Below are 249,032 nucleotides of genomic sequence, written 5' to 3' on the forward strand. Positions count from 1 at the left end.
ACTTTTCGATTTTTCAAACTTTAGATTCATCGATTTTTCAACTTTTCGTTTTTTGATTTTTTTTCATTTCTCAGTTCTCGATTTATAGATGTTTCTTCAATTTTTGGCGTTTCTAAATTTTCGATGTTTCAATTTTTCGGTTTTTCGAGTTCTCGTTTCTTCGACATGTTGATTTTTCAGTTTTTCAATCCAATTTCTCAATTTTCATTTTTGGCATTTTTCAGTTCTTTGATTCTACAATTTTCCAGTTTGTCTTTTTTTAAAATGGCGTTCCCGATTTTTTAGTTTTTCGGTCTTTCAATTTTCCAATATTTTAGTTTCATTTTATCTAATTTTTTGATTCTTCAATTTTTCGATTTCGTTTTTTGATTTTGCGACTTTTATTTCCCGGTTCTTCGACATTCAGACTTACCGATATTACAATTATTTTAATTTTCATAATTTCTCGAATTTTCGGTTTTTTGCTTTCTCGACTTCTCGATTTCTCGATTTTTCAGTTTTTCAACTCAGTTGGGATTTTTCTCTCTCGAGGTTTTGGTTAATTTTTCGGTTTCTCAATTTTCCGATATTTCAGTTTTTACAATTTTTCAATTTCTCGATTTTTCAATATTTCGATTTTTAACTTTTTCAATTTTTGACGCTTCTAAATTTTTTGTTTTTTCTCGATTCGTCCATGTTTCAATGTTTCGATTTCGTAACTCCACGATTTCTCGATTTTTCGATTTTTGTTTTCTTAACTATTCAATTTTTCCATGTTTTAAATTTTAGATGTTTAGCTTTCTTGATTTTTCAAGTTTTCGATTCCTCAATTTCTCAAGTTTTGGGAACTACAATTTCTGAATTTTCCATTGATTTTTCGGTTTTTCAACTTTCCTTTTTTTAAATTTTTTCATTTCTATCGATTTACCTAGATATTTTTCCAATCTTTGGCTTTTTAAATATTCGATGTTTCAATTTCTCGATTTATCGATTTCCCGTTTCTTGGTCTCTTCGACTTTTTGATTTTTCAGTTTTTCAATTGAATTTCTCAATATTGCAATGTTGGGATTTTTCAACTTTTTGATTCTTCAGTTTCTCGATTTTTTTTATTTTTCGGTTTCTCAATTTTCTGATATTTCGGTTTTTACGTTTTTTCAGTTTTTCGATTCTTCAATTTTTCGATTTCTAAATGTTTCAATTTTGACGTTTCTAAATTTTTGATTTTTTTTTTCGATTCTTCGACTTTTCGACTTTACGTTTTTCAGTTTTTTGATCCATTTCACGATTTCTCGAACTTTTAATGTTTCGATTTCTCGACTTTTCGATTCTCGATTTTTAATTTTTAAATTTTTGGCGTTCCTAAATTTTCGATGTTTCAATTTTTCGATTTCCTGTTTCTTCGACTTCTCGATTTTTCAGTTTTTGAATTTCCCATTTCTCGATTTTTCAAATTTTCGATATTTCGATGTTTCTATTTCTCGACTTTTCGATTTTTCATTTTCTCAACTCTTTAAATTTTCAATGTCTCAATTCTAAATTTTGAGATTTTTGTTTCCTCAGTTCTTCGATTTTTAAAAAATTTTAGATTTTTCGATTTTTCGATTTCGCGATTTTTCAGTTTTTCAATTTCTCAATTCTTCAGAGTTTCAGTTTTGGGATTTTTAGGTTTTTCTTCGATTTTTCGATATACAATTTTTCGATATTTTTCAGTTTTGGATGTTTTCAAATCTTCGAAACGATTTCTCGAATTTTTGATGTTTCCATTTCTCGGTCTTTTAGATTTTTCGATTTTTTAAATTTTAGATTTTTAGATTTTTCATTTTTTGGTATTTGGATTTTTTTATTATTTTTGAATTTTTTAAGGGAAGTAAAAATAATACCAGTAACAGTGTAAGAAACAAATTTTCGTTACTTCAATTTTAGAATTTTCTTCTTTTCCATTTTCGATTTCTCGATCTTTTGATTTCTCGCTTCTTCGACTCCAACTTTTCGATTTTTTAGTTTTCAATTCAATTTTTCGATATTTCAGTGTCGGGATTTTTATTTTTTTTTATACTTCAGTGTATCGATTATTCAAAACTTCCATTTCACGATTTTTAAATTTTTCAGTTTCTCAATTTTCCGATACTTAAGTTCTTATGATTTTTCAATTTCTTGATTTCAAAATTTTTCAATTTTGGCCTTTCTAAATTTTTTATTTTTTCTCGATTCTTCGACTTTTCGGCGTTACGTTTTTCAGTTTTTTTAATCATCTATTTCACGATTTCTTAAACTTTTGATGTTTCGATTTCTCGATTTATATTTTTTAATTTCTCAATTTGTCGATTTTTAAAATTTTTTAATTATAGATTTTTCAAATATTCGATTTCTCGACTTTTCAATTTCAATTCAATTTCTTGATATTTCAGTTAGGATTTTTATATTTTTTGATTCTTAAATTTATTGATCTTCACATCTATTTTTTTCACTCTCAATTTTTCAAGTTCTAAATTTTTCAGTTTTTGCGATTCTAAATTTTTGATTTTTTCTCGATTCTTCGACTTTTTGACTTTCAGTTTTTTTTAATTAACCATTAAACGATTTCTCGACTTTTCGATTTTCGATTTTCAATTTTTTAAATATTAGGTGTTTAAATTTTCCTTTTTTTTGTATTTCGATTTCTCGATTTTTCAATTTCTCGGTTTTCTCCTTTTTCAATTTTCCGGTTTTTTGATATCGGAATTTTCGATTTTTCAAGGGAAGTAAAAATAATACCAGTGACAGTGTAAGAAACAATTTTTCGTCATTTTAATTTTACAATTTTTCATTTTTTCGATTCTTCAATTCTGCGATCTTTGAATTTTTCAGTTTTTTAAATTTTGGATTTTCGATTTGTCGGTTTTGCGATTTTTCCAGTTTTCGATTCTTCGGTATTGATTTTTCAATTTTACAATTTTGTCATTTTCCTATTTTTTCTAATTCGGAAAGTTGAATAATCGAAAAACTAAAAAATTGGAAAAAATTGGGAAATTGAAATCTTGAAAAAACGAAAAATTGCAAAATCGAAAAAGTGGAAAATTGAAAAATTGCTAGTCGAAGAAATGAAGAACTGAAAAATCGAAACATTGAAAAACTAAAAATCGGGAAACTTACAATCCAAAAAAAATTAATGAATTGAAAAATTGGAATGAAGAAAAAACGTATCGAATCGAAAAATTAGAAAACCCAAAAATTGTATATTTGTAAGTATTTAAAATGAAAATTAGAAAAATGTTCAATCAAAAATTGAAGAAATGAAAAATTGAAAAACAGAAACTGAAAAATCTAAAATTGAAAACTAGGGAAATTTTAAATCGAATAATTGCGAAATCTAGAAATTGAAAACCAAAATTGAAAAACTGCAAATCGAAAAATTGAAGATTTAAAAAATTGAAAGTGGAAACATTGAAAAACCGAATAATTGAAAAATAGAGAAAATAAACCGGAACAAAAAATTTCAAATCGAAAAACTGAAAAATTTAAAATTGCAAACCCAAAAACTGAAGTAACAAAAAAATGAAATATTGAATAATTGAAAAATGAGAAGTTAAAAGTTATAATCAGAAAACAAAATCGCAAAAAACTTTCATAATTTTTCAAAGAAGTAGGAAAGTTCTGTCGAAATAACATTTGACCATTTTTTTTATTGACGGGAAATTCTGTGAAAAAAAATGTCTTAAACTATAAGTTTCCAGACAGTATGGAGAGTTTAGAATTTTTTAAAAACACACTGGGGGTATAACTAGTTACAGTCAAGGTAAACTAGTGTGCCAAGTCTTGATGTTTAATGGGACGAATCCACCCACCACGTTGTTTTTGGCAAACCCGTGTAAAAATGGCGGCCCATAAACCACCAGTCTCGACCTTTTAAAATGTACATCATTTAATTGCGCCCATTATTTTTATTCCATTTCTTGTTTTTATTCCGACGATTTATTTCAAGCAATACATTGTGGTTTCCGAGATTTGCTTCAAACGTTTTGCTTTAAATTGGATAAAATTTAGAATCTGCCAGAGCAGGCACTTAACACAACCAAAGCGTAATTTTACGCTAATGGTAGCATTACATTAACCATCTGTTGTAAAGCATAAATAAATAATCAAGTAAAAATCTCCTGAAGCTTGATATTCATGTTAATTTCAAATTACGAATACATTATCCGGAGCTTGTGCAAATTACTCGAGTTTGTTGCAACACTGCATGCTACTCGACAGCTTTTGTCCGTTTCTAACTCCGACTGATTCCGTTGCAGTTTTTGCGAAGTTGCATAAAACAGTTAGTCAAGCCGAAAGCCCTTTATTCCCGAATGCAATATCCATGTAATACGTTAGTTTCGCTATTTAATTACACCATCTCAGGACATCAGTTCGAACAAAGCGAAAGAGTTCGAACAGGTTTTCGTCCTGGCCACTTTATTGCATTTTTTAGGAAAGGACCGTCTAGCTCGGGAATGCAGTCGCAAAAAGCCCTCCTAAATCGCGCGGTATTTGGCCCTAATTGTTGCAAATTACTGGAACGAAGGGAGCAGCTGTCGAGTGCGTAAATCACGACTTGGAGAAAGTATGGATGAGGTTCTAAACGAAAACTCGCCGCAAATAAGAGCAAACTTTAAACTTTTATTATTAATTGTGGAAAATTTGCAGGTGAAAGTTTAATTGTGGAGTTTTTCTTCGCGGAAAGTGGAAATAAGACGGGATCAATAGCACGCTAAACGGCATCAGGTGTGGCAGAAATAAAGTCGGAAACTCCAGATACTGTATCGGCAGCCTAATCGCAGTCTCAAACTTCTATATACTCAAAGGACTTCGTTAAGACCTTACAACTTTTTCGAATCGTTAGGTATGGTTTAGTCTCTCGAGCAATAAAAACAAATTTTTTATCAATAGCCGGAATTTATTACTCAGCGCGGAATCGCGAATCCTAAAACTGGAAAAGTTATTTCCGAGAAGTTCATTAAACAAGAAATGGGATGCAAATTTAGTTCCACTTTTCGTTTGACAATAGTAATTAAACTTTAATTAAAGCCGACGAAAAAACGAACTAATCATTTTCCACGTTTTCGTCTTAATATATCCTTGCGAAACACGACTCAAATAGTGCGACACCTTTAAACACCGAGATAATGACGCGTCTGGGGCGGTTTTTCATTTTCGGTTTAAAGTCGGCGACCTGGTAAAGTTGATTGTATTTTTAATCTACGCTCCTGTCTGGACCGGATTGTAATTATTTTAAATGCGTGCTCCGTATATCAGCTCGGTATTTACGGAAATTGCTGACTTGAAAGTGCGTTGCTATGCAGGAAATAACCGCAAAAGGGAAAGGGTTGTAAACTTTGAGCAACTTTTAACTATCTCGTGGTAATTCGGGTTACTGATTGGTATCTGCTGAAGTGAATCGTTGTGTGGCTGAATTCTGCTAATGCTCCAAATTCAAACATACGAGGATCCAAGACGGAGCATCAGATTCAGCTCGCCAGAATTGCTGAACACCAGCTTTCGGTCTTTCTTCAACAGTTTATTCATCGTTGATATTATTATTACTATAGAATCGTGAAACATGTGTATTATTTTGCGAAAACTCTCAACGGTCTTCGACGTTTTGATTCATATTTTCATTTTCGGAACGGCACTGACTAATGCAACTAATTTCAGTCCCGCGTATGAATTCCATTACCTACGCACACGTTTTTTTTTTGTAATTGGTTCTAGTTTTTTCGGTGATATTCAATCCATGAAAAATATAATTTCGTCCATTAGTGAGTGGGGATAATGGGAATTTTAGCCGCACGAATTGGGCAGCCCTAACGAAATTAAATCTTTTCAGGAAAGTCTCCAAAGTGCTCCGATATCGATGTCACGCCTTTTTATGTCTTCAAAAACGTCCACATATTTGTCGCATGGGTTTAGCTTCCACTGGTGTAAATATTTTTTATTGACGCTCGTAAACGTATACGCGGATCTGTCAATTCTACGTTTTTAATGGCCGCAATAATTTATGTGACAACGATAATAGCGGAATTACCGCAACGTAATTTGCATGTGCGAGTGTAAACTAAAATTTCCGAACAGGAAATCAATGCAGAGCAAAGCGTGATTATGTTAATGTGGCGATTTTGTTAATTCAGACAATCATTTTCCGAGTTCTTTTGAAATATTAAGTAGTGCAAATTGTTGCTCCTAATATTTTTCTGTTTCGTCTGTCTGTCTGTCTGTCCGTCTGTCTGCCGTCCCGATTTGTATTAAACACATAATCTCCGGAAGTACTGGGCCGATTGTTATTTGTATTTGTATTTGAAATATCATGTAGATGGTAAAACGCTAACCAAAATTTGTCTAATCATCCCCACCAATAATGCGATGACGTCGCTTCAAAATTGTAAATTGTATGAAATAACATAGTACTTGAGTTTTTACCTGAAACGTTCAGATTTTTTGGAAAAAAAATCAAAACTATAAAACAACATTTTGCAATTTAATTTTGAGTCTGCCAAACCGAATGCTTTGAAATCTTGCAAATGCTTTAAAGTTATGATAAGCATAATAAATTTTTAATAAAAATATATTTGGTTATCCGCTCCAAAAAATTGATGACGTCATCTCAAAATCTTGCCGAATAAATGTACCCAAAATGTGCAAAACGTGAAGAGTTTTTACTTGTGAATAATCACTGGATTCACACTTTTTAGATTTAAAAAAGTGGCTCCAAAAAATTAATGAATTTCTCAGAAAATTTGGGCTATATAATACTGTTATTTTTCCATTTCCATTTTATATTAAATTAAATGAGCCAGTCAAATGGAGAAAGGAGGTGTTCAGTACTAGATTAGCAAGTTTTAGCCCCGCCCACCCACCCTTTTCTTACTTAGAAGTTATGTCATTTACCAAAATCAATCTTATCTTAACAAGTACTAGCAGAGAATGCGAACTAGTCGAACGTAAGCTGTTAAAAAAATCGTGAATACTAATTTTTTTGTTATACGACTTATTTATTATGACTTTTATTTCTTAAATCTGAAGAACAAAATGAGAGAACGGGTGGGTGGGCGGGGCTAAGTTTAACTTTTTCATATAGGATCTTTTATACGCAAGCAATAGCCCCGCCCACCCACCTCCTCTTCATTCCAGTGATTATTTTTAATATTGTTCAGTCCTTTTACCAAAATCAATCGTATTTTAACAAATACTTGCTATGCCCACGCCCCCTCCATTTTCTTAGGGGGTATCTAATTTGCCACAATCAGTTTTATCTTAGCTAGTCCTACACTGCATCAATCCAGGTTCATATATGTGTTCTTGCAAAAATGAAGAGGTCATCACAAGATTGTGTAAAGTAAAAACTCAATTAGAAAATGATGGATATGTTTCATTGTACATTCGGTGCGAGGGAAGTTCTATCGAGGCAACTTTGGACAAATTTTTTTAAGAATGTGAAACCTTCCAGGGGTCCCAAGGGTCTTTTTTACGTTCTTTTCGTCCTTTTCATCCTTCGTCGTTTTCATCCTTCGCCGTTTTCGTCCTTCGTCCTTTTGGTCCTTCGCCCTTTTCGTCCTTCGTCCTTTTCGTCCTTCGTCCTTTTCGTCCTTCGTCCTTTTCGTTCTTCGTCCTTTTCGTTCTTCGTACTTTTCGTCCTTCGTACTTTTCGTCCTTCGTTCTTTTCGTCCTTCGTTCTTTTGTCCTTCATCCTTTTCGTCATTCGTCCTTCGTCCTGTTCATCCTTCGTTCTTCTCGTCCTTCGTCTTTTTCGTCCTTCGTCTTTTTTGTTCTTCGTCCGTTTCGTTTTTCGTCCTTTTCATCCTTCGTACTTTTCGTCCTTCGTCCTTATCGTCCTTCGTACTTTTTCGTCCTTCGTCCTTTTCGATCTTCGTCCTTTTCGTCATTCATCCTTTTGGTCCTTTTTGTCCTTCGTTCTTTTGGTAATTTTCATCCTTCGTCCTATTGGTCTTTTTCGTCCTCCGTCCTTTTCGTCCTTTTCGTCCTTCGTCCTTCGTCCTTCGTCCTTTTGGTCCTTTTCGTCCTTCTTCCTTCTTCCGTTCCGTCCTTTTCATCTTTCGTCCTTTTCGTTCTTTGCCCTTTTCTTCCTTCGTTCTTTTCGACCTTTTCGTCCTTCGACCTTTTTGTCCTTTTCGTCCTTCATCATTTTCGTCCTTCGTCCTTTTCGCCCTTTGTCTTTTTGGTTCTTCGTCTTTTTCGTTCTTCGTCTTTTTCGTCCTTCGTCCTTTTCGTCCTTCGTCGTTTTCGTCCTTTTCATCCTTCGTACTTTTCGTCCTTTGTCCTTTTCGTCCTTCGTACTTTTTCGTCCTTCGTCCTTTTCGTCCTTCGTCCTTTTCGACCTTCGTCCTTTTCGTCCTTCGTTCTATTGGTAATTTTCGTCCTTCGTCCTATTGATCTTTTTCATCCTTCGTCCTTCTCGTCCTTCGCCCTTCTCGTCCTTCGTCCTTCTCCTCCTTCGTCCTTCTCGTCCTTCGTCCTTTTCGTCCTTTGCCCTTTTCTTCCTTCGTCCTTTTCGTCCTTCGACTTTTTTGTCCTTTTCGTCCTCTTCGTCCTTCATCATTTTCGTCCTTCGTCCTTTTCGCCCTTCGTCTTTTTCGTCCTTCGTCCTTTTCATACTTCGTCCTTTTCGTCCTTAGTCTGTTTCGTCCTTCGTCTTTTTCGTTCTTCGTCTTTTTCGTCCTTCGTCCTTTTCGTCCTTCGTCGTTTTCGTCCTTTTCATCCTCCATACTTTTCGTCCTTTGCCCTTTTCGTCCTTCGTACTTTTTCGTTCTTCGTCCTTTTCGTCCTTCGTTCTATTGGTAATTTTCGTCCTTCGTCCTATTGGTCTTTTTCGTCCTTCGTCCTTTTCGTCTTTTTCGTCCTTCGTTCTTTTCGTCCTTCGTCCTTTTCGTCCTTCGTCCTTCGTCCTTTTCGTCCTTCGTCCTTTTCGTCCTTCGTCCTTCGTCCTTTTCGTCCTTCGTCCTTTTGGACCTTTTCGTCCTTTGTCCGTTCCGTCCTTTTCGTCTTTCGTCCTTCTCGTCCTTCGTCCTTGTCGTCTTTTGTTCTTTTCTTTCTTCGTCCTTTTCGTCCTTGCCCCTTTTCTTCCTTTTCGTCCTTCGTCCTTTTCGTGCTTCGCCCTTTTCGTCCTTCGTCATTTTCGTCCTTCGTCTTTTTTCGTTCGTTTCGTCCTTCGCCCTTTTCTTGCTCTTCGTCCTTCATCATTTTCGTCCTTCGTCATTTTCGTCCTTCGTCCTTCGTCCTTCGTCCTTTGTCCTTCGTCCTTGGTCCTTGGTCCTTGGTCCTTTGTCCTTGGTCCTTGGTCCTTGGTCCTAGCCCGTTTTTGTGTTTTAAGGATTTGAGAAATATGCTGTTCTGAGGATTTGAGAATTATGTTTTGAGGATTATGCTGTTTTGAGAATTTGTCCTTAGTCCTTCGTCCTTTTCGTCCTTTGTCCTTTTCATCCTTCGTCCTTTTCGTCCTTGGTCCTTTTGATCCTCCGTCCTTTTCGTCCTTCGTCCTTCGTCCTTTTGGTCCTTTTCGACCTTTGTCCTTTTGGTCCTTTTCGTCCTTCTGGTCCTTTTCGTTCTTCGTTCTTTTGGTCTTTTTCGTCCTCCGTCCTTTTCATCCTTCGTCCTTTTCGTCCTTCGTCTTTTTCGTTCTCCGTCCTTTTCATCCCTCGTCCTTTTCGTCCTTCGTCCTTCATGTAAAACCTTGGGGGTTACAACTGTCTTTTTTTAAAAATGCGAAACCTTCTCGGGGGCACCAAATGTCTTTTTAAGAATGTGAAACTTTCACAGGGGTCCCAGCTGTCCTTTTTTAAAAATGTAAAACCTTCTCGAGAGTCCCAACTGTCCGTTATTAAAGAAGGCGCAACATTCTCGGGGGTCCCAACTGTCTTTTTTTAAGAGTGTGAACCCTTTTTCGGAGCTCGAAATGTTTTATTTTTAAGAAGGTTAAATTTTCTCGGGAGTCTCAACTGGCTTTTGTTAAAGAATACAAAACCTTCTCGGGAGTCCCAACTGTCTTTTTTAAAAATGTAAAACCTTCTCGGGGACGCTAAGTATCTTTTTTTTAATATGAAACCTTCTCAGGTGTCCCAAGTGTCTTTTTTAAAAATGTAAAATCTTCTCGGGGGTCCCAACTGTCTTTTTTTAAAAATGCGTAACCTTCTCGGGGGCACCAAATGTCTTATTTTTAAAAATGTGAAACCTTCACAGGGGTCCCAGCTGTCCTTTTTTAAAAATGTAAAACCTTCTCGAGAGTCCCAACTGTCCGTTATTACAGAAGGCGCAACATTCTCGGGGGTCCCAACTGTCTTTTTTTAAGAGTGTGAACCCTTTTTCGGAGCTCGAAATGTTTTATTTTTAAGAAGGTTAAATTTTCTCGGGAGTTTCAACTGCCTTTTGTTAAAGAATACAAAACCTTCTCGGGAGTCCCAACTGTCTTTTTTAAAAATGTAAAACCTTCTCGGGGACGCTAAGTATCTTTTTTTTAATATGAAACCTTCTCAGGTGTCCCAAGTGTCTTTTTTAAAAATGTAAAACCTTCTCGGGGGTCCCAACTGTCTTTTTTTAAAAATGCGTAACCTTCTCGGGGGCACCAAATGTCTTATTTTTAAAAATGTGAAACCTTCACAGGGGTCCCAGCTGTCCTTTTTTAAAAATGTAAAACCTTCTCGAGGGTCCCAACTGTCCGTTTTTAAAGAAGGCGCAACATTCTCGGGGGTCCCAACTGTCTTTTTTTAAGAATGTGAACCCTTTTTGGGGGCTCGAAATGTTTTATTTTTAAGAAGGTTAAATTTTCTCGGGAGTCCCAATTGCCCCTTTTTAAAGAACACAAAGCCTTCTCGGGAGTCCCAATTGTCTTTTTTAAAAATGTAAAACCTTCTCGGAGACGCCAAATATCTTTTTTTTTATGTGAAATCTTCTCAGGTGTCCCAATTGTCGTTTTTAAAAATGCAAAACCTTCTCGGGGACGCCAAGTATCTTTTTTTTAATGTGAAACCTTCTCAGGTGTCCCAAGTGTCTTTTTTAAAAATGTAAAACCTTCTCGGGAGTCCCAACTGTCTTTTTTAAAAATGTAAAACCTTCTCGGGGATGCCAAATATCTTTTTTTATGTGAAATCTTCTCAGGTGTCCCAAGTGTCTTTTTTAAAAATGTAAAACCTTCTCGGGGGTCCAAACTGTCTATTTTTAATAATGTGAAACCTGCTTGGGGGTGCCAACAGTCTTTTTTTAAAAATGCGTAACCTTCTCGGGGGTCCCAATTGCCTTTTTTAAAAATGTAACACCTTGTCGGGGATGCCAAGTAACTTTTTTTAATGTGAAACCTTCTCGGGTGTCCCAAGTGTCTTTTTTAAAAATGTAAAACCTTCTCGGGAGTCCCAATTGTCTTTTTTAAAAATGTAAAACCTTCTCGGGGATGCCAAATATCTTTTTTTTATGTGAAATCTTCTCGGGTGTCCCAAGTGTCTTTTTTAAAAATGTAAAACCTTCTTGGGGGTCCAAACTGTCTATTTTTAATAATGTGAAACCTGCTTGGGGGTTCCAACTGTCTTTTTTAAAAAATGCGAAACCTTCTCGGGGGCACCAAATGTCTTTTTAAGAATGTGAAACCTTCACAGGGGTCCCAGCTGTCCTTTTTTAAAAATGTGAAACCTTCTCGGGGGTCCCAACTGTCTTTTTTTTAAAATATGAAACCTTCTCGGGGGCACCAAATGTCTTATTTTTAAGAATGTGAACCCTTCACGGGCTTCCCAACTGTCTTTTTTTGAAAAAGGCGTAACTTTCTCGGGTATTCCAGCTGTCCGTTTTTAAAGAATGCTAAACCTTCTTGGGGGTCCCAATTGTCTTTTCTAAGAAGGTTAAACTTTCTCGGGAGTCCCAACTGTCCTTTTTTAAAGAAGGCAAAAGCTTCACCGGGGTCCCAACTGTCTTTTTAAAATGTAGAACCTTCTCGGGGTCCCAACTGTCTTTTTTTAAAAATGTGAAACCTTCTCGTGAGCTCCAAATGTTTTATTTTTAAGATTGTTAAACCTTTTCGGTAGTCCCAACTGTCCCTTTTCAACGAAGGCAAAGTCTTCTCGAGAGTCCCAACTGTATTTTTTAAAAAGTAAAATCTTCTCGGGGGAGCCAAATGTCTTATTTTTAAGAATGTGAAACCTTCTCGAGGGTTCCAAGTGTCCGTTTTTAAAGAAGGCGAAACCTTCTCGGGGATCCCAACTATCTTTTTTAAGAATGTGAAACCTTATCGGCGGCTCCAAATGTGAATCAACTTCAATCCTCTTTTGTTGGTAGGTAAATATACTTTCTATAAATATAGTTCTAAGTGTATTTATTTTTATTCTTCTACCGTGGATTAGAAATATTAACAAATATATATAACTCCAAATCCACCAGATTCTAATATAATAATAATTATGTCGGGCGACTTGTATAAAATCGACTCGTTGTCATAATTTCTATAATTCTGTGATGATCTACATTAATTTCATTTTTTCATAGAAAAAAGAAAAAAAATTGACATTCCTCCTCTAGCCAGTCTCCTTAAGTAGATGAGATCTGCGATTTACGTAACTGCCGAATTTTGGAACGCAAATCAAATCCAATTATAACGGGGGATATGAACGTCAGCCAAAGCGACTTCAAAGCGGGCGCACAAACATTATTTCTGAGATCAATCATTTTTAAAAAGCCCGCATCTTGGAGTATGACAGGAAAATTTTATATTATGCAGAACGAAATCCCGGGTAATTCTAATGCGGCGGCCAATTTATCATTGCACTTTTCTAAAATAAAATAAATATCTGTTAATTACGCTCCGAAAAAGCGAACTCTGAACAATTTGAATTTCGGATTATTGTATAGTTGAAAACTTTTAAATGGGATTTTAGCTGCCGCAGGGCTAAGTTTACGTTGCGGATCCCATTGTTGTGGCTCGCGGCAATAAATCATTAATTACGATTGTGAAGAAACCCAATTTGCAAAGTTTCGGATAAAAGATTCAGGTGTCCTCGTTAGGAATCTAATTAAAATAACGCTTTCGGTGAGCAAGTCGCTACTTCAACTTTTTGCCCTCTCATTGTACACTTTGCAAATTTAATTTCGTTCTTATGTTAATTGGGCGATGACGCACTCGGATTCAAATTTTACCGAAGAAAAAATCGTTTACTGAAATTAGTTGTAAACTACGTTAGGCAAATTACAAACTGATAAAGTTAAGTTGCTTTTATCTTTAATTGCGTTACGTTTCGCTAAATTAAAATGGACCGGTTTGGTCGATACGGTGACCTGCCTTCTAATATATCATCTTTGACCTCACACACTTTTGGCACTTCGAGTCTCCCAAGTTTGGCATTTTATTAATTTTAAATTTCGCCGCGCCGGATCCACATTTACAACTTTGTTCCGGAACTCCGAAATCGTGGTTTACAGCCGCTGTTATTTTTTCGTTATGTTCGAAACGGATTTTTGCATTGTGCGAGTCGTAAAATTCCAGTCGTCGCTTTGATATAGGCAACTCTAAATACACGAGAAACATGCAAATTTCAAACATTATTTTTTAATTATTTTGTACGTAATTTTTTTTGTTGTTGTAATTTTGTCTTTTATTATTCATCCACTATACCAGTATGTTTTAGGTCTGAAAATGCCACCGGGTGGGAACGTGGACTGCGCCATGAATGCGCCCCTCTTAAAAAAATAATACAAAAATAATTGCATTTTGCTTTTTTGAGTTCCTTAGTTTAAGTCCCCCTCATGATTACTCATAAAAATTCAATTTAACCCAAAATACAAGCATCACAGCACTTTAATAATAAAAACGCGCTTTCCCTTTTTTAAAAAGCTGCCTTTTCTTCGGTAATTTGTTTACATTTTCCGCCATTTTGCGTCTCTCTAATAATTGTCGGCCTGAATAAAAATCAAGCTTGATATTAAACATGTGCCTGCGCTATATTGTCAAAATAATCTGTATCAAAGAATAAAAGTGGACGCCGCCGACGTAGTTATTAAAATCGTGTTTGTTTTGGCAGCAAGGTGGCATACTAATTAAATTTATGCGAGCCTCAAATATTTATTTGTAACTATAAACTCCTGTTGAGGACGCATTTTAATTAATTAAAGTTCGGTTTTAATTCGGACAGAAAACAAACATTATAATAAGCTAAAATATTTAATAGGGCCGTCGCACCCCGAGTGCGAAAATACGATCCCACAAAACGCATTAGTGTGGGCTTAATGTGGGTTAGATTATTTATTTCCGTATTCGGTTTAATTTAGAAAATTAGATTGTGTTTGGGTTATTGTAAAGCGTGTAAGAAAGCCATTAATCTCGGGATCAAACTGTCCGGATTCTTGTACAACAATACAATTTAATTAATTAATTAAGACTAACGATTTTATAATTATTTGTGTTGTCCACGTTGTGGGGTACATTAATTAAAGGAGGAGAGTTTGACGTCTGTGGGTTTCGAACAAAGACCTGTTACAAAGTTTATAATAAAAACTAATAAGATAAAGTTTGCAAGGAGTAGTCTTGCTGACTACCCTGAGAGATTCATGGAGGTGATTATTAAAAAGCCATTATTAAAAGTTGGGCGCTGTTCAGGTTCTTGTTATCGAAATTATCAAGTTTTTTAAGATTTACGTAAGGGATATAATTAGGGTTGTCTAGACTTTAGGAAACCGAGTGAAAATCGGGCTTCCGATGGTACTAAGTTTTACGGAAATAAACCAACGGTCAAGTACGTGGAACGTCAACACATTCCGCCGTATTATCTATAAAGATAACAATAAAAGTGATTGTTGTGTAAGGTAGTAGAAAAAATTGTGACACTAGCAACTTGTCTTTAATTCTGGTTATCTGTTTATGGGTCCGTGTCAAATATAAATCATATATGTTGCGTATGTGTTACATATTTTAATAATTTATATGTCTTTTACACGTAAAGTTATCTTATCTTATCGTAGGTGCGAATAGTGGCCTTCAGAATATAGAACACTAGTTAAATGTTTTAATTTATATAGAAGTACTAAATTAAAAAAATTAGAGGAAAATCGTGCTTCTTTGAAAAATTATAAAATTTAATTTTTCGAAATTTAACTTATTGTGATAACCTCAATGGAGTATAAATAATGTAGAAAGTACTAGTTAAAAAAAAAAAAGTTTTCACCGTCTTAAAAAAAAGACAGTTGGGACCCCCGAGAAGGTTTCACATTTTAAAAAAAGACCATTTTGGTCCCCGACAAAGTTTCACATTCTTAAAAAAAAAGACAATTGGGACATCCGAGACGGGTTCACATTCTTAAAAAAAGACAGTTGCGGCCCTCGAGAAGGTTTCATCCTCTTAAAAAAAGGCAATTGGGACCCCCGAGAAGGTTTCACCTTCTTCCTTCTTAAAAAAGGATAATTAGAGCCCCGAGAAGGCCTTAATCTTCTTTAAAAACAAAGACAGTTGGGCCCCGAGAAGTTTTCACATTAAAAAAAACACTACTGGAGCTCCTGAGAAGGTTTTAGATTCTTATAAAAAGGACAGTTGGGAGCCCCGAGAAGGTTTCATATTTATAAAAAAAGACAGTTTGGGGCCCTCGAGAAGATCTCATCCTCTTACAAAAAGAGAATTAGAGCTCCCCCGAGAAGGTTTTAATCTTCTTTAAGGCTCGCGTCTGGATCGGTTTCGCCCTATACTAAATACATTGAAAACATCGTCGTGGTTTCCGGAGTTGCATTTTAAAAATACGGGATATATCGCTTTAAAAAAATTATATTTCGAATTAACAAACTTGAGTCCAGGGGACCTCCATATTTATATTCATATCTAGTCCGCAGTTTTTACAAAAAAAAATTATAAAGTTGACCAATTTTTACACCAGATTTAACCGGTACATTGATGCATTTTTTGAAGAAGTGCTGAAGTGATTTGCATTCTGAGATAGGAGGTCCCCTGGGGAAAAGTGTGAGCTTTCTTTTGATACCATTTATAATCCTAAAAAATTCACAACTGAGGTAAATAACTCTCGAAAAGACAGAATCTGTTGAAACGAGAAATCGGCATTAAACGAGCTATGATGCCGTAGCAGAATACAGGTTTACTTAGATTCTGGTTTGGTTGCAGACTTAATTTAATGTGGACCTTGTCCACCAGGGGGAGCTGTTTTTACTCAGCGATTTATCGGAATAAAATTTTGATATCGCATTTCCGATTTTACAATACCATTTCGGTTTTTAGAAGTGACAAAATAACGTATCCATCTTTTTTACTAAAACAGTAAAAAAGATGGATACGTTAAAAGTTAGTTATTAAGTATGTTTTATTTAAGAGATCAAAAGGTATTTACAATCCTCCGCAGCTGAGGCACATATAAATCTGTTTTATATTAATTATTTTTTATCCTCTATGAAAAAATAAAATTGAAACGTGTTTTATTATATATACTCTGAAACGTCATTGAGTTGTTGGTGAAGATGAAAGAAGTAAAACGATGTCAAAGTTTTGTAATCATAATCAACCTACGCCGATATAAGTATGATTAAAAAGAGATGAATTGATGGCAGGTAGAAAAGCATATTATCTTCTGTAGGACAGTAACAGAACAAATCGGGTTAGCGACTTTCTATCCAGACTGTAATACTCAGTATAATTTATATATGTTTTAGGCAGACACTGACAAAGTGGTAGTAACATTGGCAACTGTTCCAAAACTGAGTTTTGCCGAAAAAAGGTACTTTACGTGCATTTCAAACAATAGGACTCTACCATTTCTACCAGCCAGATGTAAACAACCACCTACAATAAATTTAACAACTTTTGTTTGTCACCGGAAGTGGGACTGGTATTGCGGACTGAAATTATCCCTTGTACACGCTTTCGACTCCATTTGAGTAACAATTTTTTTCCGAATTTAAAATTACGTTCAAGCTGTTGTTCAAGCCTAAAATAAAATTTAAAATTAAATCTTTCCGAAACAGTATGGCAAATATGTAGTGAACAAAAAATATTTACACCTTATACAAAAAAATGAGGTTTACGATGCGCAAGCATATGATATACGTAAAATTAAAAGTGCAAGTCAAAGTTAATATGCATACAAAATAGCAGCTGCTTCTATTAAAAATTTAAAATTAATTATTTAAATCCTTACAAAACGATATACTAACAAACAGTTTAAGCAAAGTCGAATTTTTAAATAAACTGCCTTCTGCCATGCAGTTAGCCGCCAAAATAATTAACATGAATATTTTAGTACTTACATAAAAAACCACCGTTGAATGCTTAGAATTACTTGCATACAACGTACTAATGATTTGCGTTGAAGAAAGTAAAAAATTTTGCTATGTGGCTAATAGCTTCAAGGACACGCTATTATTCATTTTCAAACGATTGCGGCTAATAATTTTAACAATTTATTGTTATTTACTTGGTAAATATATTTTTATTTTTATTACTATTGTTTTGTTGCAAACGATAAAGTAAATAACAAAACCAAACTCTTATACATTATTAAGTTTAAGAAAAATTTTCCGCCAAAAATATTCTATTTGTAATGAATGGGCATCTCCGAGAGTGCAGATAGTAGGAAAATAATAAAAATATTTACTTATACCGGAAATATTGTTAATTCTCTTATTTCAAGTTTAGCCTACAAATGTGGAAAATCCCTCCCGTTCGTAAATAGTACCTTGGCGCGACCAATTTTTGCTTTACATGATGTTCCTGTAATTCAGACAAACAACACATCCTTGATAGGAATAAATCACATATCTACAGATGATTCCCCGACAGTAGGAGGTACTTTAATATTTACATATATTTAATATATTTACCGAAAACAATTTAAGTACGGAAACAAAATAAATAACTGGAAAGAATTAACTGTAGCCAAAATAGGAAAATGAATCAGTGAGTTTTACATCTTTCCGGTTTTGAACGGTCAAGGGTAAATTCAGGTACCCGGGTTTTGTTTGCAATTATTATGGCTAGACAGGCACTGCGGCTTGTGTACTAAAACTTATTTCCGTACAGTAAAATGTAGAATTCTACGGATCGGTGCTGCATTTATTCACATTTTAGCAATTCACTAACAGGAGGCAGCATCTCCCGGGTCGTTTTATTCTCACTTTGACCAGGCAGATATTTGGCCTCCAGACGCGAGCCTTAAAAACAGAGACAATTGGGCCCCGGAAAAGGTTTCACGTTAAAAAAACACTATTGGAGCCCCTGAGAAGGTTTCATCTTCTCAAACTAAAAGCCCCCGAGAAGGTTTTAATCTTCTTTAAAAACAGACAGTTGGGGCCCCGAGAAGGGTTCACATTAAAAAAAAAAACATTATTGGAGGCCCTGAAAAGGTTACAGGTTATTATTAGAAAAAAAAACAGTTGGGGTCCTCGAGAAGGTTTCACTTTCTTCCAAAAAAGACCATTGGGGCCCCGGAGACGGTTTCATATTCTTAAAAAAAAAAGACAGTTTGGGTCCCTCGAGAAGGTTTTTTCCTCTTAAAAATGAGACAATTTGAGCCCCCGAGAAGGCTTTAATCTTTTTTAAAATCAAAGCCAATTGGGACCCCGAGAAGGTTTCACATTCTAAAAAAAAATACAAATGGGGGCACCGAGGAGGTTTCACCTTTTTCCTTCTAAAAAAAAAACATAAGCTCCCGAGAATTAACTTTCTTTGGAAAGAAAGACAGTTGGAGCACCCAAGAAAGTTTCACTTAAAAAAAGCCTATTGGAGTCCCTGAGAAGGTTTCACATTTAAAAAAAACATTTGGAGCCCCAAGAAGGCTGCACATTATTAAAAAAAAAAAAAAACAGTTGGGGCACCTGAGGTTTTACAATCTTAAAAAAAAGACACTTCTGCTCCCCGAAAAAGTTTCAGATTCTTTAAAAATTAATTCAGTTGAGATGCGGAAGAAGGTTTTAGATTTTTAAAGAAAATAGTTGGGATCTCGGAGAAGGTTACTTTTCATAAAATAAAAGTTGGCGCCTGGAGAGGATTTCACATTCTTAAAAAAAAAAATTGGAAAATTATTTCAACAGAAATTTCTTTTCCCTTGAAGTGCAGCCCGACAAATCTTTAATAAACTTAATAATTCAATACTTACGCAGTTAAAAATTTTCACGTTTCAAAAATCGTCCTTTGAACAGTACAAATCTATGTTTAATACGACCAATTTGTGACCAATTTTCAACAAAATTTTTGAAATTTAAAAAGATAGATTTTCTTGTAGATTTCAGGCTGTAGAAGTCACTCCCGCTTTCATTTCTTCGATAACTCCAATGGTTTTTCCAGAATCGTTCTTTGAACGGTACAAATCTATGAAAAATACGACCAATTTGCGACCAATTTTCAACGAAATTTTCGAAATTTCACTTAATACATTTTCTTGTAGATTTCGAGCCGTAGAAGTCACTCCCGCTTTCGTCTCTTCTATAACTCCAATGGTTTTTCCAGAATCGTCCTTTGAACAGTACAAATCTATGCAAAATACGACCAATTTGCCACCAATTTTCTACGAAATTTTCGAAATTTCACTTAATACATTTTCTTGTAGATTTCCGACCGTAGAAGTTACTCCCGCTTTCAATTCTTCTACTACTCCAATGGTTTTTCCAGAATCGTCCTTTGAAAAGTACAAATCTATGCAAAATACGACCAATTTTCAACGAAATTTTCAAAATTTCATTTAATACATTTTCTTGTAGATTTCGGGCTGCAGAAGTCACTCCCGCTTGCATTTCTTTGATAACTCCAAAGGTTTTTCCAGAATCGTCATTTGAACACTACAAATCTATGCAAAATACGACCAATTTGCGACCAATTTTCAACGAAATTTTCGAAATTTCACTTAGTACATTTTCTTGTAGATTTCGGAACGTAGAAGTCACTCCCGCTTTCATTTCTTTGATAACTCCAATGGTTTTTCCAGAATCGTCCTTTGAACAGTACTAATCTATGCAAAATACGACCAATTTGCGACCAATTTTCAACGAAATTTTCGAAATTTCACTTAATACATTTTCTTGTAGATTTCGGGCCGTAGAAGTCACTCCCGCTTTCATATCTTCGATAACTCCAATGGTTTTTCCAGAATCGTCCTTTGAAAAGTCCAAATCTATGGAAAATACGACCAATTTGCGACCAATTTTCAACGAAATTTTCGAAATTTCACTTAATACATTTTCTTGTAGATTTCGGGCCGTAGAAGTCACTCCCGCTTTCATATCTTCGATAACTCCAATGGTTTTTCCAGAATTTATACAACATAAAGTTGGCGCCTGGAGAGGATTTCACATTCTTAAAAAAAAATGGAAAATTATTTCAACAGAAATTTCTTTTCCCTTGAAGTTCAGTCCGACAAATCTTTAATAAATCTATTAATAATTCAATACTTACGCAGTTAAAAATTTTGACGTTTACAAAATTGTCAAACTTGTCCAAACGTAACGTTTAAAATGTTGGCAGTTAATTTTAGGTCTCCTGTTTTTTTTTGGCGACAAATTTAAAGGAATCTCGTGTTCTGTTGCTGGATGAAGTTGAGCTTTTAGTGTTTTATTTTTTACGAATATGAAAAATTCTTGAGTGCCGCGGTGTTTTTTCTTTTTTAATTCTTGGAAGTACTTTGGAGCCTCTAGTGTCTTTTCTTGTAATAAATTAATTAAATTTGCTAAAATCAGTCTCATCTTAGCAGCTACTAGCCCCGCCCACCCACCCTTTCTTTTCTTAGAGGCTATGTCATTTGCCAAAATCAGTTTTATCTTAGCAAAAACTGATGACCCTCTTACAAAAAATTATCAAAATTTGGAAACTTTTGTTGATTTTGTTTATAATTTATAAATGTCTTGTTAAATGTTTTTGTTTTCGGTTTATGTATTAATAAAATATAACAGCTTGTTTTATTAATAATAATGCACGACTGCTGGAATGGAGCATTATCCATAACCATTACCATTTTCCAAGCAAAAATTTACGATCAATAATATTTCGAAAGTGGCAATTATTACAAACCGAAAAACAATTAACCTACTTAATTGTTTTTCATTCACATGCGATAAAAAGAAAACGTTCGCTTATCAAAGCGTAATTATAATCATTTCAGCACTTTGATTATAGTCGTCACACATTTCAAGTATGTTTCAATCACATTTCCAATTAAAAATTTGCAATTAGTTCGTGTCACAAATGAAAAAGATAAAACAGTTACACATCAACTACAATTACGATATTAGTTCCGTTATTAACCACTAGTTTTGTCTCTAATCACTGATAAAAACAGCCACAACGCAATAAAAATTTATTTACTATCAGCTACGTTACAATCATCATCATCATGCTTGAGTGAGATTATCAGTTGCGTCGTCGTCGTTGCTACACACCGGTTTTTCGCCCTTAAGCAACATTTGTATTTCCTCTAACGTCTTTCCTTTGGTTTCTGGGACGATGACGATTGTGAACACCGTCGTTACAAGCGACAACGCAGAAAATAAATAGAACGGGACATGATAGCCATAGCTTTCGCTCAGCCCTTTGTACAACTCAATCGAAAGCAAGCCGAAAATTAAATACATAGCATCGGCTATAGTCATCCCCATGGCTTTAACCCTATTAGAGAACAGCTCCGCACTTATCACTATCGGCACCATCCCTAACCCGATTTTGAACACCGCTGCATATGCCATCACACACGCTATCGGTATCCAGCTGACGCTGCGCACGTCGTATCCTACAGTCTTCAAATTGAAATAAATAGCTAAAACTAAGAGGCAGATCCCGGTGAGGCTGCTTGACGTGATTAAGAGGAACTTTCGTCCGTATTTGTCTACGAAGAAGGATGAGAAAGTGGCTGCTGTCAACATGCAGACGGAGAAGATTATGGCTGTGGTGGTGGACTTGAGGTAGACGGAGCCGGCTTCGGTGAGAATCGAATGCATGTTCATGAGCATGACGCTGATGCCGCAGAAGTGTTGGGCGGCGTTGAGGACCGTCATCACAATGAGGGCTTTCCGGTTGCTTTTGACCAGAAGGAGATCTTGAGGGCGACCTTTTTCCTTCTTTTGGCGCTCAATCGCTCTGGATATGTCTTCCAGTTCGGCTTCGTTGTTTTTGGTGGTTCGAAGACGGTCTAGAGCTTTTCGGGCCGAGTCGACTTTGTTTTTTGATAGGAGGTAGTACGGGGACTTTGGCATGAAGGAGAAGGAGGCGAGTTGGGTGATTAAGAGGAGACTCCCGACGATGGAAGGTACATAGAAGGGTGTGAAGGGAGCGATTAGGTAGATGAGTAGGATCCCGAAGAGCATCATTAGGTAGATGAGGCTGGATAGTAGACCGCGGATCTTTTGGTCGGCGATTTCGGCGACGTACATAGGAGTGGCTACGAAGGCCATGTCACCTGCCAGTCCTGAGAGAAACCTGGCAACGTAGAGACACGCGACGTTGGGTGCCAGCGCTATTAAAATCCATGACAGCAGGCTAGTGCAGGACGACACAATCGTGGAGTTTTTACGCCCTATTTTATCGACCAGGTAGATAGTAACCGGCAGGCCTGCAATCCCTCCAATCAGGTACATGGTTTCCAGCCAGCTTTCGTCGGTTTTCGAGATCCTGATGGGTGTGTCGTCCGACTGGAGAATAGGTATGATGGGCGCTGACCACCCGTAGTGCATTCCATCATTAACGGCACTGATTGTACCTACGACAATCCTTGAATTCTGAGCTTACATAACCCAAAAGTGCTCTCACCTGTCAGCGAGGCGACGACCTGAGGCAGCGTCCCAGTGAACATGTGTCGGATACCGGTCTTTTGTTTCTGCATTTTGTGTCATCTGCCAGTCACTACACCAACTTATTGTTAATAACGACTGGGCGGCGTCACGGAAAGGTCGCCACAGGTATAAATTTTGATAACATTGAACGAAATGATGGAATAAATTGGCTTTTTAAAAGTGGTTACCGCACGGACGAGTATCCACTTGTAGGTGAAGCGTGAGTCGAAACGAGATAATAATAATCATATCTAAATTACCATTGCGCGCAATACCTGTGTTGATGGTAGTCTTTACCTTGGAAGTCGTACAGTGTTTCATGAGTTTGTTATGCTTTATTTTTGCTGGGTCATCTTTGATTTATAAATAGACACGTATTGGAAGTATGTGGATTCGCGTTACGCGGTGACGTCGTTTTTGCTGCGACGAATTTGCCTTGGCAACTGGATGGGGTCTGGGCCGCCTGTTTCCGTCGGCGTTTGGTGGATTTGGAGGGAACTTGGCCAGGTGACGGTTTTTGCGAGGCTGAAGTGCTCGGTGTTATCTAATATGTTCCCATGTGTGTTCATTTCCTCAATGCGGTCTTATCAGCTGATTATCTTTGTAGACTAGTCGTCGTCTGAGAACGGTCGAAACGGTTCAACGAAATCGAAAATATTTCTTTCCGCGTGTCGGTCGGACGTCGGCGCCTGTCTGTCTGTTGGCGATTCTAATTTTAACTCTTGGAAACCTCCACACTTCAAGCATACTTGAAGATTATCAGGCAAATTGTCCACCGTTAATCAAAAATTTTCTCTTCGTCAAAAATTCGATGACATTATTCCAGTCTTGCTAAATTTACTTCACTTGAAATTTATATTGCAACATATTCGTTTATCTATGACTTCATGTTGCCATGCATAGGAGGTATTAATTTGTCTTAGATATAATCTAGATAAGAAAGCACCTTGAGATCTTGATAACACGCTAAACTTGTGTATTCAAATTTTCTAAAATAGCATACCCCTGTACTTGTGGTTTATGAATCCGCCTTGAGTTTTTACCCTAGTCATTCAGATTTTCGCAAAAAAAATCGAAATTTTAAAACATTTTATGGAAATATACGAGAAAGTTGTCGTTTCAAATTCACACTTTTTATAATAATAATAAGACCAGGAAATTTTGGCCCATTTTATTCTGCCCAAATGCTTTGGGATATGGAACTTCCTTAAAGCACAAGTTCAGTTCCCTCATGGGCCACTTTTATACTTTCCGAGCGTAAGCCAAAGTTATCCTAAAAATTTTTGGAATACAATACTGTTATTTTTCAATTTCCATTTTACAGTAAATAAAATAAGTAAATGAAATGAAGAAAGAAGCTGGGCGGGGCTAAATTTAGCGTTTTCCTAGTTTTATGAGCAAGCAGTAGCCCCGCCCACCCACCCCTTCTTCGTTCCAGTGACTACTCTTAATGTTGTTCAGTCCTAGCTTAGCAAGTTTTAGCCCCGCCCACCCACCCTTTTTTTATTAGAAGATATGTCATTTACCAAAGTCAATCTTACCGTAGCAAGTACTACACTCTCCCACTCACCCTTTATTTTCTTAGAGGGTATCAATCTTCTCTTAGCAGATACTAGCCCCGCCCACACACGCTGTTCTCATTCTAACGATTTTATCTCTCCTCAATTGAGATCCACCTTTGATTCGGACTAGACAAAATGAATCACTGAAATGGAGGCAGGGTGGGTGGGCGGGGTGAATTATATGTTCTTTTGTAAAGTGGGAATAGGAACTAATAGAACGTAGACTGTTAATTATAATTTTCTTGTTATACTACTTTTTTGTTATAACATTTCTTTTTTATTCCTGAATAAAACAATGAGAGAACGGGTGGGTGGGCGGGTCTAAGTTTAATTTTTCCATTCAGAATCTTTTATACGTAAGCAATAACCCCACCCACTCACCCCCTCTTCGTTCCAGTGATTTCTCTTAACATTGTTCAGCCAGTTGTATTATTTATTTGTTGCAATATTTATTTCTTATTTCTGAAGAAAAAAATAACACAACGGGTGGGTGGGCGGGGCTAAGTTTAACTTTTCCATATAGAATCTTTTATACGTAAGCAATAGCCCCACCCACCCACCCCCTCTTTATTCCACTGATTACTCTTAATATTGTTCAGTCAGTTGTACTATTTATTTGTTATAACATTTATTTCTGAAGAACAAAATGAGAGAGCTTTCTCAGTTTAACTTTTCCATATAGAATCTTTTATAAACAAGCAATAGCCCGGCCCGCCCACCCACCCCCTCTCTTCATGCCACTGATTACTCTTAATATTGTTCAGTGAGTTGTACTATTTATTTGTTATAACATTTATTTCTGAAGGACAAAATGAGAGAACGGGTGGGTGGGCGGGTCTAAGTTTAACTTTTCCATATAGAATTTTTTATAAACAAGCAATAGCCCCACCCACCCACCCACCTCCTCTTCATTTCAGTGATTACTTTAATATTGTTCAGTCAGTTGTACTATTTATTTGTTATAACATTTATTTCTTATTTCTGAAGAAAAAAATGAGCGAACGGGTGGGTGGGCGGGGCTAACTTTAATTTTTTATCACGCTTTTATTAGCTTGGGTTGTATGTATGTATGTAACGGAATCTTTGAGCTTAATTTTCATCGGTTTCTAAAAGTCTGATCATCTTGAAACTTTGCACACGTCTCAAGGATCGATGACAATGCAATAATTTGATAACAGTTTCCCATTATCCTTATTAGGACCGCCAGGATTTATAAATTCTTTTATGGATCCTGTGTAGTGGAGTAAAAGAGATAAAGCTAGCGCGCGATCTGCGCATGCCTGTAGTATCTGGTTTACTCTTCGTTGTAATAATTATAGTCTTGATTAAAATACAAATAACGAATATTAAATGAAAAAAACAAGAACGGACTTTTAATTAACTAAACGTGTGCAAATAAAATGGCTGATCGCATCTTAATTGTGTCAGTATATACCACGGTTATCTCTCTCCGTGTCGATTATACCGATCTATACCGATTATTTCTGTTTCAAGGACAATTTCTGCATAGCTTTGGTTTTACAGTCGGTAAAGAAGGAATTAATTATAATTAAAACATATCTAATCATGAATTCTCACCAACTTAAATAAAGATAACAAATTTTGATTCAGAAATACAAACATGGAGGAAAATTAACTATTTGGGGGGTAAAACTAACCACAATGATGAATTGTGTCCCGTTGGTCCGTGAGGGCGATTGATTTCGAACTAATTCCCGTTGATCGATCATACGGAGACCACTGAGTGGTTCTTTCTAGAAAAATCTAAATAAGTAATTAATTCCCCAATTTATGAATTTGTCGCAGACTAAAAAATGAAAAATAAATAATAGTTTAAAAAACTAAAAAAACACGCTTTTATTGCTAATCGAACTAAAAACTAGAAAATAATTTTTAATGACAGAGTTTAATATTACAGTAGTAGAAGATCAAACAATCAATCATAATAAATCACCTCAAATTAAAATTATAATAAAATTTAAGTTATTAACAGAATAATTCAATTCAGAGTAAAAAGCGTGGGGTGCATTTTACTGCGGTTCATAACTATCCTCTCATAGATAGTTGCCAATAGAATGATTGTAATATTTAAAATATCAAGCACCCCACGCTTTTTACTCTGAATTGAATTATTCTGTTAATAACTTAAATTTTATTATAATTTTAATTTGAGGTGATTTATTATGATTGATTGTTTGATCTTCTACTACTGTAATATTAAACTCTGTCATTAAAAATTATTTTCTAGTTTTTAGTTCGATTAGCAATAAAAGCGTGTTTTTTTAGTTTTTTAAACTATTATTTATTCATTTAGAATCTTTTATATGTAAGCAATAGCCCCACCCACCCACCCCCTCTTCGTTCCAGTGATTACTCTTAATATTGTTCAGTCAGTTGTACTATTTATTTGTTATAACATTTATTTCTGAAGAACAAAATGAGACAACGGGTGGGTGGGCGGGTCCACGTTTAACTTTTCCATATAGAATCTTTTATAAGCAAGCAATAGCCCCACCCACCCACCCCCTCTTCGTTCCAGTGATTACTCTTAATATTGTTCAGTCAGTTGTACTATTTATTTGTTATAACATTTATTTCTGAAGAACAAAATGAGACAACGGGTGGGTGGGCGGGTCCACGTTATCTTTTCCATATAGAATCTTTTATAAGCAAGCAATAGCCCCACCCACCCACCCCCTCTGCATTCCACTGATTACTCTTAATATTGTTCAGTCAGTTGTACTATTTATTTGTTATAACATTTATTTCTGAAGAACAAAATGAGACAACGGGTGGGTGGGCGGGTCCACGTTTAACTTTTCCATATAGAATCTTTTATAAGCAAGCAATAGTCCCACCCACCCATCCCCTCTTCATTCCACTGATTACTCTTAATATTGTTCAGTCAGTTGTACTATTTATTTGTTATAACATTTATTTCTGAAGAACAAAATGAGACAACTGGTGGGTGGGCGGGTCCACGTTTAACTTTTCCATATAGAATCTTTTATAAGCAAGCAATAGCCCCACCCACTCACCCCCCCTTCATTCCACTGATTACTCTTAATATTGTTCAGTCAGTTGTACTATTTATTTGTTATAACATTTATTTCTGAAGAACAAAATGAGACAACGGGTGGGTGGGCGGGTCCACGTTATCTTTTCCATATAGAATCTTTTATAAGCAAGCAATAGCCCCACCCACCCACCCCCTCTTCATTCCACTGATTACTCTTAATATTGTTCAGTAGTTGTACTATTTATTATAACATTTATTTCTTATTTCTGAAGAAAAAAATGAGCGAAGGGTGGGTGGGCGGGGCTAACTTTAATTTTTTCATTTAGAATCTTTTATACGTAAGCAATAGCCCCACCCACCCACCCCCTCTTCATTCCAGTGATTACTCTTAATATTGTTCAGCCAGTTGTATTATTTATTTGTTACAATATTTATTTCCTATTTCTGAAGAAAAAAATTGGTCTAAAGAGTTTAGACAGTACTTCCCTCGCTGTCGGAAACTTGACGACTGCATGCCTATTGTGTTTTTTTTCTCATTACATTTTTGTAGTGGGAATTTAAAAAAAAATTGCGATGACGTCATCAACATTTTTGCAAGGACACGTATATCAGTTGGGATAGATGTAGTGTAATACTAAGAATAAAATTCATTAATTTTTTTGAGTCACTCTGTATATGCAAATCCAAAAAATTTGAATGGAGTGATAAATGACAAGTACAGGCTCATCATATTTTGTACATTTTAGATATGAATTATTCGGCAAACTTTCGAGCTGACGTCATCAAATTTTTGGAGGGGATAAGCAAATATATTTTGACTAAACATTTATTATGCTCTTTATGACCTTAAAACATCTGCAAGATTTCAGAGCATTCGGTTTTGTAGTTCCTGATTAAATCAATAAAATATATTTACGCATTCATTAATTTTTTTGAGTCACCCTGTATATGCAAATCCAAAAAATATGAATGGAGTGATAGATCACAAGTACGGACTCGTCATATTTTGTACATTTTAGATATGATTTATTCCACAAACTTTTGAGCTGACGTCATCAAGTTTTTGGAGGGGATAAGCAAATATTTTTTGACTAAAGATTTATGATGCTCTTTATAGCCTTAAAACATCTGCAACATTTCAAAGCATTCTGGTTAGCAGATTAAAAATTAAATTTCAAAATGTTGTTTTATAATTTTGATTTTTTTTCCAAAAATCTGGACGTTTCGGGTGAAAAGTCGATTCAGAGTTGTAAACTACATGTGTAGGACTATGTTATTTTATACAATTGAAAACCCATTTACTATGTACAATTTTGAAGTGACGTCATCGCATTAGTGGTGGGGATGATTAGACAAATTTTGGTTAGCGTTTTACCATCTACATGATATTCTTAATATAAGTACAAAATTTCACAACAATCGGTCGAGTACTTTCGGAGATTATCTGTCTAATAAAAATCCGGGGGCAGACGGACAGACGGACAGACGGACGGACAGACGGACGGACAGACGGACAGACAGACGGAAATGGGAGACCTATTTCTTCGTCTTCTAGGGGTCATGAAAGATCGAGAAAACGTAAAAGTAGAGAGTCGGCCGACGGACTCGATTACAATACTTCCTTTGCTTACGCTCGGGAAGTAAAAATGAACTAACGGGTGAGTGGGCGGGCTAAGTTTAACTTTTTCATTCAGAATCTTTTATACCTAAGCAATAGCCCCGCCCACCCACCCGTTCTTCATTCCAGTGATTACTCTTAATATTGTTCAGTCATTTACCAAAATCAATCTTATTTTAACTGTTTTCTTAGGGAGTATGTAATTGCCACAGTCAGTCTTATCTTAGCAAGTACAACACTGCACCAATCCAAGTTGATATTCGTGTCCTTGGAAAAATGTTGATGAGGTCATCACAAAATTGTGTAAAGTAAAAACTCAACTCGGAAATGCGGGATATGTTTCATTGTACTTTCGGTGCTAGGGATGTTTTGTTGAAACAACTTGCGACCGATTTTTTTAATGTGAAACCTTCTCGGGGGTCCCAACTGTCTTTTTTAAAAATGTAAAGCTGTAAAATTTCCTTACAGTGTGTGCTGCCATATTTAAAAAAAAATCTGGTTTTGTTTTATTGTACTTCAAGATAGAGCAAAATTCCGTTTAATAACCTGAGACAAATCTCCGATTTATTGGATGAGTTACAGAAAACAGCATACACAACATTTTCTTTGCATCTTATTCTAAATCACAAGTAGCTATCAACGATTTCTAAACCTACATAGAAGAATTTAACAATAACAAAGGTGTTATCACTTCTAGTCACAGATTATTGCCTCTATGTACATGATCTAAGCTTGCGAATTGGCAACAAACTATCAACTTTAATGCCTAACTTCACCCTCTTTATCTTCAACACTGTCCTTACTTTTACTACCATTTTCAAGACCCCGTGGGGGATACGGTTCCCCCTTCAAGATAAACTGGATCTCATCCAGAGTTTTCCCCTTAGTTTCCGGAATGAAGAAAGCGGAAAACACCGCCGTGACCAAACAAGCCCCCCCAAACATAAAAAAGGGAACCTGAATCCCGTACTTTTCACTCAACACATGGTACACCTCAATGGAAACCAGCGCAAAAACTAAATACATCATATTGGAGGCGGTTATCCCCATCGCTTTAACCCGTGCAGGGAAAAGCTCCGCCGTCATCACAATCGGCACCATTCCTAACCCCATCTTGAAAACCGCTGCATAAACCATCACCGCCACCGTCGGTATCCAACTGACCGCCGCCACATCAATATCCGAATTCTTCAACTGAAAGTAGATCGCCACGACGAGTAGTGACAGCCCAGTTAGGAAACTAGAAGTGGTTAGAAGAATCTTGCGGCCGTACCTATCGATAACGAACGACGCCGACGACGCCGCTGAAAGCATCACCGCTGAAAAAATAATCGCCGCCGCTTTGGGAGCGATGTAAATCGACCCCGCCGCCTCCAAAATCTTGTGCAAGTTCATCAATATCACACTAATACTGCTGAGGTGCTGCGACCCGTTGAGGACACTCATAATCAACAAGGCTTTGCGATTGCTCTTGACTAGTAGGAGGTCTTGGGGGCGGCCACGCTCGCTGCGTTGTCGCTGCACAGCCTGAGCTATCTCTTGTAACTCTTTATCCACGTTCTGGGTGCCTCGGAGGCGGCGTAGCGACTTCTGCGCCGCCTCGTACCGGTTTTTGGCTAGAAGGTAGTATGGCGATTCGGGCATGAAGGGGTAGGTGATGAGTTCGAAGATTAAGAATACCGCCCCCACGACACACGAGGCATAAACGGGGACGAACGGTCCCACTGAGTAGATTATTAGGATTCCTATGAGCATCATTAGGTAGATGACGCCGGAGAGGAAACCCCGGATTTTTTGGTCGGCGATTTCGGCGATGTACATGGGGGCGGCGACGAAGTTGACGTCGCCGGAGAAGCCCGCGAGGAATCGGGCGGCGTAAAGACACTCGATGGAAGTGGCGGCGGCGATGGTGGTCCAAGCGATGAGGCTAGTAACGCAGGCGCCTAGGATGGTTTTTTGGCGGCCTATTCGGTCGACTAGGAAGATGGTTACGGGTAGGCCTGCGATCCCTCCGAGGAGGTAGATGTTTTCGAGCCAGGCGGCGTCGGATTCGGTGATTTTCACAGGGCTGGTGTCGGATTGGAGGACGGGGATGAGGGGGGCGGACCAGCCGTAGTGCATTCCATCGGAAAGGGCGCTCATGGTACCTAGAGGAATGAAAAAATCACCAACCAAAAAATAGGGACGTTGCGTCTAACGCGTATTCGTTACGTAACCCTGTGTAACAAAAATTACGAAAAATTAAAAATAGGTACTTACCAGTAATGACAGCGATCAGTTGAGGGAGAGTTCCCTTAAAAATTTGAGTTACACTTGTGTCCCGCATGGTTACAGCACCTCAAATTGAAACTGATTGACCAGCTGCTGTGTTAACGATCATGGAACAAGTCATTGCGATAATTAGATGAAATTGTATCGTCTATTGGCAATATTTTAGCACTAAATTGAGGAATGTTAAAAAGTGTGTCCGTTTTTTGTCGTGTACATTTTTTTTGACCAAGTTTTTTTATGTCGGCGGTAATTGCTTAAGATCTCGTTAAGTAGTCTTTAAATATTTTTGTTCGTGTTTTTTATGAATAAACTTTTTGTTTTCTAAGTTTTTAACACACGATTTCTTTACCACACGATGGAGTTTGAGACTCTGGCTCTCTAAAATTATGACTTTGATGTTCTTTAGCAGTATGAAACTTGTAATCTTGTGTAAAAACTTCTTTAGAAAAGTAACGACATTGAAACTGGTTATAGCAGGCGAAGTTCATTAAATTGATTTATTTTATAACAATATTGGCACTTGCACTTGCTATAAATTGAAGGATGTATCACGCGAATCAATTGAAGTAAATGGTCCATCCATGACACTCACTTTTCCTCGTGCTCACTTTGCACACTCACCTCGGAGAGTCGTACTCACAGCTAATTTTTTTCTAGAGAATCAGGCAGTGAACTTTTTCCTTTAAATACTCGTACTTTAGTAAACAAGTAAATGCTGTTTGGTTTTCTTAAACCGTTTCGTTTTATTACTGCAATTTACATTGTGGCACTTTTTATATTTGTGTATTTGGCTTTGTTAGCTATCATTAGATGTCTATCCATTAAATTAAAAGCAAATTGAGTAATTTACGTCATTTAGTTAAATTTACGCAAGCATTATTGTTTGAGAAAAAAATCAAGATCTTGTTTTCACGTGCTAACGTATCCGTGGAAAATATTCTCGTTTCCAGTTACTTGTTACTTGGTTTCTAGGTTGTTAATTTTTTTTTTTTTTTATTTATGTGGTGTTTGAAGTGTACGAGTGCTGATCAAAGTGTAGTGTTTACACCACAGTTTTACACTTGTTAAGTATGCAGCCAGTAAAATTACTTAATGAGGAGATATATTTTGAGTATTAAATTGTATAATTTTTAGGTCACTTAATTTTCCTGACACCCTAATAACTCTTTCGAATTATACTACTGTACATCCGTTGCTTCTGCTTCTCTTATATTCATTGTTATTTTAAAGTTGATTAAAGCTAATGCCATGAAAATATTGAAATTTTGAAAAAGGATATAAGTGGGGCTTTATCTTTGGCTTTCTTTTTTACTTAAAACATAGTTTTCTTTGAACAACACAGTTTTTTGGAGAAAAATAAGGATTGCAATTATGCTTTGCCCTCCAGTGCACGATGAATAAAAAAAATCATCACAATTGAGATAGGGTGGGTGGGCGGGGCTTATATTTTGATTTTTTTTTCTTAATATAATTAGCCATCTTTTCACAACAAGAAATTTAAAACAGAGTTAAAATGGTAAATGCAAAATCGATATTTCTTTATATACAAATGTTCCATTGTAAACATGTTTTAGGTTTCATGTTGTGAAAAGAAATCTACACATATTAAAGCAAAAAGTCAAAATGAAAGCCCGCCCACCCGCCCAATCTCAATTGTAATGATTTTTTCATTCTTAGAAACTTAAAAAACGTTTAAAATGATAAATTTTTGTAACAATATGGATTTTGCAATTAATCTCCGCCCCTAGATCCATCAACGAATGAAAACTTCATTACTATTTAGATCAAGCAGGTATGGGTGGGGCTTAATCTTTGCCTTTAATTTTTTCTTAATATAGATAGTATTCTTTGAACAACGCAAAACCATGTTTTTAATTTCTCATAGAGAAATAAGAAATTTGCAGTCAAGTTCCGCCCCCTTGGCTCACAACGAATACAAAAATCATCAGAATTGAGACCGGGTGGGTGGGCGGGGCTTATATTTTGCCTTGTTTTCTTAATATACGTAGCCATCTTTTCACAACAAGAAACTTAAAACATGGTTAAAATGGTACATTTTTGCAAGGAAGTATGGATTTTACATTTAATTGCAAAATCGATATTTCTTTATACAAATGTTCCATTTTAAACATATTTTAAGTTTCATGTTCATGAAAAGAAGTCTACACATATTAAAACAAAAAGGCAAAATGTAGGCCCGCCCACCCGCCCTATCTCAATTGTGATGATTTTTTTTTATTCGCCGTGGCGGAGCTTGACTGCAAAATACTTACTCATTTACAATAAATTAAAAACATGTTTTTGAGTATCGTGTTCTTGAAAGAATACAATGTATATTAAGAAAAAAAGTAAAATATAAACCCCGTCCACCCACCCCGTCTCAATTGTAATGATTTTTTTTATTTGACATAAATCAAGGGGGCGGAGCTTAACTGCAAAATACTTATTTCTGTTCAACAAATTAGAAACATGTTTTTCAGTATGATGTTTTCAAAGAATACTATGTATATTACGAGAAAAAGGAAGAATGTAAGCCCCGCCCACCCGCCCTTTCTCAATTGTGATGATTTTTTTTATTCGCCGTGGACCAAGGGGGCGGAGCTTGACTGCAAAATACTTACTTATTCACAATAAAGTAAAAAAATGTTTTCGAGTATGGTGTTGTCGAAAGAATACAATATATATTAAGAAAAAAACTAAAATATAAACCCCGCCCACCCACCCCGTCCCAATTGTAATGATTTTTTTTATTTGACATAAATCAAGGGGGCGGAGCTTAACTGCAAAATACTTATTTCTGTTCAACAAATTAGAAACATGTTTTTCAGGATGATGTTATTCAAAGAAAGAATACTTTGTATATTACGAGAAAAAGGCAAAATATAAGCCTCGCCCACCCGCCCTTTCTCAATTGTGATGATTTTTTTTATTCGCCGTGGACCAAGGAGGCGGAGCTTGACTGCAAAATACTTACTTTGATACGATTTTGGTTGATTTTGTTTATTTACATGAGTTTGTGAGGTTAGTTGACAGCTCTCATTGATTCGGGGTATCGATATTTTCCCCTCCCTCAATCAATTTGGGTATTTCAGACCGCGCATGCCACAGAAAGGGAAAAAAAAAACCAGGAGGGACTCCATTTTGATTTTTCGAGTCGTTGGGAACGGGTGCAAGTGTTTTCAGGGTATCCAGTGCGAAGGGGCCATTTTTGGAGGTAGACCCCTTATTTTAGCCAGTTGTGGCATTACTCTTCTCCAAATTGCGTTAGAGACGATTTGAGGCCACCGCATTTGGGAACGAGGACGTGTGTCCTGTGTTTTTGAGACCCCCGAAAATCTACTTTAAGGCCGCACACCATCAGAGGTAATTACTGGATTGGGTTCTGGATTGAAATTTAGTCAATCTTCTTTTCAGGCCTTTTTTTTTCTTTGTCGCATTACTTTTACCATTGGGTTTTTTTTCCCTCCTCGTTTCTACGTGTTGCCATCTTTTTGCGCTCTTGGCGTGGAAAGGTTTTTCTGTGTGAAGTTTGGACGAAGGTCAACTAGCCGCCCCGCCCCACCTCATTTTCTAAGTGAGGACGCCGTGTTGAACTCCGGAAAGAAGGAGAGGCGTTAGTTATAGGGTATTAGGTATTATTTTATTTTCTTGTATTTTTTTATTATTTAAGTATATTCGCGTTCGGCATCTTCGCCACCGCCAGGAACGGCACTGTTGCGGTACGGACGCGAAGTACTCATAAGGTTAGAATAGTAATTTATTTAAGTTTTTTTTTATATTTAGATCGATAGTTTGTACTCAGTCACACAGTCACTCACCTCCCCCGTTCTAAATAAATTTAATTAATTGTAGGCTCCAATCTTTATTTTTTTTTTGTACCATCACCCACGGCCTTCCCGGTTGAGCCTAGTCGCGGTCGAGAGCCTCGTAACAACTTATTTATAATAAATTAAAAACATGTTTTTGAGTATCGTGTTGTTGAAAGAATACAATGTATATTAAGAAAAAAAAGTAAAATATAAACCCCGCCCACCCACCCCGTCTCAATTGTAATGATTTTTTTTATTTGACATAAATCAAGGGGGCGGAGCTTAACTGCAAAATACTTATTTCTGTTCAACAAATTAGAAACATGTTTTTCAGGATGATGTTATTCAAAGAATACTATGTATATTACGAGAAAAAGGCAAAATATAAGCCCCGCCCACCCGCCCTTTCTCAATTGTGATGATTTTTTTTATTCTTAGAAACTTAAAACACGTTTAAAATAGTAAATTTTTGTAGGGAAGTTTCTATTTTGCAAAGCTCCGCTCCTCGGTCTGACAACGAATGAAAAAAACATCACAGTTGAAATTGGGACGCAGATGGGTGAGGCTCAATCTTTGGCTTTATAATTTTCTTAATATACATAGTACTCTTTGAATAACACGTCTTATAGGGGAATTTTCTTCTAGAGAAGGAATAAGGATTTTGCAGTTAAATTCCACTCCTTTGGATCTCGACGATTAAAAAAAAATAATCACAATTGTAATCGGGTGGGTAGGCGGGGCTTATATATTTGTAATTTTTCTTAATATAAGTGGTTTTCTTTTTCAAAACAAGAAACTTAAAACATGTTTAAAATGGTGAATTGTTGCAGGGAAATATCGATTTTTCAATTATGCTCCGCCCCTTGGTCTGACAACGAATGAAAAATTCATTAAAATTGAAATTGGGGCGGGTATATAGGTGGGGCTTAATCTTTGGCTTTCTCTTTTACTTAAAACAAATACTCCTACTTTTCTTTGAACACAATTTTTTGTTTAAAAAAATGAGGCTTTCAATTGAGCTCCGCCCCCGGTTTACGACGAATGAGAAAAAAATCATCACAATTGAAATAGGGCGGGTGGGTGGGGCTTCCATTTTGTGTTTTTTTTTTCTTAATATAAGAAGTTTTCTTTTTCACAACAAAAAACTTAAAGCAAACGGTAAGTTTTTACAGGGAAATATCGATTTTTAAATTATGCTCCGCCCCTCGGTGTGACAACGAATGCAAAATTCATCACAATTGAATTTGGGGCGGGTGTACCTATAGGTGGGGCTTAATCTTTTGTTTTTCTTTTTTACTTAAAACAAATACTTTTCTTTGAACTGAATTTTTTGTAAAAAAAATGAGGATTTCAATTGAGCTCCGCCCCCGGCTTACGACAAATGAAAAAAAAGTCATCACAATTGAAATAGGGCGGGTGGGTGGGGCTTCCATTTTGTGTTTTTTTTTCTTAATATAAGAAATTTTCTTTTTCACAACAAAAAACTTAAAGCAAATGGTAAGTCTTTACAGCGAAATAGCGATTTTTCAATTATGCTCCGCCTCTCGGTGTGACAACGAATGAAAAATTCATCACAATTAACATCGCAGTGGTAGGTAAGGCTTTATCTTTGGCTTCCTTTTTTGCTTAAAACATACACTTTTCTTTTTCTTTGAACAACACTATGTATATTAAGAAACCCCGCCCACCCACCCTATCTCAATTGTGATGACTTTTTTATTCTTAGAAACTTCAAACACGTTTAAAATGCTAAATTTTTCTAAGGAAGTATGGATTTTGCAATTATGCTCCGCCCCTAGATCTATCAACGAATTAAAATTTCATTACTATTTAGGTCAGGGCAGCTATGGATGAGACTTAATCTTTGGCTTTAAGTTTTTCTTAACATACATAGTATTCTTTGAACAACACGATACTCAAAAACATGTTTTTAATTTCTCGTAGAGAAATAAGAAATTTTGCAGTCAAGTTCCGCCCCCTTGGCTCACGACGAATAAAAAAAATCATCAGAATTGAGACCGGGTGGGTGGGCGGGGCTTAGATTTTGCCTTCTTTTCTTAACATACGTAGGCATCTTTTCACAAGAAGATGGTTAAAATGGTACATTTTTGTATCGAATTTGCAATTATGGGACGGAGCCGAATTGAAAAATCGATATTTCTTTATACAAATGTTCCATTTTAAACATAGTTTAAGTTTCATGTTCATGAAAAGAAGTCTACACATATTAAAACAAAAAGGTAAAATGTAGGCCCGCCCACCCGCCCCATCTCAATTATGATGGATTTTTTTTAAGTTACCGTGAACAAAGGGGGCAGAGCTTAACTGCAAAATACTTATTTACTTACAATAAATTAAAAACATGGCAAAATGTATGGGGGGGGGGGATTTTTATAGGTGGGGCTTAATCTTTGACTTTCTTTTGTACTTAAAACAAGTACTCTTCTTTGAACAATACAATCTATAGTAAAAAAATGAGGATTGCAATTATGCTGAGCCCTTCGGCTTACGACCAATGAAAAAATCATCACAATTGAGATAGGGCGGGTGGGTGGGGCTTATATTATGTGTGTTTTTCTTAATACAAGTAGTTTTCTTCTTCACAACAGGACACTTAAAACATGTTTCAATGGTAAATTTTTGCAGGGAAATATCAATTTTTCAATTACTTATGGTCACGGAGGTACATTTTCGATAGAATCGGTTTGAAATGCGAATTTTTGAGAATTTCTAAAAATTTCGATATTTCCACGGACGATTCTGGAAAAACGGTTGCAGTTATCAAAGAATCGAGGCCGAAAGTGAGTTCTTGAGCTCGAAGTCTACAAGAAAATGTATTTAGTTAAGTTTCGAAAATGTGAAATTTTGGCCGAAATTTGAAGAAGGGGGGACCATTGGAAAAATTTCACCTTTAAAAAAGTTGTCTAAAAATTGTGAAAAAATTCAGGGACGTAGATCTCGACATGCTGATTCCAAAAAAATAGAATACTTATGGTCACGGAGGTACATTTTCGATAGAATCGGTTTGAAATGCGAATTTTTGAGAATTTCTAAAAATTTCGATATTTTCACGGACGATTCTGGAAAAACGCTTGCAGTTATCAAAGAAACGAGGCCGAAAGTGAGTTATAGAGCTCGAAGTCTACAAGAAAATGTATTTAGTTAAGTTTCGTAAATGTGAAATTTTGGCCGAAATTTGAAGAATTTGGAACCATTGGAAAAATTTCACCTTTAAAAAAGTTGTCTAAAAATTGTGAAAAAATTCAAGGACGCAGATCTCGACATGCTGATTCCAAAAAAATAGAATACTTATGGTCACGGAGGTACATTTTCGATAGAATCGATTTGAAATGCGAATTTTTGAGAATTTCTAAAAATTTCGATATTTCCACGGACGATTCTGGAAAAACGGTTGCAGTTATCAAAGAAACGAGGCCGAAAGTGAGTTCTAGAGCTCGAAGTCTACAAGAAAATGTATTTAGTTAAGTTTCGAAAATGTGAAATTTTGGCCGAAATTTGAAGGAGGGACCATTGGAAAAATTTCACCTTTAAAAAAGTTGTCTAAAAATTGTGAAAAAATTCAGGGACGTAGATCTCGACATGCTGATTCCAAAAAATAGAAAACTTATGGTCACGGAGGTACATTTTCGATAGAATCGGTTTGAAATACGAATTTTTGAGAATTTCTAAAAATTTCATTATATCCACGGACGATTCTGGAAAAACGGTTGCAGTTATCAAAGAATCGAGGCCGAAAGTGAGTTCTAGAGCTCGAAATCCACAAGAAAATGTATTTAGTTAAGTATCGAAAATGGCAAAAATTGGCCGAAATTTGAAGAAGCGAGGACCATCAGAAAAATTTCACTTTTACAAAAGTTGTCTGAAAATTGTGAAAAAATTCAGGGACGTAGATCTCGACATGCTGATTCCAAAAAAATAGAATACTTATGGTCACGGAGGTACATTTTCGATAGAATCGGTTTGAAATGCGAATTTTTGAGAATTTCTAAAAATTTCGATATTTTCACGGACGATTCTGGAAAAACGCTTGCAGTTATCAAAGAAACGAGGCCGAAAGTGAGTTATAGAGCTCGAAGTCTACAAGAAAATGTATTTAGTTAAGTTTCGAAAATGTGAAATTTTGGCCGAAATTTGAAGAAGGGGGGACCATTGGAAAAATTTCACCTTTAAAAAAGTTGTCTAAAAATTGTGAAAAAATTCAGGGACGTAGATCTCGACATGCTGATTCCAAAAAAATAGAATACTTATGGTCACGGAGGTACATTTTCGATAGAATCGGTTTGAAATGCGAATTTTTGAGAATTTCTAAAAATTTCGATATTTTCACGGACGATTCTGGAAAAACGCTTGCAGTTATCAAAGAAACGAGGCCGAAAGTGAGTTATAGAGCTCGAAGTCTACAAGAAAATGTATTTAGTTAAGTTTCGTAAATGTGAAATTTTGGCCGAAATTTGAAGAATTTGGAACCATTGGAAAAATTTCACCTTTAAAAAAGTTGTCTAAAAATTGTGAAAAAATTCAAGGACGCAGATCTCGACATGCTGATTCCAAAAAAATAGAATACTTATGGTCACGGAGGTACATTTTCGATAGAATCGATTTGAAATGCGAATTTTTGAGAATTTCTAAAAATTTCGATATTTCCACGGACGATTCTGGAAAAACGGTTGCAGTTATCAAAGAAACGAGGCCGAAAGTGAGTTCTAGAGCTCGAAGTCTACAAGAAAATGTATTTAGTTAAGTTTCGAAAATGTGAAATTTTGGCCGAAATTTGAAGGAGGGACCATTGGAAAAATTTCACCTTTAAAAAAGTTGTCTAAAAATTGTGAAAAAATTCAGGGACGTAGATCTCGACATGCTGATTCCAAAAAATAGAAAACTTATGGTCACGGAGGTACATTTTCGATAGAATCGGTTTGAAATACGAATTTTTGAGAATTTCTAAAAATTTCATTATATCCACGGACGATTCTGGAAAAACGGTTGCAGTTATCAAAGAATCGAGGCCGAAAGTGAGTTCTAGAGCTCGAAATCCACAAGAAAATGTATTTAGTTAAGTATCGAAAATGGCAAAAATTGGCCGAAATTTGAAGAAGCGAGGACCATCAGAAAAATTTCACTTTTACAAAAGTTGTCTGAAAATTGTGAAAAAATTCAGGGACGTAGATCTCGACATGCTGATTCCAAAAAAATAGAATACTTATGGTCACGGAGGTACATTTTCGATAGAATCGGTTTGAAATGCGAATTTTTGAGAATTTCTAAAAATTTCGATATTTCCACGAACTATTCCGGAAAAACGGTTGCAGTTATCAAAGAAACGAGGCCGAAAGTGAGTTCTAGAGCTCGAAATCCACAAGAAAATGTATTTAGTTAAGTATCGAAAATGGCAAAAATTGGCCGAAATTTGAAGAAGCGGGGACCATCGGAAAAATTTCACTTTTACAAAAGTTGTCTGAAAATTCTGAAAAAATTCAGGAACGTAGACCTCGACTTGCTGATTCCAAAAAAATAGAATACTTATGGTCACGGAGGTACATTTTCGATAGAATCGGTTTGAAATGCGAATTTTTGAGGATTTGTAAAAATTTCGATATTTCCACGGACGATTCTGGAGAAGCGGTTGCAGTTATCAAAGAATCGAGGCCGAAAGTGAGTTCTAGAGCTCGAAGTCTACAAGAAAATGTATTTAGTTAAGTATCGAAAATGGCAAAAATTGGCCGAAATTTGAAGAAGGGAGACCATTGAAAAAATTTGTTGTAGAGAAGTAATAATGATTTTACAAATAAGTTTGGCCCCTGGGCTTACGGCGAATAAAACTATCATCAAAATTGAGATAGGGCGGGTGGGTGGGGCTTATATTTTGCCTTTTTTGCTTAAACCAGATTGCCATCTTTTCATAACAAGAAACTTAAAAGATAGTTAAAATGGTTTTTCCAAAGAAATATGGATTTTGTAATCATGGGGCAAAATATTTGCAAAATCGATATTTCCTTATAGAAATTTTCCATTTTAAAAATGTTTAAAGTTTCACGTTGGGAAACGAAGTGTACACATAATACAACAAAAAGGCAAAATGTAAGCCCGCCCACCCGGCCTATCTCCATTGTGATGAACCAAAGAGGGCGGAGCTTGACTGCAAAATACTTATTTCTTTACAAGAAGTTAAAATGATAGGTTTGAGTATCGTGTTGTTGAAAGAATACTATATATACTAAGAAAAATGGAGAACATATAAACTAAGAATAAGATGAATTTTCCATTCCTTATCAGACCCAGGGGCGGGGCGTAATTGCAAAATCCATATTTGATAACGTTGTAACTCTTTGGTTGTGAAGAGAGGACTACATACAGTAAGAAGAACAAAGCAACATGCAAGCCCCGCCCACCCGCAGAAATTTATCCGCCCCTCGGTGTGACAACGAATGAAAAATTCACCACAATTGAGATCAGGACGGGTATAGGTGGGGCTTCATCAGTGGCTCATTTTTTTACTTAAAACATACATTTTTTGTTTGAACAACATAATTTTTTGGGGGAAAATAAGGATTGCAATTATGCTCCGCCCCTCGGCTCACGACGAATAAAAAAAATCATCACAATTGAGATGGGGCGGGTGGGCGGGGCTAACTTACATTTTCTATTTTTTTCTTAATATAATTAGTAAACGAAAAGAAAAAACTCCCACAAATTTTAATAATGTAAAAAAAAAACAGGATTTTAGCAGACGTTCTATATTAATTCCACGTTATGTGGCGGCAATTGTTGAGATTTCCCTGTAAAGGTAAATTATTTAAAAAAAAGTATCCTCTTAAATGCGAGCATAGCGAACACGTTCAGGATGTTTCAGTTCCGCACACATTAGTAATCATAAACAATCTTTAAACTCATATTTTAATAACAATTTTTCTTAACAATTTAGCTTCTTAGGGACACCAATGATTTTATTTTTTTCTAGTAACACCTGAACGTGCTCGCTGCGCTCGCATTTTATATGTTCTTTCTATTATTCTCATAAAATACGAGTGCAGTGAGCACGTTTAGATTGGCAGAATATTTCCAACTTTAGCAGAAAATGGTGACAATTTTTTTTTAATATTATGTAAATGCATTTTTTTTTCGAAATGTCAGAAAAATAAAAAATTATTCTTCTATAAAAAATATTTTTAGCCATAGGATCATCATTTCAATATCTTACATTTTTCAACAAAAGTTACACACTAATTCTAAAAAGAAAATTGATACGTAAGTCTACGAACGTTGTGGGGTTAAATGTCAATTATCTGTCAACCTGACTTATTAGACATAGTAATGATGAGCCATCCGTATTGAAACGTATATTTAGTTGCCTACTTAGTCCTCAAAAATAATGACCGTATTATAAATAAACGACAAATAATAATTCCAATGCCTGCTCCAAATGTATTTTGCATTGTACACCCGCTATATCATCGTTTAATGAGTGTATTCACGGCATAGATTTATTGACATTTTCAACACAAATGCCGCACACACGTGTTAAGCCGGCAATTATTTTTAACTTAAAAATGTATTAACAAAATGGTGAAACATCCACACAACTATTTTATTCTTTATTCCTTAAATATCTTCTACTTCTGGGACAAAATATCTGATATAATAAAAATAAAGGTGCTATTTTTATTCTTTTGGAAAATGTATTCACATTATGTTTAAAAACTTCTGCTTATGCAACCAGTAATATTGTTCGTGGATGATATAGTATAGTGTTTACTATAATTTTACAACAAAACGATAATCATACTTATTTTTCAAAGTTGATCTGAAGGATGTAATCTTCTAAAAAATAACTACACAGTCGGTTTAGAATCTTTAATGTTTTCAAGCTTACGAAAAAAGACGTTTGAATTATGTATACAAAATAGATATTCTAAAGTCTCCCCATAACTCCAGATCACAAATTTGATATTAAGTTGGTTACGGGAAAACAACGTATCAATTGACTATCTAGTTGAAAATATGGTATGATCTTACTAATCTAAATCACAATGTATTTCTTATCTTAATACTAGCTAGTAAATGCAGCAGCAGCAGCGTAAAGGAATGCATCCTTCGAAAGATCAATATATTAAGGTACAATTTACAATCGTTGAAATCAGTCGTCGTCCCAAGGAACTTCTTCATCGCTTGTCCACCATCTCCTATTGTCGATTTTACTAAAAAAATACCTCACACCGCCGACTCTCATAACCTCGTAACTTCGCCATTTTTACTATCAATAGATTCGTTGCTTTTGATTCCATTTTCGACGACCGGCCCTGGATACGGCTCTCCTTTCAACACGAACTGGATCTCATCCAGAGTCTTCCCTTTGGTTTCTGGTATAACGAAGGCACAAAAAGCCGCCGTGAGCAGGCAAGAAGCGGCAAACAAATAAAAAGGAACTTCAATCCCGTACTTTTCGCTCAGTATGTGGTACAACTCGATCGAAATCAGCCCGAAAGCTAGGTACATCAAGTCCGATAGGGTCATCCCCATCGCTTTGACTTTAGCCGGGAACAGCTCCGCCGTCATCACGATGGGCACCATCCCCAACCCGAACTTGAACACCGCCGCGTACACCATCACCGACACGATCGGGATCCAGCTCACCCCCGCCACGTCCACGTCGCAGCTCTGCAGGTGGAAGTAGATCGCGATGACCAGCAACGACAACCCCGTGAGCAAACTCGACGTCGTCAACAGAATCTTGCGGCCGTATTTATCGATGACGAACGACGCCGATGACGCCGAAATGAGCATCACAGCCGAGAAAATGATCGCCGCCGCCTTGGAGTTAATGTAGATCGATCCCGCCGCCTCGAGGATCTTGTGCAAATTCATTAATATCACACTAATACTGCTGAAATGCTGAGCTCCGTTGAGCACGCTCATAATCAGCAGCGCCTTCCGGTTGCTCTTGATTAGGAGCAGGTCCTGGGGGCGGCCGCGCTCGCTGCGCTGCCGCTCCACGGCCTGCGAGATCTCCTGGAGCTCTTTATCCACGTCCATGGTGCCCCGGAGGCGGCGCAGCGACTTCTGCGCCTTCTCGAACTTGCCCTTGCCGAGCAGGTAGTAGGGCGACTCGGGCATGAAGGGGTAGGTGAGGAGCTCGAAGACCAGCAGCGCCGCCCCCACGACACACGACGCGTAAACGGGGACGAACGGCCCCACGGAATAAATTACTAATATTCCTAAAAGCATCATTAAGTAGATAATACCGGAGAGGAATCCCCTGATTTTCTGATCGGCAATTTCGGCTATGTACATGGGGGCGGCGACGAAGTTTACGTCGCCGGCTAAACCCGTTAAGAACCTCGCCACGAGGAGATATTCCACGGAATTCGCGACGGCGATGATGATCCAGGCGATTAGGTTGGTGATGCAAGCGCCTATGATTGTTTTTTGCCGGCCTATTCTGTCGACGCAGTAGATGGTTATGGGTAGACCTGCCATGCCCCCGATCATGTAGATGTTCTCCAGCCATACGGCGTCGGATTCGGTGATTTTGACGGGGGTGTTTTCGGACTGCAGCACCGGGATCAAGGGAGCCGACCAACCGTATTGCATGCCATCGGATATTGCACTCAGGGTACCTGGAACAAGAAGAAATTTAGTGTAAAATCGGGGCGGAAGGAGCTAATGGAAGGACAATTAAGACAGCGAAACGGGGATTATTGCCAGCAAACTGGATAATGGTGGAGTGGATGAGGCTAGTGTAAAAACGTCGCTGACACATCCACACCGTCTCGATTTATATCGCCCGACCGATTCGCCACAGGTTAGAATGACGTCATCGATTATTTGAATGGATTTGAATTTTTCATAGTGTTAATTTTAGTGTTAATGTGTTTTTACTTTCTAGAATTAATTTTTGTTTGAAGAATACGCTCTAATATCAAGAACTCAAAACTTTTCGTGGCACAAATATGGAAAACTCGCGAATAAATCTACCTTTATATGAAAATTGACGTTCGAAATTTTACTGTCATATCGGAATGAGTTGGAATTGATGTGATTTGTAGTCCGCGGAGAGTATTTTACTTTAGATATTGTGTAACAACGAAAGAGTGTAAAGGTTGTATATGTTATTATGTGGTTTCAGTGAAAACTTATTTATTTAATGATATAAAAATTTGGTCGATGGTGACAATATTTAAAGGAGATAAGAACGGGAAAAAAAGCTTTTCGAAAAATCGAAAAACTCAAAATTCAAAAAATCTAAAAATCGGAGTGTCGAAAAATCGAAAAATCAGGTAATCGCAACATCAAAAAAAAAAGTTGTAAGATCCAGATATTGAAAAATTCTCAAAACTGAAATACTGAAAGATCAAAAATCTGAAAAATTAAACAAAACGAGAAATCGAGAAATCGAAATATCTAAAATTAAAAAAATCGAAATTGAAAACTCGAAAAAATTTTTAAATGGAAAAACCAAAATGTCAAAAGATCGGAAATTAGAAAATCGAAAAATCTATAAATTAAAAAACATAAATTGAAATATCCCAAAGCTGAAATGTCGAAAAATTGAACAAATGGAACCTTGAAAGATTGGAAAATCTTAAATTTTTGGGATTTCTAATTTTTCGATTTCTTGAATTTTACATTTTTCTATTTTTCAATTTTTCGATTTTACGATCGAAAAGTCGAACAATCGAAAAATCGAATAATTGAAAATTTGAAACATCGAGAAATCGATACTGACAAAATTTAAAATTAAAAAAAATCGATAACATCAAAAATCGAAAAACTGAAAAATCAGGCAATCGAAACATCAAAAAAACAGCTGTAAGATATTGAAAAATTCCCAAAACTGAAATACTGAAAGATTGAATCGAAAAATCAAAAAAGTGGAAAATTAAAAAAACGAGAAAAATAGGAGAAATCGAAATATCTAAAATTAAAAAAATCGAAATTGAAAACTCGAAAAAATGTTTTAATGGAAAAACCAAGATCGGAACTTGGAAAAATCAAAAAATTGAAGAATCGAAAAATTGAAAAACAGATAATTTGAAATATCCCAAAACTGAAATATCAAAATATTGGATAATTGGTACATTGAAAAATTGGAAAATCCTAGATTTTTGGCTTTTCCAATTTTTCGATTTCTAAATTTTGCATTTTTCTATTTTTCAATTTTTCGATATTACGGTCGAAAAGTAAAAAAATCGAATAATTGAAACATTTGAAAAACCGAGAAATCGAAACATGAAAAGATCGAGAAATCGAGAAACCGAAATACATTAAAAATTGAAAAATTTTAAATTTAAAAGAATCGATAAATGGGAAAATCTAAAAATGGAAAAATCAACAAATCGAAACATTAAAAATCGAAAAACTGAAAAATCTAAAACCGAAAAGTCGAAATATCAAAAAATTGAAAGATTCAAAAATCGAAAAATTGAAAAATTCCAATACTGAAACACCGAAAAATGAAGAAATCAAAAAATTTAAAAATCGAGAACGAAAAATCAAAAATTTTAAAAACAAAAAAATTGAAAAATCGAAAACCTGAAAATTCGAAAAATTCAAAAATTGAAAATCGAGAAATAGAAACATTCATTAAAACGTCGAGAAATTGAAAATTGGAAATTCGGAAAATCGATTAATCGAAAAATCGACAAATCGAAAACTTGAAAACACCAAACATTAAAAAACGGCAAAAATTTAAAAATCGAGAAATTGAAGATCAAAAAATTGAAAAATCTTAATACTGAATTATCGGAAAATCGAGAAATCGAAAAATATACCCTGAGAAACCGAAAATTTAAAAAATTAGGAATTCAAGAATTGGAAAATCCTTAAACTCAAAAATCTCAAAACAGAAATATCGAAAGACTGAGGAAAGTTGGAAAATCGAAGAGCCGAAAAATGGAATACATATTTGAAAAATCGAGAAATCGAAAAATTTTAAATTTAAAATATCGAAAAATAAAATCTGAAGAATTGAAAAACCGAAAAATCGAGAAATCGGAAAATCGAAAGTCGAAAATTTAAAAACTTAAAAATTGAAAAACAGAGAAGTTGAAGAACTGAAACATCGAAAATTCTAAAATTAAAAAAATTAAAATATCGAGAAATTGAAGAGTCAAAAAATTGGAAAATCGAATAATCAAAAAATTCCAAAACTGACATTGAAAAATTGAAGAAATCGAGAAATTGAAAAATCGAGAATTCGAAAAATCGTAAATTTCAAAATCGAGAAATCGAAAAATTTCAAAACTGAAACACCGAAAAATTGAGAAATCGAAAACTTGAAAAATTGAGCAATCGAAAAGACGAAAAAATAAAAATTTTAAAAACAAAAAAATTGAAAAATCAAATACCCGAAAAATCGAAAAATTCAAAAATTGAAGAATTGAAAAACTGAAAAATCGAGAAATAGTAACACTCATTAAAAAGTCCAGAAATCGAGAATTAAAAAATTGAAAAATTGATTAATCGAAAAATCGGGAATTCGAAAAATTGACAAATCGAAAACTTAGAAACGCCAAAAATTGAAATTTTGAAAAACGGAAAAATTTTTCAAATCGAGAAATTGAAGAAACAAAAAATTGAAAAATCCTATTATTGAAATATCGGAAAATCAAAAAATCGATAAATAAAAATTGAGAAATCGAAAATTTGAAAAGTCGAGAAATTCAAGAATTGAAAAATCACTAAACTGAAAAATCTCAAAAGTGAAATGTCGATAGTTAGAAAATCGAGAAATCGAAAAATCGAAAGTCGAAAATTAAAAAATTTATAAATTGAAAAATAGAAAAGTCGGAGAACTGAAACATTGAGAAATCGAAAACTCTAAAATTAAAAAAAAATAAATATCGAGAAATTGAAGAATCAAAAAATTGAGAAATCGAGAAATGGAAATATCGAAAACTCGAAACAAATTAAAAAATCGAAAAGTCGAAAAATTACAAAACTGAAACATCGAAAAATTGAAAACTCAAGAACCCAAAAAATCGAAAAATTGAAAAATTAAAAAATTGAAGTGAAAAATTGAAAAACCGAGAAATAGAAACATTCGTTAAAAAGTCGAGAAATCGAAAACTTAGAAACGCCAAAAATTAAAAATTTGAAAAACGGACAATTTAAAAATAGAAAAATCGAAGAATAAAAAAATTGGAAAATATTAATACTGAAATATCGAAAAATCGAGAAATCGAAAAATAAAAATTGAGAAACCGAAAATACGAAAAACCGAGATTTAAGAATTGAAAAATTCCTAAATTGAAAAATCTCAAAACTGAAATTTCGAAAGACTGAGGAACTGATAGTTCAAAAATTGAGAAATCGAAAGTCAATAATTTAAAACCTTAACAATTGAAAAACAGAAAAGTCGATGTTTCAGTTCTCGGGAAATCGAAAACTCAAAAATTGAAAAAATTAAAATATGGAAAAATGGAAACATCGAAAAATCGAAAACTTGAAAAATCCTATCGAGTAATTGAAAAATCGGTAAATCGAAAAATCGAACTTTTAAAAAACAAAAAATTGAAAATTCAAAAACCTGAAAAATCCAAAAAGTGAAGTACTTATTGAAGAATTGAAAAACTGAAAATTCGAAATATCGAAAAATTGAAATATAGGAAAGTCGAGAAATCGAGAAATAGGAAAATCAAGAAATCGAAAAGTCGAAAAATCGATTAATCTCGAAATCGAGAATTCGAGAAACCGACAAATGGAAAACTTGCAAAATTAAAAAAATGCACAACTAGCGGAAAATCGGGAAATCGAAAATTTGAAAAATCGTAAAATTCAAAAATCACAAAACTGAAATATCGAAAGACTGAGGAATAATTGTTTAGAAAATGGAGAAAGCGAAAAATCGAAAGGCCGAAAAATGTAATATTTGAAAAATTGAGAATCGAAAAATTTTTAATTTAAAATATCGAAAAATAAAACTGAAGAACCGAAAGACTGAAAAATCGAGAAATGGAAAGTCAAAAATTTAAAAACTTAAAAACTGAAACATCGAGAAATCGAAAACTCTAAAATTAAAAAAAAATCAAATGTCGAGAAATTGAAGAATAAAAAAATTGAAAGATTGAGAAATGGAAACATCGAAAAATTGAAAAATCGAAAAATCCCGTCGAGAAATTGAAAAATCAGTAAATAGAAAAATCAAAATTTTAAAAATCAAAAAATTGAAAATTCTAAAACCTGAAAATTCCAAAAAGAGAAGGGGAAAATCAAAAAATCGAAAAGTCGAAAAATCAATTATTCACGAAATCGAGGATTCGAGAAATCGACAAATGGAAAGCTTAGAAAGGTCAAAAAATTGAAAAATCGTGTACTAAAATGTTGAAAACTCGAGAAATCGAACTGAAAATCCATAAACTGAAAAATCTGATATCTGAAGTTTCGAATCGAAAGACTCAAGAATCGATAGTTGGAAAATGGAGAAATCGAAAAATCGAAAGGCGGCCAAAAAATGCAATATTTGAAAAATCGAAATTTTCGATTTCCCGATTTTAAATTTAAAATATCGAAAAATAAAAACTAAAGAACCAAAAACCTGAAAAATCAAGAAATCGAAAGTCGAAAATTCAAAAACTTGAAAATTGAAAATCAAAAAAGTCGGAGAACTGAAACATCGAGCAATTGAAAACTCTAAAATAAAAAAAAAAAAATCGAGAAATTGAAGAATCAGAAAATTGAAAAATCGAAAAATTGAAAATTAGAGAAATCGAAAAATCTAAAATTTTAAAAATCAAAAAAATTGAAAATTCGAAAAAGTGAAATACTTATTGAAGACTGGAAAACTGAAAATTCGAAATATCGATAAATTGAAACATCAGAAAGTCGTGCAATCGAGAAATGGTAAAGTTAGAAACGCCAAAAAAATTTAAAAATCGTGTACTAAGTTATTGGAAAATCGGGAAATCGAAAAAAAGTAGAAATCGAAAATTTGAAATGAAAAATCGAGAAATTGAAAAATTGAGTAATCGAAAAATTGAAGAACGGAAAAACTGAAAAATCCAAAACTTAAAAAATATAGTAATCGTTAAGTTGGAAAATATGTATTATATTTCGGACTGTCTAATGAAAATCTACACAGATGGTGGACAGACAGACGGACAGACAGTCAGACGGAAGCGACAGACCTATTTTTCCGTACTCTAGGGCTCATAAAAGGTCGAGAAAGCAGAAAGTAGCCAGTGGCTCGATGGACTCGAGTACAATACTTCCTTAGCTAACGTTTGGGAAGCAAAAAACCATTTTTTTTTGCTTATCAATAAATAAATACACGCTTAACTCGTCTGTTGTGAGGAGATAAAATCAATCAAATTTCAATTTCTTTTAACACAAATGCGACTTTGATCCCGCCACCGATACTGGTTGTCTGTACGTGCTTAATAGCTGATTTTTCGAAGCACAAACATGAACAATCGAAGTTAATACTAACAACATTCATATTATGCATTTTAACGTGCATTTTAAAAAAACTGGTATAAAAATAAATGTCCCGCCCGCCCATTTTCTAAAGCAATATCATGTTATAAATTTAAGCTCCACCTTGCAACATTTTCCCATCTGCTCCTATAAAATCGTCTTAGTATCGCGTATCTAGTATTCATTTTATAAGCCAGGTGGGTAAATACCCTTCCGAGAGCTTTTCAGGGATGGGTTATGGAAATGCGGGCACCGTAATAGCTTTCTAATGTTGTTCGTTGTCAATTCCAGCAGCATCTCGTTTTGCATCTTTGCTAGATGCACTTACCTCGAAAACATATGACGAAATGCACCTTAAGCAAGCTTAATATATTCTGTTTGAGTGCGTAGACGCGATCTTAATGACAATATTTGTATTTGTTTGGCATGAATGTCGCAGACAAATGTATTCGTTAGTTTTCATTAATCAGACAATGGGATATTTTTTTTACGTCTCTTACCGATTTTGTGGAAATCCCGACATCTGTGGTTATTTCCTCATTCACGCTGGTAAAACGAAAATTAAATTCCTCCACACGATTTGCATAGTTACAAGGATTATGATTCTTTATTGTCATTGTTGGGTTAAAATTGGTATAAAATGTCGATTCTATAATTTCCTTTTGGGTTAATTTCCTGTGGAAATTTCTGCTCTATTGTGTTTTTCTTTTTTCTGTATGAGCGCCTTCGTGAAATTTGTTATGTAACTTATGAATTCGTGTTTATAAAGTTTGATTGTAGTCTCACTCTATCGCTATGCGTGGACATGACGCACACGCGTATACTATACAATTTAAAAAAAAATTCCTTTCACTTCTCGTTAAAAGAGAAGCTTTTTTTCAGTTTTCATCTCTATTCATAAGGAATAAGAATCTTCCGGACTCTTACTCCCTCGCGAGCAATTTTTACTTAATTAATCCTCAAATATTAACCAACATTTTGAATGCGGAGCACCTTAATTAAAAAAAATTCGTCGAAATGAAATTAAAAAGTTGCCGAAATAATTTTAGAACAAAGTAATAATTAATATAATTAAAACCTACTCCAAACAGTAGCAATTAAATCCGATTTGTGTCAACAAAGTAATTTCATTCCATTTAACCGTACTTCACCCAAAACGAATTTATACTCCGACCCGGAAAAGCCTATCCATACAAACGCTAGATTCGGCTTGCGATTCGAGGAAAATCGCGTGAACTTCCACCAACCTAGTTCTTATCTTTGCATCTCTCGATTCTTTGTCCAGGTCGAGCGTTTCTCAAAACACGTAATTACGTCGAATCATGCCCCCGGGAATTGTCACCTGTCGTGCTTTTACCCGAAGCTGCGACTTTGCATAACAGAAGGTCACTGTCATTATCATTGCTAATGAACGCCTCGTCTCTGTCGCAACGACTTTTCCGGCAGCGAAACACCGAGAACCGATTAGAATTCTTATCGCACTGACCTAGCGTTTTCCCGATGGATTTTCCTCGTTACACGAATCACGCGATTAGCATAAGATGTTCTTGCGTGCAAGAATTCGACTAAGTGTGACGTCACCGAAACTCCCCCGGGCGCCAATGAGCGAGTGGCAGTGAGTAAGTGGCTGCTCCCCTAAATTGCGAAAAGAGTCAGATAAATTGCGCACTGAGTGGATTTTTCTTTGTGCTCGAGGTTAATTTTATTACACATATTTTTTGCGATGCCAGCTGCACAAAAGCGTTTACAGTGCACTTGTTGTGCGTTCGAGGGACGCTGATTCGCGGGATTTACGGTCGCTGATGGTCAACGGAATTTTTTTGCTCGGGGACGCTAATTTGTTGAGTGGAGGTATCGATTGGGGAGATGCTTCGGGGCGAATTGTGTAAATAAAAATCTGGGTGGTTAATTATGCAGAAATTTACTCGTTTTTGTGTTGGCAGCCTCAAATTGTTAAAAAATCTAAAAATCTTTTGTAACGCGTAACATTATAATAATTGTGGCAAAAATATCCCGTAATGACCGTTTATGAACATGACTAATAAATAAATGGTTAAATTAACAGAAATGTATTATTTAACATAATTGTTATTAATGCTGCAGGCAGTAACGCAATCTCGCCAACAACACATTTTGTATACTAATAAGAATAACCTTCCCATTTAAAATAAAAATAGCTTTTTGTATTTCCCGCAATCTCACTGTATTCTGAGCAAAATTAATTTTTTTTCAATCAGACAACTTTTTTTAATTTACTGCGAAACAACTTTAAGGATACGCCATATACGTGTAGTTAAAGGTTAATTGAAGTATTAAACTGCGGGTAAAGGAGCTGTATTTTGCAAGATATTTATTTAGTAGAATTTTGTCTGGTGTTTTCAATTTTCCACGACAATCCAATAATAATATTAAAGCGCCAACAGTGATCGAAGTCTTGAGGGTACATAAGGAAGATTTAGATGCTAGGGACCAGCAAAGGAATGACGAGGACTTAAATATTTAAGTAGATTTTTTTTTATCTGTTTTTAAGAAAGACTCTTTGTTGGGGGTCTAAAAAGATTAAAAATGTTGGGGCGGCTGTTGTTATTTTGTGAACGTTAATGAAACGTTAACCTATTACGTTCATGTAAAGGAATATTCGGCAGAAGGAAATTAATTTTAAATCAAACTGTTACAGAGATTATTTTATATATGCACTTATTATTTGATTCATTATGTATACAAATATTTTATAATTAGTACTTTTGAAAATATGTATTCAATATGAATATAAATTTAAAGCGAGATTTTCTGATTAAAATTCTCAGAAGATGTCAAGAATTTGAACAATTTGAAATTATCTTGGGTTCCACTGCAGTTTTATTTTTTGAGGTAGTTGAAGAATTTTTAGAGATGTTTATGTTTTTACTAATTTGGAAGAATCTCAGTGGCTCCTTAGTGTTTTATTTTTTTAAGTTTGTATTTGAAATTATCTGAAGGACGAAATCTACGAGAAAATGTATTTAGTTAAATTTCGAAAACGGTGGAAAATTGGTCAAAATTGGTATAAGGCGATTCCAGATAATGGGTTTTAATTTTTGAAGCAGTTGAAAGGATCTCTGAGGTCCCCTAGTGTTTTAGTTTTTAAAGATATTGAAAAAATCTCGGGGGACCCTAGTGTTTTAAATTTTCAAGAAGTTGAAACAATCTCGGGGTCTCTAGTATTTAATTTTTGAAGAAGTTGAAAGAATCTCGGGGATCCCGGGTGTTTTAATTTTTGAAGAAGTCGAAGAAATCTCGGGGGTCTCAAGTGTCTTAATTTTTGAAGAAGTTGAAAGAATCTCGGAGGTCCCTAATGTTTTATTTTTAAAGATGTTGAAAGAATCTCGAGGGTCCCTAGTGTTTTAATTTTTGAAGAAGTTGAAACAATCTCAGGGGTTGCTAGTGTTTTAATTTTTGAAGATGTTGAAAGAATGTTGGGGGTCCCTAATGTTTTAATTTTTGAAAAAGTCGAAGAAATCTCGTGGGTCCCTAGTGTTTAATTTTTGAAGAAGTTGAAAGAATCTCTGGGGTTGCTAGCGTTTTAATTTTTGAAGATGTTGAAAGATTCTCGGGGTCCCTAATGTTTCACTTTTTAAGATATTGAAAGAATCTCGGGGGTTCCTAGTGTTTAAATTTTTGAAGAAGTCGAAAAAATCTCGGGAGCTTCTATTGTTGTAATTTTTGAAGATGTCGAAAGAATCTCGGGGTCTCTAGTGTTCCACTTTTTAAGATATTGAAAGAATCTCGGGGGTTCCTAGTGTTTTAATTTTTGAAGAAGTCGTAGAAATCTCGGGGGTTTCTAGTGTTTTATTTTTGAAGATGTTGAAAGAATTTCAGGGGTGCCTTGTATCTTATTTTTTGAGGAAGTTGAAAGAATCTCGGGGGTCCTTAGTGTTTTAATTTTCGAAGAAGTCATAGAAATCTCGGGGGTTTCAAATATTTTATTTTTTGAAGATGTTGAAACAATATCGGGGGTCCCTAGAGTTTTATTTTTTGAAGAAGTTGAAAGAATCTTGTGGGTCTCTAGTGTTTAATTTTTGAAGAAGTTGAAAGAATCTCTGGGGTTGATAGTGTTTTAATTTTTGAAGAAGTCGAAAAAATCTCGGGAGCTTCTAGAGTTTTAATTTTTGAAGCTGTTGAAAGAATCTCGGTGTCCCTAGTGTTCCACTTTTTAAGACATTGAAAGAATCTTGGATCTAGTGTTTTAATTTTTGAAGAAGTCGAAGAAATCTCGGGGGTTTTTAGTGTTTTATCTTTTGAAGCTGTTGAAAGAATCTCGGGGATCCCTAGTGTTTTAATTTTAGAAGAAGTCGAAAAAATCTCGGGAGCTTCTAGTGTTTTAATTTTTGAAGATGTTGAAAGAATCTCGGAGTCCCTAGTGTTTCACTTTTTAAGATATTGAAAGAATCTCGGGGGTTCCTAGTGTATTAATTTTTGAAGAAATTGAAAGAATCTCGGGGGTCCCTAGTGTTTTAAATTTTGAAGAAGTTGAAAGAATCTCGGGGGTCCCTAGTGTTTTAAATTTTGAAGAAGTTGAAAGAATCTCGGGGGTTCCTAATGTTTTAATTTTTGATGAAATCGAAGAAATCTCGGAAGTCCCTAGTGTTTTATTTTTTGCCGAAGTTGAAAGAATCTCAGGGGTCCCTAGTGTTTTAATTTTCGAAGAAGTCATAGAAACCTCGGGGGTTTCTAATATTTTATTTTTTGAAGATGTTGAAAGAATCTCGGGGTCCCTAGTGTTTAATTTTTGAAGATATTGAGAGAATCTCGGGGGTCCCTAGTGTTTTAATTTTTGAAGAAGTTGAAAGAATCTCGGAGGTTCCTAATGTTTTAATGTTTGAAGAAATTGAAACAATCTCGGGGGTCAATAGTGTTTTAATTTTTGATGAAGTCGAAGAAATCTCGGAGGTCCCTAGTGTTTTATTTTTTGAAGAAGTTGAAAGAATCTGGGGTGTTCCTAGTGTTTTATTTTGTGAAGATATAGAAAGAATCTCGGGAGACAATAGTGATTTTTGAAGAAATTGAAGAAATCTCGGCGGTCCCTAGTGTTTTATTTCTTGGAGAAGTTGAAGGGATCTCGGAAGTGCCCATTGTTTAAAATTTTGAAGAAGTCGAAGAAATCTCGGGAATTACTAACTTTTTTTTTATGCTGAAAGTATCTCGGAGTTCCCCAGGGTTATATATTTTTTAAGGAAGCTGAAAAAATCTCGTGAGTCCCTAGTGTTTTATTTTTTAAAGATGTTGAAACAATCTCGAAGGTCAATAGTGTTTTAATTTTTGAAGAAGTCGAAGAAATCGCGGAAGTCCCTAGTGTTTTATTTTTTGAATATGTTGAAATAATCTCGAGCGTTCCTTGTGTTTTAATTTTTAAAGATGTTGAAACAATCTCGAGGGTCAATAGTGTTTTAATTTTTGAAGAAGTCGAAGAAATCGCGGAAGTCCCTAGTGTTTTATTTTTTGAATATGTTGAAATAATCTCGAGCGTTCCTTGTGTTTTAATTTTTGAAGAAGTTGAAAGAATCTCAAGGGTTCCTAGAGTTTTAATTTTTGAAGATGTCAAGAAAAAATTGGGAGTCCCTGTGAGTTTATTTTTTGACGATGTTGAAAGAATCTCGGGGTCCCTAGTATTTTAATTTTTGAAGAAGTCAAAAGAAGCTCGCTCGGGGGTCCCTATTGTTTTAATTTTTGCAAAATTGGAAGAAATCTCCGGAGTCCGTAGTGTTTTAATTTTTGAAGAAGTCGAAGCAACTTCGGGTATTTTTAGTGTTTTCTTTTTTGAAGGTGTTAAAGGACTCGGATTTCCCCAGAGTTATATTTTTTTTAAAGAAGATGAAAAAAATTTCGTGAGTCCCTAATGTTATATTTTTTGAAGAAGTTGAAACAATCTCGGGCGTCCCTAGTATTTTAATTTTTGAAAAAGTTGAAGAAATCGCGGCGGTCCCTAGTGTTTTATTTCTTGGAGAAGTTGAAAGGATCTCGGAAATCATCAGTGTTTAAATTTTTGAAGAATTCGAAGAAATCTCGGGAATTCAAGACTTTTTTTTTATGCTGAAAGTATCTCGGATTTCCCCAGGGTTATATTTTTTTAAGGAAGATGAAAAAATCTCGTGAGTCCTTAGTGTTTTATTTTTTAAAGATGTTGAAATAATCTCGGACGTCCCTAGTGTTTTAATTTTTGAAGAAGTTGAAAGAATCTCAGGGGTCACTAGTGTTTTAATTTTTGAAGATGTGAAGGAAATATCGGGAGTCCCTGTGGATTTATTTTTTGACGATGTTGAAAGAAACTCGGGGTCCCTAGTGTTTTAATTTTTGAAGAAGTCAAAAGAAGCTCGGGGGTCCCTAGTGTTTTAATTTTTGCAGAATTGGAAGAAATCGCCGGGGTCCGTAGTGTTTAAATTTTTGAAGAAGTTGAAAGAATCTCGGGGGTCCCTAGTGTTATATTTTTTGAAGATGTTGAAAGAATCTCGGGGGTCAATAGTGTTTTAATTTTTGAAAAAGTCGAAGAAATCGCGGAAGTCCCTAGTGTTTTATTTTTTGAATATGTTGAAATAATCTCGAGCGTTCCTTGTGTTTTAATTTTTGAAGAAGTTGAAAGAATCTCAAGGGTTCCTAGAGTTTTAATTTTTTAAGATGTCAAGAAAAAATTGGGAGTCCCTGTGAGTTTATTCTTTGACGATGTTGAAAGAATCTCGGGGTCCCTAGTGTTTTAATTTTTGAAGAAGTCAAAAGAAGCTCGCTCGGGGGTCCCTAGTGTTTTAATTTTTGCAAAATTGGAAGAAATCTCCGGAGTCCGTAGTGTTTTAATTTTTGAAGAAGTCGAAGCAACTTCGGGTATTTTTAGTGTTTTCTTTTTTGAAGGTGTTAAAGGACTCGGATTTCCCCAGAGTTATATTTTTTTTAAAGAAGATGAAAAAAATCTCGTGAGTCCCTAATGTTATATTTTTTGAAGAAGTTGAAACAATCGCGGCGGTCCCTAGTGTTTTATTTCTTGGAGAAGTTGAAAGGATCTCGGAAGTCATCAGTGTTTAAATTTTTGAAGAATTCGAAGAAACCTCCGGAATTCAAGACTTTTTTTTTATGCTGAAAGTATCTCGGATTTCCCCAGGGTTATATTTTTTTAAGGAAGATGAAAAAATCTCGTGAGTCCTTAGTGTTTTATTTTTTAAAGATGTTGAAATAATCTCGGGCGTCCCTAGTGTTTTAATTTTTGAAGAAGTTGAAAGAATCTCAGCGGTCCTTAGTGTTTTAATTTTTGAAGATGTGAAGGAAATATCGGGAGTCCCTGTGGATTTATTTTTTGACGATGTTGAAAGAAACTCGGGGTCCCTAGTGTTTTAATTTTTGAAGAAGTCAAAAGAAGCTTGGGGGTCCCTAGTGTTTTAATTTTTGCAGAATTGGAAGAAATTCCGGGGTCCGTAGTGTTTAAATTTTTGAAGAAGTCGAAACAACTTCGGGTATTTTTTGTGTTTTATTTTCTGAAGGTGTTAAAATAATCTCGGGGGTCCCTAGTGTTTTAATTTTTGAAGAACTTGAAAGAATCTCGGGGGTCCCTAGTGTTTTATTTTTTGAAGATGTTGAAAGAATCTCGGGGGTCAATAGTGTTTTAATTTTTGAAAAAGTCGAAGAAATCGCGGAGGTCCCTATTGTTTTGTTTTTTGAAGATGTTGAAATAATCTCGGGCGTCCCTAGTGTTTTAATTTTTGAAGAAGTTGAAAAAATCTCAGGGGTCCCTAGTGTTTTAATGTTTGAAGATGTCAAGGAAATATCAGGAGTCCCAGCGGGTTTATTTTTTGACGATGTTGAAAGAATCTCGGGGTCCCTAGTGTTTTAATTTTTGAAGAAGTCAAAAGAAGCTCGGGGGTCCCTAGTGTTTTAATTTTTGAAGAAGTCGAAGCAAGTTTGGGTATTTTTAGTGTTTTATTTTCTGAAGGTGTTAAAAGAATCTCGGGGATACCTAGTGTTTTATTAACTGAAGAAACTGATAGAATCTGGGGGGTCTCTAGTGTTTTCTTTTTTGAAGAATCCTTTGGCCCCTAGTGAACTTGCTATGAATTGAGTTTTGTCGTACTCACGTGACACGAAAGTTAATGATTAATATTTGCTCTATTGATTAAGAATAAAAATCTGTTTGCACGTGTTCTTAGAAAAAACCGTAATCCTGAAGTCCTTGAAAGTGAAGTAGTATAATTAAAAATATCGATATTGTTATGACGTTAAAACAGACATACGATTTCACCCTCAAACCAAACTTTATTTACTGAAAAATGAAAACTTCGTATTGCCACTTTCGGAAAAAAATCTCGCTTCCAGTTAACAAAAACACTTGACGTTTATTATTTCTCATAAACATTTTAATTACGACGTTCCGCTTCATTGTTCCACTCAATTAATAAACCTGTTTCAAAACGAACTAATTGTGAGGAAAAATCATTGTTTTAACGAGCCATTAAATTTGTTTATCATAATTTCTTTCGTCAACTGCACCGATTAGCGACTTGAAATTTCGTTCTGACGTTTCAGCTGCTGAAACTGTAACATTCAGCAATTACAATGCGGAATTTTCCGCCCGCTAAAAATAATGTAAAACGCAAATGTGAAACCTCGAACTTCAAGATCGCTCGGGTTCTATGAATATAATGCGGGCTATGAGCGAGAGACAGGGCCGGACCGGCCCGCGAAGTTGGACTCGATGCGCCGAAAAGGTGATTTAACGCGGAAATGAGCCAACAATTTTTCACATTACAGTTTTTTTATGAGGGCGCCACTTTTCATTAGTAACGAAACGTCTTTACGCAAAAGTGATGCAAAAATACGGCCTTGGATAATATTTCACCTGTAGGTGCAAATTTGGTCAAATTAAAGTCCAAACAATCAATGAAAAATGATTAAATAAATAGCCAATGTATACAGATATTTATAGAGCAATTATGTCACTTGGCGTCCGGCAACAAAGAATGAAGAATATTTAAAAAAAAAAAAATCGCAAAATTTTTAATGAGTTAAATTACTTAGTTTCTGTTTAATCCCGATCGAAATTTTCGTGAATTTGTTTCACACGCGATTATTTTAAAAATTAAATATTAAAAAAAAATCTCAAACTGTGGTTAGTTAGTCGACCGAATCAATCAAAATAAAAATTATTTAAAAACTGTCTCATCCATCACTCTAAGCAGGCACTCGGTACTCACCAGTAACAACAGCAATCAGCTGGGGGAGAGTTCCCCTGAACATTTCAGCCACACTTGTCTCCCGCATGGTGACGGTAGCCCCACGAATCCAGACTGATCGACCAGCTGTTGTCAGTTAACAATCATGAAACAGTTTACAGATCCAGCAATTAGATGAAATTGTGTTGTGTATCGGTCGCGCTGGCTACTAAACTTGAAGAATGTTCACAACTGGTGCCGGAATTGTATCGATTCGGGTGCTAGTGGTGTACCGTTGTGCCACTCCGACGAGGTCTACCTGCGTTCAAGTTCATAGATTATTTTTAAACCCCTTGCCAAGAACCTACATTTCGCATAGTAAGCGTACGCTGTTGCCAGGTGGGGGCATTTTCGGAATCGGAATGGGGAAAAACGCAACACTTGGCAGTACGGACAAGAGCGGGATTCTGCTCTGACGCAACTCGAGGAAATGTGGACTCATTAGATGTGCTAATCTAATTTGGCGGGAAAATGGAAATGATGGCTTATTAATTTTTACGCGAGACATGCAAATTTGTGTGCACGTGCGATTAGCGCGGAGGTGAAAAGTGGAAGGAATCGGAAGACAGTACTGGACTGAGATAAATCGACCGCGACTTTAAAATTACTAACTAAAAATGGAATTTTAGAAACATTAAGCACGCTGATTTTTTTAACTTTTTCAATTTTACGATTTTGTCGTTGTTAGTTTTTCAATTTTTATATTTAAATTTTTTTCACTTAATGATTTTTAATTGAAGAATGACATCGGTGTCAATCGAACGTTGCTGCTTTCGCCACGTCTATTTACATTGTGCTGACTGAGGATTTTTTAAGTACCCATTTTTGAATTATTAAAAACTATGCAGTTTTTTGGTTTTACGATTTCTCAGATTTTAGATTTTTATTTTGCAATTTTTTTAATGTACAATGTTTCGATTTGCACGCTTTTAGAGTTTTCAATTTTTAGTTTTTCAAAATTTTGTTTTATCAATATTTGATTCTTTCAATTTTTTAATTTACTGTTTTTAGATTTTACAGTTAGCTTGATTTGTCGATTTCTAGATCGTTTATTCAGTTTTTGGGTTTTTCAGTTTCTCGATTTTTAATATTTGGATTTCCAATTTAATTTTTCAATTCTACAATTTTTGGAATTTTTTGATTTTGTAATTTTTCAGTCTCCCAGATTTTGATTTGCGATTTTTCGATGTTTCAGTTTTGCACTTCCTCAGTTTTTCAATTTGAATATATTTTAATTTTTCCTTATTTATTTCAATTAATCGGGATTTCAATTTTTAATTTAAATATTTCAAAAAGAACAAATTTATTGAAACTGAAATTTTCACGGTTTTACAGTTTTTGGATTTTTCAATTTTTACATTAAAATTTTTCTTAACTAATTAATTTTTAATTGTTTTCACCCCATTCATTTATAGTGTATTGACTAAGAATTTTCTAAAAGCACCCATTTTTGAGTTTTTAAAAATACTTTAGTTTTCCGATTTTGCATTTTCTCGATTGTTGAAACATCCAAAATAAAAAATCAAAAAATTGGAAATCTAACAACTGCAAAAACAAAAAAATAAATTATCGAAAAATTGAGAATCTAAAAATTCAAAAGTGCAAAATCTAAAAATTAAAAAATTTAAGCTCGAAACTCAAAAAATTACAAATTAAAAAATTGCGCAAATGAAAAATTAAAATCTGAAAAACACAAAATCCAAAAAATTGAAAAGCAAAATTTTAATTTTGAAATTTCAAAAAATTTGCAACACCAGAAATTAAAGAAACTTGATTGCTTGTAAAAGATTCTGTATGAAAAAGAAAAACTTAGCCCCGCCCACCCACCCGTTCTCTCATTTTTTTTCTTCAAAAGTAAGAAATAAATGTTATAGCAAATGTAGTAGGTATATAAAAAAAAGTGGATCCGAATTGAAAACAGGTAAAATCGTTAGAATGAGAACAGCGTATATGGACGGGGCTAATATCTGCTAAGATAAGATTGATTTTGGCAGACGACATACTCTCAAAGAAAATAAAGGGTGAATAAGATTGATTTTGGTAAATGACTAAACAATATTAAGAGTAATCACTGAAATAAAGACCGGGTGGGTGGGCGGGGCTATTTTTTAGTTATGAAAGATTCTGTATGAAAACGTTAAATTTAGCCCCACCCACCCACCGGTTCTCTCAATTTTTTCCTTAAATATTATAGCAAATAAGTAGTATTACAAAAAATATACGATTAACAGCCTACGTTCTATTAGTTCCCATTCACCACGCCCACCCACCCCGCCTCCATTTCTGTGATTCATTTTGTTTAGTCCGAATGAAAGGTGGATCTCAATCCAAGAGAGATAAAATCGTTAGAATGAGAACAGCGTGTGTGGGCGGGGCTAGTATCTGCTAAGATAGGATTGATTATGGTAAATGACATACTCTCTAAGAAAATAAAGGGTGGGTGGGCGGGGCTAGTACTTGTCAAGTTAAGATTGATTTAGATAAATGATCGAACAATATTAAGAGTAATTACTGGATTGAAGAGGGGGTGGGTGGGTGGGGCTATTGCTTGCTTATTAAAGATTCTGTAGGATAAAATTAAACTTAGCGCCAAGTGGTTTATGAGATGTTGAAGGAATTTCGGGAGTCCCTAGTGTTTTATTCTTAGAAGATATTGAAAGAATCTCGGGGGTCCCTAGTGATTTATTTTTTGAAGATCTTGAAAGAATCTTGGGTGTCTCTAGTGTTTTAATATGTAAAGTAGTTAAAAAAATCTCAAGTCTCCCTAGTATTTTATTTTTTGAAGATGTTGAAAGAATCTCCGGGGTCCCTAGTGTTTTAATTTTTGAAAATGTCGAAGAAACCTTGGGGGTACCTAGTGTTTTATTTTGTGAAAATATTGAGAAAATCTCGGGGGTTATTAGTGTTTTAATTTTTGAAGATGTCGAAAAAATCTCACGGGTCCCTAATGATTTATTTTTTGAAGATGTTGAAAAAACCTCGGGGGTTGCTAGTGTTTTAATTTTTGAAATAGTCGAAAAAATCTCGGGGGTCATTAGTGTTTTATGTTTTGAAGATGTTGAAAGAATCTCGGGGGTCGCTAGTGTTTTAATTTTTTAAGAAATAGAAGAAATCTCGAGGATTTCTAATATTTTATTTTTTGAAGATGTTGAAAGAATCTCGGGGGCTCCTACTGTTTTATTTTTTTAAGATGTTGAAAGTACCTCAGGGGTCCTTGGTGTTTAATTTTTAATAATTTGAAAAAATCTCGGAGGTCTTTAATGTACTAATTTTTGAAAAAGTCTAGGAATCTCGTGGGTCTCTAGTGTTTTATTTTTTGAGGAAGTTGAAAGAATCTCGGGGGTTCCTAGTGTTTTAATTTTTGAAGAAATAAAGGAAATCTCGCCGATTTCAAATATTTTATTTTTTGAAGATGTTGAAAGAATCTCAGGGGTTGCAAGTGTTTAGTTTTTAAGAATTTGAAAAAATCTCGGGGGTCCTTAATGTTTTATTTTTGAAGAATTTGAAAGAATCTTGGGGGTCTCTAGTGTGTTAATTTTTGAAGAAGTTTAAAGAATCTCGAGGGTCCCTAACGTTTTAATTTTTGAAGAGGTTGAATGAATCTCGAAGGTCGCGAGTGTTTTAATTTCTGAAGAAGTTGAAGAAATCTTGGGAATCCCTAGTGTTTTAATTTTTGAAGAAATAGAAGAAATCTCGGGGAATTGTAATATTTTATTTTTTGAAGATGGTGAAAGAATCTCGGGGGCCCCAACTGTTTTATTTTTTGAAGATGTTAAAAGAATGTCAGGAGTCCCTAGTGTTTAATTTTTAAGAATTTGAATGAATCTCGGGGGTTCCTAGTGTTTTAATTTTTTAAGATGTCGAAGAAATCTCGGGACTCCCTAGTGTTTTAATTGTTGAAGATGTCAAAGAAATCTTGGGGGTACCCAGTGTTTTATTTTTTGAAAATATGGAGATAATCTCGGGGGTTACTAGTGTTGAATTTTTGAAGATGTCGAAGAAATTTCGCGGGTCCCTAATGATTTATTTTTTGAAGATGTTTAAAGAATTTCAGGGGTCCCTAATATATTAATTTTTGAAGAAGTTGAAAGAATCTCGGGGGTCCCTTTTTTTGAAGAATTTGAAAGAATCTCCGTGGTCCCTAGTGTTTTAATTTTTGAAGAAGTTGGAAGCATCTCGAGGGTCCCTAATCTTCAAATTTTTGAAGAGGTTGAATGAATCTCGGGGATCCATACTGTTTTGATTGTTGAAGATGTCAAAGAAATCTTGGGGGTAACCAGTGCTTTATTTTTTGAAAATATGGAGATAATCTCGGGGGTTACTAGTGTTTGAATTTTTGAAGATGTCGAAGAAATCTCGCGGGTCCCAAATGTTTTATGTTTTTTTAGATGGTAAAAGAATCTCGAGGGTTCTTAATGTATTAATTTTTGAAAAAGTCGAAGAAATCTCGTAGGTTGCTAGTGTTTTATTTTTTTGAGGAAGTTGAAAAAAGTCTTGGGGGTCCCTAGTGTTTTAATTTTTGAAGAAATAGAAGAAATCTCGGGGAATTGTAATATTTTATTTTTTGAAGATAGTGAAAGAATCTCGGGGCCCCAACTGTTTTATTTTTTGAAGATGGTGAAAGAATCTCAGGGGTTGCAAGTGTTTAGTTTTTAAGAATTTGAAAAAATCTCGGGGGTTCCTAATGTTTTATTTTTGGAGAATTTGGAAGAATCTCGGGGGTCCCTTTTTTTGAAGAATTTGAAAGAATCTCGGGGCTCCCTTTTTTTGAAGAATTTGAAAGAATCTCGGCGGTCCCTGGTCTTTTATTTTTTGAAGATGTTGAAAGAATCTCAGGAGTCCCTAGTGTTTAATTTTTAAGAATTTGAATGAAACTCGGGGGTTCCTAGTGTTTTATTTTTGAAGAAGTTGAAAGAATCTCGGGGGTCCCTTTTTTTGAAGAATTTGACAGAATCTCCGTGGTTGGAAGCATCTCGGAGGTCCCTAATCTTTTAATTTTTGAAGAGGTTGAATGAATCTCGGGGATCCCTACTGTTTTAATTTTCGAAGATGTCGAAGACATCTCCGGACTCCCTAGTGTTTTAATTGTTGAAGATGTCAAAGAAATCTTTGGGGTACCCAGTGTTTTATTTTTTGAAAATATGGACATAATCTCGGGGGTTACTAGTGTTTGAATTTTTGAAGATGTCGAATAAATCTCGCGGGTCCCTAATGATTTATTTTTTGAAGATTTTGAAAGAATTTCAGGGGTCGCTAATGTATTAATTTTTTAAGAAGTTGAAAGAATCTCGGAGGTCCCAAATGTTTTATTTTTTTTAGATGCTAAAAGAATCTCGAAGGTCCTTAATGTATTAATTTTTGAAAAAGTCGAAGGAATCTCGTGGGTTGCTAGTGTTTTATTTTTTGAGGAAGTTGAAATAATCTTGGGGGTCTCGAGTGTTTTAATTTTTGACGAAATAGAAGAAATCTCGGGGAATTGGAATATTTTATTTTTTGAAGATGTATAACAAGAAAATTACGATTAACGTTTTTTTTAGCAACTTACTGGAATGAAGAGAGGGTGGGTGGGCGGGGCTATTGCTTGCTTATTAAAGAAAAAAATTTTTCTGTAGGAAAAAGTTAAACTTAGCCCCGCCCACCCAACCGTTCTTTCACTTTTTTCTCCAGAAATAAGTTTTAAATGTTATAGCATATAAGTAGTATAGCAAAAAAATACGATTAACGCTTTTTTAACAGTCTACGTTCTATTAGTTCCGATTCTCACTTCACCTTCAAACACATAATTCACCCCGCCGCCATTTCAATGATTCATCTTGTCCAGTCCGAATGCAAGGTGGGTCTCAATCGAAAAGTGATAAAATCGTTATAACGAGAACAGTGTGTGTGGGCAGGCCTAGTATCTGCTAAGGTAAGAGTGATTTTGGTAAATGATATATCTTGTAAGAAAAAAAAGGGTGGGTGGGCGGGGCTAAAACTTGCTAAGATAGGACTGAACAATATTAAGAATAGTCACTGAAACGAAGTATAAAGTAACAATAACTTTTCACATTTATTTTTCTAAAAATTGTCCAAAAATATATCGGTCATAAAAAAGTATAAAAATTCTGTGAAATAAGTGGGATGCGAATGAAGAGTTCGATCTCGAGAAAGTTGTAAACGTGGTGTAATTGTTTAATTGCAGCCCTTGGTATATAATTAAAGACTGTTTCACAGTGATCCCTTTCTGCAATATAATCCTTGTGTTTAGGTCACAATGGAGTAAAGCAAATTACCGGCTATAGTAAAGATCCCCGAATACAGGGGCTCAAACGAATGAAAGCGAAAATGTTTCTGATTTATGATCCCACCTAGTCCTTGCCTAATTGCCGCATCTCCATTATCCCAATATTTACAACAGGGGCGGCCTAACTTATCTTGCGTATTGTCTAGGACGAGATTACCACTTTAGTTATTAATTGTGACCAAACGAGCACTCACTTTTAAATTTAAACACACTCACCTCCGACTACTCTGCTAACAATTTTTTTCTGAAAGTGGGTCAACAGTGCGATGCTCTATAAATACGACAATACAGATGACAATTAAGTAATGTTTAATAGTTTTAAGCCCATTTATTGCAGCAATTACATTGTGGTATGTTTTTTTGAAAAGAGTTGATGCCGTATTTGGCTTTGTTAGCCGTGATTAGAAGCCTATTCATTAAATTAAACGTAAATTGGGCAATTTGCGTTAGTTGTTGACACAGGATTAGTTTAGATAAACTTGGGTAAACATAACGTTAGAAAAAATTCAAAGCAGAGTGAACTTTATCGGATCCATTGGTCTAAATTAAATCTTTACGGCTGCGACCGTTATTATGAGCAGACTAATTTCAGAAATCACGTTTTAACAATTTTCTGATAATTTTAATTACTTCATGTCGTTACCGGTCAACACTCTACGCAAACACATTAAAAAATCGTTTCGATGTTTTTCCTGATTTAATTATAGGTATTATTGAAAAAGTCCAGCTTCGGGCTTGACGTAAATCTCAAGAGACGGCATTTTTATCCTTTCGCGTTCCTTTATCCTCGAAGATTCAATCTTTAACCGATTTACCTGAAATTTTATCACTTCCATTCTGATAAGAATATAAAACTAGTAAAACTAAAGCGGATGTAACTTTGGGCATTCGTTCCAGATTATGTTCGGAGATGTTTCATCTTGTAGTGCACATGACAGGCCTGGAGTGAGTTCAGGTTACAACGTGACCTTTGTCTTCGAGAATTAGATTCCGAGTTGAAAAGAAGTTTAAAATGCAGATTTTTATATGAAACGAGACTAGAAGTCAAAAAGGTTCTTAAATGACGTTATTTTTCTCTAAGGTCGCTGAAAATATTATATTTATTACGGTTATCTCTGAAGCGATATGTTACAATGAAGCGCGACGCAGTCAATTTAGCAAAATAGAAAAATATTTCGGTATCTTCGTGTCACAATATCCCGCCGCAAGCATCCACCTCTGTTTTCAAAGCAAGCTGATAAACCTTTTGAAACATTATCCCGCAAAGACTCGTCATACAATAAAAGAATTACGAAGCAGATGCCTAAAAATGATAATCCGTTCGAAATCTCTGCTTAGTGTGTTTGTCGATTTTATTGCCACATGAGACAAAGAACTGTCTATTTAAGCGCGTTTATTTTTAACGCGGCTCGACAATGGAAATTTTATAGCCGTCAATAATCGTAACATTTTTAATCTAGAAAGTTCTTGTCAAAGTTCACTTTTATCGTTGAAAAAAATTCTAGCTCCATTAATTATCCTGACTTTACTAAATCACCCCTCGTATCACTTGCACGGTTTGTTTTCTCAGGTGTAATGGGACGAAGCATGGGATTAAATTACCATAGTGAGCAAGCACAGCGATCCAATTATGCATATGTGTGACATTAATTATTAAAATGACAAATTCGCTTTAGCCGGTTTCTGAATTCGTATGGAAGGGAGGATCGCTGGGGGAAATGGCGCAATCAGCGTTCTAGAGGGCGAATTTACACTGACAAGTGTGGACATTTTTGCATTCCAAAGCGACTGCCAAATTTCAAAATTTTATTTTTGTAGTGAAAAGTTGCTAAAACGAACTCTCAGTATTCAGCGTTTTACTACCTCAGTGGCGTAAATAGCACCCCCGCGTTTTTTTAAAATGTGCAATTTTTAAAGAAGAGGTTTTCATTGGAATTGAAAATGAGATCAGGTAAATTAATAGCTATTTAACGAACAAGTTTGTTAATAAAGGTGATTAATAATCGAGATATTTTAACGCGCGAGGAACGAGTTTTTATATTTTTTCTTTTTCTCAATTTGAAATTTTTCAGTTTTTGGATTTTTCAATTTTTTTTGTTTTCAATTTTTCGTTTCTTCAATTTTTGATTTGCAGGTTTTCTAGTTTTCATTTTAGATATGTAATAATAATTATAATTTTTATTAGAGTTGTTCACTTTTTCACCTTTTCGTTTTTGGAATTTTTTAATTTTTCGATCTTTGAATGTTAGTTTTTGGACTTTACGAACATTTTTCGATTTAATTTGTTCTTTGATTCATTAATTTTTTCTCGATTTCTAGTTTTTCAATGTTTCTATATTTCGTTTCTTCAGTTCTACAATTTTGTCAAATAAATGTTATATAAATTTAAAAAAAAGTAAGTGTACCTATGATTTATGAATCCGTGTTGAATTTTTATCTTCGACATCGAAATTTTTGTGGAAAAATAAAACAAAATTGAATTACAATTTTTCGATTTCTTGATTTCTCGATTTTTAGTTTACTTAATTTTTCGATATTTCAGTTTTACAATTTTTGCAATTTAAAAAAAAATCATTTTTACATTTCTCAATTTCTCTATTAATCAGTTCTTTGATTTTTCGATTTTTCCTCTGTCCAATTTATAGATTTTTCAGTTTTTCGATTTCTCAGTTTTAATTGTTCCAATTTTGGGATTTTATAATATCTCCAATTTTTTAATTTAAAATTTATCACTTTTTTGGTATTTCGGTTTCTCAATGTTTCGATTTTTAAAATTTCTGATTTTTCGAATTTTAAATATTTTGATTTATCGTTTTTTTTAAATTTAAATATGTATTTCAGTTTTAAATTTTCCGGTTTTTCGATTTCTCCATTTCTCGGATCTTTTGATGTCTCAAATTTTTAATTTCGATTTCTCGGCTTTTCCATTTTTCAATTTTTTATTTCTTCAAGGTTTTAGATTTTTTAAATTCTCCATTTTTCGATTTTATGTTTTGTTATGCTCCGATCTTCCGATTTTAACCTTTTTAACGTGTATTCCAATTTTTCGATTTTGGAATTTTCGATTTCTTACATCTCGATTTTTCGTTTTTTCGATTTTAAAATGCTTTTACTTTTCGTTTTTTTTTCGATTTCTGGATTTTTCAAGTTTTCGATTTCTCAATTTTTCAACATTTCAATTTTGAGAATGTCTATATTTTTCAGATTTTTGATATTTTCATTTTTCAACTTTTTAAATTTTGATTTTTCGACTTACCGGAAATCGATTTTTGGGTTTTTCAATTTGTCGATTTTTTAGTTTTTCATTTCTTCAGTTTTTCGGTTTTTCAAGTTTTCGAATTTTTAAATTTAAAATTTTTCAATTGTTCGATTTTATTTTTTTTACGTTCCGATTTCCCGATTTTAATTTTTTTTATGCTTTTCAATCTTTGGTTTTTCTAAATTTTCATTTTTCCATTTCTCAATTTCTCGATTTTTCGACTTTTTAATTTTGTGTTTTTTTTAATGTTAAATTTTTTGTTTTTGTAATTTTTCTATTTTTAAAATTTTAGATATTTAGATTTTTCGACATCTTGAATTCTCGATCTTTTTTCAGTTTGAATTCCTCGGTTTTTCGATTTTCCAAAATTCCGATTTCTCAATCTTTCGACTTTTTAGTTTTGAAAATTTTTGGATTTCTCGATTTTTCAGTTTTTGATTTTCCAAATTTTAGAGTTTGCAAATTTCACGAGTTTTCAGTTTTTAATTTCGTCAATTTTTCGATTTGCAATTTTTCGTGTGGGTTTTTAATTTTCTTTATTTTTTCAATTTTCGGCTTTCAATTTTCCGTTTTTTTAATTTTTCATTTGCAGTTTTTCTAGTTTTCATTTTAATTATGTAACACTCCTAATAATTATAATTTTTAAAGTTGTTCACTTTTTCAGCTTTTCGTTTTTGGAATTTTTCAATTTTTCGGTGTTTGAATGTCACAGTTTTTGGACTTTACAATTTTCAAGATTCTATAATTTTTCGATTTTACAATTTTTGGATTTTCCAATTTTTCAATTCGAATGGTTTTTCTTCTTTCCCATTCTTCGATTCATTAATTTTTTTTTGATTTTTAAGTTTCTCGGTATTTAGTTTTTCATTGTTTCAATTTTTCATTTTTTCGAGTTTTTAACTTTTCGAATAAACAAAATCGAAAAATTATAAAATAGAAAAATTGTAAAACTGAAAAAGTACAAAATGAAAGCTTCGAAAAATAAAAAAATTGGAAATCAAGAACTTAAAAAAATCAAAGATTGAAAATGTAAAAAATTGAATAAACAAAAAATTATTAAATCCAAAGAAACATTGAAAAAATAAAGGTAATGGAAAAATGAAAAATTGTGATGTAAAATCAAGAAAATGAAAATTACAAAATCAGGAAAATGAAAATATCGAAAATCTGAAAAATATAGAAATTGAAAAATTTCCAAAATTGCGATGTTTAAAATTGAGATAGCGAAAACTTAAAAATCGAGAAATCGAAAAATTTTTAAAATTGGAAAATTGAGATATGAGAAATCTAAAATTCCAAAAATGGAAAAATTGAAACACATTAAAAAATTTAAATCGGGAAATCGAAACATAAAGATTATAAAAGCGAAAAATGGAAAATTTAAAAAATCGAAAATTTAAAATATATACTAGAAAAATCGAAAATTTTGAAAATCGAAAAACCAAGAAATCGAAATCGAAAACTTGAGACTTCAAAAGATCGAGAAATCGAAATAGGCCGAAATCGGAAAATTCAAAATTGAAATATTTACTTAAAAAAAAGATAAACGGAAAAATCGAAAATCTCAAAAAAATCGATAAACCTATATATGAGAAACAGAAAATTCCAAAAATCGAAAAATTGAAATACAGATTAAAAAATTAAAAAAATAGAAGTTAAAAAATCGTAAAAACAAATTCCATTCGATTTTCCGTTTTATCGATTTTTCAATTTTTTGTTTTTTCAATTTTTTCCAATTTTTTAATTTTCCGATTTCTGTACTTTTCACTTCTTCGATTTTTTAATTTTTGAATTTTTTCAAATTTAAATTTTTGATTTTTGTTAAATTTTTCGATGTTTCGATTTCTCACTTTTTTGAAATGTCAGTTTTGGGATTTTTCAGTTTTTCTTCGATTTATCAATTTTACGATTTCTCCATTTTTTACTTTTGCGACGTTTAAATTTTTCGATTTTTTAAATTTTAGAGTTGTTGATTTTTCAAATTTTCGATCTTCCAGTTCTTCAGTTTATCAATTTTTCGGCGTTTCAATATCTCGATTTTTCGACTTCTCCATTTTTTACTTTTTTGATTTTTCAATTTTTGAATTTTGTGAATTTTAGATTTTTTGATTTTTCAATTTTTCGATTTTGCAATAGTCTAATTTTTCAAATTTTCAATTTTCCCATTATTCGATGTACCAAATTTCTCGAATTTTCGATTTCTCAATTTTTCAACTTTCGGTTTCTCAATTTTTCGATACCAAAGTTTTGGAATTTGTTCAGTCTTTTGGTTCTTCAATTTTTCGATTTTTTGGTTTTTTATTGTTCAATGTTTCGATTCTTAAATGTCTCGATTTTTCGAATTTTTGATTTCTCGGTTTTACAATTTTTCAATTTTTTGCCTTTTTAAATTTTCGATTTTTCGAGTTCTCGATTTTCTCCATTAATCGATTCCTCGACTATTCGACTTTTCAATTTTTTGGTATTTAAGTTTTGGAATTTTTCAATATTTCGATTTTTCCAGTTTTCAATTTTTTGATTTTTCGATTTGTGTACTTTTCACTTCTTCGATTTTTTAATTTGTGAATTTTTTCAAATTTAAATTTTTGATTTTTGTTAAATTTTTCGATGTTTCGATTTCTCACTTTTTTGAAATGTCAGTTTTGGGATTTTTCAGTTTTTCTTCGATTTTTCAATTTTACGATTTCTCCATTTTTTACTTTTGCGACGTCTAAATTTTTAGATTTTTTAAATTTTAGATTTGTTGATTTTTAAAATTTTCGGTCTTCCAGTTGTACAGTTTATCAATTTTTCGGCGTTTCAATATCTCGATTTTTCGACTTCTCCATTTTTTACTTTTTTGATTTTTCAATTTTTGAATTTTGTGAATTTTAGATTTTTTGATTTTTCAATTTTTCGATTTTTCAATAGTCTAATTTTTCAAAATTTCAATTTTCCCATTATTCGATGTACCAAATTTCTCGAATTTTCGATTTCTCAATTTTTCAACTTTCGGTTTCTCAATTTTTCGATACCAAAGTTTTGGAATTTGTTCAGTTTTTTGGTTCTTCAATTTTTCGATTTTTTGGTTTTTTGATCGTTCAATGTTTCGATTCTTAAATGCCTCGATTTTTCGAGTTCTCGATTTTCTCCATTAATCGATTCCTCGACTATTCGACTTTTCAATTTTTTGGTATTTAAGTTTTGGAATTTTTCAATATTTCGATGTTTCCAGTTTTCAATTTTTTGATTTCTCGATTTTTTACTTTTGCCACGTTTCAATCTTTCGATTTTTCAATTCTTTTTTCGTTTTTTCAAATTTTCGAAAGATTAAAAGTTGAGAAACTTAAAGATCGAAAAATGGCGGTCGAAAACACGAAAATTATTGTAAAATCTAAATATTGAAAATTAGAAAATCGAGGAATTGAAAATGTGAAAAATTGAATAAACGAAAAATTGTGATATAAAATCCAGAAAATGAAAATTAAAAAATCGGGAAAATGAAGAACTTGAAACAACATCATTACGCCGAATATGTTCATTGCGCTACACATAACCTCAATTTAGTCCTTAATGATTCTGTTAAGAATGTACCAGGAATTTCCGTATTTTATGATTTAATAAATGCTATATACGTCTATTTCAGTAAGAGTTTACCAAGATGGCCACAACTTAACATTGAGATGAAAGAAAATGATAAATGTGTTATAAAAAAAACTTTAAAAAAGTTATGCCCCACCAGATGGTCATCGAAATTTGATTCTCTAATTGCCATTAGATATAATCTCTCAACAGTTATGAGCTGAAATTATTTTAACATCAAAAAATTGGTCTAAAGAGTTTAGACAGTACTTCCCTCGCTGTCGGAAACTTGACGACTGCATGCCTATTGTGTTTTTTTTCTCATTACGTTTTTGTAGTGGGAATTTAAAAAAAAATTGCGATGACGTCTTCAACATTTTTGCAAGGACACGTATATCAGTTGGGATAGATGTAGTGTAATACTAAGAATAAAATTATTATATTCTCAAATTTTCGGGAAAATGAATTGGGTCGTTTTGAATATTGATTTGTAATAATCAATAAAATAACGAAACAATTTACTCACGTATACGTATCAGAGGCAACTGAAAATCATGTATGTATAAACATTCTTAATTTAAGATGACAGGCGTAACAGCATACGTGAGAGTCAAACAGAGAAACTGTAAACAAAACGACCATCGGTTTTATTGCTTCGACTTCCGCTTATTATATAAAACATTGGGTTTTATTTTAATTCTTGACGGTGAAATTCACAACTGGTTGATTATAAACATGTCTATTCCACATTCGCGGAACCAAGTGAGCGCATAAAACAAATGCAGGTCTGTAATGTTAAAGTCGATGTAAATAAGCGTGCTACCCTTATGTTTCAACTGAGTTTTTCCTTTAACAAATTTTGTGTCTACCAAATTGGGTTGGTTGGGGTGTAATACTAATAATAAGTGTTGCCTTTAATTTAATCAATAAAATAAATTGACTTCATTAATTTTTTTGAACCACCTCTTAAGAAAATCTAAAAAATATGAATGGAATGATAAATCACAAGTACAAACTCATAATATTTTTTGCATTTTAGATAGGATTTATTCAGCAAAATTTAAGGGTGACGTCATCAATTTTTTAGGAGGGATGAACAAATACATTTTGTACAAAAGTTTACCATGCTTATAATAACTTTAAAATATTCCCAAGATTTCAAAGCATTCGGTTTTGTAATACCTGATTAAATCGATAAAATAAATTCACGCCTTCATTAATTTTTTTGAGTCACCCTGTATATGCAAATCCAAAAAATATGAATGGAGTGATAGATCACAAGTACAGGCTCATCATATTTTGTACATTTTAGATATGATTTATTCCACAAACTTTTGAGCTGACGTCATCAAGTTTTTGGAGGGGATAAGCAAATATTTTTTGACTAAAGATTTATGATGCTCTTTATAGCCTTAAAACATCTGCAACATTTCAAAGCATTCTGGTTAGCAGATTAAAAATTAATTTTCAAAATGTTGTTTTATAATTTTGATTTTTTTTCCAAAAATCTGGACGTTTCGGGTGAAAAGTCGATTCAGAGTTGTAAACTACATGTGTAGGACTATGTTATTTTATACAATTGAAAACCCATTTACTATGTACAATTTTGAAGTGACGTCATCGCATTAGTGGTGGGGATGATTGGACAAATTTTGGTTAGCGTTTTACCATCTACATGATATTCTTAATATAAGTACAAAATTTCACAACAATCGGTCGAGTACTTTCGGAGATTATCTGTCTAATAAAAATCCGGGACGGCAGACGGACAGACAGACGGACGGACAGACGGACAGACGGACAGACAGACGGAAATGGGAGACCTATTTCTTCGTCTTCTAGGGGTCATGAAAGATCGAGAAAACGTAAAAGTAGAGAGTCGGCCGACGGACTCGATTACAATACTTCCTTTGCTTACGCTCGGGAAGTAAAAATAACTAAAATTACAGATATTGCTAAGTTTCTGTTTATAGACAATAATTTTTTAACGGCAGAAAGATCTTTTTCTAAATTAAAATTAATTAAATCGTATTTGCGAAGCACGATGAGTCAAACACGATTAACCAACTTAGCTGTGTTGAGCATTGAGTGTGATCGATCCCAAAAATTAGAGCTCGACAGTGTCATACGCGAATTTATGAACTCTCGACAACGTCGAATGAAGCCAGTATAATCAATTAACAATTTTTAAAAATTATTATGTGTATAAATTATTATTATTTGTAAATCTGTGTTATTCGGCGCCACTACTGGTAAACCAGTAATTTCATATTAATTTTATATTACTTTTTAAATTTGGTGTATGGGGGCGCTTACTATAAACTGCGGGGGGGCGCAGTGGAAGTTAGCTACGCCACTGTACTACCTCCATTCGAAATTCCGCCAGGCTTAACATTTGCATTTTCCATTTTGTTGATTAAACTCTAAACCGATACGTGAATAAGCCCGCAGAACAATACAGACACACAAATAGCGTCAAGTACCCCTGAATCCGTATTCTAAACCCATCGAATATAATCGTCATAAATCTCGCCACTTAACAATGTGGTTATAGAGCCTCGTTGTAGATTTAAGATTGGCCGACTTCGAGCTCTTCGAGCTACCGCGAAGCAAATATAATACACTACTTGAAAATAAATAACGAAAGCTTTCCCCGAAAAACTGCGACTGTATTATGACGTCAGCCGAATGAATTTTCATCGTTTTTCGCGATTTACCTCAGCCGGGAACAAAGCGTTGACATCACAATAACCTAGCTGCCCCTGTGGGGTAATCGAAAATCAATGCGGCGAAACTTCGTCACAAAGGACATTTTTGCGAAACACCGAATTGCAGCAATTAAGTGGTCAAAATTCCGGGCGTCGACGCATGCATGTCTAATCGGGGTTTGATGGAGGAGTGAACCGCCGTTAACCGGTTAATTTGGTTCATTGATAAAGGGTTTGGGGTTTTCAGTGTGGAAGCGCGGTTGTGAAGAAGCTTCTGGTTTTTAGGACCGCGAAATTAAAAAAAAATCTCTTTGCAAAGTGTGTGGTAAAGGCGAAGTCTGCCATAAATCTGGGACGATCTTAGATTGAAAGTCCAAGGTGAATCATGGGATTTTCTGAGGTCGACTTGAAGAGATTCTTATAACAATTATCATTGAACAAATAACCTGAAAAACTAAAGTTTAAATTTTCATACAACATTTCTTATTTTGTTTTTTTTTTTAATTAAAAAACTAAATCTGATTTCACAATAAGTGTTAATATTTATTGTAAACCACCAATTCTAAAAATTAAAACTGGTATATAAAAACGAGTTCGCAGTGCAGAAGTGTTTTCTTCCAAGTAATTAACTAGAAATCTTGGAAGTTATTGACACCTAAATTCCCTCGCTCTGACGTACTATTTCAGATGGCGTCATCACTTTTTTGCGGCGGATTAATAATTATGTTTGTTTTGCAATATCTGTGTAATACTAATCAATCACAACGTTGCTGTTTGCAGAATTTCCTGACTTATTAATCGGTGAACTATGTGGGTTTATACATTTGTTAAAAAACCCAGCGTTGCACCACAACCGCTACCGCATCTCAGGGCCTACTTTGAATAAAAGTTTCTTCAGTTATTATTTCGCAAGTGTAAGATAAGGAAGTGTTGTAGTCGGGTCCATCGGGCTACTTTCATGTCTTCTTAGAGTTTTATGACCTCTAGAGTACGAAAAAATAGGTCTCCCGTTTTCGTCGGTCTGTGTCATCCGAAACAATCGAATGTTATCTAAATTTTGTAGAGTAAGACAGTTCTGTACTTATGGTTTCTGAATCCGTGTTGAATTTATATCCTAGACATCGAGATTTTTGGAAAAAAAAAATTGTATAACAATTTTGGATTTTTCAATTTTTCGAATTTTCGAATTCTGGCTTTTTTCATTTTTCGAGTTCTCAATTTTCCGATATTTCAGTTTTATGATTTTTCAGTTATTCGATTTTCTAATTTTTCACTTTTTTTTCGATTTTTTGAGTTATCGATTTCTCGATTAATCGATTTTTCGTCTTTTCGATTTCTCGATTCCCCAACGATTTTTCAGTTTTTCAATTCGGGTTCTCGAATTTTAAATTGTTTGATTATTCAATTTTTCATTTCTCAGTTTTTCAATTTTCTGATATTTGAGTTATGCGATTTTTGATTTTTTCAATTCCTCAATTTTTTGAGTTTTAAAATTTTAGATTTTTCGACTTTTGTACTTCTCTAGTTCTCGATTTTTCGATTCGATTTACGATTTTTCGATTTCTAACTTTTTCGAAGTCTAATTTTTGGGATTTTTTAGTTTTTCTTCTTTTTTTCAATTTTTCGGTATTTAAGTTTTGGAATTTTTCAATATTTCGATTTTTCAACTTCAACTTTTCGATTTCTAGAGTTTTACTTTTGAGACGTTACAATTTTCTGATTTTTTTTAAATTTTGGATTATTTTTTCGATTTTTCGATCTTCCAATTGTTCAGTTTTTCAATTTTTTGGCGTTTCGATTTCTCGATTTTTCGATTTCTTTATTTTTTACTTTTTTGATTTTTCAACTGTTCAATTTTTCGATGTTTCGCGGTAGACATCGAGATTTTTGGGAAAAATATCAAAATTGTACATATAAGAATTTTTTTGATTTTTCGATTTTTCGAAGTTTCGGCATTTCGATTTTTCGATTTCTCGATTTTTCAACTTTCGGTGTCTCAATTTTTCGATACATAAGTTCTGGGGTTTATTCAGTTTTGTGGTTCTTCAATTTTTCAATTTCTCGATTTTTCAATGTTTTCATTCTTCATTTGTCGAATTTTCGATTTGTGGATTTTTTAAATTCTCAGTTTCCCAATTTTCCGATATTTCAGTTCTACGATTTTTCGATTCCTGAATTTTTAAATTTATGGCTTTTTGAATTTTTGATTTTTCAAGTTCTCGATTTTTGCATTAATCGATTTCTCGATTCCTCGACTTTCCGATTTTTCAATTTTTCAGTTCAAGTTCCCGATTTTTCAAATTTTGGATTACTCAATTTTAATTTTTCGGTTTTTCAATTTTCCGATATTACAGTTGTACGATTTTTGGTTTTTCCAATTCCCCAGTTTTTCAATTATTCAATTTTTCAGGTTTTTGTTTTCTCAGTTTTTCGATTTTTAAAATTTTAGATTTTTTGACTTTGGCACTTTTCTATTTCTCGATTTTTCGACTTTACAATTTTTCGATTTCTCAGTTTTTCGAAGTGTCAATTTTGGGATTTTTCAATTTTTCTTGGATTTTTCAATTTATCGGTATTTAAGTTTTGGAATTTTTCAATATTTCGATTTTTCTACTTTTCAATTATTCGCTTTTTTCGATTTTTTACTTTTGCGACGTTTAAATTTTTCGCTTTTTTAATTTTGGATTTTTCGTTTTTTCAAATTTTCGATCTTCCGATTGTTGAGTTTTTCAATTTTTTTCGATTAAATTTCTTCATTTGGCGACTTATCGACTTTTCGATTTCTCTATGTTTCACTTTTTCGATTTTTTAATTTTTGGAGTTTTAAAATCTTAGATTTTCGATTTTTCTATTTTTCAATTATTCAATTTTTTGATATTTCGATGTTTCGATTTATCAAATTTGCTATTTTGGTTTCTCTGTTTTTAAATTTTTTGACTCCGCGAATTTTTATCCTAGACTTCGAGGTTTTTGGGGAAAAAAATCAAAATTGTACAACAATTTTTGGACTTCGCAATTTTTCGAATTTTCGGTTGTTTGATTTTTCGATTTCTCGATTTTTCAACTTTTGGCTTCTAAATTTTTCGATTTTTCAATTTCTCGATTTTCCAATTTATCAATTTTTCAATTACTCATTTTTTCGATATTTTGGTTTTTTGATTGCTAAATTTTTCGATTCTTCAATGTCTCGATTTTCCGAATTTTCGATTTCCCGATTTTTTAATTTCTCTATTTGAGTTCTACGATTTTTCAGGTATTCGATTTTCCGATTTTTCAAATTTTGGCCTTTTTAAATTTTTGATTTTTCGAGTTGCTCACTTTTTTGGTTCTTCAATTTTTCGATTTTGTGATTTTTCAAATTTTCGATTTCTCGATCTTTTTATTTTTCGGTTTCCCAATTTTCCGATATTTCAGTTCTACAATTTTTCAATTATTCTATTTTCCACTTTTTAAATTTCTGGTATTTTTAAATTTTCGATTTTTCCAGTTCTCGATTTCTCCATTAATCTCGACTTTTCAATTTTTCAGTTTTTGAATTCAAGTTCTTGATTTTTCAAATTTTCGATTAGTCAGTTTTTAATTTTTCGGTTTTTCAATTTTCCCAAATTTCAGTTTTACAATTTTTGATTTTTTCAGTTCCTTAATTTGTCGATTTTTCGATTCGATTTTTCGTTCTTTCGTTTTGTCGATTCCCTGACTTTTCAATTTTTCAGTTTTTCAAATTCAAGTTCTTGTTTTTTCAAATTTGGGATTAGTCAGTTTTTAATTTTTCGGTTTTTCAATTTTCCCATATTTCAGTTTTACGATTTTTGAATTTTTCAATTCCTCAATTTGTCGATTTTTCGATTGTTCATTTTTTCAGGTTTTTGTTTTCTGAATTTTTCTTTTAAAATTTTAGATTTTTTGACTTTTCTGTTTGCCGACTTCGATTTTACAGTTTTTCGATTTCTCAGTTTTTCGAAATGTCAGTTTTGGGATTTTTCAGTTTTTTCTCGATTTTTCAATTTTTCGGTATTTAAGTTTTGGGATTTTTCAATATTTCGATTTTTCAAATTGTCGGCTTTTCGATTTTTGATTTCTCCATTTTTTACTTTTTCAATTTTTGGTTTTTCTGATTTTTCAATTTTTTGATTTTTCAATTTTTCGATTTTCAATTTTTCGATGTTTCGGTTTATCAAATTTGCGCTATTTAGATTTCTCTATTTGAAAATTTTTCGACTTCTCGAATTTTCGACTTCTCGATCTTTCCATGTTTCAGGTATTCAATTTTTCGCTGAATTTCTCGGTTTTTCATTTTTGGATTTTCGCCTTTCAGATTTTTGTTTTTCTAATTTTTCGATGTTTCAATTTTTCAATTTTTCGATTTCCCAATTTTTCAGTTTTTCAATTTTGAAATTTTTCGGTTTTTTGATTTTCTAATTTTTTAGATTTTACATTTTTTGATGTTATTTCTATTGCTCGATCTTTCAGTGTTTCGACTTTTCGTATTTTGATTTTTCGGTTTTTCAATTTTTCGATTTTTAAAATTTTGGATTTTTTGATATTCCCATTTTTCGATTTCACATTTTTTGATGTTATTTCTCTTGCTCGATCTTTCAATTCTTCGATTTTTCGTATTTCGATTTTTGCATTTTTCGGTTCCTTAATTTGTCGATTTTTCGATTTCCCAGTTTTTCGCAATGTCAGTTTTGAAATTTTTCAATATTTCGATTTTTCAACTTTTCGATTTTTTAAATTTTGGATGTTTCGATTTTTCAAATTTTCGATCTTCCAATTGTTCATTTTTCCATTTTTTGGCGTTTCGATTTCTCGATTTTTCGGCTTTTTGATTTCTCCATTTTTTACTTTTTCAATTTTTGGATTTTTTGATTTTTCGATTTTCGATGTTCCTGTTTATCAAATTTGCGCTATTTAGATTTCTCTATTTGAAAATTTTTTGATTTCTCGAATTTTTCATTTTTGGATTTTCGCCTTTCCGATTTTTGTTTTTCTAATTTTTCGATGTTTTAATTTTCGACTTTTCGTATTTTGATTTTTCGGTTTTTCAGCTTTTCGATTTTTAAAATTTTGGATTTTTTGATTTTACCATTTTTCTATTTTACATTTTTTGATGTGTTTCTATTGCTCAATCTTTCAATTCTTCGACTTTTCGTATTTCGATTTTTGAAATTTTTGAATTTTCGATTTTTCAATTTTTTAATACATATCTCCATTTTTCGATTTCCTAAAATCTAAATTTTTTCATTTATCGTTTTTTTATTTTTTGATTTCTCGATATCGAACTGTTCAATTTTTTGAATTTTTGATTTTTAGAATTGTCAATTTTTATTATCTCCATTTTTCGATTTTTTAAAGTTTAGATTTTTTGATTTTTCAGGGTTTCGATTTATGGATTTTTCGACTTTTCGCCTTCTCGATTTGTCGTTTTTCGAATTTTTCGATATTTCGATTATTCATTTTTTTGATTTCCCAATTTTTCGACACTTTAATTTTGGGAGTTTTCAATATGTCGATTATTCAATTTTTCAATTTTTTAAATTTTACATTTTTCGATTTTACGAATTTTTCATGTTTCTATTGCCCGATATTTCAATTCTGCGTAATCCGATTTTTCAATTAAAACAAAAATTTTTTTCAACTCAGTTTTTTCTTTATAATATTTTCGTTCGATAGAAAAATGTTTCATGATTAATCTTACATGGCCAACTCCAAAGGTCAAAATTTTTAATAGCCATTATAAATAAGTTAAAATACGATAACTATTGCGGTTGCTTCTTATCAAATTTGTTAAACACCCATCCACCGACCACTTAAATAAACCGGACAATTTGTTAATGCTCATTTTCCACCTAGTTTTTCATTAAAGCTGCGAAAACACCGACCTGTCAAGATGCAGCCAATAAAATTCTCATCAACTCTTTAGATGTACGTCGATTGGCCGGCTTTTCTGGTTTAATACTTGTCAGTTTCGTTAAAAGGGTAGTTTTCGGGTCCCTAACTTCTCAACTTTACGGTTATCGCAATCAATTTCCGTTTTTTCACTTAGCAAGAAGATGATTTTTCACTTACCCAAGCGTACAGAAAAAAGTTAACACAACTCCCTCTTTCTTGTAACTCTACCACAGTTCTTTAGTAAAAATGACGCTTCTGCACTTAAGGCGATAACAACATAACATAATACAGAAAATTATATAGTGACTTATGAAATTGTAATCAGCACGAGTCAAGGCCGACTCGATAACTGTAGCCGACACATTTAAAGTTTTTTTATTCAACTGGGACCGAAAATGCTTGAACTCGTCTGATTCTGTGTACTCGGTTCGGAAGAACCGGTTATCATCATCATGGAGTTTTTTTCTAAATTCCAAACTTGGTTGTTGCTAACGCTCACGAATTTCGTACTTTGGACCAAGTTTTTTTTGTCAGGTTTTTTACTACATCGAGTTTTTCGCAAAAATTTAAATAAAAAATTAGACAAGCAACAACTGAAACGGAACTGACCACTTAGACGTGAGTTTTCTATAAATGTTAATTTTGACGTTTCGTCGACCTTGATTGTTCGATCTGTAAAAATTCCATTTGTCAATTATTCCCCCAACTGAAAAATACCGCACTTGACAGCCGTTCCCGTAATAAACACAATTAAAAGCAATTTATGCCGGCTGTGACGTCACGCCATTGTGAGCCCGAACAATATTAATAACCCAGACGAGGATTAAAATTCGCCGAAATAAAGAAAAATGGGGATCGACACAAAAAAGGAACAGGTGGGATCCCATTTTCGACGCAGATCGTTGTCCAGCCCGATACTCCAGAGGGATAATGCACTGTCTACGCAGCTTATACAGGACCTGGAGCGACTAAATTTCCCAGGATCTTCTGACGTCACGGCATTCCCTCGGGACGCCAGGCGGCAGTCGCGAGAGCTTTTAACTTGTTACTTACGACAAAAATGCGTATTTTTCGCCGAAATAAATAAGGCCGTAGTATGAGAAAGTGATTACTTAACACCCCCACGTGACGTCGGGGATGATTGAGGCATCCCACGAAATGATACATTTATTTTTTCTGTTTGTCTCGAACGGAACAACTGCTTGTTAAATATTTATGTGGAGGGAGGTGGAAAAAGCCACTTGGAGTCGGATAAGACAAAGCGACCGAATTTTGCCCGAAGCCAGAAACTATTACTTTTATAACGCTAGTTCAACGAAAAAATGGGGTTAAAAAATATATTGTCGAAATTTATACACCCATCCCCAACAAAAACTCGATGACGTCACACAACAAATCATTAATTTTTAGTTGTCAACCCAGCAAAGGTGCAATTACACAACTCTCTGTCCCTTCAGGCTAACATAATTCCGCACTTCGCAGATCTCGGGGGATCATTCCGATTAGTGTGATAAGATTCTGCTCAGGCGGCTGTAATAGGTGCGATCTAGCAGGAATAATTATAAAAGGTGATAGAAAAATCGAAGCAAGCTCAATAATTTACTGAAAAAATGTTCAATCGTTCGTGCATCGGCTACATTCTTCGGCAAATTTTGCTAATTGAAGACTTACCGATCGGACCTTATCACTTTTGTGTTGTAGACGCATTGCGGTTGTGGGGAGAGCGGAACTGCTCTCGATGCAAGAAAATCAGTACCAATTCGACTGCGACTTGTTTCGGTTGCTGCGCTCCTGATACAGAGCTGACACAGAATTTTGAAACCGAAAGTGCAGACCAAACCGGTCTATGTCTGCGAGCGTTGATGGATTTGGGTTTTTAGGTCGTGCGAGGCGGAAACGCGATAAGAGGCGAGGTTGGGTGGCAAAATTACAGGAATTAAAATATGCTATTAATTTTTTAATTGTTGAAAAGACGGCGATGTTGCCACTAAATAAATAAACATGAAATATTGAGTATTTTAGAGTTAAAAAAATGTAGATTTTAGTTTAACGAAGCTTAATTTGCTTTCGAAATTATAATAATGACAGTTATATGTACGTACATTAAATTGCCGCGCCATCTGACGGCCAGTAGCGTAAGTTATCGAACAACGAACTTCAACGGCTGAGGTTTCTTCCGTACGTTTCATTGCTGCCAAGTGAAATTTTAAAAAGTCCCAAAATAATGTCAATAAACAAAAAATTGGTTGAAAGCTGTTTTTTCTTTACACATTTTATTTTGATGAACAATTTACGATGCCTGCAAGTTTTGCAATTCTTGATTTATTCAATAAAATGTACTGATTCATTAATTTTTTTAGTCGCCCTGTATAAGCAAATCTAAAAATTATGAATGCAATGATAAATTACAAGTACATACTGACCATATTTTACACAATTTAGATAGGATTTATTTGACAAAATTAAGTTGATTACTACAAAAATTTACCATTTAACATGTTTTAAGTTTCTTATTGTTGAAATAAGTCTACACATATTAAGAAAAAAAGGCAAAATGTAGCCCCGCCCACCCACCCTATCGAAATTGTGATGATTTTTTTTATTCGTCGTGAGCCAAGGGGGCGGAGCTTAACTGCAAAATCCGTATTTCTTTACAAAAATTTACCACTTTAAACGTGTTTTAAGATTCTAAGAATGAAAAAGTTGAGATGGGGTGGGTGGGCGGGGTTTATATTTTGCATCTTTTTCTTAATATACACATTATTCTTTGAACAACACGATACTAAAAAACATGTTTTTAATTTCTTGTAAAGACATAAGTATTTTGCAGTTAAGCTCCGCCTTCTTGGTTCTCGGCGAATAAAAAGAATCATCACAATCGAGATAGGGTGGGTGGGCGGGCTTACATTTTGCCTTTTTGTTTTATTATGTGTAGACTTCTTTTCACGACAAGAAACTTAAAACATGTTTAAAATGGAAAATTTGTAATGGAAATATCGATTTTGCAATTAGCCTCCGTCCCATAATTGCAAAATCATATTTCCCCGCCCACCCACCCTATCTCAATTGTTATGATTTTTTTTCTTCGTCGTGAGCCAATGGGGCGGAGCTTAACTGCAAAATTCTTATTTCTCTAGAGGAAATTAAAAGCATGTTTTTAAGTATCGTGTTGTTTAAAGAATACTATGTACATTAAGAAAAAATAAAGCCAAATTAGGCAACGATCTCAATTGTCAATTGCGATGAATTTTTCATTCGTTGTCAGATCGACGGGCGGGGCTTAATTCTAATTCCATATTTGTCAACAAGAATTTACCATTTTAAACATGTTTGACGGTTTTTATTCTGAAAAGACGGCTACGACAACAACATAAGTTTATTAAGTAAAAAAGTTCAAATATAAGCCCCGCCCACCCGACCTATCCCAACCGTGATGATTTTTTCATGTTATTTAAAAAATACTATGTATATTAAGCAAAAATTAAAGCTAAATATTAAGCGCCACCCAAATCTGCCTTGATCTAATAAATAGCATTGAAGTTTTCATTTGTTGGTAGACCTAAGGGCGGAGCCTAATTGCAAAATTCGTATTTCCTTACAAAAATTCATCATTTTAAATGTGTTTTAACATTCTAAGAATAAAAAAGATCATCACAATAGAGATGGGGTGGGTGGGCGGAGTTTATTTTTTGCCTCTTCTTCTTAATATACACTGTATTCTTTGAACAACACGATACTTAAAAAATGATATTAATTTCTTGTAAAGAAACAAGTATTTTCCAGTTAAGCTCCGCCCTCTTGTTTCATGGCGAATAAAAAAATTCATCACAATTGAGATAGGGCGAGTGGGCGGGCTTCCATTTTGCCTTTTGGTTTTATTATATGTAGATTTCTTTTCACAACAAGAAACTTAACACATGTTTAAAATGGAAAATTTGTAATGGAAATATCGATTTTGCAATTAGCCTCCGTCCCATAATTGCAAAATCATATTTCCTTGTAAAAATGTGCCATTTCCACCATGTTTTAAGTTTCTTGTAGTGAAAAGATGGCTATGTATATTTAAAAAAGGGGAAAATATAAGCCCCGCCCACCCGCCCTGTGTAGATTGTGATGATTTTTTTATTCGTCGTGACCCACTGGGGCCGCAGCTTAACTGCAAAATCCTTATTTCTCTAGGAGAAATTAAAAACATGTTTTTGAGTATCGTGGTGTTCAATTTAATACCATGCATATTAAGAAAAAATTAAAGCTAAAGATTAAGCCTCACCCATTCCAGCCCTAATCTACATAGTAATGAAGTTTTCATTGGTTGACAGACCTAGGGGCGGAGCCTAATTGAAAAATCCATTTTTTACAATTTTTTAATTTTTGGTTTCCAAATTTTCCGATATTTCATCTGTTCTACGATTTCTCAATTATTCAATTTTGCGACTTTTCAATTTTTGGCCTTTTTAAATTTTCGATTTTTCGAGTTCTCGATTTTCTCAATTACCTAATTGATTACTCGACTTTTCGATTTCTCAATTTTTCAATTTAGGTTCTCGATTTTTCAGTTTTAGATTTTTTGGTTTTACAATTTTCCGATATTTCAGTTTTACGAGTATTGATTTTTTCAATTTTCACGTTTTTGTTTTTCAATTTTTCGATTTTTAAAATCCACTTTTGCACTTTTCTATTTCTAGATTTTACAAATTTTTCATTTCTCAGTTCCTCGAAGTGTCCGTGATTTTTCAGTTTTTTTTTTTCGATTTTTCAATTTTTAAGTAATAAAGGTTTTCCAAGGTTTCAATTTTTCGATTTCTCGATTTTTTACTTTCGCCAAGTTTCAATTTTTCGATTTTTTAAATTTTGGAATTTTCGATTTTTCAAATTTTCTATGTTCTAAATGTTCGGTTTTTCAATCTTTTCCGTTTAGATCTCTGTATTTTTTACTTTTCGATTTTTTAAATTGTAGATTTTTGATTTTTCGATTTTTCAATTGTTCAATTTTTCGATACTGCAATTTTTCGATGTTTCTATTTATCAAATTTGCGCTATTTTGGTTTCTCTATTTTTAAATCTTTGATTTCTCGCATTTTATTTTACACTTCGAGATTTTTGAAAAAATAAAAATTGCATCAAATCGCATCTTGGATTTTTCAATTTTTAGAATTTTCAGCTGTTCGATTTTTCGCTTTTTCAACTTTCGGTTTCTCAATTTTTCGATATTTAAGTTTTGGAATTTATATTCAGTTTTATTTTTGTTCAATTTTTCCATTTTTCAATTTCTCGATTTTTCAATTTGTCAATTTTTCAATATTTTGGGTTTTTGATTGTCAATTTTTCGATTCTTCAATGTCTTGATATTTCGAATTTTCGTGAGCCAAGGGGGCAGAGCTTAACTGCAAAATCCGTATTTCCTTACAAAAAATTGCCATTTTAAACGTGTTTTAGGATTCGAAGAATAAAAGAGTTCATCACAATTGAGATGGGGTGGGTGGGCGGGGTTTATATTTTGGGATTTTTTCTTAACATACTTAGTATTCTTTGAACCACCCGATACTCAAAAACATGTTTTTAATTTCTTGTAAAGAAATAAGTATTTTGCAGTTAAGCTTCGCCCTCTTGGTTCTGGCGAATAAAGAAAATCATCACAATCGAGATAGGGTGGGTGGGCGGGTTTACAGGGTGCCTTTTTGTTTTATTATGTCTAGACTTCTTTTCACTACAAGAAACTTAAATCATGTTTAAAAAGGAAAATTTGTATAGTAAACCAAGAGCTATAAGGTTATATGGCCATCATAAAATCATTGCATTGTGTCGAAGTTAAGTTGTTTACAATAGAAAAGGTTTTAGGGTCGTAAATAACGTGTCCACTGCAGCTCGACCGGCTCTTGTGGTTTCGTTCAGGGGCGGCTTTCACTAAATATCAAAATCCACCACTCCATTATTTCTTTACTACCTGCAGCCGCTGAGGGTTCCGAAATAACCACTCGCTTTGAAAGCCGGCCCTGTTAAATATGAGCAAGAAATGTTTAGAAGATGATTTATTGCCAACCGGTAAGCTTAGTGCGAACCACACAAAGGGGGTATTTATTTGTGGTCAACTACTTTTATGATGGCCATATAACCTTATAGCTCTTGGTTCACTATATAAGGAAATATCGATTTTGTAATTAGGTTCCACCTCATAATTGCAAACTCCATATTTCCTTGCAAAAACGTACCATTTCACCCATGTTTTCAGTTTCTTGTAGTGAAAAGACGGCTACGTATATTTAGGAAAAGGGGAAAATATAAACCCCGCCCACCCGCCCTATCTAAATTGTGATGATTTTTTTTTATTCGTAGTGAGCCAATGGGGCCGAGCTTAACTGCAAAATCCTTATTTCTCTAGGAGAAATTAAAAACATGTTTTTGAGTATCGTGGTATTAATAATAATAATAATAATAATAATTTATTGTACTCAACAGAGATTAATCTCCAATTACAGAATACAAAACAAAAGTAAATAGTAGTCTATCTTACAAATAAATAATTAAATACAACGTATGCCTGCAAAATATATCTAAACATCAAGAAAAAAAATAGAACAGTAAGGATAGCTCATTATAAAAAAGAGTAGAACAAAATTCTGACGCTCTGTAATTATGTGTTATGCTGTAAATGTATGGATTTCGATTGAAAAAACTTCCTTACCGCTACACCCTTGGGCCAAAAAGATGCAGCCAGAATATCATTTTGATATACAAAATCGATACTAAGTTTGAAAGAACTATATAACTCAGGAAATTTAGAGTCCAATTTAATAAGCTTAAAGTCAGGAAGACGTTTATTTTTCAGCACTTCTTCATGGGATTTTAACTTAAATTTAATATAATCAGTAATCTTGTTCACATCAACATTAGGGTTTACTCTTGTAATATGTATATGACTGCTTTTTTTTCTGGTGACAGCTACGAAATCATGATCACTCGATGACAAATCTGACGAACCTGAACTAGAAGCTATATCTGCTGAGCCAATAATTAACTTACTTACTTTCGGCCGACGTTTTAAAGTATCAGCTGTTACCTCCTTCTCAGAAGGATTTTTACCATTGTCTGAAGAATTATTTAGATCAACTTCATTACATAAATTCGTATTAGGATAAATAATAGTGTTCCGTATTTCAGGTTCACTTTTGTTTACCACTTTTCTTGCTTCCACACCATTCACGTTTTTATTCATAATCTTACTCGAAAAAGCGTCCATTGATGATAAACTACAATCAGTGGAGCCTCCCAAGTTGTTCGAACTTTTTATCAAAATGTCTATCATCTCACTTTGCGTTTTTACACGATCCCTTAGCTCCTTTATAATTTCGTCTTTTTGTTTAATAATATAATTGAAAACAGCAATATCAACCTTTTTCTCAGGACCACTCATTTGTTCCATTGCTTCAAAAAACTCAGAATCTTCGCACATAACAGGAGGCATTTTCACTTTATCACAGCAAACTAAAGACTTACTGTCCAAAATTTTTACATAAGATACACCCTTGGCACAACTAAGGTGGTACACATTATCACACGATATACATTTTAATGCACTGACAACTTTTGATTTACATTTTCTGCAGATTTGTGCAGACGTACCGGACTGACTACTACTATTGGCATCCATCTTCTATTAGTATTAAAAAAATACCATGCATATTTAGAAAAAAGTTAAAGCTAAAGATTAAGCCCCACCCATAGCAGCCCTGATCTACGTAGTAATGAAGTTTTCATTGGTTGACAGACCTAGGGGCGGAGCCTAATTGAAAAATCCATGTTTTTTACAATTTTTTAATTTTTCGGTTTCCAATTTTTCCGATATTTCATCAGTTCTACGATTTCTCAATTATTCAATTTTGCGATTTTTCAATTTTTGGCCTTTTTAAATTTTCGATTTTTAGAATTCTCGATTTTCTCAATTAATTGACTAATCGACTTTTCGGTTTCTCAATTTTTCAATTTAAGTTCTCGATTTTCAAATTTTCGATTTTTCAGTTTTTGATTTTTTGGTTTTTCAATTTTCCAAATTTCAGTTTTACGATTTTTGTTTTTTTCAATTCCTCAATTTTTTAATTATTCGATTTTCACGTTTTTGTTTTTCAATTTTTCGATTTTTAAAATTTTAGTTTTTTCCACTTTTGCACTTTTCTATTTCTAGATTTTACAATTTTTCGATTTCTCAGTTCCTCGAAGTGTCCGTTCTGGGATTTTCAGTTTTTTTCGATTTTTCAATTTTTAAGTAATTAAGGTTTTCCAAGTTTTCAATTTTTCGATGTCTCGATTTTTTACTTTCGCCAAGTTTCAATTTTTCGATTTTTTAAATTTTAGATTTTTAATTTTTCGATTTTTCAGTTGTTCAATTTTTCAATACTGCAATTTTTCGATGTTTCGATTTATTAAATCTGCGCTATTTTGGTTTCTCTATTTTTAAATTTTTTGACTTCTCGCATTTTATTTTACACTTCGAGATTTTTGAAAAAAAAAATTACAATTCTTGGATTTTTCAATTTTTCGAATTTTCAGCTGTTCGATTGTTCGTTTTTCAACTTTCGGTTTCTCAATTTTTCGATATTTAAGTTTTGGAATTTACATATTCAGTTTTATTATTGTTCAATTTTTCCATTTTTCAATTTCTCGATTTTTCAATTTGACAATTTTTTAATATTTTGGGTTTTTGATTGTCAATTTTTCGATTTTTCAATTTTTAAGCAATTAAGGTTTTCCAAGATTTCAATTTTTCGATTTCTCGATTTTTTACTTTCGCCAAGTTTCAATTTTTCGATTTTTTAAATTTTAGATTTTTAATTTTTCGATTTTTCAGTTGTTCAATTTTTCAATACTGCAATTTTTCGATGTTTCGATTTATTAAATCTGCGCTATTTTGGTTTCTCTATTTTTAAATTTTTTGACTTCTCGCATTTTATTTTACACTTCGAGATTTTTGAAAAAAAAAATTACAATTCTTGGATTTTTCAATTTTTCGAATTTTCAGCTGTTCGATTGTTCGTTTTTCAACTTTCGGTTTCTCAATTTTTCGATATTTAAGTTTTGGAATTTACATATTCAGTTTTATTATTGTTCAATTTTTCCATTTTTCTATTTCTCGATTTTTCAATTTGTCAATTTTTCAATATTTGGGTTTTTGATTGTCAATTTTTCGATTTTTCAATTTTTAAGTAAAGTTTTCCAAGTTTCAATTTTTCGATTTTTTAAATTTTGGATTTTTCGTTTTTTCAAATTTTCGATGTTCTAAATGTTCGGTTTTTCAATTTTTTGGCGTTTAGATCTCTGTATTTTTCACTTTTCGATTTTTTAATTTTTGGATTTTTTAAATTTTAGATTTTTGATTTTTCGATTTTTCAGTTGTTCAATTTTTCGATGTTTCGATTTATCAAATTTGCGCTATTTTGGTTTCTCTATTTTTAAATTTTTTGACTTCTCCCATTTTATTATACACTTCGAGATTTTTGAAAAAAAAAAATGTATCACAATTCTTGGATTTTTCAATTTTTCGAATTTTCAGCTGTTCGATTGTTCGCTTTTTCAACTTCAGGTTTCTCAATTTTTCGATATTTAAGTTTTGGAATTTACATATTCAGTTTTGTTATTGTTCAATTTTTCCAATTTTCAATTTCTCGATTTTTCAATTTGTCAATTTTTCAATATTGTGGGTTTTTGATTGTCAATTTTTCGATTCTTCAATAAATATTTCGAATTTTCGTGAGTCAAGAGGGCAGAGCTTAACTGCAAAATCCGTATTTCCTTACAAAAAATTGCCATTTTAAAGGTGTTTTAAGATTCTAAGAATAAAAGAGTCCATCACAATTGAGATGGGGTGGGTGGGCGGGGTTTATATTTTGCCTCTTTTCTTAATATACACAATTTTCTTTGAACAACACGATACTCAAAAACATATTTTTAATTTCTTGTAAAGAAATAAGTGTTTTGCAGTTAAGCTCGGCCCTCTTGGTTCTCGGCGAATAAAAAGAATCATCACAATCGAGATAGGGTGGGTGGGCGGGCTTACATTTTGCCTTTTTGTTTCGATATATGTAGACTTCCTTTCACAACAAGAAATTTAAAACATGTTGAAATGAAAATTTGTATAAGGAAACATCGATTTTGCAATTAGGCTCCACCCCATTATTGCAAAATCTTATTTCTTTGCAAAAATGTACCATTTCAAGCATGTTTTAAGATTCTTGTTGTGAAAAGAATTCTACACATGTTAAAACAAAAAGGCAAAATGTTTGCCCGCCCACCCGCCCTGTCTCAATTGTGATGATTTTTTTTATTCGCCGAGAACCTAGAGGGCGGAGCTTAAGTACAAAAAACTTATTTCTTTACAAGAAATTAAAATCATGTTTTTGAATGTCCTGTTGTTTAAAGAATACTATGTATATTACGAAAAAATGGCAAAAATGTTAACCCCGCCCACCCACCCCATCTCTATTGTGATGATTTTTTTATTCTTAGAATCTTAAAACAGAAGAAAAGATGGCTATGTATATTAAGAAAAAAGAAGGCAAAAAATAAGTAGTACTTAAATGTCTAATAAAAATCCGGATGGCAGACAGACAGACAGACGGACAGACGGACAGACAGACAGACAGACGAAAACGGGATACTTATTTCTTCGTAGTCCTTTTGACAGAACTGTCCTCGCTCTTGAAGTGCGGCCTAATGAATCCGACTTCGAGAAATTATAAAAATTTTTCGTTAACCTCTATAAAAATTAATTAATTCGTCTTTATTTTCTGTGGCTTACTTTTTAAAACTAGTCTACAAAAAAGTTTCCTTATTATTAAAATCGTTATCGTGATTGACACCAACATGAAAATTACAATATCGAGCAAAAAATATTGGTACCAAGGCATATCCACCCCTGCCACTCTTAAATGAGGCGCCCCTTTATGCCTGATGACGTATTCCACCCAATATATAGCTGTTTCCTTCGGACCAACATGACGATCATGAAATATCTTCGATCTTCGTTTAGCGTTAGTTTTATATCTGCAAAAATTATATCAAACAACTCAGCTATAAATCAGAGAAATACCCACCTCGGATTTTTCAAAATTTCTTGAATCTTATTCTGTAAAGACTGTTCCGAAATTTCCTCATACGGTAACACGAGTCCATAAACATTATTTTCAGCCAATTTGGCGTTTATGGTTTGATCCCCAAAAATCGGAATCGCTAAGACCGGAACACCATGATAAACAGCTTCCGTCGTGCTTAGAAGACCACCATGTGTTATAAATAATTTGACATTGGGGTGTGCTAGGATATCTTGTTGTGGCAACCACTTTCCAGTTTTTACATTTGTCGGCAACTCCGGAAGTATATCGTCTTCCCACTTCCATAAAACCGTTTCTTCCAATTTCGAAAACGCTTTCAAAAAAGCTTCAAGTTTCTCTTTAGGAAACTGCGAGCTTTTGGCGTTGGAACCCATACTGAAATAAATAACCCCTTTTTTGGCGTCGTCCAAAATAGTTTGCAGATGTTGCGGGAGTGCTTTTGGTGTTTGGACGTGAATCCCGCCTATTTCAATCATATTAGGTACGTGCGGTACCGCCTGACTGGTACTAGGGTGCGAATTTAAAAAAATTATAGACGCGTTGTAGATAACATCGTCGATGTGTGGACCACCTGGTAAATATTTTTTTACTATGTCGCTTTGTCTGGGATAAACGTACAACTTGTACACCAATTCGTTCAAAATATACGTACACGTGTTCACCAATCTTTCAACGAACGTCATTTTTTCCGAAAATTTCAAAAGAGTGTCAGGTACATATGCTGTCGGAGCCGGGTTTCCCGTTAACGTATTAACCCAGAAATTCGCTCCAAGAGAACTAAATATGATTAAAGGTGCCTTAAAATGTGTGGCTAGAGCATGTAATGCATCATTCAGAAACTGTTCCACTATTACAACATCAAAAGTTTCCTTCGACTTGATCAATTTTTGAAAATTTGGGTGTTTGAAGACGGATTCGACTTCGTCGGATGTCATAGCTAGACGAACGGCATTCAGAAAAGGGTTTGGTCCCTCGATAGTAAAAAAGTTGAGTTCGTTTTTGCTCTGTTTTTCTAAAAATGGAAATGAGGATTTCGTGCTTTGGAGTCATTGGGTACTACCTTGTATGTCTTCGAAAGCTCCAGTGAGTTGTACTTCTCTATACGAGCTTGTGGGTGGGTTTGCTTCCACGAAAGGGCTTACCATGGTTATGTCATGTCCTTTCTCTGCTAAAGCTTTTGCTAGGGAGCTTGCAAGGATGTAGTGGCTGCGTTCGGGTAAAGGAAAAACTATCAAAATTCGGGCACTTTGAACGGTACTTAGACCGAGTAAAAACAACAACGTGAAAAGTACTTCCATTTTGTCACACAGTTTAAGTGATAATGGAGTAGAGGAACGGGTCAGATTACACTGGTCAACAAAATTCAATTTTTTCTGTCTAACTTTGACATAATTGTAATGTTTTCGTTTAATTAGTCTCTGTGTTTGCAATAAATGGCATAAACCTTATAACTTAGCTCAATTAAAAAGAAAAATGCATATTTGATGTTAAAAACAAAAAATCAGGTAAAACAATTTAATTTTTGTATCTTTAACGGCAAAATGTGATGTATTAACAAAAGAACAACCATAATTAAGAACAAACAACGATTGTAGTTTAAAAAACGAAAAAAAACAAAAGAAACAGACGTTTTTTCGGTTGCCTCCTATCGATTTTATTGGAGATCTCTCGCTTGATGGTTCCGCAGTATTCTGCGAGCATTTAGGTGTTCCATCGATCTTGGTAACGTTTTTCTATCGACAAAATGCCCAGATGGAAGCGTTCTCTATGTCCGTCACTCACGTCGTCATAATTTTTGGGGAAAAAATCGAGATGCGAATACATAAAATTCACTTTTAAGAATATGTTAATTTTAAATTTTTTATATGATGATAACATGTTTTCTACTTACTAAACGTAGTTTTCTTATTGTTTCCCAAGAAGTTTGTAGCAATTTGATCACAAAAAATTACACCTTATAGAAAGTTTCCTATTACTTAATAGTACGATTTTTGTATTTTTCAAAGGATAATATTTTAAGATTACTTTTAAATGAGAGCTAAGTTTTGGTTTAGCTGTTTATAATATCATTTAAAATTGTTAATTAAATAATAATTGGCTGCTATAATAAAAGTTAGAGCTTAGCTGTTGACCAGTGTTATGTAATAAAGTTTATCAGTCATGTTTATTAATTTATTATCTGTGCTACAATTATGCGGTTTTCTTTTTTTTGTTATTGCGTTTTGAACACACTTTTTGGCAAATCTTCTTCGTTATGAAACACGTAACAACCAATCCCAAAGATGCGATTGTAATAATAGCTGCAATAACATCTAGTAGAAGATACTGGTACCAGGGAAGATCAACCCCTGCCACTCTCAAGTGTGGTGCTCCTCTATGTTTAATCACGTATTCCACCCAGTAGACAGCCGTGTCCAAAGGGCTAACCGGTCGATCGTGGAAAAGGTCAGATCTTCGTTTGGCGTTTTCTTTGTACCTAAAACCAACTGTCAAAACAAAGTGTCTAAATAAACTAGACGTACTTTGGATTATCCAATATCGCGTTGATATTTTCCAAAAGGTTTTCCTCTGAAATTTCGCCATAAGTCAGGAAGCGCCCGTAACCATTTTTGACACTAAAATGCGCGTTTTGCATCTGGTCACCATAGATGGGTATCGTCAGAAGGGGTACTCCATGGTACGCACTCTCAATCGAACTGACAAAACCGCCGTGCGTGATAAAGAGTTTTAAATTAGGATGGGCTGAAAACCACAAGTACTACAAAAACACCATATTGATCCCAAATTTACCAAAAATGTCAGACTGCGGTGCCCATTTTATTATTTTTACGTTTGAAGGTTGGTCCGGAAGCTCATCGCCTTCCCATTTCCACAAAACCTTCTGTTTCAGCTTGGAAAAAGCCTTAATAAACTCTTGTCTCTTCTCTGGTGGAAACTGAACCCCCTTGAGGTTCGAACCCATGCTGAAATAAACCACCCCTTGTTTAGCGTCGTCGAAAAACTCTTGTAAGTCTTTGGGTAGCTTGTTTGGGGGTTTCATATGAAGACCTCCTACTTCGATCATGTTGGGGACGAAAGGTAACGGTTGGTTTAGACTCGGGTGGCCATTAATCAGAAACAAAGAAGTGTTATACAAGATATCGTTCAAATCACCCCCTCTTGGAACGTACTGTTTAACGAAAGCGTTGTGTTGCGGAAACACATAGAAGTAATAAAGAAGATAATTGAAGACATCGAGAAGACTATTGGTCAATCGGTCGCAGAAAGACATGGGGTGGTAGTACGTAGCAAGGACATTTGGGACATAGGACGACGGTGAAGGATTTCCCGCTAGAGCATTGATCCACATATTTTGCCACACAGGACTCACTGCAATCAAAGGGGCATCGAAATGTGTAGCGAAAGCTTTGAAAGGGTCGCTCAGGAAATTGTCTACAATGACGACGTCGAACTTCTCGTCGGAATGTAGAAGGTTTTGGACATTGGTGTGGTTCAGAATGTGTCCAATGAATTTGGTGGCCATGGTTGCTACGACGTAGGCGCCCACGAAAGGGTTCAAACCTTCCCGTTTGAACATGTTCCATTCCCTCTTTGGGTCTTCTATAAATGAAAAGAAACAATGCAAGGGAAGGTAGATGGTTTGGTACTTACTTGGTTCTTGATCGAAGAGCCCGGGTAACAATATGTCTCTATATTTTCCAATTTTGGGTGGGTCTTTTTCACCAAAGGCGTTGATGACGGTTACGTCGTGTCCTCTTTCTGCTAGTTCTCTGAATAGAGCTCTGGCTAGATGATAGTGGCTGTGGCCGGGTAAGGGGTAAATACCCAAAATTCGCGCACTATTGGTGGTACATATTAGAGTTAATAATAATAAAAGACCGGCTAAGGTTGGATTCGCCATGTTTGTGGCCAAACACGTACATATCACTAATCTGTTATTTCATGGTCTGTTGATATAAATAGATTCTCGTATTGTCTGATAGTAAGTACTTGAGATAAAAAATCACCACGTAAGTTTTAAAAGGTTAGGATTAGTTTTTAAGGTTTTTGATATTGTGTAATTTTTAGTCCTAAGTATTTGTCGTTGCATTCATCGTTATCTCCGCTATCTATGCATTTACTAAACATTTACTTTATATTAGAATTTATTGGCACAGTCATATCCTGACAAACATCGGTACTTCAAAAACAAGTTTAGTGTTTTTTTACCTTATTGGTTTTTGGCTTGGAATATAATTTTTTGCAAACTACTTTAACTACATAATACGAAACCACCACAAAACTCAAACTAACTAAAACCAGAAAACCCATGACATCCAGTAAGTGATATTGGTACCAGGGTAGATCCACAGCTGCGACTCTCAAGTGTGGTGCTCCTTTATGACGAATGGCATACTCGATCCAGTAGATTGCGGTATCCATTGGACCCACCAGACGATCATGGAAAAGCTCGGACCTCTTTTTCGCATTAGTTCGATATCTGCAAATCACAATTTTACCAGTAAAACATAGTTATAATCACTCAGTTGTAACATACTTGGAGTTGGTCAAAATTTCGTGAACACTTTGAGCAAACTTTTCTTCAGTCAGCTCGTCGTAGGACAACGCAAGCCCAAAACCGTTATCCACAGCGGTTTTGGCGTTCAGTTTTTGATCACCAACTATCGGAATGGCCAGGACTGGCACCCCGTGGTAGATAGTCTCAGAAGTACTCAGAAACCCGCCATGTGTGATAAAAAGTTTGACGTTTGGGTGCGCGAGAATGTCCTGTTGGGGCAACCATTTCGATAGCTTGACGTTCTTAGGTTGTCCCGGTAGAACATCGTCTTCCCACTTCCACAGAACTTTTTCTTTCAATTTCGAAAACGTTTTTAGTACTGCGTCTCGTTGCTCTGGTAGGAAATCGGCACTTTTTAGATTTGAACCCATGCTGAAATAAATGACTCCGTCTTTCGCGCTGTCTAAAAATTCCTGCAAGTCTTGCGGTAGTTTCTTGGGTGCTTTTATGTGAAAGCCGGCAATGTCGATCATGTTGGGGACGTACGGCACCGGTTGGTTGGTACTCGGGTGAGAATTCATCAACACAATCGAGACGTTGTAAAGTACGTCGGAAATATCTGGACCGTTTGGTATGTATTTTTTAATCCGGGCATTCTCGCTAGGGTACACATGCACGTGATAGTACACTTCGTAGAGTGCTGTTAAAAGAGTATTTACAAGTCGTTCCCGAAACGTCATCGGTACTGTATAGCCTAGGTTCATCGCAGGAACGTATGCCGGAGGCGCAGGATTTCCCACTAGAGTGTTGACCCAAAAGTTCCCTCCTATAGTACTCAGTACTATCAAAGGCGCTCCGAAATGTGTAGCTAACGCTTTTTGTCCATCATTCAAAAATTGTTCCACTATAACAGCGTCAAATTTTTCCTCGGAATGAATAAGTTGTTGGACTTGTTCATTGCTCAAAACCTTTTCCATAATTTTCGGCAACATGTGCCCAGCGAAAACGACCGAAAAAAAGGGATTCAAGTTTTGTCGATCCTGCATACCCATTTTTTGTTCCTTGAACATTTCTACACTTTCGTTGTATTAAAACAAGTTTGAGTTAAGGTACCTACCTTGTATGCTGTTTTGGAGTTCCGTGACGACTATGTCTCGGTACGCTCCTTTAGTTTTTGGTGGTTGCTTCTCACCATAGGCGCTGATTACGGTAACATCGTGGCCCTTTTCTGCTAAACCTTTCATAAGAGCGCTTCCAAGGATGTAGTGGCTGCGTGACGGGGCCGGAAAAATACCCAAAATTTTTGAACTGTACCCATAGTGGATTATCGCCAAAAGTAGTAGTACGTTCTTCATTGTATCACCTAGTAATCGGATCCGGTGGGTCTATGTTTGTGGAAACTAGAGAGAGGTATTTTGTTATCAGGTAAATAATAAAAGTAGTTTTTATAAAACTCAAATTGCACTTACGTACTGCATTATTTGCACTTTTAGACATGAGTACCACTTCGATCACTGATAATCGTGTTTTCTGTACCCAAGCGGTGTAAACTCTATCTAGATGACTCAACGAGTGCGTTGTGCAAATAAATTAAAACTATATTTATCTTGTTTGTTATTCCAGTGCATCTACGCCACATCTATTAACACCTTTTTATTTGTTTCTTGACGTACTCTTTTGTGACTGAATGTTTGAAAAACACAGCTAACTAGTCACTTTGAATTACTCGACACATTTTTATCACTTTATAAGCGAACTATCATCGCCCTTCTCAGTAGTAGAGATAAATTTGAACCAAGGTTACAGTAATTTATAGGCGCCTGATAATTTACGTCTGCTTTAATTTTTTACCCTTCTGTTTGTTACATATTTTTCTACAAACCGCTCTGACTGAATAGTACGAAATACATCCAATAACCAAACTAACTAAAAATAGAAAACCAATTACGTCTAACAGGTAATATTTGTACCACGGTAGATCAAGAGCTGCGACTCTCAGGTGTGGCGCTCCTTTATGCCGAATCACGTACTCGATCCAGTATATTGCAGTCTCCATTGGACTCACCTGCCTGTCATGGAAAATTTCCGACCTCTTTTTCACGTTATTTCTATACCTACGATAATTGTTTCCAGACAATATTCATAAAAACGTTATACTTACTTAGGATTATTTAAAACTTCTTGAATAGTCTGCGTAAGCCTGTCCTGAGTAATTTCACTATACGGTAACATAAGACCAAAACCGTTGTTCATAGCAGTTTTGGCGTTTAATTTTTGGTCACCGAATATCGGAATCGCCAAAATGGGTACCCCGTGGTAAACGGTCTCAGTGGTACTCAAAAAACCCCCATGCGTAATAAAAAGTTTCACATTTGGATGCGCTAGGATATCTTGTTGGGGCAGCCACTTAGACAATTTAACATTCTTCGGCTGCCCAGGCAGAACATCCTCCTCCCATTTCCACAAAACTTGTTCCTTCAACTTCGACAACGTCCTCAAAATCGCGTCCCGTTTCTCTGGTGGAAAATCAGCACTTTTCAAATTAGAACCCATGCTGAAATAGACGACACCGTCTTTCGCGTTGTCTAAAAACTCTTGCAAGTCTTGAGGGAGTTTCTTTGGTGGTTGTACGTGAAACCCTCCAATATCGATCATGTTGGGTACGTACGGCACAGGTTGGTTTAGACTCGGGTGAGAGTTCATCAAAACGAGTGAAACATTGTAAAGTACGTCAGAAATATCAACTCCATTCGGTATGTACTTTTTAATTCTGTGATTCTCGTTAGGGTATACATAAAAATGGTAAAATAATTCCGTCATTACGGACAAAATCCCATTCAAAAGTCGCTCACTAAACGTCATGGGGACCGAATAGTCTGTCAGTAACATCGGGATATAGGACGCAGGGGCAGGATTCCCGACTAACGTGTTCACCCAAGAGTTCGCCCTCACGGTACTCATCACTATTAACGGGGCCCCGAAATGAATCGCTAGTGCTTTTTGTGCGTCATTCAAAAATTGTTCTACTATCACGACATCAAATTTCTCGTTTGAGTAAATCAGGTTTTGGATTTTGTCGTCCCATAACAACGGTTCCATTATTTTGGACATCGTGTGTCCCATGAACACGGTTGCAATGAACAGGTTCATATTTTCCCAATCGGACATCTTCGGTCTTTGTTGCTTCTCCACTTCTGCAACCTTCAATTATCACTTGCATTAAAAAATAAGTGTTTAGACGTACCTTCCACTTTTTTCATGATTTCTGTGACGACTATGTCGCGGTACGTTCCTTTGGTTTTTGGTGGTTCTTTCTCACCCAAGGAACTAACCATGGTGACGTCGTGACCTTTCTCGGCTAAAGCTTTCAGGAGGGTACTGCCAAGGATGTAGTGGCTACGTCCTGGAGCGCCAAAGATGCCCAAAATTTTTGCACAACTTCCATAGCGGCTTGTTGTTAAAAAAATTAACATCACTATAACTATGTTCTTCATTTTTTTCTAATTTGACGTTAAAATGCTTGACTTAAAAGTGTTTAAGTTTAATTGACACGATTTGCGCTGGTTTATTTTGTGACATAGTCTGATCTACTTTCATTATATTGAAAGGATGAGTACGAATAAGTAACTCCAGCTGCCGCGCATATATCAACAGTCAGATATTGTTTGGCTCCCTAAAACGTGCTCTGAATTGTTATGTAATGAATAAACACACTTATATCAAAATTAGTATTACGACGCAAAAATACATGACCTTAAGCTTAAAATATTTTAGAATTGAAAAACCTGATGTTATCTATTTTATCTGTAAAGTTAGAGACATTTTAAAGGTACTCGTGAGGTTCCAGCATAAGTCAAAACTATTTTTAAATAACAAACACACATGAAGAGGATACTTGAGACTGAATATCTTCCAATATTGTGTAATATTCGTTGTCACAATGATAGTGCTAAATATATTTATTAAAGTCATGCCAAATCATTACATCTACAAACTTTGGTACTTTGGTTATTTTCTCAAATTTGTAGAAAAAAACAACGATATATTGTAATTTTTATTGATGTAGATTTACTTTTGTTTTAATTTTTTACTTTTACGTTTGTTGCATATTTTTTTACAAATCGCTTTAACTGAATAGTAGGAAATACATACAACAACCGTACTAACTAAAACTAGAAAACCAAGTACATCTAACAGGTAATATTGGTACCACGGTAGATCAAGACCTGCAACTCTCAAGTGTGGCGCTCCTTTATGACGAATCACATACTCGACCCAGTATATCGCTGTCTCCATTGGACCCACCTGTCTATCGTGAAACGTCTCAGAAATCTTTTTGGCGTTATTTCTATATCTGCAAACGACAATTATTTTCAGACCACTTTCATAAAACCACATACTTAGGATTATTTAAAATTTCTTGAATACTTTGCGTAAACCTATCCTCAGTAATCTCTTGGTACGGTAGCACAAGACCAAAACCGTTGTCCTTAGCAGTTCTGGCGTTTAATTTTTGGTCACCAAATATAGGAATCGCCAAAATGGGTACCCCGTGGTAAACGGTCTCGGTAGTACTTAAGAAACCCCCATGAGTGATAAAAAGTTTGACATTTGGGTGCGCTAGAATGTCTTGTTGGGGTAACCACTTAGACAATTTAACATTCTTCGGTTGCCCAGGCAAAACATCCTCCTCCCATTTCCACAAAACTTGTTCCTTCAACTTCGAGAACGTCCTCAAAATCGCGTCCCTTTTCTCTGGAGGAAAATCAGCACTTTTCAAATTAGAACCCATGCTGAAATAGATGACACCGTCTTTCGCGTTGTCTAAAAACCCTTGTAAGTCTTGAGGGAGTTTCTTTGGTGGTTGTACGTGAAACCCTCCTATATCGATCATATTGGGTACGTACGGCACAGGTTGGTTTAGACTCGGGTGAGAGTTCATCAAAACAATGGAAGCATTATAAAGTACGTCAGAAATATCAGGTCCGTTCGGGATGGATTTTTGAATCTTCGCGTTTTCGTTAGGGTATACAACCAAAGCGAAAAATATTTGCCCGAATACATACAAAAGACTGGTGACAAGTCGCTCACAAAACGTCATGGGGACCGAATAAGCGGTCTGTATCATTGGAATATACGACGTAGGGCTAGGATTTCCAACTATCGTGTTCACCCAAGAGTTTGCCCCCACGGGACACAGAACTATCAAAGGTGCCCCGAAATGTGTTGCTAGTGCTTTGTCTGCATCGTTCATAAATTGTTCTACAATGACTGCATCAAATTTTTCGTTGGAATGAATCAATTTTTGGACTTTTTCGTTTCGTAGCGATGGTTCCAACATCTTGGGCATGAACAGCCCTATGAAAATGGTTGAAAGGAACGGGTTCACGTCTTCCCGGTCGAACATGTTCATATTTTGCTTCTCCATCATTTCTACAACTTTCGTGTACTACATAGATTAAAAGTAGCTTGAGACTTACCTTTTCTGTTTTCTAAAATTTCTGTGACCACAATGTCTCTGTAAGTCCCTTTGGTTTTCGGTGGCTCTTTTTCACCGAAGGCACTAATCACGGTAACGTCGTGTCCCTTGTCGGCTAAGGCTTTCATTAACGTACTGTCAAGGATGTAGTGGCTACGTCCTGGTGCACTAAACACACCCAAGATTTTTGCACAACTTCCATAGTGACTTGTTAATAAAATTAGTATCACTGTAACTGTGTTCTTCATTTTGCTATTCCAAACCGAAATCACTCCTGGAGGCCGAACAGTGATAAAGATTTATCGAATAGTGACAACATTTCTAATTGTCACTACTTTATGATACTTTATCTCATAAGTGCTCTGTTTGCTTACTTTCGACATATTGAAAAAGATATCCAACGAACGCGCATGTACGAAATCGCTGGAGGAAATAGAGGTGTTAATGAAACACTATATTGTTACGAAAGAAACGCATACGCCGCCTATGACTCTTCTAGTTTTTATGTGTTTATTCTGGTATGACTCATCGACCGGGCGGCGCGGCGTTCGCTGACGAAAAACCTGGAAGCGCAACTCGTGATGGGCAACCCAGAAAACCCTCGAAGCGACGACATTAGTGATGAACATCTGTCAAGAGACTGCATACTCCGACGTACCACAAACTTTTCAAGAGAGGCTTGCTACATAAACCTTGGCAAATGGCATTCGCGACGTTGAAGTTAAGAGGGTCCTACAACTATCAAGTTATCAGATTCGTGCGCTGGAAGTGGAAGCAGCGTACAATTGTTCAAGAACCTGTCACAAAGAAAAAGCAGCTTAGAAATTCCGGCACTAGAGCTCGTTCATCTAATCGATTATCAACGGAATTTAGCAAGAGAGTTTCTGCAGAAACACAGTGGAATGTTTGCATCTGGAGAGTCCTCTGGACGCACAAACATACTCCGACATCAGATAAACACTGGAGATGCGCAACCGTCAAGCTCCACGAAGACTACTAAGGAGGACACTGATATCGGGCCGTTATGTTATTTGCCAATATTAGTCTTATCTTAGCAGGGAATGGCCCCGCCCACCCACCCTTACTTTTCTTAGAGGATGCCATTTGCGAAAATCAGTTTTATCTTAGCAGATGCTAATCCCGCCCACCCGCCCTCTATTTTCTTAGAAGGATGTCATTAGCCCAAATCAGTCTTATCTTAGCAGGTATTAGCTCTCTAAGAAAATAAAAGACGAGTGCGTGGAGCTAGTACTAGCCAAGATAAGACTGATTTTGGCAGATGACATACATTTTAAGAAAATAAAGGGCGGGCGGGTGGGGCTAATACTTACTAAAATAAGACTGATTTTGGCAGATGCCATACATTCGAAAAAAATAAAGGGTGGGTGCGCGGGGCCAATATTTGCCAACATAAGACTGATTTTGCCAAAAGAGATACCTTCTACCCTTCATTTTCTTGGAGAGTAGATTATTTGGCAATATCAGTCTTATCTTAGCAGGACTAGCCCCGCCCACCCACCCTCACTTTTCTTAGAGGTTATGTAATTTGCCAATATTAGTCTTATCTTAACAGGGAGTAGCCCCGCCCACCCACCCTCTCCTTTTTTCTTGGTTTTGTTTTTGTTTATAATTTATGTCTTATAATTTTTGTTTTGAAAAATTTGTAGGTTAAAGATTTTTAAGTCAAGGATTACTGGATTTATAAGTTGTAATGAAATAATATACATTTCCGGTTTACTGTACTAATGCGAAGAGCAAGAGACAGTATTTACTCATATTGTGATTGATATAATCTAAAAGACGACTTAACTAGAATTATAGTAGTAGACTATACTAAGGAAGTATTGTAAGGGGGTCAATCTGGCGTTTCATGATTCCTAGTGTACTAAAAAATAGATCCTCCGTTTCCGTCTGTTTGTCTGTCGTGTGTATCCCATTTTATTATTAAATTTTATAGGTATTTAAGGAAGGGGGGGGGGGGGTTGTTAGCTAAGCAAAATTTGTCTGACCATCCCCACCAACAATGTGATAACGTTCCCTTAAAATCTTGCATTTTTAATGTAATTCAAATTTCATAGTTTATACATGGTTCATGGATTTGCTTTAATTTTTACCCTAGACACCCATATTTTTCCTTTCGCTATGTAACGTAAAAAAGCTTTTTTTTTACATTTTTATCATCGTCCTTTTAGCATTTTGGTGAAATTTTTCATCACGTGTATTTAAAAATCAATATCTTTATTATTGATGGAAATTTCGTAGCAGGACAGCCAGCTTGGTCGGAAATATCAGACGAGTCACCCTCTGTCATGCAGTTGGTGGTTCCGACCACTAGAACCCAGGAAGTACTTCGAAAGGTGCACGACGGTGGTTCTGGCCCTCATTTCGGAATCAACAAGACTTATTCTAAAGTTAGGGAGAGATTTTACTGACGATCAGAATGATGACTCATCGCCGATGACGCGGCCGGCCGGCGCTCGCTACAGAAAAGCCTGGAAGCGGAACTCGCGATTGGGATTCGAGAAAGACCTCGATGGCCGCACATCTATAAGGACGTGTATGGCTCTGTAATTAGTCGCATAAATCCGAGTTACTAAGAAATAGATTGTTGAGTTTAACCCACACCTATTTTAATCATTCGTTCAATGTCAAATTCGTTGTCGCAATAATAGTGCTAATTGCGTTTATTAAATTCATGCCAAATCATCATAGCTAGAACTTTGATACTTTCGTTATTTTTTTAATTTGTAGAAAAAAACAACGGTAGATTATGTTGTAATCTTTATTGGAGTAGTTACTTTTGTTTCAATTTTTTAGTTTTACGTTTGTTGCATATTTTTTTACAAACCGCTTTAATTGAATAGTAGGAAATACATACAACAACCGTACTAACTAAAACTAGAAAACCAAGTACATCTAACAAGTAATATTGGTACCACGGTAGATCAAGACCTGCAACTCTCAAGTGTGGCGCTCCTTTATGACGAATCACATACTCGACCCAGTATATCGCTGTCTCCATTGGACCCACCTGCCTATCGTGAAACGTCTCAGAAATCTTTTTCGCGTTATTTCTATATCTGCAAAAGACAATTATTTTCAGGCGACTTTTATAAAAACCTCATACTTAGGATTAGTTAAAATTTCTTGAATACTTTGCGTAAACTTATCCTCAGTAATCTCCTGGTACGGTAATACAAGACCAAAACCGTTGTCCATAGCAGTTCTAGCGTTTAATTTTTGGTCACCAAATATAGGAATCGCCAAAATGGGTACCCCGTGGTAAACCGTCTCGGTAGTACTTAAAAAACCTCCATGAGTGATAAAAAGTTTGACATTTGGGTGCGCTAGAATATCTTGTTGGGGTAACCACTTAGACAATTTAACATTCTTGGGTTGCCCAGGCAAAACATCCTCCTCCCATTTCCACAAAACTTGTTCCTTCAATTTCGACAACGTCCTCAAAATCGCGTCCCGTTTCTCTGGTGGAAAATCAGCGCTTTTCAAATTAGAACCCATGCTGAAATAGACGACACCGTCTTTCGCGTTGTCTAAAAACTCTTGCAAGTCTTGAGGGAGTTTCTTTGGTGGTTGTACGTGAAACCCTCCAATATCGATCATGTTGGGTACGTACGGCACAGGTTGGTTTAGACTCGGGTGAGAGTTCATCAAAACAATCGAAGCATTGTAAAGTACGTCAGAAATATCAGGTCCGTTCGGGATGGATTTTTGAATCTTCGCGTTTTCGTTAGGGTATACAACCAAATCGAAAAATATTTGCCCGAATACATACAAAAGACTGTTGACAAGTCGCTCACAAAACGTCATGGGGACCGAATAATCGGTCTGTAGCATTGGAATATACGACGTAGGGCTAGGATTTCCAACTATCGTGTTTACCCAAGAATTTGCCCCTACAGCACTCAGAACTATCAACGGCGCCCCAAAATGAGTCGCTAATGCTTTATCTGCATCGCTGAAAAATTGTTCCGCGATCACTGCATCAAACTTTTCGTTAGAGTGAATCAATTTTTGGACTTCCTCGTTTTGTAACGTTGCTTCTAGCATCTTGGGCATGAAAAGCCCCATGAAAACGGTTGAAAGGAACGGGTTCACGTCTTCCCGATCGAACATATTAGTATTATACTGCTTCATCATTTCTACAACTTTCGGGTACTACATAGATTAAAAATAGCTTGGGACTTACGTTTTCTGCTTTCTAGAATTTCTGTGACCACAATGTTTGTGTAAGTTCCTTTCGTCTTCGGTGGTTCTTTTTCGCCATGGGCACTGATCACGGTGACGTCGTGCCCTTTTTCGGCTAAGGCTTTCATTAGCGCACTGTCAAGGATGTAGTGGCTGCGTCCTGAAGCGCTAAAAACGCCCAAAATTTTTGCACAACTTCCATGGTGGATTGTTGTTAACACAATTAGTATCACTGTAACTGCATTCTTCATTTTGCTATCCCAAACTGAAATCAGTCGCCTAAAAACAACGTTTCTACTTGTCACGATTTTGCGATAGTTTATCTCGTAAGTGCTCTGTTTGCTTAGTTTCGACATATTGAAAAGGATATGCAACGAAATAGAGGTTTTAATGAAAGACAATATCAAAACAAAACTTTTCTATAAACCTTCTGGCATACGAAACACGTAACAATCAAGCCCAAAGATGCGATTGTAATAATCGCTGCAATAACATCTAGTAGAAGATACTGGTACCAGGGAAGATCAACCCCTGCCACTCTCAAGTGTGGTGCTCCTCTATGTTTAATCACGTATTCCACCCAGTAGACAGCCGTGTCCAAAGGGCTAACCGGTCGATCGTGGAAAAGGTCAGACCTTCGTTTGGCGTTTTCTTTGTACCTAAAACCGACTGTCAAAATAGAGTGTCTAAATAAACTAGACGTACTTTGGATTATCCAATATCGCGTTGATATTTTCCAAAAGATTTTCCTCTGAAATTTCGCCATAAGTCAGAAAACGCCCATAACCATTTTTGACACTAAAATGCGCATTTTGCATCTGGTCACCATAGATGGGTATCGTCAGAAGGGGTACTCCATGGTACGCACTCTCAATCGAACTGACAAAACCGCCGTGCGTGATGAAGAGTTTTAAATTAGGATGGGCTGGAAAATAAACGTAGTACATAGATGACTATATTGATCCTCAAATTTACCAAAAATGTCAGGTTGTGGTGCCCATTTTATTATTTTTACGTTTGAAGGTTGGTCCGGAAGTTCATCGCCTTCCCACTTTCACAAAACCTTCTGTTTTAGCTTGGAAAAAGCCTTGATAAACTCTTGTCTCTTCTCTGGTGGAAACTGAACACCCTTGAGGTTCGAACCCATGCTGAAATAAACCACCCCTTGTTTAGCGTCGTCGAAAAAATCTTGTAAGTCTTTGGGTAGTTTGTTCGGGGGTTTCATATGAAAACCTCCCACTTCGATCATGTTGGGGACGAAAGGTAGGGGTTGATTTAGACTCGGGTGGCCATTAACCAGAAACAAAGACGTGTTATACAAGATATCGTTCAAATCACCCCCTCTTGGAATATACTGTTTGACGAAAGCATTGTGTTGGGGAAACACATAGAAGTGATAAACAAGATAATTAAAAAGATCGAGAAGACTGTTAACTAATCTATCACAGAAAGACATGGGGTGGTTATACGTGTACAAAATATTGGGAACATAAGAAGGGGGTGAAGGATTTCCCACTAGAGGGTTAATCCAGAAGTTTTGCCACACAGGACTCACAGCAATCAAAGGGGCGTCGAAATGGGTAGCGAAAGCTTTGAAAGCATCACTTAGGAAATTGTCGACAATGACAATATCAAACTTTTCGTCGGAATATAGAAGCTTTTGGATATTTGTGTGATTCAAGATGTGACCCATGAAGGTGGTGGCCATGGTTACAACGACGTAGGCTCCGACAAAAGGGTTCAACCCTTCGCGTCTAAACATGTTCCTTTCTTTGCCTTTCTCTTCTATAAATTAAAGACAGTTATAATGAATTGAAAAAACACGGTTTTGGCTTACTTGGTAAATTATCGAAGAGTCCTGGTAACAATATATCCCGATATTTTCCATTTTTGGGTGGATCTTTTTCGCCAAAAGTGTTAATAACGGTGACGTCGTGCCCTCTTTCCGCTAGTTCTCTGAATAAAGCTCTACCAAGATGATAATGGCTGTGACCTGGTAAGGGATAAATACCCAAAATCCGGGCACCATTGGCAGTATATACTTTAATATGTATTAAAGTCAACAGAAAGAGACAGTTTAAGGTTAGAATCGCCATGTTTATCAGTCGGTCATGTACACTTACTGATACATTATGTCATAGGCTTGTTTATTTACATTTTTTATCGTCGCTTTTACGGTAGTTGCTGGAGATAAAAACACGCAATTGCATCACAATTTATTATCAGAATGACTTTTCATTTCAAATTCTAGATACACATAGGTGTACAAGTTTAGTGTTTTTTGACCTTTTTGATTTTTTGCTTTGAACATAATTTTCTGCAGACTATTTTAACCACATAATACGACACCAGCACCAAACCCAAACTAACTAAAACCAAAAACCCTATCACATCTAGCAAGTGATATTTGTACCATGGTAGATCAACAGCTGCGACTCTCAAGTGTGGTGCTCCTTTATGACGAATCACATACTCGATCCAGTACATTGCGGTATCCATTGGACCCACCAGACGATCATGGAAAAGCTCAGACCTCTTTTTCGCATTAGTTTTATATCTACAAATCAAAATTTTATTACAGTCGATCTATATTTTCACGTACTTCGGGTTAGTCAAAATTTCGTGAACACTCTTAGCAAAGGTTTCTTCAGTCAGCTCGCTGTACGGCAACGCAATCCCGAAACCGTTCCTCACTGCGCTTTTGGCATTCAGCTTTTGGTCACCAAAGATAGGTATTGCCAAAACTGGCACCCCGTGGTAGATAGTCTCGGCAGTACTCAGAAAACCCCCATGAGTGATAAAAAGTTTGACGTTTAGGTGCGCAAGAATGTCCTGTTGGGGCAACCATTTCGAAAGCTTGACGTTCTTCGGTTGTCCCGGTAAAACATCGTCTTCCCATTTCCACAAAATTTTTTCCTTCAAAGTCGAGAACGTTTTCAGTACTGCGTCTCGCTTCTCTGGAAGGAAGTCCGCACTTTTTAGATTTGAACCCATGCTGAAGTAAATGACCCCGTCTTTCGCGCTGTCTAAAAATTCCTGCAAGTCTTGCGGTAGTTTCTTGGGTGGTTTGATATGAAAGCCGGCAATGTCGATCATGTTAGGGACGTACGGCACCGGTTGGTTGGTACTTGGGTGAGAATTCATCAAGACAAGCGAGACGTTGTAAAGTACGTCGGAAATATCTGGCCCGTTCGGAATGTATTTTTTGATTTTGGCGTTCTCGTTGGGGTGTACATACAAAGGATAATACACTTCGTTGAGTAGTGTTAAAAGGGTGTTTGAAAGTCGTTGCCGAAACGTCATGGGTACCGTATAACCTAGACTCAAAGCAGGAATGTATGACGTCGGTCCTGGATTACCCACTAGAGAATTGATCCAAAAGTTGGCCCCGACGGTACTTAGTAGTACTAAAGGTGCGCCGAAATGGGTAGCTAACGCTTTTTGTGCATCATTCAAAAACTGTTCGATTATTACAACGTCAAACTTTTCCTTAGAGTGAATAAGTTGTTGAACACCTTCATTGCTCAGAACCGGTTCCATTAATTTCGGTACTACGTGTCCGACGAAAAGGGCGGCAAAGAAAGGGTTCAGGTTTTCACGGTCCACCATGCTCATTTTTTCGTTCTTTAACATTTCTACAATTTTAAAGCATTATTGGTACTATTTATTTTAGTGGAGTCTAACGTACCTTGTATGCTATTTTGAATTTCCGTAACCACTATATCGCGGTACGTTCCTTTACCCTTTGGTGGTTGTTTCTCACCATAGGCACTGATCACGGTCACATCGTGTCCCTTTTCCGCCAAACCTTTCATAAGAGCACTTCCAAGGATGTAGTGACTGCGTGCCGGGGCCGTAAACAGGCCCAGAATTTTTGCACTGTTCCCAATGTGAGTTATCGCTAAAATTAGTAGTACCACCGGAACTAATATAGTCTTCATCGTTTTACCTTGTAATCCGAACTGGTGTTTTTAATTTTGTAACATTTCTGGAAACTAGAGAGACACGTAAGTACCGCGATATTCGGTTCACCTTTACATCGTAGATACATGAGTACCAGTTCAATCGCTGATAATAGTTTTTCTTGACATAAGCGGAGTAAACTCACTCCCGTAAGATTCGACGAATGCGCAGTGGAATTAAATTAAAGTTATTTATATATTACTTGTTATCACAGCATTAGAGTAACCTTGATGATATTTGTTGTCAATAAAACTACGTTCATAAAGTTCTTGCCAGATCATTGTGTTGCGAATCTCAACGTTGCAATATTATTACAAGACTCCAGGGAAACAACTGATGAAGCAAATGTGAGAGCGGAATTGAATTAAATATTGAATTGACCTTCGTGTTCTACTCTTGTGTTAATTGTTGTAGTACCGTTGAAGGTTGATTCGGTTTTTATTAAGTATACGGAATTTTCTTTTCATAGTAAGAAACTGAAAACAAAGTCAAATTGGTAAAATTTTGTAGGGAAATACGGATTTTGCAATTAAACTCCGCCCCCTGGCTAACGGCGAATAAATGCATTTTGTCTTTTTGTTTTAATATGTGTAGACTTCTTTTCACAAGAAGAAACTTATAACATGGAAAATTTGTATAAGGAAATGTCTATTTTGCAATTAGGCTCCGGCCAATAATTGGAAAATCCATATTTCCTTGTAAAAATGTACCATTTTAACCATGTTTTAAGTTTCTTGTTGTCAAAAGATGGCTGTGTAAATTAAGAAAAAAAGGCAAAATACATATAAGCCCCGCCCACCCGCCCTGTCTCATTTCTGATGATTTTTTTTATTCGTCGTGAGCCGAGGGGCCGAGCTTAATTGTAAAATCCTTATTTTTCTACGAAAGATTACCATGTGAAATATGTTCTTAAGTAATTGTGTTATACAAAGAAAACTAAATGTATTAATTGTAAAATCCTTATTTTTCTACGAAAGATTACCATGTGAAATATGTTCTTAAGTAATTGTGTTATACAAAGAAAACTAAATGTATTAATTCAAAAAGAAAACCAAAAGAGAAGTGAGTTGTAGAGCTCTAAATCTATAAGAAAATGTATTTAGTTAAGTTTCGAAAATGTCAAAAATTGAACGAAATTTGAAGAAGGGGGGACCATTGGAAAAATTTCACTTTTAAAAAAGTTGTCTAAAAATTGTGAAAAAATTCAGGGACCTAGGTCTCGTAATGCTGATTCCAAAAAAATAGAATACTTATGGTCACGGAGAAACATTTTCGATAGAATCGGTTTGAAATACGAATTTTTGAGAATTTCTAAAAATTTCGATATTTCCACGGACGATTCTGGAAAAACGGTTGCAATTATCAAAGAATCGAGGCCGAAAGTGAGTTCTAGAGAACGAAATCTACAAGAAAATGTATTTAGTTGAGTTTCGATTATGTGAAATTTTGGTCGAAATTTGAAGAAGGGGGGACCATTGGAAAAATTTCACATTTAAAAAAGTTGTCTAAAATTGTGAAAAAATTCAGGGACGTAGATCTCGACATGCTGATTACAAAAAAATAGAATACTTATGGTCACGGAGGTACATTTTCGATAGAATCGGTGCGAAATGCGAATTTTTGAGAATTTCTAAAAATTTCGATATTTCCACAGACGATTCTGGAAAAACGGTTGCAGTTATCAAAGAATCGAGGCCGAAAGTGAGTTCTAGAGCTCGAAGTCTACAAGAAAATATATTTAGTTGAGTTTCGAAAATGTGAAATTTTGGCCGAAATTTGAAGAAGGGGGGACCATTGGAAAAATTTCACCTTTAAAAAATTTGTCTAAAAATTGTGAAAAAATTCAGGGACGTAGATCTCGACATGCTGATTCCAAAAAAATAGAATACTTATGGTCACGAAGATACATTTTCGATAGAATCGGTTTGAAATGCGAATTTTTGAAAATTTCTAAAAATTTCGGTATTTCCACGGACGATTCCGGAAAAACGATTGCAGTTATCAAAGAAACGAGGCCGAAAGTGAGTTCTAGAGCTCGAAGTCTACAAGAAAATGTATTTAGTTAAGTTTCGAAAATGTGAAATTTTGGGCGAAATTTGAAGAAGTGGGGACCATTGGAAAAATTTCACCTTTAAAAAAGTTGTCTAAAAATTGTGAAAAAATTCAGGGACGTAGATCTCGACATGCTGATTCCAAAAAGATAGAATACTTATGGTCACGGAGGTACATTTTCGATAGAATCGGTGCGAAATGCGAATTTTTGACAATTTTTAAAAATTTCGATATTTCCACAGACGATTCTGGAAAAACGGTTGCAGTTATCAAAGAATCGAGGCCGAAAGTGAGTTCTAGAGCTCGAATTCTACAAGAAAATGTATTTAGTTAAGTTTCGAAAATGTGAAATTTTGGGCGAAATTTGAAGAAGGGGGGACCATTGGAAAAATTTCACCTTTAAAAAAGTAGTCTAAAAATTGTGAAAAAATTCAGGGACGTAGATCTCGACATGCTGATTCCAAAAATATTGTGTGTTGATGGTCACGGAGCAACATTTCTGAAAGAATCGCTATGAAACGCGAATTTTTGAAAATTTCTAAAAATTTCGATAATTCAACGGTCGATTCCCGAAAAACGGTTGCAGTTATCAAAGAAACGAGGCCCGAAGTGAGTTCTAGAGCTCGACATCTACAAGAAAATGTGTTTAGTTAAGTTTCAAAAATGTCAAAAATTGGCCGAAATTTGAAGAAGGGAGGACCATTGGAAAAGTTTTACCTTTAAAAAAGTTGTCTAAAAATTGTGAAAAAATTCAGGGGCATAGATCTCAACGTGCTGATTCCAAAAATATTGTGTGTTGATGGTCACGGAGCAACATTTTCGAAAGAATCGGAGCGAAATGCGAATTTTTGAAAATTTCTAAAAATGTTGGTATTTCAACGGTCGATTCCGGAAAAACGGTTGCAGTTATCAAAGAAACGAGGCCCGAAGTGAGTTCTACAGCTCGAAATCTACAAGAAAATGTATTTAGTGAAGTTTCGAAAATGTCAAAAATTGGTCGAAATTTGAAATGGAGACCATTGAAAAAATTTGTTGTAGAGAATTAATAATAATTTTGCAAAGAAGTTTGGCCCCTCGGCTTACGGCGAATAAAACAATCATCAAAATTGAAATGGGCGGGTGGGTGGGGCTTATAGTTTGCCTTTTTTGCTCAAAACACATTGCCATCTTTTCATAACAAGAAACTTAAAACATAGTTAAAATGGTTTTTCCAAAGAAATATGGATTTTGCAATCATGGGGCGGAGCCTATTTGCAAAATCGATATTTCCTTATTCAAATTTTCCATTTTAAATATGTATTAAGTCTCATGTTGTAAAATGAAGTGTACACATATTAAAACAAACGGGCAAAATGTAAGCCCGCCCACCCGCCCTATCTCAATTGTGATGATTTTTTTTTATTCGCCGTAAATCAAGGGGGCAGAGCTTAACTGCAAAATACTTATTTCTTTACAAGAAGTTAAAATGATAGGTTTGAGTATCGTGTTGTTGAAAGAATACTATATATAGAAAGAAAATAGAGAACATATAAACTAAGAATAAGATGAATTTTCTATTCCTTATCATACCCAGGGGCGGGGCGTAATTGAAAAATCCATATTTGATAACGTTGTAAGTCTTTGGTTGTGAAGAGAGGACTACATACAGTAAGAAGAACAAAGCAACATGCAAGCCCCGCCCACCCGCAGAAATTTACCATTTTGAACATGTTTTCTTTCATGTTGTGAAAACATAAGCCCCACCCACCCACCCTATCTCTATTGTGATGATTTTTTTTATTCGTCGAGAGTTATCAAAAATTTGCCATTTTAAGCATGTTTTAAGTTTCTTGTTACGAGGAGAAGACCACATATAAAAAGAGGCAAATTATAATCTACCACATGTTCAGACCAACAGCTTTACTGTCAAATTTTGCTAATAATAAATTAGGAATTAATATTGATAAGTGTAAAGTAACATTAATATATTTTATGATAATTTCAGATCTGTTAAGATAAAAACTAAATTGCTACATTTGTGTAAGAATTTTTGATGTATTCCTCGTGTTTATTTTCATTTTATTCTTTCTATTTCCTCATCACATTTACTATTGTTGATGTTATTGTTAATTAGAATAAGACTTAGTTATTGGTGTAGTTTTACTTCTTTTTTAATTTTTTACTTTTGCGTTTGTTACATATTTTTTTACAAACTGTTCTGACTAAATAGTAGGAAATATAGCTAATGACCGCACTAACTAAAACCAGGAAACCAATTACATCCACCAAGTAATATTGGTACCAGGGTAGATCAAGAGCTGCGACTCTCAGGTGTGGCGCTCCTTTATGACGAATCACGTACTCGACCCAGTATATCGCTGTCTCCATTGGACTTACCTGTCTATCATGAAAGTTTTCAGAAATCTTTTTCGCGTTTTCTTTATATCTACAAGATAAATGACAATTATTTAGAGACGACACAATAAAAACATCATACTTAGAATTATTTAAAATTTCTTTAATACTTTGCGTAAGTTTTTCCTCAGTAATTTCACTATATGGTAACACAAGACCAAAACCGTTGTTCATAGCAGTTCTAGCGTTTAATTTTTGGTCACCGAATATAGGAATCGCCAAAATGGGTACCCCGTAGTAAACGGTCTCGGTAGTACTTAAAAAACCCCCATGCGTGATAAAAAGTTTGACATTTGGGTGCGCAAGAATATCTTGTTGGGGTAACCACTTAGACAATTTAACATTCTTCGGCTGCCCAGGCAAAACATCCTCCTCCCATTTCCACAAAACTTGTTCCTTCAACTTCGAGAACGCCCTTAAAATCGAATCCCTTTTTTCGGGTGGAAAATCAGCACTTTTCAAGTTAGAACCCATGCTGAAATAGATGACACCGTCTTTCGCGTTGTCTAAAAATTCCTGCAAGTCCTGAGGGAGTTTCTTTGATGGTTTTACGTGAAACCCTCCAATATCTATCATGTTGGGTACGTACGGCACAGGCTGGTTTAAACTCGGGTGAGAGTTCATCAAAACCAGTGAAGCATTGTAAAGTACGTCAGAAAGATCAGGTCCGTTGGGTATGTTTTTTTTAATATTGGCGTTCTGGTTAGGGTGTACAACCAGACTGAAAAACGTTTGAGCAAATACGTATAAAAGAGTATTTGTAAGTCGTTCACAAAACGTCATGGGGACCGAATATTCTGCCATTACCATCGGAATATATGATAGAGGGCCAGGGTTTCCAACTATCGTGTTTATCCAAAAGTTCGTCCCCACAGTACTCATAACAATTAAAGGCGCCTTAAAGTGAGTCGCTAGTGCTTTCTCTCCATCATTCATGAATTGTTCCACTATCACAACGTCAAAAGTTTCGTTCGAATGAATCAACTGTTGGACTTCCTTGTTCTGTAACGTTGGTTCCAAAATTTTGGGCATCATATATCCCAGGAAAACGGTTGAAATGAACGGGTTCATGTTTTCCCGATCGAACATATTCATTTTTTGTTGCTTCTGCATTTCTGGAACATACATTTATTTTGTAAAAAAGACTAAAAATTTCTGACATACCTTGTATGTTTTCTAGAACCTCTGTAACCACTATGTCTCGGTAAGTCCCTTTCGTTTTCGGTGGTTTCTTTTCACCAAAAGAACTGATCATGGTGACATCGTGTCCATTTTCGGCTAATGCTTTCATTAAAGCACTACCAAGGAAGTAGTGACTTCGTCCTGGTGCACTAAACACACCCAAAATTTTTGCACAACTTCCACAATGAGTTGTTGTTAGCAAAATTAATATCACTGTAACTACGTTCTTCATTTTGTAAGGTTATTTCAGTCGATTAATATCACTGTAGACCCAACCGGGACAAAGTTTTATTTAAAAATGTGTAAGTTTCTGATTATCACAATTTCGTTTATCTTGTGAAGTATTCTGTTTACTTTTTTTTATCATTTCTAAAGCTGAAAACAACTCTATCTTTGTCCTTATTTTTCTACGAGAGATTACCATGGGAAATATGTTCTTAAGTAATTGCGCTATACAAAAAAACTAAATGTATTAATTTAAAAAGAAAACCAAAAGAGAAGCTCCATTCATCCGTCTCGATCTTTCAATTCCTTGTCAGACTCAGGGGCGGAGCGTAATTGTAAAACACACATTTGTTAAAGTTTTAAGTCTTTGGTTGTAAAGAAAGGACTACATACAGTAAGATGGACAAAGCAACATGCAAGCCCCGTCCACCCGCCCTATCTCAACTGTGATGATTTTTTTATTCATCGTAAGCCGGGGGCGGAGCTTAACTGCAAATTCCTTATTTTTTTTGCAAGAAATTACCATGCGAAACAAGTTCTTAAGTATATAATTATAGTGTTTCAAGAAAACTACATGTATTAAGTAAATAAAAAAGAAAGACAAATATTAAGCCCCACCTATACCCGCCCTGATCTAAAGTATGATGAATTTTTCATTCGTTGCCAGACCGACGAGTGGGGCATAATTGCAAAATCCTTATTTCTCTAGAAAAATGTACCATTTTGAACATGTTTTCTTTCATGTCGCGAAAATATAAGCCCCACCCACCCACCCTATCTCAATTGTGACGATTTTTTTTATTCGTTGTAAGCCAATGGGGCGGAGCTTAACTGCAATACTTAAGTTTCTTATTACGAGGAGAAGACCACATATAAAAAGAGACAAATTATAATCTACCATATGTTCAGACCAACAGCTTTACTGCCCAATTTTGCTAATAATAAATTAGGAACTAATATTGATAAATGTGAAGTAATGTTTACTTACCTTAAATTAATTAATTCCATCACAGCTCACAACATTGATATATTTTAAGATAATTCCACTTTTGCTAAGAAGAATTTTTCAACAGTCTTGGATTTCTTGGATTGTTTGTAATTCTTAAATTTCTTTAGTTTCTTGGATTTCACAGAATTCTTTGATTTATCGAATTTCTTGAATTTCTTTGCAACTCGGAATTCTTGGAATTTTTGAGATTCTTGGAATTGTTGAGATTCTTGGAATTTTCAACTTTTTTTAATTTGTTGTATTTCTTGGAATTCTTGGATTTCTTGGATTTTATGGATTTCTTAAAATTCTTGGATATCTTGGATTTATGGAATTTCTTGGAGTTCTTAGACTCTTCGATTTCTTGAAATTTTTGTAATTCTTGGAATTTGTTGTGTTTCTTGGGATCCTTGTAATTTTCGACATTCTTGAATGTCTTGGATTCCTAGGATTTCTTGGATTTCTTGGAATTCTTGGTTTTGCTGGAATGCTCGAATTTCTTAGTTTTCTTTGGATTTTAGGATTTTTGGAATTTTTGAGATTTTTGGAATTGTCGGGTTTCTTGGATTCCTTGGAGTTATCGAATTTCCTAGATTCCTCTGAATCTTGAAATTCTTCTAATTATTGAGTTTCTTGAATTCCTTGGATTTATTGAATTGCTTGGATTTCCTTGATTTAAAGGATGTTGGAATTCTTGGGATTCTTGGAACTGTTGGAGTTCTTGGAATTTTTGAATTTTTCAACAGTCTTGGATTTCTTGGATTGTTTGTAATTCTTAAATTTCTTTAGTTTCTTTGATTTATCGAATTTCATGAATTTCTTACATTTCGGAATTCATGGAATTTTTGGGAATGTTGAAATTGTTGGGTTTCTTGGGATTCTTGGAATTCTCAACATTTTTGAGTTTGTAGAATTCTCGAATTTCTTAGTTTTCTTTGGATTTTAGGATTTTTGGAATATTTGAGATTTTTGGAATTGTCGGGTTTCTTGGATTCCTTGGAGTTATCGAATTTCCTAGATTCCTCTGAATCTTGAAATTCTTGTAATTATTGGGTTTCTTGAGTTCCTTAGATTTATTGAATTGCTTGGATTTCCTTGATTTCGGGATTGTTGGAATTCTTGGGATCCTTGGAACTGTTGGAGTTCTTGGAATTTTTGAATTTTTCAACAGTCTTGGATTTCTTAGATTGTTTGTAATTCTTAAATTTCTTTAGTTTCTTTGATTTATCGAATTTCATGAATTTCTTGCATTTCGGGATTCTTGGAATTTTTGGGATTGTTGGAATTGTTGGGTTTCTTGGGATTTTTGGAATTCTCAACATTTTTGAATTTGTTGAATTTCTAGGACTTCTTGGAACTATTAAATTTCTTGTATTTCTTGGATTTATGGAATTTCTTGGAGTTCTTAGACTCTTGGGATTCTTGGAATTTTTGTGATTTTTGGAAGTGTTGCGTTTCTTGGGATCCTTGAAATTCTCGACATTCTTGAATGTCTTGAATTCCCACGATTTGTTGGATTTTTTAAAATTCTTAAATTTCTTGGATTTCTTTTGTCTTGTCTTGAGAAAAATGTTAAGACGTTGATAATAACTTTCATATTTCGAAAAACAATTCTCAGAGTTTTGAAATTTATTTGTCAACTTCTTTGCAAATTTTTTTTACAAATTTATAAAGTTTCTTTTTAAGCATCAATTTTTTTCTTGAGAAACTTGATGGTTTTGTGTTTTTATCTTAATTCTGAAAATTTTTATTTTGAAATTTCCTGTGTATTTTTCTCTTGGATCTTTAAATAAGAGTAAAAAAATTAAGGAGGGTTGAAAATTTTAAATAAATAATTTTTGAGATTGTACGTGTCAAAATATGAAGTTTTTTAATAATCTCATAATCAAACTGTTGAAACATTCCTGCAAACCGTAAGCTTTGTCTCAGTCGAAAAAGGTTTTGTCCTTGTCTTAAGAAAACAATTAACATTTTGATAATAATTTCCATAATTCGAGAAAAAATTCCGAAAAATTTGGAATTTGTCAACTTATTTGAACATTTTCTGGAAGTTTTTAAATTTCCTTTTATTATTTTGATAAAATTTCCAAAATTTTAAAGTTTTTCTTTAAACAAATAATTTCAAAATGTCTATTTTTCCTTTATTTTGAAACTTCTGTCAAATTTTCTCTTGTATCTTGAAATGAAAAAAACTAAACTGGTGTAGTTTTACTTCTGTTTTAATTTTTTGCTTTTCCGTTTGTTACATATTTTTTTACAAATTGCTCTGATTGAATAGTAGGAAATATAGCTAATGACCGCACTAACTAAAACCAGGAAACCAATTACATCCACCAAGTAATATTGGTACCAGGGTAGATCAAGAGCTGCGACCCTCAGGTGTGGCGCTCCTTTATGACGAATCACGTACTCGACCCAGTATATCGCTGTCTCCATTGGACTCACCTGTCTATCGTGAAAGTTTTCAGAAATCTTTTTCGCGTTTTCTTTATATCTACAAGATAAATGACAATTATTTAGAGACGACAGAATAAAAACATCATACTTAGAATTATTTAAAATTTCTTGAATACTTTGCGTAAGTTTTTCCTCAGTAATTTCACTATAGGGTAACACAAGACCAAAACCGTTTTTCATAGCAGTTCTAGCGTTTAATTTTTGGTCACCGAATATAGGAATCGCCAAAATGGGTACTCCGTGGTAGACGGTCTCGGTAGTACTTAAAAAACCTCCATGCGTGATAAAAAGTTTGACATTTGGATGCGCTAGAATATCTTGTTGGGGTAACCACTTAGACAATTTAACATTCTTCGGCTGCCCAGGCAAAACATCGTCCTCCCATTTCCACAAAACTTGTTCCTTCAACTTTGAGAACGCCCTTAAAATCGAATCCCTTTTCTCGGGTGGAAAATCAGCACTTTTCAAATTAGAACCCATGCTGAAATAGATGACACCGTCTTTCGCGTTGTCTAAAAATTCCTGCAAGTCCTGAGGGAGTTTCTTTGATGGTTTTACATGAAAACCTCCAATATCTATCATGTTGGGTACGTACGGCACAGGTTGGTTTAAACTCGGGTGAGAGTTCATCAAAACAATCGAAGCATTGTAAAGTACGTCAGAAAGATCAGGTCCGTTGGGTATGTTTTTTTTAATATTGGCGTTCTGGTTAGGGTGTACAACCAGACTGAAAAACGTTTGAGCAAATACGTATAAAAGAGTATTTGTAAGTCGTTCACAAAACGTCATGGGGACCGAATATTCTGTCATTACCATCGGAATATACGATAGAGGGCCAGGGTTTCCGACTATCGTGTTTATCCAAAAGTTCGCACCCACGGTACTCATAACAATTAAAGGCGCCTTAAAGTGAGTCGCTAGTGCTTGCTCTCCATCATTCATGAATTGTTCTACTATCACAACGTCAAAAGTTTCGTTTGAATGAATCAATTGTTGGACTTCCTTGTTCTGTAACGTTGGTTCCAAAATTTTGGGCATCATATATCCCAGGAAAATGGTTGTAAGGAACGGGTTCATGTTTTCACGATCGAACATATTCATCTTTTGTTGCTTCTGCATTTCTAGAACATAATTTGTAACAAAGATTAAAAATGTGTGTGTGGACTTACCTTGTATGTTCTCTAGAACTTCAGTGACCACTATATCTCTGTAAGTACCTTTCGCTTTTGGTGGCTCCTTTTCACCAAAAGCACTGATCATGGTAACATCGTGTCCCTTTTCGGCTAATGCTTTCATTAGAGCACTGCCAAGGAAGTAGTGACTTCGTCCTGGTGCACTAAACACACCCAAAATTTTTGCACAACTTCCACAATGACTTGTTGCTACCAAAATTAACATCACTATAACTGCGTTCTTCATTTTGTAAGTTTATTTCAGTCGACTAATATCACTGTGGACCCGACAGTAACAAGGTTGTATTTAAAAATGTTTAAGTCTCTCGTTATCACAATTACGTGATAGTTTATCTTGTGAAGTACTCTGTTTACTTTTTTTATCATTTTTAAAGACTATTTTTGTCACCGATTTTTTATCTTGTGATTGTTTCCCTATCTACAATACATATTACCTTGGAAACTTGCAGAATAAAACAACTTTCTATTACATTCCAATTTTTATTGTTCAATAAATTTTACTTCTGCTTTAATTTTTTACTTTTCCCTTTCTTGCACAATTTTTTGCAAACCGCTCTTATCGAATAGTAAGAAATACATGCAATCACCGAGCTAACTAAAACTAGAAAACCAATTACATCTAGTAAATAATATTGGTACCACGGTAGATCAAGAGCTGCAACTCTCAAATGTGGTGCTCCTTTATGACGAATCACATACTCGATCCAGTATATCGCAGTCTCCATTGGACTCACCTGTCTTTCGTGGAAGTTTTCCGAAATCTGTTTGGCGTTATCTTTATATCTACAACATAAATCACAATTATTATTTCCAGACGACAGAAAAAAACATCATACTTAGGATTATTTAAAATTTCTTGAATACTTTGTGTCAGTTTATCTTCCGTAAGCTCACTGTACGGTAACACAAGCCCAAAACCCTTGCTCATGGCACTTTTGGCGTTCAATTTTTGATCACCAAGTATAGGAATCGCCAAAATGGGTACCCCGTGGTAAACGGTCTCAGTAGTACTTAAAAAACCCCCATGCGTAATAAAAAGTTTCACATTTGGATGCGCTAGAATATCTTGCTGTGGGAACCACTTAGACAATTTAACATTCTTCGGCTGCCCAGGCAAAACATCCTCCTCCCATTTCCACAAAACTTGCTCCTTCAACTTCGCGAACGTCCTCAAAATCGCGTCCCTTTTCTCTGGTGGAAATTCAGCACTTTTCAAATTAGAACCCATGCTGAAATAAATAACCCCGTCCTTCGCGTTGTCTAAAAACTCTTGCAAGTCTTGCGGGAGCTTCTTTGGGGGTTTGACGTGAAACCCTCCTACGTCAATCATGTTGGGTACGTACGGCACTGGTTGGTTCAGACTCGGGTGAGAGTTCATCAAAACTATTGAAGCATTGTAAAGTACGTCAGAAATATCAGGTCCGTTCGGGATGTATTTTTTGATTTTTGCGTTTTCGGTAGGGTACACGTACAGATGGTAAATAATTTGGCCGATTACGTGCAAAACACTGTTCATAAGACGCTCACAGAACGTCATAGGGACCAAATAGTCTGTCAGAACCGTCGGAATGTATGACGTAGGGCCAGGGTTACCAACGATCGTGTTTACCCAAGAGTTCGCTCCTACAGGACTCACAACTATCAACGGTGCCCCAAAATGCGTCGCTAGTGCTTTTTCTGCATCATTTACAAACTGTTCGATGATGACAACATCGAATTTTTCGTCAGAGTGAATCAGTTTTTGCACTTCTTTGTTTCCTAACACTGGTTCCATCATTTTTGGCATCATATACCCGATTATAATGGTTTCCAAGAATGGGTTTCCCTTTTCCCGATCGAACATGTTCATTTTTTGCTCTTTGATCATTTCTGAAACATTCGTGTACTACATAGCTAAATTAAAAATGGTTTTGAATGTACCGTTCATGTTTTCTATAACTTCTGTGACCACTATGTCTCGGTACGTTCCTTTCGTTTTTGGTGGTTCCTTCTCGCCGAAGGAACTGATCATGGTGACATCATGTCCTTTCTCGGCTAAGGCTTTCATTAAGGTGGCGCCAAGGAGGTAGTGGCTGCGTCCCGGTATACTAAAAACTCCCAGGATTTTGGCACAACTTCCACATTGAGTCGTTGCTAATAAAATTAGGATCACTGGAACTAAGCTCTTCATTTTTTCCTTCCACGCCGGGTTCAATCATTTAACTAATTAAATCACTATAAAATTTAGCAGTGATAACTTTTTATCAGAATGTGGTTAAGTTTCTGATTAACACGAATTTGTGATAGGTTATCTCTGGCAGTACTCTGTCTGTTGTACTTTCATCATATTAAAAGATGAGTACCATTACGTAACGAACGCGCTTGTATGTAAAGTCAGATGTCAAGACTAATCTATTTTCGTCATTTTATCTTGTAATACGTAAAACGTGGTTTTCAGTTTGTTACGTAAAGAATAATTAAACATATCATTATTATTGTTTTAATTATAATGCATTTCTTTTATTTGTTCCGAGTAGTACTTGTAAGATAAGACTGTTGGCAAATGACCTACTATTTAAGGAAATAAAAGTTGGGTTAGCGGAGCGAATATTTGCTGAGATAAACTGAGATTGCCAAATGGCGAAGAAAATAAGGGCGCCTGGGCGGGGGCAGTACTTGCCAAGATAGGACTGATTTTCCCTAAGGACGTATCCGCTAAGACAACAAAGGGCGAGTGGGTGGGGCTAGTATTTGCCCATGATAAGACTAATTTTGGCAAATAACCTACTCACTAAGAAAATGAAGGGTGAGTAGCGGGGCTGGTATTTACGAAAGTAAGACAGATTTTGCCAAATGACATACCCTCTAAGAAAATAATGGCTAGAGGGTATGCCATTTGGCAAAGTCAGTCTTATCTTAGCAAGTACTAACCCCGCCCACCCACCCTTTATTTTTTTCGAGGATATGCCATTTGCCAACATCAGTTTTTTCTTAGCAAGTACTAGCCCCGCCCACCCGCCCATTATTTACTTGGAGATTAGGTGATTTGCAAAAATTAGACTTATTACGACAAGTTTTAGCCCCGCCAGCCCACCCTTTATTTTATCTTTATTTTATTTATTTACATTGTAATTGGTAATAAAAATAACTCTGTTTATTCCCCCCAAAAAATTGATGAGGTTATCTCAACATTTTAAATAAATTCTACCCAAAATGTGCAGAATAATCTGCTAAGATAAGACTGATTTTCCCAAATAATATCCTCTAAGAAAAGTGAGGGTGGGTGGGTGGGGCTAGTTCCTGCTAGAGTGATTTTGGTAGATGACATACCTTCTAAGAAAATAGAGAGTGGGTGGGCGGGGTTTGTATTTGATAGGATAAGACTGATTTTGGCAAATAACATACCCTATAAGAAAATAAAGGGTGGGTGGGAGGGGTTAGTACTTGATAAGAAAAGAGTGATTTTGGCAGATGACATACTCTGTAAGAAAATTAGGGTGGGTGGGCGGGGCAAGTATTTCATAAGATAAGACTGACTTTGGCAAATGACATATCATCTAAGAAAATAGAGGGTGGGTGGGCGGGGCTAGTACTTGATAAGAAAAGAGTGATTTTGGCAGAGATATACCTTCTAAAAAAATAGAGAGTGGGTGGGCGGGGTTTGTATTTGATAGGATAAGACTGATTTTAGCAAATAACATAAGAAAATAGAGGGTGGCGGGGTGGGGCTAGTACTTGATAAGAAAAGACTGATTTTGGCAGATGACATACCCTGTAAGAAAATTAGGATGGGTGGGCGGGGCAAGTATTTCATAACATAAGACTGACTTTGGCAAATGACATACCATCTAAGAAAATAGAGGGTGGGTGGGCGGGACTAGTAGTTGATAAGAAAATAGTGATTTTGGCACATGACATACCTTCTAAGAAAATAGAGAGTGGGTGGGTGGGGTTTGTCTTTGATATGGTAAGACTGATTTTGGCAAATAACATAAGAAAATAGAGAGTGGGTGGGCGGGGCTAGTACTTGATAAGAAAAGACTGATTTTGGCAGATGACATACCCTGTAGGAAAATTAGGGTGGGTGGGCGGGGCAGGTATTTCATTAGATAAGACTGACTTTGCCAAATGACATACCCTCTAAGAAAATAATGGCTAGAGGGTATGTCATTTGGCAAAGTCAGTCTTAACTTAGCAAGTACTAACCCCGCCCACCCACCCTTTATTTTCTTAGAGGGTACGTCATTTGGCAAAATCAGTATTATCTTGGCAAGCACTAGCCCCGCCCAACCGCCCTTTATTTTTTTCGAGGATATGCCATTTGGCAATATCAGTTTTTTCTTAGCCCGCCCACCCGCCCATTATTTAGTTGGAAATTATGTGATTTGCCAAAATTAGCCTTATTACGGTAAGTTTTAGCCCCACCCGCCCACCCTTTATTTTATTTATTTATTAATTGGTAATCAAAATAACTCTGTTTATTCCTCCCAAAAAATTGATGAGGTTATCTCAAAATTTTAAATAAATTCTACCCAAAATGTGCAAAATAATCTGCTAAGATAAGACTGATTTTTCCAATAAGAAAAGCGAGGGTGGGTGGGCGGGCTAGTTCCTGCTAGGATAAGACTGATATTGGCAAAAGACCCATTCTCTAAGAAAATGAAGGGCGAGTGGATGGGGCTGGTATTTACTAAGATAACAATTTATTTGTTTTTCTATTCCAAAACTTTGTGATAACTCCATATTTTTATGTGAACAAGAAAAACGACGACATAAAAACAAAAAGAAAGTAGAAACAAAATACAAAAAAGGTGACAAAAAAGCGAAAACTAAGTGAAAGGGCTACAAAAAGGTTACGAAGAAAGGACAATAAAAAAGGAAACAACAACGCGACAACAAATGCAAAAAGAAACTAAAAATGCGACAAAAAAGGGACAATAAAAAAAGAACGATACAAAAAAGGAGACAAAAAGGGAGTTAAAAAGACGCGAAAAATTAGCCCCAAAAATGCAGTAAAGAACAAACCAAAAGAAAAAGCAGAAAGAACCCACAAAAAGGGTACAAAAAACAGGAAAAAGGGCTATCAAATGGAAAATTTTAAGCAAGGATAAAGAAAACCAACAAAAGTGGGACAAAAGAAAGGTGACAATAAAGACCAAAAGACGATAAAGAACGACTAAAGAAGACGACGAAAACGCTCCTAGAAAAGGTTACAAAAAACAACAAAGGATGCTACAATAAAATGCAAAAAAAAGGGGGCAAGGAACAAAAAAGAACGGCAAAAAAGGCAAAACAGAGTGACAAAAAGCCATAAAAAGCGACGAAAAAGTAATAAAATAATTGGAACGTCGAGATGTAGAAATTAATCTTTTTTTTTCAAATTTTTCAATCTTTTCTGAAAGCTCTATTTTTTAACACTCTCCTTTTATGAAAATTCCTACCTAATTTCGATCATTTTCGAAAATGACTAATAGATTTTACTGTAGATTACGACCTCCAGAAAATACTGTCGGCCTCTAGTACATGCTAAGATAAAACTAATTTTGGCAAATCACACACCCTGTAAGAAAAATAGGGTGGGTGGGCGGGGCTAGTACTTGCTAAGACAAGATTGAATAATATTAAGAGTAGTAACTGGAATAAAGAGGGGGTCGCTGGACGGGACCACTCCTTGTTTACAAGACTCTTAGCTTAAACTCAGCTCCGCCCTCGATTTTTTGTTTGAATTTTTCAATTCTTCAATCTTTCATTTTTTTTCTTCGGTTTTCGATTTGCAATTTTTCGAGTTTTCAAGTTCAAAATTTTCGATTTTCCAACTTTTGGTTTGAAATTTTAAAATCTTTCGGTTATTTATTTTCATTGTTTTTTCACTTATTCGTTTTTTCAGTGTTTCGGTTTTATTTTATTTTTCAATTTTAATTTTTTCTGTTTCAGTTTTTCATTTTTTTGTTTTTTCATTTTTTAGATATGTGACTCTTCGAGTTCTCATTTTTCCATTTGCAATTTTTCGAGTCCTCAATTTTCAATTTCTCACTTTTTGGATTTTGCAATTTTTCGTTTCTTCAATTTTTCGATTTGTAATTTTTCAATTTTTTATTTTTTTGTTAGTATTTGCCTGAGAAGACTGATTTTGGCAAATCACATTCGTTCCAAAAATATAAAGAGCGGGTGGGCGGGCCTAATACATGCTAAGTTAAATCTAATTTTGGTAAATCACATTCCTTCCTAAAAGATAGAGAGAGGGTGGGTGGGCGGGGCTAGTGCTTGACACAACAAAGTAAAAAGGGGTCCGCCCCACCCATCGTTATTTCGTTTTCATCATTCGTTGTTATTGGCTCTGAAGAAAGAATTTCACCAGTTTTCAATTGTTAATCATTCAATTTTTCAATTTTAAAATTATAAAATCGACAGAACTATTGAAAAGATAAAGGAATTATAAAAAGAAAAAATTGTGATCTGAAATCGAGAATATGAAAATAAAAAAATCGTGAAAAAATTTAGCGAAGGTAAATAGAAGATCCAGATGTTTCAAAGAATTATAAGATGTGATTTTGCGAATTTCATTACTTCCCGAGGTTAAGCTAAAGAAAGAAAAGAAAAGAAGACTTCGTATATTAAGAAAAAAATGGACAAAATATAAGCCCCGCCCACCCACCCCTTATTCATCGTAAGCTGAAGGGCGGAATTTAGTTTGCAAAATCGTCATTTCTTTACAAGAAATTTCCATATGAAATATGTTTTTAAAAGGGTAGAATTTTTTAGAGAAATTTTTATGTAAAAACATATTTCATATGATAATTTCTTGTAGAGACATGAGGATTTTGCAATTAAGTAAACTCTGCTCTTTGGTCTGATTAGGAATGAAAAACTCATCACAATTGAGACCAGGGCGGGCGGGTGGGGCTTAATTTTTGATTTTTTTTTTGATACATAGAGTTTTCGTTCAATTACAGAATAGTTAAACATGTTGTCAGTTTTTTGTTGGGAAAAGAAGACTCCGTATATTAAGATAAAGTGGACAAAATATATAAGCTATAAACTAGGCAAGGCTGTAGTTAGGGGGAGGTTAGGGGATGCTGACATTCTAAAACAGTTGAAAAATTGCCTGTTGCATTTAAACATTTTATCTATATTGCTGCAATTTTACGACGCTTTAAGAAAATCATTAGTAATTGCATAATATTTACCAAGTAAATAACATTAATACATATTGGATTAAAAGGTGTGTTTATTTGAAGAGGATAGATAAAATTGAAACTTTTCAATGTTGTGTAACCTTGTGTAATATTCTTTGTCAGAATGATGATGCGACTTACATTTCTAAAATTATTGCCAAGTCATTGTAGATTCTCAGATTACGTCTGCTTTAATTTTTTACTTTTGCAAATTTTTTTCAAAACTGCTCTAATTGAATAGTAAAAAATACATCCGCTGACCAAACTAATTAAAACTAGAAAACCAAATACGTCAAGCAAGTAATATTGGTACCAAGGTAGATCAAGAGCTGCAACTCTCAGGTGTGGTGCTCCTTTATGACGAATCACATACTCGATCCAGAATATCGCTGTTTCCATTGGAGTATTCTGCCGGTCGTGAAAAGCTTCAGACTTCTTTTTCGCGTTATTTCTATATCTGGAAGACAAATGGTAATTATTTACGAAGGATGTTCATCAACGCATCATACTTAGGATCGTTCAAAATTTCTTGAATATTTTGGGTCAAACTTTCTTCGGTAATATCATTGTAGGGTAACATACGACCAAAACCATTGTTCACAGCCGCTTTAGCGTTTAGTTTTTGATCACCAAAGACGGGAATCGCCAAAATAGGCACCCCGTGGTAGATAGTCTCGGTAGTACTTAATAAACCTCCATGGGTAATAAAGAGTTTGACATTTGGATGTGCCAGAATGCTTTGTTGTGGCAACCATTTCGATAGCTTGACATTCTTTGGTTGTCCAGGTAGAACATCCTCCTCCCATTTCCACAAAACTTGTTCCTTCAATTTCGAGAACGTCCCCAAAATCGCGTCCCTTTTCTCTGGTGGCAACTCAGCACTTTTCAAATTAGAACCCATGCTGAAATAAATAACACCGTCTTTCGCGTCATCTAAAAATTCTTGCAAGTCTTGAGGGAGTTTCTTTGGTGGTTGTACGTGAAACCCTCCAATATCTATCATGTTGGGTACGTACGGTACTGCCTGGTTTATGCTCGGGTGAGAGTTCATTAAAAAAATTGAAGCATTGTAAAGTACGTCATTAATGTCAGGTCCGTTCGGGATGTACTTTTTAATCCTCGCGTTCTGGCCAGGGTACACAAACCATTTGAAAAGTACTTCCGTCATTACAAACAAAAGACTGTTTTCAACTCGTTGAAGAAACGTCATGGGGATTGAATACTCCGTCGACATCATCGGAATATACGAAATAGGTGAAGGGTTTCCGACTAACGTGTTTACCCAATAGTTAGCCCCCATGGAACTCAAAACTATTAAAGGTGCCCCGAAATGATTAGCTAACGCTTTCTCTGCATCATTCATAAACTGTTCTACAATCACAGCATCGAATTTTTCGTTGGAGTGAATCAATTTTTGGATTTCTTTGTCCCGTAACGATGGTTCCATCATTATAGGCAACATTCGTATCAGAAATGCGTTTGCAGTGAACGGGTTCATGTCCCCATGATCGAACATACTCATTTCACCCCTCTTTGCCATTTCTGCAATAGTTGTGAGCTGGATATTTCAATTAAAACTGGCTGTTTGAGTGTACCTACCTTTCATGTTTTCGGCAACCGCTGTAATGACAATGTCTCTGTAAGTTCCTTTCGTTTTTGGGGGTTCCTTCTCGCCGACGGAACTAATCAGGGTGACATCGTGTCCTTTCTCGGCTAAAGCTTTCATTAAGGTTCTACCAAGGCTGTAGTGGCTGCGGCCTGGTGACGTAAAAACCCCCAAAATTTTTGCACAACTTCCATAGTGAGTTGTTAACAAAATTAGTAATGCTGTAATTATGGTCTTCATTTTAGTTGCGCTAAATCGAAGTCAGTCGACTAGCAGGACTAATGGTAATGTTTTATCGCATAGTTATTAAATCTCTATGTACACAAATTGCGATAGTTTATCATGAAATATTCTGTTTGTTCTACTATCATGATGTTAAAAATATGAGTTCTAATAAGTAACTCTTTTCGCTATCTAAATTATTATGTAATGATTAAACCGAGACTCATCCCAAAATTATTGTGTTTGATTTTAATTTTTCTTTGTATAGTAGTAAGGGTTTCTGCGAAAGGAAACAGAATGACAGCCCATGAGTACCAAGCACAAAAAAAAGCATTGAAGACGGCACTTTCAATCCAATAAATACTGCTTCTCTGAACAATTATAAAAATTTTCGGGATAAGCTCTATGGAGTAAAAACAATATATGTATATATGTATATGTCTAATATCCTTGGTCGGAAATGATAGTGACAGGTGACAAACACAGAAAAACGCAACTTCAGTAGATTTTTTTCTGCATTCAAAACGAATTGCTACACCACATAGTTTGGTTTTTGTAAAAGGTTCAGGCAAAATTAAAGAAAATTTCTATTCCAGTGTCAAAATTCTGTAAACCGGGTAGTTAAGCAAAGAACAATTTGATCTAACTTTTTGGACGAAAATTTAATCGAGTTTAATAGAGTTTGTAATTTTTTAATCTTTCCAACTGAAGAGTTTAGGATTTTGTAAGTAATAAAAATTTTTCAAAAACTGCACACCATTTGCATTTTTTATTTTATTAATTTCTCAGAATTTTGATAAATTTTAAACAATTTTTAAGGATCTCTGAAGGACTCGATTTTGGTTGGCCTAAAAAAATTAAGTTGAAGAATTAGTTTAAAAATGATGTTTTGTTAGATTTTTGATAGTTAAATTCATTTTTTGGCCCGTTTCCGTCTGTCTGTCGTCTGTCTGTCTGTCTAGCTGTCTGTGTTGGTTTTTATAAGCAGATAATCTTCGAAATTAACAGATACGACAGATTAACAAATTTTAGATGTGTTTTTGAAATATCATATACCGGATGTCTGGAAAATGGCCTGGTGTTTTGTTGCTGGATGAACTATTTAAAATTTTTTGAGCTTTTACTGTTTTATTTTTTACATATTTGAAAAAGTCTTGAGTGCCGCAGTATTTGAGTACTCACGGTAATTATTTAAAACAATTTTGGGGGACTCTGGCGTTCTAACCTGACCTGTTTTTGAGTTAATTCTGGGCTCCAGTTTTTTTTTTTTTTGAAAAATTTAATTTAAAGATTTTAATTAAATTTCTTACACGATACGTAATTTGCTAAAATCAATTTTATTCCAGCCGGCTAATGCCCCGCCCACCGGCCCTCTCTTTTCTTAGAGGGTGTCTCATTTGCCAAAATCAGTTTCATCTTAGCAGGTACTAGTCCCGCCCACCCACCCTCTCTTTTCTTAGAATGTATGTCATTTGCCACAATCAGTGTTTTTTTTAATTCGGGAGATTCTTGGGTACCCACGGTGTATTATTTTGGGAGTCCATAGAGATTTCTTTTGTAAATTATTTAAAACAATTTTGGTATTCTATTTTTGGAAAATTCTGACCTGACCTGTTTTTGATTTAATTTTGGAACCCCGTTTTTTTTTTGAAAAATTTAAAACAATCTTCAGCTTCTAGGTATTCCTGTTTGGAAAGAATTTGAAAGTGGTTTAGAGCCTCTAGTGTCGTTCCTTATAATAATTTAATTAAATGTCTTAGAGGATACGTCATTTGCTAAAATCAGTTTTATCTTGAAGGTACTAGTCCGCCCTCTCTTTTCTTGGAAGGTATCTCATTTGCCAAAATTACTCTTATCTTAGCAAGTCCTAGCCCCGCCCACCTACCCTCTCTTTTCTTAGAAGATATGTCATTTGCCAAAATCGATCTTATTTTAACAGGTACCAAACCCACCCACCCGCCCTCTATTTTCTTAGAGACATTTCATTTGCCAAAATCTCTCTTATCTTATTAGCTACGAGTACTTTAGTTGACAAATTTTGGTTAGCATTTTGTACATGATATTCCTAATATAAACACAACTATCTTCCTAGTACTTTCGGAGATTATCTGTCTAATAAAAATCCGGAACGGCAGACAGACGGACAGACGGACGGAAATGGGAGACCTATTTCTTCGTCTTCTAGGGGTCATGAAAGATCGAGAAAAGGTAAAAGTAGAGAGTCGGCCCACGGACTCGATTACAATACTTCCTTTGCTTACGCTCGGGAAGTGAAAATGATGTTTTTTTAGATTTTTGACATTCTCACTTCCTAAACATAAGCTATATTATGTATTTAACCAATAGTTAAATTCATTTTTTGGTCCGTTTCCGTCTGTCTGTCGTCTGTCTGTCTGTCTAGCTGTCTGTTTTGGTTTTTATAAGCAGATAATCTTCGAAATTAATAGGCAGTTTGCCAAATTTTACATGTATTTTTGAAATATCCAATACTGAGTGTCTGGAAAATGGCCTAGTGTTTTGTTGCTGGATGAACTATTTAAAATTTTTTGAGCTTTTATTGTTTTATTGTTTACATATTTGAAAAAGTCTTGAGTGCCGCAGTGTTTGAGTACTCATGGTAATTATTTAAAACAATTTTGGGGGACTCTGGTGTTCTAACCTGATCTGTTTTTGAGTTAATTCTGGGCTCCAGTTTTTTTTTTTTTGAAAAATTTAATTTTCTTTGGAAAGAACTTGAAAGTGCTTTGGAGACTCTAGTGTCGTTTCTGAAAATAAACAGATTTTAATTAAATTTCTTACACGATACGTAATTTGCTAAAATCAATTTTATTCCAGCCGGCTCGTGCCCCGCCCACCCGCCCTCTCTTTTCTTAGAGGGTGTCTCATTTGCCAAAATCAGTTTTATCTTAGCAGGTACTAGTCCCGCCCACCCACCCTCTCTTTTCTTAGAATGTATGTCATCTGCCAAATCAGTGTTTTTTTTTATTCGGGAGATTCTTGGGTACCCATGGCGTATTATTTTGGGAGTGCATAGAGATTTCTTTTGTAAATTATTTAAAACAATTTTGGTATTCTATTTTTGGAAAATTCTGACCTAACCTGTTTTTGAGTTAATTTTGGAACCCCGTTTTTTTTTGAAAAATTTAAAGCAATCTTCAGGTTCTAGGTATTCCTCAATGGAAAGAATTTGAAAGTGGTTTAGAGCCTTTAGTGTCGTTCCATATAATAATTTAATTAAATTTCTTACACGATGCGTAATTTACTAAAATCAATTTTATCTTAGCAGGTATTAACCCCATCAACCCGCCTTCTATTTTTTATAGAATATGTCATTTGTCAAAATCAGTCTGAACAGGCTCTAGCTCCACCCACCCTCTCTGGTCTTATTCCAGCCGGTATTAGCCCCGCCCACCCGCCCTCTCTTTTCTTAGAGGGTGTCTCATTTGCCAAAATCAGTTTTATCTTAGCAGGTACTAGTCCCGCCCACCCACGCTCTCTTTTTTTAGAATGTATGTCATTTGCCAAAATCAGTGTTTTTTCTTTTAATTCGGGAGATTCTTGGATAGCCATGGTGTATTATTTTGGGTGTCCATAGAGATTTCTTTCGTAAATTATTTAAAACAATTTTGGTATTCTATTTTTGGAAAATTCTGATCTAACCTGTTTTTGAGTTAATTTTGGAACCCCGTTTTTTTTTGAAAAATTTAAAGCAATCTTCAGGTTCTAGGTATTCCTCAATGGAAAGAATTTGAAAGTGGTTTAGAGCCTTTAGTGTCGTTCCTTATAATAATTTAATTAAATTTCTTACACGATGCGTAATTTAATAAAATCAATTTTATCTTAGCAGGTATTAACCCCACCAACCCGCCTTCTATTTTTTATAGAATATGTCATTTGTCAAAATCAGTCTTAACAGGCTCTAGCTCCACCCACCCTCTCTGGTCTTATTCCAGCCGGTATTAGCCCCGCCCACCCGTCCTCTCTTTTCTTAGAGGGTATCTCATTTGCCAAAATCACTCTTATCTTAGCAGGTGCTAGTCCCGCCCACCCACCCTCTCTTTTCTTAGAATGTATGTCATTTGCCAAAATCAGTGTTTTTTTTTTTAATTCGGGAGATTCTTGGGTACCCATGGTGTATTATATTAGGAGTCCATAGAGATTTCTTTTGTAAATTATTTAAAACAATTTTGGTATTCTATTTTTGGAAAATTCTGACCTAACCTGTTTTTGAGTTAATTTTGGAACCTGTTTTTTTTTTTTGAAAAATTTAAAACAATCTTCAGGTTCTAGGTATTCCTCAATGGAAAGAATTTGAAAGTGGTTTAGAACCTCTAGTGTGGTTCCTTATAATAATATAATTAAATTTCTTACACGATGCGTAATTTACTAAAATCAATTTTATCTTAGCAGGTACTAACCCCACCCACCCGCCCTCTATTTTTTATAGAATATGTCATTTGTCAAAATCAGTCTTAACAGGCTCTAGCTCCACCCATCCTCTCTGGTCTTATTCCAGCCGGTATTAGCCCCGCCCACCCGCCCTCTCTTTTCTTAGAGGTTGTGTCTCATTTGCCAAAATCAGTTTTATCTTAGCAGGTACTAGTCCCGCCCACCCACCCTCTGTTTTCTTAGAATGTATGTCATTTGCCAAAATCAGTGTTTTTTTTTATTCGGGAGATTGTTGGGTACCCATGGTGTATTATTTTGGGAGTCCATAGAGATTTCTTTTGTAAATTATTTTGATATTCTATTTTTGGAAAATTCTGACCTGACCAGTTTTGAGTTAATTTTGGGACCCTGTTTTTTTTTAAATTTAAAACAATCTTCAGGTTCGAAGTATTCTTGTTTGGAAATAATTTGAAAATGGTTTGGAGCCTCTAGTGCCTTTCCTTACAATAATTTAATTAAGTTTATTAGAGGATACGTCATTTGCTAAAATCAGTTTTATCTTGCAGGTACTTGCCCCACACGCCCACCCTCTATTTTCTGGGAGAAGATGTCATTGCCAAAATCGGTCTTATTTTAGCCTCTCTTTTCTTAGAGAGTATCTCATTTGCCAAAATCACTCTTATCTTAGCAAGTACTAGCCCCGCCCACTGACCCTCTCTTTTCTTAGAAGGTATGTCATTTGCCAAAATCTCTCTAATTTTAGCAGTTATGAGTACTTTAGTTGACAAATTTTGGTTATCGTTTTATCACGTACATGATATTCCTAATATAATCACAACAATCGTCCCAGTACTTTCGGAGATTATCTGTCTAATGAAAATCGGGACGGAAGAGCGACAGACAGACAGACAAATGGACAGACAAACAGAAACATGAGACTAATTTCTTCGTACTCGTAATTTCATTTTAAGAGTTGGCCAAACTTGAAGAAAATTGAATAAAACAAGAGTGTATTGTATCACAAGTTTTTTATTTTGTTATATTAACTAATTTTTCTTCTGTTTTAACTTTTTACTCTTCCGTTTGTTGCATATTTTTTTACAAACGGCTCTAATTGAGTAGTACGAAATACATCCAATAACCGAGGTAACTAAAACTAGGAAACCAATTACGTCTAGCAAGAAATATTTGTACCATGGTAGATCAAGAGCTGCGACTCTCAGGTGTGGTGCTCCTTTATGACGAATTACGTACTCGATCCAGTAAATGGCAGTCTCCATTGGACTCACCTGCCTATCGTGGAAAGCGTCAGACTTCTTTTTCGCGTTATTTCTATATCTACAAGATAACGGCAATTATTTCCAAACTATGTTAATAAAACCATCATACTTAGGATTATTCAAAATTTCTCGAATATTTTGCGTAAAGCTTTCTTCGGTAATTTCAGGGTAGGGGAGCATAAGACCATAACCATTTTTCACAGCTGCTTTAGCGTTTAGGTGTTGATCACCAAATACGGGAATCGCCAGAATAGGTACTCCGTGGTAGATAGTCTCGGTAGTACTTAATAGCCCTCCATGGGTGATAAAAAGTTTGACATTTGGATGTGCCAGAATGCTTTGTTGTGGCAGCCACTTAGACAACTTAACATTCTCCGGTTGTCCAGGAAGAACATCGTCTTCCCATTTCCACAAGACTTTTTGTTTTAATTTCGAGAACGTCCTCAGAATTGCCTCCCTTTTCTCCGCTGGCAACTCAGCACTTTTCAAATTAGACCCCATGCTGAAATAAACAACACCCTCCTTCGCGCTATCTAAAAATTCTTGCAAGTCTTGAGGGAGTTTCTTTGGTGGTTGTACGTGAAACCCTCCAATATCGATCATGTTGGGTACGTACGGCACAGGTTGGTTTAGACTCGGGTGAGAGTTCATCAAAATAATTGAAGCATTGTAAAGTACGTCATTAATGTCAGGTCCGTTCGGTATGTACTTTTTAATTTTCGCGTTCTCGTAAGGGTACACGTACCATTTGAAAAGTACTTCTGTTAGTAGAAACAAGAGACTGTTTTCAAGTCGTTCACAAAACGTCATGGGGATTGAATAGTCGGTAGAGATCATTGGAATGTACGACGGGGGAGAAGGATTCCCGACTAACGTGTTCACCCAGTAGTTTGCCCCCATAGAACTCACAACGATTAAAGGTGCTCCGAAATGAGTGGATAGTGCTTTCTCTGCATCATTCATAAATTGTTCTACAATCACAACATCGAATTTTTCGTTCGAGTGCATCAATTTTTGGATTTCTTTGTCTCCTAACCCTGGTTCCATCATTTGAGGCATCATAAACGCTAGGAAACCGGCTGCAAGGAACGGACTCATGTCTCCCTGATCGAACATACTCCCTTGTCCCCCGGCCATCATTTCTACAACAAGCGTGAGTCACCTAATTTACAAATACTTAACTGTTAAGACGTACCATTCATGTTTTTCATTATTTCTGTGACGACGATGTCTCTGTACGTTCCTTTGGTTTTTGGTGGTTCCTTTTCGCCGTAGGAACTGAGCACGGTGACATCGTGACCTTTCTCGGCTAAGGCTTTCATTAAGGTACTACCAAGGATGTAGTGGCTGCGTTCCGGTGAGGTAAAAACACCCAAAATTTTTGCACAACTTCCATGGTGACTTACTAACAAAATTAGTAATAACGTCACTATGCTTTTCATTTTGCGGTTCTAAATCGAATGCCGGTGATAATGATTAATCGACAAGTTAGAGTTCGTTGTGATAGTTTATCGCGTGAAGTACGCTGTTTGATCTATCTCATCATATTGCGAAAGATGAATACCAGCACGTAACTTGTTAATTATCTCTAGTTGTTACGTAATGAATAAATCAACACATTGATCTCACAGGAACTAATAAGTACCAAGTACAAAGATGAAATACATCAGTTTGAAGAGGACGTAAATAATTTTTTTAATACGGTGTAATCTTGTGTAATAGTCGTTATCACAATGAAAATGATAATGACAATCCTAGCCAGATGTTAAGTCTTCAAGGCTATTTCGTCAACTTGTATAAAAAACAACAGTGTACTTATTTGATTACAATTTGTATTATTCTGTTACATTAGTTTTGTTTTAACTTTTTACTTTTCCGTTTGTTGCAAACTTTTCTACAAACCGCTCTGATTGAATAGTAGGAAATACATGCAGTAACCGAAATAACTAAAACTAGAAAACTAATCACATCCAACAAGTGATATTTGTACCACGGTAGATCAAGAGCTGCAACTCTCAGGTGTGGTGCTCCTTTATGACGAATCACATACTCGACCCAGTATATCGCTGTCTCCATTGGACTCACCTGCCTGTCGTGGAAAGCTTCAGACCTCTTTTTCGCACTACTTCTATATCTAGAAGATAAATCTCAATTATTTCCAAACTATGTTAATAAAACCATCATACTTAGGATTATTCAAAATTTCTTGAATATTTTGCGTAAACCTGTCTTCGGTAATTTCACTGTACGGTATCATACGACCAAAGCCATTGTCAACAGCAGCTTTCGCGTTTTGTTTTTGATCCCCAAATATGGGAATAGCTAAAATAGGCACCCCATGGTAGACAGTCTCGGTGGTACTTAATAGCCCTCCATGGGTGATAAAAAGCTTGACATTTGGATGTGCCAGGATGCTTTGTTGTGGCAGCCATTTAGACAACTTGATATTCTGCGGTTGCCCAGGCAGAACGTCCTCCTCCCATTTCCACAAAACTTTTTCTTTCAATTTCGAGAACGCTCTCAGAATTGCGTCCCTTTTCTCCGGTGGCAACTCAGCACTTTTCAAATTAGACCCCATGCTGAAATAGATGGCACCGTCTTTCGCGTTGTCTAAAAATTCCTGCAAGTCTTGAGGGAGTTTCTTTGGGGGTTTGACGTGAAACCCTCCTACGTCTATCATGTTGGGTACGTACGGGACGGGTTGGTTTATACTCGGGTGAGAGTTCATCAAAATAATTGAAGCATTGTAAAGTACGTCGGAAATATCAGGTCCGTTCGGGATGTACTTTTTAATCTTCTGGTTTTCGGCCGGGTACACATACAATTTGAAAAGTACTTCCGTAATTAGAAACAAAAGGCTGTTTTGAACTCGCTGACAAAACGTCAAGGGGATTGAATAGTCCGTCGACATCATCGGAATATACGACACAGGAGCAGGATTCCCGACTATCGAGTTTACCCAATAATTTGCCCCCATGGAACTCACAACTATCAAAGGTGCTCCAAAATGAGTCGCTAATGCTTTTTCTGCATCATTCATAAATTGTTCTACAATCACAACATCGAATTTTTCGTTCGAGTGAATCAAATTTTGGACACTCTTGTCCCGTAACGCTGGTTCCATCATTTTAGGCATCATGTACGCCATGAAAGCGGTTGCAATGAACGGACTCATGTCGTCCTGGTCGAACATATTCATTTTTTGCCCTTTGAGCATTTCTACAACATTCGTGACCGACTAGTTAAATTAAAAATAGTTGGGTGAACTTACCTTTCATGTTTTCTAGAAGCTCCGTGACCACTATGTCTCTGTAAGTACCTTTGGTTTTTGGTGGTTCCTTCTCACCGAAAGAACTGATGACGGTGACATCGTGTCCTTTCTCAGCTAAGGCTTTCATTAAAGTACTACCAAGGATGTAGTGGCTGCGTCCTGGTGCTGTAAAAACTCCCAAAATTTTTGCACAACTTCCACATTGGCTTGTTAACAAAAGTAGTACTACTGTTACTATGGTCTTCATTTTATTGTTGTAAATCGAATTCAACGAAAGCCAACCTGCCAATGATAACAATTTTTTATCGAACAGTTAAGTGTCTGATTTACCGAATTTTTATCGCGTGAAGCAAATGTTTGCTGTAGTTTAATCATAGTGGAAAGACGAGTACCACCACATTGCTCTCTGGTGAGATGCAACAATTGCGCATGACGAGGAAAATCATATCAAGAGCAAGTTATTTATGTTTGTCGTGTTATCTCGTAATTGTCTCGTTATATAATTAGGCGTAATCTGTAGTTATTACGCAATGATTAATCAACATATTTTCATTAAATTGTTGTGTTTTTATTATTAACTTAATGATTACCGATATTGTATTTCTGTCCCGATTTTATACCGGTGTCTGGAAAAAAAACGAAAAAAATTGGTCTAAAGAGTTTAGACAGTACTTCCCTCGCTGTCGGAAACTTGACGACTGCATGCCTATTGTGTTTTTTTTCTCATTACATTTTTGTAGTGGGAATTTAAAAAAAAATTGCGATGACGTCATCAACATTTTTGCAAGGACACGTATATCAGTTGGGATAGATGTAGTGTAATACTAAGAATAAAATTATTATATTCTCAAATTTTCGGGAAAATGAATTGGGTCGTTTGAATATTGATTTGTAATAATCAATAAAATAACGAAACAATTTACTCACGTATACCTACGTATCAGAGGCAACTGAAAATCGTGTATGTATAAACATTCTTAATTTAAGATGACAGGCGTAACAGCATACGTGAGAGTCAAACAGAGAAACTGTAAACAAAACGACCATCGGTTTTATTGCTTCGACTTCCGCTTATTATATAAAACATTGGGTTTTATTTTAATTCTTGACGGTGAAATTCACAATTGGTTGATTATAAACATGTCTATTTCAGATTCGCGGAACCAAGTGAACGCATAAAACAAATGCAGGTCTGTAATGTTAAAGTCGATGTAAATAAGCGTGCTACCCTTATGTTTCAACCGAGTTTTTACTTTAACAAATTTTGTGTCTACCAAATTGGGTTGGTTGGGGTGTAATACTAATAATAAGTGTTGCCTTTAATTTAATCAATAAAATAAATTGACTTCATTAATTTTTTTGAACCACCTCTTAAGAAAATCTAAAAAATATGAATGGAATGATAAATCACAAGTACAAACTCATCATATTTTTTGCATTTTAGATAAGATTTATTCAGCAAAATTTAAGGGTGACGTCATCAATTTTTTTAGGACGGATGAACAAATACATTTTGAACAAAAGTTTACCATGCTTATAATAGCTTTAAAATATTCCCAAGATTTCAAAGCATTCGGTTTTGTAATTCCTGATTAAATCGATAAAATAAATTCACGCCTTCATTAATTTTTTTGAGTCACCCTGCATATGCAAATCCAAAAATATGAATGGAATGATAAATTACAAGTACAGACTCATCATATTTTGTACATTTTAGATACGATTTATTCGGCAAACTTTTGAGCTGACGTCATCAGTTTTTTGTAGAAGATAACCAAATATATTTTGACTAAAAATTTATTATGCTCTTTATAACCTTAAAACATCTGCAAGATTTCAAAGCATTTGGTTTTGTAGTTCCTGATTAAATCAATAAAATAAATTTACGCATTCTTTAATTTTTTTGAGTCACCCTGTATATGCAAATCGAAAAAATTTGAATGGAATGATAAATCACAAGAAGAGACTCACCATATTTTGTACATTTTAGATAGGATTTATTCAGCAAAATTTTGTGGTGACGTCATAATTTTTTTAGGGAGGACGACCAAATACGTTTTGATCAAAAATTTACCATGCTTATGATAATTTTAAAATATCTTCAAGATTTCGAAGCATTCGGTTTTGTAGTTCCTGAGTAAATCAGTAAAATAAATTTACGCTTTCATTTATTTTCTTGAATCACCCTGTATATGCAAATCCAAAAAATATGAATGGAGTGATAGATCACAAGTACAGACTGACCATATTTTGTACATTTTAGATATGATTTATTCGGCAAATTTTCGAGCTGACGTCATCAAGTTTTTGGAGGGGATAATCAAATATATTTTGACTAAACATTTATTATGCTCTTTATAACCTTAAAACATGTGCAAGATGTTAGAGCATTCCGTTTTGTAGTTCCTGATTAAATCAATAAAATATATTTACGCATTCATTAATTTTTTTGAGTCACTCTGTATATGCAAATCCAAAAAATATGAATGGAGTGATAGATCACAAGTACAGATTCATCATATTTTGTACATTTTAGATATGATTTATTCGGCAAACTTTCGAGCTGACGTCATCAAGTTTTTGGAGGGGATAAGCAAATATATTTTGACTAAACATTTATTATGCTCTTTATGACCTTAAAACATCTGCAAGATTTCAGAGCATTCCGTTTTGTAGTTCCTGATTAAATCAATAAAATATATTTACGCATTCATTAATTTTTTTGAGTCACTCTGTATATGCAAATCCAAAAAATATGAATGGAGTGATAAATGACAAGTACAGGCTCATCATATTTTGTACATTTTAGATATGATTTAATCGGCAAACTTTCGAGCTGACGTCATCAAGTTTTTGGAGGGGACAAGCAAATATATTTTGACTAAACATTTATTATGCTCTTTATGGCCTTAAAACATCTGCAAGATTTCAGAGCATTCGGTTTTGTAGTTCCTGATTAAATCAATAAAATATATTTACGCATTCATTAATTTTTTTGAGTCACCCTGTATATGCAAATCCAAAAAATATGAATGGAGTGATAGATCACAAGTACAGACTCATCATATTTTGTACATTTTAGATATGATTTATTCCACAAACTTTTGAGCTGACGTCATCAAGTTTTTGGAGGGGATAAGCAAATATTTTTTGACTAAAGATTTATGATGCTCTTTATAGCCTTAAAACATCTGCAACATTTCAAAGCATTCTGGTTAGCAGATTAAAAGTTAAATTTCAAAATGTTGTTTTATAATTTTGATTTTTTTTCCAAAAATCTGGACGTTTCGGGTGAAAAGTCGATTCAGAGTTGTAAACTACATGTGTAGGACTATGTTATTTTATACAATTGAAAACCCATTTACTATGTACAATTTTGAAGTGACGTCATCGCATTAGTGGTGGGGATGATTAGACAAATTTTGGTTAGCGTTTTACCATCTACATGATATTCTTAATATAAATACAAAATTTCACAACAATCGGTCGAGTACTTTCGGAGATTATTTGTCTAATAAAAATCCGGGACGGCAGACGGACAGACAGTCGGACGGACAGACGGACGGACAGACGGACAGACGGACAGACAGACGGAAATGGGAGACCTATTTCTTCGTCTTCTAGGAGTCATGAAAGATCGAGAAAACGTAAAAGTAGAGAGTCGGCCGACGGACTCGATTACAATACTTCCTTTGCTTACGCTCGGGAAGTAAAAACGTAATTTTCTAAAAGCAAAATTGGACCTAGTCACGCATTAGGTGCGTGAATACGTCCGGATTACTTTCTGAATTTTTTTTTTTTTTTTAGTAAGGATGGTGAGTGAATTCCACCTTTTTTTTTTTTTTAGGACCATAACAATAATAACCAGGAGTCATTAATCGTTTTGCATTATTATTATTAAAATAAAACAAGCTATTATTTTTCATTAATAAATAAACCAAAAAAAAACATTTAATAACACATTTTTTATAAATTATATACCAAAACAAAAACAAACAACAAAAAATCCATTCAAGCACAACCAACTAAACACAAGACGTGTTCAAAATTCCTCCCTTGTGCACATAAATAAGCTCGTAATGTTTCCAAATTTTGATTATTTTTTGTAAAAGTTAGTCATCAAAACTTGCTAAGATAAAACTGATTTAGGCAAATGACATACCTTCTAAGTAAAGAGAGGGTGGGTGGGTGGGCGGGACTAGTACCTGGTAAGATAAGACTGATTTTGGCAAATAAGATACCCTCTAAGACAAGAGAGGGCGGGTGGGTGAGGCTAATACCTGCTAAAATAAGACCGTTTTTGCCAAAGGACATTTCCTCTAAGAAAAGAGAGGGTGGGTGGGTGGGCGGGCGGGGCTAGTACCTGCTAAGATAAAACTGATTTTGGCAAATAACACTATCTAAGAAACGAGAGGGTGGGTGGGCGGGGATAGTACCTTATAAGATAAAACTGATGTTGGCAAATAACATACTATCTAAGAAACAAGAGGGTGGGTGGGCGGGGAAAGTACCTGGTAAGATAAGACTGATTTTGGCAAATGAGATACCCTCTAAGACAAGAGAGGGCGGGTGGGTGAGGCTAATACCTGCTAAAATAAGACCGTTTTTGCCAAATAACATTTCCTCTAAGAAAAGAGAGGGTGGGTGGGTGGGCGGGGCTAGTACCTGCTAAGATAAAACTGATTTTGGCAAATAACACTATCTAAGAAACGAGAGGGTGGGTGGGCGGGGATAGTACCTTATAAGATAAAACTGATTTTGGCAAATAACATACTATCTAAGAAACGAGAGGGTGGGTGGGCGGGGATAGTACCTTATAAGATAAAACTGATTTTGGCCAATAACATACTATCTAAGAAACGAGAAGGTGGGTGGGCGGGGAAAGTACCTGGTAAGATAAGACTGATTGGCAAATGAGATACCCTCTAAGACAAGAGAGGGCGGGTGAGTGAGGCTAATACCTGCTAAAATAAGACCGATTTTGCCAAATGACATGTCCTCTAAGAAAAGAGACGGTTGGTGGGTGGGGCCAGTACCTACTAAGACGAAATTGATTTTAGCAAATTATATATCGTGTAGGAAATTTAAATAAATTATTTTTAATTTAAGAAAAGACACTAGAGTCTCAAAGCACTTTCAAATTCTTTTCAAACAGGAATACCAAAATCGTTTTAAATTTTTCAAAAAAAAAACTGGAGCCCAAAATGAACTCAAAAACAGGTCAGGTTAGAATTTTCTAAAAATATAATAACAGAGTCCCCCAAAATTGTTTTAATTATTAAAAAAAAAGTCTTCATGGGCTTCCAAAATAATACATCATGAGTACTCAAACACTGCGGTACTCAAGACTTTTTCAGATTCGTAAAATGTAAAACATCAAAAGCTCAAAAGATTTTTTTCAAGTTTATCCAGTGACAAAACACCAGAGAATATAAGGCTCGGATAATTTTTATATATTCTGCATATTTAACTAAAGTGCAGATAAATAAGTACCGACCTTTTCTATTAATGTGGATGGGTTTTTCCAAGACTTCATTTATGGGCATCCCCAGTTAGGCGTATTAGTGGAATTCTTTACTTAACGGCCTCTAAGCCTAATGTTGTAAATATGGATAGTTGTTCCGCAAATGTGTTTTTTCTTCGATTTCCAAATTCATTCATCATTCGTCTACGAACTTGGCGACAGAGCAGTGATGTTACGAATAATTAAGAAAATGTTTTCCACACTATCATCGTCGATTCGGCCCTCACAACGCCTCTTTACAAAAGAAATTGTGAAAAAAAAACTCAACCAGAGTAACTCAAATATCAATACGAGGAACTTTATCTGCTAATACAGCCAAAAATGAAGAGGAAACATTCAAATTCGATTTATACCAGGCCATGCTTGCCTTGAATAATCCATTGAATAAGTTAAGTAATCCTACTTTAATTCATTTTTGGAAAAATACTGTTGTGGCGGCACAATAACACGTCGGTAAGCAAAGAAAGATGAGTCGCCTCGTGTTCTAGTGGTCTGGGTGCAATGCCCGGAAAGTGAGAGGCGTGGGTTCGATTCCCACCGAGGTAACAACATGTTTCTTCGCTTACTTACACTGTAAAACGACCATTCCAGACGAACGCACTCTCAAGAAAACACCTGTAAATAAATGTTATATCGAAACTGTTGCTAAAATTAAGACGCGTTTACAAAATAACTTTATTTACATTCTGGTTGACGAAACATTCTTTACATGTTTTTATCTGCATATAATTGCAAGTTTTACTAATAAATAATATTGTAGCAAAAGTTTCTACACGAGGACATAACAATTGATAGTCCTAGGGAAAGTGATATGCAACAATTGTACCAAGATAAAATAAGTATATCCGATTTGATTTGAAGAGGATCTTGAAGACTGAAAATCTTTCAATATTCTCTAATCTGTGGAATAGTCGTTATCAGCTTTGCCTTCACATACCTTCATTAAATTTCAAGGCTATTTCGTCAAACTTTTATAATAAAAAACGTTGTATTGTATTAATTTTTTATTTTTCTGTTACAGAACATGGATTTTAAAAATTTTACTTTTGTTTTAACTTTTTAGTCTTCCGTTTGTTGCATATTTTTCTACAAACTGCTCTGATTGAATAGTAGGAAATAAATGCAATAACCGAACTAACTGAAACTAGAAAACCAATTACATCCAACAAGTAATATTTGTACCACGGTAGATCAAGAGCTGCAACCCTCAGGTGTGGCGCCCCTTTATGACGAATCACATACTCGATCCAATATATCGCTGTCTCCATTGGACTCACCTGTCTATCGTGGAAAGTTTCAGACCTCTTCTTCGCGTTATTTCTATATCTGTAACAAAAATAACACTTATTTCCAGACACTGGTTATAAAAGCAACATACTTAGGATTATTTAGAATTTCTTGAATACGTTCTGTAAAACTTTCTTCAGTAATTTCATTGTACGACAACATAAGACCAAAACCATTGTTTACAGCACCTTTAGCATTTAGTTTTTGGTCACCAAATATGGGAATCGTCAAAATTGGTACCCCGTGGTACACAGTTTCGGTCGTACTCAACAAACCCCCATGGGTAATAAAAAGTTTGACATTGGGATGTGCAAGAATACTTTGTTGTGGCAGCCACTTAGACAACTTAACATTCTTCGGTTGCCCAGGCAAAACATCCTCCTCCCATTTCCACAAAACTTGTTCCTTCAACTTCGAGAACGTCCTCAAAATCGCGTCCCGTTTCTCTGGAGGAAAATCAGCACTTTTCAAATTAGAACCCATGCTGAAATAGATGACTCCGTCTTTCGCGTTGTCTAAAAATTCCTGCAAGTCTTGAGGGAGTTTCTTTGGGGGTGTGACATGAAACCCTCCTACTTCTATCATGTTAGGAACGTACGGCACTGGTTGGTTTAAGCTCGGGTGGGAGTTCACCAACACAATTGAAGCGTTGTACAGAACGTCAAAAAGATCAGGCCCGTTGGGGATGTTTTTTTTAATTATTTCATTTTCGGCGGGGTACACAACCAAATTGAAGTATACGTCGGTGACCACAAACAAAAGACTATTTAAAAGTCTCTCGCAAAACGTCATGGGGGCAGAATAATCCGTCACTACCATCGGAATATACGATGGGGGGGCAGAATTTCCAACTAAAGTGTTTAACCAAAAGTTTGCCCCTAGAGCACTCACCACCACCAACGGGGCCCCAAAGTGAGTGGCCAGTGCTTTCTCTGCGTTATTCATAAATTGTTCTACAATCACAACATCAAATTTTTCGTCAGAGTGAAGCAATTTTTGGACTTCAGCATTCCGTAACGCCGGTTCCATCATTTTAGGCATCATATATCCAAAGAAGAAGGTTGAAATGAAGGGGTTCGCGTCTGCCTGGTCGAACATGTTCATTTCGCGCTGCTTCATCATTTCTACAATATATTTCTATTAAATTAGTTTAAAAATAACCGTTTAAACGTACCTTTCCGGTTTTCTAGCACCTCTGTGGCCACTATGTCTCGATAAGTACCCTTCGTTTTTGGTGGTTCTTTCTCACCGAAGGCACTGATCACGGTGACATCGTGGCCTTTCTCGGCTAACGCTTTCATCAAAGTACTACCAAGAAGGTAGTGACTGGGTCCTGGTGCGGTAAAAACCCCCAAAATTTTTGCACAATTTCCATTGTAACTTAGTAACAAAATTAGTACTAACGTAACTGTGTTCTTCATTTTGCAGTTTTAAATCGAATTCGTGCGTCTGGCATAAATGAAAGTCAGTCTGCTAGTGTTTAACACAATTTTTTGAGAGTTTATCGTGTGACGTAGGTACTCTGTTGGTGTGCTTTCATCGTATTGAAACAATGAGTACCACAACGTAATTCTCTTAGTCTGACTTAAATATCGCGCATGACAGAAAAGTCGTGTCAAGATCAAGCTATTTATGTTCGTCGTTTTATCGCGTAATAGTTTCGCTATCTGAGACGTGATCTGCAATTATTACGCGATGAATAAATCACGACTTTTATTTAAAAATTATTGTGTTTTTATTTTTATTTTTTTAGTATTATTGCACCAAATATTTTCACACAAGGAATTAAAAACTAATCTAGGGCAAGTGGAAAGTACCATCACAAAACTCGCTTGCGCTCGGTGGCGGTACTTCATGGTACTTGCAGTTGCAGCTTATTGATCCATTGCCCACTAAGATTTCCAAGTACCAGTACAAAATTCAACACAAATCATCATTATAACTAGATAGTAAAGAAAAAGACAATTCAAGGGCATTTCCTCAAATGGTGTTTATTACAATTTTAGGTTTGTTTCAACTTTTTAGTCTTCCGTTTTTTGCAAATTTTTCTGCAAACCGCTCTGATCGAATAGTAAAAAATACATCCAATTACAGAATTAACTAAAATTAGAAAACCAAGTACATCCAGCAAATAATATTGGTACCACGGTAGATCAAGAGCGGCGACTCTCAGGTGTGGCGCTCCTTTATAACGAATAACGTACTCGATCCAATATATCGCTGTCTCCATTGGACTCACCTGCCTATCGTGGAAAATTTCAGACCTCTTTTTCGCGTTATTTCTATATCTATAAGAAAAATGACACTCATTTCCAGACCGTACTCATAAAAACAACATACTTCGAATTATTTAAAATTTCTTGAATAAGTTGTGTAAAACTTTCTTCAGTAATCTCATTGTACGGCAAAACAAGACCAAAACCGTTGTTCATGGCACTTTTGGCGTTTAATTTTTGATCACCAAATACAGGAATCGCCAAAATGGGTACCCCGTGGTAGATAGTCTCGGTAGTACTTAACAAACCTCCATGGGTGATAAAAAGTTTGACATTAGGATGTGCAAGGATGCTTTGTTGTGGCAACCATTTAGACAACTTAACATTGTCGGGTTGTCCAGGAAGAACATCCTCCTCCCATTTCCACAAAACTTGTTCCTTCAATTTCGAGAACGTCCTCAAAATCGCGTCCCGTTTCTCTGGAGGAAAATCAGCACTTTTCAAATTAGAACCCATGCTGAAATAGATGACACCGTCTTTCGCGTTGTCTAAAAATTCTTGCAAGTCTTGAGGGAGTTTCTTCGGGGGAGATACATGAAACCCGCCAACTTCTATCATGTTGGGTACGTATGGTACCGGCTGGTGGATGCTAGGGTGAGAGTTCATCAACACCAGTGACGCATTGTAAAGTACGTCAGAAAGTTCAGGTCCGTTCGGTATGTTCTTCTTAATGATGTCGTTCTCGACGGAGTACACAAACAAATTAAAAAATACTTCGGTGACTACATACAAAAGGCTATTCAAAAGTCGCTCACAAAACGTCATGGGAACCGAATAGTCTGTCGTTACCATCGGAATATAACTTGGTGGGGCAGGATTTCCGACGATCTTATTTAACCAAAAGTTTGCCCCCAGAGCACTTACAACTATCAAAGGTGCCCCAAAATGAGTCGCTAGTGCTTTCTCTGCATTGTTCATAAATTGTTCTACTAGAACAACATCAAATTTCTCGTCGGAGTGAATCAACTTTTCTCCTTTTCTCCTAATACCGGTGCCATCATCTTGCGCACCATCTGTCCCATGAAAACGCTTGTAATGAACGGGTTTGAGTCTGCCTGGTCGAACATGTTCATTTTCTGGTCTTTAATCATGTCTGTAATATTCGTGTCCTATAACAATGAAAAGCAACTGTTTAAACGTACCTTTCATGCTGTCTAAAACCCCTGTGACAACTACGTCTCTGTAAGTTCCTTTCGTTTTTGGTGGTTCCTTCTCGCCGAAGGAACTGATCACTGTGACATCGTGTCCTTTGTCGGCTAAGGTTTTCATTAAAGTACTACCGAGGAGGTAGTGGCTGCGGCCTGGTGCCGTAAAAACTCCCAAAATTTTTGCACAATGACCATTATGGCTTGTTAACAAAATTAGTATCACAGCAACTAGGCACTGCATTTTGTTTTGCAGTGAAATGAGTCGTCTAAAATTAATCTATAGGAGTGTTTTATCTAAAAGTGGTTAAGTTTCTGACTAACACGATTGTATGACAGTTTATCTTATGGAGTACTTTGTTTTCACTATTTTCATCATAAACTAAAGTGGGGTACGCGAACCCCTAGTAGTTCGCCAGTGACCGTAAGAGGGTTCGCCAAAAAATAATATCGATACTGATAGAATGTTGTATAATAGTAATAACAGTATATTCACGCGTGGAGGTGGCGTGCCTCAGTGCCAAGCCTTGGGCCGACTAGTACCGCTGAAAGAGAAACCCGTCTGGCCGACCTAGGCTTATGCGGACACATTCACGCCACCATGGGATGGCGCCTTCGATCGGGAGCGGCGGTGCTCGGGCGCCACCAGGAGAGGGAGCACCGGGGTTGCTCCAAAGCTGGGGACACGGATCTCGTGCTAGTCTGGTGAGCGCCCGCGGAAACAAGAAATCAAACGGAAGAAAATTGTTAACAGTAATCGGGTTTTTATTCCCTGCCACTAGTTACACGATTAAGATAATCTTACGGCTAAATATATACAAAAGAAACTTTAGAAAATAAAAAAAGAAAAAAACGCCCGGCACGGTCCTTCCTAGCAGAATCATTATAATCATAATTAAAAAAAAAAATCATTTTAAGTGTATTTCGTCTTTTTATTCTTGTGCCACATTAACTTTGATTTTGAAAAATTTATTGATTTTACAAAATCAATCTAATTTTGTTTTAGCTTTTTACTCTTACGTTTGTTGCATATTTTTCTACAAACCGCTCTAAACGAATTATACGAAACATATCCAGTTACCACACTAATTAAAACTAGAAAACCAATTACATCCAGCAGGTGATATTTGTACCATGGTAGATCAAGAGCTGCGACTCTCAGGTGTGGTGCTCCTCTATGCCGAATCACATACTCGATCCAGTAAATTGCAGTGTCCATCGGACTCACCTGCCTATCGTGGAAAGCTTCAGACCTCTGTTTCGCGCTATTTCTATATCTGCAACATAAATAAAAAAGACAATCATTTCCAAACGGTACTCATCAAGTGTCGTACTTCGGATTGTTTAAAATTTCTTGAATACTTTTCGTAAACCTATCCTCAGTAACCTCATTGTACGGTATCATAAGACCAAAGCCGTTGTTCATGGCACTTCTGGCGTTTAGTTTTTGATCACCAAATACGGGAATCGCCAAAATAGGCACCCCGTGGTAGACAGTCTCGGTAGTACTTGACAAACCTCCATGCGTGATAAAAAGTTTGACATTTGGATGTGCCAGAATGCTTTGTTGTGGCAACCATTTCGATAGCTTGACGTTCTTCGGTTGTCCAGGTAGAACATCCTCTTCCCATTTCCACAGAACTTTTTCTTTCAACTTCGAGAACGCCCTCAAAATCGCGTCCCTTTTCTCTGGTGGAAAATCGGCACTTTTCAAGTGAGAACCCATGCTAAAATAAATGACACCGTCTTTCGCGTTGTCTAAAAATTCTTGCAAGTCTTGAGGGAGTTTCTTTGGTGGTTGTACGTGAAACCCTCCAATATCGATCATGTTGGGTACGTACGGCACAGGTTGGTTTAAACTCGGGTGAGAGTTCATCAAAACAATTGAAGCATTGTAAAGTACGTCATTAATATCAGGTCCGTTCGGTATGTACTTTTTAATCGTCGCGTTCTCGTAAGGGTACACGTACCATTTGAAAAGTATTTCTGTTAGTAGAAACAAGAGACTGTTTTCAAGTCGCTCACAAAACGTCATGGGGATTGAATAGTCGGTAGAGATCATTGGAATGTACGACGCGGGAGAAGGATTCCCGACTAACGTGTTCACCCAATAGTTTGCCCACATAGAACTTACAACGATTAAAGGTGCTCCGAAATGAGTGGATAGTGCTTTCTCTGCATCATTCATAAATTGTTCTACAATCACAACATCGAATTTTTCGTTAGAGTGAATCAATTTTTGAACTTCCTTGTTCCCTAACCCGGGTTCCATTATTCGAGGCATCATACGCGCAAGGAACGCGGCTGCAGGCAGCGGGCTCATTTTCGCGTGTTCAAACATATTCACTTGTCCTCCAGCGATCAATTCTACAACAAACATGACTCACCCTAATTACAAGTACTTAAGTGTTAAGACGTACCGTTCATCTTTTTCATTATTTCTGTGACGACGATATCTCTGTACGTTCCTTTCGTTTTTGGTGGTTTCTTTTCTCCAAAGGAACTAATCAGGGTGACATCGTGTCCTTTCTCGGCTAATGCTTTCATTAAAGTACTACCAAGGATGTAGTGACTAGGTCCCGGTGAGGTAAAAACCCCCAAAATTTTTGCACAACTTCCATGGTGACTTATTAATAAAATTAGGAACACTGTGACAATGTTCTTCATTTTGCGGTTATAAATCGAATGCCGGTGATAATGGTCAATTGAACAATTAAGGTTCTGATTAACACGATTTTGTTATCATTTATCTCGTGAAGTACGCTGTTTGCTCTGTCTCATCATACTGTGAAAGATGAATACCAAAACGGAACTTTTTAGTGGGATCGAACAATCGCGCATGACGAGAAAATTCATATCGTTTCTTTTCGTAATTATTTCGTTGTCTAGGACGTGATCTCCAGTCATTACGTAATGACTAAATCAACACATTCACAGATTGAAGAGGACGTTTTCGGTGGTTCCTTCTCACCGAAGGAACTGCTGATCACGGTGACATCGTGTTCTTTCTAATTTTTTATCGAACAATTAAGTTTCTGTTAACAGAATTTTTATGACGTGAAGGAAATATTTGCCGTACTTCAGTCATAGTGGAAAGACAAGTACAACGCGTTACCGTTTCGCTGAAAATCAACAGTTGCGTCGTGTTATCTCGTAATTGATTTGTTATCTAATTAGACGTAATTTGTAGTTATTACGCAATGATTAATCAACACATTTTTTATAAAATTGTGTTTTTATTATCTCAGTACGTTCTGTACGGGGGTTTCAGGAGTTCCAAAACAAACACATTCGCGCCACCAGGGGTGGCGCCTTCAATCGGGAGCGACGGAGCTCGGGTGCCACCAGGGGAGGAAGCTCCGGAGTTGCAAAAAAAACTTTACAAAACAAAAAAAGAATAAAACGCCCGGCACGGTCCTTGCGTCCTGGACAGGCAGAGAGCCCAAAACGGTGTTTACGGTGGTTCCGATTAACACAATTTTTTGATAAATTATTTTTACTCTGTTTGGCGTGTTTTCATCATATTGAAACGATGAGTACTAATACGTAATTCTCGTAGTCAGACTCAACTATGGCGCATGACGAGAAAAGTCGTACTAAGAGCAGGCTATTTATCGTAGTAGTTTCGTTATCTAAGACGCGATCTGCATTATTACGCAATGAGTAAATCAAGACTTTATTAAATAATGATTGTGTTTTTATATTTATGTTTCTATTATTATTTATAATACGATTCTTATCGGTGTTCGGCTTATCATACGGGTACAAAATAGAAGTACAGGTTAAGCTAGAAAGTGGATATAATGATTTGGCATGAATTTCATAAAAGTAATTAACATTATCATTGTGACAATGAGTTTTATATAAGGTTACACAACATTGACTCACGGTGGCACCTTTACGCTCACAGATTGTTTTTTTTTGAAAATCAGTTTTATGGACAATCTTTCAATATTGCTTAATCTTGTGAAATATACCTTGTCACAATGATAGTGCTAATTACACTTGTAAAATTCGTGCAGAATCATTAAAAAAAATCATTTCAAGTGTATTTCGTCATTTTATTCTTGTGCCATATTAACACTGATTTTACAAGTCATGATCTTCACCTAATTTTAATTTTGTTTAACCTTTTTACTCTTACGTTTGTTGCATATTTTTCTACAGACCGCTCTGAATAAATAATAAGTAATATATCCAGTTGCCACACTAACTAAAACTAGGAAACTAACTACATCCAGCAAGTAATATTTGTACCAGGGTAGATCAAGAGCTGCGACTCTCAGGTGTGGTGCTCCTCTATGACGAATCACATACTCGATCCAGTAAATTGCAGTGTCCATTGGACTCACCTGCCTATCGTGGAAACTTTCAGACCTCTGTTTCGCGTTATTTCTATATCTGCAATAAAAACGACAGTCATTTCCAAAATGGTACTCATAAATTGTCGTACTTAGGATTGTTTAAAATTTCTTGAATACTTTGCGTAAACCTATCCTCAGTAACCTCATTGTACGGTAACATAAGACCAAACCCGTTGTTCATGGCACTTCTGGCGTTTAGTTTTTGATCACCAAAAACGGTAATCGCCAAAATGGGTACCCCGTGGTAGACAGTCTCGGTAGTACTTAACAAACCTCCATGCGTGATAAAAAGTTTGACATTAGGGTGTGCAAGGATGCTTTGTTGTGGCAACCATTTAGACAACTTAACATTGTCGGGTTGTCCAGGCAGAACATCCTCTTCCCATTTCCATAGAACTTTTTCTTTCAACTTCGAGAACGTCCTCAAAATTGCGTCCCTTTTCTCCGGCGGAAAATCAGCACTTTTCAAATTAGAACCCATGCTGAAATAGATAACACCGTCTTTCGCACCATCTAAAAATTCCTGCAAGTCTTCCGGGAGTTTCTTTGGGGGTGTTACATGAAACCCTCCTACTTCTATCATGTTGGGTACGTATGGTACCGGCTGGTGTATGCTCGGGTGGGAGTTCATCAACACTATTGAAGCATTGTAAAGCACGTCAGAAAGATCAGGCCCGTTCGGTATGTACTTTTTAATCACCTCGTTCTCGACAGGGTGCACAAACAAATTGAAAAACACCTCGGTGACTACATACAAAAGACTATTCAAAACACGCTGACAGAAGGTCATGGGAAACGAATAATCTGTCGTTACCAACGGAATATACGACAAGGGGGCAGGATTACCGACTAACGCATTTGACCAAACGTTTGCCCCCAGAGCACTCACAACCACCAAAGGCGCTCCAAAGTGAGTCGCCAGTGCTTTCTCTGCATTGTTCATAAATTGTTCCACTAGTACTACATCAAATTTTTCGTCAGAGTGAATCAATTTTTGGACTTTCTCGTCCCGTAGTGCTGCTCCCATCGCCTTGGACATCATATATCCCATGAAAACGGTTGTAATGAACGGGTTTGCGTCTGCTTGGTCGAACATATTCCTTTTCTGACCTTTCATCATTTCTGCAAAATTCGTGTTCTATTTAATTAAAAACTAGTTGTTTAAACGTACCTTTCATGTTGTCTAGAACCTCTGTGGTGACTATGTCTCGGTAAGTCCCTTTCGTTTTTGGTGGTTCTTTCTCGCCGAAGGAACTAATCACTGTGACATCGTGTCCTTTGTCGGCTAAAGCTTTCATCAGGGTACTACCAAGGAGGTAGTGGCTGCGTCCTGGGGCGGTGAAAACGCCCAAAATTTTCGCACAATCACCATTGTGGTTTGTTAATAAAATTAGTATCACTGCAATTAAGCACCTCATTTTGATCTACAATGAAATCATAGATAGGTATGATATATATAGGAGAGTGTTATCTGAAATTGGTTAAGTGATTATGCGATCCTTTATCTCGTGGAGTACTTTTATCTCTTTATTTTCATCTTATTGAAACGAAAGTCAGTTGTTCATCGTGTTGTAAATCTTTATTGGGCTTTTATTTTTACACGTTGCGAATTTCTACAACACAATTTTTTACAAACGAAAGCCACAATACAACACGTTAATAAAATTCCTAAGACGAGAACAGCAACAATGTCGAGAAGAATGTATTGGTACCACGGTAAATCAATCCCTGCTACCCTCAAATGTGCAGCACCTCTATGCCGAATCACGTATTCTATCCAATAAATGGCCGTTTCCATCGGTTTTCGAACCCGATCGTGAAAGTACTTCGATCGTGCTTTGGCAATCTCCTTGTACCTGAAACAACTTATTACCATTTGGGTGTCAAACCGTTTTGATTTACTTAGGGTTGTTCAAAAGTTCCACAATCGTCCGAGTTAGCGCCTCCTCGTTGACATCTTCAAACGACAAAGACAACCCAAACCCGAGATTAACAGCAATTTGTGCGTTCTGTTTCTGGTCTCCAAAGATAGGAATCGCTAGAACTGGTACTCCATGGTAGACAGTTTCCGTGGTACTTAGAAGACCGCCGTGGGTGATAAACAGTCGGATGTTGGGATGGGCTAAAACTTGACAATCGAGTGGTGGAAAAATGAATTGACACGTACCTAGAATGCTCGACTGAGGTAACCACTTTCCCAGTTTGACGTTGTCTGGTTTCCCCGGAAGCACGTCTTCCTCCCACTTCCAAATAACCTTTTGCTTCAATTTTGCAAAAGTTTTGAGAAAAGCGTCACGTTTTTCCAGTGGTAGTTCCGCGCTTTTTAGGTTTGAACCCATGCTGAAATAGATTACCCCGTTTGGAGCGTTGTCTAAGTACTCTTGTAAATCTTGAGGTAGTTGTTTGGGGGGTTTTATGTGAAAGCCACCGATTTCGATCATGTTGGGTACGAGTGGCACCGGCTGGTTGATACTGGGGTGAGAGTTGAGCAAAACTATCGATATGTTGTGTATAACTTGATCAAAGTCGTACTCCCCGGGTATATACTTCTTCATTAACTTGCTGTGTTTGGGGTACACGTACCAATTGAAACACACTTGTGTGTAAAGATGGGTGAAACTATTCGTCAATCGTTCCAAGAACGTCATTTGGCTACTATAGTCTGAAAAAATATCGGGTACATACGACGGCGGTGACGGATTCCCGACCAAAAGGTTTGACAAAGAGCAAGCTCCAACCGTACTAAACGAAACTAACGGAGCTTTAAAATGCGGCGCTAGAGCTTTAAGTGCGTGATTGAGTACTTCCGTTATTATCACCACGTCGAAGGTTTCTTTGGAATGGATCAGTTTTTGCACCTCTTTATGTTCCAGAGTCATTTCAGTCATTTTTTCCAAAAATGCTATCGAAGTTTGAAGCTTCTGAAAAACATTTGTGTCTGTTTGCTCGAACGTCCTCATGTTTTTCATTCCATCTAAAATTGGAAATGTACTTTGTGGTACCGCGGTACTGAATTACCTCTCATCCATTCAACGAATCCCGTGAGCACGATTGATCTAAGTGAACCATTTTTTGAGTCGGTTTTTTCTTCGTATGGACTGACAACGGTGACGTCGTGGCCTCTTTGAACTAGTTCTTGCACCAGAGGGACGTAGAGGTTGCGGTGACTGTTGACAGGGGGAGGAAACAGACCGAGAATTTTCGCACTGAGTACCACATTTAGCGAGATTGTGAGTATAGAAAGTGTTACGATAGTTGGCATGGTGTGCGGCGTCGACTCAACTATACTGACCAATTTATCAATTGTAGTTGTATAAGTAGAAGCTTGTTATGTTAAAATTAAATAATGTTATCGTAAACTATAAATTATAAAGATAAATTTATCTAGAAAATTGTAATTATTATAAAAACAATTATGTGATTACGTACCATATGAAACGAGTTTCATCGTCTAAGACGTCCTTGGACAGTAATAGCTGAAGGTTCGAGGTCAGATCAATTGGAGACCACTGATTATATTTGTGTATGCGTAGAATGCGTTGTGTGTCATCCATCCACGATCAAACACACGGAAACTAATAAATCGAACGTGATCAGATTTATATAGTTCTTTGAAAGAAAAAATTCGTAAAAACGACGCTATCTGTGGAAATCGTGATAGTGCGAATAATTTATTTTAGCAAATCATGGTAGTGAAACTATTTGAAAATTGATACACATTGATAAAAATGTTTGATAAGTAATAATAATAATAATAATAATCAACACGTTTAATTAGTTTTTACTTTATTCTTCAGTCTTTTAAACAATAGTGGACACATTCTTGTCAAAAGCACGTAAAACACTGTTCCACCTATCGCGGCGACTAAAACCACGAAACCAATAACATCCAACACGTGATATTTGTACCAGGGTAAATCAAGTGCCGCTACTCTCAAATGAGGGGCTCCTTTATGTCGAATAACGTAGTCAATCCAGTATAAAGCAGTCTCCATAGGCGTCTTCAACCGATCATGGAACAGCTTTGACTTAGCTTTAGCGTTATTCGAGTACCTACAACGCCCATTTAAACAAACATAAACAACCAATATTGACTTACTTCGGGTTATTCAACACTTCGTCCAAATTCTGGGCAAACGTTTCTTTATTGACCTCCTTGTAAGGCAAAGATAGACCATAACCGTCGTTCACCGCCAACTGGGCGTTCATTTTTTGATCACCATAGATGGGTATTGCCAAAACTGGCACCCCGAAATATATAGTTTCCGTGGTACTTAGCAGACCACCATGGGTAACAAAAAGCTTGACGTTCGGGTGTGCTAGAACATCTTGTTGTGGCAACCACTTTCCCACTTCTACATTTTTCGGCTTATTTGGTAGTTCTTCGTCCTCCCATTTCCACAACACTTTTTGTTTCAGTTTGGCGAAAGCGTTCAAAATCGCGTCGCGTTTGTCGGTGGGTAGATCCACGCTGCGCAAGTTTGAACCCATGCTGAAATAAATGGCACCTTCTGTGGCTCCATCTAGGAATGTCTGCAAGTCTTGTGGTAGTTTTTTGGGGGGTTTGATATGGAAACCACCTATTTCGACCATATTTGGGACGTGAGGAACGGGTTGGCTGAAGCTGTGGTGCGAGTTTAATAGTACTAGAGACGCGTTGTAAAGAAAGTCTTCTATGTGGGGGGCTCCGGGGATGTATTTTTGAACGGTTTGTTCGTTGTTTGGGTACACATAAGCGTGCATCATCACCACATTCAACAAATAGACTAAAGTATTGGTTACTCTTTGCAAGAACGTCATTTGAGACGAATAACTTAGACCGGCTGACGGGACGTAGGATGGTGGAGATGGGTTACCAACTAGGGAGTCAATCCAAAGGTTGCTGCCCGTGGAACTGAACACAATTTGGACTGCGTTGAAGTGCGACGCGAGAGCTTTTAAATCGTCAATGAGAAACTGTTCAACAATAACAGCGTCGAATTTCTCGTCGGAATGGATAAGTTCTTGCACGGGTGGTTCCTGTAGGGTTAAAGTACCGAGTTCCGATAACATAATCATCAGGAAAGGTAGGGAAATGAGGGGGTTTAGTTCACCGACGTCGAACATATTAACCTTCAGTTTTCCTGGAAAGATAGTGTGAATATATTGATTGTTGGTACCGGTTTGTCAAAGTACTCTCGAAAGTTTCACGAGTTTTTACTAGTACGATGTCTCTGTAGGACCCATTGGGGGGAGTTCTCTCACCGAAAGGACTGATGACCGTGACATCGTGGCCTTGTTCAGCTAAAGCACGCATTAAAGCACTACCAAGAAAGTAGTGACTTTTGCCGATGAATGGGAAAACACCTAGAATGCGCGCACTATGGGTTAGATAAGTGAACGAGGTTAGCACGATCAAGGTTATTATATTCATTGTATGTGAAAGCTGATACAATACTGACGCGTTTGATAGTCGCCACGTGTAATCTGAAGCCGATTTGGTGCGAAAAAAAACGAACTGATCACAGGTGTGAAATTGTATTTATCAACTACGTTTCAGTTTTGGGCTTTTTGATGGTACACACAATGAAATTAAAATTTTTGTAAGTTTACAAAACACGTACAAACTAAGTACTAGTGATAATACAATAAACAGTCCGACGTCTAGCAGCATGTATTTATACCACGGTAAGTCAACCCCGGCTACTTTTAAATGAGGGGCACCTTTATGACGAATTACGTACTCCACCCAGTAAACCGCGGTTTCCATTGGTCCGGTGAGTCGATCCTGGAAGATTTTTGAACATTCTTTGGCGTTTTTGGCGTATCTACAAAAAACACGGATTTCGAAATCTTCAATTTTACCTTATACTTACTTAGGGTTATTTAAAAGTTCGTCTAACTTCTGGGTTAAAGTAGTTTCCGAAATTTCGTGGTATTCTAGCAACAGGCCAAAACCTTCTTTAGTTATACGTTGCGCGTTCAATTTTTGGTCAGCCGCTACGGGTATAGCTAGAACGGGCACTCCATGGTAGATGGTTTCCGTGGTACTTAGAAGTCCGCCGTGAGTAATAAAAAGTCGGGTGTTCGGATGGGCTAAAATACCCGATTGGGGTAACCACTTGTCCACTTTGACGTTTTCGGGTTGCCCCGGCAGCACGTCCTCTTCCCACTTCCAAATAACCTTTTGCTTCAATTTCGCGAAAGTTTTAACGAAAGTGTCACGTTTTGCCATTGGTAGTTCCGCGCTTTTTAGGTTTGAACCCATGCTGAAATAGATTACCCCGTTTGGAGCGTTGTCTAAGTACTCTTGTAGATCTTGAGGTAGTTGTTTGGGGGGTTTTATATGAAAGCCACCGATTTCGATCACGTTCGGTACGATTGGCACCGGTTGGTTGATACTGGGGTGGGAGTTGAGCAAAACTAGCGATATGTTGTGTATAACTTGATCAAAGTCGTACTCCCCGGGTACATATTTTTTCATTAACTCCTTCTGTTGAGGGTACACGTACCAATTGAAACACACTTGTGTGTAAAGATGCATTAAGCTATTCGTTAATCGTTCCGGGAACGTCATTTTGCTACTATAGTCTGAAAATAGATCGGGTACATAGGACGGTGGTGCGGGGTTTCCGACTAGAAGGTTCGTGAAAGACGACAAACCAATGGTACTAAAAGAAACTAACGGAGCTTTGAAATGTGGCGCCAGGGCTTTATGTGCGTGCGTCAGCAGTTCTGTTATTATCACCACGTCGAACGTTTCTTTGGAATGGATCAATCTCTGCACGTTTCGATGTCCCAAAGTCATTTCAGACATTGTTTCCAAAAAAGTGAGCACAGTTTGAAGCTTCTGAAAAATATTGGTATCTGCTAAGTCAAACGTCCTCACGTGTTTCATTCCATCTAAAATTAGAAGATAGAATTTGTGGTACCGTGGTACTAATTACCTGTCATCCAATCGACGAACCCCGTGAGCACTATTGATCTAAGGGAGCCATTTTTTGAGTCGATTGTTTCTTCGTATGGACTGATCACGGTGACGTGGTGTCCTCTTTGCACTAGTTCTTGCACCAGAGGGGTGTACAGGTTCCGGTGACTGTTGATAGGGAGTGGAAACAGACCGAGGATTTTCGCACCGAGTACCACGTTTAGCGAGATTGCGACTATTGAGATTCCTAAAATAGTTTTTGGCATGGTGTGCGGCGTCTACTAGACTACACTGACAAATTTATCAGTTGCAGCTGCATAAGTACATAGAAACCAAACCTGTTGCGTTAAAAATATCTATATTTGATGCAGGCGCATAAATAAGTCCAAAGTTTAAGTAGTTCGTAATTGAAAAAGATTATGTTATCGTAAATTAAACTATGAAGGTACTTGTGGAGTTTCATTGTGTGTAAAGCTTGTATTTTAATAATTTTATCTAGAAAATTGCGGTTATGGAATAAATAATAAATTTCCTAGGATGTAGTGACCAGGAGCGTTCATCGGAAAGACGTCCAAAATTTTGGCAAACGACGACTAGTAGCAGAAGAGCTAAAAAGGTCTTCTTCTTGATAAGTGTATCATTATTATAAACTCATTTTGCATTAACACCTTTTATTCAAAATATAGTCAAATTACAAAAAATCTTTCAATATCACAAAAAATGGTTCACGAGCGTTTCACCTTCTTCTTTGATTTCGTACACAACGAAAATATTTTTTTGGTAATTTTGCAAAATACGTACGAACTAAATACTAGTGCTATCAAGATGAAGGCCCCGACGTCTAGTAGGAAGTATTTGTACCACGGTAAGTCCACTCCGGCTACTTTTAAATGAGGGGCACCTCCGTGACGAATTACGTACTCCACCCAGTAAACGGCGGTTTCCATGGGTCCGACGAGTCGATCATGGAAGAGTTCTGACCGTTTTTTGGCGTTCTGAGTGTACCTTTGAAAAAAATACGTAGGTAATTTAAAAATAGCCACGATTCTAATGTATACTTACTTAGGGTTGTTTAGAAGTTCATCTAACTTCTCTGTTAAAGTTTTTTCCGTAATTTCGTTGTATGCTTGGTAGAGACCAAAACCTTCGTTAACAATCCGTTGGGCGTTCAATTTTTGATCAGCTGCGATCGGTATCGCTAGGACGGGAACACCATGGTAAATAGTTTCCGTGGTACTTAGCAGACCACCATGGGTGATAAAAAGTTTGACATTAGGGTGTGCTAGAATCTCTTGTTGTGGCAACCACTTCCCCAATTTCACGTTCTTCGGCTGACCAGGAAGAACATCCTCTTCCCATTTCCACAAAATCTTCATCTTCATCTTCGCAAACGTGCTCAAAAACGCGTCACGTTTTTCTTGGGGTAGTTGCGAGCTTTGCAAATTTGACCCCATACTGAAATAAACGACGCCTTCTTTGGAATCGTCTAGAAACTTTTGCAAATCGTCTGGGAGTTTCTTGGTTGGTTGAACGTGAAACCCGCCAATGTCAATCATGTTGGGTACGTACGGTACGGGTTGATTAATACTCGAATGAGAGTTGAGTAAAACTATAGACGCGTTGTACAGAGTGTCGTAAAAAGGTGGACTTTTAGGAAAATACTTATTGTAGAATTTGGCCTGAATTGGAAAAGAACCCAGATGATATACAAGGGTGCTAAAAATGTTGAAAGCAGTGTTGGTCAATCTTTCACAGAACGTCATCTGACTAGAATAACTTAGAAAGACATCTGGGATGTAGGACGTCGGTGATGGGTTGGCCACCAACATGTTAACCCAAGTGTTGGCTCCAATCGTACTTAACAGAATCAAAGGAGCGTTAAAATGTGGAGCGAAACCCTTGTGGGCGTCGTTCATAAACTGTTCTACTATCACCACGTCGAACTTTTCGTCAGATTTCAACAAATTTTGCACGTTGGTGTGGTTCAACGTCATTTCTGTCATTTCACTAATCATGTTAAGGATAAACGGTACCATGAGGAAGACGTTTGTGTTTCCCATTTCGAACATGTTCATTTCTTTGCCACGCTCTGTTCAAATATTGTTAATTTCAAAATCAATAAAAAAACACTCACTTACTTTCGTTTTCTTCTCGAAATCCTGTGAGTTCGATTTGCTTGTAAGTACCTTTTTTGGGCAGATTTTTCTCAATGAAAGGTGTGATTATGGTTACGTCGTGCCCATGTTCCGCCAGACCTTTCATCAAAGAACTTCCGAGGATGTAGTGACTGCGGGCCGGCAGCGGAAACACCCCCAAAATTTTGGCACATTTTGAACTGTGGAATACCACGACTAGTGACAAAAGTGCAAAGATCTTCATTTTGTCACTATTGATAAAAAACTAAATCCAGGTAGACGATTCTGAAGTATTTATAAAAAAGTTTTTGTTATCTGTGATAGTGATTTTTGATAAGGAAGGCTTAGTCACAATACTGGTGTTCTACAAGGTAAGATAACAAGCATTACATAACATCGAATTAAATGCTTTGGTTTACTCGTCACAACGCGTACAAACTCTGTCGCACACTATAATTGTGATACTTAAAGTGGAATCTGCGAGGTCACTCACTAAAAATGATTATTCATGCAGCACTATCATCGATATTGTGCATGGTCACTTTTCCGGAAAATTATCGCTATTACACCGGTATTTCTAGCGTTGTCACTCACTTCAAGTGGATCCAGTTGCATCTGCAGCATGTCTTTGCATGAACGATTTGCAATTCGGGTTCTCCCACCAATTGTACCACGAACCATGAGATACGTCACGTTCAGCCAGAGTACACACTAAATAAAACACACCCATTGAATAACACATTTTATTCAAATAAAAATATTTAACAGATCAAGATCGTTTCAACTTCTGAACCTTTGGTTTCGAACATAACGAAAATATTGATTTCGTAATTTTGCAAAATACAAACAAACTAAATACTAGTGTTGCCAAAATGAACAGTCCGACGTCCACCAGCATATATTTGTACCACGGTAGATCCACACCTGCCACTTTTAAATGGGGGGCACCTCCATGACGAATTACGTACTCCACCCAGTAGACCGCGGTTTCCATGGGTCCTACGAGTCGGTCGTGGAAAAGCTTTGACCGTTGTTTAGCGTTGTTGGTGTACCTAGGATTATTTAATAGTTCGTTTATTTTTTGGGTTAGAGCCTTTTCAGAAATTTCTTTGTAGCCTAAAGCGAGACCAAACCCTTCGTTAACAATCCGATGAGAGTTTAATTTCTGGTCAGCCGCTACAGGTATGACCAGAACGGGAACTCCATGGTAAATCGTCTCCGTGGTACTTAGCAGACCACCATGCGTGATAAAAAGTTTGACATTTGGATGGGCTAGAATCTCTTGTTGTGGCAACCACTTCCCCAGTTTCACGTTTTTCGGCTGACCTGGAAGAGCATCCTCTTCCCACTTCCACAGAATCTTCAGCTTCAGTTTCGCAAAAGCGTTCAAAAAAGCGTCACGTTTCTCAGCCGGTAGTTCCGAGCTTCTCAAATTTGAACCCATACTGAAATAAATGACGCCTTCTTTGGACTCATCTAGGAACTTTTGCAAGTCTTGTGGTAGTTTCTTGGTGGTTTGTACGTGAAAACCACCAATGTCGATCATGTTGGGTACGTAGGGTACAGCTTGATTTAGACTGGGATGGGAGTTGAGCAAAACTATAGACGCGTTGTACAGAGTATCATAAAACGGTGGACTATTCGGGAAATAGCGACTATAGAGTTTAGCTTGTCCTGGGAAAGCAAACCAATGGTACAAAACGTGACTGTAAACCTGGAACGCTGTGTTGGTTAACCGTTGCCAGAACGTCATCTGACTGGAATAACTAAGCAAAGCGTCTGGTACGTACGCTGTAGGTGCTGGGTTAGCCACCAACATGTTAACCCAAATGTTAGCCCCAATCGTACTTAGCAGAATCAAAGGGGCATCGAAATGAGTGGCGAACCCTTTGTGCGCTTCATTCATAAACTGTTCCACTATGACAGCGTCAAACTTCTCCCCAGAATTTAGAAGATTTTGGACGTTGGTGTGATTGAGCGCCACTTCCGTCATTTCATGGAGAAGATTGAGGAAAAATGGGAGAAGTAGGAAAATGTTCTGGTCTTCCATTTCAAACATTTTCATTTCCTTGCGACGCACTATCAATTTTTTTAATTAAATAAATAAAATCATTGGAAGGGAAACAATTACCTTCGTGTGCTTCCTCGAATCCTGTTAATGCGATTTGTCGGTAAGAACCCTTTTTGGGGAGATCCTTCTCAATATAGGGTGTGATTATGGTGACATCGTGACCTTGTTCCGCCAGACCTCTCATCAACGAACTTCCTAGGCGGTGGTGACTGCGGGCCGGCATTGAAAACACCCCCAAAATTTTGGCACTGTTTGCATTGTGGAATGTGACGACTAGTGATACCAAGGCCAAAAAGATCTTCATCGTGACTTTATTAATAAAAGAATGCACCGAACCAGACAGTTCTGAACTATTTATATTTTATCGGTAACACCAATTTTTGATAAGGACGGTTTAGTTACAATGATTCACATACTGTGGTGTTAGATAACGCTCATTCAAATAAGATTCGTCAAGAATTGAAGTTAAACTGAATACGGAAGATGATAAAGTGTGACTGACTCGTCACAGTAAGGACGAACTCCAAACAAGTACTTATGTTATTATGTAATATTAGTACCAATATGGGTCAAGAGTAATTCGCAAGGTCATTCTCTGCGACGGTTTCATTCAATGATCTTAACTTTTTGGAATGATTTGACACAAAAATTATCTGAACAAGTAATACATTTATTCGAATTATGATAAGAAAAAAATGTTTGACAGATCACGAGTCTTTCATCTTCTGAACTTTTGATTTCGAACACAACGAAAATATTGTTTTTGTAATTTTATAAAATACATACAAACTAAATATCAGTGTTGTTAAAATAAACACTCCAACGTCTAGCAGCATGTATTTATACCACGGTAAGTCAACCCCGGCTACTTTTAAATGAGGGGCACCTCCGTGACGAATTACGTACTCCACCCAGTAAACCGCGGTTTCCATAGGTCCTACGAGTCGATCGTGGAAAAGTTTTGACCGTTTTTTTGTGTTTCTGGCGTACCTACAAAAAAATACGTACTTTGAAAGCAACCACATTAACATATACGTACCTAGGATTGTTCAAAAGTTCTCGTAACTTCTGTGTTAACGCTTCTTCTGAAATTTCTTTATAGTCGACACAGAGTCCAAAACCGTCGTTAACTATGCGTCGTGCGTTCAATCTCTGGTCGGCTGCTATAGGTACAGCCAGAACTGGTACTCCATGGTAGATGGTTTCCGTGGTACTCAACAAACCACCATGGGTGACGAAAACTTTGACATTTGGGTGTGCTAGAATGTCTTGTTGTGGCAACCACTTCCCCAACTTCACGTTCTTCGGTTGACCAGGAAGAACATCCTCTTCCCACTTCCACAAAATCTTCATCTTCGTTTTGGAAAAAGTGTTCAAAAAGGCTTCAAGTTTTTTGGGTGGTAGTTCCGAGCTTCGAAAATTTGAACCCAAACTGAAATAAATGACGCCTTCTTTGGAACCATCTAGAAACTTTTGCAAGTCTTGTGGTAGTTTCTTGCTTGGTTGTATGTGAAAACCGCCAATGTCGATCATGTTGGGTACATATGGCACAGGGTGACTCGTACTAAAGTGGGAGTTGAGGAAAACTATAGACGCGTTGTACAGAGCACCATAAAAGGGTACACCATTCGGAAAATACCTATCATATATTTTCGCTTGTTTCGGAAAACCGTACAAATGGAATAAAAGGTAGCTGAACACGTTGTAGGCAGTGTTGGTCAATCTTTCACTGAACGTCATCTGGCTAGAGAAACTAAGCAAAGCTTCTGGTACGTAAGAAGTGGGTGCTGGGTTAGCCACTAACATGTTGACCCAAATATTGGCCCCGATGGTACTTAACAGAATCATAGGGGCGTCGAAATGTGTAGCGAAACCTTTATGGGCGTCATTCATAAACTGTTCTATTATTACCACATCGAACTTTTCGCCAGATTTTAGGAACTTTTGGACGGTGGTACATTTGAGTGTATGTTCTGTTATTGCAGTGATCCAATCAAGCACAAAAGTGATGAAGATAATGGGGTTCATATCATCCATGTCAAACATTTTCATTTCGTTGCGGCGCCCTGTTCCAACTTTTGTTAAATTTCAATTCAAACAACAAAGAAATACTTACTTTCATGTTCTTCTGCCACTTCTGTCAGCTCTATTTGTTTGTAGGAACCATTTTTGGGGAGATTTTTCTCCACGAAAGGCGCGATTATTGTTACTTCGTGACCACGTTCCGCCAGGCCTTTCATTAACGAATTGCCTAGGATATAGTGACTGCGAGCCGGCACTGGAAACACCCCCAGAATCTTGGCACATTTAGAATCATGGAATATAATCACCAATAATAAAAATGGAAAAATAGTCTTCATTGTATGTGTTGACTCTCGTTGAAGATTACAGCGACTGTGTGATATTTTTATTTAAACTAACGAGTGGTCAAGGTGACGGATGTTTAGAATCGTAACGCGTTTATTTTTTTAATGGAAAATTATTAATGTTTTTATTACGAGCGTAAGCGAAATGTAGTCGAATCCGTCTGCCGACCCTCTACTTTTACGTTTTCTCGACCTTTCCGTCTGTCTGTCCGTCTGCCGTCCCGCCAATAATGTGATGACGTCACCTCATTGTGTATAGTAAAACGCTTTTAAATTGTATGAAATAACATAGTCGAACACATGTAGTTGAGTTTTTACCTTTGGAAAAAAAATCAAAATTATAAAACTTTTTGCAATTTAATTTTGAGTCTGCCAAACCGAATACTTTGACGTTTTAAAGCTATTGTAAGCATTATCAACATATATTTGCTTATCCCTTTCAAAAAATTGATGACGTTAATCAACATATATTTGCTTATCCCTTTCAAAAAATTGATGACGTCACCTCGAAATTTTGCCGAATAAATTGTACCCAAAAGGTGAAGAGTTTTTACTTGTGATTTATCACCGGATTCATATTTTTTAGATTAGCTTAGACAGGTGGCTCCAACAAATTAATAAATTTTCCCAGAAAATTTTCGAAATCTAGTACTGTTATTTTTTAATTTCCATTTCACACAAATAAAATAGGCCACTGAAATGGAGAACGGAGGTGGTTAGGGTTAAATGTAGCTTTTCTCTAGTTCTATGAGCAAGCGGTAGCCCCGCCCACCCACCCTTGTTTTTCTTATCAGATATATCATTTACCAAAATTAGTCTTATCTTAACAAGAATTAGGCCCACCCACCCGCCCTCTATTTTCTTACAGGGTATGTCGTCTGCAACAGTCAGTCTTATCCGACCAAGTACTAGCCCCACCCACCCACCCTTTGTTTTCTTAGAGGGTATGTCATTTAAAAAAATCAGTCTTATGTTAGCAAGTACTAGTAAGGAACTAATAGAACGTAGGCTATTACAAAAAAGCGTTAATCGTATTTTTTGTTTACTACTTATTTGTTATAACGTTGATTTCTTATTTCTGAAGAACAAAATGAGGGAAAGGGTGGGTGGGCGGGGCCAAGTTTAACTTTTCCATATAGAATCCTTTATAAGCAACCAATAGCCCCACCCACTCACCCCCTCTTCATTCCAGTGATATACTCTTAATATTGTTCAGTCAGTTGTACTATTTATTTGTTATAACATTTATTTCTTATTTCTGAAGAACAAAATGAGAGAACGGGTGGGTGGGCGGGGCTAAGTTTAACTTTTCCACATAGAATCTTTTATAAGCAACCAATAGCCCCACCCACCCACCCCCTCTTCAATCTAGTCATTATTCTTAATATTGTTCAGTCAGTTGTACTATTTATTTGTTATAACATTTATTTCTTATTTCTGAAGAACAAAATAAGAGAACGGGTGGGTGGGCGGGGCTAAGTTTGACTTTGTCCTACAGAATGTTTTATAAGCAAGCAATAGCCCCGTCCACTCACCCCCTCTTCATTCCTGTGATTATTCTTAATATTGTTCAGTCATTTACTAATATTAATCTTGTCTAAACAAACACAAGCTCTCCTCACCCGCTCTGTATTTTCGTGGAGGGTATGTCGTTAGCAAAAATCAATCTTATATTAGCAAGTACTAGCCCCACCCGCCCACCCTTTATTTTCTTGGAGGGTATGTCGTCTGCCAAAATCAATCTTATCTTGGCCAATATTAGCCCCGCCCACACACGCTGTTCTCATTCTAACGATTTTATCTCTCTTCAATAGAGATCGACCTTTTATTCGGACTAGACAAAATGAATCACTAAAATGGAGGCAGGGTGGGTGGGTGGAGTGAATTATATATTCTTTTGTAAAATGAGAATGTTAACTAATAGGACTTAGGCTGTTAAAAAAGCGTTAATTTTTTTGTTGTACTACTTAGTTGCTATAGTATTTATTTCTTATTTCTGAAGAACCAAATGGAGAACGGGTGGGTGGGCGGGGCTAAGTTTAACTTTTCCAAATAGAATCTTTTATAAGCAAGCAATAGCCTCGCCCACCCACCCCTCTCTTCATTTAAGTGTTTACGAGCTAAGTTTAACTTAGTCCTACAGAATGTTTTATAAGCAAGAAAGAGCTCCACCCACCCACCCACTCTTCATTCCAGTGATTAAACTTAATATTGTTCAGTAATTTACCAAAATCAATCATAAATACTAGTTATGCTCACCCAAAATTGTCTAAACTAAAAACTCAACTTGAGCAAGCTCCACGCGAACTATTTTGCGAAAGTTTTGAGAAAAGCGTTACGTTTTGCCACTGGTAGTTCTGCGCGTTTTAGGTTTGAACCCATGCTGAAATAGATTACCCCATTTGTAGCGTTATCTAAGTACTCTTGTAGATCTTGAGGTAGTTGTTTGGGGGGTTTTATGTGAAAGCCACCGATTTCGATCACATTCGGTACGATTGGCACCGGTTGGTTGATACTGGGGTGGGAGTTAAGCAAAACTAGCGATATGTTGCGTATAACTTGATCAAAGTCGTACTCCCCGGGTACATATTTTTTCATTAACTCCTTCTGTTGAGGGTACACGTACCAATTGAAACACACTTGTGTGTAAAGATGCATTAAGCTATTCGTTAATCGTTCCAGGACGTCATTTTGCTACTATAGTCTGAAAATAGATCGACTACATAGGACGGTGGTGCGGGGTTCCCGACTAGAAGGTTCGTAAAAGACGACGCACCAATGGTACTAAAAGAAACTAACGGAGCTTTGAAATACGGCGCCAGGGCTTTGTGTGTGTGCGTCAGCAGTTCGGTTATTATCACCACGTCGAACGTTTCTTTGGAATAGATCAATCTCTGCACGTTTGGATGTTCCAAAGTCATTTCAGACATTGTTTCCAAAAATGTGAACACAGTTTGAAGCTTCTGAAAAATATTGGTATCTGCTAAGTCAAACGTCCTCACGTTTTTCATTCCATCTAAAATTATAGAAGAAAGAATTTGTGGTACCGTGGTACTAGTTACCTGTCATCCATTCGACGAACCCCGTGAGCACTATTGATCTAAGTGAACCATTTCTTGAGTCGGTTGTTTCTTCGTATGGACTGATGACGGTGACGTCGTGTCCTCTTTGTACCAGTTCTTGTACTAGAGGGGTGTACAGGTTCCGGTGACTGTTGATGGGGAGTGGAAAAAGACCGAGGATTTTCGCACCGAGTACCACGTTTAGCGAGAATGCGACTATTGAGATTCCTAAAATAGTTTTTGGCATGGTGTGCGGCGTCTACTAGACTACACTGACAAATTTATCAGTTGCAGCTGCATAAGTACATAGAAACCAAACCTGTTGCGTTAAAAATATCTATATTTGATGCAGGCGCATAAATAAGTCCAAAGTTTAAGTAGTTCGTAATTGAAAAAGATTATGTTATCGTAAATTAAACTATGAAGGTACTTGTGGAGTTTCATTGTGTGTAAAGCTTGTATTTTAATAATTTTATCTAGAAAATTGCGGTTATGGAATAAATAATAAATTTCCTAGGATGTAGTGACCAGGAGCGTTCATCGGAAAGACGCCCAAAATTTTGGCAAACGACGACTAGTAGCAGAAGAGCCAAAAAGGTCTTCTTCTTGATAAGTGTATCATTATTATAAACTCATTTTGCATTAACACCTTTTATTCAAAATATAGTCAAATTACAAAAAATCTTTCAATATCACAAAAAATGGTTCACGAGCGTTTCACCTTCTTCTTTGATTTCGTACACAACGAAAATATTTTTTTGGTAATTTTGCAAAATACGTACGAACTAAATACTAGTACTATCAAGATGAAGGCCCCGACGTCTAGTAGGAAGTATTTGTACCACGGTAAGTCCACTCCGGCTACTTTTAAATGAGGGGCACCTCCGTGACGAATTACGTACTCCACCCAGTAAACGGCGGTTTCCATGGGTCCGACGAGTCGATCATGGAAGAGTTCTGACCGTTTTTTGGCGTTCTGAGTGTACCTTTGAAAAAAATACGTAGGTAATTTAAAAATAGCCACGATTCTAATGTATACTTACTTAGGGTTGTTTAGAAGTTCATCTAACTTCTATGTTAAAGTTTTTTCCGTAATTTCGTTGTATGCTTGGTAGAGACCAAAACCTTCGTTGACTATGCGTTGGGCGTTCAGTTTCTGATCAGCTGCGATGGGTATCGCTAGGACGGGAACGCCATGGTAAATGGTTTCCGTGGTACTTAGCAGACCACCATGGGTGATAAAAAGTTTGACATTAGGATGTGCTAGAATCTCTTGTTGCGGCAACCACTTCCCCAACTTCACATTCTTCGGCTGACCAGGAAGAACATCCTCTTCCCATTTCCACAAAATCTTCATCTTCATCTTCGCAAACGTGCTCAAAAACGCGTCACGTTTTTCTTGGGGTAGTTGCGAGCTTTGCAAATTTGAACCCATACTGAAATAAACGACGCCTTCTTTGGAATCGTCTAGAAACTTTTGCAAATCGTCTGGGAGCTTCTTAGTGGGTTGAACGTGAAACCCGCCAATGTCAATCATGTTGGGTACGTACGGTACGGGTTGATTAATACTCGAATGAGAGTTGAGTAAAACTATAGACGCGTTGTAGAGAGTGTCGTAAAAAGGTGGACTTTTAGGAAAATACTTATTGTAGAATTTGGCCTGAATTGGAAAAGAGCCCAGATGATATACAAGGGTACTAAAAATGTTGAAAGCAGTGTTGGTCAATCTTTCACAGAACGTCATCTGACTAGAATAACTTAGAAAGACATCTGGGATGTAGGACGTCGGTGATGGGTTGGCCACCAACATGTTAACCCAAGTGTTGGCTCCAATCGTACTTAACAGAATCAAAGGAGCGTTGAAATGTGGAGCGAAACCCTTGTGGGCGTCGTTCATAAACTGCTCTACGATCACCACGTCAAACTTTTCGTCCGATTTCAACAAATTTTGCACGTTGGTGTGGTTCAACGTCATTTCTGTCATTTCAGTAATCATGTTAAGGATAAACGGTACCATGAGGAAGACGTTTGTATTTCCCATTTCGAACATGTTCATTTCTTTGCCACGCTCTGTTCAAATCTAGTTAGTTTCAAAATCAATAAAAAAACACTCACTTACTTTCATGTTCTTCTCGAAATCCGGTGAGTTCTATTTGCTTGTAAGTACCTTTTTTGGGCAGATTTTTCTCAATGAAAGGTGTGATTATGGTTACGTCGTGCCCATGTTCCGCCAGACCTTTCATCAAAGAACTACCCAGGATGTAGTGGCTGCGGGCCGTCAACGGAAACACGCCCAAAATTTTGGCACATTTTGAACTCTGGAATACCACGACTAGTGACAAAAGTGCAAAGATCTTCATTTTGTCACTATTAATAAAAAACTAAATCCAGGTAGACGATTCTGAAGTATTTATAAAAAAGTTTTTGTTATCTGTGATAGTGATTTTTGATAAGGAAAGCTTAGTCACAATACTGGTGTTCTACAAGGTAAGATAACAATCATTACATAACATCGAATTAAATGCTTTGGTTTACTCGTCACAGCGCGTACAAACTCTGGCGCACACTATAATTGTGATACTTAAAGTGGAATCTGCGAGGTCACTCACTAAAAATGATTATTCATGCAGCACTGTCATCGATATTGTGCATGGTCACTTTTCCGGAAACTTATCACTATTACACCGGTATTTCTAGCGTTTTCACTCACTTCAAGTGCATCCAGTTGCACCTGTAGCATGTCTGCATGAACCGTTTGCAATTCGGGTTTTCCCACCAATTGTACCACGAACTATGAGATACGTCACGTCCAAGCTTAATCAGAGTACACACTAAATAAAGCACGCCACCATTTCATTGAATAAGAAATTTTATTCAAACAAAAATATTTAACAGATCAAGATCGTTTCAACTTCTGAACCTTTGGTTTCGAACATAACGAAAATATTGATTTCGTAATTTTGCAAAATACAAACAAACTAAATACTAGAGTTGTCAAAATGAACAGTCCGACGTCCACCAGCATGTATTTGTACCACGGTAGATCCACACCTGCCACTTTTAAATGGGGGGCACCTCCATGACGAATTACGTGCTCCACCCAGTAAACCGCGGTTTCCATGGGTCCTACGAGTCGATCGTGGAAAAGCTTTGACCGTTGTTTAGCGTTATTAGTGTACCTAGGATTATTCAATAGTTCATTTATCTTTTGTGTTAAAGCATTTTCAGAAATTTCTTTGTACCCTAAAGCGAGACCAAACCCTTCGTTAACAATCCGATGGGAGTTCAATTTCTGGTCAGCCGCTACGGGTATAACCAGAACGGGAACTCCATGATAAATCGTCTCCGTGGTACTCAGCAGACCACCATGGGTGATAAAAAGTTTGACATTTGGATGCGCTAGAATCTCTTGTTGTGGCAACCACTTCCCCAGTTTCACGTTTTTCGGCTGACCTGGAAGAACATCCTCTTCCCACTTCCACAAAATCTTCAACTTCAGTTTCGCAAAAGCGTTCAAAAAAGCGTCACGTTTCTCAGCCGGTAGTTCCGAGCTTCTCAGATTTGAACCCATACTGAAATAAATGACGCCTTCTTTGGACTCGTCTAGGAACTTTTGCAAGTCGTGTGGTAGCTTTTTTGTGGTTTGTACGTGAAAACCACCAATATCGATCATGTTGGGTACGTAGGGTACAGCTTGACTTAGACTGGGATGGGAGTTGAGCAAAACTATAGACGCGTTGTAGAGAGTATCGTAAAAAGGTGGACTAGTCGGAAAATAGCGACTATAGAGTTTAGCTTGTCCTGGGAAAGCAAACCAATGGTACAAAACGTGACTGTAAACCTGGAACGCTGTGTTGGTTAACCGTTGCCAGAACGTCATCTGACTGGAATAACTAAGCAAAGCGTCTGGTACGTACGCTGTAGGTGCTGGGTTAGCCACCAACATGTTAACCCAAATGTTAGCCCCAATCGTACTTAGCAGAATCAAAGGGGCATCGAAATGAGTGGCGAACCCTTTGTGCGCTTCATTCATAAACTGTTCTACTATGACAGCGTCAAACTTCTCCCCAGAATTTAGAAGATTTTGGACGTTGGTGTGATTGAGCGCCACTTCCGTCATTTCATGGAGAAGATTGAGGAAAAATGGGAGAAGTAGGAAAATGTTCTGGTCTTCCATTTCAAACATTTTCATTTCCTTGCGACGCACTATAAATTTTTTTAATTAAATTAATAAATAAAGTCATTGAAAGGGAAACAATTACCTTCGTGTGCTTCTTCGAATCCTGTTAGTGCGATTTGTCGGTAAGAACCCTTTTTGGGGAGATCCTTCTCAATATAGGGTGTGATTATGGTGACATCGTGACCTTGTTCCGCCAGACCTTTCATCAACGAACTTCCTAGGCGGTGGTGACTGCGGGACGGCATTGAAAACACCCCCAAAATTTTGGCACTGTTTGCATTGTGGAATGTGACGACTAGTGATACCAAGGCCAAAAAGATCTTCATCGTGACTTTACTAATAAAAGAATGAACCGAACCAGACAGTTCTAAACTATTTATATTTTATCGGTAACACCAATTTTTGATAAGGACGGTTTAGTTACAATGATTTACATACTGTGGTGTTAGATAACACTCATTCAAATAAGATTCGTCAAGAATTGAACCTAAACTGAATACGGAAGATGATAAAGTGTGACTGACTCGTCACAGTGCGGACGAACTCCAAACAAGTACTTATGTTATTATGTAATATTAGTACCAATATGGGTCAAGAGGAATTCGCAAGGTCATTCTCTGCGACGGTTTCATTCAATGATCTTAACTTTTTGGAATGATTTGACACAAAAATTATCTGAACAAGTAATACATTTATTCGAATTATGATAACAAAAAAATGTTTGACAGATCACGAGTGTTTCATCTTCTGAACTTTTGATTTCGAACACAACGAAAATATTGTTTTTGTAATTTTATAAAGTACATACAAACTAAATGCCAGTGTTGTTAAAATACACACTCCGACGTCTAGCAGCATGTATTTATACCACGGTAAGTCAACCCCGGCTACTTTTAAATGAGAGGCACCTCCGTGACGAATTACGTACTCCACCCAGTAAACCGCGGTTTCCATAGGTCCTACGAGTCGATCGTGGAAAAGTTTTGACCGTTTTTTGGCGTTTCTGGCGTACCTACAAAAAAATACGTACTTCGAAAGCAACCACATTAACATATACGTACCTAGGATTGTTCAAAAGTTCTCGTAACTTCTGTGTTAACGCTTCTTCGGAAATTTCTTTATAGTCGACACAGAGTCCAAAACCGTCTTTAACTATGCGTCGTGCGTTCAGTCTCTGGTCGGCTGCTATAGGTACAGCCAGAACTGGTACTCCATGGTAGATGGTTTCCGTGGTACTCAACAAACCACCATGGGTGACGAAAACTTTGACATTTGGGTGTGCTAGAATGTCTTGTTGTGGCAACCACTTCCCCAACTTCACGTTCTTCGGTTGACCAGGAAGAACATCCTCTTCCCACTTCCACAAAATCTTCATCTTCGTTTTAGCAAAAGTGTTCAAAAAGGCTTCAAGTTTTTTGGGTGGTAGTTCCGAGCTTCGAAAATTTGAACCCAAACTGAAATAAATGACGCCTTCTTTGGAACCATCTAGAAACTTTTGCAAGTCTTGTGGTAGTTTCTTGCTTGGTTGTATGTGAAAACCGCCAATGTCAATCATGTTGGGTACATATGGTACAGGGTGACTCGTACTAAAGTGGGAGTTGAGCAAAACTATAGACGCGTTGTACAGAGCACCATAAAAGGGTACACCATTCGGAAAATACTGATCATATATTTTTGCTTGTTTCGGAAACCCATACAAATGGAATAAAAGGTAACTGAACACGTTGTAGGCAGTGTTGGTCAATCTTTCACTGAACGTCATCTGGCTAGAGAAACTAAGCAAAGCGTCTGGTACGTAAGAAGTGGGTGCTGGGTTAGCCACTAACATGTTGACCCAAATATTGGCCCCGATGGTACTTAACAGAATCATAGGAGCGTCGAAATGTGTAGCGAAACCTTTATGGGCGTCGTTCATAAACTGTTCTATTATCACTACATCGAACTTTTCGCCAGATTTGAGGAACTTTTGGACTTTGCTACTTTTGAGCGTGTATTCTGTGAATGCAGTGATCCAATCAAGGACAAAAGTGATGAAGACAATGGGGTTCATATCATCCATGTCAAACATTTTCATTTCTTTACGACGCCCTGTATCAACTTTTGTTAAATTTCAATTCAAACACAAAGAAATACTTACTTTCATGTTCTTCTGCTACTTCTGTCAGTTCTATTTGTTTGTAGGAACCGTTTTTGGGGAGATTCTTGTCCACGAAAGGCGCGATTATTGTTACTTCGTGACCACCTTCCGCCAAACCTTTCATTAACGAATTGCCTAAGATGTAGTGACTGCGAGCCGGCACTGGAAACACCCCCAGAATTTTGGCACATTTGGAGTCATGGGATATGATCACCAATAATAAAAATGAAAAAACAGTCTTCATTGTATGTGTTGACTCTCGTTGAAGATTAAAGCGACTGTGTGATATTTTTATTTAAACTAACCAGTGGTCAAGGTGACGGATATTTAGAATCGTAGCGGATATTTACAGCGTTTATTTTTTTAATGGAAAGTTATTAATGTTTTTATTACCAGCGTAAGCCAAATGTAGTCGAGTCCGTCAGCCGACCCTCTACTTTTGCGTTTTCTCGACCTTTCCGTCTGTCTGTCCGTCTGCCGTCCCGCCAATAATGTGATGACACTTCATTCTACATAGTAAATAGGTTTTAAATTTGTTTCATTTGAAACGTCTAGATTTTTTGAAAAAAAAATCAAAATTATAAACAACATTTTGCAATTTAATTTTGAATCTGCAAAACCGCATACATGCTTTGAAATCTTGCAGATGTGTTAAAGGTATGATAAGCATGATAAATGTTTAATCAAAATATATTTGCTCATCGCCCCTAAAATATTGATGACGTCACCTCGAAATTTTGCCAAATAAATTATACTCAAAATGTGAAGAGTTTTTACTTGTGATTTATCACCGGATTCATACTTTTTAGATTTGCTTAAACAGGTGGTTCCAAAAAATTAATAAATTTTCCTAGAAAATTTTCGAAATAAACTTGGTACTCATATTTTTCAATTTCCATTTTAGACAAATAAAATAAGCCACTGAAATGGAGAACGGAGGTGGTCAGGGCTAAATGTAGCTTTTCTCTAGTTTTATGAGCAAGCGGTAGCCCCGCCCACCCATCCTTGTTTTTCGTATAAGATATGTCATTTACCAAAATCAGTCTTATCTTAACAAGTATTAGGCCCACCCACCGGCCCTCTATTTTCTTAGAGGGTATGTCGTCTGCAACACTCAGTCTTATCCGAGCAAGTACTAGCCCCACCCACCCACCCTTTATTTTCTTAGAGGGTATGTCATTTAGAAAAATTAGTCTTATGTTAGCAAGTACTAGTCAGGAACTAATAGAACGTACGCTGTTAAAATAAGCGTTAATCGTAATTTTTTTTTACGACTTAGTTGCTATAACATTTATTTCTTATTTCTGAAGAACTAAATTGGAGAACGGGTGGATGGGCGGGGCTAAGTTTAACTTTTCCAAATAGAATCTTTTATAAGCTAGCAATAGCCCCACCCACCCACCCTCTCTTCATTCCAGTGGTTACTCTTAATATTGTTCAGTCAGTTGTACTATTTATTTGTTATAACATTTATTTCTTATTTCTGAAGAACAAAAGAGAGAACGGGTGGGTGGGCGGGGCTAAGTTTAACTTTTCCATATAGAATCTTTTATAAGCAACCAATAGCCCCACCCACCCACCCCCTCTTCATTCCAGTGATTACTCTTAATATTGTTCAGTCAGTTGTACTATTTATTTGTTACAACATTTATTTCTTATTTCTGAAAAACAAAATTAGAGAACGAGTGGGTGGGCGGGGCTAAGTTTAACTTTTCCATATAGAATCTTTTATAAGCAACCAATAGCCCCACCACCCACCCCCTCTTCATTCCAGTGATTACTCTTAATATTGTTCAGTCAGTTGTACTATTTATTTGTTACAACATTTATTTCTTATTTCTGAAAAACAAAATTAGAGAACGAGTGGGTGGGCGGGGCTAAGTTTAACTTTTCCATATAGAATCTTTTATAAGCAACCAATAGCCCCACCACCCACCCCCTCTTCATTCCAGTGATTACTCTTAATATTGTTCAGTCAGTTGTACTATTTATTTGTTATAACATTTATTTCTTATTTCTGAAGAACAAAATGAGAGAATGGGTGGGTGGGCGGGGCTAAGTTTAACTTTTCCATATAGAATCTTTTATAAGCAACAAATAGCCCCACCCACCCACCCCCTCTTCATTCCAGTGATTACTCTTAATATTGTTCAGTCAGTTGTACTATTTATTTGTTATAATATTTATTTCTTATTTCTGAAGAACAAAATGAGAGAACGGGTGGGTGGGCGGGGCTAAATTTAACTTTTCCATATAGAATCTTTTATAAGCAACAAATAGCCCCACCCACCCATCCCCTCTTCATTCCAGTGATTACTCTTAATATTGTTCAGTCAGTTGTACTATTTATTTGTTATAATATTTATTTCTTATTTCTGAAGAACAAAATGAGAGAACGGGTGGGTGGGCGGGGCTAAGTTTAACTTTTCCAAATAGAATCTTTTGTAAGGAAGCAATAACCCCACCCACCCACCCACCCACTCTTCATTCCAGTGATTAATCTTAACATTGTTCAGTAGTTTACCAAAATCAATCATAAATACTAGCTATGCTCACCCAAAATTGTGTAAACTAAAAACTCAACTTGAACAAGCTCCACGCGGACTTTTTTAAGTGGAGCTTGTTCGCCAAAAGTGCTAAAATTCGTGATGGTAATGCTCGGTTAAAGCAAGCATAACAGCGATACCAATAAAGCAGTGGCTTCTGTAAATTTATGGAAAAATACTAAAAATAAACACTGTTTAGTAGGTGTGTTAATGTATTCATATAAAAATATTTCAACAAAACAAAAAAAATATTTAACACTCTTTAAGATCGTTTGACCTTCTGAACTTTCGATTTCGAACACAATGAAAATATTTTTTTACTAATTTTGCAAAATATATACAAACTAAGAAGTAGTACTACCAAAATGAACACTCCGACGTCTAGTAGCATGTATTTATACCAGGGTAAGTCCACTCCGGCTACTTTTAAATGAGGGGCACCTTTGTGACGAATTACGTACTCCACCCAGTAAACGGCGGTTTCCATTGGTCCCACGAGTCGATCGTGGAAGAGTTCTGACCGTTTTTTGGCGTTTCTGGTATACCTAGAAGAATACATTACTCCAGAACGACCACGATACCAACATATACGTACTTCGGGTTGTTTAAAAGCTCGTCCAACTTCTCCGTTAACGTTTGTTCAGAAATTTCTTTGTACCCTAACGAGAGTCCAAAGCCTTCATTGACAATCCGTTGGGCGTTCAGTTTCTGATCACCTGCGATCGGTATCGCTAGAACGGGAACTCCATGATAAATGGTTTCCGTGGTACTTAGCAGACCACCATGGGTCATAAAAAGTTTGACATTTGGATGTGCTAGAATGTCTTGTTGCGGCAACCACTTCCCCAACTTCACATTCTTCGGCTGACCCGGAAGAACATCCTCCTCCCATTTCCACAAAATCTTCATCTTCATTTTCGAAAACGTGTTCAAAAAAGCATCACGCTTTTCGGGAGGGAACTCAGCGCTTTTTAGATTTGAACCCATACTAAAATAAATCACGCCTTCTTTGGAATCGTCTAGGAATTGTTGCAAATCGTGTGGCAGCTCCTTGGTGGGGTTTATATGAAAACCCCCAATGTCAACCATGTTGGGTACGTAAGGCACGGGTTGGTTTAGACTCGGATGGGAGTTGAGGAAAACTAGAGACACGTTGTAAAGAGCGTCGTAAAAAGGGACACTATTCGGAAAGTACTCATTATAGAGTCGTGCGTGTTTCGGAAAATTGAACAAGTGGTACAAAATATGGGTATAGAAGTGAAAAACGGTGTTGGTCAATCTTTCAGTGAAAGTCATCTGACTCGAATAACTAAGCATAGCGTCTGGAACGTACGACGTCGGCGCTGGGTTAGCTACCAATGTGTTGACCCAAGCACAGGCTCCAATCGGACTCAACAGAATCATAGGGGCGTTAAAATGTGTAGCGAAACCCTTATGAGCCTCATTCATAAACTCTTGAATTATCACGGCATCGAACTTTTCATCAGACCGTAACAACTCTTGTACGTTTGGATGCTTGAGCGTCGCTTCCGTTACGTCACCAATAATGTAGAAGAAAATAGGCAAAACTAGAAAGCTGTTCACATCTTCCATGTCGAACATTGACCTCTGCTTGAGTCGCTCTGTTTCAACTCAAGATAAATTAGAAGTTAGAGTTAGAGACAAAGAAAACGCTTACTCTCGTGTGTCTCCAGGAAGCCTGTGAGCTCGATTTGTCTGTAGGAACCCATTTTGGGGGGGTTCTTCTCAACGAAGGGGGAGATTACGGTTACGTCGTGACCATGTTCCGCCAGACCCTTCATCAAAGCACTTCCTAGGATATAGTGACTGGAGGTCGGCATTGGAAACACCCCCAAAATTTTGGCGCATTTTGAGAGGTGGAAGATGACGAGAAACACAAGTGCAAAAAAAGTTTTCATCTTGAAACGAGTGATAAAGGAATGAATCCAGAGCGATTGTTCGGTATCTTTTTTTATCTAAAATACCCGTTTTGATAAGATGTGTTTCAGGTACTTAAGATATAATTGCATAATACGGTGATCTAAGTTAACGATCATTCAGGGTTACGTCTTTTGTCGGTAATGCAGACACCTATAGTTTATTTTGGAGATCACATTTCAACCAACGTACTTGAAAGTTGTAAATTTATTGATTTTGACTGATTTAATATTCACTGACTGTAATCTGGGTTGTGATTCGATAAGAAAAGATAACAAATTTATTTTGTAAACAACACACTTTATTCGATTGCAGTTAAACAATTCTTAAAAGTAGTTCAACAAAAAAAAACACCTTAAGAGCGTTTGACCTTCTGGACTTTTGGTTTCGAAAACCAGGAACATATTTTTTTTGTAATCTTGTAAAATAGATACGAATTAAACACTAGTGCTATGAAAATGACCCCAACGACGTCCACCAGCATGTATTTATACCACGGTAAGTCTACTCCGGCTACTTTTAAATGAGGGGCACCTCTGTGACGTATTACGTACTCCACCCAGTAAACCGCGGTTTCCATTGGTCCCACGAGACGATCGTGGAAGATTTCTGACCGTTTTTTGGCGTTTTTGGCATACCTAGAAATTAATACGTAATTCCAAACCGTCACACTACTAAAATATACATACTTGGAGTTGTTTAGAAGTTCATCTAACTTCTGCGTTAACGTTTGTTCAGAAATTTCTTTATACCCTAACGATAGTCCAAAACCTTCGTTGACTATACGATGGGCGTTCAGTTTCTGATCACCTGCGATGGGTATCGCCAGGACGGGAACACCATGGAAAATGGTTTCCGTGGTACTTAGCAGACCACCATGGGTGATAAAAAGCTTGACATTTGGATGTGCCAGAATCTCTTGCTGTGGCAACCACTTCCCCAATTTCACATTCTTCGGTTGACCCGGAAGAACATCCTCCTCCCATTTCCACAAAATCTTCATCTTCATCTTCGCAAACGTACTCAAAAAGACATCGCGTTTCTCGGGTGGTAACTCAGCGCTTCTTAAATTTGAACCCATGCTGAAATAAATAACCCCTTCTTTGGAATCGTCGAGAAACTTTTGCAAATCGTCTGGTAGTGTCTTGGCCGGTTTTATATGAAAACCACCAATGTCGATCATGTTGGGTACATAGGGTACAGGCTGGCTTAGACTTGGATGGGAATTGACTAAAACTATCGACGTGTTGTAGAGTACGTCGTAAAAAGGCGGATTGTTCGGAAAATACTGATTGTAGAGTTTTTCTTGTTTTGGGAAAGCAAGCAAATGGTTCAAAAGGTGACTATAAACTTGGAAAATAGTGTTGGTTAAGCGGTCACAGAACGTCATCTGGCTAGATAGACTAAGCAAAGCGTCTGGAACGTAGGACGTAGGTGAGGGGTTAGCCACCAACATGTTAACCCAAGTGTTGGCCCCAAGCGGACTTAACAAAATCAAAGGGGCGTCAAAATGGGCAGCAAAACCCTTGTGGGCATCATTCATAAATTGGGGTAAAATCACAGCGTCGAACTTCTCTCCAGAGTGTAACAAGTTTTGGACGTTGGTATGGTTGAGGGTTAGTTCAGCTCCGGCGGTAGCGATACTGAGGAAAACGGGCAAGGATACAAAGCTGTTCATATCTTCCATATCGAACATCTTCATATTCTTACGGTGCTCTGGTTCAAGTCCCGATTAATACGAATTCAAGAAATAAATTAAACTTACTTTCATGGGCCTCTGCAAACCCTGTGAGTTCTATTTGTCTGTAGGAACCCTTTTTGGGGGGGTTCTTGTCTATGTAGGGTGTGACTATGGTTACATCGTGCCCATGTTCCGCCAAACCTTTCATCAAAGAATTTCCAAGGCTGTAGTGACTACGCACCGGTATTGGAAACACGCCCAAAATTTTGGCACATTTTGAGTTGTGCAATACCACTAGGAACACAAGCGCGAAAAAACTTTTCATGGTGGCACTATTAATATTGGAATGAAACAAACAAATACTGAGGTATTTATAATTTTGGTTGTTATCTGAAGTACCGATGTTTGATAAGTTATAAGTGTTCAAGGAAAATAACAGTCATTCATAGCAACAATCTTTAATCCTGTATTTTTTTTAAAAATATCACTCATTTTGCGAAAACTAATTTTATTCAATTATAGTTAGTTGTTTAACAGATCAAGAGCGTTTCACTTTTTGAACTTTTGATTTCGAACACGAGGAACATATTTTTTTTATAATTTTACAAAATAGATACAAATTAACTATTAGTGTTGTCAAAATGAAGACAACGACGTCCACCAGCATGTATTTATACCAGGGTAGATCTACTCCGGCTACTTTTAAATGCGGGGCACCTCTGTGACGTATTACGTACTCCACCCAGTAAACCGCGGTTTCGATTGGTCCCACGAGTCGATCGTGGAAAATTTCTGACCGTTTTTTGGCGTTTTTGGCATACCTACAATGTAATACGTAATTCCAAATCATCGCAATACCAAAATATACATACTTGGGGTTGTTTAGAAGTTCATCTAACTTCTGCGTTAACGTTTGTTCAGAAATTTCTTTATACCCTAACGATAGTCCAAAACCTTCATTGACTATACTCTCGGCGTTGAGTTTCTGGTCACCCATGATTGGTATCGCTAGAACTGGAACACCATGATAAATAGTTTCCGTGGTACTTAGCAGACCACCATGGGTTATGAAAAGCTTGACATTCGGGTGTGCTAGAATCTCTTGTTGTGGCAACCACTTTCCCGACTTCACGTTCTTCGGCTGACCCGGAAGAACATCTTCCTCCCACTTCCACAAAATCTTCATCTTCATTTTCGCAAACGTGTTCAAAAAAGCGTTCCGTGTTTTGGGCGGTAATTCCGTGCTTTTTAAATTTGAACCCATACTGAAATAGATGACACCTTCTTTGGACTCATCTAGAAACTTTTGTAAATCGTGTGGTAGAGTCTTGGTGGGTTGAACATGAAAGCCACCTATGTCAATCATATTGGGTACATAAGGTACAGGTTGATTTAGACTCGGATGGGAGTTGAGTAAAACTAAAGACACGTTATAGAGAGCATCGTAATAAGGCAGACTATTTGGAAAGTACTCATTATAGAGTCGTGCGTGTTGTGGAAAATTAAACGCGTGAAATAGAATATAGCAGTAAACGTAAAGAGCGGTGTTGGTCAATCTTTCACGGAACGTCATATGACTAGAATAACTAAGGAAAAGATCAGGGACATACGATGTCGGGGCTGGGTTTGCTACCAACATGTTGGTCCAAATATTGGCCCCAATAGTATTTAACAGAATCATAGGAGCGTTAAAATGTGTAGCGAAACCTTTGTGCGCTTCGTTCATAAACTGTTCTATTATCACCACATCGAACTTTTCCCCAGACTTCAACAATTTTTGTACGTTGGTATGGTTAAGCACCTCCTCCGTGATTTCAGTCATCAACTGGAGTACGAAAGGTATGAATAGAAAAGGGGTCGTCTCTTCCATTTCAAAAATATTCATTTTTGTGCGACGCCCTGTTCAAATTTTCTTAAATTGAAATTCAAACAACTTAACGGAAAACTTACTGTCGTGTAGGCCCTCGAATTCTGTCAGTTCTATTTGCTTGTATGAACCCTTTTTAGGTAAGTTCTTCTCGGTATAGGGTGTGATTATTGTTACATCGTGACCACGTTCTGCAAGCCCTTTCATCAAAGAGTTTCCTAGGATGCAATGACTGCGAGCTGGCACTGGAAACACGCCCAAAATTTTGGCACACTTTGAGTTACGAAGTGTAACGACTATTAACAAAAATGAGAAAAATATCTTCATCTTGATGGGATTCATAGAAGAATGAATCGAGATAGACGATTTTGAAGTATTTATAGTAATTATGTCTTATCTGTAACACGAACTTTTAATAACAACGATGCACTCGCAATGTTTACTTACACACACACTAGGACGAAAGATATCAATGTTTGCGTAATGCCTGAACCTAACAAAAAAATCAGTCAAGGTAACTAAATAATACTAAAAATTTAAGTAGAATTATCTTTTATTATTTCTAAAATGTGTTGTCGATTTTACCGTCCTAATTCACTTAACACATTTGTGTGTAAACACTTTCAGACAGAAATCATTGACGTTTCAACTTTTGCTTCTTTTGCCTTGAACAAACACGACACACTTTTTTCGCAATTTTGCAAGTCAGGTATAGAATCACCGCGCCTGCTATTCCTAGCACGGCAATAACATCCAGGAGAAAATATTGGTACCACGGTAGATCCAGCGCCGCCACTCTTAAATGACGAGTACCACCATGCCTTATCACGTACTCGATCCAATACATAGCGGTATCTATGGGACTCATCAATCTGTCATGGAAAATCTGCGACCTCACTTTCGCGTTATCGCGATACCTACAATTTCCAAAAAGTACTTCCTTCCATAATTCAAACTAATTTTTCCTTACGTGGAACTACCTAGCAACTGGTTAATCTTCTCACTCAGAAGCTCTTCATTTAAGTCGTGGAAAGACAACGCTAATCCAAACCCTTGACTTGCAATTTGTTCAGCGTTTAGAGTTTGGTCACCCCCTATAGGTATCGCCAGAACCGGCATCCCATGGTATATAGTTTCAATGGTACTTAACAAACCGGCGTGTGTTATAAATAGTTTCACGTTCGGGTGAGCTACAAAGAAGTGTTATTTCAACCTTAACGGTGTCCAATTTACCTAAAATGTCCTGCTGGGGCAACCATTTTGCAATTCGCACGTTCGTGGGTTTCCCAGGGAGCTCATCTTCTTCCCATTTCCACAAAACGTCCTCTTTTAGTTTCGCGAAAGCGTTAATGATAGCTTGACGTTTCTCCTCTGGCATGAGATAACTCTTCATGTTTGACCCCAAACTAAAATAAATGACCCCGTTTTTGGCGTTATCTAAATACTCTTGCAAGTCTTTTGGTAGTTTTTTCGGGGGTTGGACGTGGTATCCACCGATGTCGACCATTTGGGGTACGTATGGTACCGGGAAGTTGGTGCTTTGGTGCGAGTTCACTAAAACGAGTGATACGTTGTACATTACGTCTTCCACGTTGGGTCCATTGGGGAAGTATTTTTTGATTAGTTGGTCTTGCTTAGGACGAACATACGCATGATCGACTATTTGTTTGACGGTGTAGTGAATAGTGTTGATAACTCTTTCACAAAAAGTCATCAGGTTGAAATAGCCGAGGATGAAGTCAGGCACGTACGCTAGAGGTGTTGGGTTTCCTACTAGATCGTTAACCCAGACGTTAGCACCCATGGTACTAAGCACAATCAAGTGACTTTTGAAATGGGTGGCGAAAGCTTTGTGCGCTTGGTTCATGAACTCTTCCACAATGACGACGTCGAAAGTTTCGTCGGAGTGAATCAATTTTTGGACGTTGGTGTGGTTCAAAGTGTCTTCCGCCATTGCCACCATGAAATGGGACATCAAAGGTACCATGATAGTCGGGTGCATTTTGCGCTTACCGAACATATTCAGTTGTTTGATTTTTTCTAAAATGGATAGGTCGTACTAATTCTGGATCAAATTCAAAACTTACTGTCATGCTCTTCGGCGAATCCTGTTAGAATAATGTCCCGATAGGTTCCATTTTTGGGTGGATGTTTTTCCGAGAAAGGACTGACGACGGTTACGTCGTGACCTCGGTTTGCTAAGGCTTTCATTAAAGAACTACCGAGGATGTAGTGGCTGCGGGCCGACAAGGGAAACACTCCCAAAATTTTGGCACTGTGGCCATAGTTTAGTGTAACTAAAAGACTCAGGAATAAAGGCGCCCACATTTTCACGTACTCATTGCTAAAGTGGCTTAGATTCCACTAAAACAATTCAAGTGTTTGTGTAATTTTATCTTATCACATATCAAGAGCTTTCTATTTCAGTTGATCTAGCTTTTAGTGCCAGCAAATTGTAGTTTTTTATTTTTGTGTTACTAGATTAAATAAACCACGTTGCTTTAGTTAATTTTTATTTTCTCTTTTTTATTTTTACAACTAGACCACAATCTCTTAACTAGTATCAAGGTTATACCAAATACAACCACACTCAGTACTAACACTATCAAAATCACGTCCAACAAGAAGTACTGATACCAGACCAAATCCGTCCCTGCTACCCGTAGATGCGGAGCCCCTCCATGTCGCACCACGTACTCGATCCAATAAATCGCGGTGTCAAGCGGTTTCGTCATTCGATCATGGAAAACTTTCGCCCGTCTTTTGGCATTTTGGGCATACCTTGAAATAAAAGCATGAAAACACGAACACCCACTAAGCAAAAACCTACTTTGGATTGGTCAACAACTCGTTAATCGTTTCAAGTAGAAGCTCCTCCGAAAGATCTGCAAAGTTCAGCTTTACCCCAAAACCTTGGTTTACCACTCGTTGCGCGTTCAGCATTTGGTCGCCCATTATAGGGATTGCCAAAACTGGAACTCCGTGATAGATGGTTTCGATGGTACTTAGTAGACCGCTGTGGGTGATGAAGAGTTTAACGTTCGGGTGAGCTGTAACACTAGTGTGACTATGGGTCGGGTTTGGATGGTAGTTACCTAGAATGCCCTGCTGCGGTAACCATTTCCCCAAACGCACATTTGGTGGTTGACCAGGCAAAACGTCGTCTTCCCATTTCCACAGCACGTTCATTTTTAGCTTAGAAAACGCATTAAGAATAGCTTGTCGTTTTTGCTCCGGTAGGAAAACACTTTTCACGTTTGAACCCAAGCTGAAATAGATGTTTGGAATTGTCTAGGAACTCTTGTAGATCGTCTGGGAGTTTCTTTGGGGGTTTGACGTGATATCCTCCAATATCCACCATATTTGGCACGTAGGGAACAGGTTGGTTGGTGCTTGGGTGCGAATTTAAAAGTACTAGCGAAACGTTGTACATAACATCGGCAAGTTCCAAATCGTTCGAGAAGTAATTTTTCAACAATTTGTCTTGTTGTGGAAAAGTATATAAATGATTTATGACTTGAAAGTAGCTGTATGTGAACGCATTCAAGTACCTTTCGTACAAGGTCATCTTACTAGGAAATCCCCGTATGGGTTCAGAACAGTAAGACACCGGAGTGGGGTTGCCCACCGTTGGGTTAACCCAAGAATTGGCCCCAACACTGTTAAATACCACCAACGAAGCGTTAAAATGTGCAGCAAAGCCTTTAAGTGCCTCGTTCATAAATTGTTCAACTATAACAACGTCGAAGTGTTCGTCGGAGTGAATCAATTTTTGCACATTCGGATGGCTAAGGGTACGTTCGGTTATTTCTATGGTCATTTTTGACATGAATGGTGCCAATAGAAGTACACTCACTTCCCCCATGTCAAACAAGTTCATTTGTTTCATTTGACCTGAAGGTAAATCGTAAAGAGGTTGTAGTAAATTGGAATAAACTTACGTTCGTGGTCTTCTTTGAAGCCTGTAAGAACGATGTCTTTGTAGGTACCGTTTTTGGGCACTTTTTTTTCGACGAAAGGGCTTATCATTGTTACGTCATGGCCTTTTTCTGCGAGTGGTACTACTAGGGAGCTACCGAGGATGTAGCTGCTTGGGGTTGACATTGGAAAAACTGCTAAGATTTTGGCACATTGTACACCTGATATTAGAAGGATTGTGATGGGTAGAGACAACCAGGAACGCATGTTTACTCTGTAACGCGATGACACGTACTGTTGTTTATATACGATTTTTTATCTTGAAAATCGTGTCACGTCATCGTATGGGTTTACAAAATCGCACCTTATTGAATAAACTTAATTTCTTAACAATGAGTTTGCTGTTTAGAAATTTATATATATATATATATATATATATAATTTATATTATTATTAATTGTTATACACTTATAGCTACTAATAAATGGTATTTCCAATATTTTTGCTAACAGAATAAATTAAAATCTATTACGCTGCATTTCTACAACCGTTATACAATATATACAATAAGAATTATAATATTCAGGGAATATTTTGTTCGATTGTGGTTTAATTAATAATTTTAGTCCTGTATTTTGAGAAGACAAACTCATTGGAATTAAAGTAACTTCTACGTGACATTCTTTCGATGTATAAACATAAATAAACACTTGAGCTTCAGATTGTCCAAAAAATGAATTAATAACTCAATTCATTTTATTGATTAAGTCAGGAACGGCTCACTCCATTTTCTCAGAAAATTTTGGAAATAAATGCAGTTATTTTTCAATTTCCATTTTACACAAATAAAATAAGTCAGTGAAATGAAGAAAGGAGGAGGTCAGGACTAAATGTAGCTATTTTCTAGTTTTATGAAAGGGCGGTAGCCCCGCCCACCCACCCCTTCCTCGTTCCAGTGACTACTCTTAATGTTGTTCAGTTCTTGCTTAGCAAGTTTTAGCCCTTCCCACCCACCCTTTTTTTTTTCTTAGAAGACATGCCATTTGCCAAAATCAATCTTATCTTAACAAGTACTAGCCCCACCCACCCGCCCTCTATTTTCTTAGAGGGTATGTCATTTGCCACGATCAGTTTTATCTTGGCAAGTACTAGCCCATCCTATGCACCCTTTATTTTCCTAGAGGGTATGTCGTTTACCAAAATCAATCTAATCTTAGCAGATGGTAGTTCCTGTTCTCATTCTAACGATTTTATCTCTCTTCAACTGAGGTCCACCTTTAATTCGGACTAGACAAAATGAATCACTGAAATGGAGAACGTAGGCTCTTAAAAAAAGCGTTAATCGTAATTCTTTTGTTATACGACTTATTTGCTATAACATTTATTTCTTAGTTCTGAAGAAAAAAATTAGACAACGGGTGGGTGGGCGGGGCTAAGTTTATCTTTTTCTTACTGAATCTTTTGTAAGCAAGCAATAGCCCCGCCCACTCACCCCCTTTTCATTCCGTGATTACTCTAAATATTGTTCAGTTATTTGCCAAAATCAATATTATCTTAACAAGTACTAGCTCCGACCACTCGTGTGCCATTTGCCACAATCAGTCTTATCTTAGCAAGTATTAGCCCCACCCACCCACCCTTTATTTTCTTAGAAGGTATGTCTTTTACCAAAATCAATCTTATCTGAGCAAATACTAGCCCCGCCCAGGTCCCAATTGTCTCTTTTTTAAGAAGATTAAACCTTCTCAGGGCTTCTAATTGTCTTTTATTTTAAGAAGGAAGAAGATGAAACCTTCTCCGGGGTTCCACTTGTCTTTTTTTTTAAGAAGATGAAACCTTCTTGGTAGTCTCAACTGTCTTTTTTTTTAAGAAGATTAAACCTTCTCGGGTGCCTCGACTGTCTTTGTTTTTAACGAAGGATACATCTTCTCGGGGGCTCTATTTGTCTTTTCTTTAAGAAGGAAAAAGTTGAAACCTTCTCGGGGGTTCCAGTTGTCTTTTTTCAACAAAATGAAACCTTCTTGGAGGTCCCAATTGTCTCTTTTTTAAGAATGTGAAACCTTCTCAGGGGTTCCAATTGTCTTTTTTTTAAGAAAATTAAACCTTCTCAGGGGTTCCAATTGTGTTTTTTTTTTAAGAAGATTAAACCTTCTCGAGGCCTCTAATTCTCTTTTTCTTAAGAAGGAAGAAGTTGAAACCTTCTCGAGGCCCCTAATTGTCTTTTTCTTAAGAAGGAAGAAGGTGAAACCTTTTCGGGGGCCCCATTTGTCTTTTTTTTTAAGAAGATTAAACCTTCTCGGGTGCCTCAACTGTCTTCGTTTTTAAAGAAGATTAAATCTTCTCGGGGGCTCTATTTGTCTTTTCTTTAACAAGGAAAAAGTTGAAACCTTTTCGGGGGTTCCAGTTGTCTTTTTTTAACAAGATGAAAACTTCTTGGAGGTCCCAATTGTCTCTTTTTTAAGAATGTGAAACCTTCTCGGGGGTTCCAATTGTCTTTTTTTTTTAAGAAAATTAAACCTTCTCAGGGGTTCCAATTGTGTTTTTTTCAAGAAGATTAAACCTTCTCGAGGCCTCTAATTGTCGTTTTCTTGAGAAGGAAGAAGATGTGAAACCTTCTCAAGGCCCCTAATTGTCTTTTTCTTAAGAAGGAAGAAGGAAGAAGGTGAAATCTTCTCGGGGGCCCCATTTGTCTTTTTTTTAAGAAGATTAAACCTTCTCGGGTGCCTCAACTGTCTTTGTTTTTAAAGAAGGTTGAATCTTCTCGGGGGCTCTATTTGTCTTTTCTTTAAGAAGGAAAAAGTTGAAACCTTTTCGGGGGTTCCAGTTGTCTTTTTTTAACAAGATGAAACCTTCCTGGAGGTCCCAATGGTCTCTTTTTTAAGAATGTGCAACCTTCTCTGGGGCTCCAATTGTCTTTTTTTTAAGAAAATTAAAATTTCTCAAGGGTTCCAATTGTCTTTTTTTTAAGAAAATTAAAATTTCTCAAGGGTTCCAATTGTGTTTTTTTTTAAGAAGGAAACCTTCTAGGGTACCTCAACTGTCTTTGTTTTTAAAGAAGGTTAAATCTTCTCGGGGGCTCTATTTGTCTTTTCTTAAAGAAGGAAAAAGTTGAAACCTTCTCGGGGGTTCCAGTTGTCTTTTTTTAACAAGATGAAACCTTCTTGGAGGTCCCAATTGTCTCTTTTTTAAGAATGTGAAACCTTCTCGGGAGTTCCAATTGTCTTTTTTTAAGAAAATTAAACCTTCTCAGGGGTTCCAATTGTAAGTTTTTTTTAAGAAGATTAAACCTTCTCGAGGCCTCTAATTGTCGTTTTCTTAAGAAGGAAGATGTGAAACCTTCTCGAGGCCCCTAATTGTCTTTTTCTTAAGAAGGAAAAAGGTGAAACCTTCTCGGGGGCCCCATTTGTCTTTTTTTTTAAGAAGATTAAACCTTCTCTGGTACCCCAACTGTTTTTGTTTTTAAAGAAGGTTAAATCTTCTCGGGGGCTCTATTTGTATTTTCTTTAAGAAGGAAAAAGTTGAAACCTTGTCGGGGGTTCCAGTTGTCTTTTTTTAACAATATGAAACCTTCGTGGAGGTCCCAATTGTCTCTTTTTTAAGAATATGAAACCTTCTCGGGGGTTCCAATTGTCTTTTTTTTTAAGAAAATTAAACCGTCTCAGGGGTTCCCATTGTGTGTTTTTTTTTTTTTTTAAGAAGATTAAACCTTCTCGAGGCCCCTAATTGTCTTTTTCTTAAGAAGGAAGAAGGTTAAACCTTCTCGGGGGTCCCATTTGTTTTTTTTTTTAAGAAGATTAAACCTTCTCGGGTGCCTCAACTGTCTTTGTTTTTAAAGAAGGTTAAATCTTCTCGGGGGCTCTATTTGTCTTTTCTTTAAGAAGGAAAAAGTTGAAACCTTCTCGGGGGTTCCAGTTGTCCTTTTTTTAACAAGATGAAACCTTCTTGGAGGTCCCAATTGTCTCTTTTTTAAGAATCTGAAACCTTCTCGGGAGTTCCAATTGTCGTTTTCTTAAGAAGGAAGATGTGAAACCTTCTCGAGGCCCCTAATTGTCTTTTTCTTAAGAAGGAAGAAGGTGAAACCTTCTCGGGGGCCCCATTTGTCTTTTTTTTAAGAAGATTAAACCTTCTCTGGTACCCCAACTGTTTTTGTTTTTAAAGAAGGTTAAATCTTCTCGGGGGCTCTATTTGTATTTTCTTTAAGAAGGAAAAAGTTGAAACCTTGTCGGGGGTTCCAGTTGTCTTTTTTTTAAGAAAATTAAACCTTCTCAGGGGTTCCCAGTGTGTTTTTTTTTTTTTAAGAAGATTAAACCTTCTCGAGGCCCCTAATTGTCTTTTTCTTAAGAAGGAAGAAGGTTAAACCTTCTCGGGGGTCCCATTTGTCTTTTTTTTTTTTAAGAAGATTAAACCTTCTCGGGTGCATCAACTGTCTTTGTTTTTAAAGAAGGTTAAATCTTCTCGGGGGCTCTATTTGTCTTTTCTTTAAAAAGGAAAAAGTTGAAACCTTCTCGGGGGTTCCAGTTGTCTTTTTTTAACAAGATGAAACCTTCTTGGAGGTACCAATTGTCTCTTTTTTAAGAATCTGAAACCTTCTCGGGAGTTCCAATTGTCTTTTTTTTAAGAAAATTAAACCTTCTCAAGGGTTCCGATTGTTTTTTTTTTTTTTAGAAGATTAAACCTTCTCGAGGCCTCTAATTGTCGTTTTCTTAAGAAGGAAGATGTGAAACCTTCTCGAGGCCCCTAATTGTCTTTTTCTTAAGAGGGAAGAAGGTGAAACCTTCTCGGGGGCCCCATTTGTCTTTTTTTTTAGAAGATTAAACCTTCTCTGGTACCCCAACTGTTTTTGTTTTTAAAGAAGGTTAAATCTTCTCGGGGGCTCTATTTGTATTTTCCTTAAGAAGGAAAAAGTTGAAACCTTGTCGGGGGTTCCAGTTGTCTTTTTTTTTTAAGAAAATTAAACCTTCTCAGGGGTTCCCATTGTGTTTTTTTTTTTTAAGAAGATTAAACCTTCTCGAGGCCCCTAATTGTCTTTTTCTTAAGAAGGAAGAAGGTTAAACCTTCTCGGGGGTCCCATTTGTCTTTTTTTTTAAGAAGATTAAACCTTCTCGGGTGCCTCAACTGTCTTTGTTTTTAAAGAAAGTTAAATCTTCTCGGGGGCTCTATTTGTCTTTTCTTTAAGAAGGAAAAAGTTGAAACCTTCTCGGGGGTTCCAGTTGTCTTTTTTTAACAAGATGAAACCTTCTTGGAGGTACCAATTGTCTCTTTTTTAAGAATCTGAAGCCTTCTCGGGAGTTCCAATTGTCTTTTTTTTAAGAAAATTAAACCTTCTCAAGGGTTCCGATTGTGTTTTTTTTGAAGAAGATACAACCTTCTCGGAGGTGTCAAGTGTCCTTTTTTAAGAATATTAAATCGTCTCTTTTTTATTTTAAGAAGATGAAACCTTCAAGAAGATTAAAAATGTTAATTTGGAAAAAAATTTAAAACGAAATGGCGCAAAAGTTATTCTACTCGAAATTTTCACTTTTGTTTATTGTTTACCAACCAAAAAAAACGTAGAATATGAAAATGAATAACATATAATTCCGATAACATTATCGAAAAACATTTTTCTATACTGAACTCGTTTATTACGATACTGTCAAGTTTTTAAATCGCTTATCATCATGATTAGACTATTTCCACAATTCGTGAATCGGCGTTCAAATTTGATAGACAAAAATAAATATTTTGTGCAAAATTGTATGCCTGATTGTATTTTTTGACAGACCACATTTAAAAAATAAATTAAAAAAAATGTCAAACAACCATGATTTTTCACGTTGGCCGTTAATTCAGTTCACTAATCTTTAAAGGTGACGTCAGCAATTTTTAGAAAGAAATAAACAAAACAATCTTCGTATACACTACAATTTATTTAAAAATATACACAAAATATAATCAACTAATTTTTTTTCAATTTTTCTTGATTTACACTTTTACGACATGTCATTTTCACAACCTTGACAAATAAATAACACAGAATTGCGCTAGCCAATATTAGAAAGACGACCACATCTACTAGAAAATACTGATAGAGCGGTAAATCAACAGCCGCTACTTTCAAATGGGGGGCTCCTTTATGTCGTACCACGTAGTCAACCCAGTAGGCGGCTGTGTCCATCGGACTATTGAGACGATCATGAAACAATTTAGACCTGTTTTTGGCATTGTTGCCATATCTGTAACGAAAATCACCTATAAAAAAATCGAAGCTAAAAGTGGTACTTACGTTGGATCAGTCAAAAGTTTGTTCAGTTTTTCGGTTAACCTTTCCTCCGTAAGCTCTCGGTAACTTAGTGATAAACCATACCCATTATTAATAATATTCTGGGCGTTCAACTTCTGGTCCCCGAACACCGGAATCGCCAAAACCGGTACTCCGTGATAAATAGTTTCGGTAGTACTCAAAAGCCCGCCGTGTGTAATAAAAAGCTTCAAATTAGGGTGCGCCAAAATGTCTTGTTGTGGAAACCACTTGGACAATTTAACGTTAGCGGGTTGCCCCGGCAGTACTTCCTCTTCCCACTTCCACAGTACTTTTTGTTTCAATTTGGCAAAAGTTTTCAATAAAGCGGCACGCTTGTCAGGCGGTAAGTGGGAGCTTCTTAGGTTTGAACCCATACTAAAATAAATCACTCCGTCTTTGGCGCTATCGAGGAACTTCTGCAAGTCTTGAGGGAGTTTCTTGGGGGGCGAAACGTGGTACCCGCCGATGTCAATCATATTGGGTACGTAGGGCACTGGTTGATTGGTACTCGGGTGTGAATTTAGCAAAACTATAGACGCTGCGTAGCTGAGGTTAGTACCTTCCGGGAAGTACTTTTCGACGAGTTTAGCGTGTTGCGGGTACACGTAAACACGGTTTAGAATCTCGGTGAAAACGTACATGAGGCTGTTAATTACTCTCTCGTAGAAAGTCATCGGGTTTGACACCGTGAAGAAGAGCGCCGGCACGTAGGAAGGCGGAGCCGGGTTTCCCACTATTAAATTAACCCAAGCGTTGGCCCCGATGGTACTAACAAGAACCAAAGGTGCTTTAAAATGAGACGCGAATGCTTTAAGTGCGTCATTCATAAACTGTTCGACTATAACAACGTCGAACTTTGCTTTGGAATGTATAAGTTTTTGGACGTTGGTGTGGTTGAGGGTTTGTTCCGTCAAGTTCAACAACATTCGGTTCATGAAGGCCATCACTAGGAAACTGTTGGCGTTTTCTTGCTCGAATAAACTCATTTCTTGTCTTCTTTCTAAATCAGAACGATTATTTTGAGTGAAAACTAAATCGTGACTTGTTACTTTCAGCCATTTCCCAAAAACCGGTTAGAAGAACGTCTGTATAAGTTCCATTTTTGGGTGGGTTTTTTTCGGGGAAAGGACTGATGAAAGTGACGTCGTGCCCTTTTTCGGCCAAACCCCGCATTAAAGAACTGCCTAAAATATAGTGACTAGGGGCCGGTACCGGGAAAATCCCCAAAATTTTCGCACCGTCGGTACTTTTCAAAGACAAAATGACTAGAAGTAGCGTAACAATTTCCATTTTTGTTTATTTTGTCGTAAAACAAAGATCCTCAACACCTGCAACGTTCGAATTTGTTTCACATAAATCATTTATGTTGTGCAACTCACCGCAAACTTTTGTTGTTAAACATGTTTCAAACACATCACGCGATCACAATTTTCGCACTGTTATAAATTACGGTGAACTGCTGCAGCGCTAAACGGTCTGTTTGCCTGCAGCAAACTATGTGTTGTGACTATATATAACATCAGTTGGCAACGATTCAATGAAAAGCGGGCAAGAGGAATCCCAGACTCGAGTAGTAGCTTTGACCTTCGCGACTAAGCCAATGAAAAATCCCCGTTGTCAGAGGAAATGATCGTGGTTATTTTATTTGATTAGCAATGCACGTTGCAATAAGTATTTGTAAACTAAGGAAAATTTAGACAGACTATTCTAACTCGTTTTAGTTTTATTACTGTGTGGCGTTTTTCTTATTTTCTTTACAACGAAACTTATAAGAATGTACAACAAATAGATTAGCAGGGAAGTGACTCCGATGACGAAAGCCACCACGTCTAGAGACAAGTATTGGTACCAAGGTAAGTCCAAACCGGCTATTCTCAAATGAGGGGCCCCTTGGTGTCGGATCACGTATTGTATCCAATAGTCAGCTTCGTCTATGGGTGAATATCGTCGATCGCGCATTATTTTTGACCTCCTCTTCATATTGTCCCGATATCTGGAAAAAAATTGGTCTAAAGAGTTTAGACAGTACTTCCCTCGCTGTCGGAAACTTGACGACTGCATGGCTATTGTGTTTTTTTCTCATTACATTTTTGTAGTGAGAATTTAAAAAAAATTGCGATGACGTCAACATTTTTGCAAGGACACGTATATCAGTTGGGATAGATGTAGTGTAATACTAAGAATAAAATTATTGTATTCCCAAATTTTCGGGAAAATGAATTGGGTCGTTTTGAATATTGATTTTTTATAATCAATAAAATAACGAAACAATTTACTCACGTATACGGCAACTGAAAATCGTTTATGTATAAACATTCTTAATTTAAGATGACAAGCGTAACAGCATACGTGAGAGTCAAACAGAGAAACTGTAAACAAAACGACCATCAGTTTTATTGCTTCGACTTCCGCTTATTATATAAAACATTGGGTTTTATTTTAATTCTTGACGGTGAAATTCACAATTGGTTGATTATAAACATGTCTATTTCACATTCGCGGAACCAAGTGATCGCATAAAACAAATGCAGGTCTGTAATGTTAAAGTCGATGTAAATAAGCGTGCTACCCTTATGTTTCAACCGAGTTTTTCCTTTAACAAATTTTGTGTCTACCAAACTGGGTTGGTTGAGGTGTAATACTAATAATAAGTGTTGCCTTTAATTTAATCAATAAAATAAATTGACTTCATTAATTTTTTTGAACCACCTCTTAAGAAAATCTAAAAAATATGAATGGAATGATAAATCACAAGTACAAACTCATCATATTTTTTGCATTTTAGATAGGATTTATTCAGCAAAATTTAAGGGTGACGTCATCAATTTTTTTAGGAGGGATGAACAAATACATTTTGAACAAAAGTTTACCATGCTTATAATAACTTTAAAATATTCCCAAGATTTCAAAGCATTCGGTTTTGTAATTCCTAATTAAATCGATAAAATAAATTCACGCCTTCATTAATTTTTTTGAGTCACCCTGCATATGCAAATCCAAAAATATGAATGGAATGATAAATCACAAGTACAGACTCATCATATTTTGTACATACGATTTATTCGGCAAACTTTTGAGCTGACGTCATCAATTTTTTGTAGAAGATAACCAAATATATTTTGACTAAAAATTTATTATGCTCTTTATAACCTTAAAACATCTGCAGGATTTCAAAGCATTCGGTTTTGTAGTTCCTGATTAAATCAATAAAATAAATTTACGCATTCATTAATTTTTTTGAGTCACCCTGTATATGCAAATCGAAAAAATTTGAATGGAATGATAAATCACAAGAAGAGACTCACCATATTTTGTACATTTTAGATAGGATTTATTCAGCAAAATTTTGTGGTGACGTCATAAATTTTTTAGGGGGGACGACCAAATACATTTTGATCAAAAATTTACTATGCTTATGATAATTTTAAAATATCTTCAAGATTTCGAAGCATTCGGTTTTGTAGTTCCTGAGTAAATCAGTAAAATAAATTTACGCTTTAATTTATTTTCTTGAATCACCCTGTATATGCAAATCCAAAAAATATGAATGGAGTGATAGATCACAAGTACAGACTGATCATATTTTGTACATTTTAGATATGATTTATTCGGCAAATTTATGAGCTGACGTCATCAAGTTTTTGGAGGGGATAAGCAAATATATTTTGACTAAACATTTATTATGCTCTTTATAACCTTAAAACATCTGCAAGATGTCAGACCATTCCGTTTTGTAGTTCCTGATTAAATCAATAAAATATATTTACGCATTCATTAATTTTTTGAGTCACTCTGTATATGCAAACCAAAAAATATGAATGGAGTGATAAATGACAAGTACAGACTCATCATATTTTGTACATTCTAGATATGATTTATTCGGCAAACTTTCGAGCTGACGTCATCAAGTTTTTGGAGGGGATAAGCAAATATATTTTGACTAAACATTTATTATGCTCTTTATGACCTTAAAACATCTGCAAGATTTCAGAGCATTCGGTTTTGTAGTTCCTGATTAAATCAATAAAATATATTTACGCATTCATTAATTTTTTTGAGTCACCCTGTATATGCAAATCCAAAAAATATGAATGGAGTGATAGATCACAAGTACAAACTCATCATATTTTGTACATTTTAGATATGATTTATTCCACAAACTTTTGAGCTGACGTCATCAAGTTTTTTCAAAGCATTCTGGTTAGCAGATTAAAAATAAATTTCAAAATGTTGTTTTATAATTTTGATTTTTTTTCCAAAAATCTGGACGTTTCGGGTGAAAAGTCGATTTAGAGTTGTAAACTATATGTGTAGGACTATGTTATTTTATACAATTGAAAACTCATTTACTATGTACAATTTTGAAGTGACGTCATCGCATTAGTGGTGGGGATGATTAGACAAATTTTGGTTAGCGTTTTACCATCATCATGATATTCTTAATATAAGTACAAAATTTCACAACAATCGGTCGAGTACTTTCGGAGATTATCTGTCTAATAAAAATCCGGGACAACAGACGGACAGACGGACGGACAGACGGACGGACAGACGGACAGACAGACGGAAATGGGAGACCTATTTCTTCGTCTTCTAGGGGTCATGAAAGATCGAGAAAACGTAAAAGTAGAGAGTCGGCCGACGGACTCGATTACAATACTTCCTTTGCTTACGCTCGGGAAGTAAAAATGGTCACCATACACCAACAATGTAATTTTTGGAACTCACTTCGGGTTATTCAAGACATCGTCAAGTGCCTCCTCCAATTCCCCCTCATCTAAATCTTTATATAAAATATAGCGCCCGAAACCATTGGTGGCAGCTTCAGCTGCATTCCAAATTTGGTCCCCGTATACCGGAATGGCCAAAACCGGGACACCATGGTAGACGCTTTCAGTGAAACTCAACAAACCTCCATGGGTGATGAACACCTTAACATTCGGGTGCGCTGCAAAAATCTACAACTTTAGTGCTTCGTCAAGAGTTTCAGCATACCCAAAATATCCTGCTGCGGCAACCATTTCCCGATTTGCACGTTCTTGGGTCGCCCCGGCAAAACCTCATCCTCCCACTTCCACAACACTTTGTGCTTCAGTTTCGCGAAAACCCGAAGCAGTACTTCGCGTTTCTCAGTCGCCAAATTAGAACTCTGCAAAGCCGACCCCATACTAAAATAAACAACACCTTCCGGTGCTTCGTCTAGGAACTTTTGCAAGTTGGGTGGTAACCCCTTGGGTGGTTTTATATGAAAACCGCCAATATCAACCATGTTGGGTACTCTCGGTACTGCCATATTCGTGCTCCAGTGGGAGTTCAGTAAAACTAGAGACACATTGTAATTGAGAACGTCCAAATCAGGTGCTTCCGGGAAGTACTTTTTCATGATTTCGTTCTGCGCCGGAAAAAATAGTAGGTTGCGGTTGAGCAACCCGAAGGTGTAAATGAGGACGTTTTTGACACGGTCGAGGAAATTTCGGGGGTCGAAAATAATATTTTGTTCCGGGATGTATGTAGGCGGGGCGGGGTTTCCGACTAGAGGGTTAATCCACGAGTTGGAGCCGCAAGTCGAAAATAGTACCAAAGGGGCTTGAAAATGGTGCGCTAAGACTTTGAGTCCGTCGTTCACGAATTGTTCGATAATGACAATGTCGAATTTTTCGTCGGAGTAGACGAGGTTTTGCACTTCGTGGTGGCTTAGGGTGGTTTCGGTGATCATTTTTCCCAACGTGTTCATGTAGAGGTTATAGGTGATGAAGCTTAAGCGGTGGATTGGGAATAGATCGCGGCCTAAAACCACCCCTGTTAAAAATGCCCAATCAAATCCAATATAACCCAATCTAAGTTAGATTGGACCAGATTGTGTTTGATTGGGTTAATTGGGATTCAATTTGAACTTATATTGGATTTGATTGGGCAAACACAATTAAGGGCTTTGATTGGATTTGATTGGATTTGATTGTGAAAATTGGAAATAATTGTGTATTACCAATAAAAACATCTAAAAAGCAAAATGTGATGTAATAAATACAATTTAGGTTTGGAGTGTGCTAGAACGTGCAAATGGAACATTTTATTTTATTTTATCACTAACATTGATGTCCCTAATATAAATAATTTTGTTGCTTTCGTTTAGATTCCCAAAATGGCTTTGAGTTATCATTTACAATAAAATGCCGTAAAAGATAATTATTTATTATGGAAATAAAACGCTTATTGAAACGATTATAACGAAAAATACAATTATTTGAAAAAAGCACCCCCTTCACGAATAGAATAAGTTGTTAACATTTTATTACCCGAGAACAAGGCTCGAAAGAATTCTGAATCGATCACAAGAATATACATCTATATGCATATTCAAAAAAATTGCATAAATATGTTCTGCGTATTAGCAACCCCCATAGGGGGGTCGACGGGGAACGTAACCACCCACTTCGATGAGAAGTCGTAAAGAAACACATTACGCAACCATTTTGCATCCTACGGCAACGATACGGACCGTAGGTGCCTCAATTTCACGTTTAAACGACGGTCACAGTGTCGCCCAATCTGGCCCAATCAAATCCAATCCCAAATTGGGGGCGCCCAATCAAACCCAATCTGCGAATAATTCGCACGCCAATCGCACAAAGAAGGTAAAAAATGACCACCACAATGGTCACGTGGTACGCAAGCAAACATATTATCACTATTATAGCGAAAAATAATTTGTTTTTAATAAACAACCCTTTTACGCGGGTTTGAGTGTTAATATTATTCGACAGGAGTATATTTTTGGGAAAAAATTCTGTGTTCGACACGATAGGATTTATGACGATAAGCATACTCAAAAAAAATGCATAAATATTGTCTGCGTATTAGCAACCCCCATAAGGGGGTCGACGGAGAACGTAACCACCCACTTCGATGAGAAGTCGTAAAGAAACACATTACGCAACCATTTTGCATCCTACGGCAACGATACGGACCGTAGGTGCCTCAATTTCACGTTTAAACGACGGTCACAGTGTCGCCCAATCTGGCCCAATCAAATCCAATCCCAAATTGGGGGCGCCCAATCAAATCCAATCTGCGAATAATTCGCACGCCAATCGCACAAAGAAGGTAAAAAATGACCATCACAATGGTCACGTGGTACGCAAGCAAACATATTATCACCATTATAGCGAACAATAAACCTTTTTTAAAAAACAACCCTTTTACGCGGGTTTAAGTGTTAATATTATCCGACCGGAGTACATTTTTGGGCAAAAATTCTGTGTTCGACACGATAACGTTTACATCGATAAGCATACCAAAAAATATGCATAAATATTGTCTGCGTATTAGCAACCCCCATAAGGGTGTCGACGGAGAACGTAACCACCCACTTCGATGAGAAGTCGTAAAGAAACACATTACGCAACCATTTTGCATCCTACGGCAACGATACGGACCGCACGTGCCTCAATATTACGTTTGAACGACGTTCACAGCGTCGCCCAATCTCGCCCAATCTGCGAATAATTCGCTCGCCAATCGCACAAAGCAGGTAAAAAATGACCACCACAATGGTCACGTGGTACGCAAGCAAACATATTATCACTATTATAGCGAAAAATAATTTGTTTTTAATAAACAACCCTTTTACGCGGGTTTAAGTGTTAATATTATCCGACAGGAGTATATTTTTGGGAAAAAATTCTGTGTTCGACACGATAGGATTTATGACGATAACTATACTCAAAAAAATGGCATAAATATTTTCTGCGTATTAGCAACCCTCATAAGGAGGTCGACGGAGAACGTAACCACCCACTTCGATGAGAAGTCGTAAAGAAACACATTACGGAACCATTTTGCATCCTACGGCAACGATACGGACCGTGGGTGCCTCAATATTACGTTTAAACGACGGTCACAGTGTCGCCCAATCTGGCCCAATCAAATCCAATCCCAAATTGGGGGCGCCCAATCAAATCCAATCTGCGAATAATTCGCACGCCAATCGCACAAAGAAGGTAAAAAATGACCACCACAATGGTCACGTGGTGCGCAAGCAAACATATTATCACTATTATAGCGAACAATAAACCTTTTTTAAAAAACAACCCTTTTACGCGGGTTTAAGTGTTAATACTATCCGACCGGAGTACATTTTTGGGCAAAAATTCTGTGTTCGACACGATAACGTTTACATCGATAAGCATACCAAAAAAAAATGCATAAATATTATCTGCGTATTAGCAACCCCCATAAGGGGGTCGACGGAGAACGTCACCACCCACTTCGATGAGAAGTCGTAAAGAAACACATTTCGCAACCATTCTGCATCCTACGGCAACGATACGGACCGTAGGTGCCTCAATATTACGTTTAAACGACGGTCACAGTGTCGCCCAATCTGGCCCAATCAAATCCAATCCCAAATTGGGGGCGCCCAATCAAATCCAATCTGCGAATAATTCGCACGCCAATCGCACAAAGAAGGTAAAAAATGACCACCACAATGGTCACGTGGTACGCAAGCAAACATATTATCACCATTATAGCGAACAATAAAACTTTTTTAAAAAACAACCCTTTTACGCGGGTTTAAGTGTTAATACTGTCCGACCGGAGTATATTTTTGGGAAAAAATTCTGTGTTCGACACGGTAAGATTTATGACGATAAGCATAATCAAAAAAATTGCATAAATATTTTCCTGCGTATTAGCAACACCCATAAGGGAGTCGACGGAGAACGTAACCACCCACTTCGATGAGAAGTCGTAAAGAAACACATTACGCAACCATTTTGCATCGTACGGCAACGATAATGACCGTAGGTGCCTCAATATTACGTTTAAACGACGGTCACAGTGTCGCCCAATCTGGCCCAATCAAATCCAATCCCAAATTGGGGGCGCCCAATCAAATCCAATCTGCGAATAATTCGCACGCCAATCGCACAAAGAAGGTAAAAAATGACCACCACAATGGTCACGTGGTACGCAAGCAAACATATTATCACCATTATAGCGAACAATAAAACTTTTTTAAAAAACAACCCTTTTACGCGGGTTTAAGTGTTAATACTGTCCGACCGGAGTATATTTTTGGGAAAAAATTCTGTGTTCGACACGGTAAGATTTATGACGATAAGCATAATCAAAAAAATGGCATAAATATTTTCCTGCGTATTAGCAACCCCCATAAGGGGGTCGACGGAGAACGTCACCACCCACTTCGATGAGAAGTCGTAAAGAAACACATTTCGCAACCATTTTGCATCCTACGGCAACGATACGGACCGTAGGTGCCTCAATATTACGTTTAAACGACGGTCACAGTGTCGCCCAATCTGGCCCAATCAAATCCAATCCCAAATTGGGGGCGCCCAATCAAATCCAATCTGCGAATAATTCGCACGCCAATCGTACAAAGAAGGTAAAAAATGACCACCACAATGGTCACGTGGTACGCAAGCAAACATATTATCACTATTATAGCGAACAATAAAACTTTTTTAAAAAACAACCCTTTTACGCGGGTTTAAGTGTTAATACTGTCCGACCGGAATATATTTTTGGGAAAAAATTCTGTGTTCGACACGGTAAGATTTATGACGATAAGCATAATCAAAAAAATTGCATAAATATTTTCCTGCGTATTAGCAACCCCCATAAGGGGGTCGACGGAGAACGTCACCACCCACTTCGATGAGAAGTCGTAAAGAAACACATTTCGCAACCATTTTGCATCCTACGGCAACGATACGGACCGTAGGTGCCTCAATATTACGTTTAAACGACGGTCACAGTGTCGCCCAATCTGGCCCAATCAAATCCAATCCCAAATTGGGGGCGCCCAATCAAATCCAATCTGCGAATAATTCGCACGCCAATCGCACAAAGAAGGTAAAAAATGACCACCACAATAGTCACGTGGTACGCAAGCAAACATATTATCACCATTATAGCGAACAATAAAACTTTTTTAAAAAACAACCCTTTTACGCGGGTTTAAGTGTTAATACTGTCCGACCGGAGTATATTTTTGGGAAAAAATTCTGTGTTCGACACGGTAAGATTTATGACGATAAGCATAATCAAAAAAATTGCATAAATATTTTCCTGCGTATTAGCAACCCCCATAAGGGAGTCGACGGAGAACGTAACCACCCACTTCGATGAGAAGTCGTAAAGAAACACATTACGCAACCATTTTGCATCGTACGGCAACGATAATGACCGTAGGTGCCTCAATATTACGTTTAAACGACGGTCACAGTGTCGCCCAATCTGGCCCAATCAAATCCAATCCCAAATTGGGGGCGCCCAATCAAATCCAATCTGCGAATAATTCGCACGCCAATCGCACAAAGAAGGTAAAAAATGACCACCACAATAGTCACGTGGTACGCAAGCAAACATATTATCACCATTATAGCGAACAATAAAACTTTTTTAAAAAACAACCCTTTTACGCGGGTTTAAGTGTTAATACTGTCCGACCAGAGTATATTTTTGGGAAAAAATTCTGTGTACGACACGATAACGTTTACAGCGATAAGCATACCAAAAAAAATGCATAAATATTGTCTGCGTATTAGCAACCCCCATAAGGGGTCGACGGGGAACGTAACCACCCACTTCGATGAGAAGTCGTAAAGAAACACATTACGCAACCATTTTGCATCCTACGGCAACGATACGGACCGTGGGTGCCTCAATATTACGTTTAAACGACGGTCACAGTGTCGCCCAATCTGGCCCAATCAAATCCAATCCCAAATTGGGGGCGCCCAATCAAATCCAATCTGCGAATAATTCGCACGCCAATCGCACAAAGAAGGTAAAAAATTACCACCACAATGGTCACGTGGTACGCAAGCAAACATATTATCACCATTATAGCGAACAATAAACCTTTTTTAAAAAACAACCCTTTTACGCGGGTTTAAGTGTTAATACTATCCGACCGGAGTACATTTTTGGGCAAAAATTCTGTGTTCGACACGATAACGTTTACATCGATAAGCATACCAAAAAAAATGCATAAATATTGTCTGCGTATTAGCAACCCCCATAAGGGTGTCGACGGAGAACGTAACCACCCACTTCGATGAGAAGTCGTAAAGAAACACATAACGTAACCATTTTGCCTCCTACGGCAATGCCACTGACATAATGTGCGAACGACGCTTTTCAATAAATGTGTGGGCCGATGTCGCTTGGATGAAACATATATTTTATGAAAATCAACCGTGTCCAGTAGAAACTATCAAAGAGCTTCCACGACGAGTGGAAGTGGCAGCCGCCAAAGTTGATGGAATTCCCGGTGTTTTTTTTAGGTCGTTTATGTTGCGACGTTCTGAAGCGTTTATTGCTAGTTATGGGCAACATTTTCGACATGTATTGTAAAGAGGTAGTAGCACTGTAAGTTGCTCTTATTTGTATTCTAATAAACAAAGTGGAATCGTTGTGACAAGGACCAAACTTCCGTCAGAATAAAAAGTCGATCACGATGAAGCATTATCAAAAATCGGTCCTTTTCAGGTCAACCATTTATTTCTATAACAAATAACCTTCCGCATTGACCTCTAACGATGAATGAATGAATGATAACCAGCAAAAAGTTGGTTTTACTTTTAATTGAAACTGAAAGTGTTTACATCGTTTTTATTGGAACGTTTTTCCACTTACTCTTTAAAAGGTGGATCAATGACATCGCATCGAGGGTGGTTCATGGCGGTTTTGCCCATTCGATTTTTAATTTGTGTTTTAGTTCCCGAGCGTAAGCTAAGGAAGTGTAGTAATCGAGTCCATCAGACGATGGGTCACTTTCATGTTTTTTCGTATTTCCAACAAGGGTTGTATGTATGTACGTCTCCTAAGCGCAGTGGGTGGGTATCAGAGAGAACGGCGACCTGCGGGACTGTGATTGTGGGTTCGTTGCCGAACTTGGCCGCTTACTTTTTATTTACTTTCATTGGTATAACCAGAGTATAACGCTGTGACTACTTCTCTTTTGTGCTGCGATTAGAATTATGCATGTTGATGACGTCATCACAAATTCTGTTATTGAAAACATCATGAACGAGTCACCTCATTTTCTCGAAAATGTAAAGACCACGCACATCTTTTTATAATAATACCTAATAAAATAAGCATTATAATATAATAATAATTTTAGTCTTTTGTTTTGAGGAGACAACTTATTCAATTAAATTAAACAAATTTCTACGTAACATTTGTTCGATGTATAAACAGAAAAATGATTTTAATGTTATATAAAAATATACTCCTATACTTGTAGTGTACGAATTCGCTGTCAGTTTTTCCCTAAACGTTCACATTTTTGCAAAAAACATTACCCAACGCAATACGGTTATATTACTAACACCGGACAGGAGTCGCGGTGGCGCTGCGGCAAAGGCGGAACACCGAGACGTTCAACGCAGCCGTGCGACAGGCGGAAAGTGGTTCGATGCTGAATGTGGCCGTCTTTTGTCTTATATTGGTAATACGCTGTGACTATTTTTCTTTCGTGCTGTGACTAGTATTATCTACTAGTATATTGATGACGTCATAACAGATTTTGTATTGGTCAAATGAAGAACGAGTCACCCCATTTCCTCGAAAATGTGAAAAACACGTCTTTATAATAACGATGATAAAATAAGACTTATAATTTTCAGAGAATTTTGTTCAATTGTGGTTTAATTCAAATCAAACTAATTTCTACGTGACATTCGCCCGATGTTTAAACATAAATAAACACGCGAGAATCCCGGATATGTTTCATTGTTACTTCAGGAGCGAGGCAATTTCTGTCGACACAACGTTCGACCAATTTTTATTAAGGTGCTGAACCGATAAATCGACTTCAGATATAGTGTCAAATATTTTGAAAAAGAGACAAAAGGAGCATTTCAAAGTTTGGGAGATTTGTCGCCAAACGTGACAGATTCATATCACATTCACACAAGGTGGGGCATTGTGGGGCTCTTTGTATAAGTCACCGTAAACATACACAAGTATTTCCAACTTAAGAAAATGTACGACACTAAAAAATGTTTTATTCAATGTAAGGTACAAGTAATAACTACAATATAATTAATGCGTGAAAAAGTACTTACCTTGAAGGGTATTGAGGTACAATTTCAATAATATATATATATAATTATATATATATATATATATACCTTAGTACTTAATATTACGCACTTGGGTATGTAAATATAAATCTATAAGATTTATTGCGAAAAAAATACCCTAACATATGCACGAAACAAATGTAAGTTACGAAAGTTAACAAAAATCTCATTATTCTTAATAATATCGAGAGTGTCGATGCACAAGTGCCGTTAAAAAAAGGCCAAAGGGCGTTCATTTACTTTTATCGCATAGTGTTTCTTTATCTACTATCACTAATCAGGTTGACCTATATACCATTACATTCAATGAGACACTATACCGTGAACTTGAATTCTGTTTTTATACTTCGGTTTTTCTTGTTGATGCGCTTGCTATATTTGCCTGTTTTTACTTGCAAACTACAATTTAATTTATACAATGCTATACTACAAATTAAGGTGCAGTGTCTAGTCCTTTAGAAGATACGATATAAAAAGCCAAAAGTGGCGTTATGTGAACGGCACTTTTATTGAATATCGTTATAAAGCATTACGGTACCACTTGTTTTCTTAGTATGGTAGCAAAGTAACACTGTGGTTTTTATGGAATCTGCATGATTTGTTCTCCAACAACAAAAAAAGAGATTCCAACCTTTTCAGTCTATCTGAACAAGGGTTTGGGCGGATACAAATTGTCCACCTTAGTCCCACCCGTATTAGGGTAGCTATAACCGTTTTCAAAATTATTCACGTTTAACCCGTCGACGAGGCCGCCTCGACACCGGTACGCCTCCGAAGCCGGCATTTTTATATTTGTGTGAAATCAAATAAATTACTGTGCAATCTCCGATCGCGATTTGATTTCGCGCTCCACAACCTCATAACCACTTACATAGATAACCAAGTATTATTTGTCTTTACTAAGTGGGTAGGTTTGGTAAATAAATACATTAATTGTTTAATGTTAACTTTATTTTACTATATATTTTATCACCTTCGGCAACCACCCTACTCTGTCTGAAAATAGAAATGGCATCGATCGTTAAAAAAAAACATTACTGGGAAAGGTAATTGTCCAGAATTATATGAATTTTATGGACTCCCAAAGTTAACTTGTTTTACAGCCCTGTTGTCAATTTTATTGTACAGCTGAAGAGCGGGGTGAACTCAGGTACAGAAAACATCGGCTTTCCCCTGACAGGCTCTTTACCTGTACAATAGAATTGACGCCTGGGCTGTAAAATGAATTAACGTTGGGAGTCCATAAAATTCATATAATTCTGGACAATCTTTACATTCTACATGATATGCATACAAATGTCCCGTACATACATAGTCAGACTCTCAATATAAGTAAAAATGCCATTCGTGTCTATTACTATAAGATAACCACGAACAATATAATAAATAACTACTAACAATTCTGAGAATATACAGTCAAAAGCAACTCAGTCCCTTAAACAGTCCCTTCTACCATAGAGTCATAACATTATTAATTTTTTTTAAATCTGGAAAGGCTCAACAGCGAACAGAAATATATTCTTCAAGCAGTTTATCTGCTTATCCAAAATGGCAAAACCATATATTATGTTTACATGCAATAACCGGCTGCGATACTACATCAGCAATGTTCAGAAGGGGTAAAACTTCAGCACAGAAATTGTTTGAGAAAAAGGACTTAACTTATTGCGCTAAAGTATTTGAAGAAATTGACGCGTCTCCTCAAACGATAATCACAAAAAGAATTCGCTTCCTCCTTGCTGTTTATGGAGCTCCAAAAAAATTTGTTTCTACAAGTATAGATATGTATTTAACTTTTGGAAAAAAAAACGAAACAAGAAACAAGTACGACTATCTTGTCTTCCTCCAACATGGTTTCTGATCATCAACACTTGTACCGAGTATAGTATCAAGTTTAGACATGGCTAGTCTATCAACTGAACCCCGACGACTGGGGTTGGAAGCTAATACTTTGGAACCGATTCAAACTAGTTCCACCTGCTCCGAAAAAACTCCTAAACACAATAATTTGCAATTACACAAAAGGTTATTGTACATACTAAATGTGGCTGTAGAAGGGTAGGGTGGTTATGTGTAGCGTGCACTAATTGCCAAGGCCATTCTTGCTGGAATGTTCAACTGAATCCAACAGAGTAAGATTCATGTGATATCGATAAAGAGACAGCTGATTCATCTTCAGTTGAACAATTTATGAACATCCGGCAAGAAAAACAGGAAAAAGAAAAAGAAATTGAAGAAGACATGACTGTTGAAGTACGGAAGCGTAGAATGGTCAGATGGAATTTTATTTTGAAAAAAACTCGACATGTCGGGATTAAAACTCAACATGTTGAGAAAAAACTCGACATGTAGAGTTTAATCTCGACATGTAGACTTTTTACTTCCCGAGCGTAAGTGAAGGAAGTATTGACCTTCAACAACCCTACAGAACGAAGAAATGGGTCTCCCGTTTCCGTCTGTCTATCTGTCCGTCCGTCTGTCTGACGTCCCGTATTTTTATTAGACAGATAAACTTCGAAAGTACTAGGCCAATTGTTGTCAAATTTTTTATTTATATTAGGAATATCATAGATGGTAAAACCTTAAGCAAAATTTATCTAATCATCCCCACCAATAATGTGATGACGTCACTTCAAAAATTGTAAATAGTAAATGGGTTCTAAATTGTGAAAAATAACATAGTCCTACACATGTAGTTTATGGCTCCGAATTGAGTTTTTGCCCAAAACTTCCAGAGTTTTTGAAAAAAAAACAAAATTATGAAACAAGATATTACAATTTATTTTGGAATCTGCAAAACTGTGTGCTTTGAAATTTTGCAGATGGTTTACAGTTATGATAAGCATGATACATTTTTGATCAAAATATATTTACTTTTCCCGTCCAAAAAATTGATGACGTCAGCTCAAAAATTTGCCGAATAAATCTTATCTAAAATGTACAAAATATGATGAGTCTCTGCTTGTGATTTATCATCCCATTGATATGTTTTGGATTTGCATATACAGGGTACCTCAAAAAAATTAATGAATGCCTGAATTTATTTTATTGTTTAACTGAGGAACTACAAAACCGATTGCTTTCCAATCTTGGAGATGTTTTAAACTTATCATAGGCACGGTAAATTTTTTCTCAAAGTCGTCACCCTAAAATTTTGCTGAATAAATCCCATCTAAAATGTACAAAATACGATGACTAATGAGGCTATATTTGTGATTTATCACTAGATTCATATTTTTTAGATTTGCTTATACATGGTGTTTGAAAACAATTAATGACTCAATCAACTAATTTTATTGATTAAATCAAGAATTACAAAACTGAATACTTTGAAGTCTTAACATTTTGTCACTAATGTCACTAATTTGGAACGTATCATCCGTAAATTTTTGAAGTATTTGTCTTATCGGGAAGACGGAGTGTATATCCTCCAATTGGTATGCCTCAGCAGGATTTATTAAATAGATATAATTTTACCAGCTTTTTGAATACGTGTAAAAGATTTTACATGGTTTTTCTATTTAAACTTCTTAATAATGGTGTAGATTGCCCCATCATATTATCACAAATTACATTTAATGTGAGTTCGCGCAGTGTCCTGTCCCGTTATTATGATCTGTTTTATTTGCCAGTCCCAAGAACGGATATTGCTAAGTTTTCACCGATGTTTACCATGTGCAGAATCGGTAATGTGTTCCATCGTGAAGTAGATCTCTTTTCATCATCGCTTAGAGAAGTACGTGGTTTTGATTACAGTAAACTTTAGGATACTTTGGTTAGACTATAAAATATTCTATAATTGGGGTCTCACCCTGTAGAGTATTCACTTAATAATAATATTATTAATAATCATAATAATAATAATAATATTGAATGATTCAATAATTGTCAAAATTCAAAAAGCTGTTTTGTTAGGAACATGTCATATTGTTCGTAAGTTTCTTGAACAGTCTGATCATGTCAGTCAGATTAGATTAGCACCAGTAGGTCAGAGTAGTGTAGGTCACTTTTCATGTGATGCGCGGATAAATGATCGGTAGTTACGCTTGACTTTTGGGGATGGCGTGAGATTAGAGAATAATAGCAGAATAATTTGTATGCTGTAATTCTAGAATCTCGAAAGTTGTTCTGTTAATCTAATCAAAGCATATCATTACTTGGTCTTAGTACCCGTAATGATAGAAGTCTTGCCTGAATGCCGGTCATTTCCGGGTCAGTGGTGGGTCTTAATAATAATTTTGAAGTTATTGTAAGCATGGTAACTTTTTAATCAAAATGTATCTGCTTATCAACCCCAAAAAATTGATTACGTCATCTCAAAATTTCGCCAAATAAATTCTTTCGAAAACGTGCAAAATATGATGAGACTGTACTTGTAACTTATTATTGCATTCATATTGTTTTAAATTTGCTTATACAAGGTAGCTCAAAAAAATTAATGAATCAGTCAATTTATTATTGATCAGTTTAAGAACGTGCCACCCCATTTTCTCGAAAATGTGAGAATATGCTCGTCTTTATAACAATAACATAATGATAAGGTGAGAATTATACCTAATAAACATCCAGATTTTTTTTTCAATTGAGGCTTATGGATAATATTAGTCATGTGTTTTGAGGCGATAAACTCATTCAAATCAAATAAATGTTTACGTGACATCCTTCCGACGTATAAACATTAACATTTTTAATTCTACGCATATTGCGGATATAGCTTTATTCCCGTTGATAATATGCTGTAAATATATTTTTTGCACTTATGACCTTTTTTGATGCCTTCGGGGCATTCAACAGCATGCGGGAGGTCCAACTTTCCGCACACGTGCTTTGTTCTTTCCGTCGCCATGGTAACCTTAAAATAGCCCGGAAACAGCAAACTGCTAAGTGTTGACGCCGCTGTCAACATCGTTGTTTATAAATAACTCACAGTTAATCTTTTTGGTTTAAAAGTTTATTCGTTGCAAAAAATATTGTACACAAACAATGTCATTAAAAAGTCTACTAGTTTTTTCTCAACATGTCGCGTTTTTTCTCGACATGTTGTGTTTTTTCTCAACACATCGAGTTTAATCTCGACATGTTGAGTTTTTTCCAAAAAAAAAAATTCACCTGACCATTCTACGCTTCCGCAGTTGAAGTCGAATTTGAAGATTAAAATGTTAACAGAAATTAGAACTACAGGGTGTTATTGAAAGGTACGTACAACAAAATTGACAGTTCTTCGCGAAGTCTAAAAAGTCTGAAAAACTTAGTTTCTGTTATCAAAATTATAAGGGGAAAATTAACCCTTATCCAACCTTTTTAGACGCTACTGAAGGATAAATAGGTAAAATTAATTTATTTTAATAAATCCTAGCAACTGTAACAATAAAACTTTTGTCAAGACTAAATGTTGCTATAGAAACGAAAGATGTTCTTTTTATCAGAGGCGTAGAACGAATTTGGACATAAATTTTAATAATTTTTATCTCTAAAAGAAGAACACTTTTTCCTGAACTTTTTTTTTACTTTTAGCCCCCATATTCGAGACCAATTGCCGATTTTATTTTGTACGTACCTTTCAATAACACGCTGTATAGTTTAAATCAATCAACTATATCAATATCAAAATCAATAATCATCATGCAGTAAAAACAGTATTTTTCCGTAAAACTCCGTCATAACAGATCGTAGGCCTACTGGGACAACCACGTAAGCGCGTCAAGTACACTACCTCAGAGGTGGTGTGGAAATGTATGCATATCATATAGAATGTAACTCCTTCAACTTTTAGAACGGCAATGTCTTAGGAATGGTGATTCTTAAGAAACAAAGTATAAGGACCATTTTTGTAGATAATTTTATGCTCTATAACGTTTGTCTGAACTATATTTTTGATAACACTTACCTACCGTTCGAGAAAAATTCAAAAAACAAAAATTTTGACTTTTGACATTTTTGAAGCACACATGGGATCTTCTGGAACTTTTGGCACTTTATCTCTACGGGTGTACCCAAGGTGTCTCCCAAAATTCAGCTCTGTCCGAGTTTTTGTGATTTGAACACTATTTGCATATCTATTTTGACCGAATTTAGTGCATTGCAGTAGAAAAATGGATTCGACCCCCATCTAATTGAAACCATTGAAGGTCCGGTCAAAATAGGCATAAAAATAGTGATCCAATAACAAAAACTCCGACAGAGCTGAATTTTGGTAGAGACCTTGGATACCCTAGTAGAAATAAAGTCCCAAACGTCCTCATAGATCCCATGTGTGCTAAAAAAGTTATTCAAGGTCAAAGGTAAAATTTTTGGTTTTTTGGATTTTTCTCGAAAACGGTAAGCTTTATACAAAAATTATAGAGCATAAAATTATCTACAAAAATGGTCCTTATACTTTTTTCACAAAAAATCACCATTCCTAAGTTATCGCCGTTCTAAAAGTTGAAGGAGTTACATTCTACATGATATGCACACATTTCCACATCACCTGTGGGGTAGTGTACTGGCGTGGTTTTTTTTAACGTGGTTTCCCCAGTAAGCCTACGATCTGTTATGACGAAGTTTTATGGGAAAATACTGTATTTACTGCATGATGATTATTGATTTTGATATTGATATAGTTGATTTAAATCAATCAACTATAGTTCTAATTTCCGTTAACATTTTAATCTGATTCATGCTCTTCAAATTCGACCTCAACAGTCATGTCTTCTTCAGTTTCTTCCTCTTCTTCCTCTTTTTCTTGCTGGATGTCCATAAATTGTTCAACTGAAGATAAATCAGTTGTCTTCATCGATATCACATGAATCTTCGTCTGTTGAATTCTGTTGGACATTCGAGCAAGAGTGGCCTTGGCAATTAGTGCACGCTGGTGAACACAACAACCCTACTCTTCTACAGCCACATCTAGTACAACAACCTTTTTTGCAATTGCAAAAAATAGTGTTTAGGAGTTTTTTCGGAGTATAGTTTGAATCCAAAGTATTATCTGTTCGTTTCCAACCCCAGTCTTCGAGGTTCAGTTGTTAGCCTAGCCATGTCTAGACTTGATACTATACTCGGTACAAGTGTTGATGAGCAGAAGCCGATGTTGAAGGAAGACACAATAGTTGTACTTGTTTCTTATTTGTTTTTTTTTTTTACAAACGTTAAATATCTATACGTGTCGATACAATTAATTTTTTTGGAGCTCCACAAACAGCAAGGAGAAAGCGAATTCCTTTTGTGATCATCGTTTGGGGAGACGAGTCAATTTCTTCAAATCCTTTAGCGCAATCACGTTCTTTTTTTCAAATAATTGCTGATGTTTAACCTCTTCTGAACACTATCGCAGCCGGTTATTGCATGTAACAATAAAACGTGGTTTTGGCATTTTGGATAAGCAGATAAACTTCTTCAAGAATATATTTCTGTTCGCTGTTGACCCTTTCCAGGTTTTAAACAGTAAATAATTTTATCAATTTATGGTAGAAGGGACTGTTTAAGGACTGAGTTTCTGTTGAGTGTATATTCTCAGAATTAGTTAGTAGTTATTTATTATATTGTTCGTAGTTACGTATTTTGTACATTTAAGAGACACGAATGGCATTTACATTTATTTAATACAACCCGTGTAACTTTTTTATTCTGAAATATAAACCTGTAGGTTTTTTTTGAGGAAATCTGTATCATTTTAAAAGATCTATGTGGTGGCAACCTCACATTTTTATTATCACTTCCGGTAGAACCAGAAATGTAGTAAAATATTTAAAAAAATTTCCATTTAATTCAAAATCTAGTTGTTTGAAAAACGATAGTAGTTTAATCTGTCAGTTCGGCGTTTCTAACAATAATTTGATCATAATTTTTGAAGTTTGATGAGTGTTATTTTAGTGGCTAATAACGATAACATTATAGAAATTGTAGAAAATTTTAATAACGAAGACTATTTTCGTATGATCGTACTCTATGGGAAATGCGAAGAAAGTTTAAACGGCACTTGCCGAAAGTTCAACGAATTATATCCCAACAGGAGAAAGTTGTATCGAACAAAACTGAAACAAATAATTGAAAATTTAAAAAACCAAGGTCAGTTTAATGTGAAAACGAAAAGACCTGCAAATATCACCGAAGATTATGAGACGGTACTCAATGTTTTGCTAGCCGTTATTGAAAGTAAAGACATTTCTATTCGAGAGATTAGATCAACGTTTGGAATTGCTCAGTCGGCGTCCTTTTAAATACGCAAAGCATCAACATCTTGAAGCAGGTGCTTTCTTAAGGCGACAAAAGTTTGCAGAGTGGCTGCTAATAAGAGACCAAGAAGAACCACTATTCCTTCAAAATATCATTTTCAGCGACGAAGCATCGTTTACTAATAAAGGCATTTTTAACAGACGGAATACCTATTATTGGTCTACTGAAAATTAGCATTTATTTAAACCAAGAGGCAATCAGAGGGCGGGGAAATTCATTGCATGGATTGGTATTATCAACAACACGATAATTGAACCATACTTTTTTGACAACAACTTAAATGCCGAGCAGTATCTACGTATTCTGCGGCAGATGGAAGACGATTATTTAGATAACTTACCTCTCAAGCAAGTTCAAAACTTGTATTTCCAGCAGGATGAGGCACCAACTCACAACGTGAGGAACGTGGATAATTTCTTAACAGAAACATTTCAAGACCGTTGGATGGAGAACACGGGTCCAATAAGATGGCCTGCAAGATCGCCAGATATGAAACCCCTAGATTATTTTCTTAGGGGTTTCGTAAAAGACAATGTTTACTTTGAAGAATGGAGAGATAAAGAGCCCTTGAAAGAACGCGTCAGAGAAATTTGCATATCATTAAACCCACAGTTTATAACAAATGCCACACAAGGCATTCGTAGACGTGCTGAAATGTACATCCAACAAAACGGAGATATTTTTGAAAATTTATTGTGATAAAAACGTATACAATTGTTATTAGTTAGTTATTCAAAAATTACATTCTTGGTTGTTTTTAAAATTTTCATTGAAATGCAGTGAACCTACGTAAATAAATGACATGAGTGTCAATTTTTCAAGCTACTAGATTGTCATCAATAAATATGAATTTTTCGTCAATTTTATTGAATAACTTTTAAAGTATTGATTTTAGACTATTAATTGCTTTTCATTTTTTGTAGTACACTACAAAAAATCAATCTTTCCATTTATGACAAAATATACCTAGTGTTCCATTAAAAAAAAATAAGTTGACGTCATTTCCGTTTCTACCGGAAGTGATAATAAAAATGTGAGGTTGCCACCACATAGATCTTTTAACATGAGACAAATTTTCTCAAAGAACTACATGTTTATCTTTAAGAATAAAAAAATTACAGACGTTGTATCAAATAAAAGAGACACCTGTATACATGGCATTTGTGTGCATCATGTAGAATGAAACTCCTTCAGCTGTTATAACGGCGATATCTTGAGAATGGTGATTGTTAGGAAAAAAGTATAAGGATCATTTTTGTAGACAATTTTAGGATCTACAATTTTTGTCTGTGCTATGTTTTTGATAAAACTTACTGTTTCCGAGAAAAATCCAAACCAAAAATGTTGACCTTTGACCTTGAATAACTTTTTAGCACACATGGGATCTATGGGGACTTTTGTCCCTTTATTTCTACGGGTGAACCCAAGGTTTGTACCAAAATTCAGCTCTGTAGGAGTGTTTGTTATTTAAAATGTCTATTATGACCGGACTATATGTTAAATCTCGCTATTAAAACCATAGTTTAATCGAAAGGATGAATAAAATGTTCATAGCAACACTTTATTCACACGAATAAAGTAAAAAAAACTACAAATTTGCACTACCACTGAAATTTTCGTTGCTATGGATGTGTAAACATATTCAACTAAAATTTGCAACGCTTGATGGTCCACCTTCTGTAAAACAATCCTAATGAAAGGCCAGGAACATCCTTTGAATTTGACCGTGACGAAAGTATAGGCAACTTAGGCAATTTACCTTCTTTAAATGCTCATCATATTAGTAGGAGTACAATTAATATTTATGTAAATACTGTACCTAAAGATTTTAATTTTTTAATTTTGCGAAATTGGAAACAATCTTCTATGAAACACGTGAATAAACGAATAATATCCACTATAAAACATTATCACACGCGGCTTCGCCTCGTGTGCTAAACTGTTTTTTCGTCAGACAAAGTTCGTTTTTAGTCATTTATACCATAAATAGCTATTTTACTATTTCCAAACTCACCAGTTGATTGTTAAGAGCGTAGCAGAGAGTTAATCTACCATTTTCCGACACCCGGTATAACGGTGCTTTTCGACACAATTAATTGCCCACATATCTGTATGTATTGCTTACAAGTAAGTTAAAGATGACGATAGAATACCCCAACATGCAGATAAGAAAAGAGAGATAGTTAAACAATATGATTAATTGATTATATTCATTAACAAACATCGGAACTATGCGACTGAATCCTAGAGCGCCAAAGCATTAGTCAACGTAAATAAGCGAGGTCATTCCCATGATTTACCTGGCAGACTGGATACGTCTTATCACTTAAGTTTTTCATCAATACGTTTTTATAAAAAAAACACTCAGATTAATCTGCATAATGCCGCAATGAATGAGCTACTATCGTGAACTTGAACTGTGTTTTATAGTTCGGTTTTTGTATTAGTACACACACTTCTTAAATATGCGTAATTTGTAGTACCTGAAGAGACAAAATATCTGCATCGTATTTCCAGCAGCAGCTCTTCACAATAAATAACTAATTCATAATGTCATATCTATCTAGTTTACGTAGACCGTTGAAATAAAAAGAAAAGGTTAGCAGCAGTAGGTCAGAGTAGTGTAGGTCACTTTTCAAGTGATGCGTGGATAAATAACCGGTAGTTACGCTAGGCTCTTAGGGATGGGGGGGCGTGTCTAATTTGCAGACCACAGTTTATCTTGCAGACTGGGGGTTAAAAATGCTGCAATTAAGTCAAAACTCGACATTTGCTTATTGCTCAATACGAAAATTGTTGATACAAAATTTCAAACCGTTCGGAGAAACCCTTACAAACCACCCCCAAAACAACCTTGCAGACTGAGGCTTAAAAATACTCCAATCAAGTCAAAATTTGATATTTGCTAGTTTCTCGATACGAGCATTATCGATACAAAATTTCAGCCTATTCGAAGGAACCCTCAAAAATCACCCCCAAAACAACCTTGCAGACTGGGGGTTAAAAATATTCCAATCAAGTCAAAACTCGACAGACGCTTATTTCTCAATACGAAGATTGTTCATACAAAAGTTCAAGCCATTCGGAGAAACCTTTAAAAATCACCCCCAAAACAACCTTGCAGACTGGAGGTCAAAAATGCTCCAATCAAGTCAAAACTCGATATTTCTTAATTTTTTAATACGAAGATTCTTGATACAAAATTTCAACTCGTTCGGAGAAATCGTTAAAAACTACCCCCACAAAAAGCTTGCAGACTGGGGCTTAAAAATACTCTAATCAAGTTAAAATTTGACATTCGCTAGTTTTTCAATACGAGGATTATCGATACAAAATTTCAGCCTATTCGAAGAAACCCTCAAAAATCACCCCCAAAACAACCTTGCAGAGTGGGGGTTTAAAATGGTTCAATCAAGTCAAAACTTGATATTTCATAATTTTTCAATACGAAGATTCTTGATACAAAATTTCAACCCGTTCGGAGAAATCGTTAAAGACTACCCCCACAACAAGCTTGCAGATTGGGGCTTAAAAATACTCTAATCAAGTCAAAATTTGACATTTGCTAGTTTCTCAATACGGGGATTATCGTAAGTAACAAAATATCGAGTTTTGACTTGATAAGAGTATTGCAACAAAATATTTTTTCAAAACCAACAGAATATGAAACCCATTTTCTGTTAATTTTCTCTACCAAAATAAAACTCCTAAATATACTTTTTCTGGAGTCTAATGGTAATTTTTATTTCCAAAATTGGTGGGTAGATAATTTAGTATTCAAGGGTACATTAGGACTTAGCTTTATAAATAAGGTATGTAGTGCCATTGGATTGGAAAGATTAAAATCATGTATATTTTCAAATTCTACTTTTTTTTTTCTTGAATTTTCACATCTATATCGTTATTTCAATACAACTAAAATGTTCCTAAATACATGCACTCAACTAGATTAGCCGTCTTTACTTTTACTAAGATTTTCCAATTTTAAGTCACTTTCACCGCTAGTACGTAAAAAAAGAGAGAAAAACTACTAAATTTTTTTTTAAACCAAGCAACCTTTCTTGTTTCCCATTTTATACAATTTATGTCATATGTCAATTAACGCTTAAACAATGTCATACAAAATAGAATTGCAAAAAGCCATATATCAGTTAATTACCGAAGTACCTAAAAGTGAAATTGTGAATATATTTTGGACCAAATATGTTATAGGTACTCGCAACTAAGTATGCACACAACAATTAAAGACTGCGAGGTAGCAATACCACCTGGTATTAATTTGCCAAAAAGTGATAGGCCACGAATTTTCAGTGAAATAAGTTTAGAAAGATTAAGAAGAAATAGTAAAGACAAGAATCTGGAACATCAACAAGAAGATTGATTAGCTCGATTGTTTAGAGTTCCCATATAACAGTTTCTAAAAAAACAACTTAAAATACAGCAAAAAAGCTAAATGTTAAACATACAGCATCGCAGTTAGAGAGAATTTTCAGATGTTCCCGGCTATTGAGAATTCATCATTTTCTGGATAATCGTGTGGTTATGCTATGCGATGAAAAATAGTTTACGTTTGCCTATTCCGAGATGGAAGGTAACGATGGATTTTATACAAACAATATAGAAGAAATTTCAAATAAAATTTAAGTCGAAAGCAAAATTTGAAGATAAAATTTTGGTTTGATGGGCTATATCTCCGGCTGGCGCTTCAGCACCATTCATTGGTCGTATTAGTGGTGACGCGGTCAATACATAACAATATATGACAACACGATAATAACAACGATGTAATATTTTGGCCAGATTTTGCAAGCTGCCATTATAATAGAATGTCCAGGGATTGGTTAGAAAGAAATAATATAAATTTTGTACCTAAGAAAAGATAATCCCCCCCATAATGCCCCCAGTGCGAACAATCGAAAACAACATTTGGGCAATACTAGGTAGAAAGGTTTACAACAACGGCTGGGAAGCCAATTTAGAAGAACAATTAATAAGCACAATCTACCAGAAAGTTAGAAAAATGGACGTGGACACTATCCAAAGGCTGTAAGATCTATGAAGACAATTTTGCGTCGTATTGAATATAATGGATCTTTATCTGTTTTCCTATTAATAATAATTAATTAAGAAATTAGCACTTTTCTGGGTTCTTTATGAAATTCAAATAAAATTAAGTTTGAGCTTCCTATTATTACTTTAAACTTTCTCTCAAAACGTTTTCTTTACGTTAGGTTTCTCAAAAATTAAAAATGTCTAATGTGCTTTAAAATAATGTCTTTAAGATTTTGTTTCCTCTGAATTTTAAATTTTCTCTTCTGGACACCACTTTGTATTTTTTGACTGATGATGAAAGTTTAATAATAGATACCCCAAAGAACTTAAAACCAGCATATAGTATGTACTGAATGAACCAAGTTAACAGCAAAAATGACGTGTAAAAACACACCCCAAATTGAGAGAATGAACGAAAAAATGCCGAACTTATGCATCCTTACATAGTAGCAACTGATTATTATCTAACAGCGATAAACATAAACTCAAATTATCGCAATTCACGTATCTATAACAAATACTCCTATATTCGTAATTTACATATTTTGTAAATTTAAATTTAAATATTAATAAATTAATTAATAATTAACAATAAAATAATAAAAAAATAAATTAAAAAAACTAAATTAAATTTAAATAATAAAATAATTTTTTGGAGTGATTCGTTTAGGGAGCTTTTAAGGCGATCGCTGGGTAGCCGGGCTGTTTTAATCCCTAGTCTGTTTCTTTTAAGGATTTCTACGAATGTACTGAAATTTTGTATCAACAATCTTCGTATTGAGAAATAAGCAAATATAGTTTTGATTGGAGCATTTTTCAACCCCCAGTCTGCAAGGTTGTTTTGGGGGTGGTTTTTGAGGGTTGCTCCAAATGGGCTGAAATTTTGCACCAAAAATCGTCGTATTGAAAAACTAGCGATTGTGAAATTTTGACTTGATTAAAATAGTTTTAACCCCCAGTATGCAAGGTTGTTTTAGGGGTAGTTTTTAACCGTTTCTCCGAACGGGTTGAATTTTTGTATTAACAATCTTCGTATTGAGAAATAAGCAAATATCGAGTTTTGACTTGATTGGAGCATTTTTAACCCCCAGTCTGCAAGGTTGTTTTGGGGGTGAGTGTTGAGGGTTTCTCCGGAATAGGCTGAAATTTTGCATCAGTAATCCTCGTATTGAAAAAATAGCGAATGTCAAATTTTAACTTGATTAGAGTATTTTTAAGTCTCAGTCTGCAAAGTTGTTTTAGGGGTGGTTTTTAACTGTTTCTCCGAACGGATTGAAATCTTGTATTAACAATCTTCGTATTAGTAAATAAGCAAATGTCGAGTTTTGACTTGATTGGAGTATTTTTAACACCCAGTCTGCAAATCTGTTTTAAGGGTGGTTTTTAAAAGTTTTTCCGAACGGCTTGAAATTTTGTATCAAGAATCTTCGCATTGAGAAATAAGCAAATATCGAGTTTTGACTTGGTTGGAGCATTTTTAACCCCCAGTCTGCAAGGTTGTTTTGGGGGTGATTGTTGAGGGTTTCTCCGAATGGGCTGAAATCTTACATCAATAATCCTCGTATTGAAAAAGTAGCGAATATCAAATTTTAACTTGATTAGAGTATTTTTAGGCCCCAGTCTGCAAGGTTGTTGTGGGGGTAGTTTTTAACGATTTCTTCGAACGGGTTGATATTTTGTATCAACAATCTTCGCATTGAGAAATAAGCAAATGTCGAGTTTTGACTTGATTGGAGGATTTTTAACCCCCAGTCTGCAAGATAAACTGCAAATTAGAAACGCCTGGGATGGGGTGAAATTAGAGAATAATAGCTGACGAATGTGTATTTTGTAAGTCTGGGATTGCCAAATTTTTTTATTCATCTAATCAAAGCATAACATTAATAGGTTTTAGTATCCGTAAATGCCGGTCATATCCGGGTCAGTGATGAGTCCTACCATAATATTAATAAGATGTATTGTCAAATAGGAAATACATTTCCAAATTCGACAATATCCCAATGACTGAGGTTATGAAAGTAAGCAAAGCATTTAGCGACAATTACAATAGAGAGGAATGAGGAACATCAATATTGATGATATAATAGTAAAAGACTTAACTACATTAGGAATAACTGAACATTGAATATCGTAATTCGTTTTGCTTTAACGTACGTTACAAGCATACAAAAATACCTAATCGGTTAATTCTCGATGTTTTTATAATAAGCACCACGCCTGAATGTTGAAACTTCTAGCCGACACAATTAAACGATTGTACTTTTTGCGGCAAAGATTCCTGATAAATTTTTGTAACACCGACACTAATACATATTCGATCAATGAGAGTGAATCTGTTTTTAGTGCTATATTTCATTTAATACATTGACAACCTCATTCATGGACAAGGGAAGATAAATACTAATACAATATTCGCATTGATGTCCGTAATACCCGCTTAACATTATTATTATTTTTATTATTGTTACGAAATAAACTCATACGCCGCCTCGGTACGACGCCTTGGGTTTTCTCGAGAGCTTTCTAGTAAGTATGTACGTATGAAAGCCACCTTTTAAGCAAATAAATAAAATTATAATCATTTCAATGCCTTGTGATAACCCAAACATGTCGCCCTAAATTCACACATGGATGAAACGTTACACTTGGTTGCCAAGATTTAACGATTTTCTTAATTTCTTTTATTCAAATTATTCAAATGCGATTTCGTCCCGTTGTTTTTTTTTTTTCGCCAAATTTGAATCCACATTTGGACACCACAGCGTTTTATATGTAGAAACGTGTTACAGCCCATAATAGAAGTTTGAACTTTAGACCTATAATAGGTGCCGATCGGAAGTGAAGAACCCAAACCAATAAATGACGACGGTTTTTCAAATTGGTTACCTAAACGAGCGTCCTCAATTGTTTCATCAATCATGCGAACACATGTTTATTCACACATGCTGTTTCACATGGAAAGGCCGACATTAAAATCGCACCTATCATCGTGAGCAAAAAATTCTAGTCGTCAATGTCATTTTTGTGCACCGAATTAAATGGCACACGCTGATACTGACGACCAGAATTTTTTGCTCGCGACGGTATCTCGTTTTTAAAAGTACCTACACAGGTAGTCAGTAATATCACTGATGAATACTGATGATATTTTGGTTAAGCTGACAACAAATTATACCATTTGTATCACTATCCTGTTAGTAATGATACGAAGGCTGACGGCAAGAATCGTCTATATAGTTAATGGTCCTTTTTCGCATTTCATATGGTACGTTGAAGACGATAGATTAAAAGACGTTTGATGGGCGACCAGCTCTAGCTTGTATCCTCGTCTTTTTCGCACACCAAGAGATAGGTAATATGATTCCACGTTTAGAGACTGATTTCTGTTAATAGGACCTGCACTCTGATATTCAAATAAAGAATAAGCCTAGTGTTAGTTTGGTGTTTTCGGATTTGGTAGAAACACTGGATAGGAACTTTAAACACTGCTACGATGGGGAAGACCGGATCATAAATTTGAAAAGACAATGGTGTATGTAATACAAACATACGTTAATGAAACCATTCAACGTAGATTTCACGGAATTGTTTTTCTTCGTTAGTGCCATGCCAACGCCATTTACGATATTGTTTTATCATGATTCCTAAAAAACGTTTTTTTCGAACCATGCAACTTACTAGTTCAATAGCGACAACACTCATTTTTTGTCCGATGAGACTCCACATGCTCGTCAACAAGTACGAGTTCAAGAGACCGTTTTCGATAAACGTGTATCGGTTGGATGCAACAGTTAGTTTGTGGAAATCAACAGTGTCCAGACAATATCGTAGAGCTTCAAGAACAAGTGATATTTATCAACAAACATCTTGCAACGCTCTGACGCCTGTATTGCTACTCAGGGACAACATTTTCAACACTTCTTGTAGCATTCTAAGTTACTCTTATTTTTGTTCCAATAAACAATGTAAAATCGTTGTGGCAAGGACCAAACATCCGTTAAAATCAAAAGTCGATCGTCATGAAGCATTACCAAAAAAACTTTAGCACTGACCATTAACGATGAATGAATCCATGAATGAGTGATAAGCAGCAAAAAGTCGGTTTTACTTTTAATTGAAACTGAAAGTGTTTACGTCGTTTTTATTCGAACGTTTTTCCAACTCTGTTTACGAGGTGGCTGAGCGTCTTCGTATCGAAGGTGGTTCACGGAGGTTTTGCCCCATTCGATTTTCAATTTGTTTTTTCTATATTTCGATACTACCAGGGTGGGGAATACCGTGTTTAAAATTATTGCATATACAGGGTTATTCAGCTAAGATGATCCATTTATGTTTTTAAAATAGGCAACCCAAAATACCGATTCCACCTGAACCTGGATTACAAACAATGTTTCAAAATTGAATTGACTAATGACATTGTGAACGTCGTTTAAACGTAATTTTGACCCACGTCTGGTCAGGATCATTGCCGTAGAATACAAAACAGTTGTGTTATGCGTCTCTTCACGAGTTCTCATCTCATTTATGGGCATATATTAATCAAAAGAAAAATGTCTCGAGTATCCCAGGCCATGTGTTCAATAATGGTATTGAACTAACTGATCCACAAGAAATTGTCAATCATTTCGCGATTCATTTCAGTGACGTCTTTAGTAGTGATAATATCTGTGATAGTTTCCCAGTCTGTGATAGAGAAAGTGATATAGTGAGCGTCTTACACAATTTCGTAATAAATACCTGTGATATTTTGGATGCCGTCAAAAAAGTCAATTCTAATTTTACTATGGGTCCTGACAATGTGCCTGCTTTCCTTGTAAAAGACTGTATTTCTTGTTTATGTGAACCCCTTTGCTACTTGTTTAATTTAATTATTGCTGAGGCTGCATATCCTAATAAGTGGAAGTCTACTAAAGTTATCCCGGTCTTCAAATCTGGCGTACGTAATAACATCGAGAATTATAGGCCCATTGCAATAGTTTCAAATTTTAGTAAGATCTTTGAAAGAATTGTAGCTAATACTTAATTTATATAGTCATGTATCTAATCAACTTAGCCCCAGTCAACTTGGCTTTATAAAAGGAAAGTCAACTTCAACAAATCTGTGTGAGTACATCCAATACATATCTGATTCTCTTGAAAGTAAAAAACAAGTTGATGTTATTTACACAGATTTATCTAAAGCTTTCGATGTGGTTAATCACTCGATTTTGCTTGATAAGTTGAGCAAATTTGGCCTGTGTAGTAATTTAATAAAGTTATTTCAATCCTTTTTGTGTAATCGCATTCAGTATGTTGAGTACCGTGGTTTTCGCTCTCAAACTTATGTAACTACGAGTGGTGTAACGCAAGGGTCAAACCTTGGACCTATTTTATTTATTATATACTTCAATGACGCACTTTTAGAATTTAAGTGTCCTATCTTTGTGTACGCTGATGACATGAAGGTGGCTAAAACTATTACCACGCTTGATGATTGTTACTCGCTTCAAAATGATCTTAATAATTTTATTATATGGTGTCACAATAATAAACAAAATATTAATGTAGCCAAATGTAAAGTAATAACCTTTTCTAGATCACCTGATACTACACAATTTAAGTATGAATTAAACGATACAGAAATAGATAGAATATTCCAAATTAAAGACCTTGGTGTTGTGGTTGATTCAAAATTGTCATTTATACCCCATTTTCAACATATTTGTGATCATGCTAATAGAATGTTAGGGTTTATTATAAGAAATACTGTCGGTTTTACCAATGTTGATTCTTTGCTTGTATTATATTATTCATTTATTCGTTCTAAACTGGAATATTCATCCGTCGTATGGGATCCATACTACAAAATTCATATATCTTCAATAGAGCGTATTCAAAGAAAATTTTGTAAACATTTATTTTATGTTAAATTTGGAAGATATCCCGTAAGAACTTGTTCGAGGGTAGTTCTTTTCAATGAATTTAATCTATACTCGTTGAAGGATAGAAGAACGGTGGCAAATATTATATTTTTACATCAGCTGATTCACGGGAAAATTTTTTCACAAAATCTGCTTGGTAATCTTAGTTTTCACATACCGCGCTTAAATTGTAGATATGCTGGAACATTTGCAATAGATTGGTGTAGAACTAATCAACATTTCTATTCGCCGTTATATAATATGTGCAGAAGTTACAATAATATTGCTCCTCTTGCTGACATCTTTTTACAGAATATCAAACATTTCACTTATCTGTGTAAAAATGCAGTTCTTACGCCACCGTAGTTGACATTCCTGCATGTTGAGTTATATAATTTTTTAGTGATTAGTGTTTAGTTATATAATTGTTTTGTATTGATTTCTTTCTTTTTTTGTTATATGTATTTGTGTATACTTATCCGGAGTTATGTACAAGTATCCACATAGATCTTTGTCTGTTGGATAATAAATTACGATTATTATTATTATTATTATTAAGTGAGTCAGTACGTTCTGCGTCAACCCTCATACAGGGGTTGCTAATTTATACAAAATATCTAACTTCTCATGTTTATAGTTATACATTTTATTGTGTCGAACACAGAATTTTTTTCCAATAGTATACTCCGGTGATGCAGTATTAACCCTTAAAACCCCGTAACAGGGTTGTTTTCTAAAAAAGTTTTATTATTCGTTAAAATGGTGATAATATGCTTGCTTGCGTACCAGATTACCACCCTGGTGGTTATTCTGTACCTTCTGTGTGAGATGGGTGTGCGGATTATTCGCAGATTGTATTTGATTGGGCGACACTATGAATGTCGTTTAAACGCAATATTGAGCCAAGTCTGGTCAGGACCATTCCCGTAGAATAAAAAATAATTGTTATGTGTCCCTTTACGATTTCTTATCAAAGTGGGTCGTTACGTTCAGCGTCAACCCCCTTACAGGGGTTGCTAATTTATACAAAATATTTATATAACTTTTTTAATCATGATTACAGTTATACATTTCATTGTGTCGAACACAGAATTTTTTCCCAAAAATATACTTCTCTCGGATAATATTAACACTTAAACCCGCGTAAAAGGGTTGTTTTTTAAAAAAGTTTTATTGTTCGCTATAATAGTGATAATATGTTTGCTCGCGTACCACGTGACCATTGTGGAGGTCATTTTTTACCTGTTTTGTGCGATTGGCGTGCGAATTATTCGCAGATTGGGCGAGATTGGGCGACACTGTGAACGTCGTTTAAACGTAATATTGAGGCACGTGCGGTCCGTATCGTTGCCGTAGGATGCAAAATGGTTGCGTAATGTGTTTCTTTACGTCTTCTCATCGAAGTGGGTGGTTACGTTTTCCGTTGACCCCCTTATTGGGGTTGGTAATTTGTAGAAAATATTATGCAATTTTTTTTTGGTATGCTTATCGCTGTAAACGTTATCGTGTCGAACACAGAATTTTTTCCCAAAAATATACTTCTCTCGGATAATATTAACACTTAAACCCGCGTAAAAGGGTTGTTTTTTAAAAAAGTTTTATTGTTCGCTATAATAGTGATAATATGTTTGCTCGCGTACCACGTGACCATTGTGGAGGTCATTTTTTACCTGTTTTGTGCGATTGGCGTGCGAATTATTCGCAGATTGGGCGAGATTGGGCGACACTGTGAACGTCGTTTAAACGTAATATTGAGGCACGTGCGGTCCGTATCGTTGCCGTAGGATGCAAAATGGTTGCGTAATGTGTTTCTTTACGTCTTCTCATCGAAGTGGGTGGTTACGTTCTCCGTTGACCCCCTTATTGGGGTTGGTAATTTGTAGAAAATATTATGCAATTTTTTTTGGTATGCTTATCGCTGTAAACGTTATCGTGTCGAACACAGAATTTTTTCCCAAAAATATACTTCTCTCGGATAATATTAACACTTAAACCCGCGTAAAAGGGTTGTTTTTTAAAAAAGGTTTATTGTTCGCTATAATAGTGATAATATGTTTGCTTGCGCACCACGTGACCATTGTGGTGGTCATTTTTTACCTTCTTTGTGCGATTGGCGTGCGAATTATTCGCAGATTGGATTTGATTGGGCGCCCCCAATTTGGGATTGGATTTGATTGGGCCAGATTGGGCGACACTGTGACCGTCGTTTAAACGTGAAATTGAGGCACCTACGGTCCGTATCGTTGCCGTAGGATGCAAAATGGTTCCGTAATGTGTTTCTTTACGACTTCTCATCGAAGTGGGTGGTTACGTTCTCCGTTGACCCCCTTATTGGGGTTGGTAATTTGTAGAAAATATTATGCAATTTTTTTTTGGTATGCTTATCGCTGTAAACGTTATCGTGTCGAACACAGAATTTTTTCCCAAAAATATACTTCTCTCGGATAATATTATCACTTAAACCCGCGTAAAAGGGTTGTTTTTTAAAAAAGGTTTATTGTTCGCTATAATAGTGATAATATGTTTGCTTGCGCACCACGTGACCATTGTGGTGGTCATTTTTTATCTTCTTTGTGCGATTGGCGTGCGAATTATTCGCAGATTGGATTTGATTGGGCGCCCCCAATTTGGGATTGGATTTGATTGGGCCAGATTGGGCGACACTGTGACCGTCGTTTAAACGTAATATTGAGGCACCTACGGTCCGTATCGTTGCCGTAGGATGCAAAATGGTTGCGTAATGTGTTTCTTTACGACTTCGCATCGAAGTGGGTGGTTACGTTCTCCGTCGACCTCCTTATGGGGGTTGCTAATACGCAGGAAAATATTTATGCATTTTTTTTTGAGTATGCTTATCGTCATAAATCCTATCGTGTCGAACACAGAATTTTTTCCCAAAAATATACTCCTGTCGGATAATATTAACACTTAAACCCGCGTAAAAGGGTTGTTTTTTAAAAAAGTTTTATTGTTCGCTATAATGGTGATAATATGTTTGCTTGCGTACCACGTGACCATTGTGGTGGTCATTTTTTACCTTCTTTGTGCGATTGGCGTGCGAATTATTCGCAGATTGGGTTTGATTGGGCGCCCCCAATTTGGGATTGGATTTGATTGGGCCAGATTGGGCGACACTGTGACCGTCGTTTAAACGTAATATTGAGGCACCTACGGTCCGTATCGTTGCCGTAGGATGCAAAATGTTTGCGTAATGTGTTTCTTTACAACTTCTCATCGAAGTGGGTGGTTACGTTCTCCGTCGACCCCCTTATGGGGGTTGCTAATACGCAGGAAAATATTTATGCGATTTTTTTGATTATGCTTATCGTCATAAATCTTATCGTGTCGAACACAGAATTTTTTCCCAAAAATATACTCCTGTCGGATAATATTAACACTTAAACCCGCGTAAAAGAGTTGTTTTTAAAAAAGTTTTATTGTTCGCTATTATAGTGATAATATGTTTGCTTGCGTACCACGTGACCATTGTGGTGGCCTTTTTTTACCTTCTTTGTGCGATTGGCGTGCGAATTATTCGCAGATTGAATATGATTGGGCGCCCCCAATCTGGGATTGGATTTGCTTGGGCGCCCCCAATTTGGGATTGTATTTGATTGGGCCAGATTGGGCGACACTGTGACCGTCGTTTAAACGTAATATTGAGGCACCTACGTATCGTTGCCGTAGGATGCAAAATGTTTGCGTAATGTGTTTCTTTACGACTTCTCATCGAAGTGGGTGGTTACGTTCTCCGTCGACCTCCTTATGGGGGTTGCTAATACGCAGGAAAATATTTATGCAATTTTTTTGATTACGCTTATCGTCATAAATCTTATCGTGTCGAACACAGAATTTTTTCCCAAAAATATACTCCTCTCGGATAATATTAACACTTAAACCCGCGTAAAAGGGTTGTTTTTTAAAAAAGTTTTATTGTTCGCTATAATAGTGATAATATGTTTGCTTGCGTACCACGTGACCATTGTGGTGGCCTTTTTTTACCTTCTTTGTGCGATTGGCGTGCGGACTACTCGCAGATTGGATTTGATTGGGCGTACCCAATCTAATTTATATTGGGCGATCCCAAAATAATTTAGATTGGATTTGATTGGGCATTTTTAACAGGGACGTTATCTTTATTATCACGATAATTCAGATAATGCACTTACCGGGACCATCCGATTTAGTTAGTTCTGACGTGACTATGATGTCTCTGTAGGTACCATTTTTGGGGGGGTCTTTTTCACCGCGTGTGTTAATTACGGTGACGTCGTGCCCTTTTTCCGCGAGTCCACGCATGAGACTACTGCCCAGAAAATAGTGACTTTTGGTGTGTAACGGAAACACTCCTAGAATTTTGGCACTTCGGATTGGTGCCACCACAACGAGTACCCATGCAATTGTAATTAAAACTACGTTCATTTTTAGTTTGTCTTTATTGGACTCTAGTGCTTGTAGAAACTGTGTCAACCACTATAAATTACGTACAGACGTCTCCTAATCTCTCAACCACTCACAGATATCATATCAGATATTATCGTGTTACGCAATTAATTTCTCTTAACTTTACTACGACTTCGTGCGTTTCGTATTTTTTTCACAATTTTTATCAAAACATAAAACGAGTAAAATACCACGAAAATCACAGCCACGATAAAGAGTACGACGTCTAAAGCTAGATATTGGTACCAAGGTAGCTCTAATCCGGCTACCTTCAAATGGGGAGCCCCTTGATGACGAATGACATATCGTATCCAATAATCAGCGTCGTCTAAAGGTGTATGTCTACGATCGTGCATAACCTTGGATCTCCTCTTCATATTATCGCGATATCTAAAAAAATCGTTACAATGTGTCACTTATTCATACAAATTATGAAATCACCTTTGATTGTTTAACACGTCGTTAAGTGCTTCTTCGAATTTAGTTTCGTCGAGTTGGCTATAGGGAATGCATCGTCCTAAACCATTGGCTGCAGCCTCCTCAGCGTTCCAGATTTGGTCCCCGAATACTGGAATAGCTAGGATTGGAACGGCATAGTATACGCTTTCGATCAGACTCAAAAGACCCCCATGGGTAATAAATGCCTTAATATTGGGATGTGCTGAAACAATTAGTTACAAACTCGGAACTTCATTATGAGAAAGTACCTAAAATGTCTTGCTGCGGCAGCCACTTCCCTAGTTTAACATTCGCTGGTTGCCCCGGCAAAACATCGCTCTCCCATTTCCACAGAACGTTTTGCTTCAGTTTGGAAAAAACTCGCAAAAGGGCGTCTCGTTTCTCAACTGGAAGATTAGTACTTTGCAGACCTGATCCCATACTGAAATAAATAACCCCGTTTTTGGCTTCATCCAGATACTTCTGCAAGTCTTGGGGTAGTTTTTTCGGTGGTTTTAAGTGAAAGCCGCCTATGTCGACCATGTTCGGTACTCTGGGTACCGCCATGTTCGTGCTTAAATGGGAGTTCAATAGTACTAAAGACGCGTTGTACAAGAGTACGTCCAAGTCAGGCGCGTCCGGGAAGTACTTCTTCACGATTTTGTTCTGCGCTGGAAAGAACATCAAGTGCCGGTTTATATAGCCGTACGTGTAGATGATCGAATTCCTGAGTCGATCGAAGAAATTGGACGAATGGAAAACGATGTTTTGCTCGGGAACGTACGACGGTGGCGCCGGGTTCCCCACCAAGGGGTTAATCCAGGCGTTGGAGCCGCAAGTCGAGAATAGTACCAACGGTGCCTGGAATTGGTGCGCCAGGACTTTCAAACCATCATTGACGAATTGTTCCATGATCACGACGTCGAATTTTTCGCCGGAATTCAGGAGTTTTTGGACTTCGGGGTGCCCTAGGGTGATTTCAGTGACCGTGTTGCCCATCCAGTTCATGAACAGGTTGTAAATAACGAAGTTTTGGTCCACGATTTGGAATAAATCGTACGCTACAAGATTTGATAGTCATTCATTATCGTCATTCAAGGTAACAATTTTAAAGTCCACCTTACCTACGCCATCCTGGGTCATTTCCGACGTAAGAATGATGTCTCTGTAGGACCCATTCTTGGGTGGATTTTTTTCCCCGAAGGTGTTTAGTACAGTCACATCGTGCCCTTTTTCGGCGAGTCCCCGCATGAGGCTGCTACCCAGAAAATAGTGGCTTTTTGCGTGGATTGGAAAAACCCCGAGAATTTTCGCACATTTTGTTCCTTGCACTAAAATTAGTGTACACAGAACTGCGACTAGAATTTTCATTTGGATTAATGTGTGCGGGTGTTTGGCAATGCAAGCACGCGCGCGAGCACGTCTAAAATTGATCTGTAGGTCACGGTGAGGCGCGTGTTGTAATAGTACCTAATCTATCTAAATGGGGTAGGGAGATATCGAAATGTTGCGCAAGTGTTGCTCCAGACGCTTCTGGAACTCGTTGACGCATAATTTTGCAAGGTTTTAATAATTATTAAAACCAATTATAATTGGTGTTACATAATGCATCAGTGGGTCAGGTTGAGGTGGTGTAGGCAACTAACAATACACGTGAAAATATTTGGTTATAGTACTTATTATCGTAGTTGTTTATTTTATTAAATTGTCTAGCGAGTCCCCTGAAGCTCTTTTATCCTTATTTTTGACCATACTTTCATGTTCAACCGATACGTAAAAGTACCACCTTCAGTGACCACAATCTCATGCATTTCCGTGGATTGTGCGTCAGTGCCTTTTCTAACTTGTCTTCACTAAGATCACCGTACAACACGTAGCTACCCGTTGAAGCCTCTACAGAGTTATTATACTCTAAATCAGATGGCGCCATCAAACATTAGCAAAAGCAAACACCCTTCACTCTGCTCTTATATGAGGAGTTATCCATAAATCCATAATTAACATTGTTCCGTAAACAGTAATGTGTATAAACATATATGTACAAAATATGAAAATATACTTGACATAAAAAATATGAAGCAACGCGTTGTAACGTGATCCGAAAGAATTGAATTTAAATGAATTTGACGCCTATTTTTATTTGACTATATCTGAAGACTGACAGAAACTTTCCAAGTTTTTTGTTTAGTTTTACAAGATTAAAGTGAAACAAGATTTTAAGTAAAATTTAGATTCGTGGTGTTACAAAAATATTAACACAAAATGAAAATATATGTTCAAAGTAAATAACAGAATGACATAAACTTTCGGTGTTAACATTACAAATAATTACAAGAGAGAAAAAAACGCATAAAGAACTTAAGAGGCATGTTTGTAATATCGAGTTGTTAAAGGCTGCTTTGAAGACTGTTTGTTTCTATGAAAAACAATTGCTGTTATCGGACATTTTGGTAGATTTTGTTCCAAAAATACGAGATAACTAATTGTTTCTTGAACTAGTTTCCGTAACTTCTAAAATTTAAAAAGGATACGCCGTTCTGCTGTAATAAAATCTAGAATAAGGTCAAAATCACACTAATATTACATCTGATTTTGTTAAGCACATGAATATAATTTACATTAAAATAAGTTACAGACATTGTTTGAAATGTTTATTATAGTTCGAAAACAAGATAAAATAAATAAATAAATAAATATAATGTGCAGTTTATAAACTTCAGAATTTTAGTATAAAAATAATCATGTTTGAAGCTTTATTTTGTCTGTTCCATTTTATTGGGTGTATTGGGCCCCTCTCGGAATATAACACCGACATCATTGCACTGACCCAACGTTCTTCAACCGATGGGATGATTTATTACTTCCGTTATGCTGGCCCTACACACAGCGATTTGGTTTTCGGATTTTCGGCTAGATCTGCACAGTTAACTCTTTGCGCACTGCACACTGACATAGAGTATTTTGTTCACGCGAGCATCAAAAATATTACGCCGAAAGCACTTCTTCAAGTGTTATTTTTTTTAAGATGTCATATTTGTCAGCGTTTCAAAAATTTTCTTCTTTGCACAGGACAACTAATTTTTCGTAAACCGCATTTTAAAATTTTTGTTATTGTATTTTTTACTTTTTAATTTCTTTCTATGAATTTATTAACGAAATCAACTGATAACTTGCGCGCCATTTTGTGTTAATTAATACCAATAGTGATTATGATAATTTTATAATTATCATTTTAATGAAATTGTGTTCTTCACTTCGCGAACGACAGCAAACAATTTAAAATAACCGCTAGTCAAGCACCTGAAAATCCATCTCTCCCAAATATGTCTTTCTTGGCACGATTTGTAATCCGAAGTCTCCCTCCACATGCAATTTTTCGTCGCCTGAGAACTTGTTTGATCTACAGACCAAAGCACACTCAGGCCAATATCGGCTTTAAGCGATTTATCTATAAACCGGTATTCGTTAGAGTTGATCTGATACACATCCACTACGAAGAACTAACCCATTTCGACCATTGGACTTTACAACGAATAAGTGAACAAAGTTCTAGAACATCTTAACGATTTAATACATAATGTTCCCGAATGACAAAATTTACATTTCAAATTGTATTATCAAATTACACCCTCCAAAATTTGTCACGAACAATGAAATGACGCAATCTCCAAATTTTACAATAGTAAAATTGTAGTTTCGCCCCGTTTATGGTTTATGCATCCGTGTCGAGTTTTCACCTTGGACGTCAAGATTTTTGGAAAAAAAATCAACATTTTCCAATTTATAATGTTATTTAAATTTTAAAAAGTAGAATAGTCCTGATCTTGTGATTTATACCTAAATACGCTATTGGGATTTTTCGGCTTGTCGATTTCTCGATTTTTCAACTTTATGTGTCTCAATTTTTCAATATTTCAATTTTGGACTTTTCCGATTCCTCCATTCTTTAAATTTTCTATTTCTCGATTTTTTATTTTTCGATTTCTCAATCTTTCGATGTTTTAATGGTACGATTTCTCAATGTTTGTCCTCTTCAATTTTACGGTTTTTAAATATTTCGATTTTTCAATTTTTCAAATTTTCACGTTTCTAAATTTTCAGTTTGCCGATTTCTAAAGTATTTTTTTTATTTGTCCATTTCTGGATTTCCTAAAGTTTCGATTTTTCACATCTTCAATTCTTTAATTTTTCAAAGATTACAGTTTTTCAATTTTGCTTTTTTAGATTTTCAATTTCTCAATTTTCCAATTTTTTAATATGTCAATTTTTTGAATATTTCTTTCAGTTATGAGATTTTTCAATATTTCAATTTTTCGACTTTTCGATTTTTGAATTGATGGATTTTTTTTGATTTCTCGCTTTTTTCCTTTTTCGATTTTCAAATTATTGTAAACTTTAGATTTTTCAATTCTGCGACTGTTTAATGCTTCGATTTCTCAATTTTTAAACTTTTCGATGTTTTAATATTTCATTTTTTAAAATTCTAGGTTTTTCGATATCTCGAGTTTTCAGTTCTTCTATATTTCAATTTTTCAATTTTTCGATTTTTTGAATTTTAATTTTTGATTTTCCAGTTTTTCTTTTTTTAAATTTTTCGATTATTGAATTTTTTTAATTTCTCAATTTATCGAATTCAGATGTTTCGTTGTTTTGATTGTTCAGTTTCTCAATTTTTCAATTTTTAACTTTCCTTTTCGGCTTCCGACTCCTCAATTTCTCGATCCTCCGATTTTTCGATTTCTCGAAGTCTCAGTTTTTGAATTTTTCGATGTTTCGATTTTTGGATTTCTCGGTTTTTCGATTTTTTTCTTTTGAGCTTTTCAATTTCTGGATTTTCCAATTTTTCAATGCCCCGATTTTTCAATTTTTCAATTTTTCAAATTGAATTGGATTTCTCGATTCTTCAATTTTGCGATATTTTAATTATTCATTGTTTTAAATTTTAGTTTTTTCGATTTCTCGATTTTTTGACTTTTCAGTTCTTCAGTATTTAAATTTTTCAATTTTTCAAATTTTTGCGTTAAATTTTCAGTTTTCTGATTTCTCAATTAATCTATTTTTGATTTTCCCACTTCTCAAAGTTTCGATTTTTCAGTTCTTCAATTCTTCGATTTTTCGACTTCGCTTTATTGGTTTGTCGATTTCTCAATTTTTGGATATTTCTTTCAGTTTTGATATTTTTCAATGCTTCAATACTTTCATTTTTCGACTTCTAGATTTTTCTATTTTTTATTTTTGGATTTTCGGTTTTTTGTTTTTTATTTCAATTTCTCAATTTTTCAACTTTTCCATATTTTAATTTTTAAATTTCTAGATTTTTCGGTTTCTCGAGTTTCCAGTTCTATACTTTAATTTTTTAAATTTCCGAATTTTTAAATTCTTTGAGATCTCAATTTATTGAGATTCGGATGTTTCGATGTTTTGATTATTCAATCTCTCGCTTTATCAATTTTTCCATATTTAAGTTTTCGATTTTTCGATTTTGGCCTATTTCGGTTTCTCAATTTTTTGGATTTTTCGACTTCTCGATTTTTCGACTCCTCGATTTTTCGATTTCTCGATGTCTCAATTTTTGAATTTTACAATGTTTCGATTTTTGATTTATCCGATTTTTCAATTGTCCAGTTTTTTAAATTCTCGACTTCTCGATTCGTCGATTTTTCGGTTTTTCGATTATTAAATTTTAGATTTTTTTTTTTTTTGATTTTTTGATGTTTGGATTTCTCCATTTTTCAGTTTTAGGATATTTTAACTTTTCAATGTTTTAAATTTTAGATTTTTCGATTTTTCTGTTCTTCAATATTTTTTTATTTTTCAAATTTTGACGTTTCTGAATTTTTAGTTTTCGGATTTCTCAATTAATCTATTTTTTTATATTCCCATTTCTCCACTTCCTCAAGTTTTCAATTTTTCGATTATTCAGGTTTTTGATTTTTCAATTTTTCGATTTTTTAAGTTTGCGATTTTTAGACTCTGCTTTTTTGACTTTTCTGTTTCTCAATTTTTTAATTTCCTAATTTTTTGATATTTCGTTCAATTTTGTGATTTTTCAGTTTTTTGATTTCTCAATTTTAACTTTTCAATTTTTAAATTGTTAACTTTTTTCGATTTTTTGAGTTTTCAGTTCTATATTTCAATTTTTCAATTTTCGGAATTTTTAAATTTTCGATTGTCCAATTTTTTTTTTATTTTTCGATTTTCCAATTTTTCGATGTTTCGATTTTTGAATTAACCGATTGTTCAATTTCTCGATTTTTAAATTTTAGATTTTCCAATTTTTATTTTTTTGATTTTTTCAGTGTTTTAAATTTTCGATTTCGAGGATTTACTGTGTTACAGTAGTCATTACTCATCAAGAACGATTATTGATGTGCATTAAAATGCCGAAATACTGATAAGCACTTACATACAAGACACATTTAAGGCTGTTTGAAGTCTGCTAGATATAATTTTTGCAATTTTAAATTTATTTCTTGATGTCTAAATCGTATATATTTAATTGGGACAGTGATTGTCCGTATAGGTTGTCCAACTATAATATACTTAAACAATGCTATAAGTCACACATATCATATCAGATATTATCATGTTACGTAATTATTTTTTCTTAACTTTATTACTTCGCGCGTTTCCTATTTTTTTTACAATTTTTATCAAAACATAAAACGAGTAAAATACTAACAAAATCACAGCCACGATAAAGAGTACCACGTCTAAAGCTAGATTTTGATACCAAGGTAAGTCTAATCCGGCTACCCTCAGATGAGGAGCCCCCTGGTGGCGAATGACATATCGTATCCAATAATCAGCATCATCTAAAGGTGTATGTCTACGATCGTGCATAACCTTTGATCTCCTCTTCATATTATCACGATATCTAAAAAAATAGTCACAATGTGTCACCTACACAAATTATGAAGTCACCTTTGATTATTTAACACGTCGTTAAGTGCTTCCCCGAATTTACTTTCGTCGAGTTGGCTATAGGGAATGCACCGTCCTAAACCATTGGCTGCAGCCTCCTTAGCATTCCAGATTTGGTCCCCGAATACTGGAATAGCCAGGATTGGAACGGCATGGTACACACTTTCGATCAGACTCAAAAGACCCCCATGGGTAATAAACGCCTTAATATTGGGATGTGCTGTAACAATTAATTACAAACATGGTACTCCATCATGAGAAAGTACCTAAAATGTCTTGCTGCGGCAGCCACTTCCGTACTTCGACATTCTTCGGCTGCCCCGGCAAAACATCGCTTTCCCATTTCCACAAAACATTTTGCTTCAGTTTGGAAAAAACTCGCACAAGAGCGTTTCGTTTCTCAACTGGAAGATTAGTACTTTGCAGACCTGACCCCATACTGAAATAAATAACCCCGTGTTTGGCTTCATCCAGATACTTCTGCAACTCTTGCGGTAGTGTTTTCGGCGGTTTTAAGTGAAAGCCGCCTATGTCGACCATGTTCGGTACTCTAGGTACTGCCATGTTCGTACTTAAATGGGAATTCAAGAGTACCAAAGACGCGTTGTACAAGAGTACGTCCAAGTCAGGCGCGTCCGGGAAGTACTTCTTCACGATTTTGTTCTGCGCCGGGAAGAACAAGAAGTACCGGTTTATATAACCGAAAGTGTGGATGATGGAATTTCTGAGTCGATCCAAGAAATTGGAGGAGTCGAATACGATGTGTTGCTCTGGAACGTATGACGGTGGCGCCGGGTTTCCCACCAAGGAGTTAATCCAGGCGTTGGAGCCGAAAGTTGAAAATAGTACCAACGGTGCCTGGAACTGGTGCGCTAGAACTTTTAAACCATCATTGATGAATTGTTCTATGATGACGACGTCAAATTTTTCCCCCGAATTAACGAGTTTCTGGACTTTGGGGTGGCTTAGGGTGGTTTCAGTGACAGAGTTGCCCATCCAGTTCAAGTACAAGCTATGTACGATGAAGTTTTGCTTGACGATTTGGAATAGGTCGTAATCTGTAACCAAACAGTAATTAAATTAGCATGAGTCAAGGTAAAATAGAAAAAACTAGTCCAGTTTACCTACGCCATCCGACTGAGTCATTTCCGACGTAAGAATGATGTCTCTGTAGGACCCATTCTTCGGTGGATTTTTTTCCCCGAAGGTGTTTAGCACAGTCACGTCGTGCCCTTTTTCGGCGAGTCCTCGCATAAGGCTACTACCCAGAAAATAGTGGCTTTTTGTATGTACTGGAAAAACCCCGAGAATTTTCGCACATTGCGTTCCTTGCACTAGAATAAGTGTCCATAGAAGCGGTACTACAATTTTCATTCTGAATTAATGTATGCGGACAAGCACGCGCCCGGGATGTGTAGGTCACGGTAAACCGCGTGTGTAGTACTACTTTAATCTATGTAAATTCGTTGGAGGGTCCAAAAACTTGTGGTGGTATAAGCAACCAAAAATACACACGTGAAGCGAGTCTTTTTAAGCTCTTTTATCTTTATTTCGACGACGTACCTTCAGATGCAGTTTCACTAATACAATTTTCGTTACATAATAACATAAATAACTTGCTAAGAGTACGACTATTAGCATAAACAAAGCTACATCTAGCAATAGGTACTGATACCAAGGCAGCTGCAAACCCGGTACTTTGAGATGAGTTGCACCCTTGTATCTTATCACGTACTGTATCCAGTAGTCTGCGTCGTCAATCGGTTTGTGGCGACGATCCCGCATTATTTTCGATCGTATTTTCATATTCTGTCGATACCTAAAAGTACCACCGATTAGAGACTACAACACCAAACCTCATTCAGTACCGTGGATTGTGCAGTACGTCTTTCAGTGTCTTTTCTAACTTGTCTTCATTAAGATCGCCATACAACACGTAGCTGCCCAAACCATTCGTTGAAGCCTCTACAGAGTTCCAAACTTGATCCCCATACACCGGTACTGCCAATATTGGAACACCATGATAAACACTCTCGATTAAACTTAGTAGACCTCCGTGTGTAACAAACGCTTTAATGTTAGGGTGTCCTAGAACGTCCTGCTGGGGCATCCATTTCTGGACTCGCACGTTTGCTGGCTTGTTGGGTAAAACATCACCCTCCCACTTCCACAACACCTTTTGCTTCAATTTTGCGAAAACTTTAATAAAAGCTTCGCGTTTCTCGACTGGGAAATTCACGCTTTGCAAGACCGAACCCATGTTGAAGTAAATCACACCTTCTTTGGCACCATCTAGGTACTCTTTTAAGTCTTGTGGTAGTACCTGTGGCGGTTTTACGTGAATGCCTCCCAGATCAACCATGTTCGGGACTCTGGGTACCGCCATATTCGTGCTCCAGTGGGAATTCAGAAGTACCAAAGACGCATTATAAACAAGCTCGTTTAGGGCTGGCGCTTCTGAAAAGTACTTCTTCATGATTTTCTCCTGCTGCGGAAAAAATAGCAAGTTTCGGTTGAGTTCGCCGAAAATATACACAATCGTGTTTCTAAGACGATCTAAAAATCTAATTTGTCGAAAGTGGATATTTTGCTCGGGAACGTAAGACGGTGGTCCTGGGTTTCCCACAAGAGGGTTAATCCAGGAGTGCGAACCACACGCAATGAATAGTACTAACGGAGCTTTGTAGTGATAGGCAAATACTTTCAAGGCGTCGTCGACGAACTGCTCGACAATGACGACGTCGAATGTTTGGTCAGACATTAGAAGCTCTTGGACTTTTGGGTGCGATAAAACGGCCTCTGTGTAGTAGTTGCCCATGAAGTTGATCGTCATGGTGAAGGTGACGAAATTCATCTGCTCCAGGGCGAACAGATCGAATTCTGCGTAGTTAAATCTGTATTTACACTAGTGATAATTTTGTGACTCACTTTTAACGTCCGACGGGTGCGTAATGAGGATGTTTTTGTAGGTTCCATTTTTTGGGGGGGTTTTTTCTTCGAAGGAGGCGATTACGGTGACGTTGTGGCCCTTTTCGGCGAGTCCGCGCATGAGGCTGCTGGCGACGATGTAGTGACTGCGGCCACGGGTTGGGAAAATTCCTAAGATGTTAGCACAGTGAACACTTTGGAACGCTGCTAGTGCTAATAAAATTATCACTAGGTTCATGGTTGCTTGTGGACTGCAGCCGGTGTTTGGTGTTCTTGGGAATTAAATGTTCTTGCAATAAACGCATTAAGTGGAGTGTGCGCGTTGTTATCGTTTATAGTGTAAATGCAACAACATTAACGATTACATTTTTATGACGATTTTTGTTTGGAGTTTATAAATAGTTAGGTGGAGTGTGTTCAGAACATGATATAAACATATAAAATATTATTAGGTTGAAGGACATGTTTATGGTTTTTTTTATGTTTTACTGTTAATTTGAGTAATTTATAGAAGTATAACAAATCTCTTAGTTTACTTAGTCAATGAGTAAGCATGTATTTAAGTCTCAGCTTGCACAACCATAATGTTGATAAGGAAAGTTTTTACTTCCGTAAGCTAGAATGCGAAAAAAAAGGTTATCTGTCTGTCTGTCTGTCGTCTGGATCAATTTTTATTAGACACATAATCTCCGAATGCTCTGAAAACATACAAACGGTTTAAAATCATCGTAGTTACAGTAAATCGTCTAATCGTATCGTCTATCCCTTTCCAAAAAAATTGGTCTAAAGAGTTTAGACAGTACTTCCCTCGCTGTCGGAAACTTGACGACTGCATGCCTATTGTGTTTTTTTTCTCATTATATTTTTGTAGTGGGAATTTAAAAAAAAATTGCGATGACGTCATCAACATTTTTGCAAGGACACGTATATCGGTTGGGATAGATGTAGTGTAATACTAAGAATAAAATTATTATATTCTCAAATTTTCGGGAAAATGAATTGGGTCGTTTGAATATTGATTTTTAATAATCAATAAAATAACGAAACAATTTACTCACGTATACCTACGTATCAGAGGCAACTGAAAATGGTGTATGTATAAACATTGTTAATTTAAGATGCCAGGCGTAACAGCATACGTGAGAGCCAAACACAGAAACTGTAAACAAAACGACCGTCGGTTTTATTGCTTCGACTTCCGCTTATTATATAAAACATTGGGTTTTATTTTAATTCTTGACGGTGAAATTCACAATTGGTTGATTATAAACATGTCTATTTCACATTCGCGGAATCAAGTGAACGCATAAAACAAATGCAGGTCTGTAATGTTAAAGTCGATGTAAATAAGCGTGCTACCCTTATGTTTCAACCGAGTTTTTCCTTTAACAAATTTTGTGTCTACCAAATTGGGTTGGTTGGGGTGTAATACTAATAATAAGTGTTGCCTTTAATTATAATCAATAAAATAAATTGACTTCATTATTTTTTTTGAACCACCTCTTAAGAAAATCTAAAAAATATGAATGGAATGATAAATCACAAGTACAAACTCATCATATTTTTTGCATTTTAGATAGGATTTATTCAGCAAAATTTAAGGGTGACGTCATCAATTTTTTTAGGAGGGATGAACAAATACATTTTGAACAAAAGTTTACCATGCTTATAATAACTTTAAAATATTCCCAAGATTTCAAAGCATTCGGTTTTGTAATTCCTGATTAAATCGATAAAATAAATTCACGCCTTCATTAATTTTTTTGAGTCACCCTGCATATGCAAATCCAAAAATATGAATGGAATGATAAATCACAAGTACAGACTCATCATATTTTGTACATTTTAGATACGATTTATTCGGAAAACTTTTGAGCTGACGTCATCAGTTTTTTGTAGAAGATAACCAAATATATTTTGACTAAAAATTTATTATGCTCTTTATAACCTTAAAACATCTGCAAGATTTCAAAGCATTCGGTTTTGTAGTTCCTGATTAAATCAATAAAATAAATTTACGCATTCATTAATTTTTTTGAGTCACTCTGTATATGCAAATCCAAAAAATATGAATGGAGTGATAAATGACAAGTACAGGCTCATCATATTTTGTACATTTTAGATATGATTTATTCGGCAAACTTTCGAGCTGACGTCATCAAGTTTTTGGAGGGGATAAGCAAATATATTTTGACTAAACATTTATTATGCTCTTTATGACCTTAAAACATCTGCAAGATTTCAGAGCATTCGGTTTTGTAGTTCCTGATTAAATCAATAAAATATATTTACGCATTCATTAATTTTTTTGAGTCACCCTGTATATGCAAATCCAAAAAATATTAATGGAGTGATAATTCACAAGTACAGACTCACCATATTTTGTACATTTTAGATATGATTTATTCCACAAACTTTTGAGCTGACGTCATCAAGTTTTTGGAGGGGATAAGCAAATATTTTTTGACTAAAGATTTATGATGCTCTTTATAGCCTTAAAACATCTGCAACATTTCAAAGCATTCTGGTTAGCAGATTAAAAATTAAATTTCAAAATGTTGTTTTATAATTTTGATTTTTTTTCCAAAAATCTGGACGTTTCGGGTGAAAAGTCGATTCAGAGGTGTAAACTACATGTGTAGGACTATGTTATTTTATACAATTGAAAACCCATTTACTATGTACAATTTTGAAGTGACGCCATCGCTTTAGTGGTGGGGATGATTCGACAAATTTTGGTTAGCGTTTTACCATCTACATGATATTCTTAATATAAGTACAAAATTTCACAACAATCGGTCGAGTACTTTCGGAGATTATCTGTCTAATAAAAATCCGTGACAACAGACGGACAGACGGACAGACGGACAGACGGACGGACAGACGGACAGACGGACAGACGGACAGACAGACGGAAATGGGAGACCTATTTCTTCGTCTTCTAGGGGTCATGAAAGATCGAGAAAACGTAAAAGTAGAGAGTCGGCCGACGGACTCGATTACAATACTTCCTTTGCTTACGCTCGGGAAGTAAAAAATGGATGACGCCATCTCAAAATTTTGCCTGATAAATCCTCTGCGCAAAATAGTATGACTCTATAATTTGAGAACATAGTACTAATCGAAAAACTCACTTGAAACCAACGCCTAGCACGCTTCTTTACGTTTACTTTCAAGCGTGTTTACATTCATATCAAGGGTTATAAAAAAATTCGCTAAGTGAAATTTTATAATTTTTCGAAAAATCTGTATTTATTTAACTTCGACCAATTTTTTGGTAACAGAAATTTTCGATTTTTCGTTTCGTTAATTTTTCAAGTTCTTGATTTTTCTTATATTTTTTTTTTGTATTATTTATGTTTAATTTTTCCGATTTTTAATTTTCATTGTCTCAATATTTGATTTTTCAATTCCTCGATGTTCCAAATTTTTCATTTTTCAATTTCGGGATTTTTTGATTTCTAATTATCCGACATTCCGATTTCTTTATTTTCGATACTTCAATTTTACAATAGATATTTCATTTTTTCGATGTTGCACTTTTTCGATTTGTAAGTTTCTCAGTTTTTAATCTTTCGATTTTTCAATTTTTCGTTTCTTCAATTTTTCAAGATCTTGATTTCCAGTTTTTAGCTTTTTTAAATTTTTCATTTTATACTTTTTGCTTTTTTGATTTTTGATTTTTCAATTTTACAATTGTTCCATTTTTTTTTAGTCAAAAGTTGAAAAAATGTAAGGGATCGAAAAATTGCAAAACCAAAAAATTATAAAATAGAAAAATTGTAGAATGATCAAAATTATAAAGTCGAAAAATTGTAGCATTGAAAGATCGAAAAATTGAAAAATCGAAAAAAAAATTGTTTCAGATTTCTCAAAGTTTTCGTTTACATTTTTTCATTTTTAACTTTTCGGTTTTACAATTTTGCAATTTTTTTTTTATTCGAAAAGCTGGAAAGTTGAAAAATTCAAAAGCAGAAAGAATCGAAACCTAAAACGTGCAAAACTGCAAATCGACAAATTGAGGAAATGAAAAACTGAAAAATTCAAAATTGAAAACTCGTGAAACTGTAAAATCGTAAAATAAAAAAAAGACAAATTTTAAAAATCTTAATTATTACACATTTAAAATGAAAACTAGAAAAATTGAAAAAAATAAACTTGAAAAAACGAATTTTTGGATTTTTCAATGTTTCCATTTTGTACTTTTTCGTTTTTCATTTTTGATTTTTCAGTTTTGCAATTTGTTAATTGTTTTGTTCCAAAAGTTTGGAAAATCGACAAACTAAAATATCGGAAAAAATAAAATAACCGAAAAAGTTTTAAAATCCTGTCATTGAAAAATGTAAAAATTCTAAAATCGTAAAATTAAAAAAGTGACAAATTTTAAAAATTGGAAAAACGAATTTTTATTCTTTCCGAAGTTTTCGTTTTGTACTTTTTTGTATATTCATTTTTTAATTTTTCATTTTCATAATTTTGCAGTTTTTCCTTTTTTTATTCGAAATGTTGTAAAATCGAAGAAGTAAAATATCGGAAAAAATCGAAAAATCGAAAAACTGAAAAAATCGAAATCTAAAACGTGGAATATCGAAAAATCGAATAAATGATGAGTTTCAAAATCTATTAATTTGGAGAAATTCGAAAATTCGAACATGGAAAAACCGAAAAATTGAAGAAATAAAGAAAATAAAAAATCGAAACGAAAAATTGCAAATCGAAAAATTAAGGAAATGGAAAACTAAAAAATCAGAAGTTGAAAACTCTTGAAATTGACAATAAAAAAATTGTAAAATTGTAAAATTAAAAAAGTGACACATTTTAAAAATTATAATTATTACACATTTAAAATGAAAACTAGAAAAATTGAAAAAAATAAACTTGAAAAAACGAATTTTTGGATTTTTCAATGTTTTCATTTTGTACTTTTTCGTTTTCCATTTTTGATTTTTCAATTTTGCAATTTGTTAATTGTTTTATTCCAAAAGTTGGAAAATCGACAAACTAAAATATCGGAAAAAATAAAATAAACGAAAAAGTTTTAAAATCCTGTCATTGAAAAATATAAAAATTCTAAGATCGTAAAATTAAAAAAGTGAGAAATTCTAAAAATTATAATTATTACATATTTAAAATGAAAACTGAAAAACATGCAAACGAAAAATTGAAAAAACGAATTTTTAGTCTTTCCGAAGTTTTCGTTTTGTACTTTTTTGTATATTCATTTTATAATTTTTCAGTTTCATAATTTTGCAGTTTTTCCTTTTTTTATTCGAAAAGTTGTAAAATCGAAGAAGTAAAATATCGGAAAAAATCGAAAAATCGAAAAACTGAAAAAATCGAAATCTAAAACGTGGAATATCGAAAAATCGAATAAATGATGAGTTTCAAAATCTAATAGTTTGGAAAATTCTAAAATCCGAACATGGAAATACCGAAAAATTGAAGAAATAAAGAAAATAAAAACCGAAGCGAAAAATTGTAAATCGAAAAATTGCAAACCATAAATCAGAAATAAAATATAAATTGAAAAATTGAAAAATTGAAAAATATAAAATTGAATAAACGAATTTTTGGATTTTTCAATGTTTTCATTTTGTACTTTTTAGTTTTTCGTTTTTGATTTTTCAATGTTGCAATTTGTTCACTGTTTTGGAAAATCAACAAACTAAAATATAGGAAAAAATAGAATAAACGAAAAAGTTTTAAAATCCTGTCACTAAAAAATGAAAAGTGACAAATTTTAAAAATTATAATTATTACATAATTGAAATGAAAACTAAAAAAAATTGCAAACCAAAAATTAAAGAAACGAAAAACTGAAAAAACGAATTCAAACATTGTTCGAAGTTTTCATTGCGTACTTTTTTGATTTTTCATTTTAAGTTTTTCAGTTTCGAATTTTGCAATTTTTCCATTTTTTTACTCGAAAAGTTGGAAAATCGAAAAACTAAAATACCGGAAAAATCTAAAAACTGAAAAACTGAAAAAATTAAAAACTGAAACGTGGAAAATTGAATAAATGAAAAGTTTTAAAATCTAATAATTTCGAACAATTTTAAATTCCTAACATGGAAAAACCGAATAATCGAGAAAATAAAGAAAATAAAAACTGCAAATTGCAAATCGAAAAATTGAAGAAATGAAAAACTGAAATATCAGAAATTGAAAATTCGTGAAATTGGAAATCAAAAGTTGTAAAATCGTAAAATTAAAAAAATCACAAATTTTAAAAATTACAATTACTTATTACATATTTAAAATGAAAACTAGAAAAATTGCAAACCAAAAATTAAAGAAACGAAAAATTGAAAAAAATAAAATTAAAAAACCAATTTATCGATTTTTCAAAGTTTTCATTTTGTACTTTTTCGTTTTTTCATTTTTGATTTTTCAATTTTACAATTTTGTAACTTTTCCATTGTTTTATTCGAAAAGTTGGAAAATCGACAAACTACAAAATATAGGAAAAAATCGAAAAATCGAAAAACTAAAAAAATCCAAATTGAAAACATAGATAATTGAAAATTGAAAAATCAAATAAATGAAAAAATTTTAAAATCTAGTAATTAAAAAATGGAAAAATTCTAAAATCGTAACTTGGAAAAACCGAAAATTTGAAAAGAAAGAAATAAAGAAAATAAAACCAAAACGGAAAATTACAAATAGAAAAATTGAAGAAATCAAAAATTGAAAAATTAAGAATTGAAAACTTGTCGAACTGCAAATCGAAAAATTGTGAAATATGAAAATTGAAACATCTAGAAGTGTGAAAATAAAAAACTGAAAACTGGAAAAGTTGCATGTTGTGAAATTGAGGAAACAAAAAAAAATGAAAATTGAAAAATTAAAGAAACGGAAAACTGAAAAAAAGTAAATTGAGAAAACAAAACTGAATTGAAACGGATAAACGTAAAAACTGGAACGAAAAATTGCAAATTGAAAATTTGAACTGAAAAAATGAAAAAGTTTTAAAACCCAATAATTGAAAAGTGGACAAATTCTAAAATCGTAAAATTGAAAAAGTGAAAATTTTTTTAAAGTTTTACAATTTAAAATGAAAACTAGAGAAATTGCTAATCAATAACTGAAGAAACGAAAAATTGAAAAAACATGAAACTGGAAAACCTAAAACGGAAAAATCCAACAACTGAAGAACTTCACACAGAAAATCAGAATTCTGAAAACCCCGGAAAATTTTAAAAACTGAAAAAATTAAAATTGAAAAACTGCAAATCAACATTGAAAAATCAATAAAATATAAAAATAGAAAAAATAAAAAACCTAAACGAAAAAATGC

General features: G+C 35.8%; 36 protein-coding genes and 4 pseudogenes across 49 annotated transcripts; all 40 read right to left on the reverse strand.

Annotated features, from left to right (window-relative positions):
• Positions 1 to 21,241: 21,241 nt before the first annotated feature.
• On the reverse strand, positions 21,242 to 23,249 carry LOC135136501 (facilitated trehalose transporter Tret1-like). Its single transcript, XM_064065808.1, has 2 exons — positions 22,701 to 23,249; positions 21,242 to 22,650 (listed from the first exon to the last, which is right to left on the reverse strand). The coding sequence occupies exons 1-2, from the start codon at positions 22,771 to 22,773 to the stop codon at positions 21,290 to 21,292; spliced, it is 1,434 nt and encodes a 477-aa protein (XP_063921878.1). The 5' UTR covers positions 22,774 to 23,249; the 3' UTR covers positions 21,242 to 21,289.
• Positions 23,250 to 29,454: 6,205 nt separating this feature from the next.
• On the reverse strand, positions 29,455 to 31,900 carry LOC135136379 (facilitated trehalose transporter Tret1-like). 5 transcript variants are annotated; one of them, XM_064065615.1, is made up of 3 exons: positions 31,815 to 31,900; positions 31,182 to 31,286; positions 29,455 to 31,069 (listed from the first exon to the last, which is right to left on the reverse strand). In XM_064065615.1, the coding sequence occupies exons 2-3, from the start codon at positions 31,246 to 31,248 to the stop codon at positions 29,682 to 29,684; spliced, it is 1,455 nt and encodes a 484-aa protein (XP_063921685.1). In that variant the 5' UTR covers positions 31,249 to 31,286; positions 31,815 to 31,900; the 3' UTR covers positions 29,455 to 29,681. The 5 variants fall into 5 exon arrangements, with proteins under 5 accessions (XP_063921685.1, XP_063921687.1, XP_063921684.1 ...); XM_064065617.1 differs by having other exon boundaries at positions 31,182 to 31,283; positions 31,815 to 31,883; XM_064065614.1 differs by having other exon boundaries at positions 31,786 to 31,869.
• Positions 31,901 to 42,860: 10,960 nt separating this feature from the next.
• Positions 42,861 to 83,091, reverse strand: LOC135136322 (facilitated trehalose transporter Tret1-like). 5 transcript variants are annotated; one of them, XM_064065550.1, is made up of 3 exons: positions 83,036 to 83,091; positions 59,644 to 59,920; positions 42,861 to 44,637 (listed from the first exon to the last, which is right to left on the reverse strand). In XM_064065550.1, the coding sequence occupies exons 2-3, from the start codon at positions 59,708 to 59,710 to the stop codon at positions 43,247 to 43,249; spliced, it is 1,458 nt and encodes a 485-aa protein (XP_063921620.1). In that variant the 5' UTR covers positions 59,711 to 59,920; positions 83,036 to 83,091; the 3' UTR covers positions 42,861 to 43,246. The 5 variants fall into 5 exon arrangements, with proteins under 5 accessions (XP_063921620.1, XP_063921618.1, XP_063921617.1 ...); XM_064065548.1 differs by lacking the exon at positions 83,036 to 83,091 and adding an exon at positions 81,542 to 81,703; XM_064065547.1 differs by lacking the exon at positions 83,036 to 83,091 and adding an exon at positions 66,161 to 66,214.
• A 9,027-nt stretch (positions 83,092 to 92,118) lies between these two features.
• LOC135136436 (UDP-glycosyltransferase UGT5-like) lies at positions 92,119 to 93,764 on the reverse strand. Its single transcript, XM_064065698.1, has 3 exons — positions 93,527 to 93,764; positions 92,449 to 93,478; positions 92,119 to 92,398 (listed from the first exon to the last, which is right to left on the reverse strand). Exons 1-3 carry the CDS (start codon positions 93,762 to 93,764, stop codon positions 92,125 to 92,127), a joined length of 1,542 nt encoding a protein of 513 aa, XP_063921768.1. The 3' UTR covers positions 92,119 to 92,124.
• An 860-nt stretch (positions 93,765 to 94,624) lies between these two features.
• LOC135136131 (UDP-glycosyltransferase UGT5-like) lies at positions 94,625 to 96,519 on the reverse strand. The gene is made up of 4 exons (XM_064065264.1): positions 96,118 to 96,519; positions 95,257 to 96,066; positions 94,989 to 95,208; positions 94,625 to 94,942 (listed from the first exon to the last, which is right to left on the reverse strand). Exons 1-4 carry the CDS (start codon positions 96,365 to 96,367, stop codon positions 94,657 to 94,659), a joined length of 1,566 nt encoding a protein of 521 aa, XP_063921334.1. The 5' UTR covers positions 96,368 to 96,519; the 3' UTR covers positions 94,625 to 94,656.
• A 74-nt stretch (positions 96,520 to 96,593) lies between these two features.
• Positions 96,594 to 98,698, reverse strand: LOC135136132 (UDP-glycosyltransferase UGT5-like). Of its 2 annotated transcripts, none has more exons than XM_064065266.1 (4): positions 98,438 to 98,698; positions 98,082 to 98,364; positions 97,004 to 98,036; positions 96,594 to 96,946 (listed from the first exon to the last, which is right to left on the reverse strand). In XM_064065266.1, the coding sequence occupies exons 2-4, from the start codon at positions 98,317 to 98,319 to the stop codon at positions 96,661 to 96,663; spliced, it is 1,557 nt and encodes a 518-aa protein (XP_063921336.1). In that variant the 5' UTR covers positions 98,320 to 98,364; positions 98,438 to 98,698; the 3' UTR covers positions 96,594 to 96,660. The 2 variants fall into 2 exon arrangements, with proteins under 2 accessions (XP_063921336.1, XP_063921335.1); XM_064065265.1 differs by having other exon boundaries at positions 98,434 to 98,698.
• An 89-nt stretch (positions 98,699 to 98,787) lies between these two features.
• On the reverse strand, positions 98,788 to 100,599 carry LOC135136130 (UDP-glycosyltransferase UGT5-like). Its single transcript, XM_064065263.1, has 3 exons — positions 100,209 to 100,599; positions 99,126 to 100,158; positions 98,788 to 99,078 (listed from the first exon to the last, which is right to left on the reverse strand). Exons 1-3 carry the CDS (start codon positions 100,456 to 100,458, stop codon positions 98,793 to 98,795), a joined length of 1,569 nt encoding a protein of 522 aa, XP_063921333.1. The 5' UTR covers positions 100,459 to 100,599; the 3' UTR covers positions 98,788 to 98,792.
• Positions 100,600 to 101,005: 406 nt separating this feature from the next.
• On the reverse strand, positions 101,006 to 102,777 carry LOC135136229 (UDP-glycosyltransferase UGT5-like). The gene is made up of 3 exons (XM_064065418.1): positions 102,445 to 102,777; positions 101,365 to 102,397; positions 101,006 to 101,318 (listed from the first exon to the last, which is right to left on the reverse strand). The coding sequence occupies exons 1-3, from the start codon at positions 102,689 to 102,691 to the stop codon at positions 101,033 to 101,035; spliced, it is 1,566 nt and encodes a 521-aa protein (XP_063921488.1). The 5' UTR covers positions 102,692 to 102,777; the 3' UTR covers positions 101,006 to 101,032.
• A 2,434-nt stretch (positions 102,778 to 105,211) lies between these two features.
• Positions 105,212 to 107,441, reverse strand: LOC135136152 (UDP-glycosyltransferase UGT5-like). The gene is made up of 4 exons (XM_064065292.1): positions 107,355 to 107,441; positions 106,651 to 107,308; positions 105,571 to 106,603; positions 105,212 to 105,523 (listed from the first exon to the last, which is right to left on the reverse strand). Exons 2-4 carry the CDS (start codon positions 107,003 to 107,005, stop codon positions 105,238 to 105,240), a joined length of 1,674 nt encoding a protein of 557 aa, XP_063921362.1. The 5' UTR covers positions 107,006 to 107,308; positions 107,355 to 107,441; the 3' UTR covers positions 105,212 to 105,237.
• On the reverse strand, positions 107,053 to 108,774 carry LOC135136053 (UDP-glycosyltransferase UGT5-like; annotated as a pseudogene).
• A 78-nt stretch (positions 108,775 to 108,852) lies between these two features.
• On the reverse strand, positions 108,853 to 110,785 carry LOC135136153 (UDP-glycosyltransferase UGT5-like). Of its 2 annotated transcripts, XM_064065294.1 has the most exons (4): positions 110,599 to 110,785; positions 110,338 to 110,550; positions 109,252 to 110,284; positions 108,853 to 109,206 (listed from the first exon to the last, which is right to left on the reverse strand). In XM_064065294.1, the coding sequence occupies exons 2-4, from the start codon at positions 110,462 to 110,464 to the stop codon at positions 108,921 to 108,923; spliced, it is 1,446 nt and encodes a 481-aa protein (XP_063921364.1). In that variant the 5' UTR covers positions 110,465 to 110,550; positions 110,599 to 110,785; the 3' UTR covers positions 108,853 to 108,920. The 2 variants fall into 2 exon arrangements, with proteins under 2 accessions (XP_063921364.1, XP_063921363.1); XM_064065293.1 differs by having other exon boundaries at positions 110,338 to 110,785.
• A 4,004-nt stretch (positions 110,786 to 114,789) lies between these two features.
• LOC135136519 (UDP-glycosyltransferase UGT5-like) lies at positions 114,790 to 116,537 on the reverse strand. The gene is made up of 3 exons (XM_064065859.1): positions 116,223 to 116,537; positions 115,141 to 116,173; positions 114,790 to 115,089 (listed from the first exon to the last, which is right to left on the reverse strand). Exons 1-3 carry the CDS (start codon positions 116,470 to 116,472, stop codon positions 114,804 to 114,806), a joined length of 1,569 nt encoding a protein of 522 aa, XP_063921929.1. The 5' UTR covers positions 116,473 to 116,537; the 3' UTR covers positions 114,790 to 114,803.
• Positions 116,538 to 119,654: 3,117 nt separating this feature from the next.
• On the reverse strand, positions 119,655 to 121,397 carry LOC135136506 (UDP-glycosyltransferase UGT5-like). The gene is made up of 3 exons (XM_064065818.1): positions 121,080 to 121,397; positions 119,999 to 121,031; positions 119,655 to 119,947 (listed from the first exon to the last, which is right to left on the reverse strand). The coding sequence occupies exons 1-3, from the start codon at positions 121,327 to 121,329 to the stop codon at positions 119,662 to 119,664; spliced, it is 1,569 nt and encodes a 522-aa protein (XP_063921888.1). The 5' UTR covers positions 121,330 to 121,397; the 3' UTR covers positions 119,655 to 119,661.
• Positions 121,398 to 121,563: 166 nt separating this feature from the next.
• Positions 121,564 to 123,391, reverse strand: LOC135136113 (UDP-glycosyltransferase UGT5-like). Its single transcript, XM_064065242.1, has 3 exons — positions 123,024 to 123,391; positions 121,940 to 122,972; positions 121,564 to 121,886 (listed from the first exon to the last, which is right to left on the reverse strand). Exons 1-3 carry the CDS (start codon positions 123,271 to 123,273, stop codon positions 121,601 to 121,603), a joined length of 1,569 nt encoding a protein of 522 aa, XP_063921312.1. The 5' UTR covers positions 123,274 to 123,391; the 3' UTR covers positions 121,564 to 121,600.
• A 4,923-nt stretch (positions 123,392 to 128,314) lies between these two features.
• Positions 128,315 to 130,115, reverse strand: LOC135136339 (UDP-glycosyltransferase UGT5-like). Its single transcript, XM_064065571.1, has 3 exons — positions 129,857 to 130,115; positions 128,767 to 129,799; positions 128,315 to 128,714 (listed from the first exon to the last, which is right to left on the reverse strand). Exons 1-3 carry the CDS (start codon positions 130,101 to 130,103, stop codon positions 128,438 to 128,440), a joined length of 1,557 nt encoding a protein of 518 aa, XP_063921641.1. The 5' UTR covers positions 130,104 to 130,115; the 3' UTR covers positions 128,315 to 128,437.
• A 5,370-nt stretch (positions 130,116 to 135,485) lies between these two features.
• On the reverse strand, positions 135,486 to 137,495 carry LOC135136260 (UDP-glycosyltransferase UGT5-like). The gene is made up of 3 exons (XM_064065462.1): positions 136,950 to 137,495; positions 135,864 to 136,896; positions 135,486 to 135,812 (listed from the first exon to the last, which is right to left on the reverse strand). Exons 1-3 carry the CDS (start codon positions 137,194 to 137,196, stop codon positions 135,521 to 135,523), a joined length of 1,572 nt encoding a protein of 523 aa, XP_063921532.1. The 5' UTR covers positions 137,197 to 137,495; the 3' UTR covers positions 135,486 to 135,520.
• A 71-nt stretch (positions 137,496 to 137,566) lies between these two features.
• On the reverse strand, positions 137,567 to 139,425 carry LOC135136261 (UDP-glycosyltransferase UGT5-like). Its single transcript, XM_064065463.1, has 3 exons — positions 139,026 to 139,425; positions 137,941 to 138,973; positions 137,567 to 137,888 (listed from the first exon to the last, which is right to left on the reverse strand). The coding sequence occupies exons 1-3, from the start codon at positions 139,270 to 139,272 to the stop codon at positions 137,603 to 137,605; spliced, it is 1,566 nt and encodes a 521-aa protein (XP_063921533.1). The 5' UTR covers positions 139,273 to 139,425; the 3' UTR covers positions 137,567 to 137,602.
• Positions 139,426 to 145,589: 6,164 nt separating this feature from the next.
• Positions 145,590 to 147,536, reverse strand: LOC135136256 (UDP-glycosyltransferase UGT5-like). Its single transcript, XM_064065454.1, has 3 exons — positions 147,011 to 147,536; positions 145,928 to 146,960; positions 145,590 to 145,875 (listed from the first exon to the last, which is right to left on the reverse strand). Exons 1-3 carry the CDS (start codon positions 147,255 to 147,257, stop codon positions 145,590 to 145,592), a joined length of 1,566 nt encoding a protein of 521 aa, XP_063921524.1. The 5' UTR covers positions 147,258 to 147,536.
• A 199-nt stretch (positions 147,537 to 147,735) lies between these two features.
• LOC135136362 (UDP-glycosyltransferase UGT5-like) lies at positions 147,736 to 149,934 on the reverse strand (annotated as a pseudogene).
• A 67-nt stretch (positions 149,935 to 150,001) lies between these two features.
• LOC135136361 (UDP-glycosyltransferase UGT5-like) lies at positions 150,002 to 152,090 on the reverse strand. Its single transcript, XM_064065598.1, has 3 exons — positions 151,678 to 152,090; positions 150,592 to 151,624; positions 150,002 to 150,534 (listed from the first exon to the last, which is right to left on the reverse strand). Exons 1-3 carry the CDS (start codon positions 151,922 to 151,924, stop codon positions 150,249 to 150,251), a joined length of 1,566 nt encoding a protein of 521 aa, XP_063921668.1. The 5' UTR covers positions 151,925 to 152,090; the 3' UTR covers positions 150,002 to 150,248.
• A 1,207-nt stretch (positions 152,091 to 153,297) lies between these two features.
• Positions 153,298 to 155,177, reverse strand: LOC135136360 (UDP-glycosyltransferase UGT5-like). Its single transcript, XM_064065597.1, has 3 exons — positions 154,793 to 155,177; positions 153,711 to 154,743; positions 153,298 to 153,658 (listed from the first exon to the last, which is right to left on the reverse strand). The coding sequence occupies exons 1-3, from the start codon at positions 155,037 to 155,039 to the stop codon at positions 153,373 to 153,375; spliced, it is 1,566 nt and encodes a 521-aa protein (XP_063921667.1). The 5' UTR covers positions 155,040 to 155,177; the 3' UTR covers positions 153,298 to 153,372.
• On the reverse strand, positions 155,177 to 156,939 carry LOC135136367 (UDP-glycosyltransferase UGT5-like). The gene is made up of 4 exons (XM_064065603.1): positions 156,640 to 156,939; positions 155,789 to 156,595; positions 155,524 to 155,743; positions 155,177 to 155,477 (listed from the first exon to the last, which is right to left on the reverse strand). The coding sequence occupies exons 1-4, from the start codon at positions 156,881 to 156,883 to the stop codon at positions 155,201 to 155,203; spliced, it is 1,548 nt and encodes a 515-aa protein (XP_063921673.1). The 5' UTR covers positions 156,884 to 156,939; the 3' UTR covers positions 155,177 to 155,200.
• Positions 156,940 to 157,390: 451 nt separating this feature from the next.
• LOC135136368 (UDP-glycosyltransferase UGT5-like) lies at positions 157,391 to 159,103 on the reverse strand. The gene is made up of 3 exons (XM_064065604.1): positions 158,797 to 159,103; positions 157,721 to 158,744; positions 157,391 to 157,674 (listed from the first exon to the last, which is right to left on the reverse strand). Exons 1-3 carry the CDS (start codon positions 159,032 to 159,034, stop codon positions 157,392 to 157,394), a joined length of 1,545 nt encoding a protein of 514 aa, XP_063921674.1. The 5' UTR covers positions 159,035 to 159,103; the 3' UTR covers position 157,391.
• Positions 159,104 to 159,122: 19 nt separating this feature from the next.
• LOC135136363 (UDP-glycosyltransferase UGT5-like) lies at positions 159,123 to 160,856 on the reverse strand. Its single transcript, XM_064065599.1, has 3 exons — positions 160,548 to 160,856; positions 159,477 to 160,503; positions 159,123 to 159,428 (listed from the first exon to the last, which is right to left on the reverse strand). Exons 1-3 carry the CDS (start codon positions 160,792 to 160,794, stop codon positions 159,146 to 159,148), a joined length of 1,557 nt encoding a protein of 518 aa, XP_063921669.1. The 5' UTR covers positions 160,795 to 160,856; the 3' UTR covers positions 159,123 to 159,145.
• A 326-nt stretch (positions 160,857 to 161,182) lies between these two features.
• On the reverse strand, positions 161,183 to 163,270 carry LOC135136474 (UDP-glycosyltransferase UGT5-like). 2 transcript variants are annotated; one of them, XM_064065761.1, is made up of 4 exons: positions 163,083 to 163,270; positions 162,667 to 163,027; positions 161,591 to 162,617; positions 161,183 to 161,533 (listed from the first exon to the last, which is right to left on the reverse strand). In XM_064065761.1, exons 2-4 carry the CDS (start codon positions 162,905 to 162,907, stop codon positions 161,254 to 161,256), a joined length of 1,548 nt encoding a protein of 515 aa, XP_063921831.1. In that variant the 5' UTR covers positions 162,908 to 163,027; positions 163,083 to 163,270; the 3' UTR covers positions 161,183 to 161,253. The 2 variants fall into 2 exon arrangements, with proteins under 2 accessions (XP_063921831.1, XP_063921830.1); XM_064065760.1 differs by having other exon boundaries at positions 162,667 to 163,270.
• A 122-nt stretch (positions 163,271 to 163,392) lies between these two features.
• On the reverse strand, positions 163,393 to 165,201 carry LOC135136364 (UDP-glycosyltransferase UGT5-like). The gene is made up of 2 exons (XM_064065600.1): positions 164,795 to 165,201; positions 163,393 to 164,742 (listed from the first exon to the last, which is right to left on the reverse strand). The coding sequence occupies exons 1-2, from the start codon at positions 165,036 to 165,038 to the stop codon at positions 163,433 to 163,435; spliced, it is 1,554 nt and encodes a 517-aa protein (XP_063921670.1). The 5' UTR covers positions 165,039 to 165,201; the 3' UTR covers positions 163,393 to 163,432.
• Positions 165,202 to 165,383: 182 nt separating this feature from the next.
• Positions 165,384 to 170,493, reverse strand: LOC135136054 (UDP-glycosyltransferase UGT5-like; annotated as a pseudogene).
• A 304-nt stretch (positions 170,494 to 170,797) lies between these two features.
• LOC135136369 (UDP-glycosyltransferase UGT5-like) lies at positions 170,798 to 172,968 on the reverse strand. Its single transcript, XM_064065605.1, has 3 exons — positions 172,282 to 172,968; positions 171,206 to 172,232; positions 170,798 to 171,148 (listed from the first exon to the last, which is right to left on the reverse strand). Exons 1-2 carry the CDS (start codon positions 172,520 to 172,522, stop codon positions 171,235 to 171,237), a joined length of 1,239 nt encoding a protein of 412 aa, XP_063921675.1. The 5' UTR covers positions 172,523 to 172,968; the 3' UTR covers positions 170,798 to 171,148; positions 171,206 to 171,234.
• Positions 172,969 to 173,013: 45 nt separating this feature from the next.
• On the reverse strand, positions 173,014 to 174,937 carry LOC135136366 (UDP-glycosyltransferase UGT5-like). The gene is made up of 2 exons (XM_064065602.1): positions 174,425 to 174,937; positions 173,014 to 174,368 (listed from the first exon to the last, which is right to left on the reverse strand). The coding sequence occupies exons 1-2, from the start codon at positions 174,666 to 174,668 to the stop codon at positions 173,059 to 173,061; spliced, it is 1,554 nt and encodes a 517-aa protein (XP_063921672.1). The 5' UTR covers positions 174,669 to 174,937; the 3' UTR covers positions 173,014 to 173,058.
• Positions 174,938 to 175,013: 76 nt separating this feature from the next.
• Positions 175,014 to 176,834, reverse strand: LOC135136365 (UDP-glycosyltransferase UGT5-like). The gene is made up of 3 exons (XM_064065601.1): positions 176,480 to 176,834; positions 175,404 to 176,430; positions 175,014 to 175,354 (listed from the first exon to the last, which is right to left on the reverse strand). Exons 1-3 carry the CDS (start codon positions 176,721 to 176,723, stop codon positions 175,072 to 175,074), a joined length of 1,554 nt encoding a protein of 517 aa, XP_063921671.1. The 5' UTR covers positions 176,724 to 176,834; the 3' UTR covers positions 175,014 to 175,071.
• A 2,385-nt stretch (positions 176,835 to 179,219) lies between these two features.
• On the reverse strand, positions 179,220 to 180,975 carry LOC135136150 (UDP-glycosyltransferase UGT5-like). 2 transcript variants are annotated; one of them, XM_064065290.1, is made up of 3 exons: positions 180,704 to 180,975; positions 179,621 to 180,647; positions 179,220 to 179,570 (listed from the first exon to the last, which is right to left on the reverse strand). In XM_064065290.1, the coding sequence occupies exons 1-3, from the start codon at positions 180,942 to 180,944 to the stop codon at positions 179,288 to 179,290; spliced, it is 1,551 nt and encodes a 516-aa protein (XP_063921360.1). In that variant the 5' UTR covers positions 180,945 to 180,975; the 3' UTR covers positions 179,220 to 179,287. The 2 variants fall into 2 exon arrangements, with proteins under 2 accessions (XP_063921360.1, XP_063921359.1); XM_064065289.1 differs by having other exon boundaries at positions 179,621 to 180,656.
• A 267-nt stretch (positions 180,976 to 181,242) lies between these two features.
• On the reverse strand, positions 181,243 to 182,997 carry LOC135136213 (UDP-glycosyltransferase UGT5-like). The gene is made up of 3 exons (XM_064065398.1): positions 182,729 to 182,997; positions 181,653 to 182,679; positions 181,243 to 181,601 (listed from the first exon to the last, which is right to left on the reverse strand). The coding sequence occupies exons 1-3, from the start codon at positions 182,967 to 182,969 to the stop codon at positions 181,319 to 181,321; spliced, it is 1,551 nt and encodes a 516-aa protein (XP_063921468.1). The 5' UTR covers positions 182,970 to 182,997; the 3' UTR covers positions 181,243 to 181,318.
• Positions 182,998 to 183,086: 89 nt separating this feature from the next.
• Positions 183,087 to 185,040, reverse strand: LOC135136211 (UDP-glycosyltransferase UGT5-like). The gene is made up of 4 exons (XM_064065396.1): positions 184,959 to 185,040; positions 184,595 to 184,908; positions 183,517 to 184,543; positions 183,087 to 183,465 (listed from the first exon to the last, which is right to left on the reverse strand). Exons 2-4 carry the CDS (start codon positions 184,851 to 184,853, stop codon positions 183,183 to 183,185), a joined length of 1,569 nt encoding a protein of 522 aa, XP_063921466.1. The 5' UTR covers positions 184,854 to 184,908; positions 184,959 to 185,040; the 3' UTR covers positions 183,087 to 183,182.
• A 6-nt stretch (positions 185,041 to 185,046) lies between these two features.
• LOC135136212 (UDP-glycosyltransferase UGT5-like) lies at positions 185,047 to 186,865 on the reverse strand. Its single transcript, XM_064065397.1, has 4 exons — positions 186,599 to 186,865; positions 185,745 to 186,551; positions 185,482 to 185,701; positions 185,047 to 185,428 (listed from the first exon to the last, which is right to left on the reverse strand). The coding sequence occupies exons 1-4, from the start codon at positions 186,837 to 186,839 to the stop codon at positions 185,146 to 185,148; spliced, it is 1,551 nt and encodes a 516-aa protein (XP_063921467.1). The 5' UTR covers positions 186,840 to 186,865; the 3' UTR covers positions 185,047 to 185,145.
• A 147-nt stretch (positions 186,866 to 187,012) lies between these two features.
• Positions 187,013 to 188,714, reverse strand: LOC135136336 (UDP-glycosyltransferase UGT5-like; annotated as a pseudogene).
• Positions 188,715 to 194,319: 5,605 nt separating this feature from the next.
• On the reverse strand, positions 194,320 to 196,358 carry LOC135136711 (UDP-glycosyltransferase UGT5-like). The gene is made up of 4 exons (XM_064066132.1): positions 196,092 to 196,358; positions 195,762 to 196,040; positions 194,695 to 195,712; positions 194,320 to 194,644 (listed from the first exon to the last, which is right to left on the reverse strand). Exons 2-4 carry the CDS (start codon positions 196,000 to 196,002, stop codon positions 194,368 to 194,370), a joined length of 1,536 nt encoding a protein of 511 aa, XP_063922202.1. The 5' UTR covers positions 196,003 to 196,040; positions 196,092 to 196,358; the 3' UTR covers positions 194,320 to 194,367.
• A 59-nt stretch (positions 196,359 to 196,417) lies between these two features.
• On the reverse strand, positions 196,418 to 231,424 carry LOC135136709 (UDP-glycosyltransferase UGT5-like). 2 transcript variants are annotated; one of them, XM_064066128.1, is made up of 4 exons: positions 231,172 to 231,424; positions 199,708 to 200,499; positions 199,441 to 199,660; positions 196,418 to 196,705 (listed from the first exon to the last, which is right to left on the reverse strand). In XM_064066128.1, exons 1-4 carry the CDS (start codon positions 231,422 to 231,424, stop codon positions 196,420 to 196,422), a joined length of 1,551 nt encoding a protein of 516 aa, XP_063922198.1. In that variant the 3' UTR covers positions 196,418 to 196,419. The 2 variants fall into 2 exon arrangements, with proteins under 2 accessions (XP_063922198.1, XP_063922200.1); XM_064066130.1 differs by having other exon boundaries at positions 196,539 to 196,721.
• On the reverse strand, positions 231,420 to 233,411 carry LOC135136710 (UDP-glycosyltransferase UGT5-like). Its single transcript, XM_064066131.1, has 4 exons — positions 233,008 to 233,411; positions 232,153 to 232,944; positions 231,887 to 232,106; positions 231,420 to 231,835 (listed from the first exon to the last, which is right to left on the reverse strand). Exons 1-4 carry the CDS (start codon positions 233,252 to 233,254, stop codon positions 231,553 to 231,555), a joined length of 1,542 nt encoding a protein of 513 aa, XP_063922201.1. The 5' UTR covers positions 233,255 to 233,411; the 3' UTR covers positions 231,420 to 231,552.
• A 5,001-nt stretch (positions 233,412 to 238,412) lies between these two features.
• LOC135136432 (UDP-glycosyltransferase UGT5-like) lies at positions 238,413 to 240,314 on the reverse strand. Its single transcript, XM_064065691.1, has 4 exons — positions 239,932 to 240,314; positions 239,074 to 239,865; positions 238,808 to 239,027; positions 238,413 to 238,760 (listed from the first exon to the last, which is right to left on the reverse strand). Exons 1-4 carry the CDS (start codon positions 240,179 to 240,181, stop codon positions 238,481 to 238,483), a joined length of 1,542 nt encoding a protein of 513 aa, XP_063921761.1. The 5' UTR covers positions 240,182 to 240,314; the 3' UTR covers positions 238,413 to 238,480.
• An 18-nt stretch (positions 240,315 to 240,332) lies between these two features.
• On the reverse strand, positions 240,333 to 242,097 carry LOC135136433 (UDP-glycosyltransferase UGT5-like). The gene is made up of 3 exons (XM_064065692.1): positions 241,736 to 242,097; positions 240,676 to 241,687; positions 240,333 to 240,626 (listed from the first exon to the last, which is right to left on the reverse strand). The coding sequence occupies exons 1-3, from the start codon at positions 241,971 to 241,973 to the stop codon at positions 240,338 to 240,340; spliced, it is 1,539 nt and encodes a 512-aa protein (XP_063921762.1). The 5' UTR covers positions 241,974 to 242,097; the 3' UTR covers positions 240,333 to 240,337.
• Positions 242,098 to 249,032: the final 6,935 nt, after the last annotated feature.

The sequence above is a fragment of the Zophobas morio genome, unplaced genomic scaffold, assembly GCF_036711695.1.
Source record: "Zophobas morio isolate AGI-343-1 ecotype UQ-CSIRO unplaced genomic scaffold, CSIRO_AGI_Zmor_V1 ptg000026l, whole genome shotgun sequence".
Classification (NCBI taxonomy): domain Eukaryota; kingdom Metazoa; phylum Arthropoda; class Insecta; order Coleoptera; family Tenebrionidae; genus Zophobas; species Zophobas morio.

What these genes read in the sequence shown, in the direction of transcription:
- LOC135136366 (XM_064065602.1), bottom strand. Translation starts at nt 174,668, where the DNA reads ATGAAGATCTTTTTGGCCTTGGTATCACTAGTCGTCACATTCCACAAT. An exon ending in ATTCGAAGAAGCACACGAAG is followed by an intron (nt 174,369 to 174,424) that starts GTAATTGTTTCC and finishes AAAAATTTATAG; the next exon opens with TGCGTCGCAAGGAAATGAAA.
- LOC135136261 (XM_064065463.1), bottom strand. Translation starts at nt 139,272, where the DNA reads ATGAAGACCATAGTAACAGTAGTACTACTTTTGTTAACAAGCCAATGT. An exon ending in GCTTCTAGAAAACATGAAAG is followed by an intron (nt 138,974 to 139,025) that starts GTAAGTTCACCC and finishes CGAATGTTGTAG; the next exon opens with AAATGCTCAAAGGGCAAAAA. An exon ending in GAAATTTTGAATAATCCTAA is followed by an intron (nt 137,889 to 137,940) that starts GTATGATGGTTT and finishes TTTATCTTCTAG; the next exon opens with ATATAGAAGTAGTGCGAAAA.
- LOC135136213 (XM_064065398.1), bottom strand. Translation starts at nt 182,969, where the DNA reads ATGAAAAGTTTTTTCGCGCTTGTGTTCCTAGTGGTATTGCACAACTCA. An exon ending in GTTTGCAGAGGCCCATGAAA is followed by an intron (nt 182,680 to 182,728) that starts GTAAGTTTAATT and finishes GACTTGAACCAG; the next exon opens with AGCACCGTAAGAATATGAAG. An exon ending in GAACTTCTAAACAACTCCAA is followed by an intron (nt 181,602 to 181,652) that starts GTATGTATATTT and finishes ATTAATTTCTAG; the next exon opens with GTATGCCAAAAACGCCAAAA.
- LOC135136113 (XM_064065242.1), bottom strand. Translation starts at nt 123,273, where the DNA reads ATGAAGAGCTTAGTTCCAGTGATCCTAATTTTATTAGCAACGACTCAA. An exon ending in AGTTATAGAAAACATGAACG is followed by an intron (nt 122,973 to 123,023) that starts GTACATTCAAAA and finishes CGAATGTTTCAG; the next exon opens with AAATGATCAAAGAGCAAAAA. An exon ending in GAAATTTTAAATAATCCTAA is followed by an intron (nt 121,887 to 121,939) that starts GTATGATGTTTT and finishes TTTATGTTGTAG; the next exon opens with ATATAAAGATAACGCCAAAC.
- LOC135136379 (XM_064065615.1), bottom strand. Translation starts at nt 31,248, where the DNA reads ATGCGGGACACAAGTGTAACTCAAATTTTTAAGGGAACTCTCCCTCAA. An exon ending in ACTGATCGCTGTCATTACTG is followed by an intron (nt 31,070 to 31,181) that starts GTAAGTACCTAT and finishes TCATTCCTCTAG; the next exon opens with GTACCATGAGCGCCCTTTCC.
- LOC135136130 (XM_064065263.1), bottom strand. Translation starts at nt 100,458, where the DNA reads ATGAAGAACATAGTTATAGTGATGTTAATTTTTTTAACAACAAGCCGC. An exon ending in AATCATGAAAAAAGTGGAAG is followed by an intron (nt 100,159 to 100,208) that starts GTACGTCTAAAC and finishes TGAAGGTTGCAG; the next exon opens with AAGTGGAGAAGCAACAAAGA. An exon ending in GAAGTTTTAAATAATCCTAA is followed by an intron (nt 99,079 to 99,125) that starts GTAAGTATAACG and finishes CAATTATCGTAG; the next exon opens with GTATAGAAATAACGTGAAAA.
- LOC135136506 (XM_064065818.1), bottom strand. Translation starts at nt 121,329, where the DNA reads ATGAAGAACGCAGTTATAGTGATGTTAATTTTGGTAGCAACAAGTCAT. An exon ending in AGTTCTAGAGAACATACAAG is followed by an intron (nt 121,032 to 121,079) that starts GTAAGTCCACAC and finishes ATTATGTTCTAG; the next exon opens with AAATGCAGAAGCAACAAAAG. An exon ending in GAAATTTTAAATAATTCTAA is followed by an intron (nt 119,948 to 119,998) that starts GTATGATGTTTT and finishes TTTATCTTGTAG; the next exon opens with ATATAAAGAAAACGCGAAAA.
- LOC135136365 (XM_064065601.1), bottom strand. Translation starts at nt 176,723, where the DNA reads ATGAAGACTGTTTTTTCATTTTTATTATTGGTGATCATATCCCATGAC. An exon ending in AGTAGCAGAAGAACATGAAA is followed by an intron (nt 176,431 to 176,479) that starts GTAAGTATTTCT and finishes AAGTTGATACAG; the next exon opens with GGCGTCGTAAAGAAATGAAA. An exon ending in GAACTTTTGAACAATCCTAG is followed by an intron (nt 175,355 to 175,403) that starts GTACGTATATGT and finishes ATTTTTTTGTAG; the next exon opens with GTACGCCAGAAACGCCAAAA.
- LOC135136131 (XM_064065264.1), bottom strand. Translation starts at nt 96,367, where the DNA reads ATGGCGAATCCAACCTTAGCCGGTCTTTTATTATTATTAACTCTAATA. An exon ending in GCTCTTCGATCAAGAACCAA is followed by an intron (nt 96,067 to 96,117) that starts GTAAGTACCAAA and finishes TTTCATTTATAG; the next exon opens with AAGACCCAAAGAGGGAATGG. An exon ending in ACCGCAGTCTGACATTTTTG is followed by an intron (nt 95,209 to 95,256) that starts GTAAATTTGGGA and finishes TGTGGTTTTCAG; the next exon opens with CCCATCCTAATTTAAAACTC.
- LOC135136369 (XM_064065605.1), bottom strand. Translation starts at nt 172,522, where the DNA reads ATGAAGATCTTTGCACTTTTGTCACTAGTCGTGGTATTCCAGAGTTCA. An exon ending in ATTTCGAGAAGAACATGAAA is followed by an intron (nt 172,233 to 172,281) that starts GTAAGTGAGTGT and finishes AGATTTGAACAG; the next exon opens with AGCGTGGCAAAGAAATGAAC.
- LOC135136711 (XM_064066132.1), bottom strand. Translation starts at nt 196,002, where the DNA reads ATGGAAATTGTTACGCTACTTCTAGTCATTTTGTCTTTGAAAAGTACC. An exon ending in TTTTTGGGAAATGGCTGAAA is followed by an intron (nt 195,713 to 195,761) that starts GTAACAAGTCAC and finishes GTTCTGATTTAG; the next exon opens with AAAGAAGACAAGAAATGAGT. An exon ending in AAACTTTTGACTGATCCAAC is followed by an intron (nt 194,645 to 194,694) that starts GTAAGTACCACT and finishes TTTTCGTTACAG; the next exon opens with ATATGGCAACAATGCCAAAA.
- LOC135136260 (XM_064065462.1), bottom strand. Translation starts at nt 137,196, where the DNA reads ATGAAAAGCATAGTGACGTTATTACTAATTTTGTTAGTAAGTCACCAT. An exon ending in AATAATGAAAAACATGAATG is followed by an intron (nt 136,897 to 136,949) that starts GTACGTCTTAAC and finishes CGCTTGTTGTAG; the next exon opens with AAATGATGGCCGGGGGACAA. An exon ending in GAAATTTTGAATAATCCTAA is followed by an intron (nt 135,813 to 135,863) that starts GTATGATGGTTT and finishes GTTATCTTGTAG; the next exon opens with ATATAGAAATAACGCGAAAA.
- LOC135136368 (XM_064065604.1), bottom strand. Translation starts at nt 159,034, where the DNA reads ATGAATATAATAACCTTGATCGTGCTAACCTCGTTCACTTATCTAACC. An exon ending in AACTCGTGAAACTTTCGAGA is followed by an intron (nt 158,745 to 158,796) that starts GTACTTTGACAA and finishes CTATCTTTCCAG; the next exon opens with GAAAACTGAAGGTTAATATG. An exon ending in GAAGTGTTGAATAACCCGAA is followed by an intron (nt 157,675 to 157,720) that starts GTAAGTCAATAT and finishes TGGGCGTTGTAG; the next exon opens with GTACTCGAATAACGCTAAAG.
- LOC135136710 (XM_064066131.1), bottom strand. Translation starts at nt 233,254, where the DNA reads ATGAAAATTCTAGTCGCAGTTCTGTGTACACTAATTTTAGTGCAAGGA. An exon ending in GCCGCAGCAAGACATTTTAG is followed by an intron (nt 232,107 to 232,152) that starts GTACTTTCTCAT and finishes TAATTGTTTCAG; the next exon opens with CACATCCCAATATTAAGGCA. An exon ending in GACGTGTTAAACAATCAAAG is followed by an intron (nt 231,836 to 231,886) that starts GTGATTTCATAA and finishes CGATTTTTTTAG; the next exon opens with ATATCGCGATAATATGAAGA.
- LOC135136132 (XM_064065266.1), bottom strand. Translation starts at nt 98,319, where the DNA reads ATGAAGAACGTACTACTACTTTTGGCGATAATCCACTATGGGTACAGT. An exon ending in ACTCCAAAACAGCATACAAG is followed by an intron (nt 98,037 to 98,081) that starts GTAGGTACCTTA and finishes ACGAAAGTGTAG; the next exon opens with AAATGTTCAAGGAACAAAAA. An exon ending in GAAATTTTGACCAACTCCAA is followed by an intron (nt 96,947 to 97,003) that starts GTATGTTACAAC and finishes TGTGATTTGCAG; the next exon opens with ATATCGAACTAATGCGAAAA.
- LOC135136153 (XM_064065293.1), bottom strand. Translation starts at nt 110,590, where the DNA reads ATGAAGACTATATTAGTTCCGGTGGTACTACTAATTTTAGCGATAACT. An exon ending in AATTCAAAATAGCATACAAG is followed by an intron (nt 110,285 to 110,337) that starts GTACGTTAGACT and finishes TTAAAATTGTAG; the next exon opens with AAATGTTAAAGAACGAAAAA. An exon ending in GAAATTTTGACTAACCCGAA is followed by an intron (nt 109,207 to 109,251) that starts GTACGTGAAAAT and finishes TTTGATTTGTAG; the next exon opens with ATATAAAACTAATGCGAAAA.
- LOC135136212 (XM_064065397.1), bottom strand. Translation starts at nt 186,839, where the DNA reads ATGTGGGCGCCTTTATTCCTGAGTCTTTTAGTTACACTAAACTATGGC. An exon ending in ATTCGCCGAAGAGCATGACA is followed by an intron (nt 186,552 to 186,598) that starts GTAAGTTTTGAA and finishes TATCCATTTTAG; the next exon opens with AAAAAATCAAACAACTGAAT. An exon ending in GCCCCAGCAGGACATTTTAG is followed by an intron (nt 185,702 to 185,744) that starts GTAAATTGGACA and finishes ACTTCTTTGTAG; the next exon opens with CTCACCCGAACGTGAAACTA.
- LOC135136339 (XM_064065571.1), bottom strand. Translation starts at nt 130,103, where the DNA reads ATGAAGACCATAATTACAGCATTACTAATTTTGTTAACAACTCACTAT. An exon ending in GGTTGCCGAAAACATGAAAG is followed by an intron (nt 129,800 to 129,856) that starts GTAGGTACACTC and finishes CAACTATTGCAG; the next exon opens with AAATGGCAAAGAGGGGTGAA. An exon ending in GAAATTTTGAACGATCCTAA is followed by an intron (nt 128,715 to 128,766) that starts GTATGATGCGTT and finishes TTTGTCTTCCAG; the next exon opens with ATATAGAAATAACGCGAAAA.
- LOC135136709 (XM_064066128.1), bottom strand. Translation starts at nt 231,424, where the DNA reads ATGAACGTAGTTTTAATTACAATTGCATGGGTACTCGTTGTGGTGGCA. An exon ending in AACTAAATCGGATGGTCCCG is followed by an intron (nt 200,500 to 231,171) that starts GTAAGTGCATTA and finishes GGGTGGTTTTAG; the next exon opens with GCCGCGATCTATTCCCAATC. An exon ending in GATGTCTTGAATAACCCGAA is followed by an intron (nt 196,706 to 199,440) that starts GTGAGTTCCAAA and finishes ATTTTTTTCCAG; the next exon opens with ATATCGGGACAATATGAAGA.
- LOC135136256 (XM_064065454.1), bottom strand. Translation starts at nt 147,257, where the DNA reads ATGAAGAACACAGTTACGTTAGTACTAATTTTGTTACTAAGTTACAAT. An exon ending in GGTGCTAGAAAACCGGAAAG is followed by an intron (nt 146,961 to 147,010) that starts GTACGTTTAAAC and finishes AATATATTGTAG; the next exon opens with AAATGATGAAGCAGCGCGAA. An exon ending in GAAATTCTAAATAATCCTAA is followed by an intron (nt 145,876 to 145,927) that starts GTATGTTGCTTT and finishes TTTTTGTTACAG; the next exon opens with ATATAGAAATAACGCGAAGA.
- LOC135136360 (XM_064065597.1), bottom strand. Translation starts at nt 155,039, where the DNA reads ATGAGGTGCTTAATTGCAGTGATACTAATTTTATTAACAAACCACAAT. An exon ending in GGTTCTAGACAACATGAAAG is followed by an intron (nt 154,744 to 154,792) that starts GTACGTTTAAAC and finishes CGAATTTTGCAG; the next exon opens with AAATGATGAAAGGTCAGAAA. An exon ending in GAAATTTTAAACAATCCTAA is followed by an intron (nt 153,659 to 153,710) that starts GTACGACAATTT and finishes TTTTTATTGCAG; the next exon opens with ATATAGAAATAACGCGAAAC.
- LOC135136501 (XM_064065808.1), bottom strand. Translation starts at nt 22,773, where the DNA reads ATGCAGAAACAAAAGACCGGTATCCGACACATGTTCACTGGGACGCTG. An exon ending in GGTCGTCGCCTCGCTGACAG is followed by an intron (nt 22,651 to 22,700) that starts GTGAGAGCACTT and finishes GGATTGTCGTAG; the next exon opens with GTACAATCAGTGCCGTTAAT.
- LOC135136364 (XM_064065600.1), bottom strand. Translation starts at nt 165,038, where the DNA reads ATGAAGATCTTTTTGGCCTTGGTATCACTAGTCGTCACATTCCACAAT. An exon ending in ATTCGAGGAAGCACACGAAG is followed by an intron (nt 164,743 to 164,794) that starts GTAATTGTTTCC and finishes AAAAATTGATAG; the next exon opens with TGCGTCGCAAGGAAATGAAA.
- LOC135136322 (XM_064065550.1), bottom strand. Translation starts at nt 59,710, where the DNA reads ATGCGGGAGACAAGTGTGGCTGAAATGTTCAGGGGAACTCTCCCCCAG. An exon ending in GCTGATTGCTGTTGTTACTG is followed by an intron (nt 44,638 to 59,643) that starts GTGAGTACCGAG and finishes TTCTTGTTCCAG; the next exon opens with GTACCCTGAGTGCAATATCC.
- LOC135136229 (XM_064065418.1), bottom strand. Translation starts at nt 102,691, where the DNA reads ATGAAGAACACAGTTACAGTGATACTAATTTTATTAACAAGTCACTAT. An exon ending in AATTTTAGAAAACAGAAAAG is followed by an intron (nt 102,398 to 102,444) that starts GTAAGTCTCAAG and finishes CGAAAGTTGTAG; the next exon opens with AAATGATGGAGAAGCAAAAT. An exon ending in GAAATTTTAAATAATCCTAA is followed by an intron (nt 101,319 to 101,364) that starts GTATGTGGTTTT and finishes TGTCGTTTGCAG; the next exon opens with ATATAGAAATAACGCCAAAA.
- LOC135136361 (XM_064065598.1), bottom strand. Translation starts at nt 151,924, where the DNA reads ATGAAGAACATTGTCACAGTGTTCCTAATTTTATTAATAAGTCACCAT. An exon ending in AATAATGAAAAAGATGAACG is followed by an intron (nt 151,625 to 151,677) that starts GTACGTCTTAAC and finishes TGTTTGTTGTAG; the next exon opens with AATTGATCGCTGGAGGACAA. An exon ending in GAAATTTTAAACAATCCGAA is followed by an intron (nt 150,535 to 150,591) that starts GTACGACACTTG and finishes TTTATGTTGCAG; the next exon opens with ATATAGAAATAGCGCGAAAC.
- LOC135136152 (XM_064065292.1), bottom strand. Translation starts at nt 107,005, where the DNA reads ATGTCGAAACTAAGCAAACAGAGCACTTACGAGATAAACTATCGCAAA. An exon ending in AATTCTAGAAAGCAGAAAAC is followed by an intron (nt 106,604 to 106,650) that starts GTAAGTCCCAAG and finishes CGAAAGTTGTAG; the next exon opens with AAATGATGAAGCAGTATAAT. An exon ending in GAAATTTTAACTAATCCTAA is followed by an intron (nt 105,524 to 105,570) that starts GTATGAGGTTTT and finishes TGTCTTTTGCAG; the next exon opens with ATATAGAAATAACGCGAAAA.
- LOC135136367 (XM_064065603.1), bottom strand. Translation starts at nt 156,883, where the DNA reads ATGCCAACTATCGTAACACTTTCTATACTCACAATCTCGCTAAATGTG. An exon ending in ATTCGTTGAATGGATGAGAG is followed by an intron (nt 156,596 to 156,639) that starts GTAATTCAGTAC and finishes TTCCAATTTTAG; the next exon opens with ATGGAATGAAAAACATGAGG. An exon ending in GAACTTTTGAACAACCCTAA is followed by an intron (nt 155,478 to 155,523) that starts GTAAATCAAAAC and finishes AAGTTGTTTCAG; the next exon opens with GTACAAGGAGATTGCCAAAG.
- LOC135136433 (XM_064065692.1), bottom strand. Translation starts at nt 241,973, where the DNA reads ATGAACCTAGTGATAATTTTATTAGCACTAGCAGCGTTCCAAAGTGTT. An exon ending in GCACCCGTCGGACGTTAAAA is followed by an intron (nt 241,688 to 241,735) that starts GTGAGTCACAAA and finishes TTAACTACGCAG; the next exon opens with AATTCGATCTGTTCGCCCTG. An exon ending in GACGTACTGCACAATCCACG is followed by an intron (nt 240,627 to 240,675) that starts GTACTGAATGAG and finishes TGGTACTTTTAG; the next exon opens with GTATCGACAGAATATGAAAA.
- LOC135136436 (XM_064065698.1), bottom strand. Translation starts at nt 93,764, where the DNA reads ATGGAAGTACTTTTCACGTTGTTGTTTTTACTCGGTCTAAGTACCGTT. An exon ending in AGCTTTCGAAGACATACAAG is followed by an intron (nt 93,479 to 93,526) that starts GTAGTACCCAAT and finishes TTCCATTTTTAG; the next exon opens with AAAAACAGAGCAAAAACGAA. An exon ending in GAAATTTTGAAAAATCCGAG is followed by an intron (nt 92,399 to 92,448) that starts GTGGGTATTTCT and finishes TAATTTTTGCAG; the next exon opens with ATATAAAACTAACGCTAAAC.
- LOC135136519 (XM_064065859.1), bottom strand. Translation starts at nt 116,472, where the DNA reads ATGAAGAACGTAGTTACAGTGATATTAATTTTGCTAACAACAACTCAT. An exon ending in GGTTCTAGAAAACATACAAG is followed by an intron (nt 116,174 to 116,222) that starts GTATGTCAGAAA and finishes TGTATGTTCCAG; the next exon opens with AAATGCAGAAGCAACAAAAA. An exon ending in GAAATTTTAAATAATTCTAA is followed by an intron (nt 115,090 to 115,140) that starts GTATGATGTTTT and finishes TTTATCTTGTAG; the next exon opens with ATATAAAGAAAACGCGAAAA.
- LOC135136150 (XM_064065289.1), bottom strand. Translation starts at nt 180,944, where the DNA reads ATGAAAACTTTTTTTGCACTTGTGTTTCTCGTCATCTTCCACCTCTCA. An exon ending in CTTCCTGGAGACACACGAGA is followed by an intron (nt 180,657 to 180,703) that starts GTAAGCGTTTTC and finishes ATTTATCTTGAG; the next exon opens with TTGAAACAGAGCGACTCAAG. An exon ending in GAGCTTTTAAACAACCCGAA is followed by an intron (nt 179,571 to 179,620) that starts GTACGTATATGT and finishes GTATTCTTCTAG; the next exon opens with GTATACCAGAAACGCCAAAA.
- LOC135136211 (XM_064065396.1), bottom strand. Translation starts at nt 184,853, where the DNA reads ATGAATCCCATCAAGATGAAGATATTTTTCTCATTTTTGTTAATAGTC. An exon ending in ATTCGAGGGCCTACACGACA is followed by an intron (nt 184,544 to 184,594) that starts GTAAGTTTTCCG and finishes AAATTTGAACAG; the next exon opens with GGCGTCGCACAAAAATGAAT. An exon ending in GAACTTCTAAACAACCCCAA is followed by an intron (nt 183,466 to 183,516) that starts GTATGTATATTT and finishes ATTACATTGTAG; the next exon opens with GTATGCCAAAAACGCCAAAA.
- LOC135136474 (XM_064065761.1), bottom strand. Translation starts at nt 162,907, where the DNA reads ATGAAGATCTTTGCACTTTTGTCACTAGTCGTGGTATTCCACAGTTCA. An exon ending in ATTTCGAGAAGAAAACGAAA is followed by an intron (nt 162,618 to 162,666) that starts GTAAGTGAGTGT and finishes ATATTTGAACAG; the next exon opens with AGCGTGGCAAAGAAATGAAC. An exon ending in GAACTTCTAAACAACCCTAA is followed by an intron (nt 161,534 to 161,590) that starts GTAAGTATACAT and finishes TTTTTTTCAAAG; the next exon opens with GTACACTCAGAACGCCAAAA.
- LOC135136432 (XM_064065691.1), bottom strand. Translation starts at nt 240,181, where the DNA reads ATGAAAATTGTAGTACCGCTTCTATGGACACTTATTCTAGTGCAAGGA. An exon ending in GACTCAGTCGGATGGCGTAG is followed by an intron (nt 239,866 to 239,931) that starts GTAAACTGGACT and finishes GTTTGGTTACAG; the next exon opens with ATTACGACCTATTCCAAATC. An exon ending in GCCGCAGCAAGACATTTTAG is followed by an intron (nt 239,028 to 239,073) that starts GTACTTTCTCAT and finishes TAATTGTTACAG; the next exon opens with CACATCCCAATATTAAGGCG.
- LOC135136363 (XM_064065599.1), bottom strand. Translation starts at nt 160,794, where the DNA reads ATGCCAAAAACTATTTTAGGAATCTCAATAGTCGCAATCTCGCTAAAC. An exon ending in GTTCGTCGATTGGATGACAG is followed by an intron (nt 160,504 to 160,547) that starts GTAATTAGTACC and finishes TTCTAATTTTAG; the next exon opens with ATGGAATGAAACACGTGAGG. An exon ending in GAACTTTTAAATAACCCTAA is followed by an intron (nt 159,429 to 159,476) that starts GTAAGTATAAGG and finishes TGTTTTTTGTAG; the next exon opens with ATACGCCAAAAACGCCAAAG.